This window comes from Aquarana catesbeiana, linkage group LG13 (genome assembly GCF_042186555.1).
Source record: "Aquarana catesbeiana isolate 2022-GZ linkage group LG13, ASM4218655v1, whole genome shotgun sequence".
Classification (NCBI taxonomy): Eukaryota; Metazoa; Chordata; class Amphibia; order Anura; family Ranidae; genus Aquarana; species Aquarana catesbeiana.
The window spans coordinates 185,165,279-185,405,007 of NC_133336.1; the positions used below are offsets into that span (position 1 = coordinate 185,165,279).

General features: G+C 44.0%; 2 protein-coding genes across 2 annotated transcripts; both read right to left on the reverse strand.

Annotated features, from left to right (window-relative positions):
• Positions 1-11,258: 11,258 nt before the first annotated feature.
• On the reverse strand, positions 11,259-117,266 carry HORMAD1 (HORMA domain containing 1). Its single transcript, XM_073609642.1, has 14 exons — positions 117,209-117,266; positions 107,133-107,277; positions 96,405-96,468; positions 93,032-93,068; positions 85,077-85,097; positions 83,517-83,543; positions 78,191-78,258; positions 68,050-68,195; positions 64,432-64,688; positions 55,644-55,710; positions 41,017-41,084; positions 35,903-35,968; positions 25,019-25,090; positions 11,259-11,642 (listed from the first exon to the last, which is right to left on the reverse strand). The coding sequence occupies exons 1-14, from the start codon at positions 117,242-117,244 to the stop codon at positions 11,556-11,558; spliced, it is 1,161 nt and encodes a 386-aa protein (XP_073465743.1). The 5' UTR covers positions 117,245-117,266; the 3' UTR covers positions 11,259-11,555.
• A 23,849-nt stretch (positions 117,267-141,115) lies between these two features.
• CTSS (cathepsin S) lies at positions 141,116-182,027 on the reverse strand. The gene is made up of 8 exons (XM_073609643.1): positions 181,871-182,027; positions 162,207-162,324; positions 160,366-160,488; positions 155,351-155,506; positions 148,223-148,447; positions 147,969-148,131; positions 147,159-147,261; positions 141,116-142,778 (listed from the first exon to the last, which is right to left on the reverse strand). The coding sequence occupies exons 2-8, from the start codon at positions 162,321-162,323 to the stop codon at positions 142,679-142,681; spliced, it is 987 nt and encodes a 328-aa protein (XP_073465744.1). The 5' UTR covers position 162,324; positions 181,871-182,027; the 3' UTR covers positions 141,116-142,678.
• Positions 182,028-239,729: the final 57,702 nt, after the last annotated feature.

Consider the following 239,729-nt stretch of genomic DNA (forward strand, 5'->3'; position numbering starts at 1 on the left):
TTTACTGCTCTTGTCACGCCTGCTGCTGTCTGTATCTTCGCTACCACTCTACCGATCTTTGGCTTGTTCCTTGACTATCCTTCTGCTTGATCTCAGCCTGCAGCCATTTGTTACTGACCTCTGGCTTGGTTACTGACTATGCATTTGCCTGATCCCTACCTATTATATAGGCTACTGAACCCCGGCTTGCTCACCTCCTGGTGGGGCAATCCTGAGGACCACAACCCACAGCAAAACCCATCTCCACCATTAGGAGCTCTGGTGAATACTGGTTAGTACTTACAGCAGTGAACCTGAGGTGAGCCCACGTCATCGGCCAAGGTGACCTGCTTGTATTCCTAATCTGCTGGTCCGTGGGGGTCTCTCTATTGCTATAGCTACTGGTCTCCAGGCATAGGATGCATTAAGGTGAAAAAACACGAGGGGTTACAATACCCTTTAATAAAAATTCTTAAGGCCCCGTTCCCGCTACGTGATTTTCAAAGCCTGATTCTCATGTCATTCTGCACATAGGGCCAGCCTATTCACTTTTTTTGCCTGGAAAGAAGCTCCTGCTCCTTTTCAGGCGGTAAGCTTCACCCTATTTTTAAAGGCACTGCTTGTTGCGACTGCCCCGTGATCCTGTTGCATGAGTATCGCAGATTTTGTTCGCTATTCCAAACCGTGAAGTGTGGATGCAGCCTAAAGCTTTGCATCCCTGACTTCCTCCATTACAAAGTTTCATGTTTGCTTTCTCTTTTCTGCTGTTGGATTATAAGCAGAATAGAGAAAGCTAACAGCTAAATTATTAAGTACAGTGAACACCAACCAGTCATATGTAATGCTGTCTCTGTGGACCACTACGATCATAAATGGGCCTACAAAGAACATTTTCATGTTTAAAACACTGATTATCAATAACCAGTATCAGAGAAAGCTCACACACAGTGAAAAGCTGATTTGCATGACTCTGTACACTATCCTGGCATAAGGAATAATCCTCTTATTTTCAGGCTATGTGATAGAATGAGTAGCGTGAATACCTTCTGTTTTAAGAAAGCTTCATTTGGAGGGCTTTTTGATTGCTTTAGTTCCTTCTCACCATAACTTGTATGGTTATACAGTCTTGTGATATTTATCTTCACCTTGTACATTTCTTCTCAAGCGTTCAGAAGATTTCAGGCTGTGGAATCATTCTTTGTGCCTTGTTTACTTTTAGACCATGTCTGCTGTAATTCACATTCTAGAAGGAATACAAGTAGGTCTAGTTCTATATAAGTCTACATAATTGTAGGTGGAAACCTCAACAGAAGAATAACCCTGTCGTTTCTGGCAGCCATGCTGAATTATTACAAGTTGATAAACCGGTTCTTTTTTTTAAATATCAAATTGCTTTTCTCAAGTTATTATTACAGTCATCAGTCATCGTTAACAGTCATCAGGAAATCATGAGTCACTTTACTGATTGTTAAAGATAGACATGCAGCAGTGTGTGTATATATATATATATATATATATATATATATATATATATATATATATATATATATATAGATATATAGATAGGCTGATGTACTGATATGCCAGCAGATTGCAAAAGCACTTCCATTTAGTGACAGTCTTATTGATAAATGCTGAAATGACAGCACATCCATGCTCACTACTGAAGCCACATCACAGGACCCCACCAAAGTTCTTATTACAGGTAGAAGAAGTGCCATCTTAGATGTTCTTAGAATGACTGTTAGATGGCCTCCTTTTTATTGACACCCCACTAAAATGTCTTGGCTCAGTCCCCAAGATGACCATTGCAAAATCTATACCTTGTGTTTGAATCTATTAGTATTAAATTAAAACAATAAATGTACGCGTGTGTATATATATATATATATATATATATATATATATATATATATATATACAGTATATACTGGAGTATAAGTCGAATTTTTCAGCACATTTTTTGTGCTGAAAGTGCCCCCCTCGACTTATACTCGAGTCAAGCACTTTTCTGCAGCAAAAAATTTCATTTTCCGAACCGAATTTGGGGCCCCGTATCTCAGGGCCACTTGGTGCTAGGAACCCCAAATTTGGTATGCAAACCCAGTGGAACTGGTACCACAACATATCCAAAGCTGAGATACGGGGCCCCAAAATCGGTTCGGAAAATGTCATTCTCTGCTGCAGAAAAGTGCTTGACATTTTCTGAACTGATTTTTGGGGCCCTGTATCTCGGGGCCACTTGGTGCTAGAAACCCCAGCTTTGGAAATTGTATGGTGCTAGTTCCACTGGGTTTGCACACCAAATTGTCATTGTTATTTCGGGACCCTTTGGGTTCAGAGACCCCAAATTTTGGCTGCAGCTAGGGGGCATCTAGGAACCCTTAACTACCAAGTTTGAAGTTCAGGGGACCTATGGCTGCAAATGGGCACAGTGATGCTGCAAATGGGCATTGTTGACCCTCTTTTCCACTTACAGTAGCTGCGCATTTCTCACCCTCGTCTTCTACTCGGGTCAATACGTTTTTCCCATTTTTTTTGTGGTAAATACGGGCCTCGACTTATACTCGAGTATATACGGTATAGTGTATGTGTATTTACTGTGTGTGTGTATATATATATATATATATATATATATATATATATATATATATATATATGTACTCTATATATGTATGTACTGTATATACTGTGTGTGTGTGCATGTTCTGTGTGTGTATTTATGTACTGTATATATGTATGTACTGTATGTGTGTATATGTATGTACTGTGTGTGTGTGTATATGTATGTATGTACTGTGTGTGTGTGTGTATGTATGTATATATGCATGTATATGTATGTACTGTGTATGTGTATTTACTGTGTGTGTGTAAATATGTATGTACTCTATATGTGTATGTATGTACTGTATATACTGTGTGTGTATGCATGTACTGTGTGTGTGTATATATATATGTATGTACTGTATGTGTGTATGTATGTACTGTGTGTGTGTATGCATGTACTGTGTGTGTGTATATATGTATGTACTGTATATATGTATGTACTGTATGTGTGTATGTATGTACTGTGTGTGTGTATGCGTATGTATGTACTTAATGTGTGTATGTACTGTGTGTGTATGTATATATGCATGTATATGTGTGTGTGTATATATATATATATATATATATATATATATATATATATGTATGTATGTACTCTATATATGTATGTATGTACTGTATATACTGTGTGTGTGCGCATGTACTGTGTGTGTATATGTATGTATGTACTGTGTGTGTATGTATATATGCATGTATATATATGTACTGTGTGTGTGTATGTATGTACTGTGTGTGTATGTATATATGCATGTATATATATGTACTGTACTGTGTATGTGTATATATGTATGTACTCTATATGTGTATGTATGTACTGTATATACTGTGTGTGTATGCATGTACTGTGTGTATATATGTATGTACTGTATATATGTACGTACTGTATATGTGCGTATGTACTGTATGTGTGTATGTATGTACTGTGTGTGTGTATGCGTATGTATGTACTTAATGTGTGTATGTACTGTGTATGTATATATGCATGTATATGTATGTACTGTGTGTGTGTATGTACTGTATATGTGTGTATGTATGTGTATGCATGTACTGTGTGTATGTGTATGTATTTACTGTGTGTGTGTGTGTGTATGTATGTACTGTGTGTATGTACTGAATGTGTGTATGTACTGTGTGTTTCTATGTATATGTTTGTTTATGTATGTGTATGTATGCAGTGTGTGTATTTATGTAAGTATTGTATGTGTGTACTGTGTGTGTATTTATGTATGTACTGTATGTGTGTGTGTATGTATATATGTTTGTACTGTGCATTATGTACTTTCAGATGTAAAAGGTATTCCTTGAACCTGATCACTCGAGTTCGGCAGCTGTCCAAAAAAAGGGGAGCAGTTGGGCAAGCCGTGGCACCCAGACTGAGAAATCCATGGGTAATTGAACCAATAGGAGCACTAAACAAAAGTCTTAAAAATCCAAATCTTTTTTTCAAAAAAATTTAATTTGTGATGGCAAAGAAGAAAGGGCAGCTGATGCATTTCCGGGGCCAGAAACAGACCCCATTATGAGGGTCTACGAAAATATAAACAAAGAAAGAATTTCTCCTGTGCTTGTGAAGGCGTTGCTAGTATAGAGTGGTAGTACTTTCAAAGGGAGGGAATTAAAGGATGATCATGCGTGTCCCGCTGCCTAAGCTGACCAGGGGTGGTCCGAAGAGAGCCAGGTGAAGGAAAGAGGTAGAAGGTGCATGATCTGACTCTTTGATCAAATTGATACAGTTTATTTATATACAGAAACAAATAAATGCATATAAAAAGTAGCTACGTGTTCATAAAAACAGGGTTACAAAATATACACAACCACTTAAGGACCAGCCTCGTTTTGGATTTTAGGTGTTTACATGTTTAATACAGTTTTTTTTGCTAGAAAATTACTTAGACCCCCCAAACATTATATATTGTTTTTTTTCTAACAACCTAGAGAATAAAAGAGACCATTGCAATACTTTTTTTTGCACCGTATTTGCGCAGCGGTCTTATAAGCGCACTTTTTTTGGTAAAAATTCACTTTTTTGAATAAAAAAATAAGACAACAGTAAAGTTAGCCCATTTTTTTTTATATTGTGAAATATAATGTTACGCCAAGTAAATTGATACCCAACATGTCACGCTTCAAAATTGCGCCCGCTCGTGGAATAGCGTCAAACTTTTACTCTTAAAAATCTCCATAGGCGACGTTTAAAAAATTCTACAGGTTGCATGTTTTGCGTTACAGAGGAGGTATAGGGCTAGAATTATTGCTCTCACTCTACCGGTCGCGGCGATACCTCACATGTGTGGTTTGATCACCGTTTTCATATGCGGGCACTACTCACGTATGCGTTTGCTTCTGCGCGCGAGGTCGTCGGGACAGGGCGCTTTTAAAAATTTTTTTTTTTTTTTATTATTTATTTACTTTATTTTATTTATTTTTTCACTGTTTTAAAAAAAAAAAATTTGGATCACTTTTATTCCTATTACAAGTAATGTAAACATCCCTTGTAATAGAAAAAAGCATGACAGGTCCTCTTAAATATGAGATCTGGGGTCAAAAAGTCCTCAGATCTCATATTTACACTAAAATACAAAAAAAAAAAAAAAAAAAAAAACACAAAAAAAATTGTGCCTTTAAGAGAAGTGGGCGGAGCCGACGTAATGACGTCACTCCGGCCGTCCTATGGTATAGAGATGGGTGGGCGCCATCTTGGCCTCACTCGTCTCTATACCCAGGCACAGAAAGAACCCGATCGCCTCCGCCGCTACCGACGGCTCCGGTAAGCGGCGGAGGGCGCGGGAGAGCGGCGGGAGGGGGGGTGGCACCTCTCCCGCCACTGATAACGGTTATCTCGTGGCGAACCCCCCGCAGAGACCACCATTATCGTGTACAGAAACGCCGGCCCTAAAGATGGATACCTCGGTTGTGGCAGCAGCTGCTGCCGTTACCGAGATATCCATCTTTAAAAAAAATGACGTATATATATATACAGTGGCCGGTCGTTAAGTGGTTAAAATTTTAGAAACTGGACATGCCCATGCAAGGGCAAGTGCTAAAAGGTGGCTGACGCATTTCGAGGTGTTCCCTCTTCATCAGAGCCTTGAAGAACAACAGGAGAAGTCTGTACAATATGGTAGACCAACATAAAAGAGAGTGGCTAGTGGGAGGTATATCACATGGTAAGTGATGGATTCTCCTTAGCTTTAAAGCTGTCCACATCCCAGCGCTCTAAACAGAGTAGATACCAAAAATATATATAGTACAGAGCACATATAAAAAGGTGTTGGAATTGTATACTACACATTGCAGACCAAAAGACGTATAAAAATGAAAATTAAATATAAAAATTAAAAATAAAATGTTTAAAATATAAACATGTTAAAGTATTAAAATAGTTGAAATGTTAGAACATTAAAAAGCCATTAACCACTTGCCGACCGCTGTCAGCATATATACGTCAGCAGAATGGCAAAGTAACGTACGGGTACGTTACTTTGAATCTCCCGCCGGCGCGGCGTGCGCCTGCTGCGAACTTCGTGACCATGTCTGCGGGACCCGCGGACCCGATAGCCGCTAAGATTCCCGCAATCGTGTCACGGAGCTGAAGAATGGGGAGATGCCGATGTAAACAGCATCTCCCCGTTCTGCCTAGTGACAGGCCACCGATCGTCTGCTCCCTGTCATCAGGAGCAGCGATCAGTGTCATGTCACTGCTAGCCCATCCCCTCCACAGTTAGAATCACTCCCCTAGGACACACTTAACCCCTCCCCGCCCCCTAGTGGTTAACCCCTTCACTGCCAGTGACATTTTTACAGTAATCAATGCAATTTTATAGCATTGATTGCTGTATTAATGCCAATGCTCCCAAAAATGTGTCAAAATTGTCCGATGTGTCCGCCATAATGTCGCAGTCACAATAAAGATCGCTGAGCGCCACCATCACTAGTTAAAAAAAAATATTAATAAAAATGCCATAAAACTATCCCCTATTTTGTAAACGCGATAACTTTTGCGCAAACCAATCAATAAACGCTTATTGTGTTTTTTTTTACCAAAAATATATAGAAGAATACGTATCGGCCTAAACTGAGGGAAAAAAATGTTTTTTTATATATTTTTGGGGGATATTTATTATAGCAAAAAGTAAAAAATATTGTGTTTTTTTCAAAATTGTCGCTCTATTTTTGTTTATAGCGCAAAAAATAAAAACCGCAGAGGTGATCAAATACCACCAAAAGAAAGCTCTATTTGTGGGGGAAAAAAAAAGACGTCAATTTTGTTTGGGAGCCACGTCGCACAACCGCGCAATTGTCAGTTAAAGCGACGCAGTGCCGTATCGCAAAAAGTGCTCTGGTCAGGAAGGGGGTAAATTCTTCAGGGGCTGAAGTGGTTAAGGAGCCAAAATAAATAAATAAATTAAAAAAACATGAAAAATTTGTATTTCTTTCTTATCTTATGGTATCAGGAGGTGTAAAAAAACATTGCTACTTGCTGAAGTGAGCTCCTTGCTTCTTTGACTGTAACGGACAGGAAATGACAGCTCTGAAGCCAGAATTGACAAAAATAATTTTTTTGCTCCCCGGCTGCATTTGTGACAGAGGAGATCAGGAAACAGATGTTTCTCCATCTATTATGTGTGAAGGGGTCCCAGCAATATACCACGGTCCCATGGGAGGGGGCAGAAGGGGGGTGGTCAGTAGAGCTGCCCCAATTACTGTTAACTAACGCTGGCAGTAAGAAATGGTGTCACAAATGGTGCAGCTACAGCCCTGATCTTGTTATAGCCACTTGCTGACAGTACATTTGTATATGTACAGCGGTCAGCAAGTGGTTAAAGTGGTATTAAAAGTTTGGCTTTTAAAAAAAAAAGTTATACTTACCTGCTCTGTGTAGTGGCACCCTGTGTACTGGCTCCAGCTGCTGTCTCAGCCAATAAGGAGAGTGAGTCTAGGGACAGCAGAGGCTCTTGTGCACATCGCTGGATCGAGAGGGGGCTCAGGTGAGTATTAGGGGGAGCTACACCCAGGTCATGCTATGCATGAAGGTAAAATAACTTTAGCCCTTACCACTTTAAATAAGTGTAGTGTAGACTGTACAACAGGGAATCCATTGGCCCATCAGTTAGCGATCACTTTCTACTCGTCTGCTACTAATCGCATGTTTTGTTTTTTTTGTCTTTATTTTCACATGTTCTTTTTTGCTAGCATAATTGAATAACTGCAATTTTTCCACGTAGACTAGGCCTGGAATAGTTCTGTTATTGGAATGACACCACACAAAAATGCTGTAGTCATTATATTTATTACTCTAATGTAAACACACAATAAATTCATGTTTTAAACATCTCTTCAGTCTAACTTGTTAATATATTATGTATGGAAACAAGAGCATTCTGGAACAAGTCTGTTCAACACTACTGTTCAAGGTCCATATACGTTAGAGCAGGATATTAGTGCATAAAAATTATTCATACTTAGTTAACGAATCCTTTTCATTTAAACTGACACATTACTGTTTAGCTGGTGGCCCTCCAGCTGTTGCGAAACTACAAGTCCCATCATGCCTCTGCCTGCGGGAGTCATGTTTGTAACTGTCAGCCTTGCAATGCCTCATGGGACTTGTAGTTTCGCAACAGCTGGAGGGCTGCCAGCTTGAGACCCCTAAGCTAAACAATAAAAATGCAATCAAGAAGGGTACAAAATATAAAACACCACACTTGTATTTTGTTATTATTTAGTACATTTTGAAATATTGGCAATAAATAACATCATTGACGATTGCAAATTGGTTACTGTGACATCAGTGCTGTCACATGAGGCAAAGGGGAGAGCCCTCACCCCTGTGTAGGTTCCAACTAAGATTGGCTTTAAGCCTAAACAGGGCTTTTTTTTTTTTTTTTTTTCCCCCTGATGAAGAACAGAATTGTTGAGTACCAAAGGGAAAGACTTCCACTATACTGCACTTCAAAGCAATCTTGTTGCTAAGAAACTCAAATTCAAACAACCTTGAAAAGGAGATTACTAATACTTAATCTGGCCATAGATGGTTCGAATCTCTTCTGGTTCAGCAGGAACCGGCTGAGATTTGAGTCATGTATGGGCAGGCGGATTGTACCCAGTTGTTCCATTGATCGACTTGGGTACAACCAGCCTGTCGGTTTCGTCATGCGATTATTGCCAGCGGCTAAAGCCACTAGCAATAATCACTGGCCGGGACGGCTCCCTGCGACCCCTCGCCAGAAGAACACAATGGCTCCGTGGGAGGGTGTCCCCCATCAACACTGACTGTGTTGATGTGGGGAATCCGGTGATTTTCTTTCCTATGGCCAGCTTTAGTTTTCTGGCAGGCTGGAAACTTCATTCTCTTTGGGGTTTGTTTACACTGATGACTCCCTCCATAGAGCTTCGCTTTTCAGAGGCGGCGAGGAGACGTTATTTTGCCTCCTCGCTACCTGTTTTAACCCCTAAAAACCCACACCACCATTTAGTGCAATGGGGTCGCTTTAGGCAGGTGGTACTTTTCTGCTGAGCATGACAGGGGAGATAGGGGGTTATTTACTAAAGGCAAATCCACTTTGCACTACCAGTGCAAACTACAAGTGCAAAGTGCACTTGAAATTGCACTGAAAGTGCACTTGGAAGTGCAGTCGGTGTAGATCTGAGGGGGACATGCATGGAAAATAAAAAACAGCATTTTAGCTTGTACATGATTGGATGATAAAATCAGCAGAGCTTCCCCTCATTTCAGATCTACCCCTCAGATTTACAGCGACTGCACTTCCACGTGAACTTTCAGTGCAATTTCAAATGTCCTTTGCACTTGTAGTTTGCACTTGTAGTGCAAAGTGGATTTGCCTTTAGTAAATAACCCCCTATCTCCCCTGTCATGCTCAGCAGAAAAGTACCACCTGCCTAAAGCGACACCATTGCACTAAATGGTGGTGTGGGTTCTTAGGGGTTAAAACAGGTAGTGAGGAGGCAAAATAATGTCTCCTCACCGCCTCTGAAAAGTGAAGATCTATGGAGGGAGTCATCAGTGTAAACAAGCCCCAAAGAGAATGAAGTTTCCAGCCTGCCAGAAAACTAAAACTGGCCATAGGAAAGAAAATCACCAGATTCCCCCCATCAACACAGTCAGTGTCAATGGGGGAAACCCTCCCACGGAGCCATTGTGTTCTTTCGGCATTAAAAACGTGTCTAAGCCGCATTGCCGCCACACAACAAATGTAAAACTAGCTTTTCAGAGCTATGGCTACCAGTGGTATCTGACACTTCCAGGTGTGTCCCATGTCTGATCCTGTGTAGCCTCCTGCCATAGCTCTTATCATTACAGGACACAGTAGTAACATGGAAATTGGCGGAAGGAACCTCAGCAGGGGACAAGATGTGTCAGATTCCAGGGGTGGCCTCAGCTCTGTAAAAGAACACATATTTTACTTACTGCATACCTGAAAGGATGAGTAATCTTTTACAGGGTGGATCTCTTTAACCTTTTGTTGCTTAGCAAATGGGTTGCTTTAAGCACTTCCTCTTCTACCACTACCTCCAATCCATTCTATATACCAGGGATATGCAATTAGCAGACCTGCAGCTGTTGCAAAACTACAAGTCCCATCATGCCTCTGCCTCTGGGTATCATGCTTGTGGCTGTCAGTCTTGCTATGCCTCATGGGAGTTGTAGTTCTGCAACAGCTGGAGGTCCGCTAATTGCATATCCCTGGCATATACTATACATACCGCAACAGCTCAGGAAAGGTAGACTGTGGGAGAGCTGTCACAATGATGTACTGAGATGCTGAAGGAAAAATTAAAAAAATACAGAAAACAGAAAGAGATACAAACCGGGTAACATGACCTACATATAACTTTTTCTGTCTTTTTCCCCCTCCAGAATAACCAACTGTTCCTATAATACAGGAAAAAAAGAAGCCTATGTCTTTAAATCAACAACTGTAGGATGTCATAAAGTGACACACACCGACCTCCATGCTCCAAATTCCTGTCTACTTGTGTGCCTATTCATAGAACTTGTGCGCTCTCTGCTTGTTGCTCTGCAGTGCTGTCTCTGTTATTGGCAAAATTCCAACAGATATCTAAGGCGCCGAGAGCTGATTTTGAGCCTAATTTTAAAAAAACAATCGAGGGTGAATTGGTAGCAGGGTACTTTGAGGCTGGGTTCACACATATGCGAATTGGATGTGGATTTCCTCCACATCCAATTCGAATGACAGGCAAGTGTGACTGGCTCTCAATGGAGCCAGTTCACACATGTCCAGGGCGGGCCACGGTCCGGATTGAAAAGGGGCCCGTGCGTGTTTCGGTCCTGTTTAGGTGTGAATTCAGGCAATAATTCTTACCTGAATCGCACCTGAACAGGTGAACATCCAATGCAATACTCCCAACGCACACGTACCTGCACAAACGGCTGTATCTTAAATTGGGTGCTGAAATGACCAACGGCTGGAACCGACTGCAATCATGAGAAGGACATGTCACCAGCACACCAGGATCTCCAAAATTGGGTCCAAAATTTTAATCACATAGTATCAAAAAAATAAATAGAAGCAACGTTTTGGAGCCATACAGGACCCCTTCACATGCCTGATGAAGGGGTCCTGCGTGGCTCCGAAATGTCACTTCTATTTATTTTTTTTTATATTATTTGATTCAAATTTTGGACCCAATTTTGGAGATCCTGGAGTGCTGGTGGCACTTCCTTCTCATGAACAGGTGAACGGACACACACTGGACCCCAGGCACGAATCCCACGGCCACATATGTGTGAACCCAGCCTCAAGGTGCAGATCTCCAGATCAGGAGCATTGGAGGTAATTAATATTTAAATTCATCGCACCCTCCAATGTATGAACTTTGTGCCTCAACTTATAACTTAATAAAAATTAAGAGGGGAAACCTAACATTTCTTTTTAGGGCTGAGGTGGAGAAACTGTTTCAGAAGAGCATTGAAATGGTAAAGTGATTTAAATGGGATCTTCTGGTTCACTGAACTTCCTTTTCTTTGTTCCTGTAGAACCTTCTTGGCTACTGGAGACATCAAAAGGTTGGCTCTGTTAAAGAAAAGCAGAAATTGTAAACAGTGTAAGATAATATGTGGGACATGTGACATTACACAGCTGTGTTTGATGGGTAAATATTTAACCTATTCTTTTTTTTTTTATTGCTATTTTTGTAAAACGCCCAAATAAAATGAACACTGCTGATTGCATTTGATGTCCTAATGTATTCCCTTACCAGTGTTCCCTTCAGCACTATTACTTACAGTATTTATTCTGCCCTGCTATTGTCCATATTACTGGTTTTAGAGAATACAGCATTGAGAACAATCCTCGCCTGGCCTGCTTGAACTGGATATTCTTTATGGGAATAGTTTGATGGGCTTCCATGGGAAAATGCAGCTTTTTACAAGTTCTGCGACCTTTCATAATTCACTGCAGGTGCATTGGTCCCACTTTTGTATTCCTATAGACTTGTATGGAGAGATAAGCAGTTCTTAAGTGAACAAAAGCCACTGACACTGGCATCTTTATAGTGGTTCCTTCCTAGGGTTGCCACCTTTTTTTCAAGTCAAACCCGAACACTTCAGTGTCGCACAGCAATTTTTTTTCATAGTATGCATAGATAAACTATGCATGGATGTTGCTATTAAATAACATTCCCCCTTTACATCAGAGTCCACAGAGTTCCCCCTTTACATCAGAGCCCACAGAGTTCCCCCTTTACATCAGAGTCCACAGAGCTCCCCCTTTACATCAGAGTCCACAGAGTTCCCCTTTTACATCAGAGTCCACAGAGTTCCCCTTTTATTATTTATTTATTTATTTCAGGTACTTATATAGCGCCGTCAATTTACGCAGCGCTTTACATATATATATATATATTATACATTCACATCAGTCCCTATACCCTCAAGGAGCTTACAATCTAAGGTCCCTAACTCACATTCATACCTATACTAGGGCCAATTTAGACTGGATCCAATTAACCTACCAGCATGTCTTTGGAGTGTGGGAGGAAACCGGAGTACCCGGAGGAAACCCACGCAGACACAGGGAGAACATGCAAACTCCAGGCAGGTAGTGTCGTGGTCGGGATTCGAACCAGCAACCCTTCTTACTGCAAGGCGAGAGTGCTACCCACTGCACCACTGTGCTGCCCATACATCAGAGTCCACAGAGCTCCCCCTTTACATCAGAGTCCACAGAGTTCCCCTTTTACATCAGAGTCCACAGAGTTCCCCCTTTACATCAGAGCCCACAGAGTTCTCCTTTACATCAGAGTCCACAGAGCTCCCTCTTTACATCAGAGCCCACAGAGTTCCCCCTTTACATCATAGTCCACAGAGCTCCCCCTTTACATCAGAGTCCACAGAGTTCCCCCTTTACATCAGAGTCCACAGAGTTCTCCTTTACATCAGAGTCCACAGAGCTCCCTCTTTACATCAGAGCCCACAGAGTTCCCCCTTTACATCATAGTCCACAGAGCTCCCCCTTTACATCAGAGTCCACAGAGTTCCCCCTTTACATCAGAGTCCACAGAGTTCCCCCTTTACATCAGAGCCCACAGAGTTCCCCCTTTTACATCTGAACTCGCAGAGTTCCCTTTCACTGTAAGGGGGGACTCTGCAGACTCTGATGTAAGGGAGAACTCTGGGACTCTAACATAAGGGATGCTCTGGTGTACAAAGAGGACTCTGATGTAAGGGGGAGAGTAATGAGTGCTCGAGAACCCTGATTTACCTTAGCGTACTCACTTAGAGGCAGGAGAGAGAAGGGAGGAGACTTAGTCCAGTCTGAATAATGTGTCCGGGTCTCAGACAGTCTGAAACCCGGACGCATGATTCCAAACCCGAACTGTTCGGGTGAATCCCGAACACGTGGCAACCCTATTCCTTCCCCATCTCTTCGTCTTGCTATTTCCCACCCCCACCAACATATTTTAGAAGAATATGCATTCAAGTAATTGTAAAGTCTAGGTTATTTTTTTTGTTAAAATAACAAATATATCATACTTACCTGCTCTGTGCAATGGTTTCGCACAGAGCAGCCCTTAACCTCCTCTTCTGGGGTCCACCGATGGCGCTCCAGGCTCCTCCTCTTCTCTTTGTGCCTCCATCATAGCAAGCACACCTCCATGCTCGCTACTGAACAAACATAGGAATTTGTGTATAGATATAAAACACAAATATAAATACCTTTTTTTTTCATGTTTTATAAGGCTCCATCCACATTTGGTATTTTGGGATCTTGGGCAGAATCGTTTGCCACCTAAAATGCGGTGCTGTTTTGCCGCCATTATTGTACGATAACCGCAAACCGAAACACGCAAAGCTTGTCATCCATAAAGGAGCAGGAGCTTGGCCAATCCCCCCTGACTACATCATTTCTTGCAGAAACGTGTTGGGCATGGCTTAGATGTGACATCATCATGCAAGTTGCCGGTGGAACCCTGGCATTCTGGAATGGCCAGGTTTGAATTGTATGCTAGTAGGTGAGCAGGAATTACTACTATAAGTGCATTTGATGTTGGAATAAAAGTTTTCAAATTTACTACATTATGGTCTGTGTTCGTTACATTTTGAGTGTCGGTCACTAATGGCCTTGATGAAGGAGCCACGATTCTAAAAGCCATTTGGGAGTACAGTAATACCTTGGATTACGAGCATAATTCGTTCCAGAAGCATGCTTCCCATAGGAATTAATGGAAACTCAGATAATCTATTCCACAGCCACCGCAGGTCTATGCAGTACTGTATGTGGTCAGAGGTGCGGGGGGGCACCAGTGTATGAAGTACCGCATGTGGCCAGAGGTGGGGTAGGGTGCCGGAGACACTCGAGAATGGAGTGTCTCCGAGTGTCTCGGAGCTTCACCGACACCCTCGCACTTCTGGCCAAATGCGGTACTGCACACCCCAGCGACTTGAATCCTTCTAGCCGCATTCCTTTTTCAAGCATGGTTCAAGATGCTTGAAAAAGGAATGCGGCTATTCCATCCATCTATAGCTAGCAATTTTAGAAACGCGTTGCATGTTGATGACGTCACGACTCGGCGCCGGCCTGTGTCTGCTTTCCAAGCCTCGTTTCCATCTCACATACACGGCCGTGTCTCTTCCCTCACCACACAGGAACAGTACGATCGCTGGAGATACAGCGCAGCCCTGCCATCCAGCCAGACGTCTCTCTCCTCCTTTCCACAGATATTCATGCTATTATTGGACTGATTCCTTCCTTTTCCACTGGACTACTGATACCATCCTCCAGGGACATTGCATTTCACCTATGTGTGTATGTGCTCAGTCATCTGCACCCGCTTGCCTGGATTGGATTGTGCTCCAGCTACACTGATACAGCTTCTACTTGCAGCCCTGTGTTTTTCAGCCTTCCAGCCTTCACCACGCTCCTGTACATGCCTTCTCCTACTTTCATGTGAGTGGATATTTTATTTAAAATAAAGTGTTTATGATAATTTCTCAGAGGCGCCCTTATTCCTTGTCTTTTTTTAGCTATTGGAACTCGCTTTTGGTTTCTTGGTGGCTGCCCTGACTGAGACTGCGGTTTTATATTACCAGTGTACACATTTGTACACCCACATTCCTGGACTATTAGGTACTATATTGTAAGGTATCTGCATATTGCGCCTTGTTACTTGTTTAGTACTTAAAACATTTAGACACATTTAAACAGACGCCAAGTACAGTGAAAGTACGTCAGAGTGGGATTTGTCACTTCTGGAATCCCATGTGACTCCTATCCAGGCCCAGCGCTGAGAACGAGGTGTGAAGAGCACGCCGGCGTTACACATATCCCATCCGCACATGCTGAAGATCACAAGTGCCAAGACGGGCACTAATACATGTGAGTGCAACATCATTTTAAGCTTGTTTTCTACCATTTTCCATAAACCTACTACACTATAAAGTTCCTTCTTTGTGTCCCTGGTGGAGTACATAATTTTTCCCTAGCCAAGCCTGAGATATCATTGGGGTGGAATGGTGGAAGTTCAGAAACTCATGTGTCCTACACAAAGCGTTTTTGACCTCCTGTAACAAGGGGTCAAACACCTCTGGTGAGTTGCCATCTACCCTCTGAGCACTCGTGGTGAAGCTACAAGAAGACATGCATATGGGGAAGCACTTTTATAATTATTATTATACAGAATTTATATAGCGCCAACAGTTTGCGCAGCGCTTTACAACATGAGGGCAGACAATACACTTACAATACAAATCCATACAGGAGGGATCAGAGGGCCCTGCTCATAACTACTGGTGTCCGGCACAGTCACATTGGAATTTATGTATTTGCATTTATATTGATGGTTATAATCGGCTGCTCTCCATGTCAGAGGGGGGCCTGTGCTGATAATCAGCACACTGATTATCAGCACAGCCCCCATCATATGTACCAATAAGCTGCCAATCTGTGCCCAGTCAGTGCCTCATCATAACCCCCTGCCAGTGCCCAATAAAGTGCCAATCAGTGCCCATCACAGTGCAAATCAGTGTCGACCATAGTGCCAATGTCCATCACAGTGCCAATCAGTGCCCAGCATTAACACCTGTCAGTACCTGCCCAATCAGTGTTGCCCATCAGTGCCATCTATTAGTGTCCATCAATGCCCCCTGTCAGTGCCAATCAGTGCTGCCTATCAGTGCCGCCTGTCAGTGCCCATCAATGCCGCCTGTCAGTGCTGCCCTGTCAGTGCCCATCAGTGCCACCTATCGGTGGCCATCAGTGCCCATCAATTCAACATATTAGTGCCTCCTCATCAGTGCCCATCAGTGCCACCTTATCAGTGCCAACTCATCAGTGCCAATCGGTGCCACCTCATCAGTGCCCATCGGTGCCACCTCATCAGTGCCAACTCATCAGTGCCCATCAGTGAAGGAGAAAACAAAATTTTATAGCAGAAACGAAAATTGTTTTTTTTTTTTTTTTTTTTTTTTAAATGTCGGCCTTTTTTTAGTTTGTTTAGCAAAAAATAAAAACCACAGAGGTGATCAAACACCACCAAAATAAAGCTCTATTTGTGGGAACAAAATGATAAAAATTTAGTTTGGGTACAGTGTTGTATGACCGCGTAATTGTCATTTAAAGTGCGACAGCACTGAAAGCTCAAAATTGTCCTGGGCAGGAAGGGGCGAAAGTGCCTGGTATTGAAGTGGTTAAATATGCAAAACACATTTTATTAGCTAGCCTTAAATTGGGGTACGGCATTAAAATACAAACCCTTTCATCTTCACAGAAACAACTTTGGCCTTTTTCTCTGATTACCATTTCTTCTGCATGTAACATCACTGTTGTGGAATGTCCGCTTTCAATGCACAAGATAATCATATATCCGCTGAGCCATTATTATTATTATTATTATACAGGATTTATATAGCGCAGACAGTTTACGCAGCGCTTTACAACATGAGAGCAGACAGTACAAGTACAATACAATTCAATACAGGAGTAATCAGAGTGCCCTGTTCATTAGAGCTTACAATCTAGGAGGGAGGGTCAAAGTTTAAAAGGTATCTTTAATCTCACTACACCAGATTTTCATCTGTGTACACAACTACCACAACCTTTAAAGGATATGAAAAGGTTTGTTCAAAACAAACAAACAAACAAACAAACATATCATACTTACCTCCTCCGAGCAGTTGGTTTTGCACGGAGTGGCCCCGATCCTCCTCTCCTGGCTCCTCCTCTTTTTGAGTGCCCCGTTAGAGAGCCACTCTCCCTCTGGGCACGCGTGCGAGCGCGCTTCCGTATCCTGCTGCTGCGTCCATTGACACAGACAGTAGGACTCGGCCCCGGCTCCCGTGTCATTGGATTTGATTGACAGCAGTGGGAGCCAATGGTTGGAGCTGGTGTGCTCATCCCCATCGCTATGGGGGGCTGCTGCATCTAGGGTTGCCACCCGTACGGGATTGACCCGGACAGTACGGGTTTGGCAACTTGTGCCCGGGTTTCTGTCCCCTGGAAACCCGGGCACAACTAATATCCAGTGCCTCTGTCTGTGTCCCGTCCTCCGCCCCATAGCTCTGTATTTATTATGTGGCCGGGGCGGCCGTGCGGCGCGTGCCTCTCTGCTCCATATCACAGACCGCCGGTGTAGCCTGTCTGTGTAAGAGGCGAGCAGCCGAGCTCCGACCGACCTCACGGTCCTCATCTCATGGAGCCTCGGCCTCGCCCTCTTCCTGCTCCACCACAGCTGGGGACCGTGGGAGACGAGAGGTGACAGGGGAGCCCGAGACCTTGTCAGCACAGCGGGATGCGGGAACCCAAAGGTATGATCGCAGCAGCAGCCCCCTCCTCTCTGTCAGCCCCCCCTCCTCTCTGTCAGCCCCCCTCTCCTCTCTGTCAGCCCCCCTCTCCTCTCTGTCAGCCCCCCTCCTCTCTGTCAGCCCCCCTCTCCTCTCTGTCAGCCCCCCCTCCTCCCTGTCAGCCCCCCTCTCCTCTCTGTCAGCCCCCCTCTCCTCTCTGTCAGCCCCCCTCCTCTCTGTCAGCCCCCCTTTCCTGTCTGTCAGCCCCCTCCTCCCTGTCAGCCCCCCTCTCCTCTCTGTCAGCCCCCCTCTCCTCTCTGTCATCCCCCCTCTCCTCTGTCAGCCCCCCTCTCCTCTCTGTCAGCCCCCCTCTCCTCTCTGTCAGCCCCCCTCTCCTCTCTGTCAGCCCCCTCTCCTCTCTGTCAGCCCCCCTCTCCTCTCTGTCAGCCCCCTCTCCTCTCTGTCAGCCCCCTCTTCTCTCTGTTAGCCCCTCCTCTCTGTTAGCCCCCTCTTCTCTCTGTCAGCCCCTCTTCCTCTCTGTCAGCCCCCTCTTCTCTCTGTTAGCCCCTGTTAGCCCCCCTTCCTCTCTGTCAGCCCCCCCTTCCTCTCTGTTAGCCCTCTCTTCCTCTCTGTCAGCCCCCTCTTCCTCTCTGTCAGCCCCCTCTTCCTCTCTGTCAGCCCCCTCTCCTCTCTGTCAGCCCCCTCTTCCTCTCTGTCAGCCCCCTCTCCTCTCTGTCAGCCCCCTCTTCCTCTCTGTCAGCCCCCCTTTCCTCTCTGTCAGACCCCCTTCCCTCTCTGTCAGGGTCCCTCTCCTCTCTGTCAGGGTCCCTCTCCTCTCTGTCAGCCCCCCTCTCCTCTCTGTCAGCCCCCCTTTCCTCTCTGTCGGCCCCCCTTTCCTCTCTGTCAGCCTCCCTCTCCTCTGTCAGCCCCTTCCTCGGTCAGCCCCCTCTCCTCTCTATCAGCCCCTCCCTCTTTCAGCCCCCCTCTCCTCTCTGTCAGCCCCCCTCCTCTCTGTCAGCCCCCCTTTCCTCTCTGTCAGCCCCCTTTCCTCTCTGTCAGCCCCCCTCTCTTCTCTGTCAGCCCCCCTCTCCTCTCTGTCAGCCCCCTTCCTCTCTGTCAGCCCCCCTTTCCTCTCTGTCAGCCCCCCTTTCCTCTCTGTCAGCCCCCCTCTCCTCTCTGTCAGCCCCCTTTCCTCTCTGTCAGCCCCCCTCTCTTCTCTGTCAGCCCCCCTCTCTTCTTTGTCAGCCCCCCTCTCCTCTCTGTCAGCCCCCTCTCCTCTCTGTCAGCCCCCCTCTCCTCTCTGTCAGCCTCCTCTTCTCTCTGTTAGCCCCTGTAGCCCCTCTTCCTCTCTGTCAGCCCCCTCTCCTCTCTGTCAGCCCCCTCTCCTCTCTGTCAGCCCCCTCTCCTCTCTGTCAGCCCCCCTCTCCTCTCTGTCAGCCCCCTCTTCTCTCTGTTAGCCCCCTCTTCTCTCTGTCAGCCTCTTCCTCTCTGTCAGCCCAATCTTCTCTCTGTTAGCCCCTGTAGCCCCTCTTCCTCTCTGTCAGCCCCCTCTTCCTCTCTGTCAGCCCCCTCTTCCTCTCTGTCAGCCCCCCTCTTTCCCTCTGTCAGCACCCCTCTCCTCTCTGTCAGCCCCCCTTCCTCTCTGTCAGCCCCTTCTTCCTCTCTGTCAACCCCTTCTTCCTCTCTGTCAGCCCCCTCTTCCCCTCTGTCAGCCCCCCTCTTCCCCTCTGTCAGCCCCCCTCTTCCCCTCTGTCAGCCCCCCTCTTCCTCTCTGTCAGCCCCCCTCTTCCTCTCTGTCAGCCCCCCTCCTCCTCTCCCCTGTCCCCCCATACTACACCAGGAGACCTCCCCCACCCCCCAAAATTACACTGGGAGGCTCCCCACCAAACATTACACACTACATATACACTATATTGTACATTACACACACCTGCACTATATACACTATATTGTACTTTACACACACCTACACTATATTGTACATTACACATGCCTGCACTATATACACTATATTGTACATTACACACTCTGCACTATATACACTATATTGTACATTACACACGCCTGCACTATATACACTATATTGTACTTTACACACACCTACACTATATTGTACATTACACACGCCTGCACTATATACACTATATTGTACATTACACACTCTGCACTATATACACTATATTGTACATTACACACACCTGCACTATATACACTATATTGTACATTACACACGCCTGCACTATATACACACTATATTGTACATTACACACCTGCACTATATACACACTATATTGTACATTACACACGCCTGCACTATATACACTATATTGTACATTACACACTCTGCACTATATACACTATATTGTACATTACACACACCTGCACTATATACATACTATATTGTACATTACACACCTGCACTATATACACTATATTGTACTTTACACACACCTACACTATATTGTACATTACACACACCTGCACTATATACACTATATTGTACATTACACACTCTGCACTATATACACTATATTGCACATTACACACGCCTGCACTATATACACACTATATTGTACATTACACACCTGCACTATATACACACTATATTGTACATTACACACCTGCACTATATACACACTATATTGTACATTACACACCTGCACTATATACACACTATATTGTACATTACACACCTGCACTATATACACACTATATTGTACATTACACACACCTGCACTATATACACTATATTGTACATTACACACCTGCACTATATACACTATATTGCACATTACACATGCCTGCACTATATACACACTATAATGTACATTACAGACGCCTGCACTATATACACACTATATTGTACATTACACACCTGCACTATATACACACCATATTGTACATTACACACCTGCACTATATACACTATATTGCACATTACACACGCCTGCACTATATACACACTATAATGTACATTACAGACGCCTGCACTATATACACACTATATTGTACATTACACACCTGCACTATATACATTATATTGTACATTACACACGCCTGCACTATATACACACTATATTGTACATTACACACGCCTGCACTATATACACTATATTGTACATTACACACGCCTGCACTATATACTCTATGTTATACATTACACACACCTGCACTATATACACTATGTTGTACATTACACACGCCTGCACTATATACACTGTATTGTATATTACACACGCCTGCACTATATACACTATGTTGTACATTACACACGCCTGCACTATATACACTATGTTGTACATTACACACGCCTGCACTAAATACACTATATTGTACATTACACACTCTGCACTATATACACTATATTGTACATTACACACTCTGCACTATATACACTATATTGTATATTACACACTCTGCACTATATTGTATATTACACACTCTGCACTATATACACTATATTGCACATTACACACCTGCACTATATGCAATTGGCTACACCCACTGTTCACCGCTGCGCGTGCCACATTAATACTCCCCTAGGGCACACAGAGGTGTCCCAGGTATTTTACAATCTCATTGTGTATGCTACAAAAAAAATGCCAAGCCCCGCTGAAGTGTTCGGGTTTGGCTCGAAGAAAAGGTGGCAACCCTAGCTGCATCACAGGAGGTTTTTTCATCTTTATGCATAGAATGCATAAGAGATGAAAAACCTTGAGGGTTTGCCACCCTTTTAACTTCTTAACGCCAGCTGTAAGTATATATGTGGCTGCAATGCATTGGGCTGTAGCGCTGTGCTACCACATATATGCCTATGCCTGGCGTGGCTGTAGGGAATGCGCTCAATTGCACACCCCCAGCACTGTAACCATGCTGTCATCAACAGCTTCTAGTCCCATAGGGGTTTATTTTCTAAAGCAAGAGAGTGCAAAATGAGTCACAGTTCTGCAGTGAAACCAATCAGCTTCTAACCTAAGCTTGTTCAATTAAACTTTGGCAAAAAACCTGGAAGATTGGTTTCTATGCAGAAGTGAGACTAATTTTTCACTCTTTAGCTTTAGTAAATAAACCCCTTAGCAACAATCAGGAGCCAGTAGAATAGGCTTCCAAACCCGTGATAACTTTAACTGCCAATCACATTGATTCCATGATTTGGACACCCAGAAAATGCTTTTGACATTTAGATTTTTTCGGGCCTTCATGAGCCAATGGGAATGGGTTATACCCCTTTCACACTGGGGCAGGAGGTGCGTCGGCGGTAAAGCGCCACTATTATTATTATTTTGCAATATGGCACTGCGTTGATTTAACCCCCCTGGCGGTATTCCCGAGTCTGGCTCGGGGTGGATTTTACATACCAAAAGCGGTATCCCCGAGCCAGACTCGGGCTTGCATCGCAGGATCCAGGAAGAGCATACTTACCTTGTCCCCTGGTTCCTGCGATGTCTCCCCGCTGTGATCGGCGAGCCGCTGTGTCTCGCTCGATTCACAGTGCCGAGCTCCGTTCCCTGCGAGCGTTGCGACGCACGGGGACGGAGTTCGGCGGTAAATTCAAAAGTGAAACACACAGTATAGATACAGCATACTGTAATCTTACAGATTACAGTACTGTATCAAATAACTGCACATCCCCTTTGTCCCTAGTGGTCTGCCCAGTGTCCTGCATGCAGTTTTATATATATAAAACTGTTCTTTCTGCCTGGAAACTGGAGATTGTCCATAGCAACCAAAACTGTCCCTTTACATCAAAAGTGGTTTTAGACCAGCTAGAAAAAAGCGATAATAAATTATAATCACTTGCAGAATTGAGCGATAGTGATTTGTGGGGAGATCCGTCATCAAACACTAAAAGTAATAAAAGCTAAAATTCTGGAACTGAGCAAATTTCAGTGTTTTTGATTTGATTACATTATTATATAATTTTTATTATTATTATATTATTATGTGTTTTAATTATTTATAGTTATTTATTATATTATAAATTTTTATTTCGTTTTTCAAACTTTATCATACCCGGGATGTCTACTAGACTCTTGTTTGGACAGATTTAAGTGAACTATTCCTAAAATTACAGGCCTACAATATAAAACGCCAAATTTCTGTGCAAAATAATGGTACCGCTTTCAGCACCTAAAATCTAAAATAATCATACCGCCAGGGAGGTTAACTGACCATTGCGTGGTCGTGCGATGTTGTACCCAAAATTGACGTCCTTTTTTTCCCACAAATAGAGCTTTCCTTTGATGGTATTTGATCACCTCTGCGGTTTTCATTTTTTGCGCTATACACGAAAAAAGAGCGACATCTTTGAAAAAAACGCAATATTTCTTACTTTTTGCTATAATAAATACCCCCCAAAAATACCGTATTTATCGGCGTATAACACGCACAGGCGTATAACACGCACATTCATTTTAAGAGGGAAGTTGCAGGAAAAAAACTTACATTTTTAACAAGGAACTTTGAAGCAAAATAAGGGTCAGTGCCCATCTGCAGCCTCACCATTGCTATCAATGCAGCCTGATCAATGCCCATCTGCAGCCTCACAAGTGCCATCAATTCAGCCTCATTAGTCCACATCAATGCAGCCCCACCACTGCCATCAATGCAGCAGCCCCACCACTGCCATCACTGCAGCAGCCCCACCACTGCCATCAATGCAGCAGCCCCACCACTGCCATCAATGCAGCAGCCCCACCACTGCCAACAATGCAGCAGCCCCACCACTGCCATCAATGCAGCAGCTCCACCACTGCCATCAATGCAGCAGTCCCACCACTGCCATCAATGCAGCAGCCCCACCACTGCCATCAATGCAGCAGCCCCACCACTGCCATCAATGCAGCAGCCCCACCACTGCCATCAATGCAGCAGTCCCACCACTGCCATCAATGCAGCAGCCCCACCACTGCCATCAATGCAGCAGCCCCACAACTGCCATCAATGCAGCAGCCCCACCACTGCCATCAATGCAGCAGCCCCACCACTGCCATCAATGCAGCAGCCCCACCACTGCCATCAATGCAGCAGCCCCACCACTGCCATCAATGCAGCAGCCCCACCACTGCCGCAGCCCCACCACTGCCGCAGCCCCACCACTGCCGCAGCCCCACCACTGCCACCAATGCAGCAGCCTGATCGATGCCCATCTAAGCCTAGAGGGGACAGGGAGGGGGGCGGGATGAGCGCCGACAGATTACATACAGTGAGAATCTCCTATGATAGACAGAACAGTGGTCCAATGGCGGCCCAGGAGACGGGACTTTCTATTACAGAGTCCGCCAAGTAAACAGGAGATACTCACTGTATGTAATCTAACGGCGCTCGTCCCACCCCCCTCCCTGTCCCCTCTGAGGCAGCTAAAATTGAAGTATTGGCGTATAACACGCACACGCTATTTGCACCCGATTTTCATGGTGAAAAAGTGAGTGTTATACGCCAATAAATACAGTATATGTATATGTATTCTTCTACATATTTTTGGTAAAAAAAAAAAAATCGCAATAAGCCTATATTGATTTGGTTTGCGCAAAAGTTTTAGTGTCTACAAAATAGGGCATAGTTTTATGACATTTTTATTATTAATGTTTTTTTATTAGTATTGGCGGCGATCTGCGATTTTTATCGGGACTGCGACATTATGGACACTTTTGACACTATTTTGGGACCATTGTTATTTATACAGCAATCAGTGCTATAAAAATGCCCTGATTACTGTGTAAATGACACTGGCAGGGAAGGGGAAAACACTAGGGGGCAATGAAGGGGTTAAGTGTGTCCTAGTGAGTGATGGGGGGGATGGGCTACCTAGGACATGACAGCGATCACTGCTCCCGATGACAGGGAGCAGTGATCTCTGTCATGACAAGGCAGAACGGGGAAATGCCTTGTTTACTTACTTTAATTGCGGGTCGCCGGCAACCATTGAATTCCCGGGGCCCGCAAGCACACTCCCGTGGCGTACGGTGGGCGCGCGTGCTGCCCGAAAGGTGAAAAATTTAAAGGGACGTACCTGTACGCCCATTTGCCTGCCTGTGCCATTCTGCCAACGTATATGTGTGTGTGGCGATCGGCATGCACCGGATGTATATGAATTGTGGCTGTTACTGAATATATTTCAATGAAAATTTTCGTGCCCGGAGTTCAGCTTTAAAACAATAATAACAATACCTGTTTGATAGCTTGTCTCTTCTTGCCTGCTCTGGAGTTATTGGCCTGGATTTTCTCATCTGGTGGTGGATTCTAAAAACAAACAAAATCAATAGCATCCCATGGATACCTGGAAGCAAAGTCTTTTATATACCAACAGACATGTGAATGTGATAAGTTAATAATTTTGTGATGTTTCCAAAAAACTATGGGGGAGTTTTACCAAAACTGGAGAGTGCAAAATCTGGTACAGCTCTGCAAAGAAACCAATCAGCTTCCAGGTTTTAGGGTACGTTCACACTGAACGCGGGTTTGAAATTGTGCGAGTTTAGCTGAGTTTGGGGGCAATCTGAAAGACATCTGTGTGGGCTCATGCATCTACTGAAATCGCAAAATGTAGTGCAGAAACTACTTTTGGAAACCGGTGCGGCGGCACAAAGCCGGCTTCGCACCAATTGCGACAGTGTCAGGAAAGTGTGTATTGATATACATAAAAAGTTTTACAGTCCAAGACAATACAAAACAATAAAGAATGATGTAACCAACAAAAATTGTGACATTATTAACCATATCCACTCCAATGCTAAGCTGACCCAGTATGACAGTGTAACCAATCTACGTAGACCGAGGTCAATTCATTCTATAGGCCCGTATAACACGATCTAAAAATCATACGAAAAATACCGCTTTCGAATCGATCGTACCATAATCGGATCGTTAGCACACAGCTTTCGAGAGCCAATCAGGACAATCCATCTCATATTATCCGATCGGACAAGCAGGAAAAATTTTCTCGTATGATACCATATCGTACAATTTTCGTTTAACCGCTTCAGCCCCGGAAGATTTTACTACATTCCTGACCAGAGCACTTTTTGGGATTTGGCACTGCGTCGCTTTAACTGACAATTGCGCGGACGTGCAACGTTGTACCCAAACAAAATCGACGTCCTTTTTTTCCCACAAATAGAGCTTTCTTTCGGTGGTATTAGATCACCTTTGCCGTTTTTATTTGTTGCACTAAAAATAAAAAAAGGAGCGACAATTTTGAAAAAAAAAAATACAATATTTTTTACTTTTTGCAATAATAACTATCCAAAAAAACCCCCAAAAAACAGATTTCCTCATCAATTTAGGCCAATATGTATTCTTCTACATATTTTATAAAAAAAAAAAAAAAAAATCGCAATAAGCGTATATAATTGGTTTGCGCAAAAGTTATAGCGTCTACAAAATAGGGAATAGATCTATGGCTTTTTATTTATTTGTTACTAGTAATGGTGTGATGATCAGCGATTTTTAGCAAGACTGCGACATTGTGGCGGACAGATCGGACACTTTTGACACTTTTTTGGGACCAGTGATATTTATACAGCGATCAGTGCTATAAAAATGCACTGATTACTGTATAAATGACACTAGCAGGGAAGGGATTAACACTAGTGGTGATCAAGGCGTTAAATGTGTTCCCTGGGAGGTGTTTCTAACTGGGTATGGGACTGACTGGAGCAGGAGAGAGATCGCTGTTCCTGATCATTAGGAACAGACGATCTGTCTCTACTCCCCTGCCAGAATGGGGATCTGTTTGTTTACATTGACAGATCCCCGTTCTGGCTCTCTGTGAAGCGATCGCGGGTGGCAGGTGGATATTGCGGCCGCTGGCCACGTGCATTGGCTCCGGCCCTGTATCTATTGCACGAAGCGACGTACAGCTACGGCGCTTTGCGAAATAGAGCCAACCTGCCGTGGTATAACTGCAGCGGCTGGTCTTAAAGTGGTTAAGGGAGCATGTTGTCACAGCCTGAAACGCTTCTACCCATTGGTCACCCGTCAGCGGTCCCAAATCTCTCTCCCAGAGCGATGCCGCCTAACTGGGTGCCCTTTATGGAATTCTGACAAAAACATATTATAGCACTGTGAAATGAGACCTTTAGAGCTATCCGCCATTTGAATAAGGTTGAACAAGGTGAAGTTAGAAGCTGATTGGCTACCATGCACAGCTGCACCATATTCTGAGTGCTCCACTTTTAGTAAATCCCCCCCTATGTTTGACCCTTTTTATAGAATCACATCTTCCCTTCCATGTTGAATACCCAAGCTGGTAAGCCTTTAACTATATTGTTGCTAAAAGATTCTGTCAGATACAGAAATATTTTTTGTAAAGCTCAACATTTCCAGAGGAGATTCTATAAGGCCCCTTTCACACGGATGGATAGAACTGTGCTTTTAGTTGCGTTTTCTACCGCAGCTAAATGCACACATTGCTTTCCTATGGCCCCATTCACACACTGCATTTAGCTGCGTTTTCATTACATGTAGTTTGGTGCGGATAGAAAAAATAGAATTGACTGCGTCCAGGAGCGATTTAGCGCAGCTATCCGCACATAACCGCAGGTAATCGCAGTGCACTGTGTCAGCTGCAGATAGCAGCGCCGAGCTAACTCGCTCATCTGGAAAGGAAAAATGTTTTTTCCTTTCCCAATGAGCGACAAGTACAGGGATCCGACTTGGATCCCCGCCAATGCTAGGCACTGTTTGGAATGAATCTTGAGAGGGAACTCCACGCCAAATTTTAAATAAAAAACTGGCATGGGTTCCCCTCCAAGAGCATACCAGGCCCTTCAGTCTGGTATGGATTTTAAGGGGAACCCCTAAGCTGAAAAAACGGCGTGGGGGTCCCCCTCAAAATCCATACCAGACCCTTATCCGAGCACACAGCCCGGTCGGTCAGGAAAAGGGGTGGGGACGAGTGAGCGCCCCCCCCCCCCCGAACCGTTCCAGGCCACATGCCCTCAACATGGGGGGGTTGGTGCTTTGGGGCAAGGGGGGGCGGGGGCCCCCCCACCCCAAAGCACCTCGTCCCCATGTTGATGAGGACAAGGGCCTCTTCCTGACAACCCTGGCCGTTGGTTGTCGGGGTCTGCGGGCGGGGGGGCGCCCCCCTTGCCCTGAAGCACCAACCCCCTCCATGTTGAGGGCATGCGGCCTGGTACGGTTTGGGAGAGGGGGGGGAGCGCTCGCTCGTCCCCACCCCTTTTCCTGACCGACCGGGCTGCAAGCTCGGATAAGGGTCTGTATGGATTCTGAGGGGGACCCCCATGCCGTTTTTCGGCTTAAGGGTTCCCCTTAAAATCCATACCAGACCGAAGGGCCTGGTATGCTCTTGGAGGAGAACCCATGCCGGTTTTTTATTTAAAATTTGGCGTGGAGTTCCCCCTCAAGATTCATACCAAACAGTGCCTGGCATTGGCGGGGATCCAAGACGGATCCCCGTTCAATACGGGTCGTACCCTGTCGGGTTGCTATGGAAATGGCAAACTGCAGCTAAACGCAACCGCAGCTAATCATACTGTACAAATGCAGCTGATCGCAGTGCCTGGAGTCTTGAATTTCACAGAAAAAAAAACATGCTTTTAACTGCGGCAGAATAGCTGTCCGTGTGAAAGGCGCCTAACAGTCTGGATAAAAGATACAATTGAGTACTTAACGTTCCCAATAAAGCTAGGATCTGCCAGTTAATATTATTAACTGCCTACCCGTGTTTATCAAGTATGAAAGGTCATCTTAACTCTACCTGGGTGTGCATGCATTGTTGTGAAGGAGAGGTAGCAATGACAATGCCTTCTACATAATAAGACTTATGTTACTACAGCTCAGATATACCAAGCAGGAAACAAGGTCAGGACAGTACTGGGACACAATGGAAGAAATGCAAATTAACAAGACAAACCTGCTTTTATGCCCAAGGCTATAAACAAAACTGACCATCCCTGGGCAGATCTTTGACCAGTTAGGAAAGACACAGATCAGCCTATCAAAACTATCAGACCCACAACAGCTTACATAGTGATACTGTAGAATGGGGTCGGCTACCAATCGATTGTGGTCTACCCATCCACCCCCAGCAATGTAATGGCGCTCACATGTAGTTAAAACCTATGCACTTGTCATATGGACTAAAGCTGTCATTTGTAAGACAGCTTTAGTCCATAAGACAGGTGCATATCTTTTAACTACATGTTAGTTGCCATTTTTTCTCCTCACTTTCCTATTTATTTTACCCCCGTGTTTGACACTTTTATGTATTTTTTTTGTTTGAAGTGTTGCACATTTGTCACAGTGTGATGAGTAGGGTGTGGGTCCTCGGGATGGGGTGGACATGGCCTTCTGGCTTGGTTCGCCCTCTCTCATGGAGTCTCCCTTCGGGGGAGTCCCACCAAGTACTTGAGTGGGTCTGTTTCGACAGACCTTCCAGAGAAAGGGGGTCCCCATCTGGTTTCGGCCAGATGGACCCAGTGAAGTACCTCAGTCCCCATCTGGAGCCTAACAACCCGGGGGATCAGGGTAAGGTCCTTCCTAGGGATTACCGTGTAGCACCCGTTGCATGTTTTTGTGTATCACTTTTTATGTGTGTGCACTTTTTTTTGGCACCGGGTGGAGTTTTTGGGTGTGTTTCACGGGCTTTAAAAAAAAAATAAAGTTGTCATTTTCATTTCTACCAATAAATATTTGTTTTGCCACATTTAGATCGCACCCTCTCTTGTTTTTCTTTTTGACTAGACTCTACTACCCTAATGGGACTTTCCTAGGATATCTCCTAATAAAAGCATTCTGTATTCTGGTGATCTTTGATCTCATCCATGTTGTTCAGGTAGATCTCCACTTATTTAGGGTTGCCTATCTCTGCTGTAGAATCATCAAATGCTAGGTAATGTCCATAAGCAAAATCATAATTGTACTGCTTATGTTGTTTATCATTCATTTCAGCGGGGGGGGGGGGGGCATTGATAGTTTCAAGAAACTATTAGATAAGCATCTGAACGATCACAACATACAGGGATATATAATGTAATACTGACATATAATCACACACATAGGTTGGACTTGATGGACTTGTGTCTTTTTTGAACCTCACCTACTATGTAACTATTTGTAAACACCCACATATAGATTATATTTATAGTGCTGAGGGCACCCAAATCTAATATTTAATTCTGGATTGATGCTTTTGGTTTAAAATCAGCCCACTGGCCTCTTCTCCCAAACCGGGTCTTTGAGGTGATCTGCTTCACTTGAAGAGACTCTATAGAAGACCAATTGCTATCAGTTCTGTCATAATTTCACCAGGCAATTGTAATCTACAACATTTTCCCCTAACATTTACTTGAATACCTCCATCACAACTTCTGTACTGCAAAACACCTGATAAGCTCTTCGTGCTACTCCCTTCTCCTTAGTTTTGCTGTACAGTAGGATCTATATACACACACACACATATACATATACAGTGCTGCCCAAAAATGAGTACACCCCAACAGATTTGTCATAAAACCTTTACCTTCCTTTCAGAATCAACATTTTCCATGGGACACTGTACTACAAAATACTCCCACAAACGCAGGCCATTGATTGCAACCAAGATTTGTTAATTTGCACACACAAAAAGGTATTTTTCCTAACAAATTCATTAAAGATCATGTTGCAAAAATGAATACAACCAATGAGTCTGGTATGAATCTCGCGGGGGGGACCCCATGCCAAAATAATAAAAAACAAAAAACGGCGTGCTGCCCCCCAAAAATCCATACCAGACCCTTATCCAAGCATGCAGCCCGGCAGGTCAGGAAAGGGGAGGGACAAGCGAGTGCCCCCCCTCTTGGACTGTACCAGACCACATGCCCTCAACATAGGGTGGACATAGGGTGGGTGCCCCCACCCCAAAGCACCTTGTCCCCATGTTGATGAGGACAGAGGCCTCTTTCCGACAACCCTGGGCAGTGGTTGTGGGGGTCTGCGGGCAGGGGAGCTTATCAAAATCTGGAAGCCCCCTTTAACAAGGGGCCCCCAGATCCTGGCCCCCCACCCTATGTGAACGAGTACACTGTACCCCTACCCATTCACCCCAAAAAAGTGTAAAAAATAAATAAATACAGTACACAAGTTTTTGACAAAGTCCTTAATTAAAGTAGCTCCAGCATGTCTTCTCCCTCTGATTTCTTCTCCCTCCGGTGATGCCTTCATCCTTCGGTTCTTCTCCCTTCGCTGGTGACTTCTTCCTCCGGTTCTTAAAGCTGCGCTAATGTCTTCTTCCTCTGACAGTTCTCCCTCCAGCTCTTCTCTCTCCGCTGTCCTGTCCCTCTGCCAGTTCTTCCTCCAGTTCTTCTCCCGACGCTAGCTCCCGCTGTTGTGTTAGCTCCCGGTGTGTGCCATTACTTATATAGCCATGGTGACATCATCTGGAGACCCCACCCCCTTGTGACATCACCACCCCATCATGCCTAGAAGGCTCTGGTATGGTCCTGGGGGGGCCCATGCCATTTTTTTTTTTTGCCATGCTGTCCCCCCTCAAGATTCATACCAGACTCAAAGGGCCTGGTATGGAATTGGGGGGGAACCCTACACTGCGACTTGTGCTCAAAATTCTCAGAGCACAAGTCACATGCCAAAGTTGGATCAGTTAGGATGATGATCCGACTTCAATGATATTCAATGGTCTGAAGTTGGACCCAAGTCGGATCAAAGTAGTGCAGGAACCTTTTTCAACGCTGGATCGACTTGTGTCGGACCAGTTAAGATGGCTCTCATAGGGAACCAATAATTTATACACGTCATGTGAAATGTGCTTCCAAAGACGCAGCGTATGTCGCACCAGTGTGAACCAGGCCTAGAGGCAATACCGCCTTATCATTTAAACCATTTTTATAATAATTTCTAACTGGACCGTTTTATTGGTACCTTGGACCTAGTAACACATTAACCAACCAAGGGGTCCTTGTTCGCGTCTCTATCCCATGAAACTTCATGCAGATTATGTATATATTTTGCCTGTTAGCGAGGACTGCTTGATTGGCTGGCATATGTCCCATTATAGAACATATCTCACCTACTGGTTGGCACTAGGGGGGTCAGAATGTATACGATGATATGTTTTAGAATTTATCCATAACTCTCTCCCCCCTCCCCCCCCCCCCCCCACAATAGAGAGAGTATCATTTTTCATTACATTATTTTCTTGTCCCCTTTTTCCCCTTTTGTTCGCCCTTCTTTTTCTCCCCTTTCCCTTTCCCCTCCTCTTTTCCCCCCTCTCCCCCTTTATTTCTCAATGGATACTATACAATGGATATGTGACTTTGTAGAATCATAACATTAATTATGTTTAATGTATCATAGGGTTTACACAAATGTTGATTATGAATGTTTATATGCATTGTTATAGATTGTATGTTTTTATACATGTACCAGTGACATTTATATATGTAATAGTATTGATGCCTGTGTGGCCTGCATTGCACCTCACATCGGGGGCTCGTCTGCTCAGCCGGCAGCGATCAGGAAATGAGTGTGATTGTTCGGGCGCCCCTGGTGGGAGTCTAGGGTTATTACATCTATCCCTCCCTCCCCGCGCACGTAATAGTTGCGCGGTGTGCGTTGACGCAACGATGGCCATATCCGGCCGTCCTCGCGCATGCGCAACACAGGGGCTCTCGCCCTGGAAGTGAAGTCAGGGGTCAGCTGACCCTTTACTTCCGGGGGGATCACGGAAACTTAAGGAGACGTGCCCAGTGTCTCATTCAGCCAGCATCACAAACAGCGGTTGCAGTGCATCACATCCGGACGGTGGTGAACCAGAGGTTCTCCTATACCTACCAAACTAGAGGTAAATAACAATATAACAATCTCCCTGCTCCTTTGTCATTAAGAGATGGGAATAGATAGCGCCAGGTATATTCAATTCAATGGTGCACTATCCCCCCTCTTTATCCATATTAATACAAATCCATAGTATAGCGCTTAGACAATGCTCCAGATGTCATTCTCATTCATATGGGTGTAGTTTGCAGTGATTAGTGGGGATGTGTCTGCTGTTTATATAAGAGCAGACACATCCGACTTTATAACTACACAGACACATGTGTCTATTTGTTTTTGAAAACTAATTATGTATCCTTGGAAGGATACAATCTAGATTTATCCATCTGGATGGCCATCTCTTTTAAAATGACACAAAGGGGTTAAAATGATCAAAGGTGGATATGGTTCCATGGGTTCAATATAGTTATAAAGGATCTATGGACAGCAATAGTGAGAACCAATAAATCAGTAATATGAACTGCAATAACCAAAATATATATCTCTCTCCCTTAAAAAGATGGAAATTGAATCTGGCAGATAAAATCAGCTGGTAAATTGTTTCTCTACACAGGATATACCTAATTAATAGGCTGGTCAGTACGTGATCCGACATCCCACTCTCCAACCCCGTGCGCTTTGACTGCCCTGGGGTATTGATCGTGATCGGCTGTTAGCGAGCTGAGCCTTATGGTGTGAATCGGGCTTTGCAGGCCCCATTTTTAGGCATTGATAACTTCTATTGGGTAAGCACCTTTATTAGCTTAGTAAACTGTACTTGAACAATGTAACTATAAAACAGTACCTAATATGAATCTATATAATCTAGAGATACCAACAGATGTAAGCGACGCCCTTGAAGAAGCAGGAAATCTGCGAAACATGTTGGCACATCACATATCCAAGCATCTTTACCAGCAATTTACGGACTAATAATAATTAGTACTAAGTATCTCTAATGGACTGTTTGTAGTTCATGATTTTATTACACTTGCTTATGTGTGTTTTTGTATTCAATAAAATATAATTTTATCAAATTTCCAAGTCTGTGCTTACCTTATTATACAGATGATTTTGTCCACTTAAAAATCCCAATTTATAGGAGGTAGCTGAGGCTTTCTCCCCTAGTTTTTATTACTGGGACTCTGTACTCTGGAGTGATGAATGTTTTTGGAACTGATGGCTTCAAAACTGTATGGTGTCGCAAAGGTGAGGAGTGCAAAGAAAATTGCATGGTGCCTACAGTGAAACATGGTGGTGGCAGTGTCCCTCTGTGGGGCTGCACGAGTGCTGCTGGGTGTCGGGGATCTGCATTTCATTGGTGGTATCATGAATTCACAGTACTGCTCTATATTGAAAGAGAAGATGCTACCATCAATCTTTGCCCTTGGTCCATGTACACTTTTCCAACATGACCAAAACACACATCTAATGCCACGTACACACGACCGGACTTTTCGTCGGACTGAACTCCGAAGGACTTTTCAACGGAGTTCCGACGGAGTTCCAACGAAACAGACTTGCCTACACACGATCACACCAAAGTCTAATCGTTTCGAACGTGATGACGTACGACCGGACTAGAATAAGGAAGTTAGCCAGTAGCCAATAGCTGCCCTTGCGTCCTTTTTTGTCCGTCGGACTAGCATACAGACGAACAGATTTTTCAATCAGACTCGAGTCCGTCGGAAAGATTTAAAACATGTTCTATTTCTAAAGTCCGACAGATTTTTAGACAGAAAAGGTCCGATGAAGCCCACACACGATCGAATTGTCCGACAGATTAGTTTCGTCGGACCAGTTCGGTCGAAAAGACCGGTCGTGTGCACATGGCATTAGGCCACTGTTGCATTTCTGAAGAAGAACAGGGTGAAAATGATTCAGTCGCCAAGCATGTCTCCTGATTGATCCCAATCGAACACCTATGGGGAATTCTGACGAGAAGAGCATTGCACCCCATCCAGCATCCTGGCTCTAACAGAGGTTGTTCATGAAGAATGGAAAAAGATAGACGTTGCAATATGTGGCCAACTTGTTCATTCCATGCCTAGAAGACTTGGTCCTTACAAATTACGGGAGGTCATACAAAATACTAGATTTAGTCGTTTTTGTTGTGGGGTGTATTCATTTTTGCATCAACTATTTTGAGTAAAACTGAAGATTTTGTAATCCAATTTATATTATTAAAGTGATTGTAAAGGTAAAAAAAAAACAAAAAAACATATACTTACCTCCACTGTGCAGCTCGTTTTGCACAGAATGGCCCCCCGAACCTGCTCTTCTGGGGTCCCCCAGCGGCTCTTGCGGCTCCTCCCCACATCTGATAACCCCATCGGAGAAGAGCTTTCCTGAGGGGGTTACATTGCGGGCGCACTCCCAAGTCCAGCATTTGGCATCCATAGAGGCCGAATGCAAAACTCGGCCCCGCCCCCCAGCGCTTGCCTCATTGGATTTGATTGACAGCAGTGGGAGCCAATGGCTGCACTGCTATCAATCTATCCAATCAAGAGCCGAGAACCCCGGGCAGAGAGGCAGCGCGTCCCCGCGGGTAGAGTACGAGGGTTCAGGTAAGTAAAACGGGGGGGCTCGGGGGCCGGTCACTGACAGATGTTTTTTTATGTTAATGCATAGAATGCATTGAGGTGAAAAAACACGAAAGGTTTACAACCCCTTTAACCTTACTTTCATGTAATGAGCTAATCAAATGTTCTATAGTACTCAGTTGTGTAAAAATTTTGGAAATTGTGTTCATTGAGATATTGATTAAAAGCTTACTTTTCAAAAAGGGGTGTACTAACTAGCACACTAGAATGTGTGTCCCCACAGCACACAGCTTTCTACGGGGGGCACATGCAGGAGAGGAAGAGCGGAAAGTGCCGCCAGGGGACTCCAGAAGAGGAGGTAAGGGGCAGCTCTGTGCAATACCAAGCAAGTATAACATATTTATTATTTTAATTTAAAAAAATATCCTTTACAACTGCTTTGAGATAAAATGTATACTATCAAAAGGATTAAATGATCAGGTGATGAACACTATCTTGGCATTAATAGTGGAGAATACAATATGATGATAGTAAAAAATGTCAACCAATGAAAGCTTCAGCGCCTGCTTACACAGTGCCAAAAAAAAAAGACTTGAAACCTGTACAACAAAATGTCGATTCTATAATCTTAGAAACATCTTAGGAATTACAGTGTGAATTTACCAAACACAACGTCATCATTTATAGTAATTGCACATACTTGGAAATACTTTGCATTGCTGGCTAAACAAACCTTTGCTGAAATGATCCGTCCACTTCTGGTTCTGCGCTCAGTGGTAATTGAGCTACTATTGGCAAGCTACAAGTAAAAAAAAAATGGATTAATTCAGAGTAAAAAAAATGAACAATGATAATTAAATTTACCTTAATTGTTATCTTTATCGTTCATTGATTTATATTTTAGGCAAAATGGACCTTATTAATTGTTTTTTTTGCCAGGAGGGAAAAAAATACAGATTATATACTGAAGCATTCAATGCATTTACCTGCGCAGGTGAACACTTATTATAATTATACATCCAGCACCACTTACAGAGCCTCTTTAAAGTCTACTCACTCACTTATACTCATCTTCACAGCACTTCCCAGACATTCCTTCCATCATCACAGCTTCCTCAAATCATCCAGTGTAAACCCTTTATGGGAGCTTACACAGATGCAGTGCTGTCACCTCTTGTTAGGCCTGAGCACATCATCTTTAGGAGACCACATGCTCTCCCCCATGCCAGCAGAACGATCCTTCCGTGCCACAATCCTTCCCTGTCGGCAGAACACAATGATCACTGCTGGCGGCTATAGCCGCCGGCAATATTCACGTGCAAAAAAATCTGACAGGCTGGTTGAATTGAAGTTGATCAATGGATCAACTTCCGTACAACCAGCCTGCCAATAGATGGATCAAATCTCAGCCGCTCCCTGCTGAACCGGCTGATTTTTGATCCATCTATGGCTGGCTTAATAGGAGAAGTGACAGAGACCTTTAAAAGTGAGCCTATCATTAGAATTCTGCTTTTTGTGAATCAGTACCCTATTCCAAATCACCATGGTATTGAGTAAAAAAAAGCACAACTTTCTTTCCACGTATTACTGATCCACAGTTTTCAGGCTAGACCACAATAGCTCTGGCTACTAATTACAGCACAGGCTAGGCTTTTCAATCAGAAGAGATCAAAGACAAGATACATTTTCTCCTCCTTATTTTAATATAAGCATGAGCAGAATTCCTTATTACATAGTTACATAGTAGGTGAGGTTGAAAAAAAAGACACAAGTCCATCAAGTCCAACCTATGTGTGTGATTATATGTCAGTATTACATTGTATATCCCTGTATGTTGTGGTCATTCAGGTGCTTATCTAAGAGGTTTTTGAAACCATCGATGCTCCCCGCTGAGACCACTACCTGTAGAAGGGAATTCCACATCCTTGCTGCTCTTACAGTAAAGAACCCTCTACGTAGTTTAAGGTTAAACCTCTTTTCTTCTAATTTTAATGAGTGGCCACTAGTCTTGTTAAACTCCCTTCTGCGAAAAAGTTTTATCCCTATTGTGAGGTCACCAGTACGGTATTTGTATATTGAAATCATATCCCCTCTCAAGCGTCTCTTCTCCAGAGAGAATAAGTTCAGTGCTCGCAACCTTTCCTCATAACTAATATCCTCCAGACCCTTTATTAGCTTTGTTGTCCTTCTTTGAACTCGCTCCATTTCCAGTACATCCTTCCTGAGGACTGGTGCCCAGAACTGGACAACATACCCCAGGTGCGGCAGGACCAGAGTCTTGTAGAGCAGGAGAATTATCGTTTTATCTCTGGAGTTGATCCCCTTTTTAATACATGCCAATATTCTGTTTGCTTTGTTAGCAGCAGCTTGGCATTGCATGCCATTGCTGAGCCTATCATCTACTAGGACCCCCAGGTCCTTTTCCATCCTAGATTCCCCCAGAGGTTCTCCCCCCCCAGTCTATAGATTGCATTAATATTTTTGCTTTAGGTAGAACTATAGCCTCCCATTAAAAATATGTCCTTCAGCACTTAATTATAATTGCATCTGCACCTAAAGTTTTCTTTTAGTCCCCTTGCAAAGTCCCACAAATGCCTCTTTATCTTGCAAGTAATGTCCACCTCATACAGCTTCCTGTGACGGCGTGCCAATGAAGCTGCAATGCTTCTGAATTCAAGTTGCCACCCTCATGTAGGCTGTGCCGGCTTCTACTACAGTGGGATGACAAAAAGAAGGAGGTGTGGCTATCAGCATTGTCACTGCTCATTCATAAGCCTGTAGCTGGTCAATCAGCACCTGTCCACTCCTAGTCCTGCCCTCTGCTTTCTGGATGAGCTCTTCTGGGAAGAAGAGCGTGTGAGACACAAATGAAGAAGTATTTGTGTTAGGGAAGAATTTGAGGCTTATTTAGTTACACAAAAGCCTTTTGTAAATCAAAAAGGTCAGACCTCACAGAGCTGACGTTTCAGCTATGAGTACAGTCTAATACAATCATCATCTCCTTGAAGTAGTTCTAAAGCCTAAGCATTTTTTATCCTAAAGTGGCTGTAAAGTCAGAAGTTTTTTTTAAACTTTATCGTTAAGATAAAAAAACCTTCTGTGTGTAGCAGGCCCCCCTCCCCCCCCAATACTTACATGAACCCCATCTCTGTCCAGCGATTTCCAGGAGTGGCTGTTGGCTCCTGCTGCTGTCAATCAAAGTCAGTTAGCCAATCAGGAGAGAGAGGGGGTAGTTTGGGTGCCCCTATAGCAAGCTGCTTGCTGTGGGGTCTCCCAACAGGAGGAAGGGGCCAGGAGCACCGAAGAGGGACCCGAGAAGAGGAGGAACTGGGCTGCTCTGTGCAAATCCACTGCAAAAGAGCAGGTAAGTATAACATGTTTGTTATTTTTATAGAAAAAAAAACAAGACTTTACAATCACTTTAATGCCTTCCATGCATTAAGCAAAAAAAAAATGACCCACTACCTGTTTCTTCCCCCACTGTCACTACTTACCTGGCTCCCTTTACTGATCCAGCACTGTCCCAGACTGCATCACTGCGGTCACGGGACACGCTGAGAGCAGGGGGAGCCATAGGTTCCTGCTGCTGTCAGTCAAAACCTGTGAGGATGGAGATGGAGAGGGAGTGGCCGAGCAGCGCTGTGAGTGTCTATTTGGAGCGTGCTCGTACAGGTGTCCCCTCAGCACATGGCTTGCAAAATGGACAGCGCCAGCGGGGAACTGCAGAGGAAAAGGTAAGCAACCACTCTGTGCAATACCATTGCATTAAATAAAATAAAGAAAATGTGCCTTTACAATCGCTTTAACCACTTGCCGACCAGCCGCCGCAGAATGGCACGGCTGGGTGAAACGACATTATGGTACATCGCTTCGCCCTGTGGCCACTAGGGGTGCGCGATGACCACCAGGCTACCGCGATTGCTCATGACACAGCGAGAACCGGAAACTGTGTGTGTAAACACACAGTTCCCGGTTCTCTGAGGGGAGAAGAGACAGATCCTGTGTTCATACAAAGCATGGACAGCGATCTGTCATCTCCCCTAGACAGTCCCCTCAGCCCTTCAGTTAGAACACACACCAGGGAACACAGTTAACCCCTTGATCGCCCCCTAGTGTTAACCCCTTCCCTGCCAGTGACATTTTTACAGTAATCAGGGCATTTTTATAGCACTGATCGCTGCATAAATGCCAATGGTCCCAAAAATGTGTCAAGAGTGTCTGATGTGTCCGCTATAATGTCGCAGTCCCGATAAAAATCGCAGATCACCGCCATTACTAGTAAAAAAAAATAATAATAATAAAAATGCCATAAAACTATCCCCTATTTTGTAGACGCTATAACTTTTCCGCAAACCAATCAATATACACTTATTGTGATTTTTTTTTACCAAAAACATGTAGAAGAATACATATCGGCCTAAACTGAGGAAAATTTGCTTTTTCAAAAAAAAAAAATATGGGGACACAGTGGAACCTCGGATTGCAAGTAACGCGGTTAACGAGCGCTTCGCAATACGAGCACTATATTTTTAAAAATCATAACTCGGTTTGCGAGTGTTGTCTCCCAAAACAAGCACGATTCAGGCCAAAGCGGTGTGCAGTACCGCTTTTGGCCTGAGGTGGGGGGGCGCCAGAGCCGAGCAGAGCCGAACGTCACGTTCGGAAATGCACGTAAAGACCCAAATACAGCACGGCTGACCTCGGCGGGTAGGAAGTCTTTCCGAGGTTTGCCGAGGTCAGCCAAAGTGTTTTTGGGCTTTTTCGGCCCTTTCCGAGGCTCTCTGGCGCCCCTCCGACTCTGGCTGCATGCGGTATTGCATCCCATTGAAGTCAATGCTGAACAAATTATTTTCGTTTCCATTGACTTCAATGGGAAAACTCGCTTTGATATGCGAGTACTTTGGATTACGAGCATACTCCCGGAACAGATTATGCTCGTAATCAGAGGTTCCACTGTATTTATTATAGCAAAAAGTACAAAGTATTGTGTTTTTTTCAAAAATGTCGCTCTTTTTTTTGTTTATAGCGCAAAAAATAAAAAACTCTGAGGTGATCAAATACCACCAAAAGAAAGCTCTATATGTGGGGAAAAAAGGACGTCAATTTTGTTTCGGTACAACGTCGCACGACCGCGCAATTGTCAGTTGAATCAACACAGTGCCGAATCGCAAAAAATGGCCTGGTCATTCAGCAGCCAAATCTTCCGTGGGCTGAAGTGGTTAAAAAGGGCCTATACTGTGAAAGTCATGCCTTAAAAAAAAAAAAAAATCAAGCAGAGGCCAAAGAATTATTCACCAGTATAACCTCTGTAGGCTAGTCTTTTCTGCAAGAACCCACTTATCATGACTCTTTCTGCGCCGTCTTTCTGTGTTGTGGCAGCATATTTCGGTTAGAGCTGCAGAGCTTTACTTCCTTATATTAGACCCACGCGGTGAATTTATCTGTGAGCTGCTGCTATGCAACCTAAATCATGTTTGCTGAATGATATACAGTTAGTACTTTCCGTGTGTGATGTCCAAAGGTCCCACCTTGTTTAATTCACATTAATTCGCTATTTCCATGGGATGTGGTAAGAACCAGTCACTGTAAATTGTAGATAAGGAAGACGGGTTGTCAAATCAAAGGTCGGATATTCCAGGATGCATTTTACCGCCTCAATAGTCAGAAATGTAAGTACCACTCTTGAGGCTGTTCACATGGAAAATACAAGTCCGAAAATACAAGTATCTTTATCCCTCTCCCTAAAAATCTACAAACACCTATTCATTTACAAACAGGCCTCTGCTTGTCATGAGTGCACATAAATACAGCATGTTTTATAGAGCAGAGAATATTGTCAGACAGTACCTGCAAGGGCTGATTAATACAATGATCAGTTTTCATCATATCATCCTCTTGAGAACCGAGACTGAGATCTGAAAATGAGATCAGCAATAATTAAACATCAAAATAACATCTGCAAGGAGACTGTGTATTTTCTGCTAAAGAACAAATACAAAAACTGACAACTATTACCAAAGAAAGGCCAGGGTTTGAATATATAAAGGTCATTTACAAAGAGGAAAATGACACACATTGTTCTGCTATGTCAATACATAGATGCAAAACCATGTTAACCATTTGACCTCCTGAAAGTTTTTTCCCCCTTCATGACCAGAGCGTTTTTTGTTATTTTAACTGGGAATTGCGCAGTCATGCTCTGTACACAAATTACATTTTTTTTTCCTCACAAATAGAGCTTTACTTTAGTGGTATTTGATCACCACTGAGTTTTTAATTTTTAATACATAAACAAAAAAAAGACAGACATTTTGAAAGAAAAACAATATTTTCTTCTTTCTGTTAAAAAAAAAAAAATCCAATAAAAAATTTTTTAAAAAATTCTTCATAAATTTAGGCCAATATGTATTCCGCTACATGTCTTTGGTAAAGAAAAAACAAACAAAACTAATGCCGTGTACACACGATCGGACATTCCGACAACAAAATCCATGGATTTTTTTCCCGACGGATGTTGGCTCAAACTTGTCTTGCATACACACGGTCACACAAATGTTGTCGGAAATTCCGAACGTCAAGAACGCGGTGCCGTACAACACGTACGACGAGCCGAGAGAAATGAAGTTCAGTAGCCAATTCGGCTCTTCTGCTTGATTCTGAGCATGCGTGGAATTTTGTGTGTTTCGGAATTGTGTACACACGTTCGGAATTTAAGACAACGGATTTTATTGTCGGAAAATCTGAGAACCAGATCTCAAATTTTGTGTGACGGAAATTCTGATGGAAAATGTCCGATGGAGCCTACACACGGTCGGAATTTCCGACAACAAGCTCCCATCGAACATTTTCCGTCGGAAAATCTGACCGTTTGTACGGGGCAAAAGTGTGTATTAAAAGAGAAGTATGTTTGTTTTTTTTTTCTAGATTCATACTTACCTAGGTGGATGCAGCATCAGAACGAAGCTGCATCTGTCCCCTGCCACCTCTGCACTGAGAACCGAGCCGCGGAACACCACCGATGGCTCAGTTCTCACAGATCCCCGAGAGGAGAGCTGCTGCCTGTCAGTCAGCATCTCTCCTCTCTGCTCCTCCACGCTCTTAGGAGCGCTGAGCTGTGGAGAGGCGGGGAGCGGCTTGCAGAGGCACTGAGACTGCCATCAATCAAGGCAGCTGGTGGATTCAGAGTTGAGAAGTCGGGATGGCGCGCTGCCTCGGCTGATAGCAGTGACGTTAGAGGAGAGCGGACTTCAGACCGCTCTCCACTGAAAAAGGGTCACAGGAGTGCAAAACGCATTGCACTCCTGGGACCCAGAGGAGAAGCCCAGCCAAACAAGCTCAGGCTGGACTTCTCCTTTAACCAGTTCCCGACCGGCTCACGTCTATTTATGGGGGCAGAATGGCTCCCCTACGAAAAAACCCCGCAGGGGTTTCCTTTCAGGGCTGCCAGAGGGCGCGTGCGCCCCCTCTACACGGCAGGGACACGATGCTCTGGCTGGCAGTCGCGATCGCCGCCGACCACGCATGATCGCGTGCACGAGCATCAGCACGGAGATTTGTGTGTGTAAACACACAAATCCCTGTGCTGTCAGAGGAGAGGAGACATGTTGTTTGTTCCTAGTAAGTAGGAACAGCGATATGTCTCCTCTCCTATTCAGTCCTATTTCCATACAGTTAGAACACACAGAGGGAACTCACATCTAACCCCTTGATCGCCCCCTAGTGTTAACCCCTTCCCTGCCAGTGTCATTACACAGTATATCAGTGCATTTTTAAACCACTGATCGCTGTATAAATGTCAATGGTGCCAAAAATGTGTCAAAAGTGTCCGTCGCAATACCGCTAAAAATCGCTGATCACCATTACTAGTAAAAACAAAAATAAATAATAAAAATTGGAAGGGAAAGACTACCGCGCTATATAAATACAGAAAATCAACACAATTGAGAAACTATATTGAAACAAATAAGTGACAAAATCAATAAAATTTAAATAGCAGAAGCAGCCGCTAAAAGTGAGATACGCACACTATAGAACAATCAATATAAAAAAAGCAGCGCTGTGAGTGTTATATGCTTATAGAATTAAGCCAATGTGAGTCTCGTTTTCAATATGAGGCTTGGTCACGGTGGTTTACTATTTAGGTGCGACACGTCAGTGCGTCGCCCGTGCCCCAGACGACGTCAGAGTGTGACGAAACGTACGTCGGGCGTGCTGACGTGCTGCTTCTACCGTCTGCAGGACGGGTGTTCGCTTCCAGCCGGCCGGCTCTTTATGCTTATGTGTATCTACCACATTGTAAGTGTGATTTTATTTCTTTTAATAAATACTCAACCAGGATTACGCTATGTTGCTCTCCTTTTTCTCTCCGGGGCATCTCTTGTGAGAACAACCCCCAGCTAGGAGTATATTATCCCCACAGTAGAGGGATTGCTTGTTACTTGGTGGACAGCAGGCTTATCTCAAGGTGTATGAAGTGGTGTGTTGGTGTCTCCATTCCATGAAAGGCCCCGACCGGGTTAAGGTCGCAAGCTCTCCCATGCTTGCCGTTTGGTAAGCGCGCATTTTTATTCGGTATCACAGTGGTGCGGTGAAGGATTCATCCACTTTTTATTTGTATTCCTGCCTTAGACTGGGACCTGTGCCTATGTCACTCCTCTTCACTTCACTCATCTGGACCTTGATCACTGATTAGGACTGTTATCAAATTTATATGTTGAAATTTTGAACTTTTGATATCATTTATCCCAATCTTGGGTTTATTTATTTATTCCATTTGCATCGGCCTACTTTTACTCACATTGGCTTATATTGAAATAATAAAAATGCCATAAATCTTTCCCATAATTTGTAGACACTATAACTTTTGCACAAACCAATTAATATACGCTTATTGTGATTTTTTTTTTTTTTTTACCAAAAATATGTAGAAGAATATATATTGGCCTAAACTGAATTTGTTTTTTAAAAACATTTTTGGGGATATTTATTTTAGCAAAAAGTAAAAAATATTGTTCTTTTTCAAAATTGTCGCTCTTTTTTTGTGTATAGCGCAAAAAATAAAAAACGCAGAGGTGATCAAATAGCACCAAAAGAAATCTCTATTTGTGGGAGAAAAAAGACGCAAATTTTGTTTGGGTATAGCATTGCATGACCGCGCAATTACCAGTTAAAGTGCCAAATTGTAATAAGTGCTCTGGTCAGGAAGGGGTTAAAACCTTCCGGGGCTGAAGTGGTTAATTGGTTTGTGTGAAAGTTATAATGTCTACTAACGATGGTATGTATACTAGAATTTACGCAGTTATGACCTTATACTGGTAATGGTGATCAGTAACTTATAGTGGGACTGTGATAGTGTGGTGGGAAATCTGGGGCTTACAGACCCTCGCTGGGAGATACACTGACTGACCAACTGACACTGACACAAATATTAACACTTATACGGTGATTAAATATAATACTGTACGCTGTATTAACCACTTGACCAGAAGATTTACCCCCCTTCATGACTATTTTTTGCAATACGGCACTGCGTTACTTTTAACTGACAACTGCGCGGTCATGCAACGTTGTACATAAATAATATGTCATTTTTTCCCACAAATAGAGCTTTCTTTTGGTGGTATTTGATCACCTCTGCGGTTTTTAGTTTTTGCGCTAAATACAAAAAACGACTGACAATTTTGAAAAAATAAAAACAATATTTTTTACTTTCTGCTATAAAACATATCCAATTCAAATTGAAAAAAAAAATCAAATTACTTCATAAATTTTGGCCAATATGTATTCTGCTACATATTTTTCGTAAAAAATCCCAATAAGCGTATATTGATTGGTTTGCGCAAATGTTATAGCGTCTTCAAACTATGGGATATATTTGGAATATTTTACTAGTAATGGTGGCGATCAGTGACTTATAGCGGGACTGCGATATTATGGCAGACAAAACTGACACTAACTGACACTTTGTGGGAACTAGTGACACTAATATAGTGATCAGTGTTAAAAATATGCACTGTCACTGTACTAATGACACTGGCTAGGAGGGGTTGTTAAGCCACTGTAATATAATCTTCTTATTCCCTCTGTATCATAAGAACATGTGTCCCTGCGCTTGTGTAATATAAAAAATCTGCCGATCTGTAACGATATAAGGTCCGCTCCGAGCGCACAGCTGCTTGTTCTCCTCTCTTCTGTCTTGGCTGATGTCAGCCGGGGAGGCAGGGGAGAGAGGAGAGAGAGACGACGATCAGCCGGGAGCCGTTTATACAGGTACAATTCGGCTGCATTTTTACATTACACAGACACAGGGACAGATGTTCTAATGATAGAAAGGGTAAAAGAAGATTTATGATAGGTAAGAGAGGAGCAGGAGCGGGGGGGCGTCCCAGGTACGAGCAGGGAGGGGAGGGGGAAGGAGGACAGAGGACACAGACAGGGAGAGCTGCGGCTGATGGAATCACGCAAACAGACCACAGTATCGGGGGCTTAGCAGCCATGATTATTGTGGTCTGTTTGCAGGGGGGAGGGGTACAGCGAGGCAGGATCAGCCAGGTTTTTTATGGTATACAGGGGGACAAATGACACAGCACAAGCACTGTGCTGTATAACATGCTTTAAGAGAAAAGGATCAGATTTTTTTTTGGGGGGGGGGTTAACAAACACGTTAACATCAGGGGCGATCAAAGGGTTAACTGTGTCCCTAAACTGTGTTTATGTGAACTGTTTGAGGTGCTTTTACTAGGGGAAGACACAGATCCTAGTTCCCTGCTTTGCAGGGACACAAACTCCATCCCTTCCCTCCTGTCATAATGACAATCTGCATTATTTACATGGGCAGATTGCAGTTCTGTCTCTCTATCTGACGATCGGCGGGTGCCGGTGGACGTTGAGTACCAGTCGATCGGCTTCAGCTGTGTGTAATCACAGTGGAAGCGAGCCACCGGCAGTGCGCATGCGCACCCCCTACATGGAAGTGAGGGATCACATATACAGTGTATACATGATCTAACGCACAGCTGCTGCCATGTAGCAGTAAAACTGATATAGGGCAGAAGGCAAGTGGTTAATGACCCTGGGAAGGGGTTTACATCAAGGGGCAATCGAGGGGTTACCTCTGTGCCCAACAAGTGTAATGTGTGCTGCTTTTAGTAACAGATCTGGCTGTTTTTTTAGCTGATATGTTTACAGAGCCCTGTGTGTTTCTGCTGCGATTGGCTACAGTCAATCAGCAGGTATCAGCCATAAATCATTGGCTAGGACCTGCTGACAAAATCCTGCTGTAGTCAGTGACAGCACGGGTTACAGGAACAGGCTGGATGACGTACGAAACTCGCTCATCCATGTATTTATGGACCTTGCTTTGTGCACTGGTCCAAATCATTTGGTGGAGGGGGGATTATGGTGTGGGGTTGTGTTTCAGAGGTTGGGCTTGGCTCCTCAGTTCCAGTGAAGGGAACTCTTAAGGTGTCAGCAAACCAAGACATTTTGGCCAATTTCATGCTCCCAACTTTGTGGGAACAGTTTGGGGATGGCCTCTTCCTGTTCCAACAGGACTGCGCACCAGTGCACAAAGCAAGGTCCATAAAGATATGGATTAGTGTGTTTGGGGTGGAAGAACTTGACTGACTTGCACAGAATCCTGACCTAAACCCGATAGAACACCTTTGGGATGAATTAGACTGCCAGCCAGGCCTTCTTGTGAGTGCCTGACCTCACAAATGCGCTTCTGGAAGAATGGTCAAACATTCCCATAGACGCACTCCTAAACCTTGTGGACGGCCTTCCCAGAAGAGTTGAAGCTGTTATAGCTGCAAAGGGTGGGCCAACTCAATATTGAACCCTGCAGACTTAACTAGGATGCCATTAAAGTTGCATGTGCGTATAAAGGCAGGCGTCCCAATACTTATCTGTATAAGACCAGAGAACAGCATGTGACACCTATCGATGAGCACAGAAGCCAAGAAGGAGGTAATAATTACACAGGCATGAAAACTGCAGGCTAAATCCTGACAAAGAGATGCTCCAATTTAGCCTGTCTCAATCTTTTCACCCCAGTGGAACCCCTAGAATAATTTTCTTGGGGAACTCTTACTAAAACCAATTCATGGGGCATCATTGACAAAAAAATCTCCCTTACTTGGGGATCAATAGGAAAAATGCAACCCTTACAGTGGTGGTCTGAATGCCTTACAGACAGCTCATACAAAGATCATTGGTCTCTGCCAAGTGGTATTGGCCCTGGAACTATACAGCTACTATCAAATGGGAGATCAATCAGCCACAGCTCAAGGAACCCCTAGCAACCTCTGGAGGAACCATAAGGTTCCATGGAACCCTGGTTGAGAATGGTTGCTCCAATCAATCATACCGCTAGCAAGTAGTCCTTCTTTATATATTCTGCTAATGTAATTACTTCCATAGGGATTTATGGAAAGGTGTTCTTTTTCCTGTGTCCATTTAAAACAACTGAAAAAACATGCAACGCTTTCCTACCATTCATGAAATACATGCTGCAATGTTTGTTAAAGCATCCCTTTGTGAAAATAAAAACAGACAAATCTATAACGTTAAATTAGTTTTGTATCAAATTATAAGCTTAGACTACACTACCAACAAGAACAGCATTCAATAGAAATGGTCTACAGAAAAATAAAGTTAGCAGATGCTGGTTAGCTGACCATTCAGCTCAATGTTACCTTAAAAGAGAACTCTAGGTTTCCTCTGTCTTTACATAGTTTGTTTGGGTCAGTTTAGATCAAACAAATGTGAAAGGTCTGGCCACTGGGGATGCTGTAATAGACTCTAGTAGCTTGAGCTACATACAGTAAGCTGCGTTGTCTCCATGCAGGGGTACAAGTGACTTCCCTTCTGCTGCCGGAAAGAGAAAGAACGGCGTGTACGGCATCTTAGCCATTCAGGAACAGCCTGTATTTTTATCAACTCCTGCACTACCTCTCTGCTGCACACAAACAAGGCCTATCCACTTTAAAACCCACCATGTTTGAAAGGTTGTGCTTAGAGTCACAACTGCCTAATCATTCCATCTCCCAATCCTATAAACTATTAATACAGCCTCCAGACGCTTACTCACCTCCTTTCTTACTTAAAGAGGAAGTAAAGTCGCTTGCATATATTGTACCTATAGGTAAGCCTTATTACAGGCTTACCTATAGGTACTGTAAATATCGCCTAAACATACACCATTTAGGAGATATTTACTGTATATGCAGCCGATTATGTCATTTGCACATGTGCTCTGAAGGAAGTGCTGTTTCTTCCGAAGCCTGTGCGGTGACCGGCAGCTCCCGCACGCATGCGCGGGAGTGACCATACGTGACTCCAGCCGGTCACACACCCAGAGTCCGCAGACCCAGAAGGAAGAAGGGCTAAAATGGATGCAGCCTCCAGTGGGGGCGACAAGGGCTTCGTTTGCAGGTAAATTTAACATATTGTGCTAGTATGTGATGCATACTGTATTAGCAAGATATGCCTTTCCTTTTACAGGTCAGAAAAAGAAAAAAAAATGGGACTTTACTTCCTCTTTAAATAGGAAAGGGGACCTGAATGTTTTATTCATGCCCGAAGAAAGAGGCAACATTTTATACTTCTCCTATTACTCTTCCATAGCCAGCAGATTCTAATGCTGAGTATACACGGGCAGACTTTTCGGTAACAAAGGTCCGACAGTCTTTCCGACGGACTTTCGACGGACTTTTGATGGACTTCCGACGGACTTCCTAACGAACGGATTTGCCTCACACCAAAGTCCGACGGATTCGTACGTGATGACGTACGACCGGACTAAAATAAGGAAGTTCATAGCCAGTAGCCAATAGCTGCCCTAGCGTCGGTTTTTGTCCGTCGGACTAGCATACAGACGAGCGGATTTTTCGGTAGGAACTGGGTCTGGCATAGTTCCGACGTAAAGATTTGAAGCATGTTCCAAATCTAAAGTCCATCAGATTTTTGACAGAAACAGTTCACTGAAGGTCCGATGAAGCCCGCACACGGTCGGATTGTCCACTGGATTCAGTCCGTCGGACCAGTCCGGTCGAAAAGTCCGCTCATGTGTACAGGGCATATGAGTCAGTATATAAGATCTTGACGAGATAGTACAAGCTGCCGGTAGTGCTTCATAAAATTTACCCACAAACCTCTTGTTTACACTGGAGATGTGGAGGAGAGGATGGTACACTCCACATTTTCTGGTCTTGCAGTAGACTGAAACCCTTCGGGACAAACGCTGATGAAATCATAAAAAAAAACTGACAAATGCAGACTTTGGTCAAAACCCAGCTGCCTTTCTACTTTCCAGAAACAAGGATAAGCACTTCTTCATGGTCCGTCTTCTTATTTTCTTAACGCCACCAGGACTTGCATCTCAGCTCTCTGGAGTCAAGATTCACCCCTACCCTGGCCATGTGGTATATCAGAGAAAATGATATAGAACACATGATAAACCTTACAGCTTCTTTAAAGTACCATGAAGAAAAATTTAGGCGCACTTGGTTTTACTAGGTGGAATACACATGCTCTCCAGAATATAGATCTTTCCTCGAACAATGAGTCTTAGCACGCTTTCTTTTTCCTGTGCCCAGATTATAATCCTCCCATATTCCAAAGTAGACATCAGTGGCGGCCCGTCCATAGGGGGCGCATGGGCGCCGCCCCCCACTTCAGGCAGACAAAAAACAAAATGTCAAGAAAAAAAAATTTTTTTTAAAGCTGGCCCGTTAAAAAAAAAGTGCAGAAAAAGGTCCTTAAGTGCACTGTGTTCGGACGCCGGACACAGTGCGACGCCGGACACAGTGCACTTATGGGAAGCACCACATCTATGCAATCACGAGATTGCAGATGTGGCGCTGCATTTGCGGGTGTTTAGCCCGCCTTGCAGTGCTTTCCGAAAGCGCCAAATAGCGTCTGCCCGGCGCTAGTAATGTGTATTACTACGGCCGGGCGGTTTGGTTGACATCCGAGTTTGATGTCACTTTTTGTTTTCTCTCTCCCATTGCGCCCGGGACAGCGTAAACAGGAAGTATGAGGAGCGGAATCGCCACTGCCAGTGGAAGGAGACATCGCAGGAGAGAACACCACAGCAAAGTAAGTACACAGGCTGGACACAGGGACACAGGCTGGACACAGGCTGGCTGCATTTCATGGGACACAGGCTGGACACAGGGACACAGGCTGGCTGCATTTCATGGGACACAGGGACACAAGCACACAGGCTGGCTGCATTTCATGTGACACAGGCTGGCTGCATTTCATGTGACACAGGCTGGACACAGGGACACATGCTGGACACAGGGACACAGGCTGGCTGCATTTCATGTGACACAGGCTGGACACAGGCTGGCTGCATTTCATGGGACACAGGCTGGACACAGGGACACAGGCTGGCTGCATTTCATGGGACACAGGCTGGACACAGGGACACAGGCTGGCTGCATTTCATGGGACACAGGGACACAGGCTGGCTGCATTTCATGTGACACAGGCTGGACACAGGGACACAGGCTGGCTGCATTTCATGTGACACAGGCTGGATACAGGGACAAAGGCTGGCTGCATTTCATGGGACACAGGCTGGCTGCATTTCATGGGACACAGGCTGGACACAGGGACACAGGCTGGCTGCATTTCATGGGACACAGGGACACAGGCTGGCTGCATTTCATGGGACACAGGCTGGGTGCATTTCATGGGACACAGGCTGGACACAGGGAGACACAGGCTGGGTTCATTTCATGGGACACAGGCTGGACACAGGGAAACAGGCTGGCTGCATTTCATGGGACACAGGCTGGACACAGGCTGGCTGCATTTCATGTGACACAGGCTGGCTGCATTTCATGTGACACAGGCTGGACACAGGGACACAGGCTGGCTGCATTTCATGGGACACAGGCAGGACACAGGGACACAGGCTGGCTAGATTTCATGTGACACAGGCTGGACACAGGGACACAGGCTGGCTGCATTTCATGTGACACAGGCTGGATACAGGGACACAGGCTGGCTGCATTTCATGGGACACAGGCTGGACACAGGCTGGCTGCATTTCATGTGACACAGGCTGGCTGCATTTCATGTGACACAGGCTGGACACAGGCTGGCTGCATTTCATGGGACACAGGCTGGATACAGGGACACAGGCTGGCTGCATTTCATGGGACACAGGCTGGACACAGGGACACAGGCTGGCTGCATTTATTGGGACACAGGCTGGCTGCATTTCATGGGACACAGGCTGGGTGCATTTCATGGGACACAGGCTGGGTGCATTTCATGGGACACAGGCTGGACACAGGGAGACACAGGCTGGGTTCATTTCATGGGACACAGGCTGGACACAGGGACACAGGCTGGCTGCATTTCATGGGACACAGGCTAGCTGCATTTCATGTGACACAGGCTGGCTGCATTTCATGTGACACAGGCTGGACACAGGGACACAGGCTGGCTGCATTTAATGTGACACAGGCTGGACACAGGCTGGCTGCATTTCATGGGACACAGGCAGGACACAGGGACACAGGCTGGCTTCATTTCATGGGACACAGGCTGGACACAGGGACACAGGCTGGTTGCATTTCATGTGACACAGGCTGGACACAGGCTGGCTGCATTTCATGGGACACAGGCTGGACACAGGCTGGCTGCATTTCATGGGACACAGGCTTGACACAGGGACACAGGCTGGCTGCATTTAATGGGACACAGGGACACGGGCTGGCTGCATTTCATGTGACACAGGCTGGACATAGGCTGGGTGCATTTCATGGGACACAGGCTGGACACAGGCTGGGTGCATTTCATGGGACACAGGCTGGACACAGGGAGACACAGGCTGGGTGCATTTCATGGGACACAGGCTGGACACAGGGACACAGGCAGGGTGCATTTGATGTGACACAAGCTGCATTTGATGTGACACAGGCTGCATGTAAGGAGGGACTCCACTGGTGACACCTGATGGCAGGTGACGTGGCTAGTGTCACGCTCAGGGCTCCCACTGATTCTGCATTATGGTGAGTTGAATGATTTCATTTTATATTACAATATAACAATAGAAATAATGCGCTTCAATCATCCTGACACCACAACAACCATAGCGCCGGGATGATTGAAGTGCTAACACCAGGTGTTTGGAGTATCTTTATCTGCTGATTGTTAAAATTTCTAGAATACACATATTTCTATTGTTGTGTAGGATCTGGGCCTGCTGTCCCTCCCTCTCCCTCCATCCCTCGTTCATCTCAGACACTAACCACACCACCTTAAAGCCACGCCCACTATTTCGCTGAAACCACGCCCATTTTCACCAAGTGGGAGGGGTCAACAAGGAAGGGCGGGGTCTGGCGCCTCCCCATCCTAAAACTTCACCAGCCGCCACTGGTAGACATACTCCTGTACATTACCCCCCTTTTTTTTTTTTTCTTCCCTCTTTCCCTTCCCTCCCTGCCTTTTTCTATCCCGATCTGTATTTCCTGCTATTCCTCTGACCATATGCCTTGCAAAGAAAGGACTGGACATTTTACTGGCTGTACATGTAGACAATCCCCAAGGACCTGTAATCTACATCAACATCGTATACTCAGACTGTGATATTTTGAAGACATACTGGGGGAAATGTATTAAAACTTTTTGCAGAAGAACAATGACAATAATAAAGCATGTGTATGTGCTGGAAGGCAATATGATTTAATATCATGTTTCTGGAGTTTCTTTCTGGTTGATACAACCAAGCCTTTGCTTTCTTGGGGGTGGTCTGGAATGTAACAGGTTGCACATCAAAGCTTTGTAGCATATCTGAAAGAAGAGATCAGGCCTCCCTCAAGGCTGAACAAAAGCTATCCTTATCCGTCTAGTGTTATAACGCTATGCGAGCTTCAAAAGGACCATAGCTGAAAAGATGATTGATGAATGTCCTGCTACAGAAGATTAAAGGCATTGAAGATTGACCAGGATACATAGACATGGACAATGCTGTCCCTAGAGGCCAATGCAGCAGGACGGACAGTAATATAATATATTGAGGAGGACTGCCCCATAAGTACTGTGATTCGTCAAAAGTCTAGATGGGATGGCAATGGGGTTGGGTCTGGATGGTGTATGATTGAAGTATAAAAGGACTGAACGAGTCAGAGAGCTTCCCCTCTCTACCCTTTTCGCTCTTGGCTCAAGCTTGGTGGCTCTCTGAGCCGCACAGCTCCCTCTCTACCATTTTGGGCCCAGCCGAGGAGACCATGCGATAAGTATCTTTGATGTTCTTGTATTATATGTTCTGTTGTTATATGCTTTGTAATATGTTTCTTTAGCATTTTCATGTTAGCGTTTTCCTACTTTCTTGGGAAATAAATAAGACGTTGTTTTATTAAGCAGTGTGCTTGGTTTCATAGCTAACCTTGTATTATTGTGATATCAACAGTAACATGTGATCAGAGTTTTAATAGACTAGCTAACTAGGGGAATAGACAAGTTAATACATATATGCAATATATAGAGGGAATCCGTAACCACCCTCGAATAATATTTATTGTACCAATTACTTCAGCATGCATAAGTCAACAGAATATTAGAACATACATGTAAAAAAGGATGTCATAATAGAGAATGAGACTGGCTGCAATAGCGGAGCGCTTGCAGGACAGTAAAAAAAGTCCTGCAAGCCGCATCTTTGCAGCGATGTAGGAGCGGTGTATACACCACTCCTACTGCGCCCCTGCCCATTGAAAACAATGGGGCAGCGCCGCCAAGCCCCGGCAAAGCGTCGCTGTAACCCTTTTTCGGCCACTAGTGGGGGTTAAAACCGCCCCGCTAGTGGCTGAATAGCGCTGCTAAAACTACGGTAAAGCGGTGCTAAAAATAGCGCCGCTTTACCGCGGATGCCCGCCTGCCCCAGTGTGAAAGTAGCCTTATGGGGATTTACTAAAACTGGTGCACACAGAATAAGGTGCAGCTGTGCATAGTAATCAGCTTCTAACTTTAGCTTGTTCAATTAAGCTTTTACAATAAGACCACGTTCACACTGACAGCAGGATTCAAATTTCATACCCGCATGTCAGTCCCGACTTCGGGGGCAATTTTAGAGACATCTGTGCGGGTTGCTGCACAGATGTCCATACAAATCACACCCCGAAGTCGCCAAAAGTAGTACAGAAACTACTTTTAGTAATCTGTGTCGCACCGATTCAAACAGTGCCATTGCCGGCAATAGGCGCTGATTTGGCATGTCAAATCGCATGTGAACCTAGGCTCAAACCTAGAAGCCGATCTATTCTAATATTCTGTTGACTTACGAATACACGTGCTTTTTTATTGTCATTGTCCTTCTGCAAAAAATGTAAATAAAGACTATTAAAAAAAAAAAAAAATAGTTATTGTTGGGTAAGCCGTTGCATAACTAAACTTCAAAATTTGGCCTGGTCACAAAGGTTTCAGCTACCCCTGGACCTAAATGCTTTAACCTTCCTGGCGGTAATCCCGAGTGTAGTTCGGGGTTATTTTCAGTACCAAAAGTGATAACCCCAAACCACACTCGGGATTACACTGTAGTGATACTTACCTTGTCCCTGTGATCCTTGATGTCCTCCCGCTGTGTCTTCCGGCTGGTGTTCCCTCAGATTAGGCGACCCGTCATATCTTGTAACAGAAGTGATGCTCCATAGCCGCCATCTTGCTACACCTCGCACTCGTCCACAGTACAGAAATAATGAGAAGGCGGCAAGTGGATATCTTATTATACCCACTGGAGTTTTGTATTTCACACTTATTTGTAACAATAAACTGAGCTTATATACTAAAATACAGTATTTAGAAATACGTGATACTTTTTTGATGTTGAATTGAGACTGATCTCAGAGGTCTGCAGATCTGATAGAACACCGCTGCTTTTATAGTTCAACATCGAAACAGTCGGATGGAATTGAAAATACTGTATTTCACTATATAAGCTCTGTTTACTGTTCCAAGCAAAACAATGTACCGCTTTGAAATTCAAAAATACTGACATAATCAGACCGGCAGGGAGGTTAAGCTAAGTGAACATTTACTTTACCAAGGAAACAGTCTCTGTTTCTTTAGTAAATCCACACTAGCACTCTTATTCCCTATTGTATTTCTTTATACGTTCTACAATTACAATCAAGAGTCAAAAAGCAAGCAACTCTGTTACACATAGGGTTGCCTCCTGGGCTATATTTTACTGGTCCAGCCACTAAAATGAGACTTGCTACTTTTAGGAAAGAGATGATAAGGCTGGTGGCATCTATAGTTAGATATAAAGAACAGATTTAGAAAAGCACAATGCACAAAGTGGGTCCAGGTTCAGCTTTGCTCTAATTTCACATGCCCTGTCTGTGTCTTCACAAATAAGATACCCTTTGAAACAGGAGTGAGTAAAAACAACTAGATTTACTAATAACAGTTTAGCAAGGAAAGCCCGTATTTCTAACCTGTGCCGCATTTCTTACCTTCCACACGCAAAGATGAAACGTCCTTCTTCAGTACATCAGCTTGGTAATCACGCAGCTGCTCATCCTTCATAAAGGTAAATAGAAAAGAGAGCCGTTTATTCTTCCTGCAACAGATTTCATTTCTGCCTATTGATTTTGCTTTTTTGTGTAGTAGAACGGAATGAGCTTCAGAAATCTAATTTCCAGACAGCACCAGGAAGATAATAACTAGGTTTCAGCATTTACGAGCTAAATCATAGAAATGCAGCTTTCAATAAATGTGCCGCTCAGTTAAGATACAATGGATAAATTCAGTACATTATTAAACATAAGACTGCATAGAAAGGCTGAATAAATTAAATAAGCAGCAAAAAAAATGAACGGTATTTGTTCATCTTAGAGCAACGTAAGAATAAGTGAACAGCAGCATTTAGCATCAAGTTTATTGTTGTATAGATTATGCTCTTTTTCTACTAAGAATAGATTATACCAGTAATACAACATTCATTATGTCTGAGGGATGTTCGCTTTTAATGATTTCCTTGCATAAAGTGCAGCTACAGCTTTATACCCACTTTTACCCAGTCTTCTAGCCATCCCATTCCTTGAAATCAGCCAATGTTAACCTAACTCCAACCAAAACTTTGGTTACAATAAATATTATTCGAGGGTGGTTATGGATTCCCTCTATTTATTGCATATAAGTATTAACTTGTATGTATTAACATGTCTGTTCCCCTAGTTAGCTAGTCTATCAAAACTCTGATCACATGTTACTGTTGATATTTATTATTTTATTTATTTCAGGTACTTATATAGCGCCGTCAATTTACACAGCGCTTTACATATACATTGTACATTCACATCAGTCCCTACCCTCAAGGAGCTTACAATCTAAGGTCCCTAACTCACACTCATACATACTAGGGACAATTTAGACAGGATCCAATTAACCTACCAGCATGTCTTTGGAGTGTGGGAGGAAACCGGAGTACCCGGAGGAAACCCACGCAGGCACAGGGAGAACATGCAAACTCCAGGCAGGTAGTGTCATGGTTGGGATTCGAACCAGTGACCCTTCTTACTGCTAGGCGAAAGTGCTACCCACTACACCACTGTGCCGCCCATATCACTATAATACAAGGTTAGCTATGAAACCAAGCACACAGCTTAATAAAACAAAGTCTTATTTATTTCCCAATAAAATAGGAAAACGCTAACATGAAAATACTAAAGAAAGATAATACAAAGCATATAACACCAGAACATATAATACAAGAATATCAAAGATACTTATCACAATGCTTTCCTCTAGGTTTTGTTTCGTCAGCTGGGCTCAGATGGCAAAAGAGGGATAGCCATGAGGCTCAGAACCATCAGGCAAGAGCCATTAGCAAAAAAGGGTAGAGGAGGAGGCTCGCTGACTCATTCAGTCGTTTTATACTTCAATCATACACCATCCAGACCCAACCCCATTGCCATCCCATCTAGACTTTTGATGAATCACAGTACTTGTGGGGCAGCCCTCCTCAATATATTATATTACTGTCCATCCTACTGTATTGGCCTCTAGGGGCAGCACTGTCCATGTCTATGTTTCCTGGTCAATCTTTGAAGCCTTTGATCTGTTGATCTTCTGTAGCAGGACATTCATCAATCATCTTGTCAGCTATGGTCCCTTTCAAGCTTGCTTGCATCAGACTATCCGGAGCCAAGCACTGTTCAACCTGGATGGAGGCCTGATATGCTACAAAGCTTTGATGTGCAACTTTTTACATTCCAGACCTGGTATCAACCAGCAAGAACGTCAGACCTTTACTCTTTAAAGCCATGGAACTCCAAGTATCAGCACTGCTGATCTTTGGGAATAGGAAAAAGATATGCAACAGATCTATGACAGATCCGATTAAAACTCTGGATAATACCAAAACACTGTTACCAATAAACGCAGTAACATTGACAGAGAAGCTTCAGAAATATGACATTAGACCATGTTGCCTTCCAACACCCATGATCCAGCAGTGGAGTGCTCCTGACATTCTCGTGTCCAGAGTAGGTCTGTGGGCATGATGACGTCAGGAATACTCCACCATACAAGACCGCAGAGGGGCAGAAGCCACAGGGACCAGTCTTGTGCTGAGAGTATCAGAGGATTAGGTAAGTATATCTCCCTATCCCCTAGACAAAAACAAGTAGTTGCCCCGTGCATGGGAAAACTTTTTTTTTTGCCCAGAGTTGGGTTTTAGAATGTATTTGCTAGGGATTTAATTAGTTTGTCTGTTCCTGAAAGTCTACTGGAGTTAGACTTAACAAGAAAGGGGGAACTCTGATCCTTGATATCATAAAACTGCATGATGATCTCTTTAATTCACTCAGAGATGGTGGAAAAAAAGCTAGGGCACCTTTCTGAGGCCCATCTGAAGCAGCGGCTAAAACACAGACTTACACAGCCCAAACTACATTCAAGCACTAGAGGGGCATTTCTTTTTGATGGACCAGTTAAGGTAAATTTCAAAGGCTGTTTTAGGATTTATTTTTAAGTCCTGAGCTTCAACACCATTGTAGAGTAGAGAAAGGAATGTCTCTATCGGTTCAAACACCAGCTTCTGAAATCAAAGAGAACCAGATTCAAATTCCACAGAGTGACAGGGGAACGGACATGGGGAAACCACAGTGGAGATTTCCTGCACAAAAGTCTTAATTGAAGAGTGAGAGGCCAACAGTCTCTGAAACAGAATGTAAACTGCAGACACCCGATCTTTAGTGGTGCTGAGACCAAAACATTTGCCAAGACCCAACTGTAGGAAGAAGGTGGTTTTCTCCAATGGAGAAACTCCTTGAGTGAAAGCTCCTAGACTCACAAAAAGTGAAAAAAGTCTTACACATTCAATTATAAACCATCCAGGAAGTGGATTTCCTAGCCTTAAGCATGGTAGGAATCATAGACTCAGAGGTTGCCCCTGTCCCTTAGAATCTGAGCTTCAACAGCAATGCCTTTCAAGTCAGGAACTGAGAAGCAGGATGTTGAATTGGCCCTTGGAACAATAAATATGGACATTCTGGCAGTGCCCACAGTGCGCCCACTAGAAGTTGTACTACACATGCCTGGGCCAATACTAGGCAATTAAGATCACTAGAATGCCCTCCATCACCATACTGCAAAGCAGATGAGGAAGGAGTTTCAGGGGAGGAAAGTCAAAGTTCTAGATGTACTGATCCCAATAAGCCACCAGTGCATCCACTGCTTCCACCCAGGGATCCCTGCACCTGGATACAAATCTGTCCAATTTGTTGTTGAATCTGGAGGCCAATAAGTCCAAATCCCTCACCTGTGACACAGATACTGAAACATCTCTGGATGTAGAGATCACTATCCTTGGGCTAGACACTGCCAGCTGGGGAAATTTGCCTGCCAATTATCTATGCCTGCAAGACTTCTTGTTCCTAACTGATGTATGAAAACAGCATGGCATTGTCCAACTGAATTCGGATTAGATGACCCTCTAATAGGTTGGTCAAGCACAGTAGGTACAGCCAACTTGTCCAAAGCTCCAAGATGTTTATTAGGAGATGGGATTCCACTGACAACTAAGTCCCATGTACCGACAAGGTGCCAAGCACTTCCCCCCAGCCCAAGAGGCTAGCGTCCATCATGAAAATCTTCCAAAAGACTTAAAGTAGGACTTCCCTCACTCCATAGCTGGATTCTTGAGCCACCAAGCCAGGGATAGCCTCATCCTTGACTTTGGCCTGTCCAAAAAAAGTGAAAATGGAAAAAAAAGAGAACACTACAATGGAGGCTACATTTAGTCACAATTCTCTCATGCAGAATCGAAAAGTCAGACGGCTTCTGGACTGAAGAGTTCCAACTTCAGATAGGAGAGCCTGAAGCTTTTTCTGAGGAAGCAATACTCTGGTTGTTCCCAGGAACAGATCCAGATATTCCAAGCAATGAGTCGGTTCCAGTAACGATGTCTGGAGAATTAGGACTCACCTCTTTAATGTCTGGACAGCAATAGATGTATCTGACAGAGCCTTTGCCAACTGTTCCCATGACAGGAGGTCATCCCACAATGATGACACAGCAAGGTCAACACAGGAGCCAGCACCTTGGTGAACACTGGAGGTGCATAGCGGAAGCCAAAGGGCAGAGCCATACATTCATACTGAAGTGAATACACAACAAAGGGCAGAAAGATTTAGTGTGAAAATGTACAGTGGGGATGGAAAGTATTCAGACCCCCTTAAATTGTTCACTCTTTGTTATATTGCAGCTATTTGCTAAAATCATTTAAGTTCATTTTTTTCCTAATGTACACACAGCACCCCATACTGACAGAAAAACACAGAATTGTTGACATTTTTGCAGATTTATTAAAAAAGAAAAACTGAAATATCACATGGTCCTAAGTATTCAGACCCTTTGCTGTGACACTCATATATTTAACTCAGGTGCTGTCCATTTCTTCTGATCATCCTTGAGATGGTTCTACACCTTCATTTGAGTCCAGCTGTGTTTGATTATACTGATTGGACTTGAATAGGAAAGCCACACACCTGTCTATATAAGACCTTACAGCTCACAGTGCATGTCAGAGCAAATCAGAATCATGAGGTCAAAGGAACTGCCTGAAGAGCTCAGAGACAGAATTGTGGCAAGGCACAGATCTGGCCAAGGTTACAAAAAAATTTCTGCTGCACTTAAGGTTCCTAAGAGCACAGTGGCCTCCATAATCCTTAAATGGAAGAGGTTTGGGATGACCAGAACCCTTCCTAGAGCTGGCCGTCCAGCCAAACTGAGCTATCGGGGGAGAAGAGCCTTGGTGAGAGAAGTAAAGAAGAACCCAAAGATCACTGTGGCTGAGCTCCAGAGATGCATTCGGGAGATGGGAGAAAGTTGTAGAAAGTCAACCATCACTGCAGTCCTCCACCAGTCGAGGCTTTATGGCAGAGTGGCCCAATGGAAGCCTCTCCTCAGTGCAAGACACATGAAAGCCCGCATGGAGTTTGCTAAAAAACACCCGAAGGACTCCAAGATGGTGAGAAAAAAAGATTCTCTGGTCTGATGAGACCAAGATAGAACTTTTTGGCCTTAATTCTAAGCAGTATGTGTGGAGGAAACCAGGCACTGCTCATCTTCTGTTCAATACAGTCCCAACAGTGAAGCATGGTGGTGGCAGCATCATGCTGTGGGGGTGTTTTTCAGCTGCAGGGACAGGACGACTGGTTGCAATCAAGGAAAAGATGAATGCGGCCAAGTACAGGGATATCCTGGACGAAAACCTTCTCCAGAGTGCTCAGGACCACAGACTGGGCTGAAGGTTTACCTTCCAACAAGATAATGACCCTAAGCACACAGCTAAAATAACGAAGGAGTGGCTTCACAACAACTCCATGACTGTTCTTGAATGGCCCAGCCAGAGCCCTGACTTAAACCCAATTGAGCATCTTTGAAGAGACCTAAAAATGTCTGTCCACCAACGTTTACCATCCAACCTGACAGAACTGGAGAGGATCTGCAAGGAGGACTGGCAGAGGATCCCCAAATCCAGGTGTGAAAAACTTGTTGCATCTTTCCCAAAAAGACTCATGGCTGTATTAAATCAAAAGGGTGCTTCTACTAAATACTGAGCAAAGGGTCTGAATACTTAGGACCATGTGATATTTCAGTTTTTCTTTTCTAATAAATCTGCAAAAATGTCAACAATTCTGTGTTTTTCTGTCAATATGGGGTGCTGTGTGTACATTGAGGAAAAGAATGAACTTAAATGATTTTAGCAAATGGCTGCATTATAACAAAGAGTGAAAAATTTAAGGAGGTCTGAATACTTTCCGTCCCCACTGTATATACATACATACACACACACTGATCAGCCATAACATTATGATCACCCACCATAACATGACCATCCACCTAATATTGAGTAAGTCCCTCTTTTGCCACCAAAGCAGCCTTGACACGTCAAGGCATGGACTTCACTAGACCTCTGCAGGTATGCTGTGGTACCTGGCACCAAGCTGTCGGTAAAAGATTGCTGCCTCCACCGGCTTGCCTTCTTTCCATAATGCATCCTTGTACCATCTCTTTCACAGGCAAGTGATGGACATGCACCTGACCATCCGCATGATGTAAAAGAAAACATGATTCATCAGAGCAGGCCAAATTCTTCCATTGTTCCGTGGTCCATTTCCAATGCTCATGTGCCCATTGTAGGCATTTATGGCTGTGGACACAGGTTGGCATGGGCACCCTGACTGTTTTTTGGCTACGTAGCCTCATATGCAACAAACTGTGATGCACCGTGTGTTCCGACACCTTTCTATCAGAACGAGAAATAACTTTTTCAGCAACTTGAGCTCAGGTAGCTCTTCTATTGAATCAGACGACACAGCCAGGCCTTCACAACCTGTGTGCATCAATAGGCCTTGGCCGCCTATGACCCTGTCCCCGGTTTGCTGGTTTTCCTTTCCTGGACCACTTTTGTTAAGATCCTGACCACTGCAGACCTGGAATTTTGGAGATACTCTTTATGGACCTTGCTTTGTGCACTGGTCCAAATCATTTGGTGGAGGGGTAATTATGGTGTGGGGTTGTTTTTCAGGGGTGTGGCTTGGCCCCTTAGTTCTAGTGAAGGGGAACACTTAAGGCGTGAGCATACCAAGACATTTTGGACAATATGATGCTCCCAACTTTGTGGGAACAGTTTGGGGATGGCCCCTTCTTGTTCCAACAGGACTTTGCACCAGTGCACAAAGCAAGGTCCATAAAGACATGGATGAGTGAGTTTGGGGTGGAGGAACTTGACTGGCCTGCACCCAACCCAACAGAACACCTTTAGGATGAATTAGAGCCAGGTCTTCTTGTTCACATCAGTGCCGGACCTCACAAATGCGCTTCTGGAAGAATGCTCAAACATTACCATAGACGCACTCCTAAACCAGAAGAGTTGAAGCTGTTATAGCTGCATAAGGTGGGCCAACTCAATATTAAAGCGGAGTTCCACCCAAAAGTGGAACTTCCGCTTTAAGCACTCCACACCCCCTGACATGCCACATTTGGCATGTCATTTTTTTTGGGGGGGGGGGTGTACTTAGTTTAGAGTGGGACTTCCTGTCCCACTTCCTTCTTCCTGCTCTTGGTCGCCTAGGCTACTCCTCCTCTGCCCCTAGGCGGCCCCTTCCTCTAGGCGATCTCCTGGGACACGTGACAGGTCCCAGAAGATTGCCTGGCCGCTATCAGAGCAAATCGCGCATGCGCAGTGCGCACCCGGCCAGAAAGCCAAAAGCTTTCACAGCCGGGTGCCCACAGTGGCTATGACGGTGCCGGCGGAGAGGAGGGGGAGAGGAGTGAGGCTTCGGGCGGCCGCATCACTGGATCGTGGGACAGGTGAGTGTCTGTTTATTAAAAGTCAGCAGCTACACTTTTTGTAGCTGCTGACTTTTAATAAACAAAAAAAATGTGTGTAACTCTGCTTTAAACCCTACAGACTAAGACCGGGATGCCATTAAAGTTAATGTTTGTGTAAAGGCAGGCCTCCCAATACTTTTGGTTTTATATATATATATATATATATATATATATATATATATATATATATCTCATATGAAAACATTATGGACCCAAAACTACTATAGTTTCCCTTTACTTGAATAAAAAGTCCAACAGGAAGAGGAAGCATCCTTCATAATGTCCACCTCAGGTCAGCACACATGAAAACTCATGTGTAGAGACCATGTAGTTTAGGTCCCCTAAAGATTTAAGTAGCCAGTGCTATGGATCCCTCCCAATCCTGGTATTGCTTTTTAACCGGTTCAATACCGGGCATTTTCACCCCCTTCCTTCCCAGACCAATTTTTAGTTTTCAGCGCTGTCGCACTTTAAACGACAATTGCGCGGTCGTGTGACGTTGTACCTAAACAAAATTGACGTCCTTTTTTCCCCCACAAATAGAGCTTTCTTTTGGTGGTATTTGATCACCTCTGCGGTTTTTATTTTTTGCGCTATAAACAAAAGAAGAGCGACAATTTTGAAAAAAACACAATATTTTTTACTTTTTGCTATAATAAATATCCCAATTTTAAAAAAACAAAACAAATTTTTTCCTCAGTTTCGACCGATACGTATTCTTCTACATATTTTTGGTAAAAAAAATCGCAATAAGCGTATATTGATTGGTTTGCGCAAAAGTTATAGCGTCTATAAAATACAGGATAGATTTATGGCATTTTTTTAAAAAAATTATTTATTTATTTATTTTTACTAGTAATAGCAGCGATCGCAATTTTTTTTCGTGACTGCGACATTATGGCGGACACTTTTGACACATTTTTGGGACCACATTTATACAGCGATCAATGCTATAAAATTGCAGGCAGTGAAGGGGTTAACCACTAGGGGGCGGGGAGGGGTTAAATGTGTTTCCTAGGGAATGCTTATAACTGTAGGGGGAGGGGACGCACAAGGGGAGGAGACCGATCAGTGTTCCTCCGTTCTGGGAACACAGATCACTCTCCTCTGAGCTGACAGGACGTGGATCTCTGTGTTTACACACAGAGATCCACGGTCCAGCCCGGTTAACGGGCAATCGCGGGTGCCCGACGGACATCGCGGCTGCCGGGCACACGCACCGGGTCCCGAGCAACGCAGCGGCGCTAGAGCGCCCCCTAGGCGGCTGGGAACCCGAGGTCGTCATATGACGTCCACCCAGGATGGGAGATCCCATCTGTGGACGTCATTTGACTATAGGCAGGTAGGGAAGTGGTTAAGTGATCAACCCTGCTAATCAAACAGATTTATAGATCTTACACTGAGAGTACAGTCCGGGAGCTGTGCTTCATCAATATCCAGCTTGATAGCTTGTGTAGGCGTTTTACTCTCTGGCTCCTTCAATATGCTTTTTCCAACGTTCTCCATTCTTTCTTTTTCTGTAGTGACCCTGACTTTTAGAGCATGAAAAGGCGTGGCCACCTCACCAACACTGAGGTACATGGGTTCCCCTTCGAACAGCATGCCATCGCAGCTTCCTTCTTTGAAGCCTGGAGGCTGGTACTCCACAGGAGTAACTGCAATAAACAAACAAAAAAAGACAAAGATCAACAGTTGTATGTCTGAAAACAGTTGTCATGAAAACATTCAAGTGTATTTCCCACTGAAAAATAACATTTTGTTTTGAATAGAGTGGGGAAGACCATTTATATCAGTGGACATCAACTCCTGCCCTCAGGGCCCACTAACAGGCCAGGTTTTATGTATTACCTTGGGGGAGATGCAGACTAGAATCCTACAATCACTGAGCAGCAATGATATCACCTGTGATGTATTCCAGTTATCTTGCAAACCTGACCTGTTAGTGGGTCCTGAGGACAGGGCTGATGACCACTGGTTTATGAGATATTGAAAAAAAATCACAATACCAACATAGCGAGACATTGGAATGACATACTCCAAAAAGACGTATCTGATTTGGGCATCCAAGCGGTAGAAAGAATTTTGATATCATGCAATCTAGGCTAGTAATTCCTCAAACTCGCAAACAAATGCATCAATTTATGGTATGGTTTTATTTTTCATTTTTAGGTTTTTTTAGATTATGCGGAATGTCCCTTTCATCAATATAAAAATCTTTTTTCAATCACGAAATTCAACATGAAGGTCTGATATGTCCATGCATAAAGGGTTAATATACTACTCAGAGTTGTAGCATCAGCTGCTTCATCAACTTAATTGAAGATAGATCTTTGCATGTGAATGAGTGCATCAGTTTGCCCCCTGATTGGATCTTCACTTTTTGTATATGTGTCTATATACCATGTCATTTTATGTTTGCATTAGCTATGATTAAGCACCAGTGAGAGCGGTGTGAAACGCGTTAGCAGTTGGCAACTTTAATCAGTTTTTGTAAGGACTGTATCTTGAATAAAGGAAACGACTATTTTTGGAGTGCGGCTATCTAGATCTTTATTTGCTCATATAGAGTGGGGAAGAGTTAGAAACCCTGTCAGGTTCTTACTGCAACCCAGTGCTCTGCTTATTGTCATGATGACAGCGGTTTCACAGACAGAAATTGAAAATTTTGGTTTCACAGACAGAAAATCCCCTACGTAATATAATATTTTTAAGACAGGTTCTCTTTAACCACTATCCGACCAGCGCACGACGATGTACGTTGGCACAATGGCATGGCTGGGCAAATGGGCGTACAGGTACGTCCCCTTGAAATCGCGGCATTGTGGGCATTCGCGCGCCGAATCCTCCGTGACCGTGCCCGCAGGTTTTGTGGACTCGATGTCCGCCGGGGGCCCGTGATCGTGTCACGGAGCGGAAGAACGGGGAGATGCCTATCTAAACAAGACATTTCCCCGTTCTGCCTTGACATGACAGAGATCACTGCTCCCTGTCATCGGGAGCAGTGATCACTGTCATGTGAGCAGTAGCCCATCCCCTCCACAGTTAGAATCACTCCCTAGGACACACTTAACCCCTTGATCGCCCCCTAGTGTTTAACCCCTTCCCTGCCAGTGTCATTTACACAGTAATCAGTGCATTTTTATCGCTGTATAAAAAACAATGGTCCCAAAATAATGTCGCAGTCACAATAAAAATCTCAGATCACAGCCATTACTAATAAAAAAAAAAAATTAATAATAAAAATGCTATAAATCTATCCCCTATTTTGTAGACAAACCAATCAATATATCAATATACGCTTATTGCGATTTTTTCTTAACAAAAATATATGTAAGAATACATATCAGCCTAAACTGATAAAAAAAATGTATACATTTTTTGGGGATATTTATTATAGCAAAAAGTAAAAAATATTGCTTTTTTTTTAAAATTGTCGCTCTTTCGCTTTTTTGTTTATAGCGCAAAAAATAAATACCGCAGAGGTGATCAAATACCACCAAAAGAAAGCTCTAATTGTGGGAAAAAAAGGACGTCAATTTTTGTTTGGGTGCAACGTCGCACGACCACGCAGTTAAAGCGGCGCAGTGCCGTATCGCAAATAGTGCTCTGGTCAGGAAGGGGGTAAATCCTTCTGGGCCGAAGTGGTTAATGAGACATCAGAGGTCTTTTAGAACCCAGATATCTCATATGCCTTCCACTTGAGCTAATGGAGTGCAGACCAAATTCCATTAGCTTCTTCCCTGTGCGCAAGAGCCAAAGAAAGTGAAACCAGAACCTGGAAGTGACCTTTTACACATTGCTTCTGGGTTCAATCTAGCGAGTGGAGATCAGCAAATTTATGTTCGCTTGTCTCTCTCCCTTCCTCCTGCCATGGGAGTTCTGAGCCTGCAGGTGGGACAGTAAAGCCTGGGAAGCATGGTGGAGGGGCAGGTACACTCTGGAGATCACAAAAAGTGAATGGGCGGCTAGCTGTACAGCCACAGTATCACTTTCAATAGAAAGCTGACAATTGGCTTGTGGAGTGTACACACGCTCCCACTGGACTGGGCATAAAACACTCCCACCCACTGCAACTGCTGTAGGATTTACAGAGGTTGTCCGAGGGACAACCTTTTCACGACACAGATAGTGAAGGAAACATTCCAACAGCAACACAGACAGAAGTAAAAACATTATTTTTAAGTTAAGCAGGGAAATGCTAGGATTCAGGGTGGATATAAATCAATGTTTTTTTAAAAAAAAATAATTAAAAAATCAATTTTTTAAATTTAAATCGATCTTATGGATTTTTATCAAATTTATGTTAATAAAATGCTTTTGGAGCAAAGTCTGTATAAAGATCGTCTTCTATTTAACCGGTTGCCGACCAGCCGCCGTCATTATACTGCGGCAGGTCGACACAAACCCGCGAATCGCCGTAGCTATACGTCGGCTCGCGGGATCGGGATAGCAGGCATGCGCACGCGCCTACTGCACTGCGGGGGTGCCAATGCTCGTGGCAGACGGTCGCAATGACCGCCGGCCACGAGCGAGTGTGTACACGAGAGGCAGAACAGGGGCGTGTGTGTGTGTAAACACGCAATTCCCTGTTCTGTGAGGAGAGACAGATCGTGAGTTCATAATAGCGAGGAACCACGATCTGTCATCCCCTCTGGTCATTCCACGCTTAAAAGGCACTTGAATCCATTTTCTTCCCCATTCTGATGTGCAGTTTGAACTTCAGCAAGTAGTCTTCACCACATCTAGATGCCTAAATGCATTGAGTTGCTGCCATGTGATTGGCTGAATAGCAATTTGTGTTACCAAGAATTTGAACACGTGTACCCAATAAAGTGACCGGTGAACGTATATAGAAAAACATACAAGCCAGTTGACATTTGGAAAGTATGAAAATATGCTGCAGATCCCATTTTTGTGAGTGAATATGTCACTGTAGGCTGTTAACACTTCATATCAGTAAATCTATCTAACATATTGAATGATTTCATAAGAGTTGAACTGCGGTCATCAACATACCTTCATCGTAATAAAACAGCTTCATGGTTAAACAGACATCGTTTGGCAGGGGGCCCAGATTCTGCATAAGGACATAGAGTTTACGGATGAGCAGGACACTGGCTTTCTTCACATCAGAGCTGGCAGATATAGAAGTGCCTTTGCCGCTGGAAATGAAAATTGTGGTTTAATCTAAAGAAAACGTGAACTACTGAAAAGACATGTGTCGAGAGATTGCTAAAACACATCATTTACAACTTAAACACTTAAGGACCGAGCCTCTTTCTGAGATTAGTTGTTTACAATTTAAAAACAGGGCTTTTTTTTGCTAGAAAATTACTTAGAACCTCCAAATATTATACATTTTTTTTCTAACACCCTAGAGAATAAGGTGGCGGTCGTTGAAATACTTTCTGTCACTCCGTCACACTTATTTGCGCAGCTGTCTTTTTTTGGAAAAAATACTCTTTTTTTTAAATTAAAAAATAAGACAACAGTAAAGTTAGCCCAATTTTTTTTATATTGTAAAAGATAATGTTACGTCGAGTAAATTGATACCCAACATGTCACGCTTCAAAATTGCGCCTGCTCGTGGAATGGCGATAAACTTTTACCCTTAAAAATCTCAAAAGGCCACGTTTAAAAAATTCTACAGGTTGCATGTTTTGAGTTACAGAGGAGATCTAGGACTACAATTATTGCTCTCGCTCTACCGATCGTGGTGATACCTCACATGTGTGGTTTGAACACCGTTTTCATATGCGGGCGCTACTCACGTATGCGTTCGCTTCTGCACGCATGCTCGGCGGGACGGGGCGCGTTTAAATTTGTTTTTTTTCTTATTTATTTTACCTTTTAATTTTACACTGTTCTTTTTTTTTTAAAAATGTGTCACTTTTATTCCAATTACAGGGAATGTAAACATCCCTTGTAATAGAAAAAAAGCATGACAGGACCTCTTAAATATGAGACATGGGGTCAAAAAGACCTCAGATCTCATATTTACACTAAAATGCAAAAAAAAAAAATGTTGTCATTTAATAAAAAAAAAAAAAAATGGCCCTTTAAGAGCTATGGGCCAAAGTGACATTTTGACGTCGCTTCCGCCCTGCAATAATATGGAGACAGGTGGGGGCCATTTTCCCCTCACTCGTCTCCATACTCAGCCAGCAGAAGGACCCGATCACCTTCGCCACTGCCGACGGCTCCGCCGCAGAGACCACTCTTATCGGAAACCGGACCGCTGGCCAAAGAAGAGGATACCAGGGTTATGGCAGCTAGCTGCTGCCATAACAAAGATATCCCTCTTCAAAGTTAGGACGTATATCGGCGTGTGGCGGTCCAGAAGCAGTTACGTTTCTTTTTCCTTTAATTTTTATTTCATCTGGTCACATCGAAGATGCCCCGTACACACGGTCAGACTTTGTTCGGACATTCCGACAACAAAATCCTAGGATTTTTTCCGACGGATGTTGGCTCAAACTTGTCTTGCATACACACGGTCACACAAAGTTGTCGGAAAATCCGATCGTTCTAAACGCGATGACGTAAAACACGTACGTCGGGACTATAAACGGGGCAGTGGCCAATAGCTTTCATCTCTTTATTTATTCTGAGCATGCGTGGTACTTTGTGCGTCGGATTTGTGTACACACGATCGGAATTTCCGATAACAGATTTTGTTTTCGGAAAATTTTATATCCTGCTCTCAAACTTTGTGTGTCGGAAAATCCGATGGAAAATGTGTGATGGAGCCCACACACGGTCGGAATTTCCGACAACAAGGTCCTATCACACATTTTCCGTCGGAAAATCCGACCGTGTGTACGGGGCATAAGAGCGTAGCTAAAGGGATGGAGTTTGGATGCTACAGTGTTCCTACATGAGCTGTCATTTTAGATATGTGTATGGGTGGTAAAAGTGAAGGCTCATGTCCCCTGGCTTTTGCACGCATAAAAAACTCCTTTTCTCCCTCCACAAATATATGGCATTGCAAAAATAGCTTGAAGCAAGTCAAAAGATCAACTGCAGGTCATAGACATCTGACAGTGCATTCTGAGTAATTGCAGAAGCATCTCAAATGGATGTGAAAAGCGATCTGCATTTGCCCATTGACAGAAGCCTTTGTTTCTCTATAAGGGTATATTACCGTATTTACTCTTTGCTTGAAGATGATTGACTGCAAATTTAGCTTTAGGGTCATATCCTCATGCTGGTGACAACTCGCCAATTACAGGATCACCAACCTTTCTCTTATGGAGTCTCTCATTTGCCACATTTTGTGTCAGGACCTAGATCACCTGCTGGTGGCACTGTGGTTCAGAAAAGCGTAGTTCCGTGTCCTCCAGCAGGTGTCTCCCTCAGATCCCAGTAATCAGCCTCCACCGACACTGGCTGCTTGGACAGTATTTAGTTCCTCCTCTGCTATCCCCTGATGCTTCGATGTTTTTCCCTGCTAGCCAGATCCTGAGCCTGATTCCTGCCTTGTACTTATACCCTGAACCCTGCTGCCTTGTACTTATACCCTGTACCCTGCTGCCTTGTACTTATACCCTGTACCCTGCTGCCTTGTACTTATACCCTGTACCCTGCTGCCTTGTACTTATACCCTGTACCCTGCTGCCTTGTACTTATACCCTGTACCCTGCTGCCTTGTACTTATACCCTGTACCCTGCTGCCTTGTACTTATACCCTGTACCCTGCTGCCTTGTACTTATACCCTGTACCCTGCTGCCTTGTACTTATACCCGGTACCCTGCTGCCTTGTACTTATACCCTGCTGCCTTGTACTTATACCCTGTACCCTGCTGCCTTGTACTTATACCCTGTACCCTGCTGCCTTGTACTTATACCCGGTACCCTGCTGCCTTGTACTTATACCCTGCTGCCTTGTACTTATACCCTGTACCCTGCTGCCTTGTACTTATACCCTGTACCCTGCTGCCTTGTACTTATACCCGGTACCCTGCTGCCTTGTACTTATACCCTGCTGCCTTGTACTTATACCCTGTACCCTGCTGCCTTGTACTTATACCCTGTACCCTGCTGCCTTGTACTTATACCCGGTACCCTGCTGCCTTGTACTTATACCCTGCTGCCTTGTACTTATACCCTGTACCCTGCTGCCTTGTACTTATACCCTGTACCCTGCTGCCTTGTACTTATACCCTGTACCCTGCTGCCTTGTACTTATACCCTGTACCCTGCTGCCTTGTACTTATACCCGGTACCCTGCTCCCTTGTACTTGATTCCCCCCTCCTCACTGTTCTTTACATCTCCAGTTTTACCCTGTTGATCTGTGTTCTTCATTTTCTATATACTGTATTATTAGTTAGGTTGTTAGTTTGTCACTCGGTTTTTGCTTCACTTATATCTTCACAATTGCTGTGTTTTCTGTTTGCTGGTTTGTCAATAGATTTTGTTTCACTGTAAATAAATCTTACTTAAAGGGGTTGTAAAGGTTTTCACCTTAATGCATCCTATGCATCAAGGTGAAAAAACACCTGTCAGTGACCAGCCCCCCCCCCGGTTTTACTTACCTGACCCCTCAAATTTGACCCACGGGGACGCACTGCCTCTCTGCCCGGGGTTCTCGGCTGTTGATTGGATAGATTGATAGCAGTGCAGCCATTGGCTCCCTCTGCTGTCAATCAAATCCAATAATGCGAGCACCGGGGGGGGGGGGGGGGGGGCCGAGTCCTGCATTTGGCCTTTATGGATGCCGAATGCTGGACTCGGGAGCGTGCCCGCAAGGTAACCCCCCTCGGGAGAGTGCTTCTCCTAGGGGGTTATCCGAGGGACCCCAGAAGACCAGGATCGGGGCCACTCTATGCAAAACAAGCTGCACAGTGGAGGTAAGTATGACATGTTTGTTATTTAAAAAAATAAAAAAACAAACCTTTAGTGTCACTTTAAAGCATATTATAGTCTAGCTTCAGTCTCCTAATTGTAGCTACGCAGATCTGGCTATCCCTGCTGCTGGATGCCTGCAGTCCGTGACATTTTGCTCTTTTGCTGCTCCCTCACTATCAATTGAAATTCTGCAAGATCCAGGCCAGCAAGGTAGCAATTCCATTAGGTAAAGTGGTACATTTGCATGTGTAATTCTGTTGCTGGCAATAGCCATTACTAAGCCCCCTTCTCCTCTTGCTTCTTTTTTGTATTGTGCTAAATTACCTGTAACCCAGCTCCTCCGAGGCTTTTGCTATGCTCAGGGCCTGCTTAGTGCCACAAAGCCTCTTCTACAACATCTTCCTGGCCTAGACTGGCAATGTACAGACTTTCCACTGTAATGGATGGAGCCAGCAGTGCATACTTGTGTGAGGTGATCTGATTGACTGGGAAGAATTTGCAGTGACATTACAGGTAAGTGCAATAGCATAAATAGCTAAGGGGTTGGGGGGGAAGGTCCTCTAAGGGTAGGCGCACTAAAAGTGAATTCACAATTTAATCCTACTACTGAAATCATGTGCAATGTGGTCTGGCACTAAGATTTTACCCATTCTTCTTGTTACCATGTATTGCAAAAAGATTTATATCAATATAATGCTGCGCTATCCAAATGTAATCATACGGTAACTGTACTAAATCATAATATTACTGACTGCAGTTCAATAGTGGTGGTGAGATATTCTATTCCTATGTAAAAAATCTAGTGAGCATAATAATGCAATCTTATTATAACTTGTTATCATAAACAATTAAAAATTGCAATCCTATGCGATACTCCCAATTTTTGCAATTTTTAATTGTTTAGGATCGCAAATTATAATCTCATAAGATTGCATTATTATGCTCACTAGATTTTTTACATAGGAATAGAATATCTCACCACCACTATTTAACTGCAGTCCGTAATATTATGATTTAGTACAGTTACCGTATGATTACATTTGGATAGCGCAGCATTATATTGATATAAATCTTTTTGACACAAGCTTATGGGACGTGATCAATGTTAGCAGCTGTCCTTTAATCATCTCTAATTATCATTTGGATTTTCACATGGTAGCTCGCAAGACTCTGTTTTGAACTTGTTACAAGCTTGTCACTATCTTTGGTGATGGGTATTCTGGTAATGTGATTGGCCAGGGCAAGAGCAGACATTTGGACTATTGCATGACAATAATGGCCTGATGGATGGCCTAAAATATTTTCTATCATGTAATTTAACTGAATATATTTCAGTATATGACATTACAATATTACTGATAAATAAGAAAGATCATACAGTAAGGTGCTGACCAATCACAAGTTACAATAACTATAAAAGTGATGTGCACAGAAAAAGGCTTTTAGAGGAAAGCAGTTCTAAGAGAAATGCATATCATTGTCGACCTGGCTGTCTCTCACTTCAGCATTTCCTGTGTTATGGACTTGAAAGAAATATGAAGGAAGTTGTAAATCTTTTTTATTGTATCTCTGGGTCCAATAATACACTTTCCATATAAGAATTTAGCATTGTCAGCCTCTGTATTACTCTTATTACAGGTTTCCTGTAACTGTTTACTTATCAGATACAACTTCTACTACTTTCTACATTGTATAAGCTGCTAAAAAAAAAAAAAAAAAAACACTCCTGTCAGTGGCAACGTTCCTGTTTCTACATATCCCACATTATGCAGTACCTATCAATCACCACAAGATGGTGCAATAGTAAAGCTATGTAAGTACAATATGCAGGATATACTAGGTTTAGCCATAAGATAATTTAAGTTTAACAAAAGGATGACAATCTTATTAGCAAGATACACCTTTAAATGTGTCAAAATGCTGTTCTTTTCTTTTTTGCCATTTCAATAATTTTTATTACTTTTTCAAGAATAAAACTAACAACAGTAATGTCCATGCAGGGGCAATGGATCGACACACAAAGATAACATAAGAATCAAGAGTAGGCAATAATGAAATACAATAATACATTGACAAGAACCTACTCAAGGGTTATCAGACTGTCTCCCATAGGGACAGTATGATATGGATATGTATAAGTGGTAGGGTTGCCACCTGTCTGGGATTCACATGGACAGTTCGGGTTTTGAATTGTGTGTCCGGGTTTCAGACCTCCTTAAACCCGGACACAATATTCATAATGGACTGTGGCTCCCCAAGTGACCGAGTACCACAACCGCCGAGTGCATAGGGGTGCGCATTTGACCCATTCCCTTACATGGACAGGAGAGGAGAGAGGGCTTGATCTGCTCCTCCTTCTTTCACCCCTACCCCCTCTGTCTGCCCACCCACACTCCAATCCCCAGTGTTCTGGTCCTTAGAAAAGGGATGTGTGGGCTGGAAATCTGAAGTTCAGGAACTGGCAGATACATGGTTAATGAAAGGTGTCAATGCCTGAGCCTCCATCCTCGGGTGAATGAGCTCACCATCCGATGTCTGTGACTGAAGTCTCCCCCCTCCCTCCCTTCTCTCTCCTGCTTCCGAGCGACTGAATACACTAAGGTAAGAGGGACTCAGATGTAAGGGGTGCCCTGTGGACTCTTAATTAAAGGGGGTATTTTGGAACCCTAATTTAAGGCGAATTGCTGGGAATGCTGATATGAGTGGGAGGTTTGGTGAGCAGAAACCCCCTTACATCAGAGTTCCCATTTACACCACAGCATTAGCTCTTAAAAAAATAAATTTGCTGTGAGCTGCCAAAGTGTCCGAGTTTGGCTTGAAGAAAAGGTGGCAACCCTAATGGGTGGTCCTGTGACAAGGGTACATGGAGAAACCCTTCCAAGAAGAAAGAGGAAACAAAGTTGGGCGGGGGTGGGGGGGTGGCAAAGAAAAGTTGGGAGAGGGGAAAAGGGGAAGATGAAAAGAGAAAGTCAGCAGGCAAAGACATCCGTGATCTCTCTATGATCCATACCAGCAATCCCAAATTACAGGCCGGTTCATACTGGCTCTGTACACAATGTCTATAAACCAGGCTGTCAGAGGAGTACCGGTTCACCCCCATTACTCTGCGTACTTGGCACCAATGTGGTTCTCACTGTGCTGTCTGCCTTGATTCCCCCTCCCCCTCCTAGTGGCTGGACACAGTCACCTTTCAGGAAGATGCTGATAACATCACATAAACTACAAACATAATCTAATCTAAAAGTAAATCATTTACCAATTAAAGACCGAGCCTCTTCCTGAAATTTGTTGTTTACAAGTTAAAAACAGGTTTTTTTACTAGAAAATTACTTAGAACCCCCCAAACATTACACATTTTTTTCTATCACCCTAGAGAATGAAATGGCGGTCGTTGCAATACTTTGTTCACTTCTGCACGCGAGCTCGGCGGGACGGAGCGCATTTAAAAAATTTTATTTTTTTTTCTTATATTTTTTACCTTTTATTTTTACACTGTTCTTTTTATTAAAAAAAATTGTGTCACTTTTATTCCTATTACAAGGAATGTAAACATCCCTTGTAATAGAAAAAAAGCATGACAGGACCTCTTATATATGAGATCTGGGGTCAAAAAGACCTCAGATCTCATATTTACACTAAAATGCAATTTAAAAAAAAAAAGAAATTGACATTTAAAAAAATAATCCAAAAAAATGGCCCTTTAAGAGCTATGGGCGGAAGTGACCTTTTGACGGGTGGGGGCCATCTTCCGCTCATCTATCCCTCACTTGTCTCCAAGTCACACAAGGAGCAACATCCGATCGCCTCCGCCGCTGCCGAAGGCTCCGGTAAGCGGCGGAGGGCAACGGAGCGCAGCAGGAGGGGGGGGCCCTCTCCCGCCACTCATAAAAGTGATCTTGCGGCGAATCCGCCGCTGAGACCACTTTTATCTTGAAGCGGACCGTCCACTGAAGAAGAGGATACTGGGGTTATGGTAGCTAGCTGCTGCCATAACAATGATACCCCTCTTCAAATACCGACGTATAATGACGGCGGGCGGTCTGGAAGTGGTTAAAATAATAAAAGTGTTTTATTGTGCATTGGGAGGGCGGCTAAGAGTCAAATGTGGACAGGAACCTGGAAGTCAGCTTTAGGACAGAGTGTGCAGAGTATGTTTACTGTATAGAAATCTTATTGTAATAATTCATATGCTTACCTTTAGAGCCTTTTCACACTGGGGCGGTTTGCAGGCGATATTGCGCTAATAATAGCGCCTGCAAACCGACCCGAAAGTGCCGCTGCTGTGTATCCAGTGTGAAAGCCCCGAGGACTTTCACACTGGAGCGATGCGCTGGCAGGACGGTAAAAAAAGTCCTGCTAGCAGCATCTTCGGAGCGGTAAAGGAGCGGTGTGTATACCGCTCCTTTACCGCTCCTGCCCATTGAAATCAATGGGACGGCGCGGCTATACCGCCGGCAAAGCGCCTCTGCAGAGGCGCTTTGTGGTGGTATTTAACCCTTTCTCGGCCGCTAGCGGGGGGTAAAACCGCCCCGCTAGCGGCCGCATACCGACGGTAAAACGCCGCTTATAATAGCGGCGTTTTACCGCCGACGCCGCCCCCGCCCCAGTGTGAAAGGGCTCTTAGCGTGTGTTATGGCAGTTTTATTTATATTTTCATTATATTTCAAAACTTTCATTTTAATAAGAATGAAACATCAGTTTGTCAAGAAATTTTTGTAGCTACCTGGTATTCTTCAGATATAAATTGTATACATGTACAACGTCAATAACACTGGTATCTGGCAGCACTGGGGCCCGAGTACACTGTAATTCTGAGAAGAGAAACCCTGCGCATGTAGTATACACTCACCGGACACTTTATTAGGTACACCTTGCTAGTACCAGGTTGGACCCCCTTTTGCCTTCATTCTTCGTAGCATAGATACAACAAGGTGTTGGAAACGTTCCTCAGAGATTTTGGTCCATATTGACATGATAACATCACGCAGTTGCTGCAGATTTGTTGGCTACACATCCATGATGTGAATCTCCCGTTCCACCAAATCCCAAAGGTGCTCTATTAGATGAGATCTGGTGAGTGTGGAGGCCATTGGAGTACAGAGACCTCATTGTCCAGTGGTGAGATGATTGGAGCTTTGTGACATGGTGCATTATCCTGCTAGGAGGAGCCATCAGAAGATGAGTACACTGTAGTCATAAAGGGATGGACATGGTCAGCAACAATACTCAGGTAGACCGTGGGGTTTAAACAATGCTCAATTGGTACTAAGGGGCCCAAAGTGTGCCAAGAAAATATCCACCACACCATTACATCACCACCACCAGCCTGAACCATTGATACAAGGCAGGATGGATCCATGCTTTTATGTTGTTTACACCAAATTCTGATTCTACCATCTGAATGTCGCAGCTGAAATTGAGACTCCTCAGATCAGGCAACATTTTTTCCAATCTTCTATTGTCCAATTTTGGTGATCCTGTATGAATTGTAGCCTCAGTTTCCTGTTCTTAGCTGACAGGAGTGGCACCCGGTGTGGTCTTCTGCTGCTGTAGCCCATCTGCTTCAAGGTTTGATGTGTTGTGCATTCAGAAATGGTATTCTGCATACCTTCCTTGTAAGGAGTGCTTATTTGAGTTACTGTTGCCTTTCTATCATCTCCAACCAGTCTGCCCATTCTTCTCTGACCTCAACAAGGCATTTTCATCCACACAACTGCCGCTCACTGGATATTTTCTCTTTTTCGGACCATTCTCTGTAAACCCGAGAGATGGTTGTGTGTGAAAATCCCAGTAGATCAGCAGTTTTTGAAATACTCAGACCAGTCCGTCTGGCACCAACAACCATGCCACATTCAAAGTCACTTAAATCCCCTTTCTTCTCCATTCTGATGCTCGATTTGAACTTCAGCAAGTCATATTCACCGCATCTAGATGCCTAAATGCATTGAGTTGCTGCCACGTGATTGGCAGATTAGCAATTTGTGTTACCAAGCAATTGAACGCATGTACCTAATAAAGTGGCCGATGAGTGTATGTTCTCCTTCTGTCCCCATGTTTCTCTCAGATGTTCTTGTTCCCTCCCTGAAATATATAGGTAGGGTACCTGGATCACTCCTGAACGGGCTCCATTGTGGGTATGTCTATATGACTGGGGTTGGGGCACAGGGCTGTATACACCTTTGGCAACGATACTGATATGAATGGATCTGGGTACACTGTGAAGTGCTGAAAAACTTGCCGATAATACATACATACTGTATATCATCTCAAAACTACTGTCATTATCAAACAGACAAATAGCTACTTGCCTTGAAAAATCCATAATGGCCCCACTAGGAGTATATTTAAACTTAAACTGGTAACATTCTGTAATAGTCTTAGAAAAGAGAAAAAGGTTTTTAACACATGTATTGAAGGCTGAAAATTGTATACTTTATTGTATTGTAAGAATTATATACGGTACTTTCATGTGCCTGACAAAAAATGTGTTAGTTTTAGTTTCATTTGTTTTTTTTGGCTTTTTTCGGAAAATTCAGAAATTTGAAAATTCGGAAAATTCAAAAATTTGGAATTCGGAAATTCGGATTTTCAAATTTCCGAATTCTCAAATTTCGAATTTTCGAAAATCCGGAAATCCAGAAATTCAAAAATCCGAAAATCTGAAAAAAAGAATGAAAATCAGTAAAATTCGAAATAATAAATATTAAATTATAGGTTTTGGAATTTCCTTTCAAATTTGGCTGTTAGTGAACATAACGAATACACATTTATCTGAAGTTACAGATTATCCGAAATAACAAATGCCGCATCTAAACAAATGGAATGGAACAAATTAATAATAAATAATAATAAAAAGGTTTTATTATTATTATTGTTATTTATTATTATTAGATTGTTACGTTCCATTCGTTTTAGATACTACATTCGTTATTTCGGATAATTAGTAACTTCGGATAAATTCGTATTCGTTATGTTCACTAACAGCCAAATTTGAAAGGAAATTCCAATACCTATAAATTAATATTTATTATTAGTTATGTATTATTTCAGATTTTAGAATTTTTAGATTTTCATTCTTTTTAATGTTCAGATTTTCATTCTTATTTTTGTATTTTCAAATTTCCACATTTTTGAATTTTCAAATTCCCGAATTTCGAATTTCCTAATTTTGAATTTACGAAATTTCCAATTTCTGAATTTCGATTTTCCAAAATGTCAAATTTTCGAAATTTCCAATTTCCGAAATTCCAGAAATTCGAAAATTCAGAAATTCGGAAATTGAAAAATTTGGAAATTAACGAATTTGTCAAAATAAAAAACGAAAAACTAATTCAGAACTAAACAAATTGCAAATGTCTAACATTCATACTGAAGGATTCTCACTTTTGTGACTCCCCATTTCCCCACTCTGTGCCCCCCATCTTTTTAGAAAATCCCCCTATATGTGCCTTAAATCCTGTCTATTCATGTGATGTCCTATGTCCTTACTCTTCTCCGACTTCCATTCTCCTTACTCCTGCACAGAATGGCAGTCATGTCATTATAGGTGTGCCGTATTGTGCAGCAGTACTGTGAGCCCAGGCCAGTATGATCACACACCTCCAGGGTGCCCCCATGATGACCTGGGCTCACGGGAAGTCAGTTGAATGACTCTGGATGTCAATTAACCTGGAAGATGGACAGGCACTGGACCAATGAGGTTGGGTGAACAATGCAGTGATAGCTATGGTTTTTTTTTTTTTCAATCTTACACATGCTAGGCAATGGGTTTTTAACTTTATAAGAAAAATGTGGATTTGGACTTTAAAGTAAACTAGTCACAGGAGAATTACAGAGGCTATTATTGTGGACCTACAGTATTTCTAAAATTGCTAGTTGCATTATTCATTATAGAGTGCCTTGAAAAAGTATTCATACCCCTTGACTTTTTCCACATTTTGTCATGTTACAACTAAAAGCATAAATGTATTTTATTAGGATTTTATGTGATAGACCAACACAAAGTGGCACATAATTGTGAAGTGGAAGGAAAATGATAAATGGTTTTCAAAATTTTTTACAAATAAATATGTGAAAAGTGTGGGGTGCATTTGTATTCAGCCCCTCCTGAGTCAATACTTTGTAGAACCACCTTTCACTGCAATTACAGCTGCAAGTCTTTTTGGGGATGTCTCTACCAGCTTTGCACATCTAGAGAGTGACATTTTTGCCCATTCTTCCTTGCAAAATATCTCAAGCTCTGTCAGATTGGATGGAGAGCGTCTGTGAACAGCAATTTTCAAGTCTTGCCAAAGATTCTCAATTGGATTTAGGTCTGGACTTTGACTGGGCCATTCTAACAAATGAGTATGCTTTTATTTAAACCATTCTATTGTAGCTCTGGCTGTATGTTTAGGGTCGTTGTCCTGCTGGAAGGTGAACCTCCACCCCAGTCTCAAGTCTTTTGCAGACTCTAACAGGTTTTCTTCTAAGATTGCCCTGTATTTTCTCCATCCATCTTCCCATCACCTCTGTCCAGCTTCCCTGCTGAAAAGCATCCCCACAACATGATGCTGCCACCACCATGTTTCACAGTGGGGATGGTGTGTTCAGGGTGATGTGCAGTGTTAGTTTTTTGCCACACATAGCAAAGTTACATAGTTACATAGTTAGTCAGGTTAAAAAAAAGACACAAGTCCATCTAGTTCAACCATAAACATAAATAAATAAATAAAATCAAACAATCCCATATACCCAATCCTATACCCACAGTTAAACTAGCCTTTTGCTTTTAGGCCAAAAAGTTCAACTTTGGTCTCATCTGACCAGAGCACCTTCTTCCACATGTTTGCTGTGTCCCCCTAATTGGCTTCTTGCAAACTGCAAATGGGACTTCTTATGGCTTTCTTTTAACAATGGCTTTCTTCTTGCCACTCTTCCATAAAGGTCAGATTTGTGGAGTGAATGACTAATAGTTGTCCTGTGGACAGATTCTCCCACCTGAGCTGTGGATCTCTGCAGCTCCTCCAGAGTTACCATGGGCCTTTTGGCTGCTTCTCGGATTAATGCTCTCCTTGCCGGGCCTGTCAGTTTAGGTGGACGGCCATGTCTTGGTAGGTTTGCAATTGTGCCATACTCTTTCCATTTTCTGATGATGGATTGAACAGTGCTCTGTGTGATATTCAAAGCTTGGGATATTTTTTTTATAACCTAACTCTGCTTTAAACTTCTCCACACCTTTCTCCCTGACCTGTCTGGTGTGTTCCTTGGCCTTTGTGATGCTGTTTGTTCACTAAGGTTCTCTAACAAACCTCTGAGGGCTTCACAGAACAGCCGTATTTATACTGAGAATAAATTACACACAGATGGATTCTATTTACTAATTAGGTGATTCCTGAAGGCAATTAGTTCCACTAGATTTTAGTTAGGGGTATCAAAGTAAAGGGGGCTGAATACAAATGCACACCACACTTTTCACATATTTATTTGTAAAACATTTTGAAAACCATTTATCATTTTCCTTCCACTTCACAATTATGTGCCACTTTGTGTTGGTCTATCACATAAAATCCCAATAAAATACATTTAGGTTTTTTGGTTGTAACGTTACAAAATGTGGACAATTTCAAGGGGTATGAATACTTTTATAAGGCACTGTAACTTAACTATTCATGTGTGTGGGAATGGTGCCTTATAAATAGGAGTGCCATTGGAGGGTCTCTTCCCTAAGCTCAGTCTTAGGTACAAAAATATGTGGTAGGACCTTGGATTCGGGACTCACACTAATGCTTATTATCACCTTACTATTTTTGTAATGGATAGCTGAACCAAATTATATCTGAGTGATAACGTTTCTGAAAGGTACATCATTTATAAATAAATATATTATTGTAAAAATCTATTTTTTTTCTCCCCTTTATCTTTAGGGATAGCCGTTCATTATTCATATATAAATAAGTGTTGTTAGACACTGTGATTTTATATGTAAATGGTGATTTATATGTATTTTTTATCTTTAGAGTTATTCCATTGTCCAGATAATGCATCAACTTAAATATCCCAATCTCAGAAGACTACCATTCCATATATCTTTCACCTCTCTCAGTGGATGATGATTGGTAGTATTAATGTCCATGTACAAATGATGGATGTTTTTTATCTTGTTTTTTTATTGGCTGAAATAAAGATTTGTATATTTTTTAATATTCTTTGATGTATGTATTTGTCCATTGGAGGGGGTATCTAAAGTCCTACCACGTATTTTTTGTACCTATATTTCCATTATTCAATATCTACAGAGGTGAAATCATAACTTTCTGATTTGCATACATGTTCTGAGATATTGAGCAGATTCTGAGTACATAATAGGCTGTTTTGCGTTCAAAGACAGCTAAATGACGCATCTGGATACAGCACCAACAGGGGCGGCTCCGTTCATTAAGGGCACACTGGCGCCGCCTCCCCTATCCATGCGCCTGGCCCCTTGCAGGACGCCGGGCGCATGAATTACAAGGGCGGGTTTTTTTTTTTTTTTTGAAGCACTGATTAGAGCCAAAGGCTCTAATAGGCTTCAAAATAGGGTGGACTTGGGGTGCAGAGAATGCTCTCACAGCCCACCAAGGTGTGTTACAAGAGCGAATGAATATTCGCTATTCTAACACTGATCCTCCTCCCGGTTAATCAGGAAGCGGGTCCAAGAGCCATCACCTGATTGGCTGAAAGGACAGACGATCCTATTGGACGCATAGGAGGAGGGGAGGAGACGCACAGCTGCCATGATGGAGGAAAGGAACACAGGAGCCGCTGCTCGATGCCTGCTGGCCATTGCCCAATGTCCGATGCTTGCTGCCCGTTGCCCAATGCCTGATGTCCGATGCCTGCTGCTCAATGCCTGATGTATGGTGCCAGCTGCCCGCTGCCTAGATGGGGAAAATGCCGGACCGACCAACGGGTGGGGGTATGGTTGTTTGTTTGCTGCCCCCCCAAAATAAACACTGAGCAGCACACTGTGCTATAGACTGGCTATTTAGTGACGGCCAGAAGTGCTGCCCTGGGCAGAAACTGTCTGCGTCCAGGACCAGTCAGAGTCCCTAATTGCACATAACCTCTCAGATAAAGAGTTACATACAAATTGCAACAGCGCCTGTCAGCTTGTCACTGATTTCTACACGGTGCTGCCCACAGCTGTACATGTCCACCAGAAGCTGCCCCAGATTGCCTGTGTGAATGAGGCCTAGGCAACTAATAAATAATTTAAACTGCAGAAACAACAGGACAGCCAGGCAACCATATTTCTCTTATAACAGTGGTTTCGCAGTGATTCTGTTATGAGAGAAGTATGGTAGGTTGCCATTCCAAGCCTTCTCAAAAGGTTAGATGCCTGGCATGTCTGGCTTTAGTATATTTCAATTACAGTTCTGGAACAAGCATGATGTAAATGAATGTCAGGAAAATGTCTGAACTACATGTTTCAGGTCAGCGACTTCGACAGCAAGGAAGTCAAAGTATCAGAATGACAGCCAGAGAAATAGCATTCTAAAAAGGAAAGATCAGTAATGTCAGCCTCTGCTAATCGCTCATGAGTGCCCCTTTAATATCACAAAAAGCTGACATTACATAAATGTACAGTAGATGGCAGCGCAGCACCAAACATACCTGAGGATCATCAATATTGGTGTATATCTATGGAGAAAATGTAAAATGTAAGACTTGTTAAACTTGCTAAAATTTAAATATAAAGGCAATATGATAACGGTGAATGTAGGAATCTCTTCACAGATGGAGAAGTGTCAATTATTAAGGCAGGTAAAGAAGCCATGACAAGTGGTGAAAATGAATCACTCTCTACTGGATGATAACAGACAAACACACCCACTCTAAATAGAAGGTAAGAAAAGGTCACACGGCTGATTCTATTTTTTTTTTTTTAATCTCTGCATTCTACAACTTGTATAGATGATCAGTTAAAGAAAGTAAATAGACTGTACAAATTAAAGAATGGCTCATAAATAGGTGCATTTATAAAAAATTTGCAGGGCTATTCATCCTATGAAAAATAAGCGTTACTAGGCTATTCTCACTCCAGGCTGGATGTTCTTCAGTCTTAAAGCGGAGTTCACCCAAAAATGGAACTTCTGCTTTAAAGGAGGTGACCCCCTGACATGCCACATTTGGCATATCATTTTTTTGGGAGGGGGAGCAGATACCCTCTTTGTAGAGGGTCCCAGCTCCCACTTCCTCCCGGCGCACCACGGGACCGGAAGGGAGATCACCTCTCCCCCCTCCCTCTCGGCAATCATCTGGTACATGTCATAGGTCCCAGATGATTGCCTGGCACAGTCACAGCATGCTGCGTGCATGCGCAGTGGGTGCCCGGCTGTGAAGCCACAGCCGGGCGCCCACTGTTACAATGCCGGTGCCGCAGAGAGGAGGGGGAGACAAGCGGGGCTTCGTTCCCCCCACATCGCTGGACCCTGGACAGGTAAGTGTCTGATCATTAAAAGTTAGCAGCTGCAGTATTTGTAGCTTCTGACTTTTAATTATTTTTTTTTAAAGCAGAACTCCGCGTTAAGAACAGCGTGAATCCGGAAAATACAGCATTATGGCCACTAGATGGAGCTGGCAATCATAGTAAACGAGTATTTATTTTCTATTTTTAGGGAGACCAGCTCACCTCCACTCTTGAGCCAGTGTTTAACCTTGCATTTGCCTTTTTAAAATTAGGCAATTCAAGAAAAATGGAGTGCACAGCCCTGCACACATTTGGGTTGACAGATTATTTATTAAATCAATGGATCATGAACTGTTGTATAATCTTCTAGATTGTAAGCTCTAACGAGCAGGGCCCTCTGATCCCTCCTGTATGGATTTGTATTGTAAGTGTATTGTCTGCCCTCATTTTGTAAAGCGCTGCGTAAACTGTTGGCGCTATATAAATCCTGTATAATAATAATAATAATGAAGTGCCATGACGCAATATGCTAAAGCAGATTATGGAGAGAAGCCCTGCATTGCACTGTGGGACAAAACAGCAGCATTTGCTGAATCAGGGATTGATATACTACAGACGGTCTCAGGTTTCAGGGGATTCTCTGGCATCTGGCAGAGATAGATTTTTGTTTAAAAGCTCTACCCAAAAGTACCTGGCGGTGCCTAGTGTATCACACCAAACTAGAAAGTTATATAATACAAATATAGGAGAAATCATGTACTTACTGCCAATACCACCATCCTGAGCTGTGCAAGAAACAAAGAGATAATAAGAAAGTTACATTTTTTTTGCCTTATTAATAAGCACTCAATTGACTTCTTATTTTCTATTAAGTTTTGGCTCTATGCACACTGGACATTAAAATGTTATAAAAACGCCAGTAGCTTTGCAGTGAGTCTTTCAACGTTTAACGTTTTTGCAATAGCGTTTATTAGCGATTTTTTTTTTTCAATGGATCAAAAATGTTTAAAAACGCTGGTGAGCCACGTTTTTGAGCGTTTGTCGACGTTTATCTGTGTTTGGCGTTTTTTGTGGTCAGAAAAACGACTCCTGAGCGCAATTTTATGGCGTTCAGAAAACAACCCATAAACTCCACTGCTGATAAACATCCAAAAACGTGCATGTGTGCATGGACACATAGGGGGTTATTTACGAAAGGCAAATCCACTTTGCACTACAAGTGCAAAGTGCACTTGAAATTGCACTGAAAGTGCACTTGGAAGTGCAGTCGCTGTAAATCTGAGGGGTAGATCTGAAATGAGGGGAAGCTCTGCTCATCCAATCATGTGCAAGCTAAAATGCTGTTTTTTATTCTCCTTGCATGTCCCCCTCGGATCTACAGCGACTGCACTTCCAAGTGCACTCTCAGTGCAATTTCAAGTGCACTTTGCACTTGTAGTTTGCACTTGTAGTGCAAATTGGATTTGCCTTTCGTAAATAACCCCCATAGGATAACATAGAGGGGAGTTAATGGGCTGTTAAAAAAAAAACACCCAAATGCCCAAAAACGGCTGTTTATGAGCATCAGTGTGCATGGAGCCTAAAGCTAAATTCCAGAGCGATCTAAAAACCAAATACAATAAATAACACATTAAACAAATACAAATACATAAAGACAGAACCTGGCTGTGTTGCCTGGAATAGGTGGCCTCACTACAAGATTGGCTGAACAGATTCACAAATCTTTTTGCTGGTAAAGAAAAAAAAGGTTTGCTTGTATGCATTTCAATTCTGTGTTTATTTGTCAGTCAGGTGTTCAGCTTTACCAGATATCTAGATTTTAAAAAAGTAGCCCCCCCCCTCCCCATCAAAGATACACCTACCCAGACCTCAGATCAAACAATCATCCTGTCTGAGAGTCTGCTGCCTATACAGTATATGCCTGACCTGGCTTCTAAGAGCAATATATACTCCTCTGGGGCCCAGCATATATCTCTGGTTTGTGTAGGGACATGTCGGCATGGTAGAGAGTGTGAAGTGGCCCACTTTATTTAAAAATATAGGTATCCTTTAACCGCTTGCCGACCACCGCGCACAGATGTACGTCGGCAGAATGGCACAGGCAGGCAAGTGCATGTCCCTTTGAATTTGCTGCCTATCGTGCCCGCGGGTCCCGGAAACTCTATGTTCGCCGGTGGTGTTGTGGTGTGGAGAGGTAGAACGGGGAGATGTAAACAAGGCATTTCCCCGTTCTGCCTAGTGATATGACAGGGAGCTACTGCTCCCTGTCATCAGGAGCAGTGATCACTGTCATGTCAGTGGTAGCCCATCCCCCCCACAGTTAGAATCCCTCCCTAGGACACACTTAACCCCTTGATCGCCCGCTAGTGTTTAACCCCTTCCCTGCTAGTGTCATTTACACAGTAATCAGTGCATTTTTTATAGCACTGATCGCTGTATAAATCACAATGGTCCCAAAATGGTGTCAAAAGTGTACGATGTGTCCGCCATAATGTCGCAGTCATGATAAAAATCGCAGATCGCCACCATTACTAATAAAAAAAAAAAATAATAAAAATGCCATAAATCTATCCCCTATTTTGTAGACGCTATAACTTTTGCGCAAACCAATCAATATACGCTTATTGCGATTTTTTTTTACCAAAAATATGTAGAAGAATACATATCGCCCTAAACTGAGAAAAAAAATGTTTTTTTATATATTTTTTGGGGATATTTATTATAGCAAAAAGTAAAAATTTTTTTTTTTTCAAAATTGTTGCTCTTTTTTTGTTTATAGCGCAAAAAATCAAAACCGCAGAGGTGATCAAATACCACCAAAAGAAAGCTCTATTTGTGGGAAAAAGTGTGTACAGGTGTAAGGTTTTGATTTACAATTAGCATTTCAGATTGAGATTGTTAGCTTCAGCTTTATATATGCTTTACCCGAGGAAGGACGATGAATGGTTTAAAACTGACAACTGTTGTACATACTGCATTGATGGATCACATGGGAAGTTTGTGGATTTTGCAAACAATTAAATAAATCACTGGAAGTGCTGCAGAACGGAGCTATATGGAGGGTATAGCTCTCATCAGCATCAGATTTGAGGTGTGAGTTCCCTGAATAATATATGTAGCAATAACTCTCGGTGGAGCTGCTGGTTTAAGTGGGCTTGTTACCTTCACTCTCGACACCCCTGCTTCACCGGCACCGGGTCTAGGGTTCCGTTGAGTCTACCTCTGGACGATAAAAGCACCAACACTTGAGTACGTTTTCAATGCTTTATTGAACCAAGTAACAAATGAAGTAGCAGGAAAGAGGCAGGAGGGAAGCTACAGGGAAGCTCAAATACCTTTCTTTAGGATTCTTGAGAACGTCCTTTAAAGTTGAATATTGTAATCGGATGCAATCCCCTTGTGGGACACAATCTTTGCTCACCTGGATAGGCCTCTCTCACTTGCCTAGCAGCCAGCACGTAGCACGAACAAAAGTCTCTGCCACAGACTTGCTTGAAATAAAGCCGAACAATCCTCTGCCACAGGATGTATTAAACTTTGCTGTGAATGTCAGAAACAGTACTTGGACCTCTAAGCCAACCCGGCAGTAATATGTTGTAAAACTACTTTGGGATACGTCCTCCAACCGAGTCACCAACCCCTCTTCAGACCAGCACATTGCATGATCCTTCCATGACGGGTCCTCCCCTGGGATCTCCTCGGTTGTCCAGCTTCTTCACTATGGATAGACAGCTCAGGACCATTCCTCGGCTGCTGTGGTAGGCCCCAGACATGCTTCTGGGCCCACGCGCCGCAGCGGCGCGGGCCTCCGGAACGGAGGACCACGAGGTAGCACTCTAACGCATACTTGTCGGCCAGGAGGGCCAGCAGGTGGCTGAAAACGAACCCCAAAACATGGCGTCTGTCCCATAAATACCCTCTCCCAGAATGCAACTCGGAGGACCACCTCCACCGAGTTGTCTCCGGGACAGAGGAGCGCCCATACGCTTCAACACGTTGCCTTTCCAACACCAGCCAATGGTAACAGCGACACCCACCGGCTCAGTGTGGAACCACACGCAACTTTAGCCAAGCTGGAACAGAGGCAAATCTAACTCCCCTAACAAGCAATTTACTAAATTTACCTATCAGTTGGTAGATCATAAATCTACCAGCGCAGAAAAAACAGGCATCGCAGTTTATTGTGTATGGGGCTGTATAGCCGCAGACCTGTCAGGGTGCCCATGCTGACCCCTGTCCACAGCCAAAAGTGACTACAATGGGCAAATGAGCACCAAAACTGGACCACAGAGCAATAAAAGAAGCAGGCATGGTCTGATGAATCACATTTTCTTTTACATCATGTGGATGGCTTGGAGCGTCACTTACCTGGGGAAGAGATAGCACCAGGATGCAGTCAGGGAAGAAGACAAGCAGATGGAGGCAGTGTGATGCTTGGGGCAATGTTCTGCTGGGAAACCTTGGGTTCTGCCATTCATTTGGATGCTAATGGACTAATGGATCACCTACCTAAACACTGTTGCTGACCAAGTACACCCCTTTATGGAAACAGTATTCCCGGATGGTAGTGGCCTCTTTCAGCAGGATAATGCACCCTGCAAAAATGGTTCAAGAATGGTTGGTTTGAGGAACACAACAACGAGTTTGAGGTGTTGACCTGACCTCCAAATTCTCCAGATCTCAATCCAATCGAGCATCTGTGGGATGTGCTGGAAAAGCAAGTCCTATTGGGAGGATGGAGGCCGCACCTCGCAACGTACAGGACTTAAAAGGGTTGTAAAGGCAGAAGGTTTTTTTTATCTTATTGCATTCTATGCATTAAGATAAAAAACCTTCTGTGTGCAGCAGTCCCCTCAGCCCCCCTAATACTGACCTGAGCCCCAACTCTGTCCAGCTACTGCCTCAGACGACCGGGACTCTCCCTCCTGATTGACTGAGGCACAACAGCGGCGCCATTGGCTCCCGCTGCTGTTAATCAAAGTCAGTTAGCAAATCAGGAGAAAGAGGAGGCAGGGCTGAACCACGACTCCACGTCTGAATGGACACACAAAGCTACGGCTCGGGTGCCCCCATAGCAAGCTGCTTGTTGTGGGGGCACTTAGCAGGAGGGAGGGGCCAGGGTCACAGAAGAGGGACCCGAAAAGAGGAGGAACCGGGCTGCTCTGTGCACAACCCCTGAAACAGAGCAGGTAAGTATAACATGTTTGTTATTTTTAAAGAAAAAAAAAAAAACAAGACTTCAGTAACACTTTAAAGAATCTGCTACTGACGGTCTGGTGCCAGATACCAAAGCATACTTCAGAGGTCTAGTGGCATCTATGCCTCCATGGGTCAGGGCTGTTTTGGCAGCAAAAGGGGTTCTACTCATTATTGGGGGGGGGGGGGGGGTCATAAAGCTATGGCTGATCAGTATATATATTGTATGACTAAACATTCCCAGAACTGTTCAGTCCTGTAATAATGTAAGGGTCGAGTGATAGAACCAAAGTGCATGACAGGGGGCGCAGGCATCTGTCCCAACCATAAGTGTTGAATGCTGAAGGACAAGGCTGCATTGGATCGATAGGAGGGTAAGCGACTGGGACCACCGGAGAGGTGAGTACAATGTATCTTTTATTGCAGGGAATTTTTAGGTGTAGTGTTTTTAGAGCTTGACAGGGCTGTCCTCAGGCCCATCTTTAATATTGATTGGGTCCTGGGAAAACATTTTCTTGGCCATGCAATTTCACTCCACAGCCCAACATCCCTAAAAACAAACACACTTTGACTAATTTCCAAAAAACTTTAATAATGTAAATATAAAGAACTCGTCCACACTCACTGATTGGTCCAGGCTCACTAATTGGTTGCTGGAGGTTACTGCACATCCTTACCACTCACTCATTGGTTTCTAGAGGTTACTGCACATCATTACCGCTCACTGATTAGTTTCTAGAGGTTACTGCACATCATTATGTAAAACAAATGATATACAGTATCTCACAAAAGTGAGTACACCCCTCACAAGTAGCGAGAGTACAGCTTGTATAACAGTGTAAATTTGCTGTCCCCTCAAAATAAACACAGCCATTAATGTCTAAACAGCTGGCAACAAAAGTGAGTATACCCCTAAGTGAAAATGTCCAAATTGGGCCCAATTAGCCATTTTCCCTCCCCGATGTCATGTGACTCGTTAGTGTTACAAGGTCTCAGGTGTGAATGGGAAGCGGGGGTGTTAAATTTGGTGTTATCGCTCTCACTCTCTCATACTGGTCACTGAAAGTTCTACTTGGCACCTCATGGCAAAGAACTCTCTGAGGATCTGAAAAAAAGAATTGTTGCTCTACATAAAGATGGCCTAGGCTATAAGAAGATTGCCAAGACCCTGAAACTGTGCTGCAGCACGGTGGCCAAGACCATACAGCGGTTTAACAGGACAGGTTCCACTCAGAACAGGCCTCGCCATGGTCCACCAAAGAAGTTGAATGCAACGTGCTCAGCGTCATATCCAGAAGTTGTCTTTGGGAAATAGACGTATTAGTGCTGCCAGCATTGCTGCAGAGGTTGAAGGGGTGGGGGTCAGCCTGTCAGTGCCCAGACCATATGCCGCACACTGCATCAAATTGGTCTGCATGGCTGTCGTCCCAGAAGGAAGCCTCTTCTAAAGATGATGCACAGGAAAGCCCGCAAACATTTTGCTAAAAGACAAGAAAAACTAAGGACATGGAATACTGGAACCATGTCCTGTGGTCTGATGAGAACTTATTTGGTTCAGATGGGGAAGGTGGAAGAACGCAAGGTCTCTAACATCTACCAGCTCCGTGATGTTGTCATGGAGGAGGGGAAGAGGACTCTAGTGGCAACCTGTGAAGCTCTGGTGAAATCCATGCCCAAGAGGGTTAAGGCAGTGCTGGAAAATAATGGTGGCCACACAAAATATTGACACTTTGGGCCCAATTTGGACATTTTCACCTAGGGGTGTACTCACTTTTGTTGCCAGTGGTTTAGCATTAATGGCTGTTTGTTGAGTTATTTTGAGGGGACAGCAAATTTACACTGTTATACAAGCTGTACACTCAATAATTTACATTGTAGCAAAGTGTCATTACTTCAGTGTTGTCACATGAAAAGATAGAATAAAATATTTTTAAAAATGTGAGGGGGTGTACTCACTTTTGTGAGATACTGTATATTGTCACTGTGTGGAACACTTATCTCGTGTTGGCAGCTACTCATTGAATATACACCACACTGGTTTGCGCATTTGTTTATTTACACTTTTACTGCACATCATTACCACTCACTGATTGGTTGCTATAGGTCACTGTGCATCATTACCACTTACTTATTGGTTGTTAGAGGTTACAGCACATCATTACAGCTCACTGTTTGGTTGCTGGAGGACACCATGGACTGGGGAGGTGAGGGGACCCACCAACAGACACAAAACTCCTAAAACTTGTTATTAGCAAAAAGCAGAGCAGAAGACAAACAGACTATGAAAGTTAACTTTGTGCAGGTAGGAACAGAGCCCAATATGAGCATCATCGCCGAGGATGGGCTGCCAGGAATAAATGACTAGTCATGCCGCCTGCAGTAGAAGGGCCGGCCGGATAAAGAGAAGTCATACAGGACAAGTGAGACTTATGGGTGCCCCCATAGCAAGTTGCTTGCTGTGGTTGCAGTTAGCAGGTGGGAGGGGCCAGGAGCACCAACGAGGGACCCAAGAAGAGGAGGATCTGGGCTGCTATGTGCAAAACCATTATACAGAGCAGGTAAGTATAACATGTTTGTTATTTTTAAAGAAAAACAAAAACGAGATTTTAGTATCACTTTAATCTGTTGCTGCCCTTGTAACACATGTGTAGTGGCAAAAGAGGTAGGCTTTAACGCCACATGTGGCACATATGCATCCACGGGCGGCAGAGCTTTCTGTGCAGAGCGCGTGCTCACTGCATGCTCCCAGCACAGTGACAGAGCTGTCAAAGACAGCTCTTAGTCTTTACTAATGATCTGGAGGCAGCAAGACTGGTTCCTGATCATAATTAGAGTATTTACGTGATTGTCTGGTCCTTCCCGTCCTCTGGGGGTGAAAAACCTGTTAAAGGGACACTATGACTGGACAGCAAAGGGTAAAGGAAGGTAGCCCTAAACCTATACCTTTAAAGACAAGTCTGCAATGACAATCCCATATTTCTATTCCGAATCTATCCCCTTAAAATGCACACATGTGAACGTTCATCTGCCAAAGGATTTGTAATTCTGTCCAGCCACCTTTGTGATTTAGCTTTAAGCCCACCATACATAGTGGGGGTTATTTACTAAAGGAAAATCCACTTTGCATTACAAGTGCACTTGAAAGTGCAGTTGCTGTAGATCTGAGGGGGACATACAAGGAATATAAAAAACAGCATTTTTGCTTGCACATGATTGGATGATAAAATCAGCAGAGCTTCCCCTCAGATCTACAATGATCTACAGAGACTGCACTTGTAGTGCAGAGTGGTTTTGCCCTTAGTAAATCAACCCCATTGTCTTATAAAACCAAACAGTTCATGTCTTAATGCACTGGGTTACAGAATTGCAATATAAATGCTTTTTTATTATTTAGATGCTAACGCTCAAATCTTTAATGGATGGCAAGGGGTGAACCTGAAAGATAGGAGGACTACTACAGGAGGGATGAATAAAGACTTTCTTTCTTTTTCACTCACTTAAAACTGTAAACTGGGGTACTCACATATTTTCTTTGCAACGCATCGTAACATCCTAACATCCTAGAACAGATATGTGATATCAGTACAGGATAAATAATGAACAAACAATAAATTACAATAAATTGAATGAAAGCAAAGACTGAAGTGGGTAAAAAAAAAATCTAGGAATTTTAAATGACAGCGAAGGTTATACGTATGTCTGCTGACTGGCTCCTACAATCATCCATTTGGTTTGAACTTTACATCGATGTCCACTCCTTATAAAAGTAAACCTAATATGAAAAGCCAAAATTGATATTTATATTCACTTTTTTTTCGCATCAGAGGGAACTCAGGTGTAAAGGGACAGCCAGTCTGTTTACATCGATGTCCATATCTGCTCTGCATGGACCAGTCATCGTGCCGCTCCGGATCTAGCCTATGTGCAGGGGGTATGTTATTATAAATCAGGAATTCTCAACCAGCGTTCAGTGAAACCCTAGGGATTCTTCCAGAATTTGCTAGTGGTTCCTTCAGAAATTAGCAATATCTGCCTCTCAAATACATTCCCACTGACAACATTGATCTTTTTAGCTGTCAGGGTGGATTCTTCCCAATGTCCACAAATGTAAGGAGCATTCCTCACAGCAACCATCACACTAATGTACTGTGAGCTGTACGTATAATAATTATTAGAAGGGGTTCCCTGAAGCCATAAATGTACCGTATTTTTCGGCGTATAACACACACAGGTGTATAACACGCACCCTAATTTTAAGTGGGATGTTTCAGGAAAAAAACTTTAATTTTAAATAACGGACCTTGAAGCAAAATAAGGGTCAGTGCCCATTAATACAGCCTGATCAGTGCCCATCTGCAGCCTCACCATTGCCCATTAATGAAGCCTGTTCAGTGGTCATTTGCATCCCCGCCATTGCCCATCTGCAGCCTTTCCATTTCCCATCATTGTAGTCTGATCAGTGCCCATTTGCAGCCTCAGCATTGCCCATCATTGCAGCCTGATCAGTGCCCATCTCCATCCTTGCCATTGCCCATCATTGCAGCCTGCTCAGTGCCCACCTGCAGCCTCACCAGTGCCTGTTAATGTAGCCAGTGTGGATGTAGACAGAGCCAGATCTCCTGTGTACTCGGCTCAGCTCGGCACTTGGCTCGCAATCCAGGACATGTGACATGCTAGGAGCCGTCCAGGAGGCGGGACTGGGCGTGACTGCGAGCCGAGCTGAGCCGAGATGAGCTGAGTACACAGGAGATCCCGGCTCTGTCTAATCTGACTGCACTCGCCCCCTCATTCCCCTCCAAGGCAGCACTATGTCGGCGTATAACACGCACCCACGATTTCCCCCTTATTTTCAAGGGGAAAAAGTGAGTGTTATACGCCAATAAATACGGTATTTCAAGGGTTCCTCCATGTTTAAAAGGTTGAAAAAGGCTGCTCTAGATAAATCATTGGGTTATGTTGGGGGCCACAGGAGCAGAAGGAAGTTCATGCTTGTCCAAATTTCCATTACGTATTTGGGCTATACTATACTCGCTTAATAATGAGAAATATTAGCAGGACTGACATTTTTACTATCTGCATTAAGTTTATATATTCTACTGTTTATGTATGTTTCTTCTAGATTCTCTGGTTTCCACCCAATAAATGCTGGCCAATCTAGTGTGAGTCTACAAGGACATGTGGCAATGGGCTTTTTTAGATTTAGATGGATTTTGCATCCTCATAAGTCTATGGGAATGCAAAACTGCTTTGAAGACGGTCAAATGCAGGTTAAAAGAGGTGTCAAATGCACCTGTCAATGAATTCTGAATGATTCCTGAATTAACACAAAACCAAAACTCATTTACACAGGCCCAAACTGTGGTAGAAGCATGAGACTGTAAGCTCTTTGTAAGCTCTTTTCAGAAAGAGATTCATACCAATGGGGGTGATTTACTAAAGGCAAATAGATTGTGCACGTTGTGCACGTTGCAATGGATTTTGCTCCAGAGCTTAGTAATTGAGGTAAAGATTCAAGAATATAAATAATAATAAATAAATAATAATAATAAAGAATACCCAATCACATACAAGGTAAGTAAAAAAAAACAAAAAAAAACACTGCATTTTTACTTGCACTTGATTGGAGGATAGAAGTTCACAGAATTCCCCCTCATTTACTAAGCTCTGGAGCAAGTTCCACTTGCAGAGTGCAACCTCACTTGCAAAGTGAACAGTCTATTTGCCTTTAGTAAAGCAAGCCCAGTATTTCTTTCTATTTGTTCTTTGAATACTTTAATATCTCAGTGTATTCATTCCCTTTCCTTGGACACTGAAAAAAACAAAAAGGAAAAAAAAGGAAAAAATATTGCGCTAAAGTGCATAGAAAAATAAAAAATAAAATATAAGAGCAGCTGCTAAAACTATGAGATACACATAGAACAAATACAATAAAACAATGTAGCAGCGCTAATAAATGTGAAAAAAAATATTATTATTATTATAAATTATTGAGTAAGTCCAAAACAATTTGATGTGTCTGAAATGAACAGTTGAATGTGACTAGGATGAAAATTGAAGACACAATCCAAAAGGACACATATGTGAGTGCTGACCAAAACACCTCTTGACGACAGTGCACCACCACCACATAGATATGCGCTTACCAGAGGCAAGCTATAAGAGAGCCTGCGGCTAATACCCAGCCAGGACCTTTTCCACAAGGAAGTTGAGGTCACACCACCAGCAGAGGGAAACCTGGACCACACTCCAAGAACGAACGTCGGCCACCGGGGGTTAATAAAGATATTGCCCGATAAATGAAGGAGAGAACTCCATAGTGCAGATTGTACCATAATACGATTTAATGTAAAAAAGGTAGTACACTTACATTGTGATGGATAAAAACAAACATGTAAAAACGGCCGGCCAGCAAACGAACACCTGTCACTGAGAAGCGAAATGACGTCAGTACGTCCACCTCCCTACGCGCGTTTCGTCATCAAAAGACGTCGTCTCAGGGATTATTTTTCTTGGACACACCCAAAGCTGGATACACACTATACAATTTTCTGTAGATTTTTTCCTTTAGATTTACCAAAACCATATAATATGAGATCAAACCTAAACACTTTCAATTTGTATGCAATCAGGCAGACCCTTGCACTACATGGTTTTAGTAAATCTAAAGGAAATCAGACAACAAAAGTTGTATAATATGTATAATCTCCTCGGTCTAACTCCTTTTAGATATCACAGACAGCACAGTATTAGTTTGCTTATTGTATACATTAACTAATATTAATACTTAAGGTTCTAAACAGGGCTGTTCTACACACATCATTTTCTCATACTAGTAAATGACTTAGAACTGTACAATCAATGACCCTAGATAAAATAATCGTTGGCACGTCATTTACCATTTCACAAGCTGAGTCGAGCCAGGACAGCTTTTATCTTCCCGCAGAATTTTCACACATATATCTAGGAGCAAAGATAAACTACAATTTCAAAAGACAAAAACAACAATTTTTTATATATTGCATACATTTTTTAATACAATGCCAACATTTTTCTTAAAAAAATATAACACAGTGAAGAATAATTTTCTGAATAGTAAGACACCTTAGACCAGGTGTGTCAGGGGTGTCCAACCTGTAGCCCAAGACAGGTATCGTAAACTTACTTGATTTTTAAAAATTTGGGGGGAAAATGTGTTTAAACAGATGCGGGCTGTGGCCGAAGAAAAATTTGACAGTAGGGGAGATTTACTAAAACCAGAGCACTCAGAATCTGGTGCAGCTGTGCATGGTAGCCAATTGGTTTCTAACTGCAGCTTGTCCAAATAAGCTTTGACAATAAAGCCTGGAAGCTGATTGGTTTCTATGTAGAGTTGCACCAGATTTTGTAAGCTCCAGTTTTAGTAAACCTACCCCAGTGTCTCCTTACTACACCATTATAAGTTCTAAGAAAAGTCTCCCACTCTTCACAGTCACTCCTTATCAGTTTTTGGCAGCACCGATATTTGTAAGCAACTATTTTCATAGATGAAGCACACACAGGGCAAAATTAGAATTGAAATATTCGATGAGCACCTTGAGAATTTATTGAGAATTGCTACTCCATCCAACCAACCAGATATTGAGGCGTTAGTTTACCAAAAACAATGCCTAATATCGCACTAGTTTTATGTTTTACTTTTATAATAAAAAATATTACAAAAAAATGGAGAAGTTTTATTACTTAAAGCGGAGTTCCGCACAAAAATGGAACTTCCACTTTTCGGAACCCTCCCCCCCTCCGGTGTCACATTTGGCACCTTTCAGGGGGGAGGGGGTGCAGATACCTGTATAAGACAGGTATTTGCACCCACTTCCGGCATAGACTCCCATGGGAGTCTATGCCTCTTTCTGTCTCTCCGCGCTGTCTCCTGGGAAACACACAGCTCCCAGGAGATAGCGGGGACCAGTTATGATGCGCAGCGCGACTCGCGCATGCGTAGTAGGGAATCGGGAAGTGAAGCCACAATGCTTCACTTCCTGATTCCCTCACCTAGGATGGCGGCGGCAGCTGCCGAGAACCGAGCGGGTTCTCAGCGTCGCCTGCCGACATCGCTGGACCCTGGGACAGGTAAGTGGGCATTTATTAAAAGACAGCAGCTGCAGTATGTGTAGCTGCTGGCTTTTAATATTTATTTTTTTTGGCGGTTTAGGTGGACCCCCGCTTTAAATAGGTACATAATCTATATCAGTGATCATTAACTTGTGATCTGTCCGACGTTTTCTGCTTATCAGCTCTCCCTATTGTTAGTGTAACGTGTGGCCCAAGACAATTCCTCTTCTTCCAATGTCGCTCAGGAAGGTCGAAAGGTTGGACACCCCTGCCTAAGGCTTCGTTCACACATAGGCAATCCGAATCATGGGCGGATTTGCCACGATTCTGCCCACGCTTCCAGAATTGCAGCAAAATGAGGGATGCATTTGCAATGCCATTATTTCTTAATGGCACCCTAAAATGCGGTGCGATTTTGCCACGATTGTCACGTGATAAATCACGGTGCAATCGCACGACACGTGTCACCCAAAAGATGTTCCAGAATTTGTGCGATTGCAGTGCAATTTGTCACATGGCAAAATCGCACGCGTTTAGGGTACCATTAAGAAATAATGGCATCACAAACGTGTCCTGTGTTTCATGGGGATTCTGGAATCACAGGGAGAATTGCAGAAATTTCACCCACGATTCGGATCGCCTATGTGTGAACGCAGGCTTAGGCTTGATTCACACCTATGCAGGTTGCAGTTTGCATATTGCAGGTGCATTTTGCGTTTCTCAATACATGCTTTTGATCCATTGAAGTCTATGGAACAAAAAAACTGAAAAAAGTCCCTGGCCCTTTCCATAAAAAGCACAGATGTGAACTACATCCATAGGAAACCATGTTAAATGGACTGTAGTGTGTTTCTACAAAACTGAAAACTCACAAAAAAATGTATACGTGTGAACTAGGCCTTAGGGCCAGTTCATACCACATGCGTTTTTTTTCTGCATCAAAAATGCATGGAAAGTAGGTTATATGGTTTCCAATGGCATAGTTCACACCAGTGTGGTCAGTTCCAGGGTGTTCCAGTTCCAAAAAAAAAGTAGAACATGCTGCATTTTTCCTGCACTGGCCTTGACTGGAACGCAGTAAAACGCTTAAAAAAAAAAAAAAATCACCGGACCCAAGTACAGTGAAAAAAATAAATAAAAAAGCAGCATCTGGAATGCACCTGGAAATGCACCAAAAACACACCGGAACACGTAAAAATTGCGTTAAAAAGTGCATGTAGGAAAACGCATCCGGAACGGATCTGGAGTCCGTTTTTGTGGTGTGAACTGGCCCTTAGGCTCGATTCACACCTATGCATGTTGCTTTTGAGCGTTTTTGGAGGTTTTTTTTTCATGCTTGCCGCGTTTTTGAGCCGCGTTTTTGCCGCGTTTTAGCGGCGTTTTTGCCGCGTTTTTGCCGCGATTTGCGTTTTGCGTTTTTTTTTTTTTTTTTTCATTTTTTTTTACAGTCTTACAAAAAATTACAAAAAAAAAAAAAAAAACGCACCAAAAACGCATCAAAAACGCATCAAAAACGCTGCAAAAAAGGTGCACTTGCGTTTTTGATGCTTGTCCATTGAAAACCATTACATGCAAAACGCTGCATTTTGCATGAGAAAAAGTCCCCGACCCTTTCCAAAAACGCGGAGATACAAAAAAGCATTGATGTGAACATGTTCCATAGGAACCCATGTTAAAAAATTCCCGTGCATTTCTGCAAAATGCAAAATGCATCAAAAAACGCGCTAGTGTGAATGGGGCCTAAGACATACCTGATTTAAGTCGCCCAGCTGCCCAGCTACTCACATAAATCAGGCGTTGGTAAAAAAGGAAATGCATAATTCACTTGATTGAATCTTGTTTCCAAAAATGAGATTGCAGCCATTGGACATGCATGTCTGTGCTCAGCAGACATCTCCATTCCAGCTTTGGGGAGCAACTTTTTATTACGACCATTAACGAGATCGTTTATGTAGGGATTTAGGTTGGATACACGTAATGCATGCTAGAATTTTTTTTTTTTTAAACTGACACCACTTTTATTTCCAAGTGCATCCATGACATTTATTTTGCAAAGCATGCTAGACATTTACTACCTCCATACTTGCTTGAAGGCTCAGCAAGCTGACTAAATAAAACAAGAAAAGTTGGGGGTGTCTCTAAATACAGCAAAACTAATTTTAGTATTATAAAAAAAAATTGAGTACACCAGCCACTCCTGGCTGACGCAGCAAGCTCATATCTATAGGACATCTGCAGACATTATTTAGCCTTTTTAGATAAACTACATATTGAGTATATCATAAACATTCACAGTAGTACTTAAAACTGTACTAATCTCAACACAAGAAAATCCATTCTACTTCAGCAAGATAGTAGCTACACAAACCAGTTTATTCAATAAAATAATGCATCAACTTTAGTGCAAAGTACAATAAAAACAGAATCCGTCTTGTACTAGATTGCCTTCTGTGAGTATGTTTTGCAGCTTTCATCTTTTATAGAAAAAAAAAATTAATAAAAATAAAAAACTTTGTTTTGCAATGCTAATTTTTTATGTTTTCTATGATGATGCATGCCAATATTCTGTTTGCTTTGTTAGCAGCAGCTTGGCATTGCATGCCATTGCTGAGCCTATCATCTACTAGGACCCCCAGGTCCTTTTCCATCCTAGATTCCCCAGAGGTTCTCCCCCCCCATTGTATAGATTGCAGTCATATTTTTGCTACCCAAATGTATTATTTTACATTTTTCTACATTGAACCTCATTTGCCATGTAGTTGCCCACCCCATTCATTTGTTCAGATCTTTTTGCAAGGTTTCCACATCCTGCGGAGAAGTTATTGCCCGGCTTAGCTTAGTGTCGTCCGCAAATACAGAGATTGAACTGTTTACCCCATCCTCCAGGTCGTTTATGAACAAAATAAATAGGATTGGTCTTGGTCCCAGGACAGAACCTTGGGGGACCCCACTACCCACCCCTGACCATTCCAAGTACTCCCCATTTATCACCACCCTCTGAACTCACCTTTGTAGCAAGTTTTCAATCCATGCACTCACCCTATGGTCCATGCCAACAGACTATAATTTGTACAGTAAACGTTTATGGGCAACTGTGTCAAATGCTTTTTCAAAATTCAGATACACCACGTCTGCGGGCCTTCCTTTATCTAGATGGCAACTCACGTCCTCATAGAAGGTTATTAGATTGGTTGGGCAAGAATGATTCTTCATGAATCCATGCTGATTACTGCTAATGATACCGTTCTCATTACTAAAATCTTGTGTATAGTCCCTTATCATCCCTTCCAAGAGTTTACATACTATTGATGTTAGGCTAACTGGTCTGTAATTCCCAGGGATGTATTTTGGGCCTTTTTTTAAATATTGGTGCTACATTGGCTTTTCTCCAATCAGCTGGTACCATTTCAGTCAGTAGACTGTTAGTAAACATTAGGAACAATGGTCTGGCAATTACTTGACTGAGTTCCCTAAGCACCCCTGGGTGCAAGCCATCTGGTCCCGGTAATTTATTAATGTTAAGTTTCACAAGTCTAATTTTAATTCTGTCCTCTGTTAACCATGGAGGTGCTTCTAGTGATGTGTCATGAGGATAAACACTGCAGTTTTGGTTACTGAAGCCCCCCGATTCCCTTGTGAAGACTGAGGAGAAGAAAAAAATTCAATACCTTTGCCATCTCCCCATCCTTTGTAACCAGATGTCCTTCCTCATTCTTTATGGGGCTAATATGGTCTGTCCTCCCTTTTTTACTGTTTACATACTTAAAGAATTTCTTGGGATTATTTTTTGCTCTCCTCCGCTATGTGTCTTCGTGTTCTATCTTAGCTGTCCTAATTGCACCCTTACAATTTTTGTTGCATTCTTTATAAAGTCTGAATCCTGATAATGATCCCTCAACCTTGTATTTTTTGAAGGCCTTCTCCTTTGCTTTTATATGCATTTTTACATTGGATTTAAGCCATCCAGGACTTTTGTTCGCTCTTTTAAATTTATTACCCAATGGGACCCATTGGCTAATGCCCTTATTTAATATGCTCTTAAAACAAACCCATCTCTCCTCCGTGTTCTTTGTTCCTAAGATTTTATCCCAATTCATGCCTTCTAGCAAGGCTCGTAGTTTAAGGAAGTTGGCTCTTTTGAAATTCAGTGTCTTTGTATTCCCCTTATGTTTCCTATTTGTGTGACTTATACTAAACCCAATTGACCTGTGATCGCTGTTTCCTAAATTGCCCCATATTTCTACATCCGTGATCAGGTCTGTATTGTTGGTAATCAGTAGATCCAGTAACTCTTTATTTCTAGTTGGTGTGTCTACCATCTGAACCATGAAATTTTCCTGCAAGACATTTAGGAACTGGCGAGCATTAGACGAATGCATAGTTCCCTCCGCCCTGTCTATGTCTAGATAATTAAAATCCCCCCCATTATGATGACACTTCCCATCCTTGCTGCTAATCCAACTTGTGATAGGAGATCCGTCTCCCACTCCTCCCTCAGGTTAGGGGTCCTATAGCATACTCCCAGTATTATTTTCCCCTTATTTTCATCCCTTCGGAGCTCTGCCCATAAGGATTCCACTTCCTCCCTAGCTCACTTAGTGATGTCATCTCTCACATTCACTTGTACATTATTCTTGATATATAGGCATACCCCTCCCCCTTTTTTACCTTCTCGATCACTCAAGGGTATACCCTTGAATGTTTGCCATCCAATCATGAGAGCTGTTGAACCAAGTCTCTGAAATTCCCACAAAATCCAAATCCTCCTCGTACAACAGTATCTCTAGTTCACCCATCTTGTCCACCAGGCTCCTGGCATTGGTGAACATGCCACGTAGTTTAGACCGGTCGTATACTATCCTCTTATTGGGTGTTCCTGAGATTGCAACTAGGACTTACCTTGGGATTATGTGCTTTAGTCAACCTACCACTAATGCCCCCAATACCACCCTCTGGAATATGTTTCGTGCTGACTATCTCTTCCTCTGGATCCTCCCCTCTGTTGCCTAGTTTAAAACCCCTCTAACTTTTTGGCCATTCTTTACTCCCAGCTGCTCTCCACCCTCCTCATTTAGGCGCAGTCCGTCCCTTCTATAGTACTGGTGATCGACTGAGAAGTTGGCCCAGTCCTCCAGGAACCCAAACCCCTCCTTACTACACCAGCTCTTCAGCCACTTGTTTACTTCCCTAATCACCCTCTGCCTTTCTGGTGTGGCTCGATGTACCGGTAGTATTCCTGAGAATACTACCTTGGAGGTCCTTTTCCTCAATTTAGCTCCCAAGTCCCTAAAATCATTCTTTAGGACACTCCATCTGCCCCTGACTTTGTCATTGGTGCCAACATGCACCATGATAGCCGGGTCTTTCCCAGCTCCTCCCAGTAATCTGTCCACCATATCCGTGATGTGCCGAACCCGAGCGCCCAGTAGACAACATACAGTTCGGCGCTTCAGGTCTTGGTTACAGATTGCCCTCTCTGTCCTTCTAAGAATTGAGTCCCCTACCACCAGAATCTGTCTTTCCTTTCCCTTTGCTTCCCCCCCACTCTCAATGAAGGAGTTCTTCCCCCGGCAGATAGGAGAGTCCCTCAGCTCCAGCAGTGCTGGTCCCTGACTGGTTTCACCAATGTCACTCAATGGAGCGTACTTATTGGGATGCTTCAGCCCTGGATCGGCCTCCCTGGCACTTCCCCCTCTACCCTTCCTGACTGTCACCCATCTACTCTTTGCTAGTGCCTGCACCTCTTTGTCTCCACCTGCCTCTGTGCTGGCCCCTGCCGGCACCTGCTGTGTACGTTCCTGGCTCTCCTTTAGTATGGAGGGACTTCTCAGTGCTGACAGTTGCTTCCCCAGATCCAGAACCTGGGCTTCCAGGGAAACAATGTGCTTACATTTTGTACAGCAATATTCGCCCTCGATCAGATGATCAAGGAACGCATACATGCCGCAAGATGTACAACGAGTCACATCTCCACACCCACCGGACATCGTACCTACTAATTTAATGAGGATTGGGGATTATACCCTGTCCAAATTACCTAACAACTAGCTTCCTGACACTAATACTCAACAAGACAATACACAGGTGCTCAACAAGACAATACACAGGTACTCAACAAGACGATACACAGGTACTCAACAAGACGATACACAGGTACTCAACAAGACAATACACAGGTACTCGCTGACCAACATGCACACACACACACTACACCAACGATCCACACACACACTAATCAGACAACACTCAGGTACTCACAATACACAGGTACTACCTGACACTAATACTCAATACAGCCCACGTGCACTCGCAGCACTCATGTACTTACAATACACAGGTACACACTCACCATACACAGGTACTTGACCCCTGTTACAACCTCTTATTTTCCACTCTGGTTTTTTAACTCACTACTTAGTCCAGTTCCACTTGGTCTAAGTTCCAGCAAACTCAAAGATGAGCAGACTCACAAAGAGTTCTACAGAAGGTTATATAGGCCTCAAGCAACTGTAACCAATCAACCACTCCCCTTAATTAGTAGACTGAAGGAAGCAAAGAAAAAAAAAAGCTGTTTAAAAAGTGACAGAAAAAGGAGTTAAAACTCTACAAGGAAAAGCCCCAAAAAGATCCTAAAAATGCAACCCAGCAATCAGCAGCAGTCAAAAGCAAAACTTGTTCACACTCTCCACTCAAGGTCTCCACTGTTTAACTTCCAACCAGCAGTCTGGTTAGCACAGTAGAAATAATTGAGAGATGAATACGTATTATTTCAAAGTAAAAACTGAGAGGAGTAAACCGCTATTATACAATGCTATAAAGACAGGAAGCAGTGGTTTTGTGTGACCTTTGAAGAAAAAAAAAAAGAGCATTCAACTAACAAGTCAGACACCAGAGGCTGACATTTAAAATGCTCTCATAAAGCCTTAAAGGGGTAGTAAAAAAAAAAAAAAAAAAAAAACACAGATTCTGTCCCTTTAAAGCATCAATAACAGCACAGTGTCTGTGCTGTGTAATTTGGCCCCTTCTGTCACCTAAAAAAACCTGGCTGATCCTGCCTGTCTATACCCTCCCCCTGTAAACTGACCATGGTTTATCATGGCTGCTGAGCCCTGACAACGTGGTCAGTTTAAGTGCTTTCATCATCCGCAGCCTGCTCTGTCTCTCCCCCCCCCCACCTGTCTGCTTGTGTCAGTGCTAGAGCTGCACGATTAATCGTTAAAAGATCACGATCTCGATTCAACCCTCCTAACGATGCTAATCAGCTGTTTCCGCAATTCTATGTAAACAGTACAGAGCCGAGCTGTCAGAAAAAAACAAAAAAAGCTGACAAATTTTTATCAACATTCCTCAGCACAGAGAGATAGAAAAGGGATGAACTTTGGTTGGTAAATGAGGGCAGTTTAACCACTCAAAGACCAAACCTTTTTCTGACATTTGTTGCTTACAAGTTAAAATCCGTATTTTTTGCTAGAAAATTACTTATAACCCACAAACATTTTATATATATATATATATATATATATATATATATATATATATATATATTTAGCAGAGACCCTAGAGAATAAAATAGTAGTCGTTGCTATATTTTATGTCACACAGTATTTGCGCAGCGGTCTTTTAAATGCAATTTTTGGGGAAAAAATACACTTCAATTAATGTAAAAAAAACATTTTTTTTTGTATAATGTGAAAGATGATGTTACGCTACGAGAATTGTGAGAGAATTGTGATCTTTACTCTAAGTAAAAATCGTGATTCTCATTTTATCCAGAATCGTGCAGCTGTTTTTGTTTTTGGATCAGTTTCCAGAGTTTATTTCCACTTTAAAGTGTATGTAAACCCCCATTTGTTATATTGAAGCGTTTGTAATAGTATGTAATGGTATATACCATTACATACTAATCTAGCTTTTAACTTTTATATACCCTTTGGCTGACGCAGTGACCAGCCAGTTTTGGCTGACTCTGGTGTTCTGATAGATATGAGGACTTTTTTCTCAGTACCCTTACCATTCCCCTCTGTCTCCTGTTTACCTCTAGAGATACAAATATCATCACCTCCTGCTATACGGTATCACCCAGTGGCCGGCCAGCTTGGGTGTGAGTTCATTACTCCCACTAGCTGGGTGCTCTTGCAGTTGGGTCAGTTGCTCTGCCCCCCCGTGCCCTGCCTTCCATGGTTGGTCTGGTTATGTGGCCTTCGCTATTTTGATCCTTCCTTTTTTGTGATCCCAGGACGGTCTAGCCAATTGCATCTCCCCTGCTTACATCAGTGACTTGCTCGCCTGTGTAAGTACAGATTTTACTCTTACTCAATTGTTATCTATTCAGACATGCAGTTTCAATTTGAAAGTATGATACTAATTACAAATCTATAGAGAGTTACCTTGTTATTTCTATTCCTACTAATGTTTACTACATTTATATCTATAGAACACCACACGATTGTTCTCAATGACATTAAGCCTCTGAAGAAGGACGACACAGTCCGAAACATGTCAGGCGTCATTTTCCTGCATGTATTCTCGCTAGTCTACCTAGGGGCTTGAGGCAGGTAAGTTTCATGCCTATGTTTTCTTGTACTGAGCGTATTTGTTATTAATACTGCAATTTTTATATGCTATTTTTTGTTACTTGGATTTTATTGTATGTTACCAATAAATGTATTTTTTTACTCAACACCTGGTCTGCCTTCTAAAATCCAGAGGGGTCATACTGTGTCTCGAGCACTAGGTTTTTTTTCTCTTGTTTGCTATATTGGATTTGACAGACCAGGCTATCGCAACACACCGCCAATCCCTGCCTCATTAAACTGCTCAATCCATGTATGGGTACTTTCGCTGTACGGAAGTCAATTAACCGATTGACTTCGCTACAACCACCACGTCGGCTTTTCTCCAGCAGTGCCACAGGCTACTGCCAGCAGCTCTGATCATTGTACTCTGACAGCAGAGAAGTTTCCTTGTTGTCAGAATACAGAGGCTCAGCGGGGAGGATCCGAGTCATTCAAGTTCAACCCGCTGGTTGAATGAGCATATGAAGAGCTATAAAGCTGAAGACACGGGAGTGCCTGGGTCACATACCAGGAAATGCACTGTTTATCAGGGAAATTCCAGACAAGAGATACATTTTTTTCAAAGTCATGTTTAAGTACAATTAACATTTTTTAGATATATCTTATAGCACAGCAATTGAGTTCAGGTCTGCTCTGAGGAATGAAAAACAAAAGTATTGACCTGTCAACCAATTAGACATAAGCCCCCAAAAAAGGTGGAAAGTAACTGAGTTTTGCAGACTTTTTTTTGTTGGATAACTTAGGTCAGTAATGGTGAACCTTGGCACCCCACATGTTTTGGAGCTACATTTCCCATGATGCTCAACTACACTGCAGAGTGCATGAGCATCATGGGAAATGTAGTTCCAAAACATCTGGGGTGCCAAGGTTCGCCATCACTGACCTAGGTGCATTGTATAAATCAGGCTATGGCAATGGTAACAGGGAACTCTGGCACGAAGTCCTATTATGTTTTCCTACCTTCTAGATATCTGGTTCCATAGGCATATTCTGGAAACAACCCCCTCAGGTAAGTAATGCAGGAAACAGAAACAGCCAGCAGCCTCTTCATCAGAACCAACGACTGCTGCTCGGTGGCTATGCGATTGGGTAAAGTCACTGCACTCTGTAAAAGGTTTTCAATCAATAACATTTTAATGTTCTGTAAACAGCCATCATTAATGCCTAGTACATATGATGAGAAAATCAGACAAAAAAATGCTACTTTCGGATCGTTCAATAATCTGATCGTTAATACACAGCTTTCGAGAGACACTCATTTTATCCAAAGGGACAAACACAAAAAAAAAATCTCGTACAATAACAAAATGAACGATTTTCGTTTAATCAATACAGTATTCGTCCATAAAAAAAACGAGTAATGCTCGGACACGAAAGAATACATTACAATAAAATACAATATTACATCACATCATCGCAGGAAAGTTGTATTCTGTTTTCTGAGAATTTTCATAACTCTAGTAACCTATTGGTTTTCGATATTATTAAACTAGCATGCAAAAAAACGATCATTCATTCGATATTCTCATTGTGTGTACGAGGTTTAATATACAAATCATAAAGTATTCCAAAATAGAAACTTCTCTACTTTCCCAAATCCACCCAGATCTGAGATATAATTCTTTGGTGGTTACCTTAAATAACTCTGGCCACACAACGGAAAATCTCTGCTATGACAAATGACATGTTTACTCATCTGTAAAGCAACTATGAAGCAGCCAGGATTTAATCCTTTCACCTCAAATGATTTTACATGATATGATATCTGAGCAGGCTGTTCTCAAGTGTTTATAAAGTGATAAGGAGGGATTAAAGGGGTTGTAAATGCTCAAGGTTTTTCACCTTACAGCAGAGTTCCACCCTGAAATATTTTTTTTACATTTTCCCAGCCCTTGATCAATAATGACAAACATTTGGAGTGCCCTGTTGCTAGGTGGTGGCTCCTAATCTGCCACTTCCGGCTCCGCGGAGATCCGCATCACTTCCTCCCTCGACTGTGCTCCAGGTAAACACGAGTTCATCATTTCCCAGGAGTCAGTGGGCAGGGGTGTGTCAAAAAAAATCGCCTTATTTCCCCTCCAGGAAATGGCGCGATTTAGGGGGGATCTATCTATCTAGGTAGCCATAACGACAGGGCGGGACCTTCCTCTGTCGCTGCCCATTGTTATGGCAACTTGATAAACAGTCGGCGCTACGGTCGCCGGAGCATTGCGCATGCGTAAGATCGAGAGGTGCATGCTGGTTACCCAGCATGCACCTTTCGATATGTTATCCAGGAGGAGGTTGCGAGTGGGCTTCATATGCCCACACTCATCATGGCAACAGTCAGAAGAGGATCAGATAAATCGTAAGTAAAAAAAAAAAAAAAAAATAGGATTACTATCCATTAGCATATAGTTTATTTGTATTATTAATGCAGTGGGAGGGGATGCCTGTAAAAAAAAAAAAAAAAAAAAGATTTGGTGGCCAGAATTTCGCTTTAATGCATTCTATGCATTAAAGGGGTTATAAAGGTTCGTTTTTTTTTTAATTAAATAACAAACATGTCATACTTACCTCCACTGTGCAGTTCGTTTTGCACAGAGTGGCCCCGATCCACTGTCTCAGCTCCTCCCCGCAAGAGCTAACCCCCCTCTGGGAAGCGCTCTCCCAAGGGGGTTAGCTTGCGGGCGCGCTCCCGTGTGATACAGTCGGCGGCCATAGCCGCCAAGTATATCACTCGGCCCCGCCCCCCGGGTCATTGATTTGATTCACAGCCCACAGGAGCTGGGGGAAAGCAACGCGGGATCGCACACACGGAGATTCAGGTAAGTAAAACGGGGGCTCGGGCGGGGGGGGTGGCGGCGGAGAGTGCAAGGTGTTTTTTCATCTTAATGCATAGGATGCATTAAGGTGAAAAAACACAAAGCTTTACAAGGTGAAAAAGCTCCTGTGATGCAGCAGCCCCAGCAGAGCCCCCCTTTTACTTACCTGAACCCGATCTTTCCAGCAATGGGGATGAGCGCACCAGCTCCAGCCGCTGTTTCGGGTCCTGATTAGATAGATTGATAGCAGCACAACCATTGGCTCCCACAGCTGTCAATCAAATCCAATGACCTGGAAGCCAGGGAGCGAGACCGAGTCCTGCTGTCTGTGTCAATGGACACAACAGCAGGACACAGGAGCGCGCCCGCACGAGTGCCCCGAGGGGAGTGGTTCTCCAATGGGGCACTCGAGAAGAGGAGGAGCCAGGAGCGCCGCTGAGGGACACCAGAAGAGGAGGATCGGGGCCACTCTGTGCAAAACCAACTGCACAGAGAAGGTAAGTATAACATGTTTGTTATTTGTTTTTTAAAAGGGAACCTTTACATATCCTTTAACTAATGGCGGGTACACATGGGAAGATTTTTGTCGTTCAATCCAGTGGGCTGAACAAAAATAAATCACAGATCTCCCTGCTTAGCTATTGTGTTCTGACAGGGGGACTGATCCCCCCACCAGCCATTGGCTGTGAGTGCTGATCAGATGCTGATTTTCCAGCATGCCCATTCGACAGAAGCCAATCACGAGGCTGGCTTATGTCGGACGAGGAGCTGTACACACAGGCTGAAAGTCGGCCGGTTCCTTCCTGATAGTTTTTGGAGGAATTTCAGCCCGTGTGTACCCCGCTTTAAACTGGAGCACATCTGGTGCAGCTGTGCCAATCACCCAATCAGTTTCTAGCTTCAGCTTGTTCAATTAAGCTTTGACAATAAGCCCTCGTTCACATTGGGGCGATTTGACAGGTAAAATAGCATGACAAGTCGCAGCCTATTGCCGGCAATGACTTTGCGGCTCTGCAGAAGTGGTTCATACACTACTTTTGGTGATTTCAGGGTGTGACTTTAATAGACATCTATGCATGAAGCCGCATAGATGTCTTTAACCACTTCAGCCCCGGAAGATTTGGCTGCTGAATGACCAGGTCATTTTTTGCAATTCGGCACTGCGTCGCTTTAACTGACAATCGCACGGTCGTGCGACGCTGAACCCAAACAAAATTGACGTCTTTTTTTCCCACAAATAGAGCTTTCTTTTGGTGGTATTTGATCGCCTCTGCGGTTTTTATTTTTTTGCGCTATAAACAAAAAAAGAGCGACAATTTTGAAAAAAAAGTAATATTTTGTACCTTTTGCTATAATAAATATCCCCGTTTTTTTTTTTTTTTAAAAAGCTATGTTTTCTCAGTTTAGGCCGATATGTATCCTTCTACATATTTTTGGTAAAAAAAAAAAAAATTAAATTAAAAAAAAATGGCAATAAATATATTGATTGGTTTGCGCAAAAATTATAGTGTATACGAAATAGGGGATAGATTTATAGCATCTTTATTATTATTTTTTTTACTAGTAATGGCGGCGATCTGCGATTTTTATCAGGACTGCGACATTATGGTGGACACATCGGACACTTTTGATACATTTGGGACCACTGGCATTTATATAGCGATCAGTGCTATAAAAATGCACTGATTACTGTAAAAATGTCACATGCAGGGGAGGGGTTAACACTAGGGGGCGATCAAGGGGTTAACTGTGTTCCCTGTGTGTGTTTCTAACTGTAGGGGGAGGGGACTGACCTAGAGGAAATTACAGATTGTGATTCCTAGCTATTATGAACTCACCATCTGTCTCTCCTCACAGAACAGGGATTTGTATGTTTACACACACACACTTCCCTGTTCTGCCTCTTGTGTCCGCGATCACTCGTGGCCGGCGGTTATCGCAACCATCGGCCACGAGCATCGGCACCCCCCCAGTGCAGCGGGCACACTCCTCTGGCGGCGCAAGCGTGCCTGCTATCCCGATCCTGCGAGCCGACATATAGCTATGACCCACTAATTCGGGGTACTTTGTCGCAGTAAGTGGGCTTAGCACTATATGACCATATAGTGTGACCAAACCCCCGTATTTTTTGAATATGTTCAGGTGTTCAGGTGTTTTTAACTAGCCCTGCAGGAAATGTCATTCTTGTATGTGTGCGCTGTAAATTATTTTGTACTGTTTATAGGTCTTACAGCAGCACCATCTTGAATTTAAATGCATTGTATGGTGTGCCCCCCAAATATGTTCTTGTATAGCTTTGAGGGTTCGCGGGATCGTGCCGACCTGCTGCAGCATAATGACGGCGGCTGGTCGGCAAGGGGTTAAAGTCGTACCTGAAGTCACACTGACATGCAACTTTGAAATTGTGCGATTTTAGATGAAGTCGCACGATTTCAAAGCTGCATTCAATGTAAAACGAGGGCTAAAACTTGGATGGGAATTGGTTACTATGCACAACTGGGCTAGAATCTGTGCGCTCCAGTTTTAGTAAATCCCCCCCCCCCCCCCCCATAGTAACTGCTTGTAATCAAATGCCAGCTTTGTGAATGAGTTCATGCATAAATTATAGAATTCTCCAGAAAGCTGGAACAAGGGTACAGACTACAAGCCCCCTGTTATTGTTAGTTATCAATCACTGACAACCCACCCATCATAAGGAATAGTCAGAACAAGAAGCATTACATGCCACACAGTACCGGGTGACTGACACACAGAACTCTAAAGCCTCGTACACACGATCGGACTTCCATCGGACTTTTCTATGGATTTTTGTCCGAAGGAGCGTTGGCCATGAACTTGTTCTGCATACACACGGCAGAACATTTTCAGCCAACTTTCACCAAATCACGTGGTTTTTCAGATCTTTACCGCCACCCTTTGGGCAACTTCTGCTATTGTTGGCTGACGTTTAGCATTGGTTCTGAGCATGCGTGTTTATACTTTGGACTTTAAGCCGATGGACTTGTGTACACACGATCGGATCCTCTATCGGACATTTGTTGTCGAAAAGTTTGATAGTATGCGAACATTTGTCCGTTGAAAAACCAACAACAATTGTCCGATGGAGCATACAGGACAGATTGTCCGATAAAACAGGTCCGTCGGACCGTTGTTGTCGAAAAGTCGCATGTATGGGCCTTTAGGATGCTCTCAGACTGATGTGGTGTTATTTGACTGCACTGCGGGAGCAATGCAATGTACCTGTAGGATTGGCCGGTTAGTGGTCCTGCAGTTTTGGTGCACTTTTTTGAAAATGTACCAAAGATGCAGCATGCAGTAATTTTGGTGCGCTTTCAGAAAGCACAACAAACCTACAGGAGCTAATAGAACTCAATGCGAAAGCTGCACTAACCCTCACTGAACCCACAGGTACATTGTACTGCTCCCGCAGTGCGGCCCGACAGCACCACATCAGTCTGAGACCATCCTAATATGTATTTATTAAAACCAGAACTCCGAGCATCAAGATACACATACAACATGTGTATGCTAAGTGTATTTTCTAATGCTGTTCAGCCAGATCTGCGGCTCTGCATAGACCTGCAGGTAACAACACGGTTTCTTGGTTCAGTTTTGCAGTTTCCTTGATGACTTTCCACCTTTAGGGCCCATTCACACAATATGTGATGGTCAGCGTTGCCCAATGGGGTCCCAACACTGAGGCAAAGCAATTTACTTTATATCCTATTGTTTCAGTTCACACCAATGCGTTGCATTCGTCTGTGCTGAAAAAAGGTAGAACAGGATGCATTTTTTTTGCAGTGCATGGTGTTGCAATACACTACACTGCAACGCACTGCATCATGCTGTCATGTATAAGGTTGAATAAAATGCCATTTTGTGACAACATATTAGGGCAGGTTCACGCCACAAAAACGCACTCCAGATCTGTTCCCGGTGCGTTTTTGATGAGTTTCCAGATGCATTCCAGGTGCTTTTGTTTCCTTCTTTTTTTCCTGTTTTTTTTTTCCACTGTACTGGAGTCCAGAGCGTTTTTTATTTTATTTATTTCAGGTACTTACCGTATATACTCAAGTATAAGCTGACCCGAATATAAGCCAAGGCACCTAATTTTACCACAAAAAACTGGGGGCTCGATTATAAGCCGAGGGTGAGAAATGCGCAGCTACTGTAAGGGGAAAAGAGGGTCAACAATGCCCATTTGCAGCCTCACTGTGCCCATTTGCAGCCATAGGTCCCCCGAACTTTAGTTAAGGGTTCCTAGATGCCCCCTAGCTGCAGCCAAAATTTGGGGTCTCTGAACCCAAAGGGTCCCGAAATGACATTGCTGCAGATGGACACAGTTAACTGACTTTGGGGCACCGTATCTCGGGGCCTTGGTGCTAGGAACCCCAAACTTGGTGTGCAAACCCAGTGGAACTAGCACTACAACAGTTCCTTGGCACTAAGTGGCCCCGAGATACGGTGCCCCAAAGTCAGTTTGGAAAATGTCAAGCACTTTTCTGCAGCAGAGAATTACATTTTCCGAACCGAATTTAGGGCCCCGTATGTCGGGGCCACTTGGTGCTAGGAACCCCAGCTTTGGATATGTTGTAGTGCTAGTTTGCACACCAAATTTGGGGTTCCTAGCACCAAGTTGCCCCGAGATACGGGGCCCCAAATTCAGTTTGGAAAATGTCATTCTCTGGTGCAGAAAAGTGCTTGACTCGAGTATAAGCCGAGGGGGGCATTTTCAGCACAGAAAAATGTGCTGAAAAACTCGGCTTATATTCGAATACATACGGTATATAGCACTGTCAATTTACACAGCGCTTTGAACATTCACATCAGTCCCTGCCCTCAAGGAACTTACAATCTAAGGTCCCTAACAAATTCGTACATACTAGGGACAATTTAGACAGGATCCGATTAACCTACCAGCATGTCTTTGGAGTGTGGGAGGAAACCGGAGTACCCGGAGGAAACCCACGCAGGCACAGGAAGAACATGCAAACTCCGGGCAGATGGTGTTGTGGTCGGGATTAGAACCAACGACCCTTTTTGCTGCTATGCATTTTTGATGTGTTCCAGTGCATTCCGGTGCATTTTTCATGTGTTTTACCGCATTCCAGTGCAGGAAAAATGCAGTATGTTCTACTTTTTTTTTTCTGGAACTGAAAAGCCCTGGAACTGCAAGCACTGGTGTGAACTATGTCATTGGAAACCATATAACCTACTTTCCATGCTTTTTTGATGCAGAAAAAAAAAAACCGCACTGGACTGCATGTGGTGCGAACTGGCCCTTTAGGCTGGGTTCACACCATTGCGAATTGGATGCAAATTCGCCGCATCCAGTTTGCAATAGCAGGAGATTTTGACCGACTCTCTATGGAGCCGGTTCACATATCTCCGCAGCAGGTCTGGTGCGTTTTTTGCACAAAAACTCTGTGCGTCTTTTGGTCTGTTTTAGGTCAGAATTTAGCCCAAAATTCGGGACGTCAGACCACCGAAGGAAAGGTAAGTATCATGAAGTTTATGAAGAAAAGGGAAGATTGGACACACACCATGGAAAGTCAACAAAGATGTTTTTGCTGTGAAGAAGCACGAGTTATCCGCGTGAAACCGGTCTACCAATGTTCCTGTAATGTCCTGTTTACGCCCTTTGGCGCTTTGAAAATAAAGCAAGTATTAGACTGAAGTTCTTCTTTCCATGGTGTGCAACCAATCTTCCTTTTTCTTCAATTACTAGTGACGGTGATGAGCCGGGGCCAGCACCCACGAGGAATTCTTTATCCACAGTCTGAGCCGTGTTACACTCTTTCTGTATCATGAAGTTTAGTTCCATTTAAAGGGGTTGTAAACCTTCGTGTTTTTTCACCTTAATGTATCCTATGCATTAAGGTGAAAAAACACTTTGCGGTCACCGGCCCTCCAGCCCCCCCCCCGTTTTACTTACCTGAGCCCCGGATTTCTGTTGGTGCGTCCCCGTCGTTACTCTCTCCACGGGTTCCCGGCTCTTGATTGGATAGATTGATAGCAGCGCAACCATTGGCTCCTGCTGCTGTAAATCGAATCCAATGACGCGGGCGCCGGGGGGCGGGGCCGAGTTCTGCATTCATCCTCTATGGACGCTGAATGCTGGATTCAGGGGCGCGCCCGTAAGGTAACTCCCTCGGGAGAGCGCTTCTCTAAGGGGGTTATCTAATGCGGGAAGGAGCCGCAAGAGCCGCCAAGAAAATCCAGAAATGGATGTTCAGGGCCACTCGGTGCAAAACGAGCTGCACAGTGGAGGCAAGTATGACATGTTTGTTATTTAAAAAAAATAAAAAACGATCCTTTAGTATCACTTTGAAGGAGACAGCATTGCAGGGGACACATATTATCACCACACTTCCTGCAAGTGCATATTTGCATCCTGAATGCTCTAGGCTTAGGGGCCCTTAAAGCGAACCTTTTCAACTTTACATCTATTAAATATTCTGCTCTTCTTGTTTTAACTTTGGATAGTAAAACATGTTTTTCTGCCAGTAAATACCTTATTCTGCCCACTTCCTGTTTCTTGTCTGGTAAAAAGCCTAGGGGTGTGACATCATGTGCAGCTCTCTCACTCACTCTTGTGAGAGTTTGCCAGGAAGGGCTGGGAGATTTTCCCAAAAAAAAATCTGTGATTTTCTTTAAAAAAACTTGATTCACGATTCGAATCGAGTTTTTTTTTTTTTTGGACACCGCGCCGGTCTCGAGATGCTGGGGGCAGGAGTTTTTAGGCGAGGCCGCGGCTTTCGGCCTAGACCGTGGCATCCGGCCTCACGGACTAGGCCGAAGCCACGGCCTCGCCTAAAAATTCCTGCCCGCAGCTCCTCAGGACCGGCGCGGTGGGAAAAAAAAAAATCTAAAAAGATCGATTTGCTTAAATTTTGAATCAATTTGACCGCTTAACTCGATTCAAGATTTAAATCGATTTTCTCCCCAGCCCTACAGGAAGGGAGGGGGGATGAGTAATAAGAGGGCCAATGAGAGCTGCAGAGCTGGAGGTGTGTCTCTGTGTGTCTGTGTAAATCCAGGAAGTGAACAGACAGCAGCTTCAGCTTCCCACAGGTAAAATGGCTGCAGCCAGACTCAGTGGAGGAAGATTTCTGCAGCATATTTGGCAAGTACAGAATCACAGTCTATATAAAATAATATGCAAAGTGGTTGGAGGGAAGCTTCAGAATGGCAAAGATATTATTATTACAAATTATGTGAGCAGACTGCAGTTCCTCTTTACCCACTTGCTGACAGCTGCACGCAGATATACATCGGCACAATGGCAGTGGTGGGCAAACAGGCGTACCTGTACGTCCCCTTCAATTGGCGGGGCTAGCAGGTGCGCGCCGCATAGAGCGTGACAAAGCATTTTCTGTTCTGCTTAGTGACATGGCAGAGATCACTGCTCCCTGTCATCGAGGGTAGTGATCGCTGTCATGTCAGTGGTAGCCCATCCTCCCCACAGTTAGAATCACTCCCTAGGACACACTTAACCCCTTCATCGCCCCCTAGTGTTTAACCCCTTCCCTGCCAGTGTCATTTACACAATAATCAATGCATTTTTATAGCACTGATCACTGTATAAATGACAATGGTTCCAAAATAGTGTCAAAAGTGTCCGATGTGTCCGCCATAATGTCGTAGTCCCGATAAAAATCGCAGATCGCCGCCATTACTAATAAAAAAAAAAAATTAATAATAAAAATGCCATAAATCTATCCCCTATTTTGTAGACGCTATAACTTTTGAGCAAACCAATCAATATGGGCTTATTGCGATTTTTTTTACCAAAAATATGTAGAAGAATGTATATCGGCCTAAACTGAGGAAAAAAAATATTTTTTTATATATTTTGGGGGATAGTTATTATAGCAAAAAGTAAAAAATATTGCGTTTTTTTTTTTCAAAATTGTCGCTCTTTTTTTGTTTATAGTGCAAAAAATAAAAACCGCAGAGGTGATCAAATAGCTCCAAAAGAAAGCTCTATTTGTGGGGAAAAAAGGACGCCAATTTCGTTTGGGTGCAACATCGCACAACTGCGCAATTGTCAGTTAAAGTGACGCAGTGCCGAATCGCAAAAAAGTGCTCTGGTCAGGAAGGGGGTAAAATCTTCCAGGGCTGAAGCGGTTAAGGCTCTCAGGATCCATTCTGTGTCTTTTTTCCAACACAATAAACCTAAATTATCCCAAAGAAAAACTTGTGACTGAAAAACAGCGTGTATACCTTTACCTTCACATTACTTCGCTGGATCTGGGCGGTCGCCATTGCCAATTTATCTTCTCAACCTGAAATTCAAAACACCTCATTTACAATGTCCTTCAAAGTCAAATAAATAGCTAAACATGTTAGTAACTTTTAGTCCACTAATTAGGGATTGATTGTAGCACCATATATTTGCTGCCGGTGAATCTTCCTGCTGTGTGTGTTTTAAGTGACAATAAATGATTCCCCACAAGTGAATGTTTGATGAAAGTCACTTTCACTGCTTTATAAATACGCCCAATAAGTGCATTTAATTTAAATTATAGGTATAGCCCAAACTTTGGTGAGGAGTAACTACAAGTCCCATCACGCCTCTGCCTGTGGGAGTCATGCTTGTAACTGTCAGCCTTGCAATGCCTCATGGGACTTGTAGTTTTGCAACAGCTGGAGGGCCGCCAGTTTGAGACCCCTGAGTTAAATCCTCTGTCTGTCTCACTGCTGGGGATGTTCAGCTCTCTGTCTCCTCGGGTCTCCATTATCACTGTGTCTTGGAAAATCCAAGCGATATGACCCCAATCACACTGCCGCGCTGCTTTATCACACACATTAGAGAAGTACAGACAAAGCTGTTTTTTATACCCTGTACACACGGGCGGACTTTTCGGCAACAAAGGTCCGACAGTCTTTCCGACGGACTTTCGAACAAACGGACTTGGCTACACACGATCACGCCAAAGTCCGACGGATTCGTATGTGATGACGTACACCGGACTAAAATAAGGAAGTTGATAGCCAGTAGCCAATAGCTGCCATAGCCCCGGTTTACGTCCGTCGGACTAGCATACAGACAAGCGGATTTTTCGGTATTAACTGGGTCCGGTGGAGTTCCGACGTAAAGATTTGAAACTTGTTCCAAATCTAGAGTCCGTCTGCTTTTTGACAGAAACAGTCCACTGAAGGTCTGGTGAAGGTCCGATGAAGCCCACACACGGTCGGATTGTCCACCGGATTCAGTCCGTCGGACCAGTCCGGTTGTGTGTACAGGGCATTAGGTTCTAAATGCAGAGATTTGGATGTTCTGTCTATGGGGAGTCATGTCACCTTCTCTCCTTCCTTCCATTGTTCTGCATTCCAGCGACCAATCACTGAGCCAGAACACTCACATGGGGACAAGAAGGGGGACGCGGGGACGGGGCCAAGTCCTGCTGTCTGTGTTAATAGACGCAGCAGCAGGACTCAGGAGCACACCCGCATGAGTTCCCCCATGAAAAGTGGCTCTCCATGGGGGGCACTCGAGAACAGGAGCCAGGAGCGCCGCTGAGGGACCCCAGAAGAGGAGGACTGGAGCCACTCTGTGCAAAACCAACTGCACAGAAGAGGTGAGTATTTTACTTACTTTACTTCCTGTTTATATACTACCAAAAAAAAAGTTCTATTTGTGTGAAAAAAAAAATTTCATTTGGGTACAGTGTTGTATGACCGAGCAATTGTCATTCAAAATGTGACAGCACTGAAAGCTGAAAATTGGTCTGGGCAGGAGGGGGGATTTCTGCAGGACTGTCCCAGGATTTGATTAACATTTCCGGGTCCCACAGACAGGCAGACGGAACCCACATACTGCCTGCATCAGCATCAGAAACAGCAGCTTGGGATACCAATTGATATCCCCCATTGATATCGATATAAGGGGTGGGAGAGGGAATTTAACCCCATTGATATGAATAAGGGAGGGGGGGATTTAAACCTATTGGGGCTAAGAGCCCATTCACACAGCGCAGCTTTGGGAGGCAACTTGGACACGACTTGAGTATGAATCACAGCGCGACTTGGGGCAACTTCAGCGCGACTTACAACACGACTTGAAGTCACCTCCAGGATAGGGAACTGAACATACCAGGATCTTAGGTCTGGTATGGATGTTAAGGGAAACCCCCTATGCCGATGACGTGGGGTCCCCACCAAAAATCCATACCAGACCCTTATCTGAGCACGCAGCCCGGCCGGTCAGGAAAGGGGGTGGGGATGAGCGAGCGCCCCCCCCCCCTGAACCGTACCAGGCCGCATGCCCTCAACATAGGGAGGGTGGGGGCTTTGGGGAAGGGGGGCGCCCTACGGCCCCCCCACCCCAAAACACCTTGTTCCCATGTGAATGAGGACAAGGCCCTCTTTCTGACAAGCCTAGCCCTTGGTTGTCAGGGTCTGCGGGCGGGGGGGCTTATCGGAATAAGGGGGCCCCCAGATCCCGGCCCACCACCCTATGTGAATGAGTATGGGGTACATCGTACCCCTACCCATTCACCTGGGGGAAAAAAAGTGTCAATAAAAAACACACTACACAGGTTTTTAAAGTAATTTATTAGGCAGCTCAGGGGTCTTCTACCAACCTCGGGGGTCTCTTCCGACTTCTCCGCTCTCTCCGGCTCTTCTCCTGGTGTCCCATCATGCCCCGGGACTGTGACGTCATAAGTGGCGGGGTCACCGGGTGACATCACCAGCCCATGTTGAGGGCATGCGGCCTGGTACAATTCAGGGGAGGGGGGGGGCGCTCACTCGTCCCCACCCCCTTTCCTGGCCGGGCTGCGGTCGGGCTGCGTGCTCGGATAAGGGTCTGCTATGGATTTTGGGGGGACCCCCACGCGTTTTTTTCGGCATAGGGGGTTCCTCTTAAAATACATACCAGACCTGGTATGCTCTTGGAGGGGAACCCATGCCATTTTTTTATTTCAAATTTGGCGTGGAGTTCCCCCTCATGAATCAACAAACACATGTCAGTATTGCTTGTCGCTCATTGGGAAAGGAAAAAACACATTTTTCCTTTCCCGATGAGCGAGCCAGCTCAGTACTGGCATATCGCGGTCACTCTTCCTGGGTACATTCTTTTCTTTTTCCTGTAAAGTTGCCTCACTATGAACAGGGATCCGACTTGGAGGCGACTTCCATTGAAATCAATGGGTACAAGTCAGAAGAAGTCGGATTGAAATAGTACAGGAACCTTTTCTGAAGTCGGAGCGACTGCAGTAGTGTGCATTAAGACGGATCCATTCACTTACATTGATTTTTTCATGTAGAGCGACTTGAGGCAACCAAAGTTGCCCCTATGTGAATGGAGTCTAAGGGGAAAGGGAAGAGGATATAATCCCAATAATAACAATGTAAGTACTAAGGGATGGGGGTGGGAACTTAACTCTATTGATACGGATACAGGGTGGGGGAGGGGATTTAACCCCATTGATACCAATAAGGAATGGGGGAGGGTATTTAACCCCACTGATACCAATGTAAGCACTAAGGGATAGGGGTGGGGATTTAACCCCATTGATATCAATACGGAATCTGGGAAGGGAATTTAACCCCACTGATATCAGTAACTGAATGGGAGGGAGGGAGATTTAATCCCATTGATACCAATGTAAGTAGTAAGGAGTGGGGGGGGGGATTTAACCCTATTGATACCAACAAGGAATGATATTACAACCTATTGGGGCTAAGGGATGGGGGATTTAACCCCACTGATACCAATAAGGGATAGGGGAGGGGATTTAACGACATTGATATCAATACGGAATCAGGGAAGGGAATTTAACCCCACTGATACAAGTAATTGAATGGGAGGGAGGGGGATTTATTCCCATTGATATCAATGTAAGTAGTAAGGGGGGAGGTTTAACCCTAATGATATCAACAAGGAATTGGATTACAACCTACTGGGGCTAAGGGATGGGGGATTTAACCCCATTGATACCAATAAGGGATGGGAGAGGGGATTTAACCCCACTGATACCATTAACTGAATAGGAGGGAGGGGGATTTAAAGCGGAAGTAAACCCATCCATTTACCAGTTTCAAAAAATATGAATTCCCGGCACATTCCCGGAAATGTAACACTCTCATTGGTTGTGCTCTCAACCAAACTGTCAAACCATCCAATGGCTGGTGTCATAATTGATCACATGTGCAGCATCATGGCAGTTGCAGATTAAACAGAGGCAAAGATGGCAGCTTCCTTGGCTGAAAACGATAGGGGGGTTTACCTCCACTTTAATCCCATTGATACCAATGTAAGTTCTAAGGAGTGGGGGGGGGGGGGGATTTAACCCCACTGATACCAATAAGGGATGGGGGGGGATTTAATCCCATTAAAGTGGTTGTATACCCCCAATGCGGAAGTTGTTCCTATAGGTGAGCCTATAATAAGGATTACCTATAGGCACTGTAAATATCTAACGTGTGCCGTTTAGGAGATATTTACCTTGTAGTGCGCTGATGATGTCATCGGCGCATGCGCTGTGAAGAGACGAACTTCCGTGCCGTTTCTTCACTAGCGAGTGCCATCACATGACTCCGGTCAGTCACAGAGCCAGAGTCCGCGGCCCCAGAAGGAAGAGGGGTGAAGATGGATGCGGCCTGCAGCGGGGACGGCGTGGGCTTCGTTTGCAGGTAAGTGCCACATAATGGGCTAGTAATGTCCTAATGGCTAGTGATGCGATGGGATTAAATAGGGGTAAAAATTGGGGTAATAATTCCCCTCATGACTACCGTTGTTAGGCACACAGTTACCCCCTTTGATTGCCCCTCGATGTTATCCCCTTCCCAGTCAGTGTCAGTGTACTGTAATATCACTGTATTGGGGTCACTAGTGATGTCAGTAAGACCCCTTTCACACTGGGGCAGTGCGGGCGTTAGCGGTAAAGCAACGCTAGTTTTAGCGGCGCTTCACTGCTGTTATGGCGGCGCTATTTGGTCACTAGTGGGGCGCTAGCAGCCGAAGAAAGTCCTGCAATCGCACCGCAACAGTGTGACAGCACTCGGCCTTTCACACTGGGGGGGGTTTGATAGGTGCTTTTCAGGCGATATTTTTGGCACTAAAATGCCTGAAAATCGCCTCAATGTGAAAGGGGTCTTAGTGACCCTCCCAGATAGTGTCAGTTAGCACCAGATTACCCTACATACTACCACAGTCCCACTATAAGGCTTAATGTACACGGGACGATTTTTAACCTCTCCTGAACGATTTAACTTGACAGCTAGTAACCGACGTTTGAAAACGCTCGTTGTGCCGTGTTTACATGCCGTGTTTGCGTCTAGAAGAGTTTTTTACATTGAAAATCAGACATGTGCAATTCGTTTCGCAACGAATCAAAATTCGGCCGAATTTTGCATCTTTCGGACATTTGACTGTACCCAAATGTCTGAAGAAAAAAGTAACGAATTTCAATTAATATGAAAGAAATGATAGTGAAAATAACGACTGACCTTGACATGATTCGTTAATTCATTATGAAACAAAAGGTCAACTCAGACTCAGCCGCCTGACAATTTGTGCTTAATGCATTGCAATGAAACCGTTCTAATAGGAGCGACTCTAATCGAATCGATATACACAAGGCTGGTGCGAGGAATTTTGACACCCTAGGCAAAACCTCATTTTGCCCCCCCCGCCTCCACCCCTGACTCCACCCCCTTTGCCCTGGACATGTATAACCATTATGCTTTTACTTTGCAGGGGGAACCCATCAGTGTTTACTTCCCCTTTAATACCGATATAAGTAGTAAGGGGTGGGGGGGAGGGGAGGGACCTCTCTCTGTACCTGACTTGTGCTCTCTTATGTCTCCAACAAGACAATAGCAGTCAGGAGTCCCAACTGAAGGTGATAACTGTATATATATATCTATACATACTACAGCATTCTAAGTAATCCCCCCTCACAGTCTCAGGTCATTATATTATTATGATTATACAGGATTTATATAGCGCCAACAGTTTACGCAGCGCTTTACAACATTAGGGCAGACAATACAAGTACAATACAATTCAATACAGGAGGAATCAGAGGGCCCTGCTCGTTAGAGCTTACAATCTAGGAGGGAGGGTCAAGTTATACAAAAGAGTAATAGCTGTGGGGGATGAGCTAATGGAGAAAATAGTGCAGTTGTTACATGGAGGCAGGATAGGCTTCTCTGAAGAGGAAAGTTTTGAGGGATCGCCTAAAAGTGGATCAATTTGGAGACAGTCTGACAGATTGGGGTAGGGAATTCCAGAGGATGGGCGAGGCTCAGGAGAAGTCCTGGAGGCGGATATGGGAGGAGGTGATGAGGGAGCTAGAGAGCAGGAGGTCTTGGGAGGAACGGAGATGGCGATTAGGCTGGTATTTTGAGACTAGGTTAGTGATGTAGCTGGGGGCAGAGTTGTGGAAGGCTTTGTAACTTATTGTTAGTATATTGAATTTAATTCGTTGGGTGAGTGGTAGCCAATGGAGGGATTGGCAGAGAGGGGTAGCAGACACTGATCGGTTTGTAAGGTGGATGAGTCTGGCAGCCGCATTCATGATGGACTGAAGGGGGATAGTCTGTTTAAAGGTAAGCCAATGAGGAGTGAGTTGCAGTAGTTGAGGCGAGAGATAACCAGGGAGTGAATCAGGAGCTTTGTGGTTTCATTGGTTAGAAAGGGACGTAGTTTAGAGATGTTGCGGAGGTTGAGGCGGCAAGCTTTGGAAAGTGATTGGATGTGGGGCCGAAAGGAGAGTTCAGAATCCAGGATAACACCTAGTACCCTGACATGTGGGGACGGGTGGATGGTTGTGCCATTGCTCTTGACAGACAAGTCAGGGGAAGAGGAACGTGGGGGAGGAAATATTATAAGCTCAGTTTTGGACAAGTTGAGTTTGAGGAAGTGGTGTGACATCCATACAGATATGTCGGTTAGTAAGTTAGTGATTATATGAGGGAGAAGGCCTTGTACCCTCCAATTACCTCAAACAATTCAAAATGGCGCCCAGCTCCGTCTGACAGGATGACCCCCGTGTCACGTGACTTTTTCTCCACCCCCCCCCCCCCTACAGCTAGGGTTGCCACCTTTTCATCAAGCCAAACCCAAACACTTAAGCAGCGCACGCCAGGTTTTTTTTGTTTTTTTTTGTAGTACAATAAATTAATTACCTCTGTACAAAGCAATGCACAGCAATGTTGTTATGTATATATACTGTACACAGATTTGTGATTAACTAACATTTCTAATCATATGGAATTAATCACAAGAGTTCCCCCTTTACATCAACAGAGTCCACAGAGTTCCCCTTCACATCTGAATCAACAGGATTTGTTCCCCTTTACATTTGATTCTGCAGGAGAGGAGTGTGGAGGGTATGATGGGGGCATTATGTACAGGAGAGGAGTGCAGAGGGCATGATGAGGGCAGTATGTACAGGAGAGGAGTGCGGAGGGTATGATGAGGGCAGTATGTACAGGAGAGGAGTGTGGAGGGTATGATGAGGGCAGTATGTACAGGAGAGGAGTGCGTAGGGGATGATAGGGGGTAGTATGTACAGGAGAGGAGTGCGGAGGGTATGATGGGGGCAGTATGTACGGGAGAGGAGTGCGGAGGGCATGATGGGGGCAGTATGTACGGGAGAGGAGTGTGGAGGGCATGATGGGGGCAGTATGTACGGGAGAGGAGTGTGGAGGGCATGATGGGGGCAGTATGTACGGGAGAGGAGTGCGGAGGGCATGATGGGGGCAGTATGTACGGGAGAGGAGTGCGGAGGGCATGATGGGGGCAGTATGTACGGGAGAGGAGTGTGGAGGGCATGATGGGGGCAGTATGTACGGGAGAGGAGTGTGGAGGGCATGATGGGGGCAGTATGTACGGGAGAGGAATGTGGAGGGCATGATGGGGGCAGTATGTACGGGGGAGGAGTGTGGAGGGCATGATGGGGGCAGTATGTATGGGGGAGGAGTGCGGAGGGCATGATGGGGGCAGTATGTACGGGAGAGGAGTGTGGAGGGCATGATGGGGGCAGTATGTACGGGGGGAGGAGTGTGGAGGGTATGATGGGGGCAGTATGTACGGGGGAGGAGTGCGGGGGGCATGATGGGGGCAGTATGTACGGGGGGGAGGAGTGTGGAGGGTATGATGGGGGCAGTATGTACGGGACAGGAGTGTGAAGGGCATGATGGGGGCAGTATGTACGGGGGAGAATGTGGAGGGCATGATGGGGGCAGTATGTACGGGGGGGAGGAGTGTGGAGGGCATGATGGGGGCAGTATGTACGGGAGAGGAGTGTGGAGGGCATGATGGGGGCAGTATGTACGGGGGAGGAGTGTGGAGGGCATGATGGGGGCAGTATGTACGGGGGAGGAGTGTGGAGGGCATGATGGGGGCAGTATGTACGGGGGAGGAGTGTGGAGGGTATGATGGGGGCAGTATGTATGGGGGAGGAGTGTGGAGGGCATGATGGGGGCAGTATGTACGGGGGAGGAGTGTGGAGGGTATGATGGGGGCAGTATGTACGGGGGAGGAGTGTGGAGGGTATGATGGGGGCAGTATGTATGGGGGAGGAGTGTGGAGGGCATGATGGGGGCAGTATGTACGGGGGAGGAGTGTGGAGGGTATGATGGGGACAGTATGCAGAGGCATTTCTTGCAGTGTCTGTGGGGTGACTATGGAATGATGTCCCTCAGGAAGGAGCTCTGAGTGATGTCTGTCAGCTGGATGTATGAAGAGATCTGGGGGGATGTAAGCTGTGGGGGGGGGGGGATTGGGGGCTGAGAAGGGGTCAGATGGTGATGTCTATAATCTAATATATACAGCAATAGATCATACAGCAGTACTATTGAATGAAAACAATCTGATATAAGCTGTAAGTAGATATCTATATAATCAGCCCCCAGCACTCTGTATGTACAGATGATGTGAAGGTAATTGATGACCATCCATATAACCCATGTTATCCAGGCTCTGAGTCTGTACTATCAGAGGTGTACACTCATCACACATACACAGGAATGGTCGGACATTACTTCACATTATGTGGTGATTGGGGGATGTTTGTATAGATAGACATGTGTGCTGATTAGGAGATATCTGTCAGGTTTGATCTCCCCTCCCCCATACACTAATTATCTCCTCTGATTCTCCTGTCACCTGAACCCTTCACTGCATCACCTGCAGAACAAAATACTCCTAAACTTTGCAGCTTTCCTTCCTAGGAGACTTTTCTCAGATAATAAAACCTCAGCTCACCTCCTCCCTGCATGTAATGTGAGCAGCGGCCAGCCTGACAGGAGCTACACTGAGCTCCACCCCTCGATTCTCTCAGCACAGCACACTGGTGATTGGAGGAGGAGGGGAAGCTGTTCTGTTATCACACTGGTGATTGGAGGAGGGGGGAAGCTGTTCTGTTATCACACTGGTGATTGGAGGAGGGGGAAGTTGTTCTGTTATCACACTGGTGATTGGAGGAGGGGGGAAGCTGTTCTGTTATCACACTGGTGATTGGAGGAGGGGGAAGTTGTTCTGTTACCACACTGTCAGGACTACATGATATTATAAAATAAAGTAAAAATTCACCTCATGACTTCCGTTTTTAGGCACACAGTTACCCCCTTTGGTTGCCCCTCAATGTTACCCCCTTCCCAGTCAGTGTCAGTGTACTGTATTATCACTGTATAGTGGTCACCAATGATGTCAGTAAGACCCCTTTCACACTGGGGCGGTGTGGGCGTTAGTGGTAAAGCGCCGCTAGTTTTTGCGGCACTTCCCCGATGTTATAGCGGCGCTATTCGGTCATTAGCGGGGCGCTTTTAACCCCCCCGCCAGCAGCCGAAGAAAGTCCTGCAAGCGCGCCGCATGGCCTTTCACACTGGGGGGGCTGGATAGGCGCTTTTCAGGCGAAATTTTTGGCACTAAAACGCCTGAAAAGCTCCTCGGTGTGAAAGCGGTCTTAGTGACCCTCCCAGATAGTTAGCACCAGATTGTCCGCCATACTACCACAGTCCCACTATAAGGCTTAATGTACACAGGACGTTTTTACAACCTCTCCTGAACGATTTAACTTGACAGCTATTAACCGACATTTAAAAACGTTTGTTGTGCCGTGTTTACATGCCGCATTTGCGTCTAGAAGCGTTTTTTACATTAAATATTGGACATGTGCTATTCGTTTCGTAATGAATTGAGATGCTGCCAAATTTTGCATCTTTCGGACATTCGACTGCACCCGAATGTCCGAAGAAAAAGATAACGCATTTCAACTGATAGGAAAGAAATGATAGCGAGAATAGTCACTGACCTCGGCATGATTCGTTATTTTGTTAAAGGTGTAATGAATTAAAAGGTCAGCTCAGACTTAGCCGCCTGACAAGTCGCGCTTAATGCATTGTAAACATGTGCGATTCGTTTCGTACGAATCGGAAATTCGTATGAATTTCCAGAAATTCGTACATTCGTGAGAATCCGAAATACGAATTTTTATGCATACAAATTTTGTACGAAATACGAAATTTCGTTTACGAACTTCGGATCCAAATTCCGTTACAACAGAATCGGACAAAATAAGAATTTCGTTAATTACGATTATCCGTGTAGCGCTGGTAGATTTACAATCTACCGCAGATTAGGTAAATTTAGTAATTTGGGTGTTAGGAAGGTTAAAAGTTCGCCTCTGTTCCAGCTTGGCTGACGTGTGTGCTTCCATGCTGACCGGTGGGTGTCGCTGTTACCACTGGTCAGTGTTGGAAAGGCAACGTGTCGAAGTGTATAGATGCTCCTCTGTCTCGGAGGCAAGCTCGGTGGAGGTGGTCTTCCGAGTTGCATTCTGGGAAGGGGGTATTTACGGGACAGACACCATGTTTTAGGGGTGTTTTACAGCCACCTGCTGGCCCTCCTGGCCGACAGGCATGCATTAAGGACCTACCTCGTGGTCCTCCGATCGGAAGGCCCACGATGCTGCGGCGCAGGGGTGGGTCCAGAGGCTTGTCTGGGGCCTACCACCGCGGCCGAGGAATGGTCCTGAGCTGTCGGTCCTGTGTGACGAAGCTGGACAACCGAGGAGATCCCAGGGGAGGACCCGTCTTGGAGAGATCACGCAGCGTGCTGGTCTATAGAGGGGCCTGGTGACTCGGTTGCAGGACGTATCCAAAAGAAGTAATTATACAGCATAGTGTCGCCGGTTCGGCTTAAAGGTTCAGGCACTGTGACTGACTGTTCACTGCAGAAGATCTGATACATCCTGTGGCAGAGGATCGTGCAGATTTACCCCCCCAAGTAAGTCTGTGGCAGAGACTTTAGATTCGTGCTGCGTACTGGCTGCTATACCGGTGAGAGAGGCCTATCCAGATGAGCAAAAGTGCGTCCCACAAGGGGAGCGCATTCCATCCAATTATCTGAAATCTACCGGGACATTTGTTGCTAAGATATTAGAAGAAGATATTTCGAGTTTCTCCTGAAAGTTTCCTTTTCCGCCTCTTTCCTGCTACTTCCTAAAAGTTTGACTGTTTAATAAAGCATTGAAAACGTACTGTTGGTGCGTGTGTCGTCCAGCAGTAAACTCAACGGAACCCTAGACCCGGTGCCGGTGAAACAGAGGGAAGCAAAGTGAAGGTAACAGACCTGCCTAAACCAGCAGCTCCACCGAGAGTTAGTGCTACATCCGTTATGATGAAGTTAAAAACCCCAGGAAATCAGCACAGCACAGGGATGGTGGGAGCCCCTCATAATGGACACAGCGGGTGTACACTCAGACCCGGGAACTGAGAACAGGGATGGTGGAAACCCCTCATAATGATAAATTCATCATAACGAACATTCGTAATTGTTACGAAAAGTTAACGAACCTAACGAAAATTCGTATTTAGTATGAATCCAAATTGAATTTCGGACACAAATTACAAAATACGAATTAATTCTAATATGAAACAGAACGGAACGAAACGAAACAAATTTATTGCCCGCTCACATGTCTAATGCATTGCAATGGAACCGTTCTAATAGGAGCGACTCAAGTCGCATCAAATCAATATACACAAGGCTGGTACAAGGATTTGTGACACCCCAGCCACTTCCGGACCGCCCACCATCGTTATACGTCGGTACTTTGAAGAGGAGTATCGTTGTTATGGCAGCAGCTAACTACCATAACCTCAGTATCCTCTCCTTCAGCGGCCGCTCCGCTTCAAGATAAAAGTGGTCTCTGCAACGGATTTACCGCAAGATTACTTACCCCCCTTCCCACTGCGCTCCGGTGCCCTCCGCCGCTTACCGGAGCCGTCGGCAGCGGCGATCGGATCCTTCTCCTGGTCTGACATGGAGACAAGTGAGGGGAAAATGGCCCCCACCCACCTCCATATCATTGCAGGGCAGAAGCGACGTCAAAACGTCACTTCCAGCCATAGCTCTTTTTTATTGTATTTTTAAGTGTTCTTGCATAGCAAGACCACTTACTGTTATCTCACATATATATTATTAAGTGTTCTTGCATAGCAAGACCACCTAGAAAAGGTACAATTTCTGGGGAAATTGTGAAAGTGTTCTTGCCTCTACAACTGGAGTGGGCGGAGTAACTGGGTGCAGTGGGCGGAGTAACTGTGAAAAGTGTTAAAAAGCTTAGTATTTTAAAAAGTATAAATAGTAGTAAAACAGTTGAAGTCCCATCATTAGCTGAAAGAGCTGAACATTTTTTTCAAAAATGATTTTTTTTTTCAAAAATTATTTTTTTTTTAATGATTTTTTTTTTTCAAAAATAATTTTATTTTCAAAAATGAATTTTTTTGGTTCAAAATTTTTTTTTTCTTTAAAATAAATTTTTTTTTTCAAAAATATTTTTTTTTTTTTTCAAAAATATTTTTTTTTTCTCAATAATATATTTTTTTTTTCAAAAATGAATTTTTTTTTTTTCAAAAATATTTTTTTTTTTTACATGGGGTGGTCATAATGTTTTGGCTGATCATGGGGTGGTCATAATGTTTTGGCTAATCAGGGGGTTGTCAGCTTTTGTCACCTCCCACTCTAGTTTTGAACATTTCGCCATTCATTCCTATGGGAAAAATTTCGTTGCAAAAACGTCATTTCCTGGACCATTCGGCGAAAAAAGTTCCACAAAGTAATAACACACCAATCGGGAACAATCCGCTCGTTTCGGTATATTACTTGTCTCTGTAGTGTAAAAACTGTGGGAGGAGTCTACAAGCATTATCAAGTCTAGCAGATGAAGTCACATGCATTTGGGGTGTCTCAGCATCTTGTGTTTACAACTACTGTTTCCTAGCAACGCTCATGCCCTGTTTATGCTTCCCAAATACTGCTTCATCAAATCTGCCCCATCAGAATTACTCCATCAAAACTGCCCCATCATATTCCTCTATTATAAATCAGTACATGGTGTGTCTGTCCCCTCCCCCGGGCTCTGTAATCAGCTGAGATGCTCCAGCAACCTCCCCCCCTGTGTATAACAGAAGCTTTGGTAACCATGGCAACAAAAACAAACACTAACAGTACACTCTGATTAATGGCTAAAATTTCCTGAAATGACCTCTAAACAAATGGCCGTATTTTAAAAACTATACATCCTACAGCGAAGATCTTTATATTGTGAGAATCACAAGACCCAGACCTAGATTTTGATGTATAGTATGTCTGTAAAAAATTAAAAATGAAGGCACAGTCGCAGTTTAGATATTGCCCTTCAAATTTGGAGGGGGCTAGAGTGTAGTTTCAATGAATGTCAATGGACGGCGTGAGTTACAAACAAATGGTCATATTGTGAAAACTATCAGGACTATGGCTTAGCCGTGGACATGTTTAGTGGCAGCAGGGATAGCTGAACGTTTTGATATAAGATTTGTGTAGGTGGGCTTGAAAATGAGGGAGTGGCGGCAGTTTAGAAATCATGTTCTGATTTTTCAGCTTTTGTCATCTCCCACTCTAGTTTCCCCATTCATTCCTATGGGACCAATTTCGCCGCAAAAATGACGATATTTCGTGAACCATTTGGCGAAACGTTCCACAAAGTAATAACACACCATTCGGGAACAATCCGCACGTTTCGGTATATTACTTGTCTATGTAGTGTAAAAACTGTGGGAGGAGTTAGGGTGGTAAATTTGGCTATAATAATAAGAATAATATATATGTGAGATAACAGTAAGTGGTCTTGCTATGCAAGAACACTTAATTGGAATGAATGGCGAAATGTTCAAAACTAGAGTGGGAAGTGACAAAAGCTGACCACCCCATGATCAGCCAAAACATTATGACCGCCCCATGTAAAAAAAAAAATAAATTTTGAAAAAAGTAAAAAAATAATTTTTGAAAAAAAAAAAATCATTTTTGAAAAAAAAAAAATATTTTTGAAAAAAAAATATTTTTGAAAAAAAAAAATTATTTTTGAAAAAAAAAAATTATTTTTGAAAAAAAAAATATTTTTGAAAAAAAAATTACTTTAAAAAAAAATGATTTTTGAAAAAAAATATATATTTGAAAAAAAAATTATTTTTGAAAAAAAAATTACTTTAAAAAAAAAATAATTTCGAAAAAAAAATTATTTTTGAAATAAAAAAATTCATTTTTGAAAAAAAAAATTACCTTTGAAAAAAAAAATTACTTTTGAAAAAAAAAATTCATTTTTGAAGAAAAAAAAATTCATTTTTGAAGAAAAAAAAATCATTTTTGAATAAAAAAATTACTTTTGAAAAAAATGTTCAGCTCTTTCAGCGAATGATGGAACTTTTTTACTACTATTTATACTTTTTAAAATATTAAGCTTTTTAACACTTTTCACAGTTACTCAAGCCACTCCACCCCACCCAGTTACTCCGCCCACTCCAGTTGTAGAGGCAAGAACACTTTCACAATTTCCCCAGAAATTGTAGCTTTTCTAGTAATGTAAATGAGATCTGAGGTCTTTTTGACCCCAGATCTCATATTTAAGAGGTCCTGTCATGCTTTGTTTCTATTACAAGGGATGTTTACATTTCTTGTAATAGGAATGGAAGTGACACAATTTTTTTAAAAAAAAGAACTGTGTAAAAATAAAAAATAAAAGGTCAAATAAATAAGATTTTTTTTTTTTTTTAAACGCACCCCGTCCCGCCGAGATCGTGTGCAGAAGCGAATGCATACATGAGTAGCGCCTGCATATGAAAACGGTGTTCAAACCACACATGTGAGGTATCGCCGCGATCGGTAGAGCGAGAGCAATAATTCTAGCCCTAGACCTCCTCTGTAACTCAAAACATGCAACCTGTAGAATTTTTTAAACCTTGCCTATGGAGATTTTTAAAAGTTTGTCGCCATTCCACGAGCGGGCGCAATTTTGAAGCATGACATGTTGGGTATCAATTTACTCGCTGTAACATTATCTTTCACAATATAAAAAAAAAAAAAATGGGCTAACTTTACTGCTGTCTTATTTTTTAATTCAAAAATGTGTATTTTTTCCAAAAAAAGTGTGCTTGTAAGACCGGTGCACAAATACGGTGTGACAAAAAGTATTGCAACGACCGCCATTTTATTCTCTAGGGTGTTAGAAAAAAATCTATATATAATGTTTGGGGGGTTATAAGTAATTTTCTAGCAAAAAAAATGTTTTTTAACTTGTAAACAACAAATGTCAGGCTCGGTTCTTAAGTGGCTAGGTAAAACCTAATTTTGCCCCCCCCCTTCGGCTCTACCCCTGACTCCACCCCTGACTCCACCCCCTTTGCCCTGTACTGTATTAGGGTCACTAGTGACGTCAGTAAGACCCCTTTCACACTGGGGAGATGTGGGCATTAGCGGTAAAACAACGCTAGTTTTAGCGGCAGGTCACCACTTTGTAGCGGCGCTATTCAGCGTTTTTAACCCTTCGCTAGCAGCAGAAGAAAGTCCTTCAAGCGCACCACCCCAGTGTGACAACACTCGGCCTTTCACATTGGGGGGGCTGGATAGGCGCTTTTCAGGTGCTATTTTTGGCACTAAAACGCCTGAAAAGCACCCCAGTGTGAAAGGGGTCTTAGTGACCCTCCCAGATAGTGTCGGTTAGCGCCAGATTGCCTGCCATACTGCCACAGTCCCACTATAAGGCTTAATGTACACGGGATGTTTTTTATCCTCTCCTGAACAATTTAATTTGACAGATAGAAGCCGTGTTTACATGCTGCATTTAGCCGCGTTTGCGTCTAGAAATGTTTTTTTACATTGAAAATTAAACATGTGCAATTAATTTAGTGACGAATTTTGCATCTTTCGGACATTCCAATGCATCCAAATGTCCGAAGAAAAAAAATAACGAATTTCAACTAATACAAAAGAAATGATAGCGAAAATAACGACTGACCTCGACATGATTCGTTAATTCATTAAAGGTGTAATGAAACAAAAGGTCAGCTCAGACATAGCCACCTGACAAGTCGCGCTTAATGCGCTGCAATGGAACCGTTCTAATAGGAGAAACTTGAGTCAAATCCACTCGATATACACAAGGCTGGTGCAAGGATTTTTGACATCCTAGGTAAAACCTAATTTTCCCGCCCCTCCCTGGCTCTACCCCTGACTCCACCTCCTTTGCCCTGGCCATGTATACCCCACCTTTTTAATGAAGCGTCCATCAAATGCAGCCTCACTATTGCCTATCAATGCAGTCTACTAGCACCCATCAATGCAGCCTACCAGTGCCCATCAATGCAGCCTACCAGTGTCCATCAATGAAGCCTCACTAGCGCCCATCAATGCAGCCTCACCAGCGCCCATCAATGCAGCCTACCAGCACCGATCAATGCATCCTCACTTGCACCCATCAATGCAACCTCACCAACGCCCATCAATGCAGCCTACCAGCGCCCATCAATGCATCCTCACTTGAACCCATCAATGCAGCCTCACTAGCACCCATCAATGCAGTCTACGAGCACCCATCAATGCAGTCTACGAACACCCATTAATGCAGCCTCACCAGTGACCATCAAATGCATCCTCTCCAGCGCCCATCAATGCAGCTTACCAGCGCCCATCAATGCTGCCTACCACTGCCCATCAATGCAGCCTACCAGTGCCCATCAATGAATTTTTGCTTGCTTACATTCATTTGGGAGTCGGAACACAGACACAATCCTCCGTCGCCGCTGCGCCTCTGACACTATGTGCGAACGGAGCGTCTGCCTGCTGATGCTGACACTTAGTTGCTTGCTGCAGAGAGAAGAGAGAGTAGGAACACCAGTGGCCGGGGGCCCTAGGCAGCAGTGCGCCCTAGGCGGCTGCCCAGTTTGCCTAGCGGTAGCACAGGCCCTGGATAGACATACAAAACTAATCGATTTAGGTATAACGAATATCAACACTCTACAGAAATAAGGAATTATCTGAAAATGAATGAAAGTAACAGAATGAATATAACCGAACGAAATTATGTATTTTACGAATGAAAACTAAAAGAAACTAAACGAAATTTTCCGTTATGCACAAGTCTATTGAAAATAGTCAAAATTTTTTTTCCATTTATAACAGATATGGAAAGGGGAAATTCAATGATGAGAGTTTAAATAAAAATAAAAATAATATATTAAGTACGTTACCGACTCAGCTTAATCCAGCCCAAATCGCATATTACTTACTGTTTAAAGAAACTTTAAAAAACTTGTTTCAAGGGGTTAAGCAGCGCAATCTTAAGTATTGTTTTCTGAGTCCACAGTAGAGTGTATTTCCGCCCTTACATTGAGCACTTCCTGTACTGTTAACCAAGCCTCCTTCTCAATCCAATGTTTTTATGGCAACCCTGTTCATAGCTGACTTGTTTTATTTCATAGTATTTACTTGTGCCGATTATCTAGTGTTTGCCTGTGTCAGTCTTATCAGCTTCAGCTGATAAGGATGCAGTAATCCTGTCCGATGCCCAAGTTTACAGTGCATGTGATGTCACATGGTCAGAAGGGGTGTAGTAGGAAGCTCTGAGTGATTATGCTGTCTTGTGGGATTTCAGTGTCCTGCCTTAGGAAGATCTGATAATAAAAAGACAAGTACACAGAGTGTGCCGTAAATCAGGGGAGATCTGGGCATGCTCAGTGAAGTCATTCTAAAGAACAAAAAGGATTACAACAATACTAAGCAAGTAAGGAGACATCTACAAGCAGTGGACACTAGGGTTTTTTATGTTGATTTACATGGGACAAAGTTATCGGGGAGAGTTTACAACCACTTTAAGAAGCCTTAATAGAATGCATACAGAGAAAATTAAACCAGACAGGTTTAATAAGGGGATTCACATGGAACACACACTGCGGAATAGGTTCAAAGTTTTATTGATACAAAAATCTTATGCTGGCCATACACTATCCGAAAAATCAGCCGAACCCATTTTCGAAAAACGAACATTCGGCCGAGAGAACAAACGATAGTGCCATCATGTAATGACCAATAAATCGTTCAGTGGACATAAATTAATCAATTTTTTGTTTGTTTTTTACATATACCTAGTGCAAACAGTTCGGACGGGAAGCACATTAACCTTTCAATTTATCGTTCGTTCAGCAGAAAATTTCCAAACTTGTCCTTCCTTTTTTCGGCTCAAAAATGTCCCAACGATTTTCGATTTTGTGCCCATTAACCACTAGCCGACCAGCGCACGACGATGTACTGTACGTCAGCACAATGGCACAGCTGGGCAAATGGGTGTACAGGTACGTCCCTTTTAAATTGTGGACGCGCGTGCATCGCGTACTCCGTGACCATGCCTGCGGGTCCTGCAGACTCAATGTCCGCCAGGGGCCCGCGATCGTGTCACGGAGCGGAAGAACGGGGAGATGCCTTAGTAAACAAGGCATTTCCCTGTACTGCCTATGATATTACAGGGATCTACTGCTCCCTGTGATCGGGAGCAGTGATCACTGTCATATCAGTGGTAGCCCATCCCCCCCACAGTTAGAATCACTCCCTAGGACACACTTAACCCCCTGATCGCCCCTTAGTGTTTAACCCTTTCCCTGCCAGTGTCATTTACACAGTAATAAGTGCATTTTTATAGCACTCATCGCTGTATAAATGCCAATGGTCCCAAAATTACTAATTAAAAAAAAATAATAATAAAAATGCCATAAAACTATCCCCTATTTTGTAGATGCTATAACTTTTGCACAAACCAATCAATATATGCTTATTGCGATTTTTTTTTACCAAAAATATGTAGAAGAATACATATCGGCCTAAACTGAGAAAGAAATTTGTTCCTTTATATATTTTTTGGGGATATTTATTTTAGCAAAAAGTTAAAAATATTGCTTTTTTTCAAAACTGACACTCTTTTTTGTTAATAGCGCAAAAAATAAAAAATGCAGAGGTGATCAAATACCACCAAAAGAAAGCTCTATTTGTGGGAAAAAAAGGGCGTAAATTTTGTTTGGGTACAACGTCACACGACAGCGCATATGTCAGTTAAAGCGACGCAGTGCCGAATCGCAAAAAATGCTCTGGTCAGGACGGGGGTTAATCCTTCCGTGGCTGAAGTGGTTAACTGGCCGAAAAACGAACGAACTGTCTAAATCACCAAATTTCGGACGATTTTTCGTAGAGTGTATGGCCAGCATTAATGACAACATGGTCATGATTAAAAAACAGCCCGGGTTCATCAGCACGCTCACGGTCACTCCACATACACGGGGGGATGGCTGATAGTTCAAAGCCTGATAAAAGGCATCCAGTAGCACCAAATCACAAAAAATATTTCCTTCAAGGATCCCTTGAATTCTATGACACACAGCGGTGTCAAACATTGGAAGCGGGGATATTGATCCGAGGAAACAGCCATTATGATATTTAGCTACATTGGAAGAGCGGATATATACTATCCAGAGATAATCGCATGTGCGATTGTGGATGGATATAGAGTCTAGATGTTAGAAACAAATAGATTCACCATGGGGAGATATACAGTACCTGCCACCGATATTGTGTTTCGCGCTGGAAATCACCGCTGCGAGGCTGTGCTTCTCGCGCACGCCGCCCCCACGAGATGCCGCGCATCCATAGGAATCCATTGGGGGCAGCAAGCGGGAGGAGTGAAAGAGCTCAGCGCTGGCTCCCGCAACGGGGCTTGCAGGTGTCAATCTCGCTGCTAACAGCGGCGAGATTGACACAATATCGGCGGCACCTACTGTATGGGGTGAGCTGGAAGTGTCTCTTGTAGATAAAATTGCAACAGTTGATTACCGTAAGAACTTATACATGCGATACAGAAATGAAGCACTGTAGTGACGGGACTTCATCGTCCCTTATCAAGATCTCACCCACTATGCTGCTTGTCTCTGTGATCCGTTGCCCCTCTAATGATCCGTGCTTTTGTTCCGATGTGGTACATCCAATTACGGTGCATCTCGCACATTGCCCACTCCCCTTCCCTTCCCTTATATTCAACTTGACTAAGTCCCTGTCAATCAGCTTTGAAGAAGGAGCGCGGCCGTCACGTCATTAACGGCCTGTATGCTCAGGAAGCATCCCAGTGACATCATCCCCCTTCGCCTGGATACCATCTTGCACTTCAAGCCTCGTGTTGATGCATACCCCACAGCGGCCAGCAGAGAACCATCTAGCGCTGTATGAGAAGGCTACACAGTGCACATCCACAGGAGAATAAGGAATTGACTACACTGAAGGCACCCCCGTTGTTGGGACTATACAATGCCTGTTTTTAACTCCTAAAATGTGAGTTGCCATTTCACTATTCTTTACTTTATATTAAACCTGTACAAAATCTGCACCCAGAGGCGCCTCTTCTCCCTTTCTTATAACAGGGATACTCCTCCCCTTTCAGGTTTATTGACTTAACGAGCCACTGCATTACAACAATGGTGTAATAATTTAAAAGTTAAATTCAATACAAAGGTGTCATTATTCTCCTTGTTTGCATCAATGGTGCTGAGACCAATCCAGTTTTCCCCTCAAAATAACTCAACACACAGCTATTAATGTTAATTTGGACATTTGGAAAATGTCCAAATTGGGCCCAAAATGTCAATATTTTGTGTGGCCACCATTATTTTACAGCACTGCCTTAAACCTCTTGGGCATGGAGTTCACCAGAGCTTCACAGGTTGCCACAGGAGTCCTCTTCCACTCCTCCATGATGACATCACAGAGCTGGTGGATGTTAGAGACCTTGCGCTCCACCTTCCGTTTGAGGATGCCCCACAGATGCTCAATAGGCTTTAGGTCTGAAGACATGCTTGGCCAGTCCATCACCTTTACCCTCAGCTTCTTTAGCAAGGCAGTGGTCATCTTGGGGGTGTGTTTGGGGCCGTTATCATGTTGGAATACTGCCCTGCGGTCCAGTCTCCGAAGGGAAGGGATCATGCTCTGCTTCAGAATGTCACAGTACATCTTGACATTCATGGTTCCCTCAATGAACTATAGCTCCCCAGTGCCGGCAGCACTCATGCAGCCCCAGACCAGGACACTCCCACCACCATGCTTGACTGTAGGCAAAACACACTTGTCTTTGTACTGCTCACCTGGTTGCCGCCACACACGCTTGACACCATCTGAACCAAATAAGTTTATCTTTTTATCACAAAACCACAGGACATGGTTCCAGTAATCCATGTCCTTAGTCTGCTTGTCTTCAGCAAACTGTTTGCAGGCTTTCTTGTGCATCATCTTTAGAAGAGGCTTCCTTCTGGGACGACAGCCATGCAGACAAATTTGATGCAGTGTGCAGCGCATGGTCTGAGCAGCGACAGGCTGACCCCCCACCCCTTTAACCTCTGCAGCAATGCTAGCAGCACTCATGCATCTATTTCCCAAAGACAACCTCTGGATATGACGCTGAGCACGTGCACTCAACATTTTTGGCCGACCATGGCGAGGCCTGTTCTGAGTGGAACCTGCCCTGTTAAACCGCTGTATGGTCTTGGCCACTGTGTTGCAGCTCAGTTTCAGGGTCTTGGCAATCTTCTTATAGCCTAGGCCATCTTTATATAGAGCAACAATTCTTTTTTTTTAGATCCTCAGAGAGTTCTTTGCCATGAGGTGCCATGTTGAACTTCCAGTGACCAGTAAGAGAGAGTGAGAATGATTACACCAAATTTAACACACCTGCTCCCCATTCACACCTGAGACCTTGTAACACTAAAGAGTCACATGACACCGGGGAGGGAAAATGGCTAATTGGGCCCAATTTGGACATTTTCACTTAGGGGTGTACTCACTTTTGTTGGCAGCGGTTTAGACATTAAAGCGGATCTTCACACAATTTTGCTTTAAGCTCACTGGTTTATAAATATAGTGCTCAATGGACCTTTTTTTTAATGTGGCCCGGTCTATGTTGCCTGTGTTATGTCCCTGCAGCTGTGGGCGGGGATTTTGCGGGTATTCGCATCATTTTCTGTCCTCGCCACACTGTCTCCTGGGATCTCGTGTCATTCATCCCAGGAGTCAGTGTGGAGAGCCGTCGCAAAATCTCATGGGATTTCAACTGACGTGACGTCATTACACCCACCACGTTTGGAGGGCGTTTTGAAATTCTCCATTTTTAGGTTGGGCAAACAGGTAATGTAAATTTATATATATACATTTTTAATTAATTTTTAGGAGTTATTAAAATTCAAAGTGGTTCAAAGTCTGCATGATTTTCATTACCTTTCGTGTGAAGCTCGCTCCCCGTTCTGAGAGAGCTTCGCATCACAACGGGAGCGGGAACTTCCTAAGACGCCACCCGTTGTGATGGCAACAAAGATGTTTACGCCGCTCGGCGCAGTTACCTCTGAGCATGCGCGGGAACCAGCAAGAAATGTTGGTACATCTACTGTACTGGAACCAGGAAGTGATTGCTTGTGGGCTTCAAATGCCCACAATTAAGATGAAAACTGCAGTATATTATTTATATAAGTTACGATTTTAAAGAAAAACGGACATGGATGGAGGAAAAGAACACTAAAAGTGAGTGTGACATTAGAAAGATGGGAATTTTTAACTGTAAAAAAAAAAAATCGGGAGTGCACAAATCCGCTTTAATAGCTGTGTGTTGAGTTATTGGGACAGCAAATTTACTCTGTTATACAAGCTGTACACTCACTACTTTACATTGTAGCAAAGTGTCATTTCTTCAGTGTTGTCACATGAAAAGATATAATAAAATCTTTACAAAAATGTGAGGGGTGTACTCACTTTTGTGAAATTCTGTATGTAAAAAAAAGTTTGTATATTAGGATAATGTTAAAAGAGAAGTATAGGGTTAAGGTTTTTCCCAGAATCATACTTACCTAGCTGGATGCAGCATCAGTCCAATGCTACATCTGTCCCCCTGGCGCCTCTAACACTGAGATCTGAGTGATCTAATACCGCTGATCGCTCAGTTCTCAGAGCTCCCCGAGCAGAGAACTGGTGACTGTCAGTCACCGTTCTCTGCTCTGCCCTCCTTGCGCTCACTGGAGCATTGGGCTGTGGAGGGGGCAGGAGTGGCCGGCAGGCTTTCAGCAGGCTGAGCCGGGTGCTGGTCCAGGTATGTGGCCAGATCCTGACTCCATTGTCGTGATCTTGCCTGAGCCTGGACAGGTTCTTTGATGTCAGCAGACAGTGGACTTCAGCCTGCTGTCTGCTGAAAGCTTTGGCTGTACTTCTCCTTTAAATATGTATAGATATTGTCATTTTGTAATGATGTGAGTTTCCTAATGGAAGGGGTTTTTCTAAAGTGTGGTTTCTGGGAGACAGCTTCCCTTTAATACATTCGGTTTGTAAAGTCTACAAAAAAGGTGGCAGTCGTTAGAATATTAGCCTTAAAATCAACTGTAGGATGCCGTTGCTGCAAGCCTACATAGCTGTATATCTGCAGTGCGAATTTCAGGCAACTGCTAGTTTCAGGAGATTTAGAATGAGATTTGGTGATGTCATCACTGGGCTCACTGTTCCTTTTGCTGGAGGATTTGACATGAGGAAGCAAAGCCCTGTCTCTACCAAGATGGCCGCCTCCACATAACACTGCTGAACAAGACATGGTAAGCCAGTAAAGGGAAAAAGATCAGCTGCAGGGAGACCACAGGCAATACTGGTTATTACTATAGTCCTTTGCCCTCTGCCTGCCTGCTTTTTTGGGCACAACTTCCAGAGTTCAGTTCCTCTTTAAAAGTGTTTGTTTGACTTACAGAATGGTCAGAGTATTTAATGTGAAACCTTATAAAGATTACAATAAAAAGTCACATTCAAACTTTTATGTCAACCACTATAATTTATTAAAACATTTTTTGAAATATTGTACATCTATACTAGCATACGTCTTAATTAGAACTGATTATTTTGGTATATCAGCAAATAAATTATTATGCCTAAACAAGCAAACATGGGTACCCAAAACATTTTAGTTTAATGCTAATTAGGACTTTCATCATACCTTCCATAATTCTAATATCCTGCACTGGGACAAGTTTTTGTCCCTTCCCTGAGTAATCCAAGCTCTTCTCCAGTTCAAATATATTTAGGCAAAGCCATGCCAGTGTTTGAGATGTTTTGCTCTTACAAGGGTCCAATAAAATGAACTGCCCCAATAATGATGTAGAACAGCCTTTTTCAACTTTTTTTTTTAACACAGTGAACCCTTACCAGTGTCAGTGAACCCCTGCTAACAAGGATGGTCATTGGGAAGAATGTTCCTTACATTTGTGATCAGTGGGAAGCTTCCCTGCTTACAGAGAGCTAAAAAGATAATTGGTTTCAATGGTTACTTATCGGAGATGCAGAAATTGCTAATTGTTTAAGGAACCCCTAACAACCTCTTGAGGAACCTTGATTGAGAAGGGCTGCTGTGGAGTATACAAAAATATAGGTCAACCCTAAGCTGAGTACCTACACTAACCATTCTCAACCAGGGTTCCTCTAGAGGTTCCATGTGTTGTGTCTGGTGGACCATTTGTTTGATGGTGACTGCTTAGTTCCATAGTCAACATCACTTGGTGGAGCCAATAGTGTGAGACCAATGATCTCTTTAGCTGTCTCTAATAGTGAAATTTTGACCATAACTGTAAGGGAAGGGACATTTTTCCCAATGACCCACCACTGTAAGGGCATTTTTAGCCCTGACCCCAAATTAATTGGCTTTAGCAAGGCCTAAAAATTATTTTAAGGGTTACTCTGGGGTAAAAGGTTTGAGAAAGACTGATCTACACCATTGAAGAGCTTGTAGACTGATCTACACCATTGAAGAGCCTGTAGACTGATCTACACCATTGAAGAGCCTGTAGACTGATCTACACCATTGAAGAGCCTGTAGACTGATCTACACCATTAAAGAGCCTGTGGACTGACCTACCCCTTTGAAGAACAAGTAGACTGATCTACACCATTGAAGAACCTGTAGACCAATCTTCACCATTGAAGAACTAGTAGACTAATCTACACCATTGAAGAGCCAGTAGACTGGACTATACCACTGAAGAGCTACTAGACCTGTCAGATGCTAAATGACAGGTTATAATAGCTAATCATTAATAAAGAATAGCCACTGACAGAAAAATCACAGGCAATTTAAAAAGATACTATAAACTAAGATATATCCATGATCTGCAGAGAGACCAGAGATACTTTGAGGTTTGTGGACATTTTATACCAGCTAATATATACCTTCTCAGTATGTTTGAAATAAGTCAATAGTCAAGTTTATTGTATGGATTCCAGTGGATACAGAAAGTCTTGACATTATTTCTGTACGGGTCTCGCTGTTCTATACGGCACTCGCTGTATAAAGAGTTTTATTATCGCGTTTATTTCCATTGTTTTCACATTTCTGGATAAGATGTATAGCTGGCCACTCCACACATATTTCCCTTGTTCCTTGCCATTCGGACATATCCTTGATCTCCGTACTTTTCCCCCCAGCTGAATGAGGAAAAAAAAAAGATAAAATGAGTACTTGCACTTTTGTAGGTCTTCTATACAAAATGTACAGGCTGTTTCATTTATAATCTTAAGTAATTAACAAGGATACATAAGGGGGTGTTCTGTCCATATTCATAGGGCATGAAAACCTTCCTATGTTAGGACAGGCAGTGACATTGTCATACTGTCATTTTTACTAGATTAGTCTTATAGGAATAAGCATGATTAGCTGTTCTCATCTTTACTACAAAAACAGATCCTAGTAAACCACTGATCCAGTTATACAGCATTGTGAACACTTGTATCGTTACAATCAGGGCTTTTTTTCAGCAGGAACGCGGGGGAATGCAGTTCCGGTGTTCTGACGAGAAGTGTCCCCCTATCAGATAGTGTCCGCCCCGTACTGCGCAGGCACAACACTTGCGCAGTATGGAGGAGAAGGAGATGCCGAAAGTCTCCGAAGTTGACCAGCTGACCATCAGCTGTCCATGGCCCTTGGGCACTTAATAGTCAATGCTTTGTAAAAGGGCCCCTCACGGGCTCGCTTCGCTCGCCACACTTCACTCGCCACGCTTCGGGCATGGCCTTGCTGCGCTCGGCATCTTTTTATTCTATTCTATTCCAACTTGGATAGTGGAGCATGAACCTGGACACAGGGCAGAATAAGTGCCCAGGCGCCGTGTAGAGCTGAGGATCAGCTGTTGAACTTCGGAGACTTTCGGCGTCTCATTTGTCCTCCGTACTGCGCCTGACACTATCTGATGGGGGACAGTATTCGACAAGACACCGGCACCTCCAGCACTGAATGTATGTACTGGCAAGGGGTGCTGGAGGGTCTATCGTTGCTGTCTGCTGGGGTATCTATTGTCACTGGTGGGGGATCTGTTTTTGTATGGGGGTCTATTGTTGCTGGTTAAGTCTACTGTTGCTGCTGGGGGGGTATTATCTTGCAGGGGGGTCAATTGTTGCTGGGTTGGATCTACTGTTGAGGGAGAGGTCTATTGTTGCTGGCTTCTGAAGGGTCTATTGTTACTGGGGGGTCCTTTGTTTCTATCCAGCTATCTATGTGAACAGGCACAATCCTGTACAAGCGCTAATGACTCTCTTTTTAGTTAAAGGAGTCATTGGTACCTGGTAAGCAGATATCTATTACTTCAAGGTGTATCTCTTCCTCTTTGGTGGCGGAATCTTTACATTATCAGCAAGAATTGAATACATCTATGAAGAGACTTATTATTATTTATATTTTTGCATTTGTATTTGTGTTTTTTTCTCATTTATATGTCACTAGTTTGAGATAACCAATTATTAACATAGTCAACAATACCTTTGCAATTAAGGTTTTCACTTTTTATTGTGAATGTTAATTCCACACAATATTACTCTTTTGCAATTGCACAGCAATCATATTGCATTTTACATATTGGTGTTTTGATCTTATGGTTTTTATCTAGTCTTTTGACTATTTAATTCAACCAATCACAAAGTGTCATGGAATATAGCGCCCCCTAGTTTATATTATGGTGTCTATTGTTGTTGGGGTGGAGTCTATTGTTGCTCATTGCAAGGGATCTGTTTCACTATCTTTCTTGTCTTCATTAACAAATTTCATAGAAATTACTGAGTAGCACAAAATACTTGGTTCTGTATTCTCTGAAAGGTGCTGTACTGGGAGGTGGGTAGGGTATGAAACCAAGGAATGGTGCTCAGAGACCGGTAGTGGGCAGAGACGAAGGGTGACTCGGAATGGTGGAGTTCCTGCACCTAGTCTCTGAGAAAAAAAGCCCTGGTTACAATAAAGCAGGGGTCTCCAAACCTTTCAGTACAAGGGCTACATTGTATATTTTAAAAATAATTGTGGGCCAAAAAAAAATCAATCCCCTTAGGGTCCCCCTTACATCTGGATCCCTATCAGAGTCCCACTTTACATTTGGGACCCTATTATGCCGTGTACACACGACCGGACTTTTCGACCGAACTGGTCCGCAAGAATGAACCCGTTGGACAATCCGACTGTGTGTGGGCTTCATCGGACCTTCAGTGGACCTTTTCGGTTGAAAATCAGATGGTCTTTAGATTTAAAACATGTTTCAAATCTTTCCAACAGATTATAGTCCGGTCGAAAAATCTGTTCCTCTGTATGCTAGTCCGACGGACTAAAACCGACGCTAGGGCAGCTATTGGCTACTGGATATGAACTTCCTTATTTTAGTCTGGTCGTACGTCTTCATGTTCGAATCCGTCGGACGTTGATGTGATCGTGTGTAGACAAGTCCAATTCGACGGAAGTCCAACGGAAGTCTGTTGGAAGTCCGTCGAAAAGTCCAATGGGATTCAGTCCGTCGAAAGTCCAGTCGTGTGTACACGGCATTAGAGTCACAAAGTTGCACTCCCCATGAGAGTTGCACCTTCCATCAGGGTCCCCATCAGAGATGCCCCTTACATTAGGATCTTCATCAGAGCCTCCTTTACATCAGAGGCTGTCTTAGGAGTCCCCCTTATATCAGGGTCCTTAACAGAATTCCTCTTACATCAGGGTCCCCATCAGTGTCCCCCCTTACATTAGGGTCCCTCCTTACATCAGAAGCGGAGACCATAGGCAGCCTCTGCTGACCTTAACCCTCAGTGCACACTGACCCTAGCTGTGGGCCAGACAAAAAGTTGTAGCAGGACATAGTTTGGAGACCCTTGTCATAAACCATTATAATCATTATGCCAAAATAGAGGTATGAGTGGTACACATTTGCAAAAAAATGGAAACCATGTGACATATTAAAATGCTCTGCAAAATAAGTTTATACTCCGATCAATAAAAATACCAGCACTCTGATATACAGTATATCACAAGATTAAATAATGGGACAGCAGCATCTGAAAGAGCTACATCTATCCAGCATGACTGAAGACCTCCCATATCCATACTCAGTTTTTTCTTTTCTTTACTATGTAAACATGTATGTTAGCAATAGCAAACGACCAAACCTGTTCTACAACATTCTATATATTGGTATTAGTATGTTGCTATATCACATGCTCCCATATGCAGATTTTCCCATATCATGTAACCTATGTTGTTCCAGGTTTTAAAACCAAACATCATTGTCTGATTTCCACATTATCTGATGCTATTTAGATCTTGATAAAATTGTAATGTTTTCTGATAAAACATAAAAACAATATAATGTTGATATTAGCCATATTTTGTGTTACATTATTTATGATAAAAGGTAGTAGCAAGTTACTAAGTTGCACATAGGTCCTCATCTACTGCGAGAAATTCCAAATGACTTTACAGCTGTTCACAATGATAAGGATGACAATGATGTCACATATCCCAGGAGGCATAGCACTTCATTCAGAAAGGAGAAGGGGACGTGCTTAGTGCTTCATCATCAGGAGATGCGTCGGCTGAACCAGGAAGAGCTGTGGGCCTCTTGAAGATGTCACAATCAACTTGGTAGCGTGGGATCGAGAGGTGTCAGAATACAAGAGGATCTCAGCAGGACAACGCTGGATCCTCTGGGTGGGTAACAGAAATGTGCTGCCCAGACCACCCAGTAAGTGGCGGGCGGGGGAGAGGGGCAGGGATAAGTTGAAAATTTGCTTTAAAGCGTAACTCCACTTTTGTTAAGGAAAAAACCTTCCCCCCTGGGTGATCTATGTACACTGCAAGAATTATAACAACCTTTGTTTCTTTGTTGCAGATTTCTATCTTTTGTTATTCTGAAGATATCCATGTGTGTTTGTCTGTGCCTCTGTGCTTAGTGGGTCTAATGTGTGTGGTTTCATAATTATCAATCAGATGTGGCAGTTGCAGGGTACTAATGAGGAAATCTGCTGGGCATGCATCCCTTTAGACGTGTTCCTATTGGAAATATCTCACCAAAAATGACATTTTTGTTTCAGGGGGTGCCTGAAATCTGACTTGTATCTTAGGCAGACTTCTGGAAAAATTGGTGAGCCAATCACACAAGCAGGAAATGATGTTCCTGGGGAGTGGTCAATAGACATTCTGTGTACAGAACAACTTTGTGTAGCCATATTGCATTGGATTTATAGAAAATTACACCGGCTGCAGAATAAAAAGGAAAGGTAATTTTTTATAACATTCAATTACAATATGACTTGTATCACAATTGTATATGCTATATTATTTTTCATCATTTGCTATCCCCCCCCCACACAAAAGTGGAGTTAAAAGTGGAGTTCCCCTTTAAGGTAATCTTAGCATTGATACATTTTATAGTGTTTAGGGCCCATTGACACCACCGACTCGCACCACCAGTGTACAATGTGAGACATAGTGCCAGTGCCTGATGTTGGTGCATTTAAAAAAAAAAAAAAAAAAATTAAAAACAAATAAGGAAAAATAAGTCTTACCTATTTTTTAACAGCCAAAAGTCCTTTCCCCCAAGGTTTCCATACCCTACGGCAAGAACGCCATGGTTCACCTCTTGAGTGCAAGATGAATCATCATAGACACCTGTGGAGAACATGCTTTTCAATAAAGTTTGTCCATATGAGATTAAAGAAGTTTCCTACTTTCCTATTCTACCCAAAAAATTTAAATGATCTTTACACTTTAGCAATAACGCAGTATTGTGGGTTGCTTTTACAAGTTTGTAATGGCATGGTGATATAAAACTTTTTAGCTGCATTTTACGATGTAGACAATAATGCCGCATACACACGATCAGGATTTTACGGGAAAAAAACGGGATTCCGCTCAAGCTTGTCTTGCATACACATGGTCACACAAAAGTTCTCTGAACATTCGACTGTCAAGAACGCGGTGACGAACAACACTACGACAAGCCGAGAAAATGAAGTTCAATGCTTCTGAGCATGCGTCGAATTGTTTCCGAGCATGCGTGATTTTTTGCGCGTCCGAACTTTTTCAGACCGAAAAATAGAGAACCTTCTCTCAATATTTTGCTGGCTGGAATTCCACCAGCAAAAGTCCGATGGAGCATACACACGGTTGCATTTACCGACCAAAAGCTCACATCGGTCTTTTGCTGGCAGCATTTCTGATAGTGTGTACGGGGCATAAGGGTCTGTCCACATTCTGAGAGCACCGACAGTGGAGAAGAGTGATGGCTGCCGGAGGAGCAAGACATAAGCTAAGTTGAGAGCCTTTGCAAAGGTTACTTTTACTACAACACGGAATTCAGCTTAGGGAAAACTTACCACTTTTATACAGGTAAAAGGAAGCATGTTTTGCATCAATTGCTACTGATATTGGTCCAACAGTACCAAGGGCTTGTTTCAGATTTTCCTCACCAGGAGTCACTTCCTGATACTTCAAGCATGTGGCAGCCTTGCCAGATGGGTTATAGATACACTGTCCATCCTTAACAGAAAAAAATATCCAGTAAGTAGATGTTTTGCATATCCAAAATGGTCAGCGACAGCCTTGTTATGTTCATTAAAGACCTACTTACTGTGGCATGATAAGGATATACTGAATCAGAATCAATGCCATTGTTATCAATCACATACTGAAAAGCTTGGGTCATGAAACCACCATTGCAGCCATGGTTTCCATATTTAGTAGAACAATCGACAAGGTTCTGAGGACTGAGGGAGACCAGCTGTCCTGTCTTCAGCTTCAGTTGCCCCTCCAAAGCACCAACAGCACTAAATGCCCAGCAGGATCCACAGGAGCCCTACAACAAAGGTAGCAATATCAATATCAATAATATAATTGGTAATATCAATTTACAGAAGAATTGGGCAACCACCTAAATTGTAGATCTGATTTATTCCACATGGCTCCACATCATAGATTTTCATATTTGCTTATTAATAAATGAAGAGGAAAAAAAATGGTTTCAGTTTTAGAACAAATCAATTTGCAGTTTGTTTGGGAATTCCATTGAAGCCCAATGAGACTCTAATGCTGTCCATATAAGCTATGATAGATTATTAAAGATTCAACCAATTCAAAGAAGGCTTCACCTGATATCAACACAACAAAAAAATGCTTTGGTCAAATTAAATTGCCTTTTCTGTCAGGACTCATTGCTACTTTTTAATTAAAATTAAGCTGCCCATACACATTGCCAATTTCCAGCTATTTCAACCACTTTTGGTCAATTGAAAATTGTAGTCTTGAGTGTTTGAATATGGAGATGAGCAGTTTTTCGAATAAGGCCTTGATAGAAAGAAAATCTGATTGATTTTAAAGACAAGCAGTCGTTTTTTTCTGCTTTCAATCCCTTTTTTTCATTAACCTATATTAGAATTGTCAAATTATAGCTCAGTTTAATCAAATTAATTCAGCTGGACAATCAAATTTGTGGGCGGTAGACTGTTTGGCTAAAGCAACCACAGTTGATCACAGGTTTGATTTCCAGTTGATTGAAAGAGGTTGAAAGTGCCTGAAATTTGTATATAGACAGCTTTAAAGATATTATTCATTTTCAAGGACAGTCTTATTTATTATTATTATAGTTATTTATATGCTGCCAATTTTTACGCAGTGCTCTTCATATTGTACAGTCCATCCTTCAAGGAATCTACGATCTTATATTGAACAGTTGTATTAATATGGTATTGTTGGTATAATAAATGACTAAGGGCATTATGTATCTTTCCTAGTACTACAGTGCCTTGCAAAAGTATTCACCCCCCCTTGGCTTTTTACTTATTTTGTTACATTACAGCCTTTAGTTCAATGTTTTTTTTAATCTGAATTATATGTGATGCATCAGAACATAATAGTCTAAGTTGGTGAAGTAAAATTAGAAATATATATACATAAAACTAATTTTCAGAAATAAAAAAATAATTGGCATGTGCGTATGTATTCACCCCCTTTGTTATGAAGCCCATAAAAAGCTCTGGTGCAACCAATTACCTTCAGAAGTCACATAAATAGTGAAATGATGTCCACCTGTGTGCAATCTAAGTGTCACATGATCTGTCATTACATATACACACCTTTTTGAAAGGCCCCAGAGGCTGCAACACCTAAGCAAGAGGCACCACTAACCAAACACTGCCATGAAGACCAAGGAACTCCCCAAACAAGTAAGGGACAATGTTGCTGAGAAGTACAAGTCAGGGTTAGGTTAAAAAAAAATCCAAATCTTTGATGATCCCTAGGAGCACCATCAAATCTATTATAACCAAAGGGAAAGAACATGGCACAACAGCAAACCTACCAAGAGACGGCCGCACACGAAAACTCACGGACCGGGCAAGGAGGGCATTAATCAGAGAGGCAGCACAGAGACCTAAGGTAATCCTGGAGGAGCTGCAGAGTTCCACAGCAGAGACTGGAGTATCTGTACATAGGACGACAATAAGCCGTATGTTCCATAGAGTTGGGCTTTATGGCAGAGTGGCCAGGAGAAAGCCATTACTTTCAGCAAAATACAAAATGGCAGGTTCTGAGTTTGCGAAAAGGCATGTGGGAGATTTCCAAAATGTATAGAAGAAGGTGCTCTGGTCTGATGAGACTAAAATTTAACTTTTTGGCCAGAAAACGATATGTCTGGCGCAAACCCAACACATCACATCACCCAAAGAACACCATCCCCACAGTGAAACATGGTGGTGGCAGCATCATGCTGTGGGGATGTTTTTCAACAGTCGGGACTGGGAAACAGGTCAGAGTTGAGGGAAAGATGGATGGTGCTAAATACAGGAATATTCTTGAGCAAAACCTGTAGCACTCTGTGTGTGATTTGAGGCTAGGACAGAGGTTCACTTTCCAGCAGGACAATGACCCCAAACACACTGCTAAAGCAACACTTGAGTGGTTTAAGGGGAAACATGTAAATGTGTTGGAATGGCCTAGTCAAAGCCCAGACCTCAATCCAATAGAAAATCTGTGGTCAGACTTAAAGATTGCTGTTCACAAGCGCAAATCATCCAACTTGAAGGAGCTGGAGCAGTTTTGCAAGAAGGAATTGGCAAAAATCCCAGTGGTAAGATGTGGCAAGCTCACAGAGACTTATCCAAAGCGACTTGGAGCTGTGATAGCCGCAAAAGGTGGCTCTACAAAGTATTGACTTTAGTGGGGTGAATAGTTATGCACATTGATTTTTTCTGTTATTTTGTCCTATTTGTTGTTTGCTTCACAATAAAAAAAAAAAAAAAATCTTCAAAGTTGTGGGCATGTTCTGTAAATTAAATAATGTGAATCCTCAAACAGTCCATGTTAATTCCAGGTTGTGAGGCAACAAAATATGAAAAATGCCAAGGTGGGTGAATACTTTTGCAAGGCACTGTAGATGCTGTTGGACCACTGTGCAGCACCATTCATGGCAAACATGCCAACTGTAATGTTACTATGGTATTGATTTATTGAAGGCAAATACATAATTTTGCAAGGGAATTTTCCCTTTGCTTAGTGAATGAGGTGAAGCATTTCCATCATCCCAACATGCAAGCAGAAACACTTTTTAAAATTTTCTCTGCACGTTATTGGGTATTCTTTGCAAAATGAATTTTCATCACACGCCACCCCACCACCACCACCACCATGCTTCCCAGGCTCCGCTGTTCCACCTGCAGACCTGGGACATGCATGCTGGGTGAGCCAGATAGTAGAAGAGGAAGACCAATAAACATCCAATCACTGATCTCTCCTGGTTGTAAAGAACATCACTTTCTGGTGTCACTTCTTCCCTGGCCGTTGTGGCCAGGGAAGAAGCTAATGGAGCGTGATCTGTACTCCATTAGCTTCAATGGAGGACAAGCCAGACATCATGGGCCTAAAAAACTTCTGATGTCTCATTAAAGAGAACCTGTCACAAAAAGGGGACTTTTTGTCCCCTATGTTATAAAAAATTGAGTTAAAGTGGAAAAAAAAAATGGTCAAAAAACAAACTTAATCCAAGTACTTAAACCCCCCCCAAAAAATGTTAAGCCCACCTCACCCTTATGTACGTCAACACACCTGTCGGTGGCGCCTATTTATGAAAACCCCACTTGTGCTACACACGTTACATATCACAAAGCACACCAGACTGAGAACACTAATTCTAGGGCCAATATTCAAAGTTAACTGTAAATTGATGACCCGTAGGTGCTTTGAAACCATCACACCTGGAAAATTTAGTGTACGGAAGTTCAACGTCATTTTGTGGGCGTATACGAATTTAAAACTTGATATACTGAGTATCTATTTATTTGGCGCAACCTCATCCTTTATATTTTACCCAAAATTGGGCAGCATGTTGTGTTAGTTTGCTCTAAAACGAACTTTAGTGTATTTATACTAAAAAGTTGCGCAAATATCATGTGACCTAAAAAAAAAATATTGAAGCTACCTCTATTTTATTCTGCAGGGTGTCTCCTTTCAGAAAACATATACTATTTGTGGGTTTTAACTAATGTTTAGAACTAAAAAAAAAAATGTTAAAGCTGTGAGGAAAAAACACAAAAAAGGCTCTGATAGCGAGAGGGTTAGGGATAGTTAAGGGCTAAGGTTACAGTATAATATGACTTCCAAACAGGGTGAGCGAAGCCATAAAAATAGTTGTATGTAATGTTTGCAGCGTCAGTGAAACGAAAGGTTTCATTTTACACAGAAACAGAATCAGGCTGAAATCTAATATGCAAATTAACATTAAGCTTGGAGCATACCCATATCTTTGTGTAATATGTCAGAACCCTGTAGTATCAAGATTACATGTGTTAGAATTTGTTTTTGCAAGTAGCAATAGGGCATATGTCAAAGCACATCAAAAAATGTTCATCCTTGATTTTTTTTTATTTGAAAGGGGGCCTTTTTAATTTTTAAAATTGTGTCACCAAGGCTATGCCTCTAGAGCGGCCTTCATCAACCTTATGAGCCCAGAGGAACCCTTGATATCATATTTAGGTCTCAGGGGAACCCATGCTAAGACCTGGAAGGAATGAGTGCCAAATATAAGAACACATAAAGAAATGGTACCTACGTCCTATCAGAGGAAGAAATTTGGTTTTGACTTTTATGGTACCGTACAAAGGCTATACATAACCAGATTTATTACACAAATGTTTAAAATATACAAAACATCTAAAATTATAGAGAAAGAAATACTTTGAGCATCAAAAAAGTATTCAATACATAGATGGGACATGGTTTGTTTGACTATTATCCCTTGCTGGTAAACCCATCTATAACTTTGTGAGCTAATGTGCAAGATATGGTCTTTTGGTCTATAATTTAAAATGTTTTGTATCTTTTAAAGATTTGTGTAATAAAATACTTTTATATATAATCTAGTTATGTATAGCCTTTGTACAGGTACCATGAAAGGTACCATGAAAGGTACCATGAAAGTCCAAATAGCCTCAAAACCAATTTTTTTTCCCATGCTAAGACTAATCCATTGGTGGTCAATGAGAAAAATGCCCCTTGCAATGGTGGCCAGTGGGTAGAATACCCCCTGTAACATGACGGTCAGAATGCTTCCTATAAAGACAGCTAAAATGATTACTGGTGTCATGCAGTGGCATTGGACCCGGAACTATGCAGGCACCATTAGCTAGGGGGTTAGTAAGCCACAGATCAAGGAACCCCTAGCAACCTTTGGAGGAACCCTAAGAGTTCATAGAACCCTGGCTGAGAATGGTTGCACTAGTGCAAGCCCAATATTTATTTTTATTAATACATTTATTCTCTGTGTCAAGAGCCAAGGGTACCTTAAAGCGGAGATCCAGGCTTTTTTCCATTTATTAAAAGTCAGCAGCTACAAAAAAGTGTAGCTGCTTACTTTTAATAAACAGACACTTACCTGTCCCATGGTCCAGCGATGCAGGCGCCTGAAGCCCCGCTCCTCTCCCCCCTCATCTGCGCAGCGCTGTCATTGGAACTGTGGGCACCCGGGCGTGACAGCTTGTGGGTTCATGGCCGGGCACGCACTGCACATGTGCGAGTCGTGCTGTTCTTTCCGAATAGACAGGCAATCTTCTGGGACCTGTGACGTGTCCCAGAAGATTGCCTAGAGGTAGGGGCTGCCTAGGGGGAGAGGAGGAGTCGCCTAGGCGGCCGAGAAAAGGAAGAAGTAAGTGGGACAGGAGGTCCCTCTCTAAAGTAGGCACCCACTCCCCCCCCCCCAAAAAAAAAATGACATGCCAAATGTGGCATGTAAGGGGGCGAGGAGTGCTTAAAGCGAAAGTTCCACGTTTGCATGGAACTCCACTTTAAGGTCCAAGGCGCTGAGAGCCATTGTGAATAGCTGGTTTCTGTTTTATCCCCTATACTAAAGTAACCCTCTTAAACTGGTCATACACCAGTAGAATGTCTTCTGAAAATGTTTTAAGTACGTTTGTGCAACTTGTTTATCATTAGTAGGACCAAATTGAAGTTTGCTTTGGATGGTAATGTCAAGAAAATTCGAAGAGCAGGATGAAAATTTATTTCCAAACAAATACATTTCTAACAGTGAATGTGGTTTAAATTCAAGAAATTATAGTCACTCTCCCACATGGGGTGCCACACTGGCGGAATGGACTGATTGTACTTCTAGATACTTTCAAAGACGCATGTTTACTGCTGGTTACATCTGGATCCTGTTTGTGGATTTATGTTTATATCTTAAACTGTTTACACCGACGTCGTTGCACGACGTACAATGTTTAATTGTACATTGTATTTCATATGCAAAATCAATAAAAATATGGAATGAAAAAAAAAAAGAAATTATAGTCACTCCAAAAGTGAATGTTAAGAAAAAACTTTTTTTTGAAGTACTTTCGAACAACATTAGTAATGTCAGAATGAGAATATTCGTATGAACGTTTGTTTGAAAACCTGCTAATGTATAGCCAGTTTAAGGTTTAACCCTTCACTATGTATTTGCTACTGTATGTATCTGTTAGGTATTGCAGTCAGTATACTGATTACAGGCTAAGCCATATAGGGATTGGATATTTTTCTATTTATCAAGAAAGGCTAATGAATTTGCACTGAGCAGGGCCATATAGCCAATGAGACCAATTGAGGCAGCCCCCCTCAGGCAGGACTCATAGGAAGGGGGCCTTCTTAATGTGCAGTGTATAAAGTCATGCAGTTGAAGACCATAATCTGTTAGTATTTAGTTGACCCCTGACACTTCCGCTAAAGTGCTCCCAAAAAAGTTAATGAAGCTAATTGAGGGGGATATTGAATAGTTTCATATCATTTTTTTTAACATAGATGCCAGCTGTCCTAGATTTTTGGGACAGTCCCACATATAGATGCTCTGTCCCGATGATTCTATGTCCTGGGCTGCACCCCAAGATCACAGTATCACCCTTATTTTTTTCGGTGAGCTTGGGTAGTAACTCAAAAAAAGGGTAATAACTGAGGGGATTGCAGCCGCAAGTGGGCAGTTCCTGTATATTTAGGGGAGGGGGCATCCAGAAAGTTGGAGCGATCTGGGCAGGTCTGGCCAGAAGGTGGGTGTGACCTGTTTGGGAAGGTCCACATATTAGGAATGTTAATTGTGGGCCATGGGTGGGGATGACAGAATCCCAGGGACTGGGACAAACACTGTATGTTGTCAAGTATGTTTTACTGCCTTTTGTATGGTTTTACTGAACTTTTTTTTTTTTTTTTAATACCAGTAATAATCATTGATCTGTCTTACCTGATTTTTGACATTTGTGACGCATCCCTTATCCCTCCAATCTATAGCGTCTGGCACCATAAAGCGGTCTGTAACATTCCACGAGTTACCTGTCGTCTTCATATTACGGGGAGGTAGTATAAGTCCAGTTAGCTGGGCCTCCACTTCTTCACTAGTCTGAATAAAAATAGACATAATTACTGGTATTAGGTAAAGTATATGTAAAACCTCACCTTGTAAAACAAACCATTCCGTTTAAAATAGAAATGCAAAACATTTATGTATACTTATAAAAAATCATTATAAATACTTAAATAATTTTTTTTTTTTAAGTGATCACATACCCTCTGTTCTTAGCTGCATAAGGAGCTTAGGGAAGGGGGAACAGCATAACACTGGTCTTCCCAGTGAATGGCTGTGCAGGGGGATGGTGTCAGGACTAGTGTGTTTATTGGAGGAGAACAGGATGAGTTCCCAAGACAACTAGAGAACTGACCACACTGTGCTCTCCTGCTTAGTGTGGTCAGTATTTAATAGGAAAGCAGAGGGATTGGCAGGAACACCAAGGATTTCACACAAAGGAAGCAATACAAAGAAAACTGGAGACTTTTTCATACAAGTATATGGTACAGCAGGCACATATTAGGAATATGAAATGCTGGGTTTACATATTGTTAAAGTAAAACTAGTAGAAACGAAAGATATAGACAGCTGAAAATCCTGACTTTTGCTGTAAAAGTTAAACTGGTCCTGCCTCCTGAGGCAATCTATTGGTCCTACGATGGGATAGGCAAGTAAAGGACCTATAGGGAAGCTCATGAGAGCCCTCCTATGTTAAAACTAACTTGTTATATTCATAAAGATAAAGTTTTACATAAATATATGTGTTAAAGGGGTCTATTAACTACTGGGTACCAACAATGCTAAGAACCACTATGAAGCTCTCCTTCATTTTAACCCAACCAACTACTCCACTGACCAATTCTGGTTTATCACTTTTTTCTCACAGCAGTCAAGCAAACCTTGGCCAGCGCCATGGATTTTTTATTATTTTCCAGGAGATTTCAATGACTTCCTATATACCAATGGCCTCCAAACTGCGGCCCTGGGGCCAGATTTGCTTGCCTTTATACAGGCCCTTGAGGGACCAACAACAGAGGAGTAATTCCTGCCACTGATATCAACAATGTAGTATCATTCCTTCTAATGACAACAAAAATAGGGCACTATTCCTCCCAATGACACCAACTATTTCTCCCCCTAATAACAAAGATCAGGCAATATTTACTCCCACTGGGCACAGTACATCCCCCCTAAAGTCTGAAGAACAGTAAACTGGCCCTTCCTTTAGAAAGTTTGGAGACCCCCTGCTATAGACCTTCTAGTTTCAACATGAACACATTATTTTTTACCTAGCTTCATGCGGAGATGCTCATAATGGTCCACTTCCATTCCTCTCCAACCTTTCCTTACCTACCCCTTTCGCCTTCTAATCCCTGCAGTTCCCTTCTCTTTATTATGTTTTAACAATGTTTTTTTTTTTTTTTTATTCTCTAGTTTTCTATGAGTTATAGTTTTTGTTTGCCTGGGCCATGCGGGTTTCCCAAGCATGGAACCTCCCTCCATGGCTCAGACACCCTATCTAGGTATAGAAATTGATGCTCTTGTGTATAGCTAGCTATTGGATGATCTAAATACTGTATATTATTTACAGGGTGCTACATAATCATTTCCTGACTGCACCTTTTACTTTAAAAGGTTCCTCCTAAAGGCTTGTATAACAATATCATTCCATATTGATATCATACTATGAATAGGCACCAATTTTTTTGTACAGTATGTTGCACAATAATACATACCTCCTCACTCATCCTGTGATTATTTGTATTGTTTATAAAACTTTTCAATACAAACTTACTGAAATTGAAAAGAATGAGTTATATTATTTTCAGGGTTGGAGAGGCAAGGATAATTTTAGCCTGTAACCAAAGTCTATAGCATCCATGCTCAACCTTTTGAACACAGTGTAACCCTTGAAATAACTTTCTGGTCTCAAGGAACCCCAGCTAAAAAAGACTATATCTACAACTCATGATACATTAGTGTGATGGTCAGCGGGAACAATGTTCCTTATGCTCGTGGTCATTGGGAAGAATTACCCTCTTACAGATAGCTAAAAAGATCAATGGTGTCATTGGTAACTTATCTGAGAGACAGAAATTGCTCATTGCTCAAGGAACCCCTTGCAACCTCTGGAGGAACCCCAGGGCTCCATGGAACCCTGTTTGAAAAACACTGGTCTATAGGTGTATATAGAATATATTGGAATTTGAATACAAGGTTGATATTTCCTGGAAGAGAAGGTGCTTGAAGTGTTTGTCAGGTCAAAACTATTCCCTTAAAAATATTGCAAATACAGAAAATATTGCAAATACAGAAAAATTCCCCTAACGTTCTTCCTGTTTTGGCTGACAAAACAGTGCTTCATCTGTGAACCTATGCCAAAACTAAGTGTGCCACTCAGCCGCTAGAAGTGCAGAGAAAGAAAAGTCCCGGTGCAATTCCCATGTGTTTTGCCCCACCCACGGGCTTAATCATGGGGACCATGGGCAGGGCGAAACATGTTGGGGATGTGGCCTGGACAGAGCCTGGACTGAGGCTGTTATCACCTTTTAAATGCATGATTTTGTTGTAATGTGCGGCTTTTGAGAATTTTCTTTCTTCACATGGTGCTTCTTCTGCACTGAAATATCAACATTGTCAGGTCTGCCTGCTAGGCTACAGAAATCTACATATTATAGCCCTCTACGCCCAATTCCACATGCATAATTTGATTTCTTTCTCAGCAAAACAATGCTGCTGCCTTGACTTCCAAGTGCTGCCCACACACCATGTAGGGAAAGGGTTCTTGGGAGATGTAGTTTTGGGGGATGCAGGAACTGAGCTCCCAGCAGCTGCCCTTGTAAGAATATTACAAGCTTAATGGCATCAAAGAAAGAGATAAAAGTTGTTTCCTTCTACAAGAACAAGGTAAATCTCCAGTTCATTAAATCATGGTGCGACATACTTTAGAAGAGGAGAAAGAAGTTTAGGGGTAAAATTGGGTAATGCCTAAAAAATATACTGTGCATTCCCAATTTTTCTGAGAGGTTCGATCATATTAGGTGCAACACCATGATAGAACAGTTAAATACTGTTAATGATCTATTATATCCTGCTGTACTTTTATTTTATTAAAGTGCTTGTGTTGCCCTTTCACCTCCCGTAGTGAGGGCTGCTGTGCAGGGAGCTGACATCAAGACAGATTCAGGTACTCATGTTTAGTTGTATCTAAAAATGCAGCACATTGAATCATTTTTATTACATTTTTTAATTTTTTTTTTAGATTACTTATGAGATTTAACTGTTCTCGTCTTTGTTTCTGTAGTTGTTCTTCCCCATCATAAAAGGGAGGTGTAAGATACAAAAAGGAGAAGAGGAAGACTATTGCACCCTTTGACCCATTTGTCTATTGCATAAAAGTACACTAACAACTTGTGAAATGCTATTGTACATCTAATAGGGCGTACACACGGTCGGACTTTGTTCGGACATTCCGACAACAAAATCCTAGGATTTTTTCCGACGGATGTTGGCTCAAACTTGTCTTGCATACACACGGTCACACAAAGTTGTCGGAAAATCCGATCGTTTTAAACGCGGAGACGTAAAACATGTACGTTGGGACTATAAACGGGGCAGTGGCCAATAGCTTTCATCTCTTTATTTATTCTGAGCATGCGTGGCACTTTGTCCGTCGGATTTGTGTACACGCGATCGGAATTTCCGACAACGGATTTTGTTGTCGGAAAATTTTATCTCCTGCTCTCCAACTTTGTGTGTCGGAAAATCCGATGGAAAATGTCCGATGCAGACCACACACGGTTGGAATTTCCGACAACACGCTCCGATCGGACATTTTCCATCGGAAAATCCGACCGCGTGTACGGGGCATTAGAGTACACATTGCTAGATAACACAAACATGCTCCAGCTAAAGTAATTTGCTTTTCAAGTAGTCGTATTTATAAGGGCAAATGCGTTTAAGTCATATTAGAGGTCTAAGTTGTATTCTATTACAGTTTACTGTAATTAGGTTTCAGTTCATGGCATCCCTTCTGGAACAGATTTCCATGTGTCTCCAAGAGCCATGTCCATTGTGCACAACATGCACCACCTAAACTTTCCACTAATCATTATATTTAAGCCTTGAAGCAATATCAGGTTAGGAAGAGTAAAGAGGTAAATATGAGGGTGAGCCAGGGTTTGGGCACTACACATGCAGGCAGCTCTATCGCCCCAGCCAACCATATTTGACCCCTCCATATAACTGAATTCAGGTGTTTCCTGTTAGGGGTATGCTACAACATACAAAGACATTTTTAGACTTTGTACCTCCAACATTGAGGCAACAGTCTGGTGAAGGTCCTTTTCTATTCCAGCATGACTGTGCCCCTGTGCTTAAAGCCAGCTCCATATGGTATGGTTGGATGGGTTTGGTGTGGAAGAACTCAAGTGGCCTTCAGTTTGAGTTGGATTGTGAGCTGGGTCTTCTCATATACCATCTGTGCCTGACTTCACAAATGCTCTTTTGGCTGAATGGCCATACATTCCCACAGACACACCCGGAAATATTGTGTAAAGCTTTCCTAGAAGGGCAGAGGCTGTTATAACCAACTCCATATTAATGACCATGGCATAGGAACTGGATGCCCAACAAGCTTATATAGGTGTGATCGTCAGGTGTCTACAATCTTTTAGCCTTTCAATAGCTTTTAAGCCACCCAATGCAGTAGTATGGCTGTGCCTGCTTCTATACACACTGACCTGAGGATGGCACTACCGGTGACAAACACTTCATGCTTAGTGGTACGAATGGCTCTACCATGTTGCACATTATAATAGATTTTAATAATTTTAAACTGAAGCAAACTTATATTTCTACTATTGATTCTCACTCATTTGTCACTAATGCATTTGAGAATTAACCATACATACCATATCAGCAAGATGGTTCATTCCAACAGTGAACGAATGAACCCCCAATTCATGTTCCAGGTTATGTAGTGTGACAAACTTCAAGTTCTTTTCCCAAATCGATCTCCTTGTCAAGTCTTCTCCCTAGAACATGTACATTACAAACATTAATGTATGATAGGTGTGTCCATACATAGATATGTTAAACCATCAATATATCCCATTGACGCACAGATGAATGATTCAGTTGTAAGGAAAAGTGCCCAATTAATTGTAAACCAAGATGTAAAATTATATATACAGTGGAACCTTGGATTACGAGCATAATGCGTTCAAGGAGAATGCTTGTAATCCAAAGCACTCGCATATCAAAGCGAGTTTCCCCATGGAACTCAATGGAACCAAAGATAACTCGTTCCGCATTGACTTCTATTGCATGCAATACCGAATATGGCGGGGGCTTCGGAAATACTCGGCGACAGCTCGGCTGAACTCGGAAACCCTCGGAAACACTCGGGAACGGAGTATTTCCAAGTGTTTCCGAGTATTTCTGAGCATTTCCAAGTATTTCCGAACGGCTCCGAACCATTCCGAGTGTCACCAGCGCGCCAGCACCTCTGGCCAAATGCGGTACCGCACACCCCATTGGCTTGAATCCTGCTCATTTTGCGAGACAACACTCACAAACCGAGTCAGTATTCTTTTTAAAAAGTTGCTCGTCTTTCAAAACACTCATTAACCGCGTTACTCGTAAACCAAGGTTCCACTGTATTGACAATTAAAGTAGTATTAAACCCAAAAGCAAACATTTATTATTTTGCAGATTATCAATTCTTCGATGTGACGGCTGCATTTGTTTCCTTTTTTAGACTTTATTTTATTTTCATCTGGTGGTCCAGCCAGCAAGTTTGTTCTTCACAGCACCAACTTTCTAGCAGAATGCATCAGTTTACATGGATGAGCCAAACCACCTAACACTGGCAGGGGTGATTAAAATCACCTTTTATTTATTCATGCAAAACCTTTATCCCAAAAGCATAGGTGTGTTACATTTTTATTTAATTATTTTTTGAATTTTTTTAAAACTGCCCTTTTTGGGGCACTTTGGTGTAATATTAAGGTTTCTACAAATACCCCTGATGTCTTACATTTAAGACTGAGAAAGGGACTAAGAATAGGATGGAGGAGCAGATGCTAGAACTGATCCCCTTGGAGGGAGGGAGAGGAGGAAAAGCTGACAGCGCTGCAGGGGAAGGAACAAGATAATCAATATCTGCAATAAGGCAGTACAGCCGGTCCTCCTGCTTGACAGGTGCCCGGGCCCCCCCACCTTTTGAACTAATAGAACACGGGTCTGGTACAGGAGGGCAGGCTGTACTGCCTTATCATCGGCCCTGGTGCACGGGGTGATTAGGGTGTGCCCACTCACACCCAGCAAACCCCCTGCACATGACTATGCCCAAAAGGAAAAAAAATGTTTGCTGTAACTGCTTATAAAGCAGTTTGAGCTGGAGTTTGGCTTCAATGTGTTAGTGGTTCTAAATCTGCCAATGCATTTAACAATCCCCTCCCCCTAGAATGACAATGCTGCTGTCTGCTGTTCCCCCTGCGCTCATTCCTCTCACTAATACAGGAGGTGTGTTAGTGGCCAGATCACCAGGAGAAAGCAGAGAGGAAAAAAGCCAAAGAAAAGAAAACTGATGCAGCCTCCACATCTAATGATTGGCAAATAGATTGGCAATAGATTGCATTTTTGGTTTTGGGTTTATTTACCACTTTAAATAACAGATCAAAGTAATTGATTAACGTTTCTGGCAGGTAAGCAGTACATCACATCTTCCTATGTATCATCTGATCCATACCTCATGGTCATATTTCTTATTGTGGGTGATTTTCCATAATGTCCAGTGGTTGTCCAGAGCTGGGTCTATAGACGATGCTACAGTTGCAGCCAACAAAATACACACCAGAGACTTCATTCTGTAAAGAAGAACAAGAAGCACATGTATGATTTCACACTTTTCTGATATATACTGTGGATCTAAACATTAGCAGAGGATGCAAAATAAATGAAAGCTGTGGTGAATAAAAAGAGTATTGAAACTAATAGTGATAATGTTTCAGTAACTTGTCAAAAGTTAGATTACAGATGATAGAAAGATCGGTTGTCCGATATGAACCAAAGTGAAGATGGCAAACTTTGGGTAAAAAGCTAGCTGTATTCAGGGGACATAACAGAACATGTATATAATACACACACTGGAAGAGCAAAAAGTGCAACACAAGAGAAGTACACACAGCAATAGATATCAGGTGATCAGTAGGGTATTGGGGTACTTATTTGAATAATTGGATATCCAACTTAACAGTCCCCACACATCTTATCTTATATTATATGTGATGTTCATTAATAATGATTTACAGTATAGTTTAATGATACTGCAGAACACTACTACTAATCACAAGGCAGTGGCTTAGCGCTGTCAGCCTGAAACAAGAAGTACTAGCAGTTGCTAAGAGTTCATTGAGCCGCGGCTGGTTGCCCTTCCATTTAATGATGCCTGCATAGAGTTGGGTCCAATGCCATTTTTCAGAGCCAACAGTATGACAACAGCCATCTTTTAGGGTTGAAAATATTTTTATTGGTAGGATAAACAGCATATCAAAAAACACAATTGACATATTGTTTACAGAGAAGTGCCAATTGGCTATCGCCTACAGCAGTGCTTGCGCCTGGGATTTTGTGTATAGTCATACAATCACTTTATGTCAAACAATAAAAGAGTATGAGGAGGAAAGAAAGGAGGAAGGAAGACAAAGAGAAAGGGAATGCGAGAGGAGGAGGGTGGAGAGGGGATCTGCTGGAAGAGACTGGGAGAGAAAGACATTGACTTAACAGTTGAGGATCATCCTCTGATTTTGGTTAGAGATCAGGGTAGAGGGGGAGCTGAGCTCGGGGAGACAGGAAGCATTTCAGCTAGAGGATCTGAGGAGGAGAAGCGCCGCCAGACAGACCACAAAACTGTATATTTGTCGTAGGTGTTATTGTCTAGCGCCAACATCTCCTCCATGTCATTCATTGTGGAGACCCAAAGAGATAGCGGAGGGTAGTGGTTGTTTTCCAAAAAAGGGGGATGAGTTATCAGGCCGCCGATAGAAAAAAGCATAATCGGCACCGTTTTTGGGAGGTTATTAATCCTGGTAGCATGGAAAGAAGGGCTATCTCAGGGGTCAATTGCAAAGATTCATCATATATCTTATCATATACCTGAAATACCTGTTTCCAGAACGGTCGAATACAATCACACTCCCACCCTTCCACCAGACATAACAGCCATCTTATAAGTTGTCTGTGAGGTTGGCATTCTGACCCCCACTATAAGGGGGGGGGGGCAGTTCTCCCACTCACCACCAATGTAAGGAGCATTCTTCCCACTGACCACCAATGTATGGGCATACATATCACTGACCCCCAATGCAAGGGGCTTTCATTGATCAGACATCCAATGTAGGAGCACTCTTGTCAATATCCACCAATGTAATGGGGCATTCTTCCCATTGGCCACCAATGTAAGAATCATTCTTCCCACTGACTTCCAATGTAAGGAGTATTCTTCCCACTGACCACCAATGAAATGGACATTCTTCCCACTGACCACCAATGTAAGGACCATTCTTCCCACTGACTTCCAATGTAAGGACCATTCTTCCCACTGACCACCAATGTAAGGATCATTCTTCCCACTGATCACCAATGTAAGGAGCATTCTTCCCACTGACTTACAATGTAAGGAGCATTCTTCCCACTGACCACCAATGTAAGGATCATTCTTCCCACTGACTTCCAATGTAAGGAGCATTCTTCCTACTGACCACCAATGTAAGGATCATTCTTCCCACTGACCACCAATGAAATGGACATTCTTCCCACTGCCCACCAATATAAGGGACATTCTTCCCACTGACCACCAATGTAAGGATCATTCTTCACACTGACCACCAATGAAATGGACATTCTTCCCACTGACCACCAATGCAAGGGGCTTTCATTGATCGGACATCCAATGTAGGAGCACTCTTGTCAATATCCACCAATGTAATGGGGCATTCTTCCCATTGGCCACCAATGTAAGAATCATTCTTCCCACTGACTTCCAATGTAAGGAGTATTCTTCCCACTGACCACCAATGTAAGGACCATTCTTCCCACTGACTTCCAATGTAAGGAGCATTCTTCCCACTGACCACCAATGTAAGGACCATTCTTCCCACTGACTTCCAATGTAAGGAGCATTCTTCCCACTGACCACCAATGTAAGGATCATTCTTCCCACTGACTTCCAATGTAAGGAGCATTCTTCCCACTGACCACCAATGTAAGGATCATTCTTCCCACTGACCACCAATGTAATGGACATTCTTCCCACTGATCATCAATGTAAGGGACATTCTTCCCACTGCCCACCAATATAAGGGACATTCTTCCCACTGACCACCAATGTAAGGAGCATTCTTCCCACTGACCACCAATGAAATGGACATTCTTCCCACTGACCACCAATGTAAGGGGAATTCTTCCCACTGACCACCAATGAAATGGACATTCTTCCCACTGACCACCAATGTAAGGAACATTCTTCCTACTGACTTCCAATGTAGGAAGCATTCTTCCCATTGATCACCGATGTAAGGGACATTCTTCCCACTGATCACCAATGCATACCTCCCAACATTTTGAGATGGGAATGAGCGACACCTACTAGCAAATGTATGTAGGCATAGGGCACGCCCCCTACCACGCCCCCTTAAAGGAGAATTAACCAGGAAAAAAAAAGGTTAATCAAATCCACAAGGACTTTTTTTACCACTACTATTCCTTTAAATTGGCTTTTAAAATGTACAAATGCACCTATTTAGAATTTGGATGAAAGGTTTAGCGCTGGAAAACACTTTTTGAAAGATAAAAAGTGCATTTTAAATACAACTATATAGATCAGACCAAAATGAGGGACAAATGAGGAGGAAAGAGGGACAGAGGGACATTGCTCCAAGTCAGGGACAGTCCCCCAAAATCAGGGACAGTTGGGAGCTATGCTGATGTACGGGACATTCTTCCCACTGATCACCAATTGATTAATTTTAGAAGGGGTTCCCTGAGACCTGAAAGTGTCCACTGGGGTAAAAAAAGATTGAGAAAGGATGCTTTAAAGTAAGTTTCTTTTTCTCCAGCTGATATTATTAAACATTCGGAAACACAGGCTGCCCCCACATTTCCTGAAATGTTTTACCAAAAGCAGAAGTACATCTGCTGTGAAAAAATGTGTAAAAAAAAAAAAAAAAAATCACTGATGTGCTTGAAAAACAAATACTAGATTTATTCAAGTGAACCTAGACCTAAAATCTTCTAAGGGCTCATTCACACAGACATACCTAAAGGTAAATCCATATGGGGGCTGGGTTTGCCCACACGGGTGGCACAGGTGTTCCATGCATCCGAAAACAGACAGTCCCATTCATGTCAATTGGGACGCAGCGGCTGCATGGACACGGCTGCTGCTCCAAATTTAACATTCGTGTGGGTTTGGGTACACGCATGTGTCCCTGAATGCAGATAGTATGCATCCTCAGATAGTGTGCATCCTCATGGAAGTCAAATTGGGAGCCGCTGTGCCCCAATTGACATGAACGGGACTGGCTGCACATGGAACGCCTCCAGTACTGGATTGTTTACTAGGCCCTGAATATCCCAGTCTGACTCTGACAGTATTTTTTTTTATGTTTGCAAGTTTTTAACTAATGTTAGATATCATTTATACTATTTATACCAAATATATATGTGCAATCCAGTGATGTACCTAGGACACTGCTTTTGCGGGGCATTCTAAGTTTTCTAAAGTAACAGTGCAGCAGCAATAGCTTCTGACTTTGAGATTGTCCCTCATTATTGAACATCCATACAAAGCTGTATAGGGCAGTCAGGAAGGACAAGGGGGGAAAGATGAGTCGCTGCTCTAATCATTCATCTGGAAATCGTGAAGGGGGGATTTACTAAGACTGGAGCGTGTAAAATATGGTGCAGCTCTACACAGAAACCAATCAGCTTCCAGGTTTTATTATCAAAGCTCATTTAAACAAGTTGAAATTAGAAGCTGATTGGCTATATATATATATATATATATATATATATATATATATATATATATATATATACAGTACATAGTATTTCATATCTACCCAACTACTGAATTGTAAAGTGGAACTTCACTCTCCCAATCAACGTTGATTATTTTTAATCCTTTTGCTGCTAGTATTAGTAAATAGATAGGATAGTATATTATATTTGATTGTTTTAAACTTTTTTCTACATTTCCTCAGTTACTTCCTGGTTTCTTGCCTAGGCAAATGATGTCATATGTCCCAGGAGCAGTGGCGGCTGTTTTTTTTTTTTTTTCGGGGAGGGGCAAACAACCACCCCCTCCGAGCGGAACACACCCCACGCTGTTTGCACTTACCCCATCGGTGGCGTCGGCGGGTGGCAGGCAGCGTGGTGCAGTGGCTCTGTGTTTTCTCCTCTGTGGCGGCTTCCAGCTCCTCCCCTCCTCTCCTTTTTTTGGGAGGGCGGAAAACAAACACCCCCCCCAGCGGTACCCACCCCCCCGCTGTTTGCACTTACCGCATCGGTGGCGTCGGCGGGTGGCAGGCAGCGTGGTGCAGCGGCTCCGTGTCTTCTCCTCCATGGCGGCTTCCAGCTCCTCCCCTCCTCCTCCTAGGCATCCAATTGGATCGCCTGTCCTTTCAGCCAATTGAGTGACTGGTGTCAAAACTGGTATCCTGATTGGCGGGGAGGAGGATGGGTGGGATCGGAGCGCACTCTCTGCGACCCGAGTCCTCCCTATATTGAAGCCTATTAGAGCCTCTGGCTCTAATGGGTGCTTAAAAAAAACAGCCCCCACATTGGAATCCATACGCCGGTGTCCTGAATGGTGGCCAGACGCATGGATTGGGGGGGGGGGTGTGGCGATGGACTGGTGGGGGGCGGGGCGGCGCCCGTGCGCCCTTAACCACTTCAATACAGGGCACTTTCACCCCCTTCCTGCCCAGGCTAATTTTCAGCTTTCAGCGCTGTAACATTCTGAAATGACAATTGCGCGGTCATACAACACTGTACTCAAATTAAAATCTTATCATTTTTTTCCACACAAATAGAGCTTTCTTTTGGTCGTATTTGATCACCACCATTTTTTACTTTTTGTTATAATAAATATCCCAAATTTATTTTTAAAAAAAAAATGTTTTTTCCTCAGTTTAGGCCAATACGTATTCTTCTACATATTTTTGGTAAAAAAATAAAATCATAATAAGCGTATATTGATTGGTTTGCGCAAAAGTTATAGTGTCTACAAAATATGTTATTGATTTATGGCATTTTTATTATTATTTTTTCTAGTAATAGGGGTGATTTGCGATTTTTATCGTGACTGCGACATTGCGAAGGACAGATCGGACACTTTTGATACTTTTTTGAAACCACTGACATTTATACAGTGATCAGTGCTATAAATAGCCACTGATTACTGTGTAAATGTCACTGGCAGGTAAGGGGTTAACACTAGGGGGCGATCAAGGGGTTAAATGTGTTCCCTGACTGTGTCTTCTAACTGTGGGGAATGGGACTGACTAGAGGAGGAGACCGATCGGTGTTCCTATATACTAGGAACGCATGATCTGTCTCCTCTCCCCTGACAGGACGTGGATCTGTGTGTTCCTGCTCTGTCACGAGCAATCGCGTGTGCCCGGCGGACATCGCGGCCACCGGGCACGTGCATCTGCTTCTTGGAGACGCAGCGGGCACGTGCCCCCTATGCCGGCAGGGAGCCAAGGACGTCACATTATGCCCGCCCGGAGGGACAGAGTGTTCCTGCAGACATCATATGACAATGGCCCGGTATGGAAGTGGTTAATGGATAGGCCGTACCTGCCCAGGAGTCTTATGGAGGGGAGGAGAAGAGGAGGGGTTTTCTCAACTAAGCACACTCTCTCTGACATCATCTCTCACTGCCTGCCCTCTCTCCCCTTATGTAAGAAGCTGCTCTCTGGGGACCCTGATATAAGGGGGGCTCTCTGGGGACTCTGATATAAGGGGGGCTCTCTGGGGACTCTGATATAAGGGGGGCTCTCTGGGGACTCTGATATAAGGGGGGCTCTCTGGGGACTCTGATATAAGGGGGCTCTCTGGGGACTCTGATATAAGGGGGGCTCTCTGGGGACCCTGATATAAGGGGGGCTCTCTGGGGACTCTGATATAAGGGGGGCTCTCTGGGGACTCTGATATAAGGGGGGCTCTCTGGGGACTCTGATATAAGGGGGGCTCTCTGGGGACTCTGATATAAGGGGGCTCTCTGGGGACTCTGATATAAGGGGGGCTCTCTGGGGACTCTGATATAAGGGGGCTCTCTGGGGACTCTGATATAAGGGGGGCTCTCTGGGGACTCTGATATAAGGGGGGCTCTCTGGGGACTCTGATATAAGGGGGGCTCTCTGAGGACTCTGATATAAGGGGGGCTCTCTGGGGACTCTGATATAAGGGGGCTCTCTGGGGACTCTGATATAAGGGGGGCTCTCTGGGGACTCTGATATAAGGGGGCTCTCTGGGGACTCTGATATAAGGGGGGCTCTCTGGGGACCCTAATATAAGGGGGGCTCTCTGGGGACCCTGATATAAGGGGGGCTCTCTGGGGACTCTGATATAAGGGGGCTCTCTGGGGGCTCTGATATAAGGGGGGCTGTCTGGGGACCCTGATATAAGGGGGCTCTCTGGGGACCCTAATATAAGGGGGACTCTTTGGGGACCCTGATGTAAGGGGGAGGCTGTCTGGGGACCTTGATGTAAGTGGGGGTCTCTCTGGGGACTCTGAGGTAAGGAGGGGCTCTCTGGGAACCCTGATATAATGATAATATATGTAATATACAATATATATATATATATACACACACACACACACACACACACACACACACGTATATATTATACACATGTGTATGCCCGCCCAAGCATATGCCTTTCTTTACTTTTCTGCTGTGGGCTCTAGCCCCATATCTTTTGTAGATCTAGCAACGCCCCTGGTTGTCACCATGACAGGAAGTGAAGGAAAATATCCACAACAGGGTCTCATCTAGCAATCAAAACCCAACAGAGGATCTAGGCTTTCCCTGCTTTTTCAAAAGCAAAAAATAATAGAGCTTTAGCTGGGATTTCACTTATTTTCCTCTCTGTTGATCAGTCATTGCATCTCAGAGCTGAAGTTATTTCACAAGAAATTCCGCAACTCAGATAATAAGACAGACATTTCTCAACGTCCTCATAAAATACGCAGGCAGCTAGTGCAACGCAACCCTTAGCTCTGTTGTTTGTCACAGCATAATGATATTGTTGTGAACCCAAACCAAGGGTGTATACTACGTGGTCCTCACTTATTATCATGAATGATGATGCCATCACACAGTAGCCTTTAGTTTTGCCTTATCCTAAAGAGGTACTCATGTCCCGCACCCCAGCTAGTTTTTTCCCCCACTTACCTTCATAGCACATACCCACCCACACAGCAAATACAGTGATGTCCCACTGGCACGGAAGGGGTTAACATGGGGGGGGTCAAGGGGTTAAATGTGTTCCCTGACTGTGTGTTCTAACTGTGGGGGGGGGGACTGACTAGGGGAGGAGACCGATCGGTCTTCCTATATACTAGGAACGCACGATCTGTCTCCTGTCTCACTGTGTCCCACTGTGATCTGCTGTTGCCAGACAGTGAATACTGCATCCCTATCTTGGTCCTGTTCAGCAGGCTGCCACTTCTGTGTGCAGGCTGCTAGATAGGGTTGCCACCTGTCCGAGATTCACCCTGGACAGTCCGGGTTTTGAATCATGTATCCGTGTTTTAGGCAGACTGAAACCTGGACACATTATTCAGACCGGGCTGCGGCTCCCCAAATAATCGAGACATAAATCTCTTGCCATCTAGGAGCTGCGGGCAGCTGTCTGAGGGTAAGGTTCGGTCTCACTGGGGGGGGGGGGCAGGGCGATGATGTCAGCAAGGGAAATTTGACCACACCCACTGTTTGCTGTGGCATGCTGGGTGCACCACATGACTACTCTCCTTGGGGCACCCAAAGGTGTCCAAGGCTGCTAAAGTCTTTGGGTTTGGCTTGAAGAAAAGGTGGCAACCCTACCGTCAGCTCCAGACTTACTCCCTGGCTTGCCCTCAAGGCCACCCCTCTACCTCTCTGTGTGCTGATCCTGCAGCCTCCTGGGATGAAACGTAATAGAAGTATCCCAGGAGGCTGCAGGACCAGGTACATATCATTCTAGCCTAGGCCAGAATGGTGGAGGAGAGAGGTGCTAAAAAAAAAATCTAACATCCACATTTTCAGGACAAGCTTTCGGGATGGTACCCTCTTCTTCAGTCCAAGCAGTACTAATACACAAAGTTTTAGCAGATTGTTAACAAGATAATCTCTGAGGGAAACACACATACATACACAGAAATGGTAATGAACCACTTCAGCCCCGGAAGAATTTACCCCCTTCCTGACCAGAGCACTTTTTGCGATACAGCACTGCGTTGCTTTAACTGACAATTGAGATGCCGCACCCAAACAAAATTGGCGTCCCTTTTTCCCCACAAATAGAGCTTTCTTTCGGTGGTATTTGATCACCTCTGCGGTTTTTATTTTTTGCGCTATAAAAAAAAGTGACAATTTTTTAAAAAAAGCGTTTATTTTTTGCTATAATAAATATCCCCCAAAAATATATAAAAAAACGAATTTCTTTCTTCAGTTAAGGCCGATATGTATTCTTCTACATATTTTTGGTAAAAAAAAATCGCAATACGCTTATATAGATTGGTTTGCGCAAAAGTTATAGCGTCTACAAAATAGGGGATATATTTATGACATTTTTATTATAAATTTTTTTTATTTACTAGTAATGGCAGCGATCTGCGTTTTTTATTGTGACTGCGACATTATGGCGGACACATCGGACACTTTTGACACTATTTTGGGACCGTTGTCATTTATACAGCGATCGGTGCTATAAAAATGCATTGAATACTGTGTAAATGACACTGGCAGGGAAGGGGTTAAACACTAGGGGGCGATCAAGGGGTTAAGTGTGTCCTAGGGGGTGATTCTAACTGTGGGGGGGATGGGCTACCACTGACATGACAGCGATCACTGCTTCCGGTGACAGGGAGCAGTAGATCTCTGTCATGTTGCTAGGCAGAACAGGGAAATGCCTTGTTTACATAGGCATCTCCCCGTTCTGCCGCTCCGTGACACGATCGCGGGGCACCGGCGGGCATCAAGTCCGTGAGACCCGCGGGCACGGTCAGGGAGTACACGCGCGCCCACAATGTCACGTCTTAAAGGGGACGTACAGGTACGCCCATTTGTGCAGCCGTGCCATTGTGCCGACGTATATCGTCGTGCACTGGTCGGCAAGCGGTTAAACTTGGATATTTAGTGAGATAAGGCAGGGGGGGAGGGCTGTGGACTGGGGAGGGGGGAGTCACAGAGGTGAGAGTGGACATTAAACTATTGAATAGATTTTCTAAATCACTATCCAACAGTTTTATGGCCACTCTCACCTCTGTGACTCTGCCCCTCCCTCCCCAGTCCATAGCCCCCTCCCTGCCTTATCTCACTAACGCCTGGTACACTGCCAGGGTGCTATGCAGAATAACAATGAGCAGGTGCTGAAAAAGAGACAGAAGAAGAAAAATGTGCAGGTGCTAAGGAAAAGACCCGGCATAGTTGCCAATACTTTACATGGCAGGGCTCATTTGCGCAAAAATGCGTTCACGCACACCTGGTGCCATGACTGGCGCCAAACGCCCTATATAAGGTAGGTGGGTGCTTCAGCTACCAGTACTCCTTGCTCCTGTGTATTCTGTTACCAACCCAGCTTACCTAGGGTTGCCACCTGTCCAGGATCACCCGGACAGTTCGGGTTTGGAATCATGTGTCCGGGTTTCAGACAGCCTGAAACCCGGACACATTATTTAGACTGGACTATGGTCTCCCAGCACGGTTGCTGGCTGCAGTTGTCTAAGCTGAGAGTGTCTGTTACACTCTCTTTCACACTGCCCAAAGCCAGCACTAACAATCCCCCCCCCTCCAACACACACACAGACAGGAGAGGAGAGATGGCTCGATCTGCACCTCTTCCCCCCCACCCCCACCCCTCTGTGTCTGCCCACACTCCAATCCCCAGTGCTGTGCCTCAGAAAAGGAAAGTTGGGGCCGGAAATTTGAAGTCCAGCAGCCTCAGAAACATCTGGATGAGAGGTGCTGACTGCCAAGGGGTGAGTGAGCTCACCATCCATCCCTGTCTGTGACTGAAGTCACTCCCCGTTCTCTCTCCTGCCTCTGAGTACACTAAGGTAATTCAGGGTTCTCAGACCACCCCTTACATCAGAGTTCCCCTTTACACCAGAGGCCGCAGTGATCCCCCTTACATCAGAGTCTTCTTCATACATCAGAGTTCTCAGTGTCCCCCCTTAAATCAGGGTTCCCAGAGCATCCATTATATTAGAGTCCCCAGAGTTCTCCCTTACATCAGAGTCTGCAGAGTCCCCCCTTACAGTGAAAGGGAACTCTGTGGACTCTGATGTAAAGGGGGACTCTTGTTATTAACTTCATATGATTAGAAATGTTATTTAATAGCAAAATATATGTATAGTTTATACTTTAAACAAAAATTGCTGTGCGCCGCTAAAGTGTTCGGGTTTGACTTGAAGAAAAGGTGGCAACCCAAGGCTTACCTCTAGACTTCTCTGCTGCCTGATCCCTGGTTTTGACCACGGTTTAATCCAAGGACTCTGCTTCTCTTGCTCTACCATGCATGACCCTGCTGCCAACTCCCTGGCTTGCCATTCTGTATACGACTTTGGCTCCCATCCTGACTATGCCTCTTCAGTTCGGACCTGCCAGACTGTTCCTGCTTCTTCCTTGGGTGCCACCTTGCCCGTGGTCGCTGCCTTGGTTCCGTCACACACCTGGGGGCTACGGAGGTCCTACCATCTGTCCTGACAGACCAGCTGACAGCTATCCCGTTCCACTGTGATGCAAGCAGCTTCCAGCAGATCTACCTAAACGGAACCCATGCGTCTTTGAGCCTAATACAAACAAACATACAGAGCAATAGTACTTAAACTTGGATATTTAAGCCCTGTAGTGCCAAGCACCCTTGACTCAACGTCCGCCGGTCTCCCGGCGATCGTGTCATGGAGCCTCAGAACGGGGAAGTGCCTGTAAACATGGCTTGTGTCATGACAGAGATCACCGCTCCTTGTCATCGGGAGCGGTGATCGCCGTCATGTGACTTGAAGCCCCCCCCACAGTGAGAATCCATTCACACCTGAGCGTTTTGTAGCTTGAAGCCTGAAGCTACAAAACGCTTGAGGGGGAAAAAATACATTATTCTCTATGGAGATCTTTCACATCTCCACTCCAAGTCTCCTGAAGCCCTATGCCTGAAGCTCAAAGAAGTTCTGGACCCTTTTTTGTCGCTCGAATCGGGCATATTTGGGCGTTTTTGGAGCAGGAAGCAGATGACAAAATCTAAAAACATAGCAACAAATGATGAAACAGATGCTCATTTTTCCTATTGGCTAATAAAAAAAATGCCAAAGCTCAAAAATGCCAGAAAACGCTGCATGGAAAAGCGCAAATATGCCCGACAAAACGAGCGACAAAACGCAGGAAAAAAACGCTCAAAAACGCTACTCTCAGGTGTGAATGGGGCCTTAGAATCACTCCCTAGGACACACTTAACCCCCTCATCGCCCCCTAGTGGATAACCTCTTCACTGCCAGTGTCATTTACACAGTAATCAGTGCATTTTTATAGCACTGATCGCTGTATAAATGACAATGGTCCCAAAATAGTGTCAAAAGTGTCCGATGTGTCCGCCATAATGTCGCAGTCACGATAAAAATCGCAGATCGCTGCCATTACTAGTTCATTATTAAAATTAAAAATGCCATAAAACTATCCCCTATTTTGTAGACGCTATAACTTTTGCGCAAACCAATCAATATACGCTTATTGCGATTTTTTTTTGCCAAAAATATAGAAGAATACATATCGGCCTAAACTGAGGAAAAAAAAATGTTTTTTTATATATTTTTTGGGGATATTTATTATAGCAAAAAGTAAAAAATAATGCCTTTTTTTTCAAAATTGTTGCCCTTTTTTTGTTTATAGAGCAAAAAATAAAAACTGCAGAGGTGATCAAATACCACCAACAGAAATCTCTATTTGTGGGAAAAAAAGGACGTCAATTTTGTTTGGGTGCAACGTCGCACGACCGCGCAATTGTCAGTTAAAGCGACGCAGTGCCGAATTGCAATAAGTGCTCTGGTCAGGAAGGGGGTAAAATCTTCCGGGGCTGAAGCGGTTAAAGTATGTACAGACTCTGCATAGGCTAGAGTTATAAACAGATGAGCGCGAGACATTGCCACTGGTGCCCTATCAATATATTTGGAGTCCCACGTCAGGTTGATCCATAATTTCTAGGTCTATTTACTAGAAGTTTGTCATTCAGCATATATTATCCTTATTACTCTACCTTTGAAAGATTATATATTTTACTTTCCGACAGTATGTCAATAAATATGACAATGTTGCAACCTTTGGACTTCCCTTTTATATATTTTTTTATCACTGTACAGGATGTTCATTTGAAGGAAATTACAGCTGGGATCCTTTAAGGCGTTACCCATTGTTTAAAGTTGCTGCAATTTTCAGCACATTTGGAAATGGTATTCAGAAACCTTTCATAGTTGGGGTTTTTCAACACCAAAATACCAAAATGCTAGCATGTGACATGATACCTGTACAAGCTTATGAGTGAAAGCTGAACTCTGGGCAGATGAAAGAAAACCACAATTCACGCCGGAGTGTATTAACCGCTTGAAGACCAAGCCTTTTTCTGACATTTGTTGCTTACAACCCCCCAAACATTACATTTTTTTTTTTTTTAGCAGAGACCCTAGAGAATAAAATGGCGATCATTGCAATACTTTATGCCACACTGTATTTGCGCAGCGGTCTTGCAAACGCAATTTTTAAAAAAAATATAATAATATAATAATGAATTAAAAGATTAAACAAAACAGTAAAGTTAGCCCAATTTTTTTGTATAATGTGAAAGACGATGTTACTCCAAGTAAATAGATACCTAACATGTCATTCTTTAAAGTTGCGCACACTCGTGGAATGGCGACAAACTACGGTCCTTCAAAATCTCCATAGGCAACGCTTTCAATTTTTTTACCTGTTTAGAGTTACAGAGAAGGTCTAGCACTAGACTTATTGCTCTCGCTCTAATGATCGCGGTGATACCTCACATGTGTGGTTTGAACACTGTTTACATTTGCGGGTGCGACTTACATATGCGTTCGCTTCTGCGCACGAGCACGGAGGGATGGGGCACTTTCAATTTTCTTTTCCTATTTATTTAACTTTTTTATTTTTATTTTTACACTGTCCCTTTAATTTTTTTTTTTGGATCACTTTTATTGCTGTCACAAGGGATGTAAACATCCCTTGTAACAGTAATAGGCATGTCACAGGTACTCATAATGGAGGGATCTGGGGTCTATAAGACCCCAAATCCCCTCCTCTTCATTTAAAAGCATTCAAAGACGGCAAGATCTACATTTTTGAATACTTTCACATTTTTAAAACTGGCACTTTTAAGACTCCAGTAAACCGGAAATGACGTTGTGACGTTGCTTCCGGTTACCACAGTAAACTGGTCGCTCGCGTCTCCCGGTGTGACGGGAAAGCCGTGACGGAGCGGTGGAAGGCATCACCCCAGTACAACCACTTGAAGCAGAATGATGTAAAGGTACATGATTTTGCGGCAAGTGGTTAATGAAATATAATTCAGAGAAGCCTACCCGGCCCCCACCTAACAACTGTACACTTATTTCCTCCATCAGCTCATCCCCCACAGCTATAACCTTTGGTATCACTTGACCCTCCCTCTTAGATTGTAAGCTCTAACGAGTAGGGCGCTCTGATTTCTCCTATATTAAACTGTATCGTAATTGTACTGTCTGCCCTTATGTTGGCGCTATATAAATCCTGTATAATAATAATGATTAATTGTTTTATTAAATGTGTAGTTTCTAAAATTTGTCTTGATATCCCCCTCTTATAATCTCTTGCAAAACGGACAGACTGGGGGGAGGGAAGAAGACAGCAGAATTGAGACCCAATTTAGATTTTGCTGCATGTTCAAGTGCATACAAGAAACATGCTAACTGGAAGAGAAAGCAGAGAGATCACCTAATCAGTCCACTGCTGCTCCTTCATTTTCCATTCACAAATTAGGTGCGGGGAAGTGACTTAGCTGTATTGCTTAAGTGCAGCAGAAAAAAGTCGGGTCACCACCCTGGTTGTGTCAGCAGGAATGTGTTCATTTCAAGACTGGATGGGCAAAACTGCAAATCCTTTGACAAATAAACCAGCTCCCATTTGTGGGGATGATCAGGGATTGCAAACATGCTATAGGAGTGGTTGGAAATCAGGGGCAATTATTTGGACATGGTCAGGCTCAGAGTTTTCAAACATGCTACAGGAGTGGTTGAAGAGCAGGGACACGTTTTAGGAGATGGTCTGAGTTAGCAAACATGCTACAGCAGTGATTGGAAACTAGGGGCATATTTTTGGAGATGGACAGATATCGCAAACATTCAACAGGAGTGGTTGGAGACCAGGGGCATATTTTTTGGACATGATCAGAGATTGCAAACATGCTACAGGAGTGTTTGGAGATTAGGAATATGTTTTTGGAGATGGTCAAAGTTTCCAAACATGCTTCAGGAGTGGTTGGAGACCAGGGACACATTTTTGGAGATGGTCAGAGATTGCAAACATGCTACAGGAGTGGTTGAATACCGGGGACATGTTTTTGGAGATAGTCAGAGTTAGCAAACATGCTACAGCAGTGATTGGAAACTAGGGGCATATTTTTGGAGATGGACAGATATTGCAAACATTCAACAGGAGTGGTTGGAGACTAGGGGCATATTTTTTGGACATGATCAGAGGTTGCAAACATGCTACAGGAGTGTTTGGATTATGGATATGTTTTTGGAGATGGTCAAAGTTTCCAAACATGCTTCAGGAGTGGTTGGAGACCAGGAACACATTTTTGGAGATGCTCAGAGATTGCAAACATGCTACAGGAATGGTTGGAAATCAGGAACAAGTTTTTGGAGATGGTCAGAGTTTGTAAACATGCTACAAGCGTGGTTGGAGACCAGGGACACAGTTTTGGGGATGGTCAGAGATTGCAAACATGCTACAGGAGTGGTTAAAGACTGGGGACATGTTATAGATTGGAGACAATTTACGTAATACATGAGACTGAGAGAGATCACGGCGATTACAAGTCAACATTTCCACATTTGTGCCTCCTACAGCCCTCTTAAAATGTCATTGTGTGACATTTGACAGAAAGATCTATTATAAGATATTAGAGGGTGAAAAAAAAAACATGAAAAGAGAAAAGCGATAGACAAAAGAGAAACAGATCAGCAATAGTGTGAAAGAAAAAATAACCATTAACGACTAGAATAAAAATGTTTTCTTTTACTGGCCTGAGTATGCACCAATACAAACTACTGTCTGTAGGGCCCTGAGGACTGCACAGTAATTTCCAAGAGACCACCTGAAGCTCCCAGGTTGCACGTTGGGGATCAGAAAACTAGCTATGAAGTGGTAAAGACCAAGCAATACATTACTTTCTTTAGTTTCGACTTTGCCATAAAAGAGAATTAAACCATTATCAGCTGGGCAAAGCAGAAAGTTCAAAACGCTGTACGAGGAAACTGGCACCAAATATGTAATAAGCATCATTGACAGGGCTGATTAGTTTGCTGTCCCTGTGTGGGATAATAAAGTGTATGTGTATACAGAAGTTTTTGTTTTTTTTTTGTTTTGAGAGTATAGAATGGTGGAATGGTTATAAGCCCCATCAGGTTTTTTGTTGTCTGTGTCCTGTTGTGACTCCTGCCTGTCAGTTGAAAGCATTTGGGGCAGCTGCGCTGACACCTGATTGCTCACACACACCCCTGGTACCAGCACCCCCCAGGCTCGAGCCCGTGCTCCTCTTGCCCATCTGCGGGCCCGGAGACTGACATGGCGGGTGTCGGGGGCGGGGGGGGGGTCAATGGGCGGACACACATCCGTTCTCTTCCCCTTTTTGTTGAGACCCTCTGATGTCACTTTCGGGTCAGGCTCTCGGTGCCCCTGGTTCGCATAGCCGGGAAGGAAATTTTGCAATGCGATCTGCTTTGCAAAACATTCAGTGGAGCCCAGAGGAGACATGCAGGGTCTTTTAGACCCTGCATGTCTCATTAAAGAGAGCCTGTCACTTAAAAAACATCATGTGATGAAAAACAAAGCTAAGTAATTAAAAATGTATTTACTTTTTTTTTGCAAAAAAATGAAGTTACACCCAAGCACATAACCCCCCCCCCCCCAAAAAAAAAAAAAGATTTGGGGCCTCCTCCTCCACAAATACGCACATACGAACATAAACACGTGCGTCGGGGGTGCCTAAGCATGAAAACGTCTATTGCGATACATGTTACATATCACCGCGCACGCCGGAGTGAGAGCAATAATTCTAGCACCAGACCTCCTCCGTAACACTAAACTGATATCTATAGGGGGCTTTTGAAGCCTATAGAAAATGTATGGTACTGAAGTTTGTTACCATTTCACGGGCGCACACAAATTTAAGACTTGACATGTTTGGTTTCTATTTACTCAGCGCAACCTCGTCTTTTATATTCTACAAAAAAATGTGGGTAATTTATTGAGTTTATTTGCCCTAATATTCACTTTAGTGTGTTTTTTAATAAAATTTTGTGTTTCCTAGACCTTTGCGGTAATATCGTGTGACATAAAAAATTGGAACAACCGCTATTTTATTCTCTAGGGAGTCTGCTTTCAGCGAATATATAATGTTTGGGAATTCTACATCATCTTCGGGGCTAAAATTATTTTTTAAACGTGTGTGCAAAAAATTCAAAAAGTGCCCTTGCAGCAAAAAGTTTAAAAAAAAGGAGAATTAATAAAAAAAAAAAAAAAATTAAAATGAACAAAAAACTTAAAGTGGTTGTATACCTTACCTTAGAACTAAGCTCCCACAGACCCGCTCGGTCACCGCTGAGGGAGCTGACATGTTCCCTCATCGTTTCTTCTGGGTTCGCGGCTGTGAGTGGCCAGAACTGCAATGACTCAATGACGCATGCGTGTGGGAGCCCTCCGTTCCGGCAAGTTTCGGTACCTTCGCCGCACGATACAGCAGACCGTTACTGCGCATGCACCGCTGACGTCATCAGCTGTATGCAAGGTGAATATCTCCTAAACTGTACAGGTTTAGGAGATATTCATTTTACCTACAGGTAAGCCTTATTATAGGCTTACCTGTAGGTAAAAATGACCAAGCGGACAATATTTATTTATTTATTTCAGGTACTTATATAGCGCCGTCAATTTACGCAGCACTTTACATATACATTGTACATTCACATCAGTCCCTACCCTCAAGGAGCTTACAATCTAAGGTCCTTAACTCACATTCATACATACTAGGGGCAATTTAGACAGGATCCAATTAACCTACCAGCATGTCTTTGGAGTGTGGGAGGAAGCCGGAGTACCCGGAGGAAGCCCACACAGGCACAGGGAGAACATGCAAACTCCAGGCAGGTAGTGTCGTGGTTGGGATTTGAACCAGCGACCCTTCTTACTGCTAGGTGAAAGTGCTATCCACTATACCACTGTGCCGCCACAACCGCTTTAAAAAGCTTGAAGTGAAAGTTCACTGTGCTTACCTTGGTGGATGATTAGCTTTCACTGCCCATGTTGCCAGTGCAGGGGGCTGGGGATCTGAAAGCCACCGTCTTCTTCCGGGACAGATCAGAGACATTTTAAAGGCTGGCACATGAATGCTTTGACCAATCAGAATCACTCTGATCCGTCCTGGCGTCTCTAGAAAGAAGGGGAAGACCCCTGTATTTATTTTTTGTAAAAAGGTGAACTTACACTTCAGGTTAACCGGTTGCCAACCAGCCGCCGTCATTATACTGCGGCAGGTCGGCACGATCCCGCGAGCCATCGTAGCTGTACGTCGGCTCGCGGGATCGGGATAGCAAGCGCGCGCACGCGCCTGCTGCACAGCGGGGGTGCTGATGCTCGTGACCGATAGTCATGATGACCGCCAGCCACGAATGATCACGGGTACGAGAGGCAGAACAGGAACGTGTGTGAGTGTAAACACACAAATCCCCGTTCTGTGAGGAGAGACAGATCGTGAGTTCATAATAGCTAGGAACCATGATCTGTCATTTCCTCTAGGTCAGTCCCCTCCTCCTACAGTTAGAAACACACACAGGAAACACAGTTAACCCCTTGATCACCCCCTAGTGTTAACCCCTTCCCTGTCAGTGACATTTTTACAGTAATCAGTGCATTTTTATAGCACTGATCGCTGTATAAATGACAATAGTCCCAAAAATGTGTCAAAAGTGTCCGATGTGTCCGTCATAATGTCACAGTCCCAATAAAATTGCAGATCACCACCATTACTAGTAAAAAAAAAAATAATAATAAACATGCTATAAATCTATTCCCTATTTTGTAGACGCTATAACTTTTGCGCAAACCAATCAATATACGCTTATTGTGATTTTTTTTTTTACCAAAAATATGTAGAAGAATACATATCGACCTAAGCTGAGAAAAAATTAGCTTTTTAAAAAAAAAAAAATGGAGATATTTATTATAGCAAAAAGTACAAAATATTGTGTTTTTTTTTTTTTCAAAATTGTCGCTCTTTTTTTGTTTATAGCGCAAAAAATAAAAACCGCAGAGGCGATCAAATACCACCAAAAGAAAGCTCTATTTGTGGGAAAAAAAGGACCTCAATTTTGTTCGGGTGCAACGTCGCACGACCGCGCAATTGTCAGTTAAAGCGACGCAGTGCCGAATCGCAAAAAAATGGCCCGATCATTCAGCAGCCAAATCTTCCGGGGCTGAAGTGGTTAAAGTGTGTATTAAAAAAATCTTTTTTTTCTTAGAAAAAAATGTGTTTTTTCGAAACCTTCAGTAGGTTTTACAATATGGTCAATTCGATGATTGTTTTCGCCCAAGGAAAATCGAAGGGGAAGGTTGGATAATCATTTTTCTTGAACAAACATAATTCTAACTGCGAATGTTGTTTTCAATTTTCGGAAAAATCCTGCTTATTGTAATGCACATTTCTTTGTGAAAAAGGTGAACGTGCACTTTAACTGGAAACCTCTAAAAAGGTGGAGCTAGGGAGTTTTCCCAGAAACAGTCATATCGACTCAAATGAGAAAAAAAAAAACTATTACAACATCTGTTGCGATTCACTCTTTTTCACAAGACAAATAAAAAAAAGATCTAATTGTTGACTTACCTCGGTGGGGAGTGTCGTGTCAAGGTACGGAGGGCTTTTGTCTGCTTACGATCTGTAGCTTGGGGTGGAAAGACTGAGAAACGAGAGAGACAGGACTGCGACTTCTTATATGTCTTTTACTGGAGAAACAGGAAGACGGGACAGTTTATTTTCACTTTCGTCACGTCATGTGTTTTTTCTCCAATCAATGACTGCAGAGTTATTTCCCTTTTCTGGTTTTCTAGCACATCAGCCCGTCAGCTTTTCTCCTATACCGAGCATTTCTATTTCCACATCAAAGGACACCTCATAACAACTTGTAGCAAAGGAACTAGAAACTATTGAGACCAGGCTTATTCACATGCCTGTACAGTGTGCAAGAGACGGTTGCTTTAGAATATTGTGTCCGGTTCTGGAGACCTCACTTTTTAAGGCTCCGTTCACAATCTAGGCGTTGCTATTTTACAGGTGTTTTTAGGGCGTCTTTTCAGGCGTTTGAAGTTTTTGCAGCGTTTTTGTACAGGCGTTTTACTGCTTTCATTGGTCATATATAACCAAGTGTAGCGCTAAAAAATGAGAAAGAAAATATTGCTATACCACATATAATAGCAAAATGAATTGTGAAAAGATAGTGTTTTGTATACTTTGTGAACATTCATACATATAGAACACTTATGTTATAAAGCCTTAGGGTCACCAAAAGTGATAACAGGATGTAAAAATGGCAATAAAGTCCAAAACTGAATGTGCAGATACGGTGAACATAAATTTCGCAATGGTGATAAATTCCAAAACATATACTCGTGAGAGATTTCTGTATGTAATCCAACATGTGCTGACAGACCCTTGTGCAAAACCGCCACCTAGGATGACTGGAGGCTTACCAGAAAGTTGGGACCCACCTAGCATACGCTATATGGGTCAAACAGACTTGGATTGCTCACTGGCAATGAAGGTAGGGAACCAAGGGCTGGTGAATGGTGAAGTTGTAACGTTGCTATCCCAAAGAGGTCTTCTTCATATGGAAGCTCGGACACCAACGGACATTACCCACATGTAATGAAGAAGGGGCTCATAGCGTAATTCCGTAAACCATAAAAAATTTATTAAAAGGAAAAACACTTACATTTCAGAATAAAAAGCGCTTGCAAGTAAAATGGCGGCAGTGGAGTCCTCCCGACGCGTTTCGTCATACAAGACTTCGTCTGCTTTCATTGGTGACTTGTCAACTTCAAAACGCCTGTACAAAAACGCTGCAAAAGCTCTGTAACCTGCCAAAAAAGAAGCTTGTTTACTTTTTTTGACCGATGAGCGTTTCGCTTTAGGCGACAGAACGCTCAGATGTGAACAGGGGCCATTGAAATGAATGGGATTTGTCTTGTTGGGGCGTAGAGCAGAGCAGAAAATCGCCCAAAAACGCCTAGGTGTGAACGGAGCCTTACAAAAATATATTGGTAATACAGAACAAGTCCAGAGACGGGCAACAAAAATGGTGAAAGGTCTGAGAGATAAAACATATCAGGAAAGACTAGAGGAACTTAAAGTGGAATTCCACCCTCTTTTACAAGGTGGTCTTAAACTAAAGACCACCCCTCCACCCCTTGTTTTTGGATATCTATATATATAGAATATTGTGTCCAGTTCTGGAGACCTCACTTTTTAGGCTCCATTCACATCTAGGCATTGCTATTTTACAGGTGTTTTTAGGGCGTTTTTTCAGGCGTTTGAAGTTTTTGCAGCGTTTTTCTACAGGCGTTTTACTGACTTTATTGGTGACTTGTCAACTTCAAAACGCCTGTACAAAAACGCTGCAAAAACTCTGTAACCTGCCAAAAAAGAAGCTTGTGTACTTTTTTTGACCGATGAGGGTTTTGCTTTACACTTCAGAACGCTCAGATATGAACAGGGGCCATTGAAATGAATGGGATTTGTCTTGTTGGGGCGTAGAGCAGAGCAGAGCAGAAAATCACCCAAAAACGCCTAGGTGTGAACGGAGCCTTACAAAAAGATATTGATAATAAAGAACAAGTCCAAAAATGGTGAAAGGTCTGAGAGATAAAACATATCGGGAAAGACTGGAACTTAAAGAGGAATTCCACCCTTTTTTACAAGGTGGTCTTAAACTAAAGACCACCCCTTCATCCCTAATCCAAAGCACTCGCATATCAAAGCGAGTTTCCCCATAAAAGTCAATGGAAACGAAGATAATTCATTCCGCATTGACTTTCTATTACATGCAATACTGCATGTGACCAGAGGTGGGAGGGGGCGCTGGAGAGCCTCGGAAATACTCGGGGACAGCTCGACTGAACTGGGAAAGCCTCAGAAAGGCTCGGGAATGGAGTATTTCCAAGTGATTCCAAGTATTTCCAAGTGATTCTGAGTATTTATATTAACGGCTCTGAACGGCTCCAAGCCATTCCGAGTGTCCCCGACACCCCTGCACCTCTGGCCGAATGCAGTACTGCACACCCTATTAGCTTGAATTCTGCTCGTTTTGCGAGACAACAATCGCAAACTGAGTCAGAATTTAAAAAAAAAAGTTGCTCGTCTTTCAATACGCTTGTTAACCACGTTACTCATAAACCAAGGTCCCATATATATATATATATTTTCCCTACCTTTTTAGAAGTACAAAGTGCATACCTCCCAACATTTTGAGATGGGAATGAGGGACACCTACTAGCAAATGTATGTAGGCATAGGACACGCCCCTTGCCACACCCCCTTAAAGGACAATTAACCAAAAAAAAAGGTTAATTAAAGGGGTTGTAAACCCTCGTGTTTTTTCACAATAATGCATCCTATGCATTAAGGTGAAAAAGCTTCTGACAGTGACCGGCCCCCCAGCCCCCCTCATTTTACTCACCTGAGCCCTTTGTTCCCTCGGTGGAGACGCACTTCTCCCCTCTGCCCAGGGTTCTTGGCTCTTAAATGGATAGATTGATAGCAGCGCAGCCATTGGCTCCCGCTGCTGTCAATCAAATCCAAGTCCGGCATTCTGTGTCTATGGACGCAAACGCTGGCTTTAGGAGCGCGCCCACAAGGTAACCCCCCCCGGGCAGAGTGCTTCTCCCAGGGGGTTTACCGATGCGAGGAGGAGCCGCGAGAGAGCCGCTGGGGGACCCCAGAGGAAGATGATTGGGGCCACACTGTGCAAAACGAACTGCACAGTGGAGGTAAGTATGACATGTTTGTTATTTAAAAAGAAAACAAAATACGAGGGTTTACAAACCCTTTAAATCCACAAATGCTTTTTTTTTACCAATACTATTCCTTTATATTGGCTTTTAAAATTTACAAATGCAGCAATTTAGAATTTGAAAGATTTAGCACTGGGAAACACTTTTTGAAAGATAAAAAGTGCATTTTATATACAACTATAGAGATCAGACCAAAATGAGGGGGAAAGAGGGACAGAGGGACAGTTGAGAGCTATGCAAAGTGAACTTCCGTCCTAGCTTGACCGCGGTGAAGGACATCATGCCCTCCTCCTTCTCCCCTGCTGCCTTCTGGGACCTGTGTGTGTCCCAGAAGACGAGGTGGCCATTCACAAAGCGCCGTGCGACTCGCACATGCGCAGTAGGAAACCGGCTGTGAAGCCTGAAGGCTCCACTGCCGGTTTCCCTTAGTTGCAATGGCGGCGCCAACTGATTTCAGGGTATCGTTAATTTAACGTACACACCCAAAGCGATTCGCATGAAGGGGTGCAAATTGGATGCGGGGAAGACTCTGCACAGAATTCGTTGCGAATTCGCAGTGGACCAGTGTGAACCGGACCCTTCTTTTGGCCGCATCAGAATCGGATCACGTAAGATAGTGAGTGGGGAAGGGGCCGATAAATATGTCATGGGCTGCTCAGTCTAAAATGCCCGGGCCTATTTTTTGTCCCAGTCTGGGCCTGGCAGGAGCTATATGGACACACCTGTACTTTCAATTGAGTCCAGGCATGGAGGGACTAGGGTGACCCGGTGACTAGGTGACTAGGTGACTAAGGTGACTAGGGTCCCGCATCTTGGAGGTCTGTCCCGGGTCCCGGGCACCATCATTCTGTGACAATACAGTGTCCCGGAATGAAATTGACATAGCCGATGCAGCCGTTCATGATTCTGTGGCCATGTCTGTCTGTCTCCTCTTCTGGCTCTCCCGCCCCACCAACGATTTCATCCTATCAGCACAGAGCAAGGGGGTGTGAGAAGCTAGAGATCTGCACAGACAGCGGGATTGGCGGAGTCTTTTCATAACAGCTCCTCCCGCCCCCTGCTCTGCTCTGCTAATAGGCAGGGTCGTCTTTGCCCTCAAGGTAGTAGAGGGTGATTGGTTGGAGAAGCGGGGCTGGCAGTCGGGTAGTAGTAAGGTGGATGGAGGTGTAGGTTGGGGATAGCAGTGCTGGCTCCCTGTCGGACGTGCAGTGTACGGCGGATCCCGGTGATCGGTGCTCTGGCACTGCTCGTCTCTCGTGACTGAAATGGGGGCGGGGCGCTGCCTGTGTCTGTGTCCCCGAGTCCCTCCCGTGCTTCCCAGTACTCGGGTCCCTCCTTCTCGGTGCTCGCTCACCCCCAGCTGCTCCCTCCCTGATCATCTCCCCCAGCTCTGATCCAGGTCCCTCCGACCGTTCCAGGCTGTCAATGTCCAGGGCACCCTCTGACACTGTCCTCTGCCCTCTACTCCTCCATTGAACCCTGTGTGGGAAGCTCTTCTTCCTGTACCTCCCATCTACCCTGCACCCCTCACCCCTCTACTCTACATAACCCTGCCCCCAACCCATAGTACCCTGCACCCCCCCACAGAACCCTGTCCCCAACCCATAGTACCCTGCACCCCTCCACAGAACCCTGATCCCTTCCCATAGTACCCTGCACCCCTCTACAGAACCCTGCCCCAACCCATAGTACCCTGCACCCCTCCACAGAACCCTGCCCCCAACCCATAGTACCCTGCACCCCTCTACAGAACCCTGCCCCAACCCATAGTACCCTGCACCCCTCCACAGAACCCTGCCCCCAACCCATAGTACCCTGCACCCCTCTACAGAACCCTGCCCCCAACCCATAGTACCCTGCACCCCTCTACAAAACCCTGCCCCCAACCCATAGTACACTGCATCCCTCTACAGAACCCTGCTCCCAACCCATAGTACCCTACACCCCTCTACAGAACCCTGCCCCCAACCCATAGTACCCTGCACCCCTCCACAGAACCCTGCCCCCAACCCATAGTACCCTGCACCCCTCCACAGAACCCTGCCCCCAACCCATAGTACCCTGCACCCCTCCACAGAACCCTGCCCCCAACCCATAGAACCCTGCACCCCTCCACAGAACCCTGCCCCCAACCCATAGTACCCTGCACCCCACTACAGAACCCTGCCCCCAATCCATAGTAGCCTGCAGCCCTTACTATACACCCTGCCCCCAACCTATAGTACCCTGCACCCCTCTACAGAACCCTGCACCCATCACTATACACCCTCACTATTGGCTGGCAAGTGACACTGCATCTGGTGGCAGGCTGTAAGTGGCAAGTGGCACACAGCATCTGGTGGAAGGGTATGGGTGGCAAGTGGCACACTGCATCTGGTGGCAAGCTATAGGTGGCAAGTGGCACACTGCATCTGGTGGCAGGCTATAGGTATAGGTGGAAAGTGGCACACTGCATCCAGTGGCAGGCTACGGATGGCAAGCAACAAACTGCATCGAATGGCAAGTGACACACTGCATCTGGCAGAAGACGACGCTGGCAAGTGACAAGCTGCATCTGGGGGCAGGCGACGGTGGCATGCTGTATCTGGTAGCAAGTGACAAGCTTAGGGTTCCCACTGATTCTGCATTATGATGAGTTGAACTATTTCATTATATATTACAATGTAGTAATAGAAACAATGTGATTTGATCATCTTGACACCATTTCAAGCATGGTGTCGGGATGATTTTAGTGCTAACATCAGCCATTCACCTGACAAATCACCCGTCGCTGAATTCCCTGTCAACCCTGAGACTACATTCCTCCCCCCCTTCCACGAAACCGGTCCCCCATGCAAAAAAGGTTGGGGACCGCTGTCTGCACTCAGAGCTGCTCTGGAAACATAAAAAAAGGCTCTTGCATGCTGTATGGGCCTCTGTGCCCCTGTGAATTTTTCATGTGCTCCCATTGAGGTCTGAATTCCTGTGTGAACCTGTGTGATTTGTCATACTTCGGACAATGCATGTCAAGATAGGGCTGCCGCCTTTTCTTCAAGTCAAACCCAAACACTTTAGCGGCACATGGCAATTTTTTTTCTTTTTTGTAGAATACACTTTAGGACTGTAAAAGACCTGGGACACCTTAGAGTGCCCCAAGAATAGTAATGCAGCATGCTATGCACACTGCAGCAAACAGTGGGTGTAGCCAAATTGCATTTTAAAGTGGGAGGGGCTTAAAGGGATTGTAAAGGGCAGAAGGTTTTTTTATCCTAATGCATTCTATGCATTAAGATAAAAAGCCTTCTGTTTGCAGCAGTCCCCCTAACACTTACCTGAGGTCCCTCTTTGTCCAGCAATGTCCACGAGTGTCTCAGCCATCCCAGATTCTCCTTCCTGATTGGCTGAGACACAGAAGCGGCGCCATTGGCTCCCGCTTGTCAAAAACCATGAAATCAGACCGAGACAGAAGTACAGTTAAATCACACTTGTTTACTAATAAAAATAAATAGAACAAACGTAGTCAAAACATAGCCAGAGTTCAGGAACCAGAACGGATAGTCAGACAAGCCAAACATTAGGGAGCCGAAGATGAGCGTAGTAAAACAGCAAGCAGGATCTGGAGCCAGAAGGAATGTCAGCCAAGAAAGTCTTTTAACAGGCATGCAGGAGATCGTCCCTGTGATGTTGACTAAGGCGAAGGCAGAGATCCTCTGGGCTGGATGGCTTAAGTAGGCAGGACTGACGAACAGGATATCATCAACAGGTGAGTACCTGTGGAGAGATAGGAGCTGGCAATTATCCGACAGCTGAGCAGCCAGCTCAGAGAAGGAAGAGCTGAGCCCAGCCCTGACACCGCTGCTGTCAAGCAAAGTCAGCTAGCCTATCAGGGGAGAGAGGGGGTGGGGCTGGGTTGGGGCTCGGTGTCTGAATGGACACAGGGAGCTGTGACTTGGCTCGGGTGCCCCCATAGCAAGCTGCTTGCTGTGGGAGCACTGAACAGGAGGGAGGGGCCAGGAGCACAGAAGAGGGACCCCAGAAGAGGAGGATCTGGGCTGCTCTGTGCAAATCCACTGCAACAGAGCAGGTAATTATAATATGTTTGTTATTTTTATAGGAAAAAAAGGGAGAAGGGAGGACTTTGTACACTATACTGGCCACTTCCTAACATAGAGGGAGCCACAGTCCAGTCTGAACGTGTCCGGGTTTCAGGCGGACTGGAAGCCCGGACACATGATTCAAAAACTGGACTGTCCGAGTGAATCCCGGACAGGTGACAACCCTAAGATGAATCCCAATATTGCCTACAGGGCTACTTCTCCTATGCAATGCTCTTATTTGCATCTTGGAAAAAGATGCGGGGGGTGGTTCATTTTTGGCCACATAGACTTCAATAGGAAGGCATGAAAAAACACATGAAAATGCAGATGCAAAAGTATGAACCTAGCCCAAGGGGTCAAAAACGCATCAAAAGAAGTTACACAGTTGCACTGGTGTAAACAGGCTCTATCGAAAATAATAGGATTCCTCTTGCTGCGTGTTGTCGTGCCAAATTGCCGCAAATCCCACAGGTGTGAATAGGGATGGAGAATTTTAAAAATGGTCACTCCAAGGAGCTCCAAGGAAATTTCAAAGGTGCCTTTGCTGTAGGGCCTCCCCACACTACAAGCACACCTCCCAACTTTCTGAGATGGGAATGAGGGACACCTATCAGCAAAAGTATGCAGGAATAGGACACACCCTCTTGCCACGTCCCCTTAAAGGAGAATTGTACAAAAAAACAAGATGGGTTAAACCCACAAGTGCTTTTTTTTACCACTACTATTCCTTTATATTGGCTTTTGGAATTTACAAATGCAGCAATTTCAAAATCAGATGAAAGGTTTAGCGCTGGAAAACACTTTTTGATAGATAAAAAGTGCATTTTTTATACATCTATATAGATCAGACCAAAATGAGGGACATATGAGGAGGAATGAGGGACAAATCGGGGTCCAAATCAGGGACAGTCCCTCGAAATCAGGGAGATTTGGGAGCTATGGACTACAAGGGTTAAATGCTCGTTAGGTCTAGGGGTAGATAAATGCTCACTTTATCCCTCATTCTCCCAGTCGGCAATCTCCTCTTTCCTCAAATGCTCTGGGCTTTGGGTGAGCCCTCAGTGGGCTCATTGACAATTCAGGACTGCTTGTCCTGCATTGTACATGATGACATCACAGTGCCTGTGACTGGTGGAGCACCAAACAGTAGCAGCGTTAGGGGAGCAGTTGCAGTGAGGGAAGGAGGTTCAGTTTTCAATACAGGTATACACTGCTAATAATGATAGAAATATTTTGATGTGACTTTTTATTCTATCTGTTTATGTATTTTTGTAATCTCTTTATACAGAGTCATTGTGTCTGCTGATAGCAGCACCCCCTACTGGTTTTCTTTTTTGCCTCCCTGTCCTGCTTCAGGACCCAAGCCCAAGGCCTCATTGCCACTTCAGCCCCGGAAGATTTGGCTGCTGAATGACCAGGCCATTTTTTGCGATTGGGCACTGCGTTTAACTTACAATTGCGCGGTCGTGCGACGCTGCACCCAATCAAAATTGACGTCCTTTTTTTCCCACAAATAGAGCTTTCTTTTGGTGTTATTTGATCATCTCTGCGGTTTTTATTTTTTGCGCTATAATCAAAAAAAGGGCATAAATTTTGAAAAAAACTAATTTTTTCTCAGTTTTAGCCGATGTGTATTCTTCTACATATTTTTGGTAAAAAAAAATCGCAATAAGCGTATGTTGTTTGGTTTGCGCAAAAGTTATAGCGTCTACAAAATAGGGTATAGATTTATGTCATTTTTATCATTATTGTTTTTTTTTACTAGTAATGGCGCGATCTGCGATTTTTATCAGGACTGCAACAATATGGCGGACACATTGGACACTTTTGACACATTTTTGGGACCATTGGCCTTTATACAGCGATCAGTGCTATAAAAATGCATTGATTACTGTAAAAATGTCACTGGCAGGGAAGGGGTTAACACAAGGGGGTGATCAAGGGGTTAACTGTATTCCCTGTGTGTGTTTCTAACTGAAGGGAGAGGGGACTGACCTAGAGGAAATGACAGATCGTGATTCCTAGCTATTAGAAACTCACAATCTGTCTCTCCTCACAGAACAAGGATTTGTATGTTTACACACACACCCGTCCCTGTTCTGTCTCTTGTGCCCGCGATCGCTCATGGCTGGCGGTCATCGTGACCGTCGGCCACGAGCATCGGCACCCCCACAGTGCAGCTGGGCGCGTGCGCGCACCTGCCATCCTGCTTAAAGGAGCCGACGTATAGCTACGACGGCTCGCGGGATCATGCCAACCAGCCATAAGTATAATGACGGCTGGTCGGCAACCGGTTAATGAAATGGGCCTCCCAGGGTATGTGGGAGGATGTGATTTTTTTTTTTTCCCCCCCTTCCCATAATACGCGGCCATTTGATAGTGTCAGGGCTGGGCTCAGCCCTTCCTTCTCTGAGCTGGCCGCTCAGCTGTCGGCTAATTGCCAGCTCCTTTCGCTCCACAGTGACTCAGCTGTTGATGATCTGCTCGTCAGTCCTGGCTACTGACTTCTCCTTTGGGTGACAAAATTCTTGCTGCTGCTCAGGTCGATGCTCCTCCTGAGAAACCTTGTAAAACGCTACTTTGTCCCAGAGTGTCTCTGTACTGCCGTGCTCCAGACTTACCATTCTCCCAAGGCAGCTTACCACCCTGGTAAGAATCAACTCTTTTGGGCCATTTCCCAACAATTCTGGTGGCCTAGTCTACGTGCTGATGTAACTGCCTTCATAGCTGCCTCTTCCGTGTGTGCTCAGAGTAAGACTCCACGACACCTTCCAGTGGGCCTCCTACAACCCATACCCAATGGAGAGAGGCCCTTGACCCACCTGTCTATGGATTTCAGGAGTTGCCCAACTCCCAAGGCAACATAGTTATCCTTATGGTGGTTGACCGGTTCTCAAAGATGTGTCATTGTGTTCCACTTAAGAAGTTGCCCACTTCTAAGGAACTGGCTTCCATTTTTGCTCGGGAGATCTTTCGCTTACATGGGCTACCCAAGGTGATTGTCTCGGACAGGGGTAGTCAGTTTGTGTCCTGTCCTCCTCCATGATTTCCATAGACGTTTTCCCCTCAAGCCCGGTGGTCCTCCGAGGGGGAGGGGTCGTTGAGGAGGGGGTACTGTCAGGGCTGGGCTCAGCCCTTCCTTCTCTGAGCTGGCCGCTCAGCTGTCGGCTAATTGCCAACTCCTTTCTCTCCACAGTGACTCAGGTGTTGATGATCTGCTCGTCAGTCCTGCCTACTTAAAGCCGTCCAGCTCACTTCATCTCTGCCTTCGCCTTTGGTCACATCTCAGAGACTTTCTCCTGCATTCCTGTTGAAGACTTGCTCGGCTGACGTCCCTTCTGGCTCCTGATCCTGCTTGCTGTACTACTACGTTGATCTCTGGCTCTCTGACATTGGCTGACTACCCAATCTGGCTACTGAACTCTGGCTATGTATTGACCACGCTTGCTCTGTTTATGGCTGCTTCGGTACAACCTGTGTTGCAGGCCGTCCCTGCTGCTGCTCCAGTCTCTGTGCAGGCACCCACCTCGAGTATTACCTCTATAAGAGGCATGTCTGGTTCCGCTCTGCTTCCCCAGCGAGTTGGGGGCGATCCAGTTCAATGCAGAGGGTTTCTCAACCAGGTTGAGATATACTTTTGAGATGCTGCCCCAGGCGTTTCCCACGGACAGAAGGAAAGTAGGTTTTGTAATATCTTTGCTTTCTGAGAGAGCCTTGGCCTGGGCAAACCCTCTATGGGAGAAGCAAAAACCTGTGGTCCTGAGTTACCCAGAATTTGTGGCTTCCTTCGAAAGGGTATTTGACGTTCCCGCACGCTCCGCTTCTGCTGCCAAGGGCCTCATGTCCATCAAAGAGTACGAGAACTGTTGCCGATTACGCCATTGAATTCTGTACTCTGGCAGCAGAGGTTGCTTAGAACAATGAGGCCCTCGCGGCTACCTTCTCTCATGGTCTCTTGGATAACATCAAGGATGAGATAGCAGCCCGAGATATACCCACTGAGCTGGAGAGGTTGATCACATTTGCCTTTTATTCTAGAAGTTGATGCTTCTGAGACTGGAGTTGGCGCCCTTCTGTCTCAACGTCCTAACTCTGAGTGTGCTATGCATCTGTGTGCTACTTTTCCAAGAAATTGTCACCGGCAGAGTGCAATTACGAGATTGGTGACAGAGCTGTTGGCGATCATTTTAGCCCTGAAAGAATGGAGACATCACCTTGAAGGTACCACTGTGCCGGTTCTCATTCTTACTGACCATAAGAATCTCACATTCTTGACTGAGGCTAAGCGCCTCTCTCCCAGAAGGGAGAGAGGCGCTTCTTGTCGAGCTTTAATTACATTGTCTGTTTCTTACCTGGTACTAAGAATGTAAGGGCTGACGTCTTGTCACGACAATTTTTCTCCACTTCCAAGATGGAGTCGGTTCCGGTTTCTGTGATTCCTCCTGATCATATTCTGGCTATGGTTCGCACCAGTCTTACTTCTCCTTTGGGTGACAACATTTTTGCTGCTCAGGTCGATGCTTCTCCTGAGAAACCTTGTGACCGCTGCTTTGTTCTCGAGAGTTTCCGTACTGCCATGCTCCAGACTTACCATTCTCCCAAGGCTGCTGGCCACCCTGGGAAGAATCAACTCTTTTGGGCCATTTCACAACAGTTCTGGTGGCCTAGTCTACGTGCTGCTGTAACCGCCTTCTTAGCTGCCTGTTCCGTGTGTGCTCAGAGTAATACTCCACGACACCTTCCAGTGGGCCTCCTACAACTCATACCCAATGGAGAGAGGCCCTGGACCCACCTGTCTATGGATTTCATTGTGGAGTTACCCAACTCCCAGGGCAACGCAGTTATCCTTATGGTGGTTGACCAGTTCTCGAAAATGCTGCATTGTATTCCACTCAAGAAGTTGCCTACTTCTAAGGAACTGGCTTCTATTTTTGCTCGGGAGATCTTCCGCTTACATGGGGTACCCAAGGTGATTGTCTCAGACAGGGGTAGTCAGTTTGTGTCCCGGTTCTGGCGAGCCTTTTGTGCACAGTTGGGTATTCAGCTTGCTTTCTCCTCTGTGTATCAACCGCAGTCTAATGGGGCCGCGGAACGAGCCAATCAGTCCTTGGAGCAATTCCTACGTTGCTATATTTCTGACCATCATAACAACTGGTCAGACCTCTTACCGTGGGCGGAGTTTGCTCACAATAGTGCCTTGAATTCAGCTTCCCGTTTGTCCCCGTTTATGGCGAACTATGGTTTCCAACCTTCCATGTTACCTGCCTCGTTTGTTCTGCAGAGTATTCCTGCGTTAGAGGAGCATGTCCATGGCCTTTGTTCCACTTGGGCACAAGTCCAGGAGGCTTTGCGACATGCTAACAATAGGTACAGACTCCATGCTGACCGCAGACGCCTGCCTGCGCCTTACTACCAGGTTGTGAACAGAGTCTGGCTGTCATCTCGCAACCTCCGACTTTGTGTTCCTTCTTTGAAGTTCGCACCTCGGTTTATTGAGCCTTTCCGTATCCTTTGCAGGATTAACCCAGTGGCTTACGCGTTGGACCTTCCTCCTAGTATGCGCATCTCTAATGTGTTTCATGTCTCCTTACTGAAACCTTTGGTCTGCAACCGCTTTGCCACCTCTGTGCCACCTCCTCACCCTATACAGGTTGAGAACCATGAGGAGTATGAAGTACAATCCATTGTTAACTCCCGTAGGTTCCGTGGGCGCATACAGTACCTGATGCATTGGAAGGGGTACGGTCCAGGGGAACGCTCTTGGGTCTCATCCTCGGACGTACATGCCCCTGTCCTCCTCTGGTGGTCCTCCGAGGGGGAGGGGTCGTTGAGGAGGGGGTACTGTCAGGGCTGGGCTCAGCCCTTCCTTCTCTGAGCTGGCCGCTCAGCTGTCGGCAAATTGCCAGCTCCTTTCTCTCCACAGTGAGCTGTTGATGATCTGCTCGTCAGTTCTGGCTACTTAAAGTCGTCCAGCTCACTTTATCTCTGCCTTCGCCTTTGGTCACATCTCAGAGACTTTCTCCTTCGTTCCTGTTGAATACTTGCTCGGCTGACGTCCCTTCTGGTTCTTGATCCTGCTTGCTGTACTACTATGTTGATCTCTGTCTCTCTGACATTGACCACGCTTACTCTGTTTACCTTTTTATTATTATTAAACAAGTGTGATTAACTGTACTTCTGTCTCGGTCTGATTCATGGTTTCTGACAGATAGACCTGAACACTGCCACTTGGGGCAAAGACATCATACAACCAGGTAAGTTCCAGTACCAGAGCTTACTCAGGGTAGACTCCTGAAGTGGGGCGGGAGCAAACATGGATATATTTAAATCTTGTTGGGTTACAGTGTCTCTTTAAGATCCATAGCCATGTGACATAATAAAACAAGATCATAAAAATGTAAATGATCTTATCAAATGTTGTGCTCATGTTTCACCAACAATTGTTTCATGTACTGTATAGTTTGCAATTACATATGTACATGGGGAGCCGGGGGCATAACTATATGAGTTGCAGGGGTCACGATTGTGACCCGGCCCCATGCTCTAGGGGGCCCGTGCTGCTCCCTTGTACACCTGGATAGGAGGGGCAGTGGGAGCTGCATATAGAGAAAGAACCAATTCCCTCCATTTTCCTCCTGCATCCACTGAAACCCTGCTTCTCCTCCTCTCCATCCCTCAGGCATTCAGCCGCTACAGAAGGAAAACGGAAGGCATTGGTTCCTCTATTAGACATGTGCAATGCCGAAAAATGTGTTTGTTTTCATTTCATTTGTTTTTTGTTTGATTTTCGTTTTTTGGGTCATTCGTTGTGATCGAAATTTGTAAATTCAAAAATTCATAAATTCGAAAGTTCGTAAATTCGAAAATCCGTAAATTCGAAAATTCAGAAATTCGAAAATCCAAACATGAGAAAGAAAAGCCGAAAATTCTAAATAATTAACTAACTAACTAATAATAACTAACTATTTTATTATAGGTATTGGAATTTCCTTTCAAATTTGGCTGTTTGTTAACGTAACGGATACAAATTTATCCGAAGTTACAAATTATCTGAAATAACAAATGCCACAACTAAGCAAATGGAACAGAATGAATTAATACTACTACTAATAATAATAATAAAACGTTTTTATTATTATTGTTGTTGTTTATTATTATTATTATTATGTATTATTATTAATTAATTACGTTCCATTCGCTTAGATATGGCATTTATTATTTTGGAAAGTTCGTAACTTTGGATAAATTTGTATTTGTTACGTTCTCCAACAGCCAAATTTGAAATGAAAATTCCAATACCTATAATTTAATAGTAATAACTAACTAACAATAACTTAACTATTATTGTTTCAGATTTTCAAATTTTCGGATTTTCGTTCTTTTTTCGCATTTTCGTTGTTTTAAATTTTCATTCTTATTTTCGGATTTTTTCATTTTCAGATTTTCGAATTTCCGAATATTCCAATTTTACGAAATTTTCGGAAAAATTCGTTAAGAGTTTTCATTCATTCAGATATTTCCGAATTAACAAATTTGTTGAAATTCATTAAAAAATGAATTCGGAACGAAATGAATTGCACATGTCTATCCTCTATATGCTGCCCCCGCCGCCCCTCCTATCCAGATGACTTTCCTCCTGCTGCCCCTGGGCCCCTGTGTGCTCCCCTAGTCCCCCCTCCCCCTGCAGAGCTATCTGTGCAGCGATTTTTCAAACACGTTTTTTTGGGGGGAGAAAAAAACAGTTTCATGAATTAAAAAAAAAAAACAGTAAAGTTAGCCCAATTTTTTTGTATAATGTGAAAGATGATGTTACGCAGAGTAAATAGATACCTAACATATCACGCTTTAAAATTGCGCACACTCGTGGAATGGCGCAAAGCTTTGGTACTTAACCACATGCCGACCAGCCGCCACAGTTGTACTGCAGCAGAATGGCATGGCTGGGCGAAACAACATTATGTAACGTCGCTTCGCCCTGTGGCCACTAGGGGGCATGCGCGCGCCCCCCCGCTCACCCCCCGAGCCGATGCGAGTGCCCGGCAGTCTTGATCACTGTCGGGCTCTCGCGATCGCCGCTGAGACACGGAGAACCGGGAACTGTGAACAGTTTCCGGTTCTCTGAGGGGAGAACAGACAGATCGTCTGTTCATACGGACCTGTTATCTTCCTTGCACAGTCCCCTCCCCCTTCAGTTAGAACACAAACTAGGACACGCTTAACCCCTTCACTGCCCCCTAGTGTTAACCCCTTCACTGCCAGTGACATTTTTACAGTAATCAATGCATTTTAAATCGCACTGATCGCTGTATTAATGCCAATGCTCCCAAAAATGGGTCAAAATTGTCTGACGTGTCCGCCATAATGTCGCAGTCCCGATAAAAATCGCAGATCGCCACCATTACTAGTAAAAAAAAAATTAATAATAAAAATGCCACAAATCTATCCCCTGTTTTGTAGACGCTATAACTTTTGCGCATGTAGCTGCTGTAGGTGGAGCTGCTGGTTTAAGCGGGTCTGTTACCTTCACTGTGCTTCCCTCTGTTTCACCGGCACCGGATCCAGGGGTTCCGTTGAGTTTACTTCTGGACGACACACGCACCAACACTGGAGTACGTTTTCAATGCTTTATTAAACAAACGACTTAGGAAGTAGCAGGAAAGAGGTGGAAAGGAAACTTGCAGAAGAAACTCAAATATCCTCTTGTTGGGTTCTCTTGACAAATGTCCTGGTAGAATTCAGATACTATATGGAATGCGCTCCCCTCGTGGGACACACTCCATGCTCGTCTGGATAGGCCTCTCTCACTGGTCTAGCAGCCACAGTACGCAGCACGAATCAAAGTCTCTGCCACAGTCTTGTTTGGGAACAAAACCCGTACGATCCTCTGCCACAGGATGTATCAGATTTTCTGTAGTGAACGTCAGTCACAGTGCTTGAACCTTTAAGCCAACCCGGCAACACTATGCTGTATAGTTACTTTCGGATACGTCCTCCAACCGAGTCACCAGGCCCCTCTATAGACCAGCACGCTGCATGATCCCTCCAAGACGGGTCCTCCCCTGGGATCTCCTCGCTTGTCCAGCTTCGTCACACAGGACCGACAGCTCAGGACCATTCCTCGGCTGTGGTGGTAGGCCCCAGACAAGCCTCTGGACCCACCCCTGCGCCGCAGCTCTGGACCCACCCCTGCGCCGCAGTATCGTGGGCCTCCGGAACGCCCTCTAACACCCAAATTACTAAATATACCTAACATGCGGTAGATTGCAAATCTACCAGTGATACATACTCCCCCCACTACAGTAGACGTTGTCCCCAACGTCTGTCCAAAAACAGTAACAATAGCTCTCAAGCCTGAGAGTAAGCATTTGAGTTTCTTATAACTTTTGGATGGGCGTGGCTACACATTGTACGCCATCACATAGTTTGCCCCATGATATGCACGGGTGATTTGCTTATTTTATATGCTATTTTTACCAATTTTAAACAGTGTCTTTACGGAGTGGGTCCCCTCCGGACTTGTTTTTACCTATTTGGAATAAATCTATCAGTATATACTATACCATTGGAGCCCTTCTCTGTTTTTTCATCCATTACCTTGGAGGCTAGTGGGCGCTTCCCCCCACACCAGGTGGACGATTTGGATTGCGCCAGGTTGGAGACGCTGGACGCATCAGCTGTGTTGGACGCCATCACTTCACGGTCCCCGCAGAGGGCTGAATCTGCTTGCCTGAAAGACCTTGTTAATAGGGAGGTCCACCATTAAGGGTAAGGGTCCATCTTTAGCATTTCTTCGGATTCGCAGAGAGTTACATCTTTATACTCCTCTCTTCTCCCTTCACCTATATGGGACACGGTGGGACTGAACGTGGATGTGTTTCCCTAGTTTCTTGGAGTTGACACATACCCATGGAACTTTTTTTGCTCTTAAGTCTATGGACTATAATCACTTTTTTCACGTATTTTCACCACTGATGAATTTCGCCCTGTCTAGAGATAGTTTTGATGTGATTATTCATGCAGTACATGTTATATTTGAATGGTTTATACATGTGTTTTGCACACAAGTGCACACTCTTCTTATGTCATTTATTTTTATCATATTTTCATTTATGCACGTTTAATTCAATTTTTATCCAATTAATGTCACCATTTTTTGCACACAAGCTGTAAGCGCACTTATTTAGATTTTCGTAGTTTATTTTACACGGATATTGGTGTTTTATTTGTGCAGCTATAGTTCTGTTTTTTCTCTTTAGGTCTCCTAGTGCGGTTTCTCTTATTTTTATTTATAACTTTGGATAGACAAAAAGAGAGAAAGGACAGTTTAAAGACATTATAAGACTTATCTGTATAAAACATTATGTTTACAGCCATAAACAAAACCACAGTATGATTGTACACACCCTCACTATCTAACTAGCTGAAAAGCCTCCCAGCTCTATATATGATCCGATGATCCCTGAAAAGGAAACATAGTTAAACACACACATGTATATCCTATACAACAGTAGGAGCAAAGCCTCATTTAAAAATGAGACTCTCTTCCCATAATCTATACCAAAAAAAAAAATATTCTTTAGGAGTCCATCCCTGCATAAATTTTTTTCTTATAAAAGAAATCCGGCTAGCAAAAAAGAAGTTCTTGGATTTAAACACTGAACAGAATCTGTAGATCTTGACCCCGCAGATCTCTTTACCCTGACACTATCTGGCAAAGTCAACGATTTTGCCTCTTTATCCACAGTGGTAATAAAGTATACAACATTGCCCTTTCCTGGTCTGCAGATTACCACTTTGTCAGCATAGATGTGCCGACCGAAATTCCAATGTACAAAGCATCAGTTAAAACGTTCATCCATCCGGACAGAACATCCAGTCTTTCTAAAGGGCTTAGGTACAGCCAAATAGTCCCAAACAGCTTCACTGTACCAAAGTTTACGATTAGCTTCAATCTCCTGCATGATATCCTGGGGCACGTATGGGAACTCCAAACCATACTCTGCTTCCACACGCTTGTTTAGCATTCTCTGTAAGCGAGCAAGTTTTGGCAAAGATCTGTCTCTCCCCATACCAGGTGGTATACAGGAATTCAATGACTTTCTCACCATAGACACAGCCGGTGTCTGTAGTGAACTAGTAATTTTTGGTAAAGTCCCAGCGACAGTACTGTGTGTCTCCACACAGGGTGACGTCTTCCCAGAACTCAGGGCAGTCCATTCAGGGAAAGTTATTGCGGAGGCAACATCCTCACTCTGTGACCACAACAACTCTTGTGACATAGTCTCAAATAGGTCATCTTTACCGGAAAGATCTGGCATGGATTCTATTTCCGAATCTCTCAACTCTTCCGCTGGCACATATTTATTTACAGTCCCGGATACATTCCCTAACAGTGGCTTACCCGTCCCTGACGTAGACTCTGGTAGCTCCGGTTCAGGTAACCTCTGGGGTAGGCCTCGACCACGGCCACGGGAAGCCTTCACATAGCCCACCTTCCTCTGAGTAGACACCATAGGAGTAGGCGTATTGGACTCAGAAACTAAAGTAATGTCCCCTGATGAGACAACAGCAGCAGTGTCTCCTTTTGGAACATTGTCAGCAACAACAGGCAAAGTGGCGGCCTGTCGCTCTCTCTCCGTAGCGGTAGCAGCTTCTACTGTGGCGATACCTGTTGCCCAATCCATCCGATAAGCACGGGGCGGCATGGTAGGTTGCTCCACCACAAACAAGTATTCTCCACATTGCGGACATCGGCCGAATGGACAAAGATGCACGGCCAATCCTTCGCATCGATGACAGATCATGCCCAGTCCCTCAACATCTCCTGAGGTATACAGTACAAACCTCCCTGCGGCTTCAATCGAACTCCAGTATCTGTAAGCAGAGTTCCAGATAGCACAGCATTCATCATGGTGCTCGTAGGGAACATTCTGGGTCCCACAACCGATTGCAACACCGGAAAAGACATGGCCACACTCTGATCTTCTCAGCACGATCACGAGGCTCCTCTTTTCCTCTGGCGCCAAACACATACACGCGTCCCACACGGTAGCAAGTAGGGTAACTCCTAGCACTTGTTCTTCTAGTCACGTAGCTTCTGGGCCTTTCTCTGGTGCCCAACGTCTACGCACTCAGAAGCAAAGTCCTGCAGTTTAACCTTTCCTCTTCCTGAAAAGATTTTTTTTTTAAAGTCCAGCTCTCTCTGTGAACTCCCGGTAAAACACTCCACTTTGTTGCGAGAATTGACGGTCAACAAATCCCGGACGAGCCCCCACATGTAGCAATAACTCTCTGTGGATCTGCTGGTTTAAGCAGGTCTGTTACCTTCACTCTGCTTCCCTCTGTTTCACCGGCACCGGATCCAGGGGTTCCGTTGAGTTTACTTCTGGATGACACACGCACCAACACTGGAGTACGTTTTCAATGCTTTATTAAACAAACGACTTAGGAAATAGCAGGAAAGAGGTGGAAAGGAAACTTGCAGAAGAAACTCAAATATCTTCTTGTAGGGTTCTCTTGACAAATGTCCTGGTAGAATTCAGATACTATATGGAATGTGCTCCCCTCGTGGGACACACTCCTTGCTCGTCTGGATAGGCCTCTCTCACCGGTCTAGTAGCCAGTACGCAGCACGAATCAAAGTCTCTGTCACAGACTTGTTTGGGAACAAAGCCCGTACGATCCTCTGCCACAGGATGTATCAGATTTTCTGTAGTGAACGTCAGTCACAGTGCTTGAACATTTAAGCCAACCGGCAACACTATGCTGTATAGTTACTTTCGGATACGTCCTCCAACCGAGTCACCAGGCCCCTCTATAGACCAGCACGCTGCATGATCCCTCCAAGACGGGTCCTCCCCTGGGATCTCCTCGGTTGTCCAGCTTCGCCACACAGGACCGACGGCTCAGGACCATTCCTCGGCCGTGATGGTAGGCCCCAGACAAGCCTCTGGACCCACCCTTGCACCACAGTATGGTGGGCCTCCGGAACAGAGGACCATGAGGTAGTTCCTTAACGCATACCTGTCGGCCAGGAGGGCCAGCAGGTGGCTGAAAAACGAACCCCGAAATATGGCGTCTGTCCCATAAATACCCTCGCCCAGAATGCAACTAGGAGGACCACCTCCACCGAGTTGTCTCCGGGACAGAAGAACATCCATACACTTCAACACGTTGTCTTTCCAACACTAACCAGTGGTAACAGCGACACCCACCGGTCAGCACGGAAACACACACGTCAGCCAAGCTGGAACAGAGGCAAACTTAACCTTCCTAACGCACAAATTACTAAATTTACCTAACATGCGGTAGATTGCAAATCTACCAGCGCTACACGCAAATCAATCAATATACGTTTATTGCGATTTTTTTACCAAAAATATGTAGAAGAATACATATCAGCCTAAACAGAGAAAAAAAATAGTTTTTTTTATATATTTTGGGGGGATATTTATTATAGCAAAAAGTAAAAAATAATGCGTTTTTTTCAAAATTGTCGCTCTTTTTTTGTTTATAGCACAAAAAATAAAAACCACAGAGGTGATCAAATACCACCAAAAGAAAGCTCTATTTGTGGGAAAAAAAGGACATTAATTTTGTTTGGGTGCAACGTCGCACGGCCGCGCAATTGTCAGTTAAATCGATGCAGTGCCAAATCGCAAAAAGTGCTCTGGTCAGGAAGGGGGTAAAATCTTCAGGGGGTGAAGCGGTTAAAAATCTCCATCGGCGACGCTTTAAAAAATGTTTTCAGGTTACATGTTTAGAGTTACAGAGGAGGTCTTGGGCTAGAATTTTTACTGTACTCCCACTCTAACGTTCACGGCGATACCTCACATGTGTGGTTTGAATGCCGTTTACATATGTGGGCGTGACGTACATTTGCGTTCGCTTCTGTGTGCGAACATTTTTAAAAATTTTTTTTAAAACTTTCCCTTTCCCTTCCCAAGATCAAAAAAAAAAAAGAACTATCTCAGGCTTTCCGGCTGAGTCCCCGGCATTGTTTACTTCTGCTAGGCTGAACGTGATGTCATAACGTCACGCCCGGGCCTCTGAAGGTCATAGAGATTGCCGGGGACTATCTGTCTCTTGGAAATCTCTATGCTCAACTTCCAGCGCCGGTGGATTCCTTCTCCAGCTCACCGATCGCACGGCGAGCCAGTAGAAGCACTGGAGGGCGGTAGGAGGGGGGGGTGGTCCCCTCCCGCCGCCTGTAAGAACGATCAAGCAGCTGAACTGCCGCTATGATTGTTTTTATAGTGCACAGAATCGCTGGCTGAAAAGATGATATCTGGATGATGCGGGCAGCATTCAGATATCACCACTCAATGTCCAGGAAGTCATATGACGTACCTTGGGGGGGGGGGGGGGGAGTGGCTAACATTCGTCTCTCATTGACTTCAATAAGGTTTAAATTCGGCACTCGAACTTTAGTAATGCATAGCTCCCAACTGTCCCTGATTTCGAGGGACTCTCCCTGATTTGGAACAATGTCCCTCTGTCCCTCATTTGTCCCTCATTTTGGTCTGATCTATATAAATGTATATAAAATGCATTTTTATCTATCATAGGTGTTTTCCAGCGCTAAACCTTTCATCTGATTTTTAAATTGCTGCATTTGTAAATTCCAAAAGCCAATATGAAGGAATATTAGTGGTAAAAAAAGCACTTGTGGGTTTAACCAATCTTGTTTTTTTCCTTTTAAGGGAGCGTGGCAAGGGAGTGTGTCCTATGCCTGCAAACTTTTGCTGATAGGTGTCCCTCATTCCCATCTCAAAAAGTTGGGAGGTTCACCAAAATTGCCCCGAACCAAACCCAGATACGTTTCGGCTCATCACCTTTACAGAATCAGGGCACTGATCATTATTATCTCAATGATAAGGTATGTCTGGAAACAATGTGCTCTGAGGTTTCTAATGATGTCAAACAAGCACATTGTACCTGTCATCTGTGCTTAGCCTGCAAGTACATAAAGTTGCCCAGGACAGCATTTTCATGCATAAAAAGAGGAACTTTTTTACTCAAAAATATATTGTGATTTGGTATTGCTGACACATAGCCTACTGACTCATGTAGTAAGTGATTTGTAGGCTATATACACTGTAAAGGGTCAGCATACTTTACAATAAGTAATCAGTTTACGCAAAAGAACTATTAATAATGTTTGTTGATACAATACAAAATTCTGCAGCACTTAACAAAGAGGACCTATCCAGTCATTAACCACTTGCTGAACAGAAACGTACCCGTATATTGCTAGACTTCATGTGATTATACCAGGATGATATCTGCAGCTGCAAGCATCTTCCCAGTGCCCTTTTTTTTTTGAGCAGATGGGGTGGTCAGCTCTCTTGTAAAAGCAATCCTAACAGCTAACTAGCAGCTGGATTGCTTTAACAAGCAGCAGGAGGGGAAGCCCCCCGCCTCCTTCTGCAGCTTTACCAGGATCACCCTTTCCATTGGGAGTCTTGATCGACCAGTAAGCACTTCCGCCGGCTGATCATAATGCCAAACAAAGACGGGATCGGTTGTGTTCGGCTCTATGATATAGTGACCCAGAAACGATGATCACTTCCGTTTTACCCAGATATAAATGGCGCTATTTAAAAAAATTAAAAGCGAGATCATCTAGCCGCGCCAGTGGGACGCCACTGCGTCGTGCCCCTCCGTGGCACGTGCGCATGACGTTGGCGTGCGTGCGCCGTTCGGCCTGCTCTTTGTGGTGTCCGTGTGGCGCATGCGTGCGGCGCCCTCCGTGCCTGCGTTGTGTGGAGATACGGCGCAGTGACAGTTCAGGGGGCCCGCCCAGGGAGGCTGGACTCAGAACAAATTACACCCAGCTGCTTGGCATCATACTAAGCAGCTGGGTTCTCGGTGGGAGGGGTGGGACTGCTCTATTTATAATCCCCATTCATTGCAGATCAGGTAGGGCCAGGGGCATGAGGCTTTTTGGGAGTTCTCTCTGGGACTGAGAGTCTTCCCCCTTCTCCATCGGTCTGTATACTTTCCATCTTATAAACGTAGGTAGGTCTTCATATTATTGTCTGACACATATATGCTTAACTTGATACATATATGCTACCTTTTTGTATACACAGATAGGTCATGTGTCAGCTTACCGCTGGTCTGTGAATCGGACTCCAGTGGTGCTGTTGGATGTGAGGAAGGGGTTTATTACTTTTTCCTTTCCCTTCCTCCACATCAGTTTTTTCATCCCATCTCATACAGACCGTTGTCCGGTGGATGTGACCCTTGGGGGACCCCTCGCCTCAGTTTATTCCTCACCTTTTAAAGTTTGTTTGGATGCGTCTGTGTACTGTTTTGCTATTATGATGTAAGTATTGCTATATACGTTTGATTGGTGCAGCGCAAATGGTAAATGAAAATGTCCTTGTAATCTCATGAACCAAGCAATTGATCTTGGTAGAAAAACGCTGATGTAGTTCCCACAAGCACCAATAATCGCCAAACCAGTAGATAAATGCACTTACCGGACACGGTGGACCCCTTAATTATAGGAGGTCATGTGAGCCTGGGTTCCTTAGGAACTGATTGCGACCTGGATCTCTTGAGGACACCGATATTCAACATCCGCCAATGGTCACATGAAGACTGGATCTGGTTAATAACATCGCTCTTTGGGTTTCTTGATTAAATCCTCCAATGCAATATAACATGAGGTGATAACAAGTAAAGATCCCAAAAACAGAAAAAGATAGAGATCTTTACTTGTTATCACCTCATGTTATATTGCATTGGAGGATTTAATCAAGAAACCCAAAGAGCGATGTTATTAACCAGATCCAGTCTTCATGTGACCATTGGCGGATGTTGAATATCGGTGTCCTCAAGAGATCCAGGTCGCAATCAGTTCCTAAGGAACCCAGGCTCACATGACCTCCTATAATTAAGGGGTCCACCGTGTCCGGTAAGCGCATTTATCTACTGGTTTGGCGATTATTGGTGCTTGTGGGAACTACATTAGCGTTTTTCTACCAAGATCAATTGCTTGGTTCATGAGATTACAAGGACATTTTCATTTACCATTTGCGCTGCACTAATTTTGTTTTATCAATTGTTTCTTTAGGCTGGTGAATCCTATAGTGTTCAGCTTGCATTTTACATTCATTAAGTGTTCTTGCATAACAAGACCACTTACTGTTATCTCACATATATATTATTATAGCCAAATTTACCACCCTAACTCCTCCCACAGTTTTTACACTACATAGACAAGTAATATACCGAAACGTGCGGATTGTTCCTGATTGGTGTGCTATTACTTTGTGGAAGGTTTCGCCAAATGGTTCGTGAAATATCATTGTTTTTGCGGCAAAATTAGTCCCATAGGAATGAATGGCGAAATGTTCAAAACTAGAGTGGGAGGTAACAAAAGCTGACAACCCCATGATCATACCACCCTAACTCCTCCCACAGCTTTTACACTACATAGACAGTAATATACCGAAGGTGCGAATTGTTCCTGATTGGTGTGCTATTACTTTGTGGAACGTTTCGCTGAATTTTTCACGAAATATCGTAGTTTTTGCGGAAAATTGGTCCCATAGGAATGAATGGCGAAATGTTCAATGTCATTTAATTGGTGTGCTATTGCCTTGTGGAACTTTGTGAAAAGCTGAAAAATACCAGTGTGAATCCGGTCTCAATGTCATTTAATTGGTGTGCTATTACTTTGTGGAACGTTTCACGAATGGTTCACAAAATATCGTTGTTTTTGCGGCGAAATTGGTCCCATAGGAAAGAATGGCAAAATGTTCAAAACTAGAGAGGGAAGTGACAAAAGCTGACATTATGACCCCCCCTATGATCAGCCAAAACATTATGACCACCCCATCAAAAAAAAAAAAAAATAATATTTTTTTTTTTTTTAAATCCTTTTTGAAAAAAAAAAAAATAATTTTTGAAAAAAAATAAATAAATTTTTGAAAAAAAAAATTCATTTTTGAAAAAAAAAATCATTTTTGAAAAAAAAAATCATTTTTGAAAAAAAAAAAAATCATTTTTGGAAAAAAAAAAATTTCTGGAAAAAAAAATTCATAATTTTTGGAAAAAAAATTCATAATTTTTGGAAAAAAAATTCATAATTTTTGGAAAAAAAATTCATAATTTTTGAAAAACAAATAATTTTTGAAAAAAATGTTCAGCTCTTTCAGCTAATGATGGGACTTCTTCAACTTTTTTACTACTATTTATACTTTTTAAAATATTAAGCTTTTTAACACTTTTCACAGTAACTCCAGCCACTCCAACCACACAACAGTTACTCAAGCCACTCCACCCAGTTACTACGCCCACTCCAGTTGTAGAGGCAAGAACACTTCACACAATTTCCCCAGAAATTGTAGCTTTTCTAGTTTTACACTTATTATTGTTTGCGCTGATTGCCCTTAGTTTATTATATACGTTTGATTAATATACATTATATGTTAGGACCTATTGATTGATCATTGTGTATTTAAATTTTATAGACAATGTACTTCCTTGAAAACCCCTGATGAAGGGGACTACGGTTCATCTCTGAAACGTCTTTGGGTTTAGGATTTTGTATCATGTCTGTCCTGCCAAACGTTTGTACATCACAATGCATCCATTTGTACTTGTTTATTCTTTATTTTATTATGTGCTTTTTTGTCTATATATAATAAACTTTATACATTTTTACATAATTTGTGCTATGGTAGTGCCTTCAAAGTCCCACCCCTAGGGGATTTCTCCATTTCCATGTTCATTTGGGATGTGGTAGTAGCCGTGTTTGGATATTCCTGTTTCACTATACTGTACATGGACATCTTTTTCAGTAAGCCAACATTTCTGTATTAAAAATCGTTTTTTTATTGGTCTTACATAATATTATAATTTTCTGTGATAATGAATTCTGGGATTTCACTAGCTGTAAGCCATAATCATCAATATTAAAAGAAAGAAATGGTTGAAATATATCACTCTGTGTGTAATGAATCTATATAATATGTGACTTTCACTTTTTTTAATAGAATTACCGAAATAAATGAACATTTTGATGATATTTACATTTTTTGAGATGCACCTATATCTGTTCAATAAGTAAATAATAAAATACATGTTAATCATGTCAGTAATTCAGAACTGTCCTGTGCACACTTCCTGTGTAATGAGTCTAATTAGCCATCCAAGTAGTTTACTTTATGGTGCTCAATCAATTAAAGAGGAGCTCCAGTTTCTTAAGTGATAATTAAAAGTCAGCAGCTACAAAAACTGTAGCTGCTGACTTTTATCAAACAGTCACTCACCTGTCCCACCATGAAGCAGTGTGCTCTTCCCAACCGGTTTCTCCCTGTGTCCTCTCTCGCTGGCACCGGCATCCTTACTATGGGCACTCAGCTGTGGCAGCGTGCAGCTTCACAGCCAGGTGCCCACTGCGCATGCGCGAGGCACGCTGCATGCTGCGAATGGGATCTCTCATGTGTCCCAGAAGACTTCTGGAGGGAGGGGGGGAAGGAGAACTTTCGCTTCTGACCGCCTAGGAGGTTGGAGCGGAAGTGGGAGCGGGTACCTGTCAAAATCGGATACCCGCTCCCCTACTCCTCCCCAAAAGCTCCATTTCACAAACGGGAGCGGGGGAGTAGACTTTAAAGTGAACTTTCCCTTTTGCATGGAGCTCCGCTTTAAGATAAGAAACACTGAGGGTTTAATACTCCTTGAAGCTGGCAGATCGAAAGGTATTTTTTTTTTTACTTGCAGGGTCTTTAACCGCTTCAGGACAGCCCACTGCACTTATAATGCGGCAGGGCAGCCCCGCTGTGCCAAATCACGCACTTGTACGTGATTTGGTATTGCCAGGTAGGGGGCGTGCGACTAAATTTTTTTAAGACATTTTATTTTTCTAATTTCTTTTTACATTTTCAATATTTTTTCATTTACATAATAAAAAATAAAATACCCAATGGTTATCAAATACCACCAGAAAAAGCTGTATTTGTGTGAAAAAAAAGTATATAAATTTAATTTGTGTACAGTGTTGCATGACCGCACAATTACAAGTTAAAGGGGGGTAAAATCTTCCAGAGCTGAAAACATGGGAACATTTGCATGTATTGCAGAGATGTCTTGCATGTTTTGTTTATTTGCCCTTGCATGCACTAACTGAAAATGGCGATGAATTGATGACTGTGGGTCAGTCTCGAACGGTTCGAAATTAATGTTCCTGGAAGATAAATTGATCAAGTGTGTGGTCTGATGTTTTGTCCTTCAAGAAAAGCCAGGGCCAGAACTGTCTGCTGCCTGTGAAGCCACCCCTTCCACTTCCTTTTTCAGAGCCTAAACAGGAACACTTTTGTAACTTGAGTGTTTAGAGGGCGTGTGAGTAGACATTGTGAAAAGGCTGGCTCGTGACAAGTACTTTTGACCGTTCTCATATGTCTATCACAGGGGCGCTCAACCTTTTGAAGAGCAAGGCCACTTAAAGTGGTAATAAACCACGGCATAAAAAAAAAAAATCCCTTGCAAGACAATGGCATAAAGGTGCTTATGCTGTTGTCATGGCAGCCATTGTTTCTGGTGAGTTTGCACTTCACTTAATGGTGGTGGACAGTGGCGGCTGGTGCTCAAAAATTTTTTGGGGGCGCAAACAATCTGAAAAATACTGAAAAAAAACCCATCAATTGCAGCCACTGTGCCATCTAACGCAGCCACTGTGCCATCAAACGCAGCCACTGTGCCCATCAAATGCTGCCACTGTGCCCATCATTTGCAGCCACCCTTCAAATGCTGCCACTGTGCCCATCAAGCGCTGCCACTGTGCCCATTAAACGCTGCCACTGTGCCCATCAAACGCAGCCACTGTGCCCATCAAACGCAGCCACTGTGCCCATCAAACGCAGCCACTCTGCCCATCGAACGCTGCCACTCTGCCCATCGAATGCTGCCACTCTGGCCATCAAATGCTGCCACTCTGGCCATCAAATGCTGCCACTGCCCATCGAATGCTGTCACTGCCCATCGAATGCTGTCACTCTACCCATCGAATGCCGCCACTGTCCAATGCCGCCAACGTGACCTCCCCCCCCCGCCCGCCGTCTGCCCGGAACTTACCCTGTCTCGGACGGCGGTGTCCTCCATGCTTCTCTTCCTGTCCTCTCCTCCCGTCCTCTCCTACTGTCAGGCGTCCAATCACAGCGCCTGTCGTTTCAGCCAATCAGGTGACGGGTAACAGACCCGAGCATCTGATTGGCGGAGAAGCAGTTCAGTGTTAGGACAGCGAATATTCATTTGCTGTTCTAATACACCTGGGTGAACTGTGAATGCCAAGCACGGCTTTAGCAGGTCACCTTTTTTGACACCTATTAGAGCCTAAGGCTCTAATCAGGTGCTTCAAAAACACCCCTATGCATGAATCTATCCATTGGTCATAGAGGGGGTGGCTGGAGAGAGGGGGTGGCGCCCATGCGCCCTTAGGGATGCACAGCCACTGGTGGTGGATAGCTATCTGGACACGGTTTGAATATTATTCTCATGTTCACAGGAGTGGTTACATCAGATCCATTTTTCATCATCTTCTCTACATGTCTTTGAACTTAGTAATGCACAAATCTATTTGGACATTGTTGGAACAGATTTATTGAACTCTGAGTTTTCTATGTTTGATATAATGAGATTGTGATCTAACCATCATAATAGACACTTTTTGGTGCTACACTTTATATTCATTGCATACTAGCACATTATGAAATGCTTACCTTAGAATGAAGCCCTCCAGCAGAGCTCTGTTACCGCTGATAGGGCTTCCATCTTCACTCAGTCTTCCTTCCTGTTTCGCAGGCTCTGGCAGCTTGAATGGCCAAGCCATGATGATGACACTCCCACGCATGCACACGGGAGTCAAGGCCAAGGCACAGCAATCTGAAGGAAAGGCACGGGTATGCTGTTCCTTCAGAGCGCTGTGACATGGCACATCTCACTTATGGTGTTTTAATGCCCCCAAACCCCAAATGTAAATGAGCCCTGCACTGCGGTTTACCCACACCTGTGGCTTTCCTACGAGTAAGCAGTGCTTTGCCATAGACTTCTATTATATCTTGCGGGTATGGTGCACTTTCTGAAAGTGCACCAAAACTCCTGCATTCAGAAAGTGCACCATACCTGAAAGATATAATAGAAGTCTATGGCTTATTGCAGCTAACCCGCAGGAAAGCTGCCGGTGAACTGCGCTGCACCTGCAGATCAGTGTGAAAGCAGCCTAGTAGTTGGTAACCCTTTTATAGGTGCTAGTATGCCCATTGCAAAAGCGCAGTATATGTGTTGTTTAATATAATGGCCTTCTTTTCCTCTTCCAACTTCTGCTAGTGTCATTTTCCAGACTGTTAGAAAGGTTCCGGGTACTGCCCTGGGGAACATGTATCAATGCAAACATTTTTTTAAAAGAGATATGGGGCGTACACACGGTCGGACTTTTCACATGCAAAAGTCCGCCGGACGCCGCCGGACCAAATCCGGCGGACAATCCGACCGTGTGTGGTCTCCATCGGACTTCCGACGGACCGTTTCGGCCGGAAATCCGACGTACTTTAGATTTGAAACTTGCTTCAAATCTTACGTCGTAACTCCGCCGGACTCAGTTCCTGACGGAAAGCCCGTTCGTCTGTATGCTGGTCCGACGGACCAGATACAACGGAGGAGCAGGTTACTGCATCTCGCGCTCGCTGCAATAGGAAAAACAAATTTTTTCATTGCGGCGAGCGCGGGGGGCATCCCAGGCCCTTAAGTCTGATATGGTACTTTAAGGGGAACCCCCTACACCGAAAAAACGGCGTGGGGGTCCCCCCAAAATCCATACCAGACCCCGATCCGAGCACACAGCCCGGCCGGTCAGGAAAGGGGGTGGGGACGAGCGAGCGCCCCCCCCCTCCTGAACCGTACCAGGCCGTATGCCCTCAACATGGGGGGTGCTTTGGGGGAGGGGGCGCCTTGCGGTTCCCCCCCACCACAAAGCACCTTGTCCCCATGTTGATGAGGACAAGGGCCTCTTCCCGACAACCCTGGCCGTTGGTTGTCGGGGTCTGCGGGCGGGGGGCTTATCGGAATCCGGGAGCCCCCTATAATAAGAGGGCCCCCAGATCCCGGCCCCCGCACCCTATGTGAACGAGTATGGGGTACATGGTACCCCTACCCATTCACCTAGGGAAAAAGTGTAAATAATAAAACACAACACAGGTTTTTAAAATATTTTATTAAACAGCTCCGGGGGGGGGGATCTTGCTCCGGGGGTCCCTCCGGTTCCCCTAAAACGTCACAGTCCCAGCATGCCCAGGGACTGTGACATCATATGGGGGCGGGGTCTCCGCCTATATAAGTCACAACGGAGCCCTCAGAGACCAGTCCAGCCGGAGAGAGCGTCGTGTCAACATCTGGAGAAGGGAAGAGAAGAGAAGAGAAGCCCAGAAGCCCGGACCTCCACTGGCAATAGAGCTACCTGAAGACAGCGGAGGGGCCGGCCGAAGACCTGGAACACCGGGAGAAGAGGCCGGAGAGAGCGTCGTGTCAACATCTGGAGAAGAGAAGACAAGAAGTCCGGACCTCCGCTGGCAATAGAGCTACCTGAAGACAGCGGAAGGGCCGGCCGAAGAACCAACCGGACGCCGGGAGAAGAGGAACCGGAGGGACCCCCGGAGGGCATGTTGAGGGCATACGGCCTGGTACGGTTCAGGAGGGGGGGGCGCTCGCTCGTCCCCACCCCCTTTCCTGACCGGCCGGGCTGTGTGCTCGGATCGGGGTCTGGTATGGATTTTGGGGGGACCCCCACGCCGGTTTTTCGGCGTAGGGGGTTCCCCTTAAAGTTCCATACCAGACCTAAGGGCCTGGGATGCCTGCGACGGGGCTCGCAAGGTTTCAATCTCGCCAAAAAAAGCGGCGAGATTGAATTCCTTTTCTAGTCCCGTCGTATCCGAGTCACGTTCAAAATGAACGGACTTGTCCGTGTGTGGGAAAGTCCGTTCATTCTGAAAGTCCGGCGGAAGTCCGTCGGGAAGACCAGATTCCGGAAAGTCCGGGCGTGTGTAGGCAAGTCCGGCCGTTCAGAAAGTCTGGCGGTAGTCCGCCGGAAGTCTGGCGGCAAGTACGTCGGACCTAGCTTTCCAGAAAGTCCGACCGTGTGTACGCCCCAATAGTTTTTGCAGGAGCAGTGATTTTAATGATGCTTTAAATATATAAAAATGAAACATTCCTTTAAATATAGTGCCTGGGGGGTCCCCTTAGTCTGCCTGTAAAGTGGCGCATCTGTACCCTGTATAGAACGTGCTGTAGCAAAACTGACATTTATAAATAAAACAAAATTACATTTAAATTTCCGGCAATACAATAACGTTGCCTGCAATACAAAAATGGAAAAAGAACTGGCGTGGGGGTCCCCCCCTTTCCATACCAGGCTGTTTGGGTCTGGTATGGATTATAAGGGGAATCCCATGCCAAAATAAAATAAAAAAATGGCATGGGGCCCCCCAAAATCCATACCAGACCCTTATCTGAGCATGAAGCCCGGCAGGTCAGGAAAGGGGGAGAGGACAAGCGAGCCCCCCCCCCGAATCATATCAGGCCCCCCAACCCCAAACCACCTTGTCCCCATGTCGATGGGGACAAAGGCTTCTTCCCGACAACCCTTGGGGTCTGTGGGCAGGGGGTATATCGGACCTGGAAGCCCCCTTTAACAACATTGTACCCCTACCTATTCAGAAAAAAAAGTGTCAACAAAAAATAAAAGACAGGAGGCAGTTTTTGACAATTCCTTTAAAAAAATTAAAAACAATGGCACCTGATGTAGATCCATCGTCAATCGCGACGCCCGCCGCATTCGGCGGTTAGCCTTTGTCGCGGGCGGAGCGTTTTTTGTTTTCTTTTTTCAGATCTGGCAGTGCGGCTGGCGTTGTGATTGACAATGGATCTACATTGTTTTTTTATTTTTTTTTAATAAAGGAATTGTAAAAAACTGCCTCCTGTCTTTAATTATTTTTGACATTTTTTTTAGTGAATGGGTAGGGGTACAATTTACGAGAGTGAAAGGTGTCACGGAAGTCACACATCAAGACAAAGCCTGCTGTGTGATAGTGAATGACAGTCTCAGCTTGGACCCCCACCAGGCCACGCCCCCAACATGTTTCACTCCGCCCATTGGAGCTCGCTCATGGGGGATTCCGGTTTACTTCAGGTTTGCTCGGAAACCATCTGCACCATTTTTAAAAATCTAAAGCATTCAAAAACACCAATCTTAGTGTTTTGAATGCTTTTAAGGGCAAAGGAAGGATTTGGGATCTTGTAGACCACAGATCTCTTCATAAAGAGTACCTGTCACTGACTATTACTGTCACAAGGGATGTTTACATTTCTTGTGACAGCAATAAAAGTAATAAAAAAAAAAATGTAAGCAACAGTGTATAAAAAATAATTAATTAAAAAAAAAATTAGCCCACGTCCTCCTGTGGGGGGTGGCAAACTAACATCACCCCCCGCCCCCCCTTTCGAGGGAGATGGACGACGGCTCTGAGCCCACTCTTTTTTGAAGCCAGTTAGATCCTCAGGCTCTAATCATGTGCTTCAAAAATAAAAAAAAAATAAACCATTGGAATCCATGCGTCCGGCACCCTGCATGTGGATTAGGGGCCGGAGTGCATGGATTAGTGAGGAGCCAAATGTCAGGGGTTCGTATTCAGGGTAAGGTTGTGAACTTCCATGGGAAGTCAATGGGAGCCCAACATATCTGGGTTCAGTTGAGAGTTGGCGAACATTACTAAAGATCAGGTGCCGTCCGATTCCGAAACCCATTGAAGTCAATGGGAGCAAACATTCAAAAACAGTAATGGCCATTTTCCAGGATAACAGGCAAGGGAAACAAATGGCAGGGGGCTGGGAACAGCCCAGGGGAACATGTACCCCCTGCACCAAATGATTTGTACCAGTGCACAAAGCAAGGTCCATAAAGGCATGCATGAGCAAGATTGGAGTGAAGGAACTTGACTGTCCTGACCTCAACTCAATAGAACACCTTTGGGATGAATTAGAGCAGAGACTGCGAGCCAGACCTTCTCATCCAACATCGGTGCCTGACCTCACAAATGCGCTTTTTAGAAGAATGGTCAAACATTCCCATAGACACACTCCTAAACCTTGTGGACAGCCTTCCGAGAAGAGTTGAAGCTGTTATAGCTGCAAAGGGTGGGCCAACTCAATAGTGAACCCTACGTACTAAGACTGGGAGGCCAGTAAAGTTCATGTGCGTGTAAAGGCAGAATACTTTTGACAATATAGTGTATGTATGTACAGTATCTCACAAAAGTGAGTACACCCCTCGCATTTTTGTAAATATTTTATTATATCTTTTCATGTGACAACACTGAAGAAATGACACTTTGTTACAATGTACAGTAGTGAGTGTACAGCTTGTATAACAGTGTAAATTTGCTGTCCCCTCAAAATAACTCAACACACAGCCATTAATGTCTAAACCGCTGGCAACAAAAGTGAGTACACCCCTAAGTGAAAATGTCCAAATTGGGCCCAAAGTGTCAATATTTTGTGTGGCCACCATTATTTTCCAGCACTGCCTTAACTCTCTTGGGCATGTAGTTCACCAGAGCTTCACAGGTAGCCACTGGAGTCCTCTTCCACTCCTCCATGAGGACATCACTGAGCTGGTGGATGTTAAAGACCTTACGCTCCTCCACCTTCCATTTGAGGATGCCCCACAGATGCTCAATGGGGTTTAGGTCTGGAGACATGCTTAGCCAGTCCATCACCTTTACCCTCAGCTTCTTTAGCAAGGCAGTGGTCATCTTGGAGATGTGTTTGGGGTCGTTATCAATTTGGAATATTGCTCTGAGGCCCAGTCTCCGAAGGGAGGGGATCATGCTCTGCTTTAGTATGTCACAGTACATGTTGGCATTCATGGTTCCCTCAATGAACTGTAGCTCCCCAGTGCCGGCAGCACTCATGCAGCCCCAGACCATGACACTCCCATCACCATGCTTGACTGTAGGCAAGACACACTTGTCTTTGTACTCCTCACCTGGTTGCCGCCACACACGCTTGACACCATCTAAAGCAAATAAGTTTATCTTGGTCTCATTAGACCACAGGACATGGTTCCAGTAATCCATGTCCTTAGTCTGCTTGTCTTCAGCAAACTGTTTGCGGGCTTTCTTGAGCATCATGTTTAGAAGAGGCTTCCTTCTGGGACGACCGCTATGCAGACCAATTGATGCAGTGTGCTGTGTATGGTCTGAGCACTGACAGGCTGACCCCCCATCCCTTCAACCTCTGCAGAAATGCTAGCAGCACTCATACGTCTATTTCCCAAAGACAACCTCTGGATATGACGCTGAGTATGTGCACTCAACTTCTTTGGTGGACCATGGTGAGGCTTTTTCTGAGTGGAACCTGTCCTGTTAAACCGCTGTATGGTCTTGGCCACTGTACTGAAGGTCAGTTTCAGGGTCTTGGCAATCTTCTTATAGCCTAGGTCATCTTTATGTAGAGCAACAATTCTTTTTTTTCAGATCCTCAGAGAGTTATTTGCCATGAGGTGCCACGCTGAACTTCCAGTGACCAGTATAGTTACATAGTTACATAGTTAGTCAGGTTGAAAAAAAGACACAAGTCCATCCATTCCAACCTTAAAAACAATAAATAAATAAAATTCAAAATATCGAACAATCCAACATATCCAATTTTATACCCACAGTTGATCCAGAGGAAGGCAAAAAACCCCAGCAGAGCATGATTCAATTTGCTACAGCAGGGGAAAAAATTCCTTCCTGATCCCCCAAGAGGCAATTGGATTTTCCCTGGATCAACTTTACCTATAAATGTTAGTACCCACTTATATTATGTACATTTAGGAAAGTATCCAGGCCTTTCTTAAAGCAATCTACTGAGCTGGCCAGAACCACCTCTGGCGGGAGTCTATTCCACATTTTCACAGCTCTTACTGTGAAGAAACCTTTGCGTATTTGGAGATGAAATCTCTTTTCCTCTAGACGTAAAGAGTGCCCCGTGTCCTCTGGGTTGACCGTAAAGAGAATAACTCAACACCAAGTTCACTATATGGACCCCTTATATATTTGAACATGTTGATCATATCCCCCCTTATTCTCCTCTTCTCAAGAGTGAATAAATTCAGAAATTCAGTTCCTTTAATCTTTCCTCATAGCTGATCTCCTCCATGCCTCTTATCAGTTTGGTTGCCCTTCTCTGCCCTTTTGTCCGGTTCCCCGATAACCTTTTTGAGAACTGGTGCCCAAAACTGAACTGCATATTCCAGATGAGGTCTTACTAATGATTTGAACACGGGCAAAATTATATCTCTCTCTCTAGAGTCCATATCTCTCTTAATACAAGAAAGGACTTTGCTCGCTTTGGAAACTGCAGCATGGCATTGCATGTTATTATTGAGCTTATGATCTACCAAAACCCCCAGATCCTTCACTATATATTCCCCCAGTTGTACTCCCCCTAGTATGTATGATGCATGCATATTCTTAGCCCCCAAGTGCATAACTTTACATTTATCAACATTAAACCTCATCTGCCACATAGTCACCCAATTAGACAGTGCATTGAGGTCAGCTTGTAAATTGGAGGCATCCTGTAAGGACGTTATTCCACTGCATAGCTTGGTGTCATCTGCAAAGACAGAAATATTACTTTTGATCCCAGACCCAATATCATTTATAAAGTTATTAAAAAGTAAGGGTCCCAGCACTGAACCTTGGGGTACACCACTGATAACCTTAGACCATTCAGAGTAAGAGTCATTAACCACTACTCTCTGAATTCTGTCTTTTAACCAGTTTTCTATCCATTTACAAACTGATATTTCCAAGCCTGTAGACTTTACCTTACACATGAACTGTGTCGAACGCTTTTGCAAAATCCAAGTATACAATGTCCACAGCCACCCCTCTGTCCAAGGTTTTACTTACCTCTTCAAAAAAAGAAATCAGGTTTGTCTGCCAACTTCTGCTTTCATGAACCCATGCTGTCTGTTGCTTAAAATGTTTTTTCCAGTAAGAACTCGTCTATGTGGTCTTTTATTAAACGCTCCAGTATCTTCCCGACTAAAGAAGTTAAACTAACAGGTCTATAGTTACTTGGTAAGTGAGATAGTGAGAGCGATAACACCAAATTTAACACACCTGCTCCCCATTCAAACCTGAGACCTTGCAACACTAATGAGTCACATGACAACGGGGGAGGGAAAATGGCTAATTGGGCCCAATTTGGATATTTTCACTTAGGGGTAAAATTCACTTTTGTTGCCAGTGGTTTAGACATTAATGGCTGTGTGTTGAGTTATCTTGAGGGGACAGCAAATTTACACTGTTATACAAGCTGTACACTCACTACTTTACATTGTAGCAAAGTGTCATTTCTTCAGTGTTGTCACATGAAAAGATATAATAGAATATGTTCAAAAATGTGAGGGGTGTACTCACTATTTTGAGATACTGTATATATAAATATATATTTATATATATATATATATATATATATATATATATATATATATATATATATATATATATATATATATATATATATATATATATACACACACACACACACACATACATACAGTTTAACTGCTCTTCTGTTTGCTAACAAGAGACTAGGAACTGGTTCTCCAATAACACAGCCTGGGAATTCCTAAAGACACGTATTATGCACTTACCCAAAGGCACTTTATGTGATGTTATTGAGAAGAAAGGTTTTTACATTCTTTGTTTAAAATAAACCAGTCATGAGAGAAATGTGAGAGCTGTTATTGGCGATTTGGCTTATAGAGTCACTGACCTGAAACAAAGGAACAAATCACTTATCTTCATTCTAGTTTTGGGTGAGTGACTCTTCATAGTACTAAAACAATAGGATCAGCATGACAGCCAGGCAACTAGCAGTCTCATAAGGAGAGACCGGTAATAACAGCCTTTAGCTGTGCTTCAGGCTGGATTTTTTTGGTACCAAATCACATGCAGGCTATCACATGTTATGTTGAGCATGTTGACAGGCTTTTCTAATGAGGATATGGATAATTTCTAAAGAAAAGCGGGTTCAACTGATTTAAACTAAAAGTTCAATTGGCCTCAGAGCCGGCTCTACCACTAGGCAGCCACCTAGGGCGCACTGCCGTCTAGGGCACAGCCATGGCCGATGGTTTCCTCACCCTCCACCGGCTTCCTAACACTCCGCTGCAGTGGCTTGGGGGGGGCAGCCGTGGGTGGAAAAATTTCCTCTTGAGCCCCTTGTTGTCATGGAGAATCCCGATTTGGAAGCGGCGGGAGCAGGGCAGTGAACAGCGGGGTCCTTGAGGTGCGGGCATCTATCTCCACACAGCGAGCAGGCAGCCCCGGAGAAGGAGGCCACGGGGAAGGCAAACAGTGAGGCCAGCAAGGCCTCAGAGCCTGGGAGGGAGAGTAGCTCCACCACCTCCCGTGTCCCTGAAGAGGCGAGCAACAGCGGGCCCTGCTCGGCGGCGAGCCTCCCAGAGCCTGGATTCCATCTAGAATCTACTCTCCACTCCACTCTCAACTCTGGGCAAAATAGTCTAGCTCCAGCCCTGAGTGGCCTTAAATATTTTTAATATTATATTCTGTATTATGATGAATGTTTCGGGGGAACGTGCCATCATCTGTTGGCTTTGTAATGGCTAGAGTAGATTGGCCTAACTTGAAAGGCTGGTAAGTGTATTTTGCTACTGAAGGTATATAGGCCAACATGTGAATCAGCTAAAAGGCCAGTCCTGCAAGTCAGCCAATGGGCTAATTGTTTTTTCTATTGTTAATCCTGTGTTTTTTTTTTTATATATATTCATTATATTTTTATGCAAATTACGTATATGTTTCTTTAACTAGTTGCAGGCTTTGGGCCTGCTACACACACCCTAAAAAACATCATCATTGTACATAGGGCGTGTGTAGCATGTCCAGTCTATCTGGCCTACTCCCCCCCCCCCCCCCCACACACACACACACACGTATACAGTAAATGTCAGCTTTGTTTTATCATTACAGTATGATCAGAGAAGAAGTTGGCAGCTCTAGTTGTCAAATCTGAATCAGTGTTTATAAACAACACTGCTCCAGATACTATTATACAAAGCTACAAAGTAACATATTATTAAGTTTGTATCATTCTGTTTATTCATCTGCAGATCAAAGGGATACATTTACAGTGCCTTGAAAAAGTATGCATACCTCTTGAAATTTTCCACATTTTGTCATGTTACAACCAAAAATCTAAATGTATTTTATTGGGATTTTATGTGATAGACCAACACAAAGTGGTTCATAATTGTGAAGTGGAAGGAAAATGATAAATGGTTTTCCAAAATTGTTTAAAAATAAATATATGAAAAGTGTGGTGTACATTTGTATTCAGCCCCCCGAATCAATACTTTGTAGAACCACCTTTCACTGCAATTACAGCTGCAAGTCTTTTTGGGGATGTCTCTACCAGCTTTACACACCTAGAGAGTGACATTTTTGCCCATTCTTCTTTGAGCTCCAGCTCTATCACATTGGATTGAGAGCGTCTGTGAAAAGCAATTTTTAAGTCTTGCCACAGATTCTCAATTGGATTTAGGTCTGGACTTTGACTGGACCATTCTAACACATGAATATGCTTTGATCTAAACCAGGGGTCTCCAAACTTTCTAAGCAAAGGGCCAGTTTACTGTCCTTCAGACCTAAGAAGCACCTGACTGTGGCCAGTGGGAGTAGAAATTGTACTGGTGTCAGTTGGATTAAACAGTGCATCTTTGGCATTAGGGGGAGGAATAGTGCCCCATTGTTAGTGCCAGTGGGAGAAACAGTGCCCCAGCATTGGTGTCAATGAGAGAAATAGTGCCCTATTATTGATGTTAGTAACAGGAATTATGCCAATTTGTTGGTGTCAGTGGGAGGAATAGTGCCCCACCCATCATTGGAGCACAGGTGTGTCAGGAGGAAGGAGTCTCTGAAGCTGCTCCAGGTGATCCGTGTGAGAGGGGAATGGTGGTGAAATCTCTCCCAGCTCTCCTGGCCTCTTTCTGGGGAAGCCATGGAGGCCAGCGGGGCCTCTCCTGCTGGAAGCTCTCAGCCATCTCCTGGGCCATCAGGTGACATGCCTTCCTCTGTACAAGCCATGGCTGGGGATCTCTCTGCCCCTGGTGAGGGTGAAGGCTCAGAGGCAATTCAGGAGCGAGTGGTGGCCGGGATTAAAGCCCTGAATAGGGAAAGAGACAAGCTCTATAAACTGAGAGCGGAGCTGAAGCGCTTGAGAAGGCAGCGTGAGGGCTTGCATAGCCAGAAACCTGGGTCCATGGATCCGGAAATCCAACTGGCCAAGGTCCAGGTGGAAAACCAGGAGACCATTGTGTCCATGATGGAAGGCAGAGATGGGCCCTTCAAAGAAAAATTCTGTAATGACAGAAGGTTTGCCAGGATGACAAAAATGGAGGTGGAGGAGGAGACCCCCAGTTCAGACCCCCTGCCCCCTCAGGGAGAAGTAAGCAGCCCCATGCCTTCCCAGGACTCAGGAGGCATGCTCAGGGTAATCCAGGCAATGGAGTCTCCTTTGCGGGAAGATCAGCTGGCGTTTCTTGAGGAGGACATTACTGATAATGTGCCTGACAAGGTAAAGCCTGTCAAGCCCCATGTGGTGCATAAAACTGTTTTTGTGACTGATACTGACAGGCTCTGCTGAATCTTACAGTTCCTCTGCAGGAATGTCATTTTTTAAATGCATTTTTTGCTGTACTGCAGCATCAGCAGGTACAGCATTGCCACACATAGGACTAGCAGCCTGATTGTCACTGGGCCCAGTGACAATCAGGCTGCTAGTCCCATGTGTGGCAATGCTGTACCTGCTGATGCTGCAGTACAGCAAAAAATGCATTTAAAAAATGACATTCCTGCAGAGGAACTGCAAGATTCAGCAGAGCCTATTAACCCCCCTTTAGCTGAGTCTAAAGCTGTTTGCCCCACAGCTGCTGAAGACTCTACAGCACAGCTTCAGGAGACAGCTGGTATTGCATCAGAAACTGTGACTATTCCTGATGGGAATGTGAATGTTTGTGTGACTGATAAAAATCAACCCAGTACCAGTGTGATGAACAATGGTTCCAGTTCAAGTGTGATAGACAGTCCTACCAACTCCGTTCAAGCAGTGAATAATAATAGTAATGTACAGACTACTGTGACATCAGTGTGGGGCCTTGGCCCTGATAAACCTACATTTGCTCAGGTGGTACGCTCTGCTCCTGGTAGCTCCACTCCCAAGCAGGGTTTCCCCCTGCAGCCTACCACTTTGGGCACCCCAGGATCTGGTCTTGGGTCTCTGGCTTCTGCTGGGGGTCCAAGAAGAAATGTGGTAATTCTCAAATGGGAAGGTGGTGCAATCCCTCCAGCATGGCGTGCAGTGGTGGATTTGATTTTGGAGATGGGTTTTGGGGCATATGACCTGTATGCCCTAATACATGTAGCTGGGAGACGGGATTATACCATTAGTTTCACCAGGCCAGAGGGTCTTGACCTGTTCTGGGAGCGATATGAGGCTTGGTGCAGGTCAAGACCTGAATAGGAAGGTCTGGCCCCAGTTGCGGTTTTGCAAAGGTCAACGGTGAAAAAGATAACCATCATACTCACCAATGAGAGTGTTCCTGCTCGGGACCTAGAGGTCTGGTTAAGGAACTATGGTGAGGTTTTGACTAAGCCCAGCAAAATCCTTCATGAGCGTAACATCTGGACTGGGGGTTGGTCATTAACAGTCAGGTTGGCCAGGGATGGGAATGTTGTCCGTCAACTGCCCTCCTCAGCTTTCATAGGGAGGGATAGGATGACTATTTTCTACCCTGGTCAGCCGAAGCTGTGTCACCGCTGTGGAGAAAAGGGGCATTTGAGCTCTTCCTGTTCAGCCTTGATATGTTCAGTGTGTCGGGGTCAGGGTCATATGGCTAAGGACTGCACCGAGATGATCAGGTGCAACCTGTGCCTGCACCTTGGCCACCCCTACAGCAGATGTCCTGAAGCCTGGCACAATATGGAGAAGGAGGTAATTGATGACATGTCAAGGCTGGACAAGATGGAGGGTGAGGCCCCTGGTGTACCGTCCTCCTCTGCGGTGACTGACTCCCCTGGTCCTGCTCAGGATCCCTGCCCGGTTCCTGTGGCCACCCCTCCTGTGTCTGTAAGTATTTCTTCTGTATCTGTCTCTATGTCCCCCCAGCCTACTGTACCCTCTCCTCTTGTGTCAGAATATTCCAAGTCTGTGCCCCCCGAGTCAGTTACCCCCCAGGAGTCTACCCCTCCTAAGTCTGATTCAAAGGGAGCACCCCCCCCACCAGGAGTGGTAGTGTGTACTAAAAAGGTCGCTTCTTCCTCTCTAAAGGAGTCTTCTGTAAAGACTTCAAAGAAAAAAACAAGAGATGAGGGCATCTCTGAAGTGGACCTGCAGTACCTGGAGGAGAGAAGGAAGGTTGGAAAGCGGAAGAAGCAGGTGGGGAGGACGGAACGGCTCCAGTGCCTGTCTCCAACCGTCATAGGTCCTCTAAGTGGGATATTTCTTCATCTGGAGCCTCTTTGGAGCGAAGTTCCGATTCTGAGATGGAGTTTGAGGCGGCCTCAAGAAAGTTAGAGGCTTCTGGTGATGAGCAGCAGAGGGGAGCTAAGAAGCAATCCACCCAATAACCCAAATGGCGGTTCCCCCTCCGTTAAAAGTGGTGTCAATAAATGTCGCCAGCATTAAGTCAGTAAGAGCTCGTTCTATGGCCTTCTTTTTGTTCAGCCAATTAGACGCTGAAATTGTATTTTTGCAAGAAACTAGGCTCACCTCCTTGGCAGATATTCATATGGCCAAGAGAGAGTGGAGGTATGGTCCATCTTACTGGTCTCTTGCGGCCAAAACTTACGGCGGTGTTGCAGTGTTGTTTAAAACCAGCATGGTAACTGTCCGGTGGGTTATTGAGGTGGAGGTTGGGAGATGTATGGTCTTAGACGTCCTTGTGGGAGGGCAGGACCTGCGCCTAATTAATGTCTATGGGCCGCACACAAAGTGGGACAGGAAGTGCCTTTTTACAAGGATCAAGCCATTTCCATTTACATCCCGGCAAGTGGTCTTTGGAGGTGACTTTAATACAGTAACTAGGCCCAAGGACAGGAAGAACTTCAAGGACAGGCTGGGATATGATAGCGTTTTTTAAAATAGTATGGTTAGGGATGCTGGTCTTGTGGATGTGCACATTAAGCACCTCCCGGATGACACTGGGTTCACCTTTCATCGAGGTAATAGTCAGAGTAGGATAGATAGGTTTTTTTTTAAGGAGACCTCTGCTTTCTCACCCCCAGTGGTGCAGGCAGTAGAGTTCTCTGATCACTGTATGCTATCTGTGGTCCTGAATGCTTCAGACACCCCTCAGAGGGGTAAGGGCATCTGGAGATTGAATTCGACTCTACTCAACGAAGAACATGTTAGACAATCCTTTGAGGAATTCTTTCAGGCTCAGGTGACCATCCTGGACTTTTGTAGCAGCAAGGCTGAGTGGTGGGAGCTGACCAAAAAGAGGATTGCTGGATTCTTCAGAGGCCTAGCCAATAGAAAGCAGTTTAATAAATACATGACCTACCAACGTTTACGGAGGAAGCTGGATATTCTTGTCTCGAGTAGGAGGAGATCCTGGGGCAATCTTGGAAGTGAAACTCCTTCTCAGGAAGTGTCAATATGACCGGCATGCCTCTTTGGTTCTGGAGAGGGACTATGGGAAGTACCACTCGCCTGACCCTTACCAGAACTGCAAACAAGGTGTAGCAGTTAAAACGGTCATTGTCCTTAAGGACAATACAGGTTCCTTGACAAAGTCCAGGTCAGGGATTCTGGAGGTCGTGAGGTCCTTTTATGCTGACCTTCTTGGGAGGAAAGAGCTTGACCGTGACAAGATGGAAAGCTTTTTGGACTTTACTCCAGGTCTAAATGATGAAGATGTCCCATTGATGAATTTGACAGAGGAGATCACAGTTGAAGAGGTGATGAGGGCAATTGAACAGCTTGCCATCTAAAAGTCACCTGGACCGGATGGCTTGATGGCTGAGTTTTACAAAGCTTTTAAGCCTATTCTGGCCCCCCATTTGGTAGAGGTTTTTAACAGTTGCCTTGCAGAGGGGGTACTTCCCCCTTCCATGAGGCACTTGGCTGTGATTCTTCTTTCAAAGGGTAAAGATCCTTCGATGATTGAAAATTGGCGCCCCATCAGCCTTCTTAATGTCGATAGAAAGATACTGGCAAAGATATTTTTCTGGCGCCTATCGTCAGTAGCAGAGTCTTTGCTTTCTCGCCATCAGCACTGTTCGGTCCAGGGTAGGAGCACCTTCACAGCAGTTTTAGCTGTCCGGGAGGCCTTGGAGCGATGCAGGGCTGCAGGCTGGGGAAAGTATTTGCTGACATTGGATCAGGCAAAGGCTTTCGATCGTGTTAACCATGAGTACCTGTGGTTGCTCCTTAGTAAGTATGGTCTGCCGGGTGGTTTTGTCGATTGGTTGAAAGTCTTGTATAAGGGGGCAGAAAGCTTTCCTCTTGTTAATGGTTGGGTTGGGCAGTCCTTTGAGGTTGGCTCTGGAGTGCGTTAAGGTTGTCCCCTGAGTCCCCCGCTCTATGTGTTTGCAATGGACCCTTTCATCAGGAGGCTAGAGAGCGGCATGTTGTGTGGGGTGCCAGTGGGGCTCCCGGGTGAGCCGCCTTTGAGGGTTGTTGCCTATGCGGACGATGTGTCGGTGATTGTCACTGGGGCTGATGAAGCAGAGGAGGTGGTCTCTCTGACATCACGGTATTCTGAAGCATCAGGCTCCAAGATCAATCAGGACAAGAGTGAAGTTTTCTGGATGGGAAAGGAAGGTGAGGGGTTTGATCTCCCGGACACCTTTCCAGTGCCCCAGGAAAGAATTAAGATTCTAGGCATTGAATTTGGACCTGGCGATTATGGCCTCAAAAACTGGGAAGGCAGACTGGAAATTGCCAATACTAAGGTGGTCAGCTGGAAGAGATGGAAGTTGTCTATGAGGGAAAGGGTTGATCTGATTAAGACTTACCTGATTCTGATCTTCTTGTATGTCAGCTTTGTCTGCATCTTGCCAGTGTCTCTCTATGCTAGGGCCAGTAGTGTGTTCTTCCAGATGTTGTGGGGGAACAGACTGAACCCCATCAAGAGGAATGTCACCTATCTATCCAGGAGGGAGGGTGGCTTAGGTATGGTCAACCCAGTTCTTTTCTTTTCACTGCTTTTTCTCAAGTTTAACATTGGTAATATGCTTGCAGTGGAACCTCCTGGATGGGTAGGCATTTTTAGATCTTGGTTTAGGCCTTTTCTGCGACTTTGGGAAGAAGGTGGCCAAGTGAAGAATCCTCAGGGGTCATCGTGGTCAGCTACCAGCCTATGTCGCTCCGTGCCTGAAGTTATTACGGCAGTGGCGATTGTCGGCTGAAGATCTCAGATCGGTTCTGAGGAAAGTCCTTATGAGTCGAGTCTTGAGCGAAGTCTTTCATGACCCACTGGCCTTAAGGGATTGCCCAGGCCCAGTTTTGAGGGCAGGGTTAAGACTTATTAATTTGGACAGAGTACCCCCAAAATTTAGGGATCTGGCCTGGTTGTGCTTCCATGGGAGGCTCTATGTTAGGGGCAATTTGAAATTCCGCAGTGGGGTGGATCGTAGCTGTCTTCGGGAGGAGTGTGCAGGTGAGGAGGAGACTATGGACCATTTTCTGCTTCATTGCCCTTTTAATATAGAGGTGTACAAACAGGTGGGGCGGGCCCTCGGTGTTCCTTTCCTCTCCAGGCTGGGTTATGCTGAGTGGGTGTATGGAGCATTCAATACTGGTGGGGTTTTTTGTTTGGATACACTTTTTCTAGTTAGCCTAGTAGTCCGTTATTTCACCTGGAACGCATGGTGTCAGGTCAGCATTCAGCATAAAATCCTTCCTGTTGAGGTGGTGGTGTATGACATTTTGCATGAGGTGGAGAAGATTTAGGTACTTGAGAGGGACAAGCGAAGTCAGGGGGCTTGGTTGAAGGCATGGAGGGGTTTCAAGCCTCCCTGACTGCCAGGAGTCTCTTTCCCGGGTGTGGCTGTCTGTCTCTTTTAACCCTAGATTATTATTTTTTGGATTAATTTTTGATAAATGGCTGCGTACATAGGTGATGGGTTGTGCCTCTTAGGCCCTCTCTGCTGCTTTATGTAAATAATTTTGGTAGTGGATTATGTATATATTGTATATATTCTGAACATGGATGTGTATTCCTTGGATTTCTGTTGAAGTTTTGTACTATGGTTTTGTTTTTTACTTTTGTATAAAATTGGTTGCTTGATTCTTTTTAATAAAAAATCAATAGTGTATATTGCATCAGTGGCAGGAAAAGTGTCCCAAGGGCTGGATAAAAGCATGCAAAGGGCCACATCCAGCGCCCGGGCCGCAGTTTGGAGACCACTGATCTAAACCATTCTATTATAGCTCTGGCTGTATGTTTAGGGTCGTTGTCCTGCTGGAAGGTGAACCTCCGCCCCGGTCTCAAGTCTTTTGCAGACTGTAACAGATTTTCTTTGCTGTTTGTTCACTCTAACAAACCTCCGAGGGCTTTACAAAACAGCTGGATTTACACTGAGATTAAATTACACACAGGAGGACTCGTTTTACTAATTAGGTGACTTCTGATAGCAATTGGTTCCAGTTATGGGTATCAGAGTAAAAGGGGGTTAAATACAAATGCATGCCACACTTTTCAGATATTTAATTGTAAAAAATTGTGGAAACCATTTATCATTTTCCTTCCACTTCCCAATTATGTGCCATTTGTGTTGGTCTATCACATAAAATCGCAATAAAGTACATTTACGTTTTTGGTTGTAACATGACAAAATGTGGAAAATTATAAGTGGTATGAATACTTTTTTCAAGGCACTGTACATGATAATTCACGTGAATGGAGGAGGGGGTATTATTTAGACATCTCCAGCACCTTCAGGAAAAAGAAATACAGAGAAGTGATTGTTTTCCAGAGTAGCAGAAGTGGTTTTCTTTCAGACTCTTTCTCTGAATAAAAGCAAGCATAGAGCGAAGCTGGGTATACACATAGGATGTTGGTCCAAGCAATGTGACAAGTAAAAAAACGTTTTTAATAAAATGTTCTTCTGTTTGACCACTTGCCTACCAGGCCTATTCTGACACTTCTCACATACAGTAAGTGTAAAAATCAGCCATTTCTGCTAGGAAATGACTTAGAACCCCCAAAAATTATATATTATTTTAACCATTTGCTGACCACCCGCTGCAGTTGTACTGCGGCAAGGTGGCGCGGCTGCACGAAACAACGTACCTGTACGTCGTTCCATGCAATAGCCACTGGGTGGCGCGTGTGCCTATTGGCCATGGGGGGGGGGAGCCAATCAGCCGATCGTTCCCCAGAGAGATAGATCATCACTCTGCCGATATATACAAGGCAGACTGCCATTCTGTCAGGCATGGACACTGATCTAGTGTTTCTGCTAATCAGGAACACAAATCACTGTTTCCATGCAGTGAGCCCATCCCCCCCAAGAGTAAGAAAGCACAATCAGGGAACACACTTAACCTTTTGATTGCCCCTGATGTTAACCCCTTCCCTACCAGTGTCATTTATACAGTGTCAGTGCATATTCTTAGCACTGATCACTGTAATAATGTCACTGGTTCCCAAAAACGTGTCAGTTAGGTGTCTGATCTGTCCGCTGCAATGTCACAGTAAAAAAATCACTGATCGTCGACCATTACTAGTAAAAAAATAAATAAATAAATAAAAATGCCATAAATCTATCCCCTATTTTGTAGATGCGATAACTTTTGCGCAAACCAATCAATACACGCTTATTGGGATTTTTTTTTACCAAAAATATGTAGCAGAATACATATTGGCCTAAATTGATGAAGAAATTTTCTTTTTTAAATTTTTTTTTATTGGCTATGTTTTAAAGCAGAAAACGGAAAATTGTATACTCACCTTTCCGTAATTTTCCTTTCCTGACGCCTTTCCATGGCAGCACACGCTGGGTTGTGACTCCGCCCCCACAACCTGACAGGATTGGTTAGCTATAAGTTTGAAGGGGAGACACCTCGCTGCATTCTCTGTAAATATATCACCATAAAACGGGGTGGGAATCTGTGTGCTGCCATGGAAATGCGTCAGGAAAGGAAAATTACGGAAAGGTGAGTATACAATTTTCCGTTTTCCTGACGCCTCCATGGCAGCACACGCTGGGAAATAACTCGCCAGTTGGGTGGGTGCAAGAAAATAATATTTATTCCTTATAATGCGGAAGAATTGGCTCTAACAACGGATCTACCGAAGTCTGCCATAGCCAAGTGAGCAGAATCTACTCTATAGTGAGAAATAAAAGTATGTCTGGAGGACCAAGTTGCTGCTTTGCAAATAGTCTCCGGTGAAACCCTGCAATACGCTGCCCAGGGGGTAGCCACTGCCCTGGTCGAGTGAGCCCTGATGCCTTCAGGAATTGCCATATGCCGCATGGAGTATGCCTTCTTGGTGGACTTGACTAACCAGGAGGCGATAGTACGTGAAGTAGCCGCTTGACCTCATTTGTTTCCATGTGGGATGACCATGAGGGTATCCGTCTTCCTAAAAGAATTTGTAGCCGCCAGGTAACTAATGATGGTAGTTTTAACATCCAGAGGATGAGGTTCACCCTGATCATTAGTGAAGGATGGTAAGACAATATCTTGGTTGTAGTGGAAGGAAGTTGCTACCTTCGGGATGAAGTGGTCTGAAGGTCTTAGTACTACCTTATCAGGAAAGAATACCAAGTAAGGTTCTGATGCCATCAGTGCTTGGATCTCAGACACCCTCCTTGCTGATGTGATTGCAATGAGAAAGGATAGCTTCAGAGTCAGATCCCACAGAGATATTGATTCAGATGGAGTAAAAGGAGGATTGGTGAAGGCCTCAAGAACTACTGAGAGATCCCATGATGGAAAAACTGGTTTCTTAGGAGGTTTGATTTTTAGGCAGGCTCTCAGGAATTGGATAACCAGCGGATGTAATGCCCATCTGGTGCCTGTTTTGGCCGACAAGGCAGATACTTGTACCTTAAGGGTACTTGAACTTAGACCTTTGTTGATTCCTGATTGGAGAAATTCTAGGATTTTAGAAGGTTCTGGAGCAATAGGATCCCATCCCTTCTGCTGCGCCATTGTAAAGAATTGGTTCCAAATTCTTGTATAGGTGGTGTTGGTGGTGCTCTTCCTGGCTTGCATCAGAGTCGATATTACTTCCTGTGAGCAGCCTTGTTCCCTTAACCTAACCCTTTCAACTTCCATGCTGTCAGATGCAGTTTCTCTGGAGCTGGATGTAGAAATTGGCCTTGAAATAGCAAATCCGGAGTTACCGGAAGGAGGATTGGAGGTTGAAGGCTGAGCTGCAATAGGGTCGTGAACCATGGTCTTCTCGGCTAAAGAGGGATTACCGCGATTACCGTGGCTGAAGATCTCCGAAGCCTGGACAGGAATCTCGCAATTAATGGAGTTGGCGGGAATATGTACCCCAACTTGAAGTTCCAGGGGTGAATTAGACAATCTATCCCTTCGGCTGAAGGGAAAGATGCTCTGGACAGAAACCTCCGACACTTCGTATTCGCAGGAGTGGCTGCTAAGTCGATCTCTGGTACTCCCCATGTTTCCGTAAGAAGAGAAAAGGCCTGGATATAGGACGCTGCCACCTTGTTGTCCATCCGAATAAGCACGTTCTTCCCTCTGAGGACTGGTGCAAATGCCATGAGGGCCTGGAAAGCTGCCCTGAGTTCCAGTATATTCGATACTATATCCTGGGCCCGGAACTGCCATCGGCCCTGTGCTGCTTGATCTTGACAGTGAGCTCCCCAGCCGCTCTGACAGGCGTCCGAGGTGACTATTATCGGATCTGGGGGAACTATCAGTTTGTATTTCCTGAGGTTGGTCAAGTGTGTCCACCACCATACTGATTGCTTCATTGGTCTGGAGATAGTAATGGTCTGACGCATCGATACTCCATCCCACTGCCTCAGAAAGGAGTTTTGGAGGACTCTCATGTGCCATTGTGACCATTGCACCATGGGAAGAGTTGCAGCCATGGACCCTAGCACACTCAAGCAGATTCTGGCTGGAAGATGCCTCACTGATAGTAATCTCCACATCTTCTGTACTAGAGGCTGAATCTTCTCCTGAGGGAGTTGTACCGTGTTCAATTTGGTGTTCAGATCTGCTCCCAGGAATACCATGTTTTGCGTGGGTTGTAAGCTGCTCTTTTTCCAGTTGATTAGCCAACCGAAGTCTTGGAGAGTTGTGAGTAAGATTTTCTGATGGCGTAGCAAGGTTTCTTGATCGTCTGCCAAGAGCAGGATGTCGTCCAAATAATGGTGGACTCGCAGACCCTTTTCCCTGAGGAATGCAACCAAGGGTAGGAGGACCTTGGTAAATGTCCTGGGAGCCGACGAGATGCCGAAAGGAAGGCACTGAAATTGGAAGTGGCTTTTGTTGATGGCAAATCGGAGGAATTTTTGAAAGGCGGGATGAATTGGAATGTGTAGGTAAGCGTCTGATAAATCTACTGAGAGCATCCTGTCGCCCAGGTTCACTGCCAGAAGTATGGACTGCAGACTCTCCATTTTGAAGGCCTCTATTTTTATGTTCTTGTTGAGATTTTTTAAATCCAACACAGGACGTAAGTCTCCGGTCTACTTCTTTACCAAAAATAGTGGGGAATAGAACCCCTTCCCCTTTTGATCTGACGGAACCTCCAGGATTGCCTCTTTCTCCTTCAATTCCACTATATATTTTAATAGTAACTTCCTTTTGACTAGTGAAGATGGCAGTCTTGTTGATTGGAAGTGATTTTTTGGAATTTTGCCCATAAACTTCCACTTGTGTCCAAATTTTAATCGTGGAAAGAGTCCACTGGTCCTTTATATGGGTTGACCAAATCTGTGCGAAATCCTTGAGCCTGGCGCCCACCTGTACTGAGTGGGCAGGCGAACCTTCAAAAAGACTTCTGCTGCTCCCCTGCCGGAGTGGGCTTGGACTTCTGCATCCTTAGGAAGGAAGGTCTTGTGTTCTTCCAGTCTCTTCTAAACTCCTTACCAGGACGGTAGGATCTAGCTTCCCTATATTTTTCAGGAAGGTTGTGCCTGAAGAAGGAACCCTTTTGGGCCTTGGGTCTTCTGTCTGAGGGAATTAATCCCGACTTCCCTCCTGTTACCTTGGAGATAGCGGTGTCCAATTTAGACCCGAATAGGTTTGAGCCATCATATGGAATTTTGCACCAGTTTATTTTGGATGCAGTATCGGCCATCCATGGTTTCAGCCACAAGGCCCTTCTTGCTGTGACTGAGGCTAGCATTGATCTCGCCGAGGATCTTATAATATCCACTGAAGCTTCTGCCACAAAGTCACCTGCCAACTTGATCTCCTGAAGAGAAGATATTATTTTGTCTATTTCCGTACCGTCTTGCAGATCTTTCTCCACCTTGGTTGCCCAACCTGATATGGCTTTAGCCACTGCTGCTGTGGTAATTGCTGGTCTGCACGCGCCCCCAGCAGTGGAGTATGCTTTCTTCAATTCCAGATCCAATTTTCGATCCAGAACATCTCGAAAGGAAACTGCGTCTTCAATAGGCAGAGTGACATGCCGTGCAAGACGCATCAAGGAGGAGTCAACTACTGGAGCGTTCATCAATGATTTGACCTTTGACTCCTTCAGAGGATACATTTTTGTCAGTCTGTTGGTGAGACTGGACCGCTTATCAGACCTTTCCCATTCATCTTTAATAAGATCCTCCAGTTCACCTATAAAAGGGAAATTCTCTGGTTCTTTCTTTAAATTTGGGAAATATTTCCGGACTTTCTGTGGTTCCTCTTTATCTTCTTCCCAGTCTATCGCTTCTTTGACAGACTTTGCGAAAGGCTGTACCAGGGAGAAATCAAAACCTGCTGACATGTGATCCTCATCTCCTGAGGAGGGTTCTGATGCCTGGGGTTGGAGGTCATCCGCTACCGATGTGCTGGGCGTAGGCCTATCGATTAGTGGTGCTGTTGTCTCCCTTATGGATTCCCGCACAGATTCTCTTATGAGCTCCGTAGCCACTGCTGCGTCTAGCTCTTTGTCCTTTGCTGCTTCATTGAAGCAGGATCTGCAGACTAGCTTATCTGGCAAGGCTGGCGCGCCGCATACCCAGCAAGCGTTTGCTGCAGGACGGGTGTGGCGGCTTTGGCGGTGTGATGAAGGTGACCGTCTGCGGTGTGACCGACTGTGACGGGAGCGGCTGCGTCTTGAGCGGCTGTGGCGTGAGCGGCTATGTCTTCGGTGGCGAGAAGAGGATCTTGAGCGGCTCCTGCGAGACTTCTTGCTCGACGCATGACTAGATCTCCTCTCATGCCTGGAACTTGCGGCTCTTGACCTGGTGGGGCTGCCAAAAACGCAGGGTTAGTGGTTGGCTCTCTTTTTCTCTCCCCTTCTTCAATACTTACCAATGACGAATGGCCTCTTACCTCGTTTGCTGATGGTGGTCTGCGCGGGCAGTGGTCTCCATAGTGATAGTAAGACAGTAAGACTGAAGGAAAATAAGAGAAAACATTTTTTTTTTTTTTTAAAACTTAACTTCTTTTTTTTTTTTTTTTTAAAAAAGGCTAAATCAGATGATTTGACTTACCTGGTCTTGCTGAGTTGATTTCTGGCAAAGCAGTTCAACGCACGGCGAACATTCAGGTACCTGTGACACTGCTCAGCAAACAAACACAGAAATACCTGTGTTTTTTAAAACTGCCGCCGCCGTCGCGGCAAAATGACGCTCCTGCGCATGCGCAGAGCGTCCCGAACGCCTCGGCGCCATCTTGGAGAAGGGTATTCCCTTCTCAAGGCAGAACTTAGCCCTGAGGCCAATTGTAGAGTGAGGAGGCGGCCTCGGCGGCCATGACGGATCCACAGCGGTGGACAGCAAGTGCCAGCAAGCCCCCTAATGAGGAGAAACACCATAAACAAGGAAACAGGCAAAAAAAGAAAGGAGACCACTGCAAAAATATGAAGCTTCTTTAAAGCTTACTGTGCCAGATGTCCAGACGCCCCCTGAGACCACCAGACCGGGGGTTCCCTCCATAGAAGCTCCTTTAGAGACTGTACAGGAGGGACTTCCAAACAGGAGAGGCTTGAACCTGCTGGGGCGAGTGCGGTAAGAGGCTTTTTCTTTATCTTGACAACAGGAGCAAGCTGCTTATCCCAATCTGTCAGGTGAGGATAAAAAAGAGAATGCAGCGAGGTGTCTCCCCTTCAAACTTATAGCTAACCAATCCTGTCAGGTTGTGGGGGCGGAGTCACAACCCAGCGTGTGCTGCCATGGAGGCGTCAGGAAAGTAAAAATAATCTGGATATTTTGAAAAAAAAAAAAACTTTTTTTTGCTTCTAGCGCAAAAAATAAAAACTGCAGAGGTGATCAAGTACCACCAAAAGAAAGCTCTATTTGTGTGGAAAAAAAGGACATACATTTTATTTGGGTACAGCATCGCATGACCGTGCAGTTAAAATAACGCAGTGCCGTATCACAAAAAATGGCCTGGTCATGAAGGGGGTAAATCCTTCCGGTCCTTAAGTAGTTAAGCAGAGGCCCTAGAGAATAAAATGGGTGTTGCAATTTTTTGTGTTTTTTTGGCAAGAAATACTCTTTAGTCAATTTTAATGCACAAAAATACCCAATTGTTTGGTAAAATATAAAAAATGATGTTACACAGAGTAAACAGATACCTACCATGTCACGCTTTGCATACTTGTGGAACGGCGCCAAACTACGGTACTTAAAAATCTCCATAGGTGATGCTTTATAAGCCTTTACAGGTTATCAATTTAGAGTTACAGAGGAGGTATGGTACTAGAATTATTGCTCTCGCTAAACCGTTTGCAGTGATACCTCACATGTGTGGTGCAAACACTATTTCCGTATGCGTTCACCTTTGAGCGTGAGTTTGGTGGGACAGGTGCTTTAACATTTTTATTTATTTTATTTACTTTTTTTTATTTATACACTATCTCCTTAATTTTTCTTTCAACTTTTTTGCTATCACAAGGGATGAACAACATCTGGGGGCCATTAGACCCCAGATCTCTCCTTTGCCATCTAATCAAACTGAGATTAGTTAGATCCTATGCCTTCACAGGCTGATAATGGCTAGTTTACATTAGACCGAAACCAGGAGTGACAAAATACTCATCGCTTCCGTATTTTTATATCATAGCGATGATCGGGGATGTCCTGGTCCTTGGTCATCTCTATGGTAAGCTGGCAGAACCGCCAGGTTCAGTTCCGGGCTCACAGGGTGGGGTGGGAGAGCCTGAAAAGGCGGCAGGAGGGGGGACCCCTTCCGCTACATGTGAAGAAAATCCAGCGGCTTTTTAACCGCTAGGATTGCTTTTACATTGTAGAACATAGCGGGGGGGGGGGGGGGGGGGGGAAACAATACCCGAGTCATGACTGAAGCTGGACCACTATAACCCCTTCAGCCAGAGGACATACAGGTACTGTATGTTCTTTTGGGGGAGGGGGTTAGCCCCTTTTTAACCATTAGTTTACTCTAATCAGCCTGAACTAACTTCTAATGCCCCATACACACGGTCGGATTTTCCGATGGAAAATGTCCGATCGGAGCGTGTTGTCGGAAATTCCGACCGTGTGTGGGCTCCATCGTACATTTTCCATCGGATTTTCCGACACACAAAGTTGGAGAGCAGGAGATAAAATTTTCCGACAACAAAATCCGTTGTCGGAAATTCCGATCGTGTGTACACAAATCCGACGGACAAAGTGCCACGCATGCTCAGAATAAATAAAGAGATGAAAGCTATTGGCCACTGCCCCGTTTATAGTCCCGACGTACGTGTTTTACGTCACCGCGTTTAGAACGATCGGATTTTCCGACAACTTTGTGTGACCGTGTGTATGCAAGACAAGTTTGAGCCAACATCCGTCAGAAAAAAACCTAGGATTTTGTTGTCGGAATGTCCGAACAAAGTCCGACCGTGTGTACGGGGCATTAGTGTCCTCTCTTCAACTCTTATTTTTCTGCTGATTATTTTTGTATGTTTTATTACCTAATATTATTAAACTTTTTTTTTTTTGTTTGTTGATATTTTTACACATTTAACATACATTAACCTCTTGCTTACCGGGCACTTAAACTCCCCAGCTGTCCAGACCAATTTTCAGCTTTCAGCGCTGTCACACTTTGAATGACAATTGCTCGGTCATACAACACTGTACCCAAATGAAATTTTTATCATTTTTTCACACAAATGGAGCTTTCTTTTGGTGGTATTTAATCACCACTTGGGTTTTTATTTTTTGCTAAACAAAAAAAAAAAGACAGAAATTAAAAAAAAAAAAAAAACCATGTTTCATAGTTTGTTATAAAATTTTGCAAATGGGTAATTTTTCTCCTTCATTTATATTCGCTGATGGGCTGCACTGATGTGCACTGATGGGCTGCACTGATGGCCTGCACAGATAAGGTGACACTGATAGGTACTGATAAGGCAACACTGATAGACAATGATAAGGTGGCACTGATGGGCACTGATAAAATGGCACTGATGGGTGGCACTGATGGGTGGCACTGATGGGTGGCACTGATGGGTGGCACTGGTAGGTGGCACTGGTAGGCGGCACTGATTGGTGACATTTATAGGTGGCACTGTGGGCACTGATAGGTGACACAGTGGGCATTGATAGGTGACACTATGGGCACTAATAGGTGGTACTTTGGGCACTGGTAGGTGGCGGTGGTGGGCACTGGTAGGTGGCACAGGTGGGCACAGAAGCCTCTGCGGAGGCTCTCCATGATCGGGACTGATGTCCCTCTCACACCCGCCGTGATGGAGAGCTGGCAGGAGAAAAAATAGCCGATTACAGGTTCTGTTTACATCACATGATCAGCTATCATTGGCTGACAGATGATCACGTGGTAAGGGGTCGGAATCGACCCTATACTCCGATCTGTGATCAGTCGAGTCTCATAGACTCGCTGATCACAGAGCGCGCTGCGCGCACCCTGCAGGGGGTGCGTAGACCGCTCGAGCACAGGAGGATGTCTATTGATGCCCCCCCGGCAAATTAGGTCTGCGTTGTAGCCGTCTTTTGGCTCTAGCGCGGACGGGAGGTGGTTAACATTGACTGAGGCTTTCACATGCATACATCCATACTAGGACTGGCTATGGTGAGCAGCAGTTTTTGTTCATTGCTCACTGAATGAGTTTTTCCTTACACTTGCATCCCTGCTATCCTGAGTGCCAATCGGCTCTACGCCTCAGCCTGGAGTGGCACCACCAAGTACTTATGGCTTTATTGTGAGAATCATAATTTTAGTTCAATTTTAAACAAGGCAAATTACAGAATATAATGCACACATGTTATGTGCAGTAACGCTATCTATTTTTAAACTAACATTGTTCAAAAAAAAAGTGCATTTTATTTTGTTTGGTTGCATTTTATTGTCTAAGGCCGGGGTAGGCAACCTGGGGCCCTCCAGCTGTTGTGGAGCTACATTTTCCATGTGGCATTGCAAGGCTGGCAGTTACAATTACTCCCAGAGGCATAATGGGACTTGTAGTTCTGCAACAGCTGGAGGGCCCCAGGTTGCCTAACCATGGTCTAAGGCATGGGTGCTCAACCTGTGGCCCTCCAGCTGTTACGGAACTATAAGTCCCATCATGCCCCTGCCTTTGGGAGTCATGCTTGTAACTGTCAGCCTTGCAATGCCTCATGGGACTTGTAGTTCCGCAACAGCTGGAGGGCCACAGGTTGAGCACCCATGGTCTAAGGCAGGGGGGCGCACTCGGCCCGCCACTGCTAAATGTCCGGCCCGTCAGCGCACGTGATGGATTCACGTGCACCTGGCCCACTGACATGTTAACCCCAGTCGGCTTTCTTGGGATGACAACTGATGCGGCTAAGAAGCCCCCCCACCTCCGGCGGCTCGCTGGGCTCTCCTGTCCCACTGGAGGGGCCAGAGCGACCAGCCGGAACCCGGAAGCGATGTCATGACATCACTTGCAGTTTACAGAAGACTTGAAGGCGCCAAATGTAAAAAAATGACAGCATTCAAAACAAAAACTTGGCGTTTTGAATGCTTTTAAGTGCAAAGGAGGGGTCTAGGGTATTACAGACCCCAGATCCCTCCATAAAGAGTACCTGTCACTGCCTATTACTGTCACAGGGGATGTGTACATCGTTCTGACAGCAATAAAAGTGTTCAGAATTTTTTCTTAAAGGGACAGTGTAAAAATAAAAAAAATGAAATAAAATAAGAAAAAAAAAACGTAAAAAAATTTACAAAAAATACATAAGTCGCAACCGCAAATGTAAACAGTGTTTAAACCACACATGTGAGGTATCGTTGTGATCGCTAGAGGGAGAGCAATAATTCTAGTACAAGACCTCCTCTGTAACTCTAAACTGGTAACCTGTAGACATTTTTAAAGCGTCGCCTATGGAGGTTTTCAAGTACCGTAGTTTGTCATTATTCCACGAGTGTGCGCAATTTTAAAGCATAACATGGGGGCGGGGGCTGTGTAATATGCAGGGGGGCTGGGTAGGGAGGGGGCTGTGTGATGTGCAGGGGGAATAAAATTGGAATCGCGCTGAAAAAGGACTAATGACCATATGTGTGATCACCAATCCACAATATATCCCTATATATATGTTGTACAAATAGGCAGAGCGAATACAGGTGATAATGAAGTGACAATTCACCAAATGTATAATACTTAATGTGAAATGATAACATTAATAGACATAAGTCCATGTGCATAAAAAATGAATCACCAATGTGATATAAAAAAGTCCATATAAACTGTAATTCCTGCTGTATATAGGCAAAAGTACTCGATCCACCACCACAGGTAAACAATGGCCGCTTACCAGAAACTCATGATCCCCCACTACAGAGGATCAGAGAAAGCTGTTTGGAAGAATAGCCGATGAACCAGGAGCCTTGGGATGTAGTGGCACAACCGGGATCTTATTACCGTAGTGGAGGTATTCAAGCTGGTAGGTACTTTTTGTTGCTGTTCTGAACAAAACTTTCATTATGTCATGATTCCTGGCAGGGCAAGGTTTAGCTCATTAACCACCTGGTGATGTGCAGGGGGGGCTGTGTAATGTAAAGGGGTCTAGAGGTGCAGGGGTTGTGTGATGTAAAGGGGTCCAGAGGTGTGGGGGCTATGTAATGTAAAGGGGTCCAGAGGTGAGGGGGCTATGTAATGTAAAGGGGTCCAGAGGTTTGGGGGCTATGTAATGTAAAGGGGTCCAGAGGTGAAGGGGCTGTGTAATGTAAAGGGGTCCAAAGGTGCGGGGGCTGTGTAATGTAAAGGGGTCAAGAGGTGCGGGGCCGTGTAATGTAAAAGGGTTCAAAGGTGCAGGGGCTGTGTAATGTAAAGGGGTCCAGATTACTATCTTCATTTATTAGCAGGTGAATGTGGCCCTCCATTCATTCACATACATTGAATCCGGCGCTTAAGTGTAAAAAGGTTGCTGACGCCTG

Bases quoted from the DNA above. Each gene is read 5' to 3' on its own strand.
- HORMAD1 (XM_073609642.1), bottom strand. From the start codon at position 117,244: ATGGCGACCGCCCAGATCCAGCGAAGTAATGTGAAG. The intron at 96,469-107,132 runs GTAGGAAAACAT...CTTTGCTCCTAG, and splicing joins TGGAACCAGATATCTAGAAG to ATATATGTGTGAAAATTCTG. The intron at 41,085-55,643 runs GTAAGAAATGCG...TCTCATTTTCAG, and splicing joins TTCATCTTTGCGTGTGGAAG to ATCTCAGTCTCGGTTCTCAA.
- CTSS (XM_073609643.1), bottom strand. From the start codon at position 162,323: ATGAAGTCTCTGGTGTGTATTTTGTTGGCTGCAACTGTAGCATCGTCT. The intron at 160,489-162,206 runs GTATGGATCAGA...TACATGTTCTAG, and splicing joins ATAAGAAATATGACCATGAG to GGAGAAGACTTGACAAGGAG. The intron at 148,448-155,350 runs GTAAGACAGATC...CCTTTGTTGTAG, and splicing joins TCACAAATGTCAAAAATCAG to GGCTCCTGTGGATCCTGCTG.